The 252,102-nt window shown below is 48.5% G+C and overlaps 4 protein-coding genes across 8 annotated transcripts; 3 read left to right on the forward strand and 1 right to left on the reverse strand.

The window, feature by feature from the left end:
* The first annotated feature begins 1,976 nt into the window (after positions 1–1,976).
* Positions 1,977–60,253, forward strand: Ec (ubiquitin specific peptidase echinus). 2 transcript variants are annotated; one of them, XM_077683375.1, is made up of 17 exons: positions 1,977–2,439; positions 30,822–31,000; positions 41,126–41,218; positions 42,930–43,064; positions 43,291–43,404; positions 43,501–43,583; positions 43,675–43,774; positions 43,903–43,960; positions 44,401–44,495; positions 45,218–45,370; positions 46,100–46,247; positions 47,701–48,340; positions 50,994–51,289; positions 51,421–51,540; positions 52,612–54,081; positions 54,826–54,884; positions 57,852–60,253. In XM_077683375.1, exons 2-17 carry the CDS (start codon positions 30,854–30,856, stop codon positions 59,229–59,231), a joined length of 5,091 nt encoding a protein of 1,696 aa, XP_077539501.1. In that variant the 5' UTR covers positions 1,977–2,439; positions 30,822–30,853; the 3' UTR covers positions 59,232–60,253. The 2 variants fall into 2 exon arrangements, with proteins under 2 accessions (XP_077539501.1, XP_077539508.1); XM_077683382.1 differs by lacking the exon at positions 1,977–2,439 and adding an exon at positions 15,512–15,659.
* A 23,782-nt stretch (positions 60,254–84,035) lies between these two features.
* On the forward strand, positions 84,036–122,341 carry LOC144152172 (uncharacterized). 3 transcript variants are annotated; one of them, XM_077683401.1, is made up of 9 exons: positions 84,040–84,314; positions 90,153–90,233; positions 91,887–92,037; positions 99,802–99,926; positions 101,194–101,330; positions 102,655–102,870; positions 108,646–108,680; positions 122,023–122,141; positions 122,228–122,341. In XM_077683401.1, the coding sequence occupies exons 1-9, from the start codon at positions 84,159–84,161 to the stop codon at positions 122,303–122,305; spliced, it is 1,098 nt and encodes a 365-aa protein (XP_077539527.1). In that variant the 5' UTR covers positions 84,040–84,158; the 3' UTR covers positions 122,306–122,341. The 3 variants fall into 3 exon arrangements, with proteins under 3 accessions (XP_077539533.1, XP_077539527.1, XP_077539519.1); XM_077683393.1 differs by having other exon boundaries at positions 84,045–84,314; positions 102,655–102,879; XM_077683407.1 differs by lacking the exon at positions 90,153–90,233 and having other exon boundaries at positions 84,036–84,314; positions 102,655–102,879.
* A 25,595-nt stretch (positions 122,342–147,936) lies between these two features.
* LOC144152188 (carnitine O-acetyltransferase-like) lies at positions 147,937–183,218 on the reverse strand. The gene is made up of 14 exons (XM_077683419.1): positions 183,052–183,218; positions 182,502–182,690; positions 177,854–177,940; positions 177,421–177,539; positions 177,277–177,330; positions 175,750–175,915; positions 175,136–175,307; positions 170,537–170,709; positions 169,350–169,450; positions 164,557–164,679; positions 163,754–163,876; positions 160,580–160,778; positions 158,350–158,487; positions 147,937–148,579 (listed from the first exon to the last, which is right to left on the reverse strand). Exons 1-14 carry the CDS (start codon positions 183,094–183,096, stop codon positions 148,364–148,366), a joined length of 1,905 nt encoding a protein of 634 aa, XP_077539545.1. The 5' UTR covers positions 183,097–183,218; the 3' UTR covers positions 147,937–148,363.
* Positions 183,219–184,492: 1,274 nt separating this feature from the next.
* LOC144152196 (heterogeneous nuclear ribonucleoprotein H2-like) lies at positions 184,493–212,908 on the forward strand. Of its 2 annotated transcripts, none has more exons than XM_077683428.1 (11): positions 184,493–184,650; positions 185,393–185,498; positions 185,644–185,799; positions 193,572–193,715; positions 194,327–194,465; positions 200,970–201,145; positions 201,888–201,917; positions 205,415–205,557; positions 207,904–208,039; positions 208,287–208,475; positions 212,638–212,908. In XM_077683428.1, exons 2-11 carry the CDS (start codon positions 185,399–185,401, stop codon positions 212,703–212,705), a joined length of 1,281 nt encoding a protein of 426 aa, XP_077539554.1. In that variant the 5' UTR covers positions 184,493–184,650; positions 185,393–185,398; the 3' UTR covers positions 212,706–212,908. The 2 variants fall into 2 exon arrangements, with proteins under 2 accessions (XP_077539554.1, XP_077539562.1); XM_077683436.1 differs by having other exon boundaries at positions 205,463–205,557.
* The last annotated feature ends 39,194 nt before the right edge of the window (positions 212,909–252,102 follow it).

The following is a 252,102-nucleotide window of genomic DNA, read 5'->3' on the forward strand; positions in this document are numbered from 1 at the left end:
AAATATCTTGGTATGACAATTACAGATACACTAAATTGGAATGCACATATCGACAATATCTGCGGATCAGCTCAGATCAGACTTGGACTACTGAGACGTAAATTAAGAGGTGCTCCTCCTGAGGTTAAACTTCAGGCGTACAAAACTATTGTTCGACCTACCTTAGGATAGTGAAATCTGGAACCCGCACCACCAATATCAAATAAATAAATTGGAGCGTGTTCAGAGGCTAGCAGCGCGATTTATTTTTTTTCCCGTTTATGAGAGGAGGCAGTCAATAACATCCTTGCTCACTGAGGTTAAACTCCCTCAACTTGCCATTCGCCGAAAAATCGCTCGACTAAAATTTTTGTATCAGCTTTACAAAAATAGGCTCAATTTAAACCCTAACCTCTATTTGCGTCCCCCAGGAAGAGTCTCATCACGAACCAATCACACACACGTTATTATGCCCTACAAAAATTGACACATTTAAAAACACTTTTCTTGTCAGACCGATTGTCGACTGGAACTGCCTTGCCGCAGATTTCTTTGAAAATGTAGACACAGTTGAATCTTCTGTTGTTAAATTAGAATTGTCATTGTATGGTGTAGTTTCCACTCTGTAACAGCTCGACAGGGCTTACAGTATTGTGAATAAATAAATGAATAAAAATAAATAAATAAATACCCCCAATTCTGTATAAATCCTTGAGCTGAAGCACATCCTTGGTTTCGAAATAATATTCCGTGTGTTTTTGGACGAACTGCTGTTCGCAGATAAGTAATTGTAACCGTGCAGAGGTGAGCCGCGTTGATGAATCTTTTTGCCTTCTGTTTTGAGTGGAAGAAAAAGCCAGAGTAACTTCCAGTTATAGCCTGTCTTTTAATTACAATTTCTCATTTAAAATATTTCTATAGCTCACGCCAGCACCACGATCCGCGAGGGGTTATGAAGTGGGTGTCCTGAATTAAGAACATGAGCAGTCGGTACCTGGCAGGCGCATATCGCCGCTGGCAATAGGGCTTACACAATATTGTTTTTGTTGTTGTTGTTGAGTGGTAGCTATTAGCCTTGCCAGTGCAGTTGGTGACAGTTGCTTGCCCTAAGCGCGCTCGTAACTTGGTAGGTGAAGCATTCACGCCGCCATCTTGTCGCGGTACTGCGGAAGCGGTTACACAAACCAGTACTTAGCAGGACAGTTCGCGAAATGGTCTGTCGTCACAGTTCGTACGGTCGTACGGCGTAGAAGAATGTAGCAATGGCCTGCACAATGCGGACAAGCGCTGACAACGTTTCCACTCGTAACGCTCAGAGCGCACGTGGCGCATACGCTATTTACCACACAGCAGCGTCGTTCATCAAAAGAATGCACCTCATAGCCAGGCGCCAGTACACGTCTGAGGCGCCTGTCAGAGCGCCAATCTTCCGTCAACCTCTGAAGTCCCTCGCCTCTCTATTCGTACTCTTCACTCGCCGCCGCTCCCATCTTTCCTTCGGGCTAGAAAACCACGCTCCGGCCACGATAACAAAACTGCAGTTTCTCCCCCCCTCTGCTCAGCCAGCTTCCCCCGCGGCACGGCTCTCTCCCGCTTCTTCTGCACGCCGTCTCGAAGGAGCCCACTCGGCCAGCCAATGCGCGAGCGTAGAACAGCATCAGAGCAGTCCGAGAGGGCGAGCCCTCCTCCTCGGGGGGTCAACCTTCTTTCACGGGCACGATGCTACCTGCAACCGGTTTTTCAGGCTCCGAAGGAGCCTCACTGTAAATAGGAATCAGACAGGTAAGAAGCCCACCTGGTAGGGAACAAGCAAAAAATAACGGCGGCACGGCGCGCCTCTTTCGCCGAGCGCCGCCGTCGTTCGAAGGGCGCCCGCTTTTTCCTCTTTCCAAAGCGTCGCGCGGAGGGGCGCTGCTGGTCGCTCCCGCCATTTTGACGTCACGACCCACGTGGGGGAAAGGTCTCTCTCGCCCCATAAGCGCTCCAAGCAAACGTTTCTCCTGAAAGGGAGAGAAACAGTGGAGAGGAAAAAAACGCGCCAACGTGACGTTGTGCGAGCGGCGAGCGGCGTGAGTGCACGGCTTCTCACGCGTCTCCTGCTGCTTGCGTGCATGGCCCATCGTGCTGAACTGTGCCGCGTCCGCGGAACCGACAAGCACGTTGTTCAGGAAAATCCGAAGCAACTTCTGGACCGTTGCTGAGTTTTAAACTGTGTATAGTTCGACTTCCCATTCTTCGTGGACTGTTTATCCGGCGTCTACCTGGTCGGACTACTACACCTGCTCGGCAGCGGCGTCCAAACCCGGTGTCTGGCGACAGCCTCGATCGGTGCGCGCTCGTTTCCTGACAGTTCTGTCGTTGACTTCGTCCGTATTCAGGACACCACAATGTGCGTCTGCCTTTCTGGATACATGTCGCCGTGGGATACAACGCACTGCCTTGACGCGTCCGTTGCCTCAGGTATACATGGTGTTCCTCCACCTGCGCTGACTTTGTAAATGCATGCGCGCGTATTTTTAAAAAGCCACTCCTCCACGCATGCGGCTGCTGAATACGGTTCTCTGTGCCACGATTTTTCGCAGTGGAAGAATGATCAGCACGAGATGGAAACGCCTCATTCCATCTCGTGTTGTAGACTTCCACGTTTGGCAGTGTAGGCTAGCGGGCTCGCTCCGACGTGATGCATTAATTTCTGCTATGGCTGTATCAATCAATGCTTATTGTTTTTTACTGGATGCTTGATGCTTAGCTGCTTCACCGCATGCTCTCACGCGAGAGAGGTAGGCCCATAGAGATTTCGCAGTCCACGCTCTTGTGTACCTGCATGCACATTGTGACCACCTGTTGAACCATGCCTGACGCGAGCAAAACCAAGTCATGATCACGGTAACGGGGTTGACTGCAAAGCCTCCAGGCCAGAAAGTATAGTAAGTGGTAGTGCCCGGGCTGTGTCCATCTTCCGGTCGATGGCGTTGGTGCCCGCGGCGTCTGTAGCCGCGGAGGCAACCTGCTCGCAAACCGGTTTCTGGCCCCGCCGGGGAAGAAGCCACGCCGCCAGGTAACGTTGCCCAGGTGCGGGGAAGCCACGCGACCTGCCGGCTTCTTGGCCCTCCCCCTTCCTTCGCATTGTCACTGCCCTGTATTCAACTGTTTCTCTTGTTTCGTGGTCTCTGGAGTGTCACGTATTCGCAGCGTGCGGATCTTGTACTTGTGCACCATTGAGGTGCACCAGTGTATACGTACAATTGCGCGCTGCGCAAGCAACTCTGTTGTAACCTCCGCGTACAAGTCACTGTTACAAACCAGTGCCGTTGATGACGAATGCAGAACGTCGCAGGTGTTGAGTAACTGTGATGGGACAGACAAGTCTGTGTTTCCTAGACATTTAGCTGCCGCTTAAGCAGGTTTATTATATGCAGAGGAGCCAGATAACTGTAATTGGCTGCCTCACTCATGTCTCCGTTTCCACGCGAAAAAGCTCTGGCGATGGTTTTGCTACTGGTGTGTCGTACAAAATATGGTTTTCAGAACCAAGTGCGGTACCATTTTGGCACGTGTACTTGACTGATAAATAAGGGTCACTCATCCTTCGTGGCCTTTTGTTTGCATACGCGCTGGCACGTGGTAACGGCTAGGGGCGTCGTAATGAGTAGCGATATGGTAACACGAACAAGGTTGGCTTCCCCTAACATCCCGCAGTATTCTTGGCTCAGGGACGTGGCTGCTGGCGTCATCGCTTTCGGCGTCAAGCTCGCTTGCCTGTCTCTTTCGCGCGGCAGGTGGTCCGCGGCATTGTCTGCCCACGCAGTCGACGGCTGGCCGTTACTGCCGGTGACTCACGATCGGCGCACGAGCTCTGCTGCACACGTGGTCGATAGTGACACAGATGCTGCTGCCTTGGAAACGCGCGGCAGCGCAACCTTGGCGATGAGTTTGTCACGGCCTCGTCGGGTCACTTACATCGGCTGACGACGCTAATGATTTGGCTCTTTCATTAGTTGCGAAAATGTTCCTGTCAACTCGGCTATCCTGCCAACCTTCCTGCGACTTTGTTTTTTCTACGACGTTTCTTTTTCTCGGCTACTTATTTCGTATCTGTTGACTGAACGAAAAAAAAAAAAAAGACTACGTCAGTTGCTGGATCCATAGAATTTCGGTGACGTCTTAGGACATGCTACCATTGAAAGACACACACCCTAGAGTGTACAAAAACTGCTTTGTGAATTCGGCCTGTGATTTATTTGTGACGAGCGCTGTCATTGCCTATGCTGAATTTTGAGAGCGAGAGAGAGCCTTTGGTTCAGTAAGTTAAATTGCGTATTTTACGGGCCTCCGTGCAGCCCTCCGTAGGGGTATGTAGAATTAAGCTCACTGCTGCAGTTATTTACCGTTGAAAATAGTAGCCCCACTGCAGCATTTGTGTGATATCGCCGCCCGCCCTCAAATGTTGCACTTATCAGTTGCCGGATGTTTGAAAGTCACCTGGCGCCTCTATCGTGCAACTCTGATTGCCATTGTTCTCCTAGATATACAATTACACATGCATGACTCTTGCACTCAGACACAGCAATTTTGACGTGACAGCCAGCCGCTTCCTGACATGTTTGTTGACCGCTTCGGTTGAAACACCGGTGTCCCCTATATCGGTGTTTCAACCGGGCGCCGATAAGTCGTCGGCGTCAGCTATGCATGAGCAACGGCGCGTGTTCGCATTGCACCCAGAGGCTCTCCAGTTACATGGCACGCGGCAAGTTTCCACTCGCTGGTGTTGACTTTCATTAGTGCACTTAGAAGACACTTGCAGGTCCCGCTTGTATTACGGTCTGGCAGTGCAGTCTGAAAGTTCTGCTTCTTTTATTTGTTTTGTACGCACACTAAGATTTGCGTACGGTTTAGTGCGGATCGTCGTTTGCCGCAACTGTCATAAATGTGGGTATTATGACGCTGCGTGGTACGCTCCTCGCTTTCACGGGGTTAAATATTCAGAGGAGGAGTGTCGCCTTCCGCGGAACAGGGCCAAAATGAACCAGGCAATCGCGGAAGAACAGCGTTTCCAGCATTCAATCTCGCTAAAGCTTGGGGAGGTCATTATCGTTCCCGGTCCTGCGCTGCTGCTTGTTATTTCATTGGTGAGCGTCACGCCTGGAGCCCCGCGCGACCAGCAGCGCGCCGATCTCGCAAATCGCTGCGGGCGACGAGGCGGCGGAATGCGTTGACCGCTTCGTGACGTCCGCGGGGCGCGACGATGGGGCTGCCGAGGAGCGATTAGGCGGCATTACGTCCTCCCGCTCCTGGGGGAGACGCGCGTCCAGGAATTTGGCCGCACTGCCCTGGGCCCCGCGGGACGCGAGGTGGTCGTGGTGAACCGCCTCTCATCATGATCGGCATGTTCACCGCGCCGACTAGAGTGGAAATGGCGAGACATTTTTGGCGGAGTTTGTAGGCCTGCTGTGACTTCCTTGCGAACATTTTCGACGCTCACGTCAAAAGTGGTCCAAGAGCTCCGCACGGCTTGGTTTCGACCTCGAGACACCTATGAGCAGCGCATGGGAATTTCGTTCAGCCATCAGCAGCGCCCCCGCTACTTTGCCGTTCGTACGCAGTCCGACATTTACTGCTTATGTAAAAAAAAAAAGAAAGAAAGGTGGCGAAGTTTAGCTTTGGCTTTAAAAATGAAGCAAGCTCGATTATACTGACCAAGATTAAGTAGCGCAGAATGTGTTGATTTGAACCGTGCACATGTTATGTCACGTCAAATGGAATGATTTGACTAACCATGTAGATTATAAGGGAATGATATGGTATCCCATAGCACAGGAGGGGTGCGTGGTTATTCCCTGGCAATCGCTTCGCGCGGCCCAATGTGAATGTTAGCGACAGGTAGCGGGGTCTTTTATAATGCTCGTGTGATGTCGCGAGTAAACCAGCGTCTATCGTACGCGCTGCACAAGTATCCTAAATGACTGCTCCGAGCGCTTTCCATCTGCGCACCACCGAACGCCATGCAACGCTGCTGCACACATCTCTGTCGTCCTGACAACCACACCTGCCAGGCATGGCCCGTCTCTCTCGTCCTAGTGACCATCATGGCAGCCGCTATTCTTGGCGCTGTTAGACTCCGCGCCCCTGCCCGTCGTGAAAATCGTGAGACGTTGAGCTAGCCGCAGTCATTGCGGCCCCAACGCCGACAGCGCGTTGAGACCTTTTCATTTTGTGGGTGCACATTGGTCTCTGGTCAAATTGTGGACCCCTGACGCTGACCAGCATTCGGTCGCAGAATTGCTACCGTGCTGTCGGCAAAGCACAGGGACCGTCATTTCTCTCACTGACGGCATTACCCCTCTCCTCTTCCTTGACTCCTTGCCCGTGCGAGGGGGGTTAGCGGATTGAGGCAGCTGACCTATCGACGAGAGGAATCACCGTCCCCTTCTCTGGAACAAGTGCAGTTCAATTTTTTTTCCTGTCGACGACAACGGACACAAAAGATCCCGAGGAAAGTGACATCACCAGCTTCGCTGTGAAATCTTTTATCAGTGATAGCTTTCTGTTTGTTCGGTTCTTTTTCCCATCTCCTCTAAGCTGCTTTTCGAATCGCTGTCACGTGATCGGCAACAAATGAACTACCGATGCGGCGAGGTTCGGCGCTCACTTGTGGTTTTTGCCAGGAAGGCAGCACGGACCGTATTGATCGATTCAAGTGGTTTTACTGACTCTCGGTTAGCCCCTTGAGCTAAGTGATCGATTGAACCGGTTGATGGAGTTTGGATGATGGTACAGGCTTATTTACTGGTGGTGCGCGATGTTTCCTACCCTTACGTTGCTGCACGCTCAGAGAGGCAACGAAACTTGAAGATGCCGCCGTCGGCAGAGAGCGGCTAACTTGGAGAGTTTCTTGGCGTCGTTCTGCTTGCGCGTAGGCGTTCTCGAATTCCGTGCCATGCTATCTCGAAACACTCTTGTTACTTTTCGCCTTGAAGCCCGCGAATAGCTCCGCTAGCCCCTGCGTGACCTTGTTACCTCACGGAGAAAGGCGGCAGCGACAGGGAAGCCGTCTTCCCACGCATCTAATGCCGCGACCGCGCGCGGTGAAGACCGAGGGAACCGGGGGAGCGCGCACACCGTGCCGGGCCTGCCCTCACGACGTGTTTTCGGGCTTTTGCCAGTGAAGTCGACGCGGCGCTGTCACAAAAACGGGAGCAGGTTAGCGGGCGGCGCACATCGTGTCAGCCGCCGGTGCACCCGCCGGCGGCCGAGGCAAATGCAGGTCACCAGGTTGCACGAGTGGCTATCCTCTGAGCACGTCTCTCCATTTCGCTCGACGATGCGCGCACTCGCCGCCCGTCGACAATTTCGTTTCCCATCGAGTCTGACCGTGCCTGCCCTCTTTGTACCCGCACGGACAGGTAGGGAACGTGTTACGGTACACGAAGCGACACTTAGCTTTGTTCGTCGCCCTGCGTGTTACATTTAAGCGCACGTGCGCTTTAGTGCTCAACCTGGCCGCTGCCCGGAAAACCGCATCAGTGCTCACGGAGAAGCCCAAGAGACGGCAGAATTCTCTTCGTGCGTGCCGAGAAAAATCTCACTGCGTCCCTAGCTGAGTCACCGAACTCGGAGGCGGCAAGACGTGGGACCGGCGGCCAACAGGGTGCACCTGAGAAATCTTAAGGCCTCCCCCCGCGCAGCCTTGGGCCCCTTGTGGGAAAATAAGGGGAGCGTGACAAAGGCAACAGTGGACCATTGGCGCTGACAATCGGGACGCCGACTTTCTACCTGGGCCCCCCGCATTCCTTGGAGAATTTTGATGCTTCGGGGAAAGGCAAATCAAATCCTGGCGTGCGAGGGGAAGAGGGGGGGGGGGGGGGGGAATGATGGAACTGCGCGACCCGGTAGCGGAGGTGACACATTCCAAGGCGCGCAGCTCAGGTCAGAGGCGCCGGAGGGCCGTGCTTCGGAAACAAGCCCGCTGGCGTCAAATAAAGAGGCCCCTTGCGACACTCGACCCGCTGCTTGTTTGTGGCCACTTGGGCGATAAGATACGGTCGGCCGCCGGAGAATTTTCCTCATCCAGCCGCGCAAGGAGGAAGGGAAGGAGCGATGCAGCGGGCGTGGTTTCCGCGAAGGGAACCAGTTCTGGAGGACCGTTTCGTAATGCTAGGTAGCCGCGGCGCGTTGCCAGCAGCAGCCCTCCGCCACGAGCCCTGTTTGGCAGCCTGTGGCACCGGTTAGGTCGCGACCCCTGACACTGCGGGGCACACGATACGGCCGCGTTTGCTGCAGCCATCTGTGGACCCGCGACGTGTTAGGGCTATTTTTATTCGACCGCCTCGAGTAACGCTGCAGGTGCTGGCTGTAATAACTTCAGGACAGGAGGGAGGGAAGGTGGATGTTCGCAGTACGAGTCGATGTAAGGAAACATTAAAAAGAGCTGTCAACATTTCCAATCATTTCATTAGGTAAGAGTATGGGGCGAGTTTTTTTTTCTTCGTCCAATCTACACGCTTTTTTAAAGTAGTAGTAGTAGTAGACTTTATTGGAGCCCGAAAAGACGGCGGCAAGAAAGGCATGTTCAAATCTGCCAGTTCCCTTGCCGAACATCCTCTTCACCGATTAGTGACGTCGGCCGTGACGACGCACTCTCTCAAGCTTGCAAGGTTTCATTGAACTTACCGCGAGCTGCCCAATCTTCGATGAACCATGCTTGAAAAAAAAAAGTAAAAAAAAAAGCAAGTAGATGAATATGCAAGCTGAGAACGATTGGATATTGTGACACCTTTGCAGAAGTTGGTAATACTGCCTCGGAGGGCAAGCGCCTGTATTTTCTCTATGCAGCTTTTATCTTCCGCTACTGAGTAAAAGATGACTTAAGATTTAACTACCTAATGCAGCAATGAATAGCAGCTGAATGAGCCACAAATGAGAGTTCTTCTAATCCACTTACATGTTTAGTTAAGCCTGCATTTTCGAGGTCTGCTGGTATTGTCACCCAGGAAATGCAAACTACGCCAATGATGCTGGCCTGAGGGGACATAATTTTAAGTGTGGCTGTTGGAGCGGACAAAAATGCTTGGGTAGGTCGAAGTCGGACTTTCATTTTTCGCATTACAAGCAACCTTTAGCTTTTGAAACCCAGAATAACGCATTGTTTAGGGCCCCCAAACTATGTAGCAAGTGTCGGTTTAATAAAATATCTCCTTTCCGGTGCAAGTCTGCGCAGTAAAAACTTGTTAAGGGACGTTCTTCATAGTTTCCATCACGCGGAACAGGTATGCCGGTACTGTCAACACTAATCCCTCTATCTGGCAGAATATTCGTGGGCGGAGGTCAACCACGCAGATGGCGTTGGTCCCGTGCCAGCGTTGCAAGTCATGCCTGCACCGTTAATGAGGGTTGGCGTGACGATTGAAGTAAATGTCGAAAGAAGTTCTCCGGAAGTCGAAGATACAAGTTCACCGACTCCAAGAAGGTTATCGGAAAGTAATTACAGTTGTTGCTTAATGTTAACTTTCTTGAATTAACTTTCGCTCAGGTCGTTTTCTTGCTTGAAGACAGACGGTCGAATAATAGCTTCCGTACAATTCATAGGAGAAGGCGAAAACAAACTGTTTAATTACTGACTTGGGTTCGTACAAAACTGACAAATGCGCCTGGGCGGCGCCGTTCTTTTCGCTCACATACGCTTTCTCGCGATCCGCTCAGGTCTCTCACCACACACGCACACTCGCTGACGCTCAACGGTCGGCTGCTGGGTACAGTCCGTCTCGCTCCCCGGTGCCAGACCACTTAGCCGCCGGTGTAGGATGTCTTGGCGCTGCTGCTCCGTAGGCCATAAACACAGCACACGGGACGGTGAGCAACGAGGCGACCGTGGGAGCACGTTCGCCAGCTCGACGTAAGGGGAAACAGAGGTCCGAAATATAAACAGAGCACTGAACTAAGATAAAATACACAATGAAACGCGAGATATGGGATGGGGACGAATCGATCGCCTACATTAACTTGCCCTTAGGGCAGCGTGTTCAGTTTGGCGCTAAATTCAAACGCGCACTTCCACACGTGCGCATCGATGTATGCGCGCATCTACCCTTCGCGCGCGTGGTTTGAGGACTGAGTTGGAAGGAGTGGAACATGCGTCATGTTGGTTATGCCATATTAACGAATTCGTGTTTTCTGCACTCCCCGAAGGATATTAGCAGCTGGTCGCGTGCTGTCGTGCTCGCAAAAGAGATCTATGTCTGGGTTCAGCAGGGTGTGTGCGCCGTTCGACTATGGTTGGTTGTATCGGCTTTTTTTTTAAAGGCGACGAAGGAACTTTAGTAGTAGCCAGCTGCGCGCTGTCTCTGCCTGCCGTTGCTCGCGCGCGCAGGCGAAATTTACCAAATACTCCCGCTTGTGGCGTTGTCGGAGTAGGAGCGGCCAATACTCTCGGCGCAACCAGGAAGCACGGCGCCGCAGTGTATAGCTTGTGGCTGTGGTTGTATGCATAGTAAAGGCACTCGCGCGTTCGCAATTAATGGCTGCGACAAGAGGAGGGGTGCTCTTTTCTGCCCTACGGTCTGGTCGTTCGCCGATCCTGGCCGGCTTTGTCGAGAGGGTGAGCCTTTTGGTGATTACCGGCTCTCGAAGAACGGCTCGCTATGATAATTTCTCTGGCGGCTTTGCGAAATGAGGCCGAACGCTGCGGCCACTGGTGGCGAGGGGAAGAGACAATGGCGAAAGTGAAGCGCCGCCGCCGCCGAATGCTCGGCCAAGTGGAACGCGGGCTTCGCACGGGGTGCGCCCCGCTACACGGGTGGCGTGGCGGGCAGCGACAGGGTTGAGCTTACGACAACGGAGCCTGTCGCGAAGGGCAACGAGCGCAGACTTGGGATAGCCTCGATCATGTCGCGCTTTCCGCGTGGGCTGTTTCTCTTTTCAACATCTTGAATTACCTTGGCCGTCTTGCGTGCATCGAATGGAGCAAGAACGCAACTTTGTGTGCGCAGAGCGCCTTAGCCCCTCCAAAATGTTGCTTACGTCAGTGCGACACCTATATTTATGTTTTAAGTTCCCCCTTCTGTTCTCAAGTGAAGGTCCACAGAGCCCCGGTGTTCAGCGAAGGCATTTTCGGGTTCCGCGAAGTCCTCGCTGAGCACGCGCCCGCATTCTTTGCAGTGGCGCCCCCCATCGGGCCTTTCCTTTCGTTTCCTCTTGCGAGTACAGCCTCGCAGGGCGGAAGTGAACAATGCTTGCGCCAATTCTGGCACGGCTGAAGATTAGCGAGCGTCGCCAGGGCCACCCGTGAACGGTGCCGCGGTATTCGCGGTGCTGTGGTACGTAGCGCCGCCTTCATCGCTGATTTTTTTTTTTTAATAGGAAAACGTGGGCGGGCGTGCCGCTGCATTGTTTGCGTCACCCCCTTTCCTCCTCCTGTCTCACAACCCGGGGTTCTGCCGGCACCTCTTGAGACTTCCGGGTGGTGACGACTCAGCCAATGAGCCAATGAAATTTCCGGCACCATCTTAGGCACGCCGGATTTTCGCAAAACGGGGCATATATGGCACTCATCTTAAAATTAACTGTGTGCATGAGGCCTTTCTCGCCACTAGCTTGGCTGGCGTGAGGTCATGGGGGTCTGTGATGTGGCTTTCTGCCGGTGCCCCCAAAACTCCCTCAGCGAAAGCAAAGAGAGGTTGGCAGCGAGAACTGTAACCGTCGGCAATGCCGCGTGTGCCAATCCAAGCTCGCTATTGTATGCCCAAGCGGCTCGCATTGTCTCGATCTTGCATACGAGAGCACGGCGGATGTTGCGCGATTCTGGGGTCAGCGATTGCGGCTGCGCAAGATCACAGAGGAACTTCGCCACTGGTTGAACCGAGTGTGGGCGTGTGTGTGGCCGCCGCAGCAGAAGGGCGGGGACTTTGTTGTGCCCCTGCTCAGCTGCGCGTTTCAAAGGCCCCCTCGCGACGCTTTCACTGCCTTTGTGCCTGGGAGCACTGCGACAGCTGTAGTTATCGCCAGCGCAGAGCGGCAGTACGTGATTTGCTCGTTTCCGTTCTTCTAGTCTCTGCCATGCAATTATTGCTGCAACTAAAAGAACACTGACCAATAGCCGCGACGTGGTTTGGGTGTCATCACTATACTCCTTAAACAATGCCCGGAGAGAGAAAGAGCGAAAAAAATCTTCTGAGCGAATTTCAAAATTATCTGCGGGTATAGAAATATTATTTGCTTGAGTACATTGTGGACACCTAATTTAAGTGCTTCACCTGCCCGTTGACTACATTCTATATAAGAATTTTGTATTCTGAGAGAAGTTGGAAAAAAGCGCCGCCTACGTCCAAAAAGGACTAAAAAAAGCAACAGTGAGGGGGCGTACTTTTGCAGCAAAATATGCATGCGCTAGCAGCATTTGCTGGCAGTACGTGCGAAAAAATAGTGGATTGTTCCACGGAGTGAACCCGTATTTTTTGCGAGCGTACTTTCTCCTCGTTTCTGTCGTCATGGTTTACCTAATTGTTCTCTTATTATTTATATAATTGTTCGCGTTATTGTTTGTCAAATTAAGTCAGCGGCACTCGAGTGGAGCGAGGACGGCTTGGCTATGCCCGCTAGCAGACGACGCGCTTCCGAAGATCCCTCGCGCAGCGCCATGCACCGACTTTTCTGGGTGTCCCCTCCTTACGCGTTTTCTTTCTCGCGCGACATTTCATTCCCGCTATGACCTTGACTGAGAGACTTCTCGCTCCGACAGAACGACGTTGCTTCGCGGCGGCGCGTGTCACTGCAAAACGAATGTGCCGCTGTTCCAGGCAAGCTTCGTACATCCGCGACATTCACCCGCGATGCTAATCTTGGAAGCATGGGCGTATACGCTTACACTTCAAAAGGGCGCTGTGTCTTGTGTCACGTGTATACTTGAAGTTTTTGGAGCATTTTTAAGCATAGTTGCAGGGCCGCTCGATGAAAGGCGTTGCGTGAGGCGCTCAAATGCACGACTCGAGCTCCAGCAAAACGTGTTGTAGCTTAGTAGCTGTTGAAGATGCTCACATATATGGCAACGCCTCCGAAGCGGTGACTCCGCCTCAACAGAGACGGTAATGAAGTTTTGAAGTTTTCCATCATCATCATCATCAGTTCGCCACCAGCCCCAACTGGTTGGCGAGAATCTCCTTGTGTTCAGTGGTGTGTGCTGGCAACCGCAGCTACCAAAGAACAGTTTGAAGCTTGCCCAACCGCCAAATTCATTCGGCGCGTTTTGGTCGACAGTGACTTCAAGCCGTTGAGGGATCTTCGTTGATATTCACTGCTAAGCCAGGAATAAATTCGCACTGCCCCTGCTTAAAAACTCTTATTATGTCCTGATTGTTGGTCACTACTTATTCATAGAGCTGGCGCGCACTCGCTTCCTTCCATGGCTCCTGTCTGTTTGCTTCTATTAACTTTCCTCGGCCGCGGCGAGGTCAGGCGTACCGTACGAACACAAAAGCATGAGACGAAAGGGCAGCCCGGATGCTCGGAGGCGCCTCTGCTGCCACCCAAACGGCCTCTGAGCGCGTAGCAGCGGTGCTGGCCGAATTTCCGGCACCGATTCCGATCACGACCGGGCCCCGGTGGCCAGCCTAATGTCCACCGGGGCAATTATTGTAAATGAGAGGCGCGCGCCGTCCATGCGAACTACGGCCAGCGCTGGCCGCCTCCTCCAGACGGGACCACCGGCATGCATGAGTGAAGTCGGTGATTGGTTTGTGGCAGGCGACGCGCAGCTTCGGTGGTGTCGCGCAAGGGCTGGAAAAGGGCACAGGGCATAATGCCCTCTGCGCCAGCCGGGCAGCCTTTGTGTTCTCCAGGCTGGCCTGCAGTTGGGTGGCGGTGCTTCCCGCTCGGCTGCTTTTCCGACGTTCGCCACTCGATACTCGGCATTTTCTCGCCGTCTATTGATTGCGCTTCCATTCAGCGCGCTGGTTCCGGCTGGCGGCCTTTGCGAAATGGCGCTCAAAGTGAGAAAGAAAGAGCAGCGAGAAGCGGGCAAGGCACCTTGAGGCGTATCAGCGCGCATCTTGAACCGCACAGGTTGAGGAGCCCATTCAGGGGGGCCCTTGTTTGCGTCGGCTTTCGCTCGGCGCCACCACACAGGGCACTCAATGGGAGTGCGTACGGCGGGAACAAAGCGCGGCCGGTGCCACCTGCGGCTCGTCATGGCCGAGTGACTTTCACCGGGAGGGGTCGAAACAAAGCGAACCCGCCGCCGCCTGCGAATGGGCCGCCGCGTCTTCTGTTCTCCGAGAAGGGGTCGGAAGTCGGGCACGCCTGGCCCTCGCGCATCCTCCGTCACACAGCGTCGCCCTCAAGGAGCTGAGACAAGGGAGAATGCTGCCAGTAGGTGCCAAACGGCATCATCTTCTGCGGCGGTTGGTTCGCAAGACCGCCGTTTCAAGGCACGTTTCAGGCCATGCCAGGGCGACCCAGCTTTTCTCCCGGCTTTGCCGACGAATGCGTGCCGAGCTTTTGTTGCTCCGGGAAGGCGCTTGGCAGGGAGCCCTGGCGCCCCAAGAACGCTGATAGTTCAGAAACGCAGTTTTAAAAAGGACGCACACAGTTCGCGCGAGCGACTGTCATTTCCGGCTTTCTGCCCTTTCCCATGTCCGACACACAACTTGTGAGTGGCGTAAGGCACTCAAATACGAGGAGTGCGCAGAGTGTGCAAAAGATTGGAAGGAAGCGAGCCTTTATTTCTCTCCTCTTTGTTCATCCCATGTCGGTGCGGAACTTGTGATAGCGCGCGCTTCGTTGTGAGCTGCCCGGTGCATGCTGCCTGGGCTATCGTGTCTTCGTGAGTGCTGTTCCGCTGCACGGGCGAGCCAAGCTACCGTACGGATCGAGCTACTGCAGCCCAAGATGAGGGACGTTTCCCATGTCAAGTCTTCTGTTTTCTGAGTCATTTCAGGGTTCTCTGAGGGCATGTTGTTGCTCGCCAATATTCTTCATAAATTCGTAGTCCCGCAGCGTGAGCCGCCCCGCATTTGGTGCGTACTTCCCTTGCACGCAGGCGCGCAGTCAGTTTTGTCAGGACCGTCGCATCTGTCGATCATAAGGGCCGCACAAGGCGCGCCTAGCTTCACATCCGTTGCTCACCGCATACTGAAAGTTGTGACGCTGGAGCAGTTATCGCACAAAGGGCGAACTTATCACGCCGGTGTTGCGCGTTTGTCCTCGGCGATGCTTCTTCGCCGAACGAATCGTCACGCCGTCCCTCTCCTGCCGGCCGCACTTTTAGCTGAGGAGGGCGGCGGATTGCAGCGCTGTCGCAAGGTTGGCGCAAGATCAAGCGGCTTGCCTTTTGATGGCGGGCACGTTCTGACCGCGAAGAAACCAGTTCGCGGTGTTTTGAGGGCCGCATAAATCTGCCAGGAAATGGCTGGGTGGCCCTGTGGACATGCTGAGCTTCTTTGAAAGGCATTGAATCGCAGAAAGGCCTTTGACGAGCATTGCTGGCTCGGCTTTGCTGCAGCGCTCCCGCAGACTATCAGAGAGAGAGAGAGAGAGAGAGAGAGAGAGAGAGAGAGAGAGAGAGAGAGAGAGAGAGAGAGAACGCTCTTAAGGGGTACCATTGTATCACGTGCGCTTCTCAGTGCGCTGTCATAGCTTGGCTGTGAGGCAAGAACACAGAAATCACCAACCGTGTGGCCCTGAGGTGTGCGGTACGTCTGCATGTTTTCGAAACATGACGTTGTTTGCTTTATTCTATGCATTTCAATAATGTTATGCATTTAATACATCGTAGAAAAAAAAAAAGCCTTAACAACGCAAAGAAAAAAAAAAGCGAAATAGAGCTGTGACGTGGGCCCCGCACGCGTTTGCACTGTCCAGGTCGCGTGTACACGAGGAATGGGTAGTAGAGAGGACGAAGTTGGCAGAAAAAGCAGGGACGTTGAACCGGCTGAAGAAACGCAGATTGCCTTGGGTCGGGCCGCAGCACGGCTGGGTCGCGCGTGTGATGGATGGCGTCCCATTACATGCCACGCGGGCCGCCTGAATACGCGACGCGTCGGCGTGCCGCGCTCGCGGCGAGATCGAACCTGTTCAAAACTCCTGGGCGCATCATCTCTCGTCTCGCAAATTGCCATCACTGGCTCTTGCGCCACGACGGATCGGGGAAAAAGATCGAGCCCCGCCTTTGGCTTTGTTCGCCTCCCCGATCCGGTGGTGGAAGTGCGGTGAATTTTTCCGGATACATATACAGTCCTGCTACACGTTGCAGCCGTTGTATGGTCGCTGTATACGACAACGGCGCTGAGCTTGCCTAAGCGGTTGCGTCCTTTTTCATCCCAACCCCGTTTCCATGCTGGCTGTTCGAAGTGCAGTAAGGGTGTGCATGATGCGTTGCCGCTTCTCCGCCCCGCGGCCCTGCGCCACAGACACGTCGTAAGTTGCTCCGAGCTGCATGTAATATGTGTAGGCCCATTATTAAATTTCGCCGTTGCTCGGAAGGTTCAGGCGCGCAATGGGTGTTTTTCTTCCGTGCCAGCTCGCGGAATGCGAAAAAGCAGGCAACTGCGCGCTTGCTGATCGTTCTCTTTTGTGCATCCGGACTGCCCCTGAGGTGTGATGTATTTTTAAGCCGGACCTTGGCTTGTGCCAAACTTTTGAAGTCCAAGCCGGGTAGAGAAGCTAATCCGTAAGCTGTCGACAGCGGAGTGTTTAAAGCGGTTTCAAGGTAACGAAGGAAAGCTGCGGCGCGATCGATGAGGGCCGGTTCTACTACTTGGACATAGTTGGGCGCAATCCGTGCATGCGCAAGCAACGTTGCGTCCACGCCGTCGAGCTGCGCGTTTTGGCCGGCGTTGGGCGCCGCGCCGCCAGCGAACATTTCTTGGCTCACGAGCTCGCAGCTGGAGGGCCAGGAACGCGGCCAACGTAAAGCGCGCTGTGGGCGCCTCGTCGTCCACTCTCCAGGGCCGTCCCATTCAAGGTGCGCATCGGGAATGAAAGCTGCGCGTAAAGTACCGCCTTTGGAGCGCGTCTTGGCGCGGCTTCTGCGTGCCTGAGCTGTGCGCGCATCGCCGAGGCGCTCACGCGAGGCCAACGTGCGAAAGCCATGCGCACTTACGCTCGGAGGAAAGGAACTCAACTGTCCATTTTCTCCGTGAACTTAACCTGTGCGCTGCTATAAGGGGCATCGTTAGGTTGGCTATAATGCGATCAAATGTCCCGCCACACCGAACTTGTGCATGCCTGGGACGCATTATTTCCTGCTTCCCACTCGCGTGGGTGTGCTCCAGAGTAAATGACCCTACCCCCCCCCCCCCCCCCCCCCCCCCCTCTTACGCTCAATGAGAAAGTGACAAATGCGTCGCGACATCGTGGCGCGCGATTTGCCGCGAAAGCGCTTCTGCTACTCGCACTAACTGAATGGCGCGTGCGTGTAATAGCGTGTGCCAACGCACTCCTGGCTGCCCTATGGTTCGCATCCTGCCCGTATTATTCGAGGGGGGCAGCACTCGGGCGACTCGCGCCAGTGCGCGTGAGGCGCGCATCCTTCTCGTCAAGATCGCCTTCCGCCGTCCCATTTGCGCAGATCATGGTGCGGATGCATCGTTGCTCGAGCATCGGCGTTCGCGCGTGTCCACCGTCTAGCCTGCAGAGCGCGCGCGATGCAACAAACGCGGGAATGCTTCGAGCGACGACTGAGAGGGCCAGAAACGCGCGTTACCGGCATGATGGTGCTGTTGACCGCGCTGTCCGTGTGGCCTTACGCGAGTCCTTGCGGCGTATCACTCGTGAGTCGCTCTTTATTCGAGCAGGACTTCGTGGCGGAGGTATTCAAACCACGTGCGTTCATCCGTCCTTCACTTGTCAGGGGCTACCCGACCTCGCTGGATGCATAGTCCAGTATATTGTGCGCACTGATTGGGACGAAGCTTGCCACTAAGTGGGCTATTTGTTTCTGCAATTTTAGGCAGGACTGGTTCTGTCCAGGGGCTATCAGCTGATCTGCAAACTTGTCGGCTTGTCGTGTGGACAGTGTTTGAAACAGCTCCGCTACGAAAGCTTTCGCGCGCACACGGAACACCTAAAGTTTGTCTTCGGCGCCTTCCCGTAAAACGTGTACGCACGTGTGCGGGAATGCGAACCTGCCAGGGAGAAACAATTTTTTTGATGCCTCGCAGGTAGGCGCGCTGGTTAATCTGCTTCGCGCCCAGCGGGCGTATGCATATGTCCGGGAAAGTCCTCGAAAAGGCACCGTGTCGAGGAGAGTTTGCCTGTTGACTCTCCATACAGCAGTGATTTCCGCTCATCCATGCATGCGTGCCGACACGCTGTCGGCCAAGCCGGAAACGACAGAACGGGAGGAAATCCGGGGTTTATCCCAGGTTGTTGGTGAGACAGCACTGAGTTCCGCCCTCCCCCTCTTGTGTGCGGGCCTCCGTTCCCCCTCATCGGAGACCTTTAAACCTCGTTTCCTGGCGGCCTGTTGATCCAGCAACTTCCGGCCCAGTAGCGGGGAGATATTTCCGCAGCCTCACCTCCTTTCCCGCTGTCCGCCCGGTCTCCCGGCCAGGGTGCCTAACCTGGAGCCCGAATGGCCGCCCGCTGTGTCGCCCCGTACCGCCGCTCAGCCCCTGCGGCTTGGCGGGCCGGTCACAGAAAGGGAGGAGACCCATTCGTTGCGCACCTTTGTCCGCGTATACCCTCATCCTCATATTTCCAGGTCGGGTGCTTTCGGGGAACAAGGGCGCGAAGTGTCTTAGGCACAATATTAATTATCACAACGATCCTCTCGCGCGTGTCGCTAGCGCGTCAAAGCAACTGGTGTTTTACTCGCAGATTTGATTACATTAATTGGCGTCTCACTTTCCACTTGGCAGTCAGCCTTGCGTGTAACTACGCACAATCGCACGGGTAATAGTAACTGGAATGTGTCTAGGCGCGAACGCTTGATGCTGAATTACCCGACATAACTGAGTATAGCGCGATTATTTGGCGCAAGCGATTCAGCCCTTTGAGGATTCGTGTTACGCCCAAACGCCGTAGGAAGGATATTCGGTTATCTTTTAGTTGAAGGTAGATCAGAATTATCCTTCGGAGAGAGATTCTTTTGCGGAAGCATTTGCGCAATTTCGCCATAGCTCACCCGAGTCACCGAAATATAGGCGACCAACGAAGTACATGCACGTGAAAGGCAACGCACGCCCAGCCTATCATTGGATTATTAAAAGGACATTGATTTTCAGTGTCGCAGCGCAGTTCACATTTTCGCTCGAATCGTGCGCTGGAGCTTGCCATTCACGGGGATTTCTCTGTTGGCCGCCACTGTGGTCACTCAGGTGCGTTGTAGGAAGGGGAGTTTATCAGAGCACACCGTGATGTGTGCCAAGAACGCGCTCGGGGCGCCCGCCCACTTGAGCCTATCGTGGCGTTTGTTTTCTGCGGAGTTATCGCGTTCGCCGCAAGCCGAATGAAGGAGAGCCGGTTTGGACGCACTCGCTGCCGTAGCCGGACAAACCGGACGGACGGCGCGTGCCGCTCGTGGACGCGGCGGCAGGAAGGGGCGCGACCCAGCGGCTTTTCTTCGAGTGGAGGCTCCGGCGGACAATGCGACGAGCTGCCCTTTTCCCCCGCAGACAGCCGCGCCGATTTCGCGCTTGCCGTTGTGTCAAATGGGCCGAAGAAAGGCCTGGCCGCCCTATATAAGGCTGCGCCAACCTAGTTGCTAGAAGGGAAAAAAAAAAACCTTTTGCTGGCAGGAGATTGCATGTGCGTTTGTGATGGACAAATTCTAGTTCAGCTAGTTTGTTTCCTGTATTGAGCTTTTCAATCACTTCCAAATCTTGCTCATGAAGTGTTGTGTTACAAATGCGGGTTAGATTTATGCGCCGAAACATTATCCGGCGCCTGTTTCTCCGCTTCTGTTGTCTTCAGGGACACTGAAGGGTCTTGTCTTGTCGGTCTTGTCTGATTTGTGGCTGCATTGTGCTACTTAATTAATGTCTATTTGACTATTTAGCGGAAGTCTAAACCTTCGTTTATCGTTGATTGACGGCAGGAGACAGCTGTCACCATGCGCCGTTCGCGGCCGCCGCACCAACTACCGTAATGATGTCAGATTACGTATATTCACGCTATTTCAGGATTAAAAATTGTTAGTTTCACTCATTTTATGGTTAATGGCGGCTGTTTTATTCGTTTGAAAGTTTAGCATGTTAGTGATGTGCCAAATGAAGGCCTGCGGACTTGTCACTGTGTCGTCACAGCCGACGTCGGCAAAACGGCGTCAAAGATGGTTCGAGGGAAACGGCATTTTCGGACACACTTTTCTCGTCAAAAAATGCGTGTAAATATTTCGGAAAAACTCAGAGCGTTCCCTCCACGTTCTATACTCTAGTATGGTAATTAGGCAAAGTTTGTAAATAGTGTTCTCCGGAAAATGGCGGACGCCTTAAGCGTGTCGGCTGCGGCGAAAGAAAGAAAACAAAAAAGACTGCTCGCGTGACTAATTTTCAGTAAGCGGCGGTGTCCACGCGCTCCTTCCGCCCTGCGAGAGCGGCCGCGCGGAGTAGCAGGAAATGGCCGCGCAATGCCTCGACCCCGTCGTAACCCGACGGCCACTGCATGCGGCCGGGCCCGAGGGCAGGATGGCGGGTCGGCCATTACGCGCCGGCTTCCTCTTCGTCGTGGCCAAATGAGATTCGGTCAGCTCCTCGGATCTCCTCCTGCTCTGGGCAGGAATTTGATAATTGCATCGCCGACAGGTTCGGCGCGGCCCTCGAGCGCCAGCCACCCTGCGGGCTGCTGAAGACGCGGTTCGCAGCTCCATTGACGCGCATTCCGCCCTGGCCGCTTCAAGACTACTGCTGCGCGACCGCAAAGTGGACAAACTTGGGCGGGACCTTCGTGCATTTTGACATGACCATCGATGATTCACGCAAAAGAGAGCACACCATACAACGCGTTGAGTACCGTAATTATTTGGGTCTGCAAGGTGGCAGAGGATATACAAACGGAATACTATGGCGCACCCTGCTTTCGTCGAAGAACACGCGGCCCTGTTAGGTGTACAACGCTCTGCCTTCTTGTAAACTGTTCCGGTCGTTCGTGATTCAGAGGAGGGATATGGGAATCAACAGCAATATACCATTGCTGTTCAGTCTTTGAAGGACCCGCCGCGGTGGCTCAGTGGCTAAGGCGTTGCGCTGCTGAGCACGAGGTCGCGGGTTCGATTCCCGGCCGCGGCGGCCGCTTTTCTGATGGAGGCGAAAAGCAAAAACGCCCGTGTGTACGAGATTTCGGCGCACGTTAAAGATCCCCAGGTGGTCAAAATTAATCCGGAGCCCTCCACTACGGCGCGCCTCATCGCCTGCGTTGCGTCGGCGCGTTAAACCCTACAATCAATCAAATCAGTCTTTGAAGGGCTCACGTGTAGAGATGTTTTTTTTAAAAAAGTATCTGAGGACGTCCTCAAATACCTTTCGCATTCATAACTCCGAAGATGCACTCTCCGCTTTCCACGTGGCTCTGTGCGTGCCCAGGCGTTGCCTATCAGCGCGGTCCTTTTCCTGTGTTCTACAAACGCGACGCACGCGCTGTCCGGCTTTCCACGCCTGCTCTTTGGCATAATGGGCTGTTCAAACGCTCTTGCATGAAAAGGGCTGCACTCAACAACTGCACTCTCTCGGAACTCACGCCTGTGATGGAATCCTTGGGGAGCGCCCGAAACGGTCTATTCTTGAAGGAAAATGATTACAACAAGATGTACGTGCACAGGAGGAGGTCCCGTCACCGTCGGAACCTCAATCGGGACACTCCTGGCACTGCCGGACATGACTTTAGGCTAAATTAGTACATGTATTCAGCAGATCAACATTCCTTCGCACGCGCACCCAGGGAAATGATGTCGTTCGGAACGCGAGAGAACATCCGGTGCAGTCCCGGAGATTCGGGCTCACTGAGAAGAGCTTGCTGGGAGGCCGCAGCTCCTTGCCGGAGGTTGCGCAATATCGTCCACCGCTGCACAAGAATTTCTGGCTCAGGAGAGGCGCCGCATTGGTTCCGAGAACTTGTGCCGATGCAGCCGGGCTAGCTCTAATTACCCCTCCGCGCTCAGCGCGTAAGATGGATCGCTTACGGGTGTTCTTCGAAGTTCTTTCACAGGTGCCTCCTCGCGACAGAGCGCGTGAGTTTCGGCACGCAAGGCACATGCCGCTTTCGTTTGCGGCGAGACGTGCCGGAGAGCCGGGTTGCGGCTCCACAGCGCGTGTCATGGACGCATATAGTGTCGCTCTACGGGTCACTTACTTTTTCCCATTCCACAAGTGTCGAAGTAAACAGCTCTTTTTCCCCTATCTTTTTGCACTGAATCGTAAACGGTTTTGTTGTTGCAGGGAGCCATGACGGGCAAGCTGTAGCGAGTGTAATCGTTGCTGTCGTGTGTGGAGTGCTGTAGATTCGCCGCCAGCCGAGGGACTGTAAAACTGTGTAATGCATGCAACATGTTAGATGGACGCAAAGGGGGCATAAGCTTGTTGCAGTCTGGTGATCATCACTTGCCGCCATTCCTCCCCAAGAACATTGGTGTTGAAACAGTTGCGAACCTGTAAGGCCAGAGGGTGTAGCAGGCCGATGATCGGCACTCGCCTCGTAGCTCTGTAGCTGGTGGCTGAAATTTTTGCCTCCCAGTAGGGCCAAAACGATGATAGTTGATGGTCACTGAAGGCAAATGACTAGTTGGTCTAGATCGACATGATGGCTCGCCGAGAGAACGTATATTCGATTCTTCCTTACAGATTTTCTAAAGTAAGCCAGCGGATGGCGATAACGTAAATGAAGGTATATGGCAACCATAGGCCCTTACGCGCAGCTTGCACGGGAAGTGGTAAAGAGTCACAAAGGACGCCTTCGCGTGCTTATAAAAACGCCAGTGGAAGCTTACAAAGGTAATGTTTGAGCGTCGACAAACAAAGCGAAAACTGCGAACAATTTGATGCGAGCCAAGCCTGTAGGTCAGACAGCGATACTGAAGATCAACATTCTGGTTGCACGGCTAGACCGTATGATTCCCGTACGGTGCTGCTCATGTGATACGTCCCCGTGAGCCCCTGCTGGAGTACAAACATCTCCTAGTCAACGGTAACTACGGCTAGATTCAGTTTATTTCGATAAGGACCAACTGCTGGCACCCGCTGCAACACAGCGCGGAATATATGCACGCGTGTTGTCGCAGACCAGCAGAAGACGAGGAGCAAGAAGGGACCATGCGCTTATGCGTCTGCAGGTGGCTGCCAGCAGAGCGTGTACCAGTATCAGCATTATCATTACGTCGCTGTTCTGATCCGTAGCCATTAAAGGGGTTCGGTCGGTAGTTTTGCGGCCCCGTTCTCTGGCGGCGCAACCTTGACGAGGTAGGCGTTCCGCGACACTTGTAGGACTTCTGTAGAACACGCGGGGAAAAATTGCCGCTGCGATAGTTGTGTGGCTGGCTTGATCCCCAGGGACATCGTGGGTGAGAATGACCAGAAGAGCAGCGATGAAGGGAGCACGGTACTTGTTCACGAAGCCCCGGAAGGACGTGAGCGTGAATGTGCGACGAGCAAACGTGCGTGTGCTATGCGCGCTGTGTGTCGAGTGACTCGGTTCTTTCAAAGAGCACGGTTAAACGGAGGTGTCATTTCCGTTCTGTATCTCCCATATTTAATTTTTCACGGTGGGCAGTGTGTGCGATATGCTAGCGGTGCACAACGGAGATTGTGCGCGGTCGTTTTGTCATGCACTCCACGCAACTAGGTAACGGTGCAGAAGTATTGGCGAAGTTCTTTTCTGGAATTCCACACACAGACGTGGCTTCTTTAAAACTGGTGGACGTCTTCCGCGGTGCCCCTAATGGTCTACCTTAGGGATTCTTGTTAGTGGTATTAATAAGTGAACTTGGCTCTGTACTTCAGTCTAGGAATAGGTTTTACATTTAGCCCAAGCAGGCCCGCAGGTGGTGATTGAAGCTGAAGCACCCGCCATGGTCCTCAATTCTTGGGCGCACTAGTGCTCATGGGGTTCGCTACAGAACCTAAGGCGACCATTAAACGCTCCCCTTTTTTATTTCACGGTGCCAGTTATTCTAATGCACTTTAGCCGAACGTGTCTCATCCGAAAATAACGCGCCGCGGAACGGTGTAGCCGTGCGTCTTGCAGGCGTTCGGACCAGACGCCACGGGGGCAACGCTGACCAAGCCCTCGTCGCCAACGCGCGGTCCCGAGCCGCTGCGAGACCTTCGCGCATGCTCTGGCAGCTCAGGGATAGGCGCCGCGCCTTCTCGTCAGCCGCACTCAGGGCCAGGGGAACTGCTGCAGCCCCTGCGCAGCCTCGTACGTTACACGCCCATGGAGGCCGGATCACTCGCTGCGCGGTTACTCCAAACGCCTATCTCTCAGTGGCCTGATCGCGCTTTCCGGTCGGAGACGGTTTTGGCCGCGTACGCGCTTTCTCGTGCGCGAGTACGTGGGCACGCACCACGGACTCCGTGGTGGCACGCATCCGAAAGGACGCAGCCGGCGCGACGTCGCCTTGAAGCCTCCTCCCCGCACGCGAGCAAGCGAGCAATCTTGATTATACTGACAAAGACTGGGAGGCACACAGTTCATTTAGCTCAAGCTGAGTGATCTTGCACGTACTTAGCTTTCTTGAGCTAGAAAGCTAGCGAAGTACACACTCCTTGCATTTAGAACCTTCAGAAGGTCTTTCTTGTGCCCCGAGCTTCTTGGCTGGTCCCCTGCGCAGACAAGTGTAGTCTAAGCTAATGCTGAACGTTTCAGCTGTATAAGATTGCGTTCGTTGGCCATTGTCGTCGCCAACACCGTAATCGCAATCGTGCCCTTCCTGATTCTTCTGCTGGTCTGGTGTTCGTTTCTACTCACGCGGCCAGTCAGTTTTCTCGCGAGCATACGTGCCCGCTCGTGTAGGCGTCGTTTGAACTCCAGGCACCGCCCTGAAACTGAGATCGTCGTGCTTCTTTGGTTAGAAGGTTTCCTTCGGTAGACCAAATTAAAAAAAAAAAAAAAAAACGACGAACATTTGTTCCCATTGACAAGAGCTTACTTAGCGCTCTAGGTTGTTGTTGTAGTCCTTTATTAATTGAGGGAAGGCCATGCGGCCAAAATAGAGTAATACTATGCCTCCCGATGCCTCAGCTCTAGAAAAAGAAAACGAAAACCTTGGTGCAAAGTGCAAATACATCCATGATAAATGAGCGTATTTTTTTTTGCCTATTTTTGTAGTCAGACGGTGGTTTAAAGGTTGACGGGAGAACCGTATAAACGATAACGGATTTAAAATGCTCTCGGGACTGGTGCTCCGACGTGCAAATGCAGCAAGGGCGGTTCCCATGGTTGTGCTAGCCGCATAAGAAAAGCGTGGCTCCTGGAAGCGGCGACGGGTCTTCCAGCAGGCGCGTTCTGTGCTCCTGCCGCACGCGAAATTGATGTGGGGCCGGAAGGGAAACGAACCAGCCACGCCCGGCATTGATTGCGTTTTACAAAGCGAGCCTTTCCAGCACGACACGGCGGGGAAATGGGTCGGAGCCGATTGAAATTCAGCGCTGCATACGCCGGCGAAGGAACGACTTGCCGTAGTACTCCGCTTGCTCTTTCTTTTTTTTGAAATGTTTTTATTTGTGGCCAATGTCCTCCGACCGCGCTTGTTCGGCACGCATTCGTTGGCCAAGCAAGACGCAGCCAGCGGAAACGCGGGTGCGTTTCGTCGCTCTCATTTTGCTGAGCATTGTCTTCGGTCGCTGTTACCGTTGCCGCTTTTTGCGATTTTCTCCCCGAACTCGGGGGGGATCACCAACGAGGCTGGCGACCGGAGTGCATGCTTGGAAAACAGAGAGGTTGCGTGTTGACAGGCCCCCGTTTCGGGTAAGAAAATTGCGACGCGAGAGAAAAGCGGTCTGTGGGCGCAGGCCCCAAAAGCAATCGGTCCGAAGTACGACCGCACAATGGGCTGTGCTCGGTCTGCGGTCACGCTTGTCGCCGACGCTGGGCGGCCGAGGGACCGGACATCGGCCAACTGTCTGGGAAAAAGGCCACCGTCTCGGCCGCGCTCGACTCCGCCGAGGTGCGCGTATGGACGGTGCTTGGCCCATCGCGGCGTGACTCGCACGACCGTGAGCTCAATCGAAGAGGGAGGCAGCGAAGGCTCGCTGTTCCTTCGAGCCCACGGTGTATTTTGCTTCGGTGACGTGTCCCAGCAAGGAAGAAAACGCCAACAGGAGCCAAGTGTCACTGCCCGAGAACCAGGTCGGGTGAAAACGGGACCACGTCCGCGCCGAGGCGGTCGAGCCGTCGATCCCAAGTGCAACGCCTCTGGGCGATCGAGTACCGCGCGGTCTCCAGCGCGATGACCTTAACGAAACCTAGTTGTCCACCAAAGTGCTCGTGACTACTATTACTTTTGGCCGTTCTTTCTCTCAACGTCGTTGTTCTAGTGCATGTGTTCGTTTCCGAAAAGCTTTCTTTTGTGCTTTCACCTCCTCCGACGGTGCGAACGTGTGCGTGGACTCGGTTTTTTAGAGGTTTGTCTATGCTCAAAACGGGCGCTAAATGGGCCCATGTCGGTTATCTCGTATACCTTGATCATTTCCAAGGCGTGGCTGGACCTGAGGAAGACTTTTTTTCTACTAGTATGAATTTCCCTTTTCTCTTGGTAACACTCTAAAGCAAAAATAACAATGTAGCCCAGCTTCTAGCCTTAAAGCCACAATTTTGTACTACCCAATGGAATGTTACGTCCGTAGCACACCTGGAATAAGTGACAGGCGTGTTGCAAAAAGCGCAAGTGGGGGGGGGGGGGGGGGGGGGGGTAGTCTGTTAGGCCGCTGTCCGTCTCGGTACACTGGCTCGGTGGTGACACGGGACGTGGCAAAACGGTGCCGTCCCTAAACCAACCGGAAGCGGCATCATGATCCCGCTTCTCAAGGGATCGCCATCTGTCTGCCTCGGCGTTATCTATGGCGCTGCCGTAGTGCAGTCTTACAAAATGCCTGCACGTCTGCTTCATCACAATGCACCTCAACGCCATAACGATTAGCGAAAGTCACTGTTAGCGGCAAGTTGCTCGCTCCCTGAGTGGAACACTCCCTGAGCTTATTTTGAAGGCGCCAGGAGGTCGCCCTGACTCGATTATACTAAGCTGTGGAAGCGCCTAGTTTCAGGGCAGTTTACGTTGAAACCAGACGATCCTGGCATCGCTGTGTGTGCTATTTGTAATGTACGCATCCAAGCGTTTTGTTCGGTTGAACGCGATTAGCAGCATACTCTGGCGTTGAGAGATTTCGTTCCGGGATTGCGTAAAATTCTGCTGAGCTGTGGCTCGGGTCCGTCACGTGTTCCCAAAGAGCGCGGGCTCGCTCGAGTGTGCCGAACGCGTCGACGCGGACTGTGCACTTAGCCAGTGAGTCACCGGCGGCAGACCACTGGACCGTTGGCCGCAGTCAGGTGTAGCTCCGCCGAGACTGACGACCTGCGCTTCTCGCCGGCTCTCTTGTACGGGGGCACTGAGGCGGCAATTTCGCGGCTGCGCCGCAAATGCCCGGGTTCGTTTCGCTCGTGCGGCGTCTGGACGCAGGGCCGACGGTGGTGTGGCCGTATCTAGTGGTTGTAATTTTAAAATACAAAATATTTTTATAACATAACAGTTTCTGAATCAATTGTTGGAATTATTGAAGTGACTGGAAAGTGTGAGAAATACTCGTGCGACAATCCGTGGTCGGTTGGTTTGCCCGTTGGTTTGCCACTACTGTGCTGCGAGGAATGGACGTGCGATTGGACCCGCGCACGTGTAAATCACGTTCTTTCTCCATTAGAACCTATTGTCGTTTTCTCTGCCGCTTGACCGCAGTTCGCTCCCCATTCTTTCGTCTGTGTTGTGTGTAGTTTGGGTTCGGGTTTTGTAAAGACAACGTCTCGTCAAGATCAAACCTGACTCTGACAGAGACACTAGCAGGGACGACTGTCAGCGCAGGGGAAATCCTGTACGCGTAGAGCTTAGTAGACAGACCCCTGAATGTCTTGGGGCCGTAACGGCGATTGGTGGACACCGAAGTCGACCAGAAACCGCTTCATCCGTGCCACTCGAACAAGCCAGCGAACCGGTTCGCAGCAACTTTGCGTGCAGGTGCGCCTGTTTCAGTCGGTCCTACGGGACCCGGAAAGCAGGCTGGCCTTCGTAGAGCGGCGTTCGAGACAACAATCGACCAAAATCCTTCTAGGGACCGTACCACAGAGGAGCCGATAGGGGTTCACAATAGATAATGCTTCAGTACTGCACCGTCGCAGGATGGGGGCCGACGCACAGCTTTGGTGGGACATAAAACAAGGAGTAGCGCATCAGAGCAGCGCGTACACATTCGCGCGAACAGCATTTTTTTTTAAATTTGACGTGAAAGGGGTCCTGATGCAGAAAAAAAAAAATGACATGGTTCTTACCGTTCGAACTGCTGCTCTCAGGGGGAGTGGAGGACTATCTGAAAAATTAAATGGACGACTTGTATTACTTTTGCTGGCAATTAGCTTTTTATTTGTACACGACAGCAGTGACATCTCTATTTCTGGCGCAGTGTCTGCAGCTTATTTTTCTGGGGTTCGCCTACAGACAAAATACTGAGCTTTGACTTAAACTAACTTCTGATCTGTCTTCATTTCCATGGCGTATTCAAAAATATTTTTTTTTGCGTCACCTATCTCGGTGATGCCTTCGGTTCCTCACGAGCAGCAGACTGTTTTTTTTTTTTTTTTTCGAGAACAAAAAAGGCTCACGGAAAGCGGTAATGCAATCCTGCCTAGAATGCAAGCCTCAAAGTTCTGCCAGGAGAACGGTAAATTTTTGCCGCGGTAATAAGCCTGCTGGGAGTTAAACGTTACGTACGTTTCCTACGGTTTCAAAGCACGCTCGGCTATTCCTTTGTCATGCCGGTATCCTCGTGTTGCGTACAACGGGTTCTTTCATGGACTCGTGCCGTGTTAATGCATCCTTGCCCCGTGACAACAAAGGAAAGAAGCATTGTCGGCAAAGTGCGCAGTGTTTCGACCATTCTCCGGTCGCAGCCGTTTTCCAGTGGTGCTGTGCCCACGTTTGCATGCATCCGAAAGCAGCTAGTGCGGCTTCAGTCCAGACCAAGGAGGTTAAAAAAAATTGCTTGGTCCAGACCGACGCATCGCAGCCGTCACACGAGTGGCGGGGCGAGCAGGAAGCTGGCGCCGATATTCGTCTTCTTGTGCACTTCCAGTTAATAAGCGCTCAGTTTTCATCTCCAGTTGGTCCTGGATTTCGGTCCGCATCGAACCCAGGAAATGGTAGCCCAGCCAGTTTTGTCGTGCATCAATCGTGGTTAAAAGGAAAAAAAAAAACGGCTTTTGAGGACCACATGAGTCCGGATGGAGATCCCCCATTCCTTCCGACTGAAAAAAAAAAAAAAAAAATCTACCCTAGAAAGCGTACGCGTGGCACTGTCATTGAATTGTTGCCGCATCGAAGCCTGACTTGTGTCTGGGCGCAGGGAACGTTCTTCAGCCTTGCGTTGGGCTCGTGTGATTGCCCTCGGGCATGCGGCAGGCCCTTGAACAACACGCACGCGGTCTGCGCAACAATTTGATCCCGTGCACGGTGTCGTCGTTCTGCGCGCAGTTGTGGAAATATTTCCGCCGGCCGCGGTTCGCCCACCCTTGGGCGCTGAGAGCAGCCGCGCGTGTCCCCGAATGTCAAAAGAGGAGCGACTGATCAGCTCTCCCGGAAGCCGGCCCAGAGGGCCGCCATTGTCTCCGCGGTGGATCGTTTCCAGGCGCCACACCGGATTTGCCAACGAAGTGATGCGCGTGCGAATGACAGCGCATCAATAAAGCCATCAGGGAGCGACAGCGAGCAGGCACCCGTTTCCGACGGCCGCCGCTCCCGCGAAGCGACGCACGCCGGCGGTATGCGGGCACAGCGACGGGCTCGGTTGACACCTGCTGAACGCGGCCTGGCCGGGACGCCATTGTCCCTCCGGCACTTTACGACGCCGCGCCATTGGTCAGGAAGAGCGGCCGCTTCCTCTTCTCACGGCAAGCCGAGCACCAAGTGGCGCGCCGAGCGTGCTGCTCGACTGCCGTGACGGCTCGTCCGCATGGAATCTGTGCGAGTGCATCGGCGGCCGATGCACGAGCGAGATCCTACGCAGCGGCACATCCAGGTCTCTGCGTATGCACGGGAGATTTCTCACCTTTGATCTGATAATTGGCGAGAAAAGCTGTTTCGCGATGAACCGCAACGGTCTCTTGAGAAGATGCTCCGTTTCTGTGAGGGACCTTCTAGGTCAAAGGGTCGCCGACTGACGGCCGTGCGTATCGGCTGAACAAAGGGCTTGGCGGTGAATTTACTTACGCAGATATTTGCCAATGCTGAACAACCCCAAGATATCCAGTCACAGAGACTCAAAGGCCGGCAATGGTTGGCTAACGATGGTATGTTTGTAGATAGTTGCCGGTTGCTCCCGCTTTCCCAACTGCATTTATGCGCGCATTCTTTTTTTTTTTTTTTTTTGAGGCAGCCGAATTCCCTGTTACACGCCGCGTGTCTTCTTGTTACTTTAGTCTGTGGCAACCGGGCGTTAGCTGCGAAGCTGCACCGACCCCACCCACGTCAGGCAGGGTAGCGTGGCACGCATTCAAAGCCCGAGGATGAAAACATGTCTGCCCATTTTTACAGCAGATCGGGAGTGGCGGGAAGTGTTCTTTTTTCGCGCGCTGTCGTCCACTATTGCTGCCACCCGGTGGTTCCCGTTGTGCTGTCATCCCCGCTGGAGCGCGCTGTTCTGACCCTTTTCCTCTCGGCTCCCCAGGGCCCCCGGGAGGAGCGGCCTGAGCGGTGGCCATGGCGCCTGCCAAGAGCGGGCTCGCCGCGAGCGCGGCCAGCATGAACGTGATGATGATGCCCCGCTGCACCATGTCCATCACACGCACCAAGGGGCTGCTCAACATGCCGGGCCAGAACAACTGCTTCCTCAACAGTGCTGTCCAGGTGGGCATCAGCTTTCTCCCTGCGAGGCTGGGGCTCTCGAACCACACTGCACAAGTTCCTTGCAGTTTGGTGTGAGACTTCCCATGCGCAAGAAGTCACGCAGAACGAGCGCTGTGCATGTTGTCTGAGTACTGGTCTACGAAATTGTTACAAGCGCGGGTTGATATTGGCGTAGCTTTGAGGCCACGGTGCCTCGAAATATGCCCTACGCAGTGAGTGCGTGTGGCCGTGCGCCAGTATGCAGGGCCGTCTAGGCTACGGCAACTTGCTTCTTTTGCTGGACCCGCATTGGAGAAGAGCAGTGGCAGCGCCGTTCTATCAGGTGTTCCAACAACAGGTGTTTGGGACGTGTCTCAGTACTGTGCCTGTTCGGGTGGCTGAGCGTACATACAGATTCACCACTGTTATGTGTTATGCGGCGGCAGGAGTCTCGAGCTGCTGGTGTGTCTACGTAGGAACCACCTGAACGGGAATAACTGTCCGGCGAACGGCACCAGTTCCGCAGGATGGCCGAGTGCCTTGCAGCCTCGTCGTGCCGGTTCGCATAACCTGTTGGCTTGATTAAACACCCGAGGCGCCATTACGGCGTGGCCATCTATGTGAACTCCGTAGCGTATAATCAGCGCTTCCCGAGAGGGAAAGCCGCCGAAAATGCGCGTCTTCCGCACGCAGCGCCGACGCCCCTTAAACCGGCTCCCCGTTGGGCATTTAATCCAGTGACGTCAGAGAACCTGTCTGGAGGGACTGGAAAGGACGGGTTAATACTACGCTGAGACGCCTATCTTACCCCCCCCCCCCCCCTTGTACTCTCTCTCGTTTACTCCTTAATCGGCGAAATACGCTGAAAATTTCTCGGCGGCTGAGGGAGACAGCTTTGACAGTGTAGACAAAGACTGGCACTATAGACCCAATGCCTCAGTTTTGTGGAGGAATCTTAAGCGGTCTGCATGCACCGATCGAGAGCTTCATAGCACCATTAGGATTGGTAGGTGTTTCATAGAACAGCGGCAAACAATCTTTAAAAAAAGAAAAAGACGACTTGCACCGATGGTGTCGTTAGGACTGACATCGCTAGGTGGTTGAAACATGATGGTTAAAGAAATTCACTGGCCTTGATTGTTTAAATTTTAAAGTATCTATTTTGGTCCTCAAACTAAGTGCGGATTTTATGGCCGACATTCGTGGTTCAAAACTAGCTTGCTTGAAAAAAATTCCGTGATCCGTGAAACATGCACGCGATTTCAAATATACATCCAGACGTTGTCGGCACGCGCATTGGCGTTGCTCACGCATGCAGTGTGTCTCAAGGTAGTTATGAACGTTTCGAACCTCTTATGTGTCACAGAACGTTCAAAAGCAGCACTGCCGTAAAAGCTGCGAATAAAATTTTGTAGCTCCCAGTACGCCATTTGAAATTGGGTCATACATAGTATGCGTCAAAAAATATTAATTTATTCATATTAGCGAATTGTATTGAGATTACCTTTGAATGTTCGCTGTTGCTGATATATTATTCTGGAAGCAACCAGTGTTTTTAGTCCAACATACCCCTTATATCTCTGCCCGAGATTTCGTCGGCCATTGGAGATTCTACTGCGACGCCCCCGCCCCCACCCCCCAATTCCAATCTAATCTTCCTACTCCTCTAGCACAAAACCAACTTAGTATCGCTTGAAGTTTATCCCCTGTTCTTAGGAAAGCATATGAAGCCCCACGGCTCCGTGCACGATGTGGCCCTGGTAACGTAGTTCTTAATCACCGTGCGAAATTGTCCCGCTGGTCGTTCTGGATTTAGTGTAACCGTCCTCGCGCATGTAATGGCAATATCTAGTCTCGATAATAAATTCAGTGATCTAATTTTGCGAATTAGCAGCTTTCTCGCTTAAGAATATTTACCGACTAACTGAGCTGTAAAAAATCCCTGCCTAGCTTTCGTTTAATTTATTCGAACCTTGTTTAAATTGAGTCAGGAGAAAGTATAGCGAATTTTGGGTGGCGCTTTAATATTAGGGCTTGTTGTGTCTGACGGACCATCGGAAGCACGCGATCAAAAAGTTTATGCGTTCTATAGCATATTTATTATTAGTATGCAGAGAGAGAGAGAGAGAGAGAGAGAGAGAGAGAGAGAGAGAGAGAGAGAGAGAGAGAGAGAGAGAGAGAGAGAAATTGGCGCAGCTTGTGCAAGGCTGGAGAAACAGCAGAGCTGCAGCGGCCCCTCTCCCTTCGTCGGAGACCCCGCCGTTGCACCTCTCGTGGATTTCCGAACTTGCCGCTGAAAGTTCTCCATTACTGGCAGGCAGGGATCATTTTGTCCACAGCCTTTCACATCTCTCCCAAAGTGGACCGCGTTAGCACGCGCTAGAGCCCGCGGCAACCGGCTTTGCGAACTCGGCGTCTGTAGCGCGAAATCGGTGTCTGTGCTCCCCACTTCAGGCGTGAACTGGCGAGTAGAGGAGCGCGCGAGAAATCACACCACGAACGCTGGGCAGAGTGTTCTCGAAGGTCGAGCTGGCCGATGCCGGGCGCTCCTCACGAGGCGCACGCTCACGTGCGCTCGGTTCTTTTTCTTTTTGCAAGCTCCTCACGTTGCGCAAGCCCACGAGCAAGCCTGGACGACGCCGGGCGCTTCTGACGAGGCGCCCGCTGACGTGCGCTTGGCTGGTCTTAGTTTTCTGGTAACGCTCGACGGCGCAACTAAAAGCCTAAACAGCTCTGCTGTTAAAAGTAAATTAATCGTAGCGCATAGCAACGTGGCTAGTGTACCCCTTCTCTCGAGCGATCAGTCGCGCGTACTAAGAAGTTCCAGAAGTGGCCGGTTACGGTGGTTCCAGCTTTGCCTTCAAGTCCAAATGCAATTTTCGTTACGCGGCGAAATTCGATGTTTCCGTGGGTTCGTTAAAGCGAGCATGTCGCGTGATGCTCGAGTGGTTTATATAAAATCGTATCTCATATCGTAACGGTTGGCATAGACTCAATGAATGCGTGGGATGTGTCTCTGTGTACTCCCATGTGCGAACATCGAGCCAAGAGGAGAGAGAGAAAAAAAACAAAAAATTTACCGTGACCCGTTTGCATGCGGAAGGCAATCGCTGGCTGGCGTCTAATTAGTCTCGCCTCAATCGCAGCATCGGATACCTTTTACGTACGCTCCCGTACACTCGTACTTTAATTGCGCGGTTGGCTACGCAACGCAAGAAAGGAACGCGCAAGAAAGGAACGCGCGCCCATTTTCACGGCACGTCCGCGCCGTGGAAGGACTGCCAAGAATGCTCTCGCCGTGCGGAGTTTGCGTTTCCCGCGCTATTACCGCCTCCTTTTTTTTTTTTTTTTTGTTAACCGCACGGTTTGTACGAAACATCCCAGGGCCGCACGGCTTGTCTTTTAATCGGCATCGGTGCTCACGTCGTCGTGTCGACGCCAAAAGCATTCGTAGTGCAGACACAGCCAGTTGCGACTTCAGTGGTGGTGACTGACGTGGCGCACGCCTCTTCCAACGACAGTTGTTTTCGAGGCGTTGGAAGAGGCGTGCCCCCTTCCCTTTCGTCGAACTCTGGATAGAGATTTTAGTGGCTAGCACACCCACCCAGTGCTGCTACACTACTACGCGCGTGAAATCTTTACGCTGCCGGCGCCGAAACTTTCGTAAAGTCAGGGATATCTTAAAATCGAGAAACGCTAGGCAGGCCATGCATCAAAAAAGTAAACGGCGAATTTATTTCGTAGCAGAAAAGTTCGTCATTTAACCGTTTGTCTATTGTTTCGTAAACAAGGCGTTATGACGTTTTAAAGCGCCTCATGGCGAAAACAGCCTCATCACACTCCTTGCCGGGTCGCACATGGCGCATCTTGTATGTACAGAGAGAACTGCACCCGCCTGTTCTACTATAGTTGTTCGTTCGTGTCTTTTTCCTTCGCGAGTTGCATATCTTGGTCACACTAACGTTACACCGCGGTACTACTTTTCGGCCCGCTTTGTTAAAAGGTCCGTGAGATAGAGTGCGATCGTCAGGGGAGTACATATAACTCAGTATATAGCTGCCGGGCAACCAGAATTTGTTAATAAAATCGGGATATTCGCAAATTTGTATCCAGTAAACTCGGGTTTCAGCTGTACCAACGTCCGCGAGCGTGGGAAGTATTTGGGATGTGCCGTGCAATTATAAACAAACAACCTTGGGAAGAGGAGGGAGGAAAAAGAGCAGCCAAGTGCCCCCCCCCCCCCCCCCCCCCCTACTTTCCAGTTTTTTTTTTTTAATTTCCTGTACCGACAACTTTATGACATCGAGCAATACGCTGGTCAGAGCGACTCGTTCCCGCATGTATGTATGCCTCGAATCGGCTTTCTGGGAGAGGATGAGGCTTTGTTGTAACACTACTGGTACTGCTGATAGTAACAACAATAAAAAAAAAATCGCTAGCCTAAGGACACCGCTGCCAGCCGAAATTCAGGCCGGAGCAACGTTGCAAGCCGGCCGACCGCAAGCGAAGAAGCCTTTTGGAAGGCGCCCCTCGGATCGCCGCCGCGACTGCCACATCCGGCGCAACCACGGGCAAGGACGCCGATCCCCACCTGTCGCTGCCAGCCCCGCGTCTTCGCCCCGCTTCTTGGAGACGCCCGCCGGAAGCTGAGAGAGGTTTAAAGGGACTGCCGAGCAAGAAAGGGCGGGGAGGGAGCGAAGAAAGCGGCCGACGCGCCCCTTCCCACGGAGCACGCACCCGCGCAGCTGTTACCTCCTCGGTGTGCTTCGCTCGTGCTGATTTCCTCTCCTACCATTCTTTTCGTTCTCGCCGTGGCTTTCGGCCGAACCCTGAGAACAGAAACGCAGCTAAAAAAAGAACAAAGCTGCGGCGAAGACCGCACGCTGTCGAGATCGACTGCTCACGCTTTGTATCTCACAGCAGATGACGTTCCGGCTGCCCTGGTTCCACACTTATCCGTGCGAATCAGCACTGGATGCAACACCGGCGCACATTGTTTGCTGAAGAATCGTAATTAGCGTTATGACGGTAATATAACCTTCGTGAATGACTACTACAAGCGCGTTGCAGACTTATCAGCCAGAACAAGCCGTGTGCAGGCTGTCAGCAACGGCCGCCCCTACGACTTCATGTTCAGGCTGACAACGTCGCGAAAAAGACACAGAGAGTTTGGCCTGCCTTGTATTTGTGCGAGCAAGTGTGGTGCCGGACTTGTGGAGGCCGTCGGTGGCAGGCAGCTCGGTTGTCATTCTAGGGCCTCCGTGTAGGAGGCCATCCGTCGCGCTCAAGGCTGCCCCCGCCGCGGAGGCGCGCCGCTTTGCATTCGTGCTGGCACTGGGCAAGAAATGGCCTCGCAGTGCCCGTCAGCCTTACGGAAACGAAATCTTCGGAACGTACGTGTCCTGGGACACCTGAAGCGGTGCACATCCCCGTCTTTCGACTTGTTTCGAAATAGAACGTGCTGTCCAAATTAATGTCTACTTTTTATGGCAACTCGAGTCTTGTTTGTGAGACAAAAGCTTGCACCAGGCTTCAAAAACAAACAACAACAAAAAACAGAAGTACTCTGCGATCTGGACCCGCAAATTTCGGCACTTTTTTGCTCATGCACGGACATTTAATTTGCCCAGGAGGCGGATCTGTCATCATATAGGCTGAACTGAGTAAGCATTGCAAAGGGCCTTTCAAGGCAACGTGCCGTTGGCCCTATGATAACCTAGCACCGCTGAGGTGCCGTATGAATCAACTGGGCGATCTGCACTGGCAAAGCACTAATGATACTTCAGTGCTGATTCGTCTTCTGTGCTCGACTAGTTCCATCGTGCGACGTATGGTCGCTGGTGCGTGCACACCGTGGCCTGCCAGTCGACTGCTTCGCGTCCGAGGCTTTGTAGCTGACCCCCTGGGCGGCAGCAACATATGGACGGAGCGCGTCGTAGAAAAGGCGGCCGCACGAGAGCACGCTCCAAGATGGCGGCCGAGGCTCTCCGGCCAGAGGCGGCCTTTCTTCGCGCGCCGCAAAGTGGAAGAAGAGGAGGAGGGCGAGGGCAGAAAACAGGTCCGTCGGGCGCAGGTTGCTTTTTGGCTGGTTTTGGACGGAGGGAGGAAGAAAGCTTCTTTCTTCTCCTCGCAAGCGTCTCGGAGCGAGGCTGCAGTGGCGCCGAGGGGCTTCAGGTGACCGACGACGGGTTACCGCAGCGAGGGACCGTACACCAAATGTGCTGCTGCCGCATCCTCTGGCCAGTCAGCCGATGCGCGCATTTGGCGGAGCGCTGGACGCAGAATCCTAAGGTTGTTCTGGCTGCCCGCGCCCCCTCTATGACCGGCTTGGTTGCCTCGTGTGGTAAAATTTTCTGCCGACGCATTAATCAGAGGAAAGTGCGCATGCGTAATGACGAAGTGGAGCAGTTTTTTTTTTTTTTTTTGCTAGTCCCGCCCAACCTTTTGAAATGGTCATTAGCAGCGTGCTTGCAAACACGCCCGTGCACAACTGCCTACACTGAGTCAGGGCTAAATGCAACTGCATGTTAACGGCAATAAATGTCGCGCCGCAAGTATTTATTTTTTCTTAAAGGGCTGTATGTTAGGCGCCAACCGTCTGCATCGCCGTCATAACCCGCTCCTCACAAACGGACAAGGATGCGCGGGATGACAGACAGTGGTGGATGAGTAGACTGAATTATCTCTCTTGATCCCGCTCTTGCTGCCGGATGGCTGTCCCTCTCTTGGGAGGCAACAAAGTGTTCGCTCTTCATTAACGTCGTCGTCGAACTCAGGCGGAGTGTGCCCGTGAGGGTATATGAATATATCTTCGAAAGAAAAGCTAACCTGCGATGCACCGTCTACGGCTGCTGAGACCGAGGAAAATCGCATCCTTCGCCTTTTCGTGGAAAAAGCATTCACCTCGCCAAATGGGAGGCGTTCGCAGTGCCACCATGAGCGCTCACTGATGTGGACTGTCCGCCTTTGTGTGACCATTGTTCTTTAAAGCTTTAGGCGTCCGGCACGCTCCACCTGTGCGATTGCTCCGTTTTGTTGTTATTTTTTGGCGCGGTTGTAGCGGCGCAGGCGAGAGTGACGGTGGCAACCCGCGAGGCGTGACGGCAGAAGGTAGGTTAGGTGGGCTTGGACGTGGACCCACCTGCGCGCATCAAGCGTGAAACGCACGGCCGTGCGTGCTCTCCTCTCTCCTGCACAGGAAGGGGGGGGGGGGGGGGGGGGAAACCGCGGAGAAGCATTGCGAGTAAGCACCGAAGTCGGAATAAGGCGGGGGCCGGTAAAAGTGGCCGCCGTGCGCGTCATGGCCGCCCGCTCCACCTCATCGAAGACGACGCCGGCCGGTGATGGCCGCCCGAAAACAGGCGCGCTTCCTCGCAGGCAAGATTGAGACATCAGCGGCAGACGTGACACAGCGCGCCCCCCTCTCCCCCGCGCGTCTCTGGTGGTCTCCCGGGCTTCCAACCAGCCCCGGAGGTCTTATTACCAGACTGCGATGATTAAGGTGAACGGCAGAGGGGGACGTCACTACCACGGAGACGCTGTGTGGCCGGCGATCCATTTGCTGTCGCAGACCAACCCGCGAACAGATTGCCTCGGTTCACTACAGGCTCGTCCAATGACACGGGGGGCCGCCCTCTCTCCCATCTTCGTCCCCCTCTTTCCTGCCCAAAGACGGCAAATGTTGGCTCTATTATTCACGACTGCACTTCTGCTAACAGCCGAGTGGGAGTTTAGAGTGTGATCACGGCAAATAAAAGTCATTTTGCTTCTGCGCTGTGTTTGCGTGCACTTTGAAATGCGTCATTATTTCTTGTATTGAATGCCCGTGTGCACGAGATTTCGGCGCACGTTAAAGATCCCCAGGTGGTCAAAATTAATCTGGAGCCCTCCACTACGGCGTGCCTCATCGCCTGCGTTGCGTCGGCGCGTTAAACCCCACAATCAATCAAATCAATCAATTTCTTGTATGGACTTACAGAAATTTGACCGTGGAATGGGGCACAAGGGATTAGACCCACATCAGTGACACTTTTTGTGTACCCGACTGCATTTATTAAAATGATGAGTGGATCTGACCGATCAGCACAAAACGGGCAGTGCTGGATTACTCTCAGCCCTCAGGCCTTGTCAATAATGTGGGCCTGCTGCACCGTCTGTCCGTCAGGTGAAGGACCTGAAGCCTAGCCTGATCTAGTGGCTCTAGGACCAACTACCATGCCACCGCTCAATACTTCCGCCAGAGGCATATTGAGTAAGGTCCCTCAAAATACAGGATTCTCAATGTTGAGCCTACTGCTACACTGCGGTCCTCAGTTTCCCTCCCTGACGTTGAAACATGTGAAAATAAAATATCTGATTGTGTCTCGAGCAGTCCGCTTGCAATTTGGGACTGATAATCAAGGAGGCCCATTCTCTGACATACTGCTTGGTCTGAATAGATAAGGGAACCCTTTGAAAAAAAGGAAAAAAGCTGTGCAATTTCTAGGGGAAAAAATCTTTTAGTTTTTTATGTCCTTGAAAAATTGGGAAATTGGCTGGTCACACACAAAATGAAAACCTGAGTTTGCATAAGTTTTCAACGTAAAAATGCTGAGACAGTAGGCTACTTACTTACCTTAGTAAATTTCCAAAGCCCAAGAGCGTTTGATACGAGCTAAGTTGATCCCTGAGAGCAAGCACAATTGGTCTCTGACTCGACTGCACCGGCTCAGCTGGTGGGGGCAGCTGGGGTCTTTGATTTGCCAATGCAGATCACAGCTCCAGCATTGCAATGTCCGCACATTCGCTATCCGATTTACTGTCAGTGCCAGCACGGCGAGCGCAGACCAAGTTGAGGGCTTCATTACTTTCTCAGAATAGGAGGTGCAAGCCTAGACGAAGCAACAGTTTCAAGCAGCTCAAGGATTTTATTTCCAAATTTTATGCCCACCCCCCCTCCCCCCAAAAATTAGCAGTGGCTTAGCTCGGCTATGCCAGGATATACGTAGCGTGAGCTAAGGTTCATCTGGTTATTCTTAGCTTTCCTGGTTGTCTAGGATTAACTTGATTATCATGCTTACTGCTGCTTCAATGACACTCACACGGTACACGCATTATGTGACACATATATATTTATCAAGCGGCTCCGGCGCTGCATCACCAATCGCCCCAGACCTAAGCTGGTTCCACAGGTGCACGCCGCTGTTGCTGTGACACCCGACCACCCTTCGCATGGTCATCAAGTGGACCGGGCCGCCACGTGCGGAACTGAGGTCGGCAAAGACACTGGGCGCGTGGGGTGTGTGAGAGACGGCGGGCAGCGAGCAACGTTCTGTGTGCTGTGTGGCGTCACTGCTCCTCGCGCATGTGCAGCGCGGCTCTCCCGGAGCCACGCAAAACTGCTCAACCTCGGCGAGTGTAGCTCACGCTACAAAAGGATGGTGAAATATATTTCTCCCAGAAACACAGTTTCTGAAAATTTCTGTAAGCCCCTGTTTAAATGGTTGTTCACTCTTTCCTACATATGCTTCAGAGATATTCACAATTTTTCGGGGTGTCACATGCAGCATATTGCTCATAACATGGGGTTTCTTTTCATGGCAGCAGTGAAAATGCTAACCATTTTCGCTGTGATAACTATAGCAAAGAACAGTGCTAAAAAAAAAGGAAAGCAGACTATGCATGATGTGCCTGCTGTGTAGAGTTAATCCCAGGGCAGCACTGTCTGCTGGCACAGTATACTCAAGGGCCCCGTCAAGGCATCACCCAGCCACACAAAACGCAGTCTGGATCTACCTGTGCAGCTCGGTCATAAAAATGTTCTTAGAGGTAAAAAATGTGTTGCGCTATAAGTCGTTTAGTTTGAATCTTGCTACAATGGGGTGCACTAGAATTCTTCTAGGTACTTTTATGAATGCTCTTTGAGCTGGACATTTGTTTTACACTTGTTACTGTGCTGTTATTGTAGCTGGGCTTTGGTTGCCCAACCTGACTGCATTCGATTGGGTGCAGCAAATGCCCAACGGACTATGAGAGCTCACCTAAACAATAATTCTGTACATATTCCCAAAGCGGCTCTCAAGGACGGGCCAAAACAATCTAATTCTGCCGACGGACCATTTTACATGGTTTTAACTTTTGTGCTTGTTCTTTTTTACAATTTTTCAGGTCTTATGGCACTTGGATATATTTAGGAGAAGCTTCCGAGACTTGAGTGGGCACATATGCATGACAGACTCCTGCATCTTCTGTGCTCTGAAGGTGAGTTATAAAGGTAGCTTTTGCTTGTTCAGGATGAACACTTATAGGCTTGAAATTGGTATTAAACTTTCTAAACTATGGCACGTCAGGATGAGAAATGGCCTGTGAGCAGGAGTAACAAGTTTGGAGAAACCGCCTGCTTTGTACAGCTGTCGATTATATTTTGGAAAGTGCACACCGGCATGCACAGGCAATGTCGATCAGCAACGCCTGGTTCAGGATGACGTGTGCCTGAGTGACGCAATCCTTTGTTAGCCATTTTGGCTGCCCCTGCCACTGTGGTTGCTTGTGCTGCCAGGAGTGTTGTTGGCGGCACCAGTCCCGGCTGTGAAGTGAACGAAGAGATGGCGTCGCTCAGGGCACGCTGCTGCTCCGTCGTCCGTTTGTCGGCTTTGTTATTGCTCTGTCAACTGCCACATGCACATTGTGCATTTCATGCTTGTGGCCTCTGCGTCAGTGTAGGAAGCTTGTCACCAGCGATGAGGGCAGTCCTGTAGTACCGTCTTCATAGTTCAAGTGGTCATGAATTGTGATTAGCTGAACAACCTAAGCAGGGTGGATTAGTTTGGTGTGAATATTGGATGTGAAGCATTTCTGCATGGACATTGGTGGTGTTCTTCGTCAGTGGGTGTGCAGCTCTACAGCTCCTTAAAAAATGCACAGTAATACTACTAGTACTACCACTACTATTACTACTACCACTATCAGTGGTGGTGGAAATGGTGGTAAATGTTTATTAGCAATACTGGCAGTAGTATTGTTGGTGGTTGTAGTGATAGTAGTAGTATTGGCTGTAGCTATAGTAGTGGTGTAGTACTGGTGAAAGTGGGGCTATTGCTGGGGGTAGTAGGGGGATTAGTAGCAATGGTTTTTGGTAGTGGCAGTAGTAGTCTCAGTGGTAGTGTGAAAGGCACACTGCTATGAAGGCCACTTTGAACCACCACAACTGGGGAGTAGCATTTAGCCTTTGTGGCACATTCAAGGCAATTTACTTACTGGCAGAGCATGGCTTCACCAATGTGGTGCCATGGCCCGTTCTTTTTGAAAGCAAAAGTCCTCACTGTCTGTTTGCCAGAAAAAAAGTAATGTTCTGCCAAAAATGTGTTGTGGAAGCCATTAAATGCATTGCTACTTATTGCTTAGTGCTTCCATACGCAGTAAAGTTACTGAAAGCCCAGAGCGAACCTTATTAAACCACAGTATTGTCATGTTGCAGCAGGACAACTGAGGTGAACAGGGTAGATGAGACAATGATTTAATGGATGGCCATGAGAACACGAGCCTAGGGTTGCGTGCTGGGCTCCACTTTCTTGTCTTCAGAGGATCAGGCTTTGCAGTGTGCACCACTGCCAGCTTCTTCCTCTTCTCTTCACAGTATTAATAGAAGTAATACTTAGGCAAAACTGCCTTACTTTCAAAGTCTCGAGAGATACCCATGCACTGCATTCCATTTTCACACTTAGTGCAGATGAAAGTATATAAAGGAAACACTGGCAGGAGGAACCCATTGAAGGGCATTTTGTGAATGACAGGTTTTCAGCCTGAGCAAAGTAATCAAGAATTCTAATCGTACTATAACTACTTGTGCCAATTTATATCTTCGTAAGTGAATCATGGCACCGATTTTGTGTGGTGTCAGGTAGGACACAGGTGTCTTTGTGTTTTCGGTTGTGTAATGTGATTTCAACTGGACTCGTGACGCTGTTTGCAGGAACTCTTCGCCCAGTTCCAGTACAGCCAAGAGTCTGCCCTTCCACCTGATGCTTTACGTCGGGCATTGGCAGAAACCTTCTTTGACCAGAGGAGATTTCAATTGGGCTTCATGGATGATGCTGCAGAATGCTTCGTAAGTGAATTGCCTGAGCTATACAAGACCTTTCAGAAGGTCAATGATGACCGACTGTGACTGCAGCGAAAGAGCTCGATCAATTGCGCTCTCCTCTTTGCTACTATTGCTTGAAAGCACACGTGAAAGGAAGCTTGTGGCTAAACAAAAGCAGTTCTGCACTGGTCTGCCTAATATTCACACATCTGGGTCCCTAACACATCTTACGGCACCTCTATTTTTCTAGGAGAATATCCTTCAGCGCATTCACTTTCATATTGCAAGCCAAGAAGTTGAAGATATGTGTAGTGTTGGTCACTGCATTCCTCACCAGAAGTTTGCCATGACACTTGTGGAACAGGTGAATACGGACATTGCCAAGTTTCACTGACGTGCATGTGGTTTTCCTCTCTCGAGAGGCCCCCGTTGTTCATGGGCACAATACCTCTGTTTTCAGACTGTGTGTCACATCTGTGGAGCATCGTCAGAGCCACTGCCATTTACTCAGATGGTTCACTATGTCTCGGCTTCCGCATTATGGTACGGTATTAGTGCAGCAGTGTGTATGGTGGTTCACATTCTTGCCCCCGTCGAGGCTTCATCGTATGCAATTCCGCATTTGTCATTTCAGCTTGCAGGCATCTATTGTACATGCTAAGGAGCAAAAGCCAGTATCATTTGGCGAGCTGCTGCGGAAAGCAGGTGGAATGGGTGACATCAGAGATTGCCCGGTAAGACACACACATAGTGTCCTTGCCCTCTGTGTTTCTGTGTGTTGGTGCTGTCCACCTATCTGGGAAAAAGTTGAACATTTCAGTAATTCGGTATGTGCATTTTTTTTTTCTTTTTCTGTTTTCAGAGCACTTGCGGAGCCAAAATTCAGATATGCAAAACCCTCATGAACAGACCCGACATAGGTAAGGTGCAGGCCGTGAAACCAGCCTTTCAGATATGCCATATAAAACCCTTTTGAGTCTGCTTCACCACACTGCACCTTAGTGACAAATCATTGCAACTGAATGAGCAGAGTAGGCCAATGTCAAGGCCCAGTGTGCAATTTGCCACAAAAAAATGGTGTCTGCGCTGTGACAGGATGCAATACAAACATGACATCTTGTATTGCGTGACGCCGCAGTGCAGATCACAGTTTTGGGTCAGGTCATGCGTCTGGCATCAATTATTCGTTAAATTTACTCTCCCCCTGGATGCAGCAATTGGTCACTCAGGTGCAGTGTACCAAGCAGACCCGTAGATTTTTAGGGTTCATGGTGTTACCCCAATGTTCAATACAATACTGAGTGTATGGTATTGCCTCAGTGTTCAGTACTGACGCCTGCTCCCTCGAAACTCGTTACAGTGAGTCTTGGCTTGGTCTGGGACTCCGAGAGGCCAAGTGTTGACCACATTGTGGATGTTCTCGACAGCATCGGGATGACTGTAAATATGGACGAGGTAATTTCACGGTTTTGCTTGCCTGTCATTGGTTTATGTGCTGACTGCCCAATGAAATGCTGTGACTGTGGCACTTTATTGGGACAAACGGTTAACAATAAAGAAGCATTCAACTTGTCCCTCAACACATAGTGACATGAGCCATTGTTTAAAGTTTCCTTTGTAGGTTTCTCCTGTTATACATGGTTTTACAATGGGGAGGTTGTGAAGTGCACATTTTGAAAGGAGTACAGTGCTTTTTTCTGCTCACTTCTGTGAATGCGATACACAAGCACGCAAGGCAGACTTGATGATAAGCTCAAGCGGAAGTACTACTTTTGGTGGATAAGCTAAAACGTGACACTGGGCCAACAAAGGAGCTTTTAATAGTAACCTAGCTTCCTGGTGTGCAAGTAGGCAACCCAGTGGAGCTTGAATGTTACTACCAACAGCTCAAACATAGCCATTGGTCACCCAGTTAAAAATACCTTTATTGCTGACATTGATGTCCTGCTGGAGGAAAAATAAAAAGTACTTGTGTACACTCAGAGGATGTGACACTTCTATGGAATGACCAGAATAATGAAAAGAGCAGGCACTTTCTGTCACTATATGAAAACAGCATCAGTAGTAGTATGAGAAAATAGCAAGTGTTGCATGCCAGAGCAGCCCATTGGGGATGAGCTGCATTATTCACTGCTGCACAACTGCACTCACAGGTAACCTTCGCACCCTTTTTTCAGATGTTTCACAAAGTGGTGGACAGCAGATGGGCCAGTACAGTGACACATCATCTTGTTGGCATTGTGACCTACTACGGCAAACATTACTCCACATTTTTCTTCCACACCAAGCTCTGTGTGTGGATATACTTCGATGATGCCACTGTGCGAGAGGCAAGTCGTCTCTTTCTCATTTTACTTTTATTAGCCAAGGTTTCTTGTATTGTGTATCTCCCACTTCGCGTATGAAAATGTGAGATCCTGTTTTACCATACTTCATAAAGACTAAGCCCCAGTTTCGCTTCCTGTTAGACTGCACCTATTTGAAATAGTAAGCCTACAAGCAGCCAGTTTTTTGTGCTGTCCTTTGAAGTAGTCACAAATTATTGTGAAGGAAGCAATTAATTTTAAATTCATACCTTTGATCACAACTAACTCGGCCGTGGCAGCGTCATTTCCTGTGGTACAAGAAGAGTGAAACACAAATGCCCAATCTTCCAAATGGAGTAAATTTGCCTGTTGTTTTTTCAGTGTTCTATTCAGCCTTCATTGTGCCTAGTTGTGACCCCCACTAAATTTCCAGAGCACAGTTCCAGAGTGCTCGTGTCTGTTTGCCCTCTCTGTCCAAGTTTTTCGCGCTGTTTCCTGAGGTGTCATGTGTACCCAACTAGCCCAAAGTCAAGCTTTAGTACAGTTTACAAAGCGCTGATGTACAAGTTGAAACCAAAGAGAAATTTCATCAGTTGCCTCTCTCAAATTTGGGGCACCAGCATGGCGGTACTCAACTGTATGGTCTGTTATCTAACCATGTTTTCTGCGTTGGCTAAGAATGTTGTGAGCTGTTGGGTCCTCTTTCTGTAGCACGCTGTAATACTTTTGTGTATCTGTTTATTGTTTGTCCAGATTGGCCCTCACTGGCAGCAGGTGGTGGACAAGTGCCGGAGAGGTCACTTCCAACCTCTTCTCCTGCTCTATGCGAACCCAAACGGAACTCCCGTATCCACCGCTAGTGCACCCACCTCTGTGATACACTACATGTCGGAACACAAAAGTGAGCCCAAAGGAATTCTATTAGTATTGAATTTTCTATTTTATAGGGTGCCTGCTTGTTGGTGGTACAGTAGACTCGCGATAATTCAAACCCTGATAATTCGTACTTTCGGTTAATTAAAAAAAATTTGAATTGTTGGTTGGCCCGCTATCCTTTCATTGTATTTCAAAGTTGCTTAATTCAACCGTCATTCGGTTCATCTGTGCTTTTTGCGTGTCCATGTTGGAAAATATCTACTGCTTTCCCATAACTATTTGAAAATTTGCATGCTTACGTAATCTTAACAGAGGAAAAATGAAAAATAAGCACCTCAAGCCTTCAAGGAAAAGAGCGTGGCTAGTGAACAAACGTTTGAAACGATGCACAAGTAAGGTAGAATGTGAGGTTTCTCAACTTTCTGGCCCTATTTACTGTTGTCACGATGCAAATGAGAAACCAAAACAACGAGCAGGCCTCAAAAAACATTCACACATGATTGAGAGCGTACAGTTGTCAAACCGGTGAAAACCACGTGAGCCACTGTCGCAAAAACAAAAAGAAAAACGACACGGCGGTTACGAAAGTGATGCGCATGGTATTCGGCTTGTGGACCTTGTGTGCAGTTAGGGTATAAAAATGCTTATAAAATAAAGAAATGTGATTAAAATCAATGCCTAATCATAATGTGTGCTGTCACTGTGCCCAGAGTTATATATGTGAGAACTTCTGATAATTCAAACAAAATCATGGGTCTCTTCGAGTTTGAATTATTGCGAGTCGACTGTATATGAATAGTGCTTTGATTTTTGATGTTGAGGCAGGCATGAAGTTGCCCTAATGTTCTGATGGCTTGTTTAAATGAATCATTGGGTTCAGTCAGGGGGTTAGGCAAGGAGGAATATATTATTGTGGTGGGACAAATAATTTGCTAACCATGTATTTTTTCATCTTATGAAGTATACTGTGCTACCGCTTGAGGGCACTTGAAGAAGGAATGTTTTTTACCACTTTCATACTTTTTGAGGCCTGCTACTGATAAAAGTAAGTTAAGCTGAAGCTATATACAGTCACACACACTTGACTTCTTGTATTTGTGTACGGTTCTACTTCTCATATTTATGGGCGTGTGGCATTGCAGGTACTCTCACACTTCATGTCAGAACACATAAATAAGTCAAATGTTTCAAGGTACATAAGGAATGAATGCGCAAGAAACTGGCTGCACTTTTGAGCAACCTGAGACTAGATGATGAAAATGCATTCATGTGCTTGCTGGAGTGCCTGTTGTGCAGTGGAAAAAGGAGGGAAGGATTGTTAGCATTTATTGTGGCAAAACAGGGAGGCACTAACTAGATGTGGGCTTTCGAGTTGCAGATGGACATTAAGTCATGGAGGGGTGCTGTTTCTATGAATGCTTGTGCAAAAGTGGATACATGACTCCATGGTTTTGGGCTGCCACACCTGTGTTCTGCAGGAAAGCAGACAGACTCGAAGCGGCCCGTGATGGAGAAGCACCGGTACAGCCACCAGGGTGGAAAGAAAGTCGAGCAGCCAGGAGCCAGCGGCTGCGGGGACGAGCTCTCCTGGGGCAGTCGGAGCGGGTATGGCAAGAAGGGCATCAGCATGGGCGGCCGCTCAGCTATGCAGGAGCCCCTCCCTGTCCTGGACATGGCTCACGGCATGAAGCCGAGGGCACGGACCTACTCAGACACGTCGATCATGTCAGAGCGCCACTTTGAGCCCGCTGGCTGCGACGGGCAGCAGCAGTGCACCGACAGCTTGCGCCGAATAGTCCGGCAGGGGCGTGGAGAAGGCGGCCCGGACCTGAATGGCACCTACATCAGTCGGCAGGCGGTGGAGAGTGTGCTCAGCCTTCAGCACCTGCAGAGGCAGCGAGCGCTCAATGGCACGACGGTGGTTCCAGGCAGCCGCAACAGCAGCAGCAGCCTGGAATCGTTCGAAACTTCTCTGCGGGACAAGGTGTCCGACTTCGTGGATGGTGCCTGCCGCCGCCGGGACTCAGGAAACTGGAGTGGCGACCGGAACAGTGCCAGTTCGGCCAGCAGCACTTCCCTCGACGGGCCTTACTACTACACCTCGGGGGGTGCCCGGAGGTGAGCATCCAGTTGAGAGTTAACAGGAGCGAGGAAGGGGCACTAGCAAATCTGCTGCTTTGTTAAATTATTGGGTTGGTACTGTTGGCTACTTACATGTGGCTTTTTTAGATGTGCGGGATGTCTATTGGCCACAGAATGGAAAGGAATGTCTGTCAGGGTGCCCAGGGGCCGTTTTATGAATGTAATATGAATTCCAAATCCTAGTGCTTGATTTTACTTACTTTCTTGATTTACTTACCGCAGATATATTTCTAATTCTTTGCCACAGTTTTCCCATTACAGCATTTCTGTATTTAAAGGAGTACTGACACCAATTTTCGGCGTTAATATTATTGCGCAGTTCGCTTCCTTTGCTCAACAGTATACCCTGGCTGAAATATGAGTGGCCTGCGATGTGAAGAACATACTTTAATTGGATCTCATTTATCGCGCCGACGGAACAGCACGCGGAGCGGCACTCAGCAAATGAACATCAGCGTGACATCATCCCGTGCTAGCCAAAAGAAGTGACGCGGACAGCGATCGTCAAAAACTCGTGACGTTACTTAACGCGCGCGGTCAACACCCTTTCAAGCAAAATAGAGAGGGTGTTGGCGCGGCTCCGTGAGCGGCGAGTGGGCGCCGGCACATTCACAAACGGGTGCACATAGCCAGAGCTACAGGCATAACTGCTGCCCAGAAAGGCACAGTTGGCAAAAATAAAGTTCCACACACGGGAAAGGAAGTGGTAATATAGCCCAGAATCGCAATAGAAGTCGTCATCAGGGCTTTTATTATTGAAAGCGGTCATCGACTTTCCACTGCAATGGTAGGCCTAGCCCCTTCAGGCAGCTCAGCCGTTCAGCTCCGGCGGCGGCACGCCCAAAACAACGCCCCCACCGGCCTCCGCAGTGTTTTGACGTCCGCACAAAGCGATGAGGTCATGCTGGGATTCTTTCATATGCGCCTTTCGGGATGAAAACGTGGGAATTTGAAACAAACGATTTCCAGGACGTTCAATGTAATTAATTATCGCACACTGGAGTATTTAAAGTGCTGTTTCGGGTTCGCCAGACCATTAAGCATTGATAAAATCAATAAAAGGGGAACATAAAATTTTCGTGTCAGTACTCCTTTAATACGTACTTACAAGCGCACCTTGATGTCATTTATCCTGCATTTAGTGGCACCCATTAGCCGATCAGCACATAGGGCACATGCAGTGGGAGTTGCAGTTTTCCCCGCTTGGTCATGATTTGGACGAAAATCATTTTGGTGTTTTGCACACTGAGGCTGCACCCAGACTATGAGGAGGATTTCATGTTTTGTGCACACATATGATGCTTTACTTGTAAAGGAACCACCTGTGCATCGTGTAAACATTCATTGCTGGTAGCACGTGCATGCTATTATGCAGAGGAGTAGAAAGGGCAAAAAAAAAATCCCTACATATGGGGGCAAAGAAAAATAAGTGAAACGAGTTGGCACACACTTGCATCAGTATGAACATTCTAGCTAAATTGCAAGCTTTAGAGAAATTCTGTGCAGTGCAGGATCCTCGGGGGGAGAAAGTAGTGCATAGTGAGGGCGGCAAGAAGTGTTAACGAGGTATACTGTGAGAAAGGATCTCTGAAGGTGAAAGTAAAAAATGAAATAACATGAACAAGGATCCTCTGAAAAAATTACATGTGTTGATTGACTAACAACAGAGGAAACAGCATGACCAGCAGTGATGTAACAACTGTGGAGTGGATTGCTGCAGAGAAAGATGGATGGATGCTTACAGCAATGCCTTCACTGTCACTCCCCTTTTTTTTTGCTAGCATGGAAGCTTAAGTGAGAAAGAAAGAGAGCTCAGAAATTCTGGATAAATGGCCCAGCAATACTTCCAGCATTAAAAACTGACAGTTCTTTTAATCATTCAGGGTCATTCTGCTGAGCAGTGCTGTAAGCATACCGCCTCATAGAGAACTTTCAGCAGGAGTAACGTTAAGACATTTCTGTAGCTGAAAAAGGCCCACGATCTACAGTTATTAAGGAATTGTAAAAGTGTTTTGCTGAGGTAGTTTTCTTAATGCATCTAAAGGCTAAGGTGATAAATACAGGTGTGTTACACATGATGGGAAATTTGACTTTTGCAGAAATGTTGAGCAGGGTCGTATAAGGCAGGATCATTTTTCTGCAAAGCAGTACCAAAACATTTGTAGCACTACGACAGGGATTAGAGAGCGGAAAGAGCTGAGAACTGGGCAAAGGGCGCTTTCCAGCATTAAAGCAAAGCCACACTGTTAGGGATTGCAAGCAGTAGCTCATGCAATAGCATTAAATGCACAGTGCGTTTTATGATAGGAGTGGTGATGAATGCTGCAAGGAGTTCAGTGAGGAGCGAGGTCAAAAACTCTAGCAAGGCGTTTGAAAAGAAAAACGGTGGCCAGAATATCCAGGGTGTGAATAATGACGAGTCTACGATTTCGCACCCAGGCCCTTGTAAAAACTTCACATCTCACTGTAAACCTACAAGATCCTTCTCTTTGCTCTGTGTACTAAGCATAGTATGGCTACAAACTGAAGGGCGCATAATGCGTGCATGGTTTGAACACGCAAATCTGCACACCATTGATAGCTCGGTGGATGTTGCAAGTCAACCAGTTTCTTTTTTTTCCCCCTACAGAGCCTGTGGGAGCCCTGGCCGTGTCGTCAACAACTTCTCCAAGCACGAGTACTCCAACATTGGGATGCTTGTGGACAAGGGCTACGACTCGTACTCCCTGTCAAGCACGGACAGCTACCCATCTGCGGGTATGCCGGGATCTCCGGCCAAGGCAGACCCACGTCTCAAACAGATACCGGAAGCCGTGCACATATCTAACATGCTTGAGAAGGCCATTCACCACTCGCTGCTGCAGGGAAGCGACTCTGCCTCAGACTCTGTCTTTGATGACGTCTTCACTGGGAGCAGAGGAGAAGGTGAGCATTGTGTCCTCCAGGGCATATCACAGGTGCCGCTAACTGAATGCATAGATGTGTAAACTTGAGAAAACCTTGTACCACCCTGGCTGCTGTCAAGTACAATGTGGGTGGCTGTGCTTTTTGTGCAGAAGAATCCCAGGACTGCGACAAGCTCTGCTCTCAGGCTGAGGGGTGCCTGACAATGTCGTATGAGAAGGAACAGGCAGGAGACCTGAAGATGGCCATCTTCTTCTGTGACTCAGCAGCAGGTAAATACTGGACACGAGAAAGATCAAGGAGCACATTTTTGATTGGCAAAAATTTAAGTTTGTACTGGAAATTTTTTTGGTGGTATAATCCGTGTTATAGTTGAGGCTTTACAGTATTAGCTTTATGAGGCCAGTAAACTTCAGCACCCCTGTGAGTTTGTTGGACTATAGGCCAGAAGTTGCTTTTATGTGGATGTGACTACACAACATTGTTTAATATTTTTACAGCACCTCGTCTCGTGTACATGGGCATAATACACTTAGAGAATGCATCCCTTATTGAGAGAGCTAGCTAATGCGGTGCAACCTAGGTGACAGCCACAGAGCAAGAATATATATTGGAGGCGAAACGGCCTGTTGTGGTGGCCGCAAGCGAACAACCAAATAATGTCACAATGGAAACTAATGCAGACTACAAAGCTTCGTATCTGTGACAGTGCAGGAAAGGGTAGCGGCACCTGATGGATGAAATGATAGCGGCCACAATTCATTCTGAAGCTGCGTGGTGAAATGCTGATCGCGGTGGTTGCGCAGTTTCTTCTGTTGTGACAGGTGCTGCTGGCTTAACCTAGGCCAAGCACTCGTGATGTTATCTGGCTGCCCTGGGAAGTGACGTTTCCCTTCTGTCTTGCTCTTACTCTGTGGTGCTGGCACTTCGCACTACATCTTTTCGTTAACCAGAAAGCACACGCTACCTTCATACAAAAGGTGATGCATTACATATAACGTCAGAGTATTTGATACCCTGGTAACTGATTGGCTACTGTCACATTCATGTAAACGTGGAGAGGGGCCACAGACAGGAGTCCATGCAGGAGTCTACAGACAGGAGTCCTTGGGTCCATGCATTGCCTGGGAGTGGCCGTTCCACTCGATCACTGCATGCCCATCCCCCTTGCTTTCTTGTGGGTCTTTGCTTGTTGGAAAATTATGTGACGCAGCCAGCTACCACTAGTAGCTAATGCATTTATAAACATGTTTGGTGTACTGCCAAAGCTTCAGCTCGTATTATTCTCTGCTTTTCTGGGCTAAGACCTGAGTGCAAAACCCTTCCGGGCTTTTCTTATGCAGCTAAGGCGAGAGCTGCCATGGATGCACCTTACGGCAATGCACAGTCCCTGATTGCAGCGAAGATGAAGCACAGCATGTGTGTGATGCGGTCATCCAACTTGTCCAAAAAGCTGAAAGAAGCAGACGAGCGTCGACGTCTGAAGGAGTCCACTGGCTATGACAGCCACCACAGCCGCCAGGGCAGCCGGGACAGCACGCACAGTCGCCAGGGCCACCGGGAGAGCCAGCACACCCGGCAGGGCAGCAGAGACAGCGCCTGCACCGTCATTGACCTGTCAGAGCCCGTGAAGAACATCGAGATTTACGCCACACTCCCCAAGAAGAGCTCGAAAAAGAAGAACAGTGCCCTGTTTTCTCAGTCATCCCTCCGCTTCAAGGAGGACATTGAGGTGTACAAAGATTTCCTTGCTGACCAGTGGCACACCAGCAGTCAGGATGATTTGGCCATCAAGATGATGTCCGACGGGGAGTACACCGTCACTTCCAAGCCCAAGGCAAGGAGCTCGGCAGGCAGCCTCGGCAAGGCCAATGGCACACCGGCGAGGGACCCCGAGTTCAGTGACTACTCCAGTGAATGGGAGCAATCCAAGAAATCATCCTTGCACCGGACACTGTCCAACCCGACGGGCATGAAGGGTCACGAGACTGATGAGGCTGCCGCTGCTTCTGCTTCCATGAAGAAGCAGCACAGGATAAGGAGGAAGTTGATGGGTGGGTTCATGCGTCGCAAGAACAGGAGCCTGCCAGACCTCCGCGAAGGGAAAGACTCTCCACAGACCGAATCAAGGGCACTTGACGATACCGTCATATTTGACTCCAAAAATGAGCGCGCTATCAAGCAGGAGTCTTCGAATGAAGATGAAACCCGCGAAGATCACTCTGCCACCATTAAACGCTGCGGCTTTCACCAGCCTCACCGAGCCTTTGTCAGCAGGGGCCACACCCAACGGCCACTTTTGACCAAGGTTGACCCTCCACAGGTTGAAGGGATGACCGTGAGCTCCCCTAACAGTATGCATCAGAGGAACATTGTATGTGGCCAGGAAGAAGTCATGCGTGAACAGGCTCTTTCTTGGTCTCAGCCATGCCAGCAGCAACCTGAACCATTTGGGAGCAAGGCTGCTGGTGTGGACGCTGTAAGTTTTAGTGACACTCGGATGCAGAGTCCAGCTTTAGGGCATTCCAGCACCAACGTGAACCAAAGCGCAGCATCTGAACCGAGTGGTTTCCTAAAAGAACTTCAGAGCAAGAGATCACAGATTCTGAATTCACTGCCCAAGGCGCCGGATAGTGCCCGGAACCTGAGCATTGAGGCCTCGATGCAAGTGAAGACGGAGCAGCATTCCAGCGGTATGTCTGGCGGAAGTAGTTGGCTGTGTGAGCTTCAGTCAAAGCAGATGGCGATGCTCAAGAAAGGGGACCATGTGGATGACACCAGAGGTGCATACAACAAAGACCTCTCATGTCCTGGTAAGTGAAGGCTCCCCTTTCTCGCTGCATTTTACAAACTTTGGCGACTCCATAGAAGCGCCTCGCCAGGTCAAAGTGATATGACTTGACTCCGTGTTTATCACTGGATTTCTGTTGGCAGCATTCATTGCCCTTTTATTATGCATTCTTAAAAATAGGATACTGCTTCCTTTTGCTTGCCTCTGTAATGTAAAAGGCTGGAAATAAGCTTCAGAGCAAAGAAATGGGATTGATAGTTATTGTTACTTTATAACAATATTTTAGTTCATTTCTTGAGGCAAGCCCGTTTTTGTAGGAGCTGTTTCTCTAGCTCCACAGACAACTGTAAAGTATAAAAATCTAAATATTAAAAAAAAAATCAAGTGACAATGTTCACTCAACTGACTACACTCTGGTCTGGGGCTTGAGTCTCAGGTGACTGCATGTCTGACTGTAGCAGTCGCTGTACCAGATGTTAGGTGCGAGTAGCCAGTTGCAGTACCATGTGAACGAATTTGTAGTTGAAATACAGGCGAGTTTTTGCCATTAATCAATTTTTAAAAAAGCACCAAGATGAAGTGAAATTTTTTAAAAATAAAACTATTAGCGGCCGTCTAAGTGTACCCAAATGCTGCTTGCTCTTCTGTCTAGGAGTTTTCAATAACACTTGAATAGGTGTACGTATTTGTTTTTATTTTTCAGATTGTTTCCTTTGTAATGTATGACACCATTAATAGTTTGCATACTACATTTTTGTTCTTACAGGAATGGAGGAAGTTCTTCGACAGCCACTTCTAGGTGCCTCCCAGTTTCCCGGGAAATTTGTGAGTAATTTTAAAATGTTGCACACTTTCATACACATGACATCATCCCACAGCCCTTGGCATATAAAAAAAAATGTAATGCTGGCGGTAGTTCACCTGTGGTGTGCGAAAATTGCAATATACAAACAAGGCCACCAGACGACTGTGGAATTGGACGTGTAGTGCGGCTGACCACGGCTGCCGGTACAAAGCTTGGACAGGGTCAGCGTGGCAAAGAGGCTGTATTGAAAGCTTGAAGGAGGGCCCCAGGATGGAGAGGGGCATGGCTGTAAGCACGGCATCTGCCAACATTCTAGTGGCAGCAGCGCTGGGGCTGGCGTTGCGTTCGAAATGAGCCAAGTGCTGTTGTGTGCTTTAATGGCAGCTGAGCTGTGTTCATTGAGTATCAGCTAGGTACCTGAATAAATTTGGGTCTGCCTGCATGGTGCTGTACCCCACAAGTTTGAAATGACCTTTCTACGAAATAGGTCGAGATATATGTGTTTGTGCAAAATACATTACATTGGTGTTTTTGGAATTTTTAGGAATTGAAAAAGAGAAAAGAATAAATCAAAGTGGGGCCCAGGACCTTTAATGTTTATGGTTTTAAAGATTTTGCATGAGTATTTTCTTAGCCATTGTTGGAAGCAAGTGATGATTATTTAGTCTGCTTACTTGCTATGCTAAGCCATGCTATGCAAGACATGAAATATCTTAGTAGGTGTGCAAGACAAGGATGTGAATCAATTTAGCAACAATTTTTACGTACAATGAATAGGGAATTAGACATGTGAACCTAATGGCTGGCTTCAAGCTACAGTATGGCTGGTGTAAGAAAAAACAAGCACCCTCACCCTTTGCTTTGTGAGCGATACTACCTAATGATGGGCCAGGTAAATGCTTAATGCATAATTAACTTTGCAACTAGCATTAGTTGAATAAGTTGTCATGCTAAAATGGGTCAGTTCCTTGTTAATTACCGTAATTACCCGATTCTAACGCGCCCCCGATTCTAACGCGCACCCTATTTTCGTGGCAAAAAAAACCGAAAAAACTGGCACTTCCGATTGTAACGCGCACGGAACTTTCTGAGCAAGAAAAACGAATGCGAGATAAACGGGCGATTTATTTCTCGACGTAATCTCACCCATCTCCCTCCTGGTCGCTCTCCGCTGACCACAACATCTCGTCCTTGGTGCCGTCAACCGTGTTCGCGGTGCCACACTTCATAATGAACATTCAACCATGATCGATGGGATCGTGGCCCACGCCTCGCACACCCATCCTGCGAACTTCTCCAGAGGCGCACGCTTTAGCCGACCACTCGTTTTGAACGCACGAGAGCCGCTGCTGCCAATGCTGTTATCAAGTGCGCAAGTGGAACGATTTGACGATTTGTGTGAACGCCGATAGAAAAGCCTGGGCGCCTATGCTTCCTGCGTCCGAAAAATTGTTGCTAAAAGCTTTGGCGCCATCTTGAGATGGCGGTGGGCGATACGAAATTTCCGTTGTTTCGGCAGTTTCGGTTTCGTATCCGATTCTAACACGCATGCGATTTTTCGATCTATTTTTCCGGGAAGAAGGTGCGCGTTAGAATCGGGTGATTACGGTAAGCGAACAATTTGTACTGCCAAGTGCAGCGGTTCTGTTGGCTTTTCTGCATGGCACCAAGGCTACGCTGAAAAGCCAAACATTTAAGCACTTGTTTTCTGCTGCTACTGCTCAGAAAATTATCTTATGAAAATGCTGTCAATTGTACGTCTTAAGTGTTTTCTTATGGAACACAATTTTAGTAATGCTTTATAGCCTTATACAACAGCTGCCATAAATTCAGTCCTATTTATGCATTGTGCGACATTGCAAAACAGTTGTGCTGTGCAAGGCTATGGCAGGCCTTAGGGAATAACAAGGTGATTGTCCAAGGTTATTCGCTACCGCTTCTGGAACTTTAATTAGTCACGACCCAACCTTCGTTTTTATAAAGGAGTAGCGGCAGCGAAATTTGCCTCCTTCATGATCGCTGTGGAGTTGGTTGTTTGGGGTGGTGGCACTGCTTGGATCACTCGCATGTTTAATAAGCAGTGATGCAGAACACAGGGATTTTTATGGAGCAGCGAACAAGTCCCTGTTTGTATCAGCACATGAAACCACAGAGGCAGGTCTGCGGAATCGCTCAACTTGAATAATGCAACAGCTCCACTGTCCTGTTGTGTGTAGCTTGCCATTCAAAGGCTGTATTTCGTCTTTTCTTTGTTCCTAAAAGCAGACATTGGTGGCTGCAAATTGGAAACCATGGAAGTCCTCAGCACAAATTTTGCAAAAGCGCCATAAGCGAAAATTTTAAAGGGGCACTGACACGAAATTTTGGTGTTACATATTTTTCACGGCTATAGGTGCCTACGAGCCCAGAAACCATTTAATGGCACATTGTAATGTCGAAGGCAGCATAAATAATTGCAGCTCCGTTTATTTATGTCGGTTTCAGTTTCGGTGAAGCGAACACCGAGGCAGCCGTCATGACGGTAAGGCACATTTGACGTCACTGTCCTCGTCGAACCACGGCCAATGCCAATTTGGACGTGTGCACACGCACGCGTCAGAACGGCCCGATTGACTGCAGTCGCACGTGACGTGAGTCCAAAAAACTGTGATGTGAGGCACAAGGCGGAAAAAAGCGCGCCAACAGCACCGCGGTCACCTCGATGCGTCACAGGAGCCCTGACATCGGCAAAGGAAGCATTTTACATAGCTATCTGAGCTTCGAAATTTCGTGTCAGTACTCCTTTAAGCTTTCTATTCTTGCGTGGCTTTAAATTGGTGGTCTAATAACAGTATGAACACGGGCCGCGAAATACCTGCAAATTTCTGAGAACTTTGCCAGCTAAATTCTGTTTTAGCTGAAGGTGTAAATAAGTTTAACAAAACTGCAAACATGTTTTATTGCATTTTTTTTTGTTACCATTGACTTTGAGCACACTTTCCCTGCAGGCACAGTCAAGTGACAGCCAGGGTCATGGTGTCCAAGCCTACAGTGAACCTGTGCAAAGCCCCGAGCATTGTGAAACTGCAGAAGAGCAGATCGAGCTGAAGCCCAGGTCGGTCAAGGACCTTGCGTTGAAGTTTGAGAAAATTCTCCGTCCCGCTATGCCAGACCCGGAACTGTCGGCTGCTCGTGAAGAATCAGTGCTGACCACTGGCAGGGAGCCTCATTTAACCACTAACAAAAGCATGCCAAATGTGATGGAGAACTTAACGGGTGCACCAAGAGATCCTGGTTGTGAACCACAAACAATGAACCCACCGCCCCTAGGAAGTCGCGGTGACAAAGCAGGTGCTCCCTCAAGTGCAAAGTTAGGCGTAGAGGGCACGCTGCCAAGCAGGCCCATTAATGCGGGGCACTTGCCGTCGACGGCCTCCGCTATGTGCCACAGGTTGAACAGCACAACGTGTCACTCACAAATGGTGACTTCTGCCCTGCAAAACTCACTGCATCGTGGGTCAGCAGTGTGCCCCGCTAGCGGCGGCTACCCTCCAGTGTACCAAGCTGCAGTAGCGCCACCAGCTGCCCCCTGCAACCTGGCCCATCCTCATGCCATGCATGCTCGGCCGTTTGTTCCAACGTCCACATTCCAAAATGCCACGTCTGCTCCTAGCCCAATGCATGGTGCCACCAGTTACGACCAGAAGCCAGTCAGAATGGCACCTGTGCAGCAGCACTATGGCCGAGCCTATCAGTACATCAAATCACCGGATGGCGTCGAGGCAAAGTCGTTCGCTGGAGCCCGGGTGCCTCCGGCAGCGCCCAATGAAACGGTGTCGCATGCCATGCAACCGGCCAGCACCGATTCATCCAAACGACCTACGAGACCGCCGGATTACGAAACGGCTTTACAACGACTTGAAATGATCAAGGAGAAACAGCGAACAACATCGCCAGATGGCTTCCAGTTCCCTGCTAAGACAACACCAGATGTGCCTCGCACTCAGCAGCTACCTCAGCCAGAAGTGGAGCTTGGCAAGAAGCGCAAAGCGGCCCTGAAGAAGTGTGTGACTTTCTCTGATGAGGTGGTTCTGGTTGCCTGCGCCGAAGAGGAAGAGGACGACTATGTGCCTAACCCGCTGCTAGAGCGGGTCTACCGTCAGCATGCTGCAAAGCAGGACTACCGAGAGTGCCCCGAGCCCTCGCAGTTGGAGGACATCAGCTCTGTGCACTCTTCCGACTCCTGTGATAGTGTTTGCCATGCAGATGCTGTTAATGACAGCTCCCAAGTTCCTTGCAACCTGTGTCACAAGAAGTTTGTGTCTCCTCCTACCGTCTATTGTCCAGACTGTGCCTTCTACATGTCAAGGTTCCAAAAACGGACATAGCCTTTCCTGAACATTGTTTCCTCCAGCCTGCCGTTCAGTCTGTGATATTTGTCAGGGTTGATAGGCTGAAGTGCCACCTACTTAAATGCGTTGCACTTTTGCACTGTTACATTCACAATGCGAGTTTTGCCCCAGCCAACAATTGTGTGCATGGCTTTAACCTTAGCATAAATCGAGGTTGTGTACAGGTGCCCCGTAAAAACTGGCATTTCAGTTAGTATTATATCACCTGTTACGTTTTCTTGTTGCATTCATGAGGGATGTTTGCACAGTATTGATTATTTTTGTACAAGAAAAAAGAGAAAGCAAGCAGGGCCACATGTTGTTATGCAATCGTTTAGCGCTTAACTGTACTTATTCACATATCATGCACATTTGTTTATAAGGAATGCATATGTTACTTAACGGAGGCAAATCCAACATTTTTTTGCTTTTGCCTGTTGCTGCTTGTGTTCAAAAACATAGCTATTTATATATATCTCTAGATAAACTTCGAGTACCTTGAAAATTTTGTGATAATTCGAACATTTTTATGTGACAGGAGAACACACATATATATATTGTACAGTATTAGCTAGTGTAGAAGATACCCTTAGCCTCATGATCTCAATGATTTTCATTATACTGTAATGATAACATTGTGGATTTGCTGCACCAAAAATTATACCTCAAATTCTTGTGTTCGTATCAATGCACAGTGACCACATTGATACTCCGAAATGTCTATTAGAAAATGAAACGAGATGTTCCTGACTGTATATTATCCTGTAATTCTTTCTGAAGCTTAGTCTGCAATGCAGACTACACATGCAGCCGTTAAACGGGAGAATGCTTAATGTTTGTACCATACCCATTAGAAAACCTTGACTTAGACCCTGCTGTTGGGTGAAATTTGTATCATCCTTGTACACCTGACAGCAAGGTCACACTCTCCAAGAAATTAATAAGAAGCACTCTTTGTGCCTTTATGTGCCAAAGTTGAAAGCATTTTGTAAATAAACATTACTCCTCATTACACTGAATTTCGGCCCAAATGTTTTTACGTTGTGTGCGTGGAAAAATCTTTCCACGTCTGCATCAGTGCTAAGCTAATGGTTTTCTATTTTCTGAATCTTGTCGAAAGAAAATTAGCCATCAGTGATATTCAAGTGCTACTGTTAAGAAGAAAAAAACACACGACACTTTGTTATGCCCGTCAATAGTGGGCATAAGGGCAGTCACCCGGTCGTGATTTTCCGAGCAAGTTTAATGCAGTTTTCGGAGTGCATACAAGTGGTCCAGATTGGGAAGTCGGGGCATAAGCCAATTTGGCATGTACTTGGGGCATTTTTGAGGAAAATTCATTAGCATTGGTATAAAATGCTTCCACGAGCTTTACCATGTCTCTTTTTTTAAAGCTGTTTAGTAGAATCGATCATCATCATCAGGCTATTTTATGTCCGCTGCAGGGCGAAGGCCACTCCCATTGTCTTCCAACTGTTTCTATCCTGCGCTGTCTAAATCCATTCGTTGCCACAAAATTTGTTTAAATTCAGCCTGCCAACAAGTTGCCAGTCTTCCCCTTCTCCTAGTCCTGTCTCTTGGTAGCCACTCAACTTCCCTGGTGGTCCACGCGTTGTCGTTTGGCCACATTACATGTCCAGTTCAACTCCATATTTTCCTTTCAATGTAAGCTAGGATATCGTCCACCAAAGCTTGCTCCCTAATCCAGAACTCTCGCTTCCTACCTCGGAACGTTTTATGTTTCTTCTTCCATGTCTCATTGGGCCATTCAAGTTTTATGCAAGGTTTCAGTAAGTTCCAAAGTTTCTGTCCTATAATTCTTTACTGGGAGTACACATTGCTTGTATTGTATACTTTTCTTTTGAATGACACTGGCAGCCTACTTTTCATTAGTCCACAATTTTTGCAAATGCTCTCCAGCGCGTAGTAACGCTACACCTGATTTTCTTCTCGTAGTTTGGAGTGGCACTCGCAACTTGCCCAAGGTAGTTACATTCACCCACTTCATGTGGGATTTGATTGCCTAGACTGAAAGGGGTGCTTTCTGCATGCCTGTATGACATCACTTTTGTCTTAGTCGTATTTGTCTTTAATCCTACAGTTAAAGCAGCTGTAGGACATATGTTATCAATGGTACAGCCTAGACAAGTGTTTTAAACAAGAAGGACCATTTTGGTAAGTTATTTCATTGCTACACGAACAGTAAATCGGATTTAGCCACTTGTGAATAATTTCAGCATGCAAACTCTATCACGGCAGTGCTGTTTGGGCCATAGTAACACAAACTAGATTTTAGTTCACTATAGCAAGGGACTGCCGCAAGCACATTATTCGTGGCATTGGCCATCTCTCAAGGAGTTTCATCAACAAAGCTGTATGTCAAACCTACAACTGGAAAAAGCCAATGAAAGTAGGCCATGAAGACAAAATACAAGTTTTGTTTATTAAAAATACTGCTTTGTCCCTATAACAACGATACCAATTTTATTGCAAACTTCAAACAAAAAATAATGAGATATTAAAGAAAATATACGAAGCACTGGCGACCTTTAAAACAAGTCCCAAGGTCAGCAAAAAAAGTGACTCCAAGAGGTTGCCATGAGATTTAAGGAGGTGGCACCACTGAATCTGCATTCACTGGTAAGGAAACACCATGGAGTTGCACGCCAGCTAAAAAAATCCACACAATCCCCCCCCGCAAGGTATTATGACCATCAGTGACTGGTGTTGACGTACAGTTATGCAATTATGGTGATTCTCGAAGGACGCTATTTCACGTGGTACGTCGAAAAGTTTGTACAGATTGACGAACGGCATCTTGGAAAGGAAAGGGGGAGGGGCATAGGCAAAAGATGGAGGCACCAAGAGGGCATTGAAAATTGGTTTGCGTTAGCGTGATTGGGAATTATTATTTGCAGAAACACAAACCTCAAGTGGCGTGCAAGGCCAAGACCGGAAGGGGAGAACCCCAGCACATATGCACCTTCCAGCCAGCTGGCGTAGTGTTCATGGGTTATGCTGGGTACCCATCAATGCAAATAAAAAGCACGTGGTACAGCCGTGTTAGGCTTCCGTATTAATTGTTACTGCATGACAGCTGCCTATGAGTACTACGGGGAATCTGCTGTGCAGTATACCTTTGGCTTCGCTGCTCCCTGGTGCGCACGTACCAACTTGCTATCACATGAGTGATCCAGCCTATTGCAGCTTGGTGGAACTAAATAGTGGAACTAAAAAGGGGGGGGGGGGGGGAGACTAAATAGTGTGCACGCACCCCCTCATGTTGGCCACGGCAACATCTTCCTAGTTTTAATGCGCAGCACTTAAAGGGGCCATGCAGACAAAATGCAAATGTGGTTGATTCGAAAGATTGCCTCAGAATAACACTGACACCACTCTTAATGCTAACTTCAGTAAAATAAGCTATATACATAATGGGGAAAAAAGTGAATGGTCATGCGACCCAGTAGCTCATTTCCTGCACCAGAACCTATGACGTATTATAGCCAGCAGTATGATTGGCTGAGGCCGGCAAAAGCAAACACAAGTTAGGCAGGGCTTTTAAGCTTGCAAAACCAGCTATTTGCGCTTGAATTTATGCATATTCGTTTTATAGCAGTAAGAATGGTGGGGTAAACAATGAAAGTTACGAAAGTACATGTAAACATAGAAGCACGAGTGCGTACTGCTGTTGGTACTGCGTGCACAATGCTTGTTATAGCTGAACAGCAGTCCGGCACTTTGGGGTTGTTTCACAGCACTGGCCTATTGGCGTAAGCGCCATTGTCATACGTGACCCTGTTTGCCGAGCATACCCAATGTTTCACGAAACGATTACTACCAATCGTAACAAACACAAGCCAGGTGCGAATACGGTCAGAAACAAAGCGAGTGCGGATAGTGGTCCTGCGCGGTATGGTGGTGCAGTCGAGAAGGACTACGGTAAACAAGACGTTTCGCAATTGCTGCCGACTAAACAGCACACTAAAGTTCGCTTGAACCCGTGCTCTGTACACGTCATCGCCGACACCACGAAACGCACGATTTAGCGGGAGAATGAAAATTTTGGCTTAAATTGTTTGATTTCTCAGTGAATAAAACATTGTTTGCTGCGGTACAAGCGCTGGGGCCGCTACAAAGTGCCAAATCTTCCGAATAAAACAAACTTGTATTTTGTCTGCATGGCCCCTTTAGGCGCCCGCTCCTGTAGTTTCACGGCGCCATCGTACCTCATAACCGTGCGAACAAAGGGGACACCAAGGACGAGCACGTAAGCGGAGGAGGAAAGTATGGTGAAAGGCACGAGACATGGTGGTTCCCCGCGGTGCCAGTGTATATCACGTGCCTTCATGCGTGCGCTGATGCGGCTGAAGTTCCCGTGCTCACAAATTTCGCATTAGGGGATATCGTAAGTCTATGCGTAACATATAGGTATCCATTGTAAATAAAATAAATGCGTACGTGTTACCACCACAAAATATTTTTATCATTGTTCAGCTGAGAAGGAAAGAACTTTGTAAGTTCAGCCTCAACATAGTCTGACGGAACTTCCAGACTTAAGGTGGAACTTCCAAACAAACATTTTATAAAACTTCAGATCTGCCTCGGCAACACAAGTGCTCCGTTTTTTGTTTATATCCCGGCCATCACTGGTATTGCCTGCGCCGCTGCACGTGCATGACGTCACATATCGCTATTTGCGTACACTAGAAAATGTTGTCCCTATAACTATTTATTTATGCATTTATTGGGGCTCAATTCCTCAGGCAGATATGTGCAGTGTTGCTGTTTCTAGTTGAGGTGAAACCTACAAGACATAATGACACCTTGCAAACAAGTGCAGAAAAACACGGGACAACAGAACTGCACTGGTCAAGCGGTCTATCGCTTGATATTGTAGTAAGCACTCATCCTGTGCACTTCTTCTGTCGTCCCGTGTTTTTTGCGATTGTTTTATTTTTATTCAAGATACGTTACAGGCCCGTGATAGGATGTAGAGTAAGGGGTAGGACACAATTATAAATGGAGGCAACGACAAAACGTAAATATCCTTGGGCAAATAAAAACACAAATAAGGACAACCAAAGAAAAGGAACAAGCCGAGGAGCACCACAATGAGTCAACAAAGCAACTAGAAGGGGGTGTCAGAACTAATGCAAGCTTGTACGTAATAAAAAGTAAACAAATGAAAAAAAAAAAAATGAGCACTTCGAAATTGCAAATATTTGCCAAATGCGAAATACAGTTCGAGAGTAAACGTACATGAAGGACTTAAGATCTGTGAAAAGTAGTAGCATATAATGTTCAGGTATATAGGAGCCAGGCATTACAAGGTTTCGTGGCACGTAGCAGGTGCGATATCGTCGAGGGAGAGGGAAGGGTTCATTCCAAAGATGTGTTTTGCACGGGAGAACTAATGAATTGAAAGCATATGTGGCACCATAAAAAGTTGAAAAGAACGACGTATATGTAACTGCTAAGAGAGAATTTACGTTTATAACCTGTGTGACGCTAGATTGTCAGTTATACTTACGAGATATGAAATGCACAGCTTGATTTTGGATCGATTCTATCATGTCAATTCGCTAGTTTTGATGCGGAGACCATATAGAAGAAGCAAATTCCAGTGGTGCGAGAACAAAGGTTGAAAAGCAAGCTTGCAAGATGTTGCCATACCAATGAGCCTGCCTGTTGTTACTACTGCAAGGCAAGGTGAGTTTTTAACTCGGTTCCATGGGCCTTAAAATAGGACGTTGAACATCATGTTCCTGATTTCTGTCGACTAAAATTCGAACCCAAATATGTGTTTCTCTTTCGCCGCATATGTCGGCCAGTTTCTGTAAGTCTTCTGCATTATCTGATAGTAACACCATGCCGTCTACATACAACAGTTCCGGGATTCGTTACTTTACTTTCCTTCGGTAAGCTAAGTCAAAGTCCATTTTTAATTTCCTCCAAATGCCTTTCCATTTCTTTAATTTAAAGTGTGAGTAGCAATGACAGAGGATATATCCAACCCTTTTTGAGTGTACACAGGCTCTGGGCCGCTGCGCCCTTCCCAGGAAATGTGCAGCTTTTTATATTACAGTAAAGCTCGTTAATTCGAACTCCAAGAGAACCATAAAATTGCTCGAATTAAGCGGAGTTCGAATTAGCGGGCAGGCGCTAGAATGAATGGACATCGCGCCACACTATACGCAGGCAGAACACAAAGAAACCACCTCTGGTCTCACTATCGATAATTAGGCGCTACTACACGTTCGTGGCAGGTTTGTCGCCATATGATCGCAGGTCCAGACCAACGACCACGGCACAAAGAAAACCTTCAACGGCATGCGCCGGAGCACTGGCGCCGGCGGCGCGGCGCGCTGCAGAAACGAAATAGGCTGTCACAGCAGCGTAGCGCGCGCACTACGCTGTTGTTTTGCAACTCTAGTAAATTTGGTTTGGTTATGATTTGCAACACATGCATTGTAATCACCCTGGGCCAACTTTTTCTCCGAGGAGCGATGGAAATTAGGGGATCCCAGTTCGAATTAACCGTTCAGGATACCGACGCATCAGCATTATCGGGAGTTTTCTGTAAGTTCGAATTAACAGAGTTCGAATTAACGAGCTTTTACTGTATTATATTGCCTTGAGTAATCATAGAAACTCTTCTTCAATACCCTCCTCCCCTTCCAGAATATGCCACAGCAATTTCTTGTCTGCGTCGTCATAAGCTCTTGTCAAGAAACGTTGGCCGTATTGGTCTGTCCTGGGCTGCCGAAATTTCGATACACTATGTTGTCTTCTAAGCACGGACCTGGCCGAAATTCATTTGTAGTCCTCCCAAAAGTTGGTTCTTCTTCAGCAGCCCGGATTAATTATGGCTTGCATAGCAATTCTATAGAGCACTGATGTCACTGTAAGTTGGCCTGTATGAATACACTCTGTCCTACATCTCCTTTGCCTTTATAGACAAGACTGCCTCCGTGCCCCTGTGCCAAACAAATATATTTTTTGAAATTTATAGCGTGTTCGATGGCGCAAAACAAGCGCGTTTTGCCCGCTGAATCCAAGTACTTAGGTCCATTGGGATTTCATCCGCTCCTGTTGCTGCGTATGCACCGTCGCCGATAAGACGGCAGTTCGCGCCGCCGACGCAGGAGCTACGGTCGCCGTCCAAACATATACGTCTGTCTGAAATTCTTCGCCTCAATATATTTTGCAAATTCAAAACAGCTAAACAGCTGCGCTCAAACTTTGCGTTAGGGAATATTGCAATCGTCAGCCATTTTTTTTTCTCGCTGCATGCAGTGCACTTCCTTCGAAAGAGCTCCTTCGAAAGAGCTTAGGTCTCTAACAGCTACCATATTCGAAATGAAAACAAAAAGAACGCTGTCATTTTTTTTTTTTTCACACCACAGGGGCCATCTCTGCAGGATTGAGGTAGCTCAACTCATACTCAGCGGTTTTATCTGTTGTGGGCAGATGGGACCTTGTCATTTGCGCTAATCTTTTCTCGCATTTGCAGTTGCAAGATCTTTCTGCGCCTGCTTCTTGTGTTTAGTAGGCCTAGCTCTTGAACATGGTATGCCGCGTAAATTTACGCTTGTGCTATTTCGCCCTACGTAAAGTTTAGAAATACAATGGCTATGGGTTCGCTGATCACTGCAACCTCCCCGCATCATAAGATGCCCCCCAAAAAAACCTCCGTCGCATGCCCCCGCGCGAGGGACACGAGTAAATGCAGAGCATTGGGGGTGGTCACGTGGCGTAGGTTGTGGTAGTTGGCGGTGGTAGTTGTAGTTGTAGTCGTACGGGTGCGTCGACGGCGCTTGAAGGCCAAGTACGACGAAATGCACGAGGCGTTGGAGCACGGGGAGTTTGCGCGCTTGGACGAGTTCCTGCGCGCCTTCGACGTGCGGTCCGGGGAGGAGTACTCGGAGATTCTGCGGGCTGGCGCGTCGCGTCCGTGCGTGCTTCACGCTAGGACCCCCGCCGAGAAGCGTGTGAACGCGTTCAACCCGTGGATCGGAAGGGTTCTCGACTCCAATATGAACCTGCAGATCATCCTCGACCACTACGCGTGCGCGGCGTACGTCGTGGACTACTTCAACAAGGCCGACCGCGGCATCTCGTTCTCGTAACGCGGGGTCCGCCGCTCGCCGCTGACGTTTCGAAGCCGTCTCGCTCTCGATTCGATGGATCCGCAGCTCGACGCTGACGACTGGCGGCGGCCTCTCGTTCTCGACGCTCGGGATCGGCCGCTCGACGCTGACGCTTCGCCGCTGCCTTAGCGCGCGCAGTAGAGGGAGAGGAGGTAGCACCTGCTGCTGCAACGCCTCTTTCAGCGCCGGAGCACGTGCATGCGCGCCCGCACCTGTTGTTGAGAGCGAGGAGGAGCGGGGGAGGGGCGCACGTGCTGGCTGGCTGCGGACGCCGATCGCCAACGGACGGGTGACATTGTGAGTTAAAGAAATGCTCTGCATTTAAAAATTGGCTTCAATCCACGCTGTGAAGGTGGTTGGAAAGCAAAGCTTTAAACGACACCCACAACAATTAATCAAGCGACGTCACTTGAATTCACACACGTGACTCTACAAAGAGTGAAACCAGAGATTCTGCCAGCCATTACCTGGAATTCGCGGGGGCGGCGTACCGACCGCAGCACGGCCGGGATAGAGCGGCGGACGCCGCCGCTGTAGCCAGGCCGTGCGTCCGCGGAAAGAAAACGGAGAGGAGCATTTTTCGAAGGATGAGACAGCGGAACCTAGCCATGCTAGCTCGGGGCTACACCACCGCGCGGCACAAGTGCAGACACCGAAACAATTTGGCATGTGAGCTTAGTGATTCCCATTTATACAGATTTAAACTAAATACTTTCGTAAGTTTGAGAATTGCGAGGAAGCTGAGGGAACTTTTATAATCGCTATTTATCAGATCCCGTTGCTCCTTTCGCATTTTGTAATACCTCTTAAAACACAACCGATCTGGTATATACCTAATTAGAAAACGGAGTCCCATTCATGGCAAGCAGTGAGCAGAAGGTAGCGTTTCTCTAGCGGCCAGATGCCTGTATGTGGTCTCTACATTTTGTTTTCCCGCCCTTCAAACCAATTCTTAACGTATGTTTGCCGTACAACCACTTAATTCCGTTGGGTGCGGGTTACGCTGGAGGTGCTGTCGAACAAGTTAATCAAGCTGTGCGAAGAATTAAAGCGCGCAATGGACGCCAAAGCAGACGACAAAGCCGTCCCGCCGACCTGCCCGCCAACGCGAGCAGTCACCTGAGTGCGGGGAACGCTGGGTAATAGCGCCCTATCGCCGCGACATTTACACTGTGCTCCGTGAGTAAAAAGAGCGCTCCCCATCCCAAGTGGCGTTGGGAGTTTCTTGTTCCGCACGCCACGAAAGAACCGTGGGCAGGTAGAAGGTAGAGAGCTTTGCTTTAAAACACCCGTGTGTTCGAGATTTCGGCGCACGTTAAAGATCCCCAGGTGGTCAAAATTAATCCGGAGCCCTCCACTACGGCGCGCCTCATCGCCTGCGTTGCGTCGGCGCGTCAATCAATCAATAAATCAATACAATCAATCAATATTCTAACAAGGCAATCTGCGAAACACGAACCGCACGGGCCCTTGCGGTCGCCGAAGCCATATGGGCATCGGCCACCCCCCCTTAATCTCAGGGGGAAACTAATGTCTGTCTCTCTCTCTCTCTCTCTCTCTCTCTCTCTCTCTCTCTCTCTCTCTCTCTCTCTCTCTCTCTCTCTCTCTCTCTCTCTCTCTCTCTCTCTCTCTCTCTCGAAATAACCAAACCTGCATTTTGTCTGGATGGCCCCTTTAACAAGTTTTATACGCCTCGCCATAACCGATATAGGCGTGCGCAGAGTTCTCGATTAGGGGGGGGGGCAAAGTCTTACCGCTGCGCCACCCCCCCCCCCCCCCCCCCCCCCTTCTTACAGCAATTCCCGACCTCTTCCCACTGAAGGCCTAGCGGTCCGAACGCAGTGCAAAGAGGGATGGTTATAAAATTTTTATTTCAATGCGATAAAATTGCAACACATACAAAATATTTCTGAGCAGAAATTTTTACTTCAATGTGTTACATTGGCAAAATATGGGCCAATTTGGCGCCCCCCTTCAGATGATTAGGGGGGGCGGCCGCCCCCCCTGCCCCCCCTGTGCGCACGCCTATGATAACCGATGCCTCTTTTACAAGTTGCACAATCGTCTGATAACGGTGCTATGAGCAGCTGCTCTTTTTACTTGCTCGAACGGACGTATGTCGTTCACTAGGAGGGCAGTGGGAATGGAAGGGGTGCCGGCGCGCAGACAAGTGCGAATGGGCGCGAAATAAATGAACGAACGATTTTGTTTATAAATCGGACTCAGGCCCTGCGGGGTTATTGGAAGGCGAGAAAAGAGAGGAGGCGCATGTCTCACCCCAAAACAATGTACGGAAAGCCGCTGCCGCAGAACGCGAAGCCACGGCCATTGCCGCCTCAAGTTCCACCTCGTCGGGTAGCTGATGCGGATTCCTCCCGGATGAAGAGAAACTTGCCCGCTTGGAACGCCAATGTTTGCCAATAATTCCTGTAGCTTGAAGGGCTTCCGGAACGACATCCTTGACGATGTCTTTCACGCGTAAGCATGGCACATCAGCGGTTGCTAGTCTATGAGTGCACGAGCGGGGGTGAAGGGAGCGTGGTACACGCGCAGCTAGGCTTCATACCCTCACCGATAACGTGACCGTAGTGCTGGTTAGAGATTTAAACGTGCAGGTCTCACAGCCCAATGCGACCTGTCTGCAGACCTCTGTGCTTCGACGGTTTGGGCTGGTGTGTCTCACAGCGTTACTTGGCGAAGGCGTCCCCGTACCGAGCTCCGCTGCCCCCGTCATCCAGTGGTAGCGTGCATGGTGAACGAGCGGCGAGCTGCAGGGTTGCCTTGGTGTTGACGACAAAGAGCTGAGAGTAAAACTAAAAATTTACTGCATGGCAAGATGAACAGCGACGATAGAGGAACAACATGGAGTCGATGGGCAGAGCGGCGCTCTTAGTTCAGCACCCAATGTCGACTGATACGAGCCACCGAAAGGGTGGAATTTGTACCCAGAAGCGGCAACGGTTCCGCTGCCTTCAGCGCTTTGCGCACGTCTCGCACAAAGGGCAGACACACAAGAACACTTTTTCCTGGTCTCGTGATAGCAGGCTCACGTTGATACTGAGAGAGGGGGGGAAGAGAGAGAGAAAGAGAGACAAACATTTCTTGATGTTCTTAGGGCCTCCACCCAGTGAGAGGCATCCTTATTCCAAGATGCCTTGGTGATGGCTGGCAGTCCGGGCCCGTTCCACCAGTCGGCGCTGGTCCGAGAGCTCCGAGCTGGTCAGCTTCTCCACCCACTGCTCATAGGTATGGCTTGGATTTGGGGTTAGAGTAGGGGTTCGTTGGCATTCCCACACCACGTGGTATAGGGTGCCAGCAACAGGGCAGAAGTTACAGGTACCCGGCGTCAAAATAAGCCGGGCACGCGAGCGCGTGGCAAAATGCATCGCCGCGACATCTGACGTTGCACTTCTGGCGTCGACACACCGATGTGCACGTGCGCGTCCAACCACGCTCGCTAGCCTGTCTTTTCCTTCGCTTCAAACGGCAACGCTGGTCACATTTAGCGCTTGGCGCCAGGGGTCACTTTCTTTGCTCAATCCGTCTTCCTCGCACACGCTTCAGCGGCCGCGGGCGAGGGTGAACGTGCGTTGCTCGCTCTGCCCTGCTCTGACAGATAACTAATATTGCCCGCATCGCGGTGACAGAATTGTTCCCCACATATGCTCTCCCATTTCGGCATTTCCAACAGCGGCGCTGTTCTTGGGCTTGGCTTGACTACAGCCTGCTTTGTATCGTTTTGCGCTACCTCCGGAGTTCCCAGCAATGCGTTTGTGTTTACAGGTAAAGCCGTCTTTATGAAGATCGGTGGAATCTTGGGTTTTGTAAGATGGCTTTCCCACACAGCTTGTTGCGCAGCGAAGAACGGAAATCTACGGAGGGAGTATGATTAAAGAAAACGGCTTTAACTCATGTTTAATGGGAAATGAAAGCGCAAATGAGACACAGACAAAGAAAGGAGACAGCGTGACGAGACAACAGGAGCGCTCGTCCTGTTGTCTCCTTTCTTTGTCTGTGTCTCATTTGGGCTTTCAGTTCCCGTTATGTATCACGAACAGGCCCAAACCATGACCCTTTTTAACTCATGCGTTATTAAACGTAACCAAAAACCAATTTTATTAAAATTTGCTGATAAGTCGACTATACCGCTATGCCGAGTTTCGTTCACTTGTCGTAATTAGGTAGTGAAGTTGTCAACGATGGAGAATTAGGTTGTTGTCATGATAACGCAATCTACGGAGAGAGATTGCCATGTATTGGAGAAAACGGTTGTAACTGCGGCTACGCGCTTGTTCAGTAGGTATCAATCACAATCGGTGGAACGAGTTTTGATATTTTTTCGTAAAACACGCAGTTGGTTGTTAACTAAGAACGACCACACCAAAACAGAATACTAACTGAAGAGAGAAATAATTTATTTTATGAAGGTGTGATGAGACTTCACCTTCCACACGTTCTGAAACAATTAAACAAGGGAAAATGGGAGAAAAGACCGGCCTGGTCGTGGGTTTTACAAAAAATTGGGCCCATCTCCCCGCGAGGGGGACTCGAGTAAATGCGTCGAATAGGGAATGGGTGTATTGCGTTAACGTTTAGTGTTTGGGGAGTTGGTGGTAGTGAATGCGTTGTATCAGCAGCTTCTTGACGTAGTTTGAATGAGTCAAGGATATAAGGCGCGTTCGTAGCCTTTCATTCTGTGTCGGTTTTGTGGCGCAGTGGGAAGAGCACCATGTACCTCGCGTTCCGCCCACGGGTAGTGAATGCGTTGTATCAGCAGCTTCTTGACGTAGTTTGAATGAGTCCAGGATATAAGGCGCGTTCGTAGCCTTTGATTCTGTGTCGGCTTTGTGGCGCAGTGGGAAGAGCACCAGGAGTAAGGAGTAGGAGTAAAAGTTTATTGGCATAACTTCCATACAGCTGAGAGCCAGAGACAGCCAAAAGGCAGGAGCCCATACACCAGAGTGCTGGCCGCCTCCTAATACCTTGTACCTTGCGTTCCACCCGCAGGGTCGTGGGATAGAAACAAGGGCGTCCGCAGAACTTTTTGCAAGGGGGCCCCATCCATTAGCGGATGGGGGGGGGGGATACGGTTGGATAGCACCAAAAATGCGCTAATAGTGGTTTCAATAATTGCAAACAGCGAATTAGAACCAGACTTGGAGAATATACATTGGATTTTATTACCGGACCAAAAAATAAAGTTAAATAAAATGCGAAAAGTTACTGTCACTTTGTAAAGAAGAGTGGTCAGTCTCGCTGCGTGAGGGTTCTCGACCCACGCCAACTGATCACCAGCACACAGCACAATACGTTGTATGTATACATACAACTGCACTCCGTCAGTCTTCCTTGAATAACAGCTGCAGACGACTCGGGTTTTTCTGGGCAAATTGCGAGATGAGATGTGTGATGAAGTATGTTGAAATGGCTCACAGAATAAAGATACTACTGGCCTCCCTGACTTTCAATGCACTAGAGGCGTACAAGCGTTTTGAGGGGCTCATTTATAGGTTTTGTTTCGGGGCTTGGGTGGTGCCGACATTTCGCAATTTCGAAGGAAAGGGTATACAAGGTGATGCGACGGCACGGGAGGATGTTACACGCTTCCTACTAAGTGTAGCGGTGAAGATTTTAAGCTAGATATAGCTTCAAATTTGTCCGAGAACTGATGTTCTCGCGGTAAGACTGCATAAATCTAGAGTTTAGAAAAAAAAAATCAAACCTTTCTGAATTGTTCGCTATTTTCAATAGCCAGCACACTGAGCACAGGCAGTCTGTTTCACTGCCGTCACATGACCGGCAACGTTAGTCAGTGGGGCTCTTCGATTTACAGTCTCGGACTCACCGCGGAGAGTCCGTGGGTAGTCCTAGGATTCCCCGAAGCCATAGGTATACATGGGAAAATCGAATGCCGGACTTCTTCTCGGGGAGTCCGCGGCGAGTCCGAGACTGTAAACCGAAGAGCCCCACTGTCTAAAGTGCAATGTTGACCGCAGTCCTGAAGGGCGTTCCATACTGATACGCAGGACCTGAGTGTGCTAATCATTTGAGTAGCGTGGATTGTTGGGCTAGTTGGTTCACGTACATAAATAAAAAAAACTTTGCGCTAAAGGACGGGACAAAGGAGAGAACGTCGGTGTCATTCTCTCCCCTCTTCCGCCCTTAAGGGTAAGGTATTTTAATTATGGACCAACCAAGCTGTGCAGCTTTTTTGTAATGCATAAAAATATCCCAATCTCCAAGGGGGAGCAGCTGCCCCCCCTTGCCCCCCCTTCCGGACGCCCATGGATAGAAACCAGGCGCCGATAAGTATTATTTTTTTATATAGTGTAGGGGGAGGGGTGCGGACCTGTTGTTGAGAGCGAGGTGGGTAGCGTGATGCGGGAGAGGAGGAGTGGGGGAGAGGGCGCACCTGCGCGCTGAGCTGTTGCGGACGGACGGCGGACGCTACATGTGAGTTAAAGAAATGCGCTGCATTTAAAATAACCAAAACGACAGCCGGTATTCTACACCAGCTAAAAATCAAGGCACCGCTCAAGGCAAGCAATGAAAAAAAAGCATCTGTGAAGTACGCTGCTGTGCTCCTTCCCATTACCCAACTTCCGTAGTGGGTGAAGTGGCCGCCTGCGGAAATGATGTCGCTCATCCTTCTAGGCATCGACTCGTAAAGCGAAACCACAAACTCGTGGTTTGCGCGAAGGCTGTCCCATTCTTCCCGAATGGCGGTCCAGAGCGCGTCCGCTGTGCCTCCTGACAAGTGGCGTCTGGAGAGGCGCGACTTCATGACCCCCCACACATTCTCGATGGGATTTGCATCCGCACCGTTCGGAGGCCACTGCAGAGTGTGTACGCCCAGATCCTCCAGCAGGATGGTCACCTGACGTGCCATGTGCACGGGGCTTTTGTCCTGCTGAAAGATAAAGCACCCGTCGGGGAAAGGCCCATCGAGCACGTAGAGGATCATGGGGTCTTGCAGTAGCGCACTGTAGCAGGACGCCGTGAAGCTCCCTTCAATGCGGACAAGAGGTCCTAGCCCCTCCCGGCTCATGGCTCCCCACACAGAGACTGCGCAGCGGCCGCTTGAAAGGACACTATGGATATAGTCCGGGTTGTACCTGAAAATTTAGAAGAGGATTTACAGCTAAAAAACACAAAAAAAAATGTAGCGGACCATGATAAAGGTTACGACACGCGTTGTGTATTATTTCATGCAGACAGCCTGAAAAGCATGCATTACATATGATGCTAACAAGAAATTATTCCAAATTACCCTGCACCATGACTACTTCGATATAAACTGGCATTACCAAAAAGCCTTCACGGAAATGATTTCTAAAACTTTTTTGGAACAGTTAATCCCCGAGAGCTTTCGCCATTTCCGAACAAGTAAACGATGCTGACATGAGAAAGTGAGAGGAGCCGTTACCTCGAATTTAAGGGCCTCCATACCCGCCGCTGCTGGTCCCGACGAGTACAAAAGGTGGATTCGTCAGAAAAAATGACAGTGCCCCATTCTTCTTGGCTCCAATGCTGCGGTGTTCCCGTGCAAATTGCAGCCGCTGCTGGCATTGTCGCCCAGTCAGGAACGGCTTTTTCGCAGCCACACAGTTCGAAAGCCCGGCTTCCTTCAAACGCCGGCGTATTGTCGGCGTCGACACTTCCAAAGACAATTCGTCACGGATTTCACTCGCATTCAGTTTAAGTGGTCTGCGACAACTGCCGCAACAATGAGTTCGTCCTCGACGTGTTGCGTGACCTTTGGTCGGCCAGGTTTCGAATGGCACGAATGATTCGGCTCACCGCGGTCTTCGATCGGCCCGTCCGTTGGCATATGACTCGCTGCGGCAGCCCCTCCAGGAAAAGTCTCGTTATTAGCTTGCGATCTTCCACCGGAACACGTGGGGCCATTTTGCTATACTGAGCCCCCTTGTTCTGCCCTCCAAACTGAAATACGTTTTGCAGGGAAGCAGCGGCCAATCGTAAGCTAGAGCGCATGACAAGAAACAGCGTCACTGCTGCATCCGTGCCGCACATTTGAAATAACATGCTCACTATGCAGATAAATGCTCATGTTATCGGGTACCTTTGGCGCCAGTCTTTAGTAGTTTTTGTTATTTTTTCTTCGGGGCTTTACTGGGATATGTTGCCGCGAAAGAATGATCTTGGCAGCCGGTCGGCTAAAATGTAAAATCTGGTCGCGATATTTCAGAGCAGTATGCTCAAGTCTAGATGGCATAATAATTATGTCGCGTTTTGCGTGGTATATGGGAAGTAACATGACCACGGGGTCGAAGATGTCGCCAGTGCAACGTAAAAAATTACCCGAGTATTCACCCGCTTCACAGCACATGTGTTCGAAAGACGACTGCAGCCAAAACGCCCGTGTGTTCGAGGTTGCGGCGCACGTTAAAGATACCCAGGTGGTCAAAATTACTCCGGAGCCCTCCAGTATTGCGCGCCCCATCGCATGTGTTGCGTCGCCGGGTTAAAACCAACAATTGGGGCTATTCAAGCTGTTTTTACGGCTTTTTTCCCGGCTCCCTTTGCGCGAAAGTGATTTGTTTGTTGTTTTTTCGCGCAAGAATAAAAATCAAATCAAATCAAATCAATCAATCAAAGACCACTACCTCCTGCAACCCCTGCAATATAACACTATCTCCACTCCGTCCCTACCTGCCAGGTTCTCCTTCCCTTTCACTTCTCCTTTACTCAATGCAACGAACGTTCCCTCACCTAAATTTTTTCCCCGTTCGCAGGTAGCACTCACAATTTGTTGGGAGTGCGCGAGTATTTCTTTTTTTAAATTTTTTTCAGGAGGGTGCAGCTCAAGCAGATCATAGTTTTTGTTTTAATTCTTGCTATTGTCTCACATTTCCGAAACATTATTTAACGCGTTGATTTTTATTCGATGTCGTAAACACTAACCCAGCGTGTATACTAGCCACGAAAAAAGACTCTCGCACTATCGTTGTGTTATGAACCTGTATGAGCCATGGGAGAAGCTGAAGTAGTTTGCAACGGTTTTTATATTTTTATTTTGCCTTTAAGAATTTTTTCAACTGTTCTTGGTGGTGCAGTTAAATTGATTGACACGCAGGCAGACCGACATTTTTTCTTTTAGATAGCGAAAAAAAAAAGAATACAGCATTTAAAACTAAGATAGCAGTCCCGTTGCAATGCATCCTTTGTCAGAGTAGGGCAGAGCGAGCAACGCACGTTCACCCTCGCCCTCGGCCGCTGAAGCGTGTGCGAGGAAGACGGGTTGAGCAAAGAAAGTGATTCCTGGCGCCAAGCGCTGAATGTGACCAGCGTTGCCGTTTGAAGCGAAGGAAAAGACAGGCTAGCGGGCGTGGTTGGACGCGCACGCGCACATCGGTGTCTCGACACCAGAAGTGCAACGTCAGATGTCGCGGCGATGCATTTTGCCACGCGCTCGCGTGCCCCGGCTTATTTTGACGCCGGGTGTACGTGGCAGGGTGTTGGGTGGGGTACATTATTACATAGCGTTTAGTTGGGTGTTATAGGGATACGAATTGGTTTGTATACGCGCCGGAAAGGCGCACCTTAGGCGCACGTAGTGGAGGCTTCGCCACACAGCCGAGGAGTGTTCACAAAGCCCAAAGCATTGCGGCCCGCTGATTCGTAACAATGTATAGAGTGTCGTGTTCGCGAAGTCCGAAGCGACGATTGAAGACGCGGCGGATGATGTACATGAGTTGGTTGAGTGCGCGCTGTAAGTGTGGTAGGGTTTGTAAGCCAGATCCGTCTTTAGGTATTATGAGGCCCAATATCCGAAGGTGGGGGACATTCGGGACAGGGTGATTATTCATATATAGTTCTGGTTTTGGTATTCCCTGCGCGGTCTTGCGGGTAGGTCTTTTGCTGACCGTAAGTAAACCGGACTTTTCGGGGCGCACTCCAGTCCTCTGGATTGGAGATATCGTTGGGCTGTGTCGATTGCCATTTGAAATGCCTCTTCCTGATCTCCAGTTGAGCTAGTGGGTGTCCATGTAGAGTGAGGTCGTCCGCATAGAAAGCATGTCGGAGATGCGGAATATCTTAAAGCAGCGGTGCCTTGAGGCGTTCCTTTGGGAATTGCTGAGAAAGTGTCAGATCGGAGATGGCCGATGCGCACAGTGGCGGTTCGGATGGTAAGAAATGTCGCGACGCAGTAGTGAAGTCTGTGCCCGCAGTTGGTAGTAGCGAGCCCTTGTAGGATGACTTGGTGTGTGACATTGTCGAATGACCCTTTTATATCGAGTGCAACAATAAAGTATTTGTGTTTGTTTGAGAGTTTCATTAGTATGTCTTCTTTAAGCTGTACCAGGATGCCTTGGGTAGAGAGATGGGGCCGAAATCCGTACATGGTGGTTGGAAAGTAGTTATTGTCCTCTATGTAATGGGCGAGACGATTGTGAGCCATATGCTCGAGACGTTTGCCTACGCACGATGTGAGAGAAATGAGACGGAGGTTTTTGAGTGTAAAGGGTTTACCGGGCTTGGGAATTAACGTGATATCTGCATGTTTCCACTGTGGCAGGAGAGCTCCTTTCATCCAGTGTTCATTCATGAATGCGAGCAGATTTTCGAGGGCAATGGGGTCCAGATTGCGCAGAAATTTTGTTGGGGATCTTATTCTGTCCAGGAGTGGTGTTCCTTGTTGGGCCGTGTATCGCGGCTTCAATTTCTTGAACGGTGAAAGACGTATCCAGGTCTGGGTTCAATTGGCCAGTTTACTGCAGTGGCGGCTGTGCCTGTGTCGTGGGCTGAGCTTCGAATGATTTCTGGTGCTCTTGCAGGCCTTCATCTGCTCTGGGTGGTTATGAATTAATCGTTTAAGCTTGTGTGCAGTCGTAGCTTTTAATTCTTTGGAGCCCATAAGATAACAGAGAAGGTGCCAAGTTCTCCAGGTGACGAGGGTTCCCTGCAGCGTATTGCAGAGTTGGTTCCAATTTTGCTGGCTTAGTTGTCGAGCATATTCTTCTGCTTCTTGTGTGAGCAAGGCTGTACGAGTGCGTATAGTCTCCGGCTAGTCTTGCGCCTTTTCCATCTCTTCAGCAGGCCGTTTCTGGCGTCCCATAAGCGCTTGAGGTGATTGTCTATGGCTGGATTGTCTATGGCTGAATTGTCTTCGGTAAGAGGAAGTTCTTTTGTGTGTTTGGCGAATGTCGCGGTAAGCTGAGCGGCCCAATCCTCAATCTTTTGGATTGACTCAGTAGGCGATTGTTCTCTGAAGGTCTTCCGATCAGTAAGTCGGGCTGTCCCAATTCTTTGTCTGGTGTTTTTGTGATGAGGGATTCGGAGTTCTTACTGTTGTTTCGTCTAGGCAGGCCTATTCGTTACTCTTGACGTTATAAGTTATATTTAGGTCGGGTGAAGTATCGCGAGAGACGCTGTTTCCAATGTGCGTGGGTGTGTCTGGGTTGTTGAAGACGAAGACGGTGCTGTTGAATTGCGTCATGAAGTTGAACGCCTTTTCGATCGTTGCCCCACATCATGCGAGGGGCATTAAAATCTCCTAGTATTATTAATTATGGCTTTAGTGCGTAGTTTTACTTCTCTGAAGAGCCTATCAATTTCGACAGGAGGGCAGCGGGTGGGCTGTAGATGTTTAGGACATATAGACTCGATTGCGTCTTTTTTCGGGGGACGACCTCCGCGAAGGTGTAATCGATGCTTGTGTGGAGGGTGTGGTGTTGGGCCGTTTGATCGGTGCGGACGAGGATGGCGGTGCGGGCAAGGGTGAGATTTCCGCACGCGGCGTCCGCTCGCAGGCTCAAGTCTCAACACGATCTCCGATAGAACAGTTTGTTCTGAAGTTGCCGCGGGCGTGATTCACCCCCAGAAAGGGCACGCGCGGCGGACACTCTCCTGCGTGTCGTAGCTTGTTTGAAGAAAATGGGCTTTGCCACCAAGCACACGACGCTTTCCCGCACTACACAAAACTTGTAGCACGCGTGCACAGGGTAGCGGCGCGCTGAATCGTAACAACAGACGCTAAGATGCCTACGACGCGGGAGGGAAACGTACAGCCCCATGTTTCTCCGCTAGAATAAAGCTCGCGTCCTTCCAGGTTTCATTCAGCTAGCTGGCTAGGAGTTATGCTCAATCGCAAATTACAAACAAACGTGTTTTGTTTCGTGCACTCCTTGGACTGCGCTCAGCTTCGCTGGCCGTCCTTCATAGAGTGACGGGCACTGAATTTTTTTCCACCAACATTCTAACCTTCTTTTTCTAACCTCTACAGCTTTGCCATTCACTTTTACATTAAACTTAAACAGGCCCAGTTTCCGATAGCTGAACGCCTCCCTCACGAGCACTGGTCGGATACCCTCGCACTCTGTTACAATATGTCCCATGGTTCCCGGTCCCCTCACGTACACAGTTCTTCGTGCACCAGCTCGTGGAGAAGCGTCAAGCCATCCGCCCCGTCTTTAAAGAGCAATGTACTCCGGTCAGTAATTATCGAAGAACTTTTCCCTCGTTATCTCCCGCTTCCCGATTCTGTAGACATCTAAGTATTTCTTTGCTTGCACCCTTTTTTCCCCGTTCGAATTGTCTCGGGTTCTTTCCCTTTCTTTTTGATTGTTTCGCCAGCGATTCCAGATTTCATATACTTTGTGATAAGCCTCAGTCTGGTTCTTTTTCTCGACTGCGTGCCCACGCTTTTCACGTAAATATATTGCAACATCCTGCCTGCCCATCTTTGGCCATCCATGTTTCTAAGGTTCAATATAATTGCTGCTGATTGTGACGGTGGCGGTGAATATATATTGAATTGTTCAAGGGGGATACAAGGTGGAAGAGTGCGTCGCGAAAAGCAGGGAACAAACCACTGTTGCAACCGTGTCATCCGAGCGCTGACACCAGTTGTTGCGACCGGGTGGGCCGAGCCGAGCCGAGCTCTGTCGCCTCCGGCATACGTGTGGTAGCGTAGTGAAGCGAGCGGCCAGCCGCTGTTGCAGCCGTGAAGAAGTCCAGAAGCCGTAGGCTAACGTAACTGTTTACTTCATAGCGAGAGGTGAGCCGAAGCCAAAAAAAAAAAAAAAAACAATGCCCCCATGGGCGAGGTAACAGTACAGGACTCGAGCAGAGTGACAGCATGGATTCACTGCTCAAACAGGAATGGTCTACAGCGCTTGGGCGGCTCTATTTATACCCAAAAGCGGTAACGGTCAAAACGCCAACAAGCGGCAACACGCCACGAACGTCACAGACACACACAACGCTCTTTCCAGAGTTCGTGAGCAGTCGATAGCATCAGCGCACGTTGAGTCCGAGAGAGGGGAGAGAGGAGGACTCCGCTGCGATCGCGGGCCCTCTGTGTCCTTGGAGAGCGTTGAGACGAGCCTCGCCGGCAGCCGCCGAAGTTTTGAAACGGAGGCCCAGGCTTGTCCCGGCATGAAAACATGAGTCACCGACACGATGGTGCCTGTTTTGGAAGGCGCACGTAGTGGGTTCGCCGCACAGCCGAGGAGTGCTGCGGGAAAGTACGGTGGCGGGCCGATTCGCAACACCACTCGCTCGTAACCGCCAGCATCTTCCTGTTTCCTACTTGATGATTTCACCTCCGCACAGCGCATCTAGCGTTCTCTTTGTAGTGAATGTAATACATGTTCCGTAACAATGTTGTGGTTGTTGTTATTGTCATCTTTAAATTTTCAGATGGCCCATAGCCCTAGTGGCCAAAGAGCACCACGCAAACATCATATGGCTTGGTCTATCTGAAATCTCCTTTAATATTTGCGTTCAAAAACATGTGGTAACTTCAAAAATTAATATTGTAAGTGGAAGTTTTATAAACCTTAAATATTAGAAAGAAACAAAAGTCCTGTTGAGTCTTGGGATCAGTGTATGCATCATTCGGGCAGTCCGAGGGGCATTTCTTGCACGAGAAGGAAACGTTGAACTGCGTACTCCACTAAAAATCATTTACTCCCTCTTACAGGCACAACAAACTCTAATGATATTAATGTGCCGGAAACACAATATAAGAAGAAAAGAAACGAGATTAATGGAAAATTAAATAACAATTACCCCCTTGAGACGGAACCTGTGTTATGGCAAAGTGACTCAGTCGTATTGGGTTCCGACTCATACCCCCACAGAGATGGCAAAATTACTTCTTAAAAGTAATTAAATTACAACACTCATTATTTTCCTATAATTTTCTATAATGTAATTAAATTACATTAGAAATTACAGGTGGCCGGAAGTAATGACATTACATTACTATCAGTTTTCAAAAGTAATAAAATTACTTTGAAATTGCTTTAACAAAAATTCATCACCGATACACTACCAAATCATATACACTCTATTTACACTCATATACATATACACTGCAATTTCAAAAATATTTGTTTTATACAGCAATTTATGTGCAGTTCATTTACAGCGCTATGCATTGGTATGTTATATTACATCTCAGCGGGAGCTACGATTCACAGCGGGCATCGGAAAGGTGTCCCCGTTTGTACGACAGAGTGTCTTTTAGCGTGGCAAGAGACACTTTGTTGTACGAACGGGGACACCTTTCTGATGATCAATTTTAATCGCAGCTTCTGCTGAGAAGTATTAAAGGTATCTAACATACCAATGTATAGCGCTGTAAATGAACTGCACATAAGTACGCTCCGCTGGCACGGATGAGGGCAGGGTTGTTCTGAACATAATGAATAACTTTTTCATCCAATGCCCAGAGACTCTCGGGGAATTGGAACTCTACTTGGTCAACTTTTCTTGGTCAACTTCTTATGCCGTTAGAGAAGCGGAGAGGCTATATCGTAGTCAAAAGTAATTGGGAAACTAATGAGTAATTTACATGAAATTACTGGCCTTAAGTAATTCATTACATTACTAAATTACCAATACTCAAAATCAATTCATTACATTACTCATTACAGCAAGAAGTAATTTATATTTCTGTAATTTAATTACTGTAATTTCATTACTGCCAAGTCTGCCCCCACCGTACCGCCCTCAACAAAATCTACCCTTCCCCTGGCCCCTTATGCCACCTTGAGTGCCAGCGATGCCCGTCTTTGTAACCCATCCCCAACCCTACCTACGAGCAGTGGGCGGACCGGCTGACCATCTCGGACCTTGCGGCGCAACAAGTTCCGTTAAAGCCCGGGCGGCCAGCCAGGACCAGGACACGCATAACTAAGGACGCCCTCCCACAGGGCCCCTGCCATATCGTGCGCAAAATGTTAATCTCTGAAAATGATTGCTCCTCCTCCTCCTTATTGCGGCTCGGGCTTTGGACCCGTCCAGCCATTGTTCCGAGCCGGGAAAGGTCCGCGAACAGAAATGGTGGTAGGTAGGTAGGAGAGGAGGGCGCAGCGAAAAGGTGCAATAGCACGAAACATTCCGCAGCGCGAGCTTAAAATCGAAAGCAGTGAGAGCTGGCCGCCAACTCCAGTACAGGGAGTGGAAGAACGCAGCCGAACAAGTGAGCAGACAAGCAGCAGAATCCACCATCGCCATCAGCTCCCCCATTAAACGGAAGCTGGAGCGAACAGCGGCGCAACGCGTGGGATACGGATCGAAGCCATCATAAAGCGGACGGCAAAGTAAAACGCGCACTCTCCAGCCATGGGCGTCGGCAGGATTTTGTCTTGACGGGAGTAAACCCATTGCATTGAGGGGGAAGAGGGAGATGGCGAGGGGGCGGAGCAATGGTGCTGGGCCATGGCTTGGGTGAGGGGGGGGGGGGGCAGTGCCCCTTTTGCACCCCCTGCCCACGCCTCCAGCGGCAAGGTTACAAAGCCTTTCGACAACGCCAGGCGGGAGCATGCTTCCGCATTCACAACTTATAAGATGTACTTAGGGATCCTCGGACTTCTTTGTTTAGTGAATGTACAGAAACCGAAACAGCCCGGGGTAATCCGTCACCATATGAATGGTTCGGGACCTTGAATTTTTGTTCTCGTTTTGAAGCCGTGACTACTCCAAATCGTGCCAAGATCAGCGGGGATGAGCTCCTTCTTTTTTTACTACAAGGAGGAGGGAGGGGGGCTTCTTTCCTCTTTCCTGAGCCCCTGATCCTTGGCAGCCGTTTTTCTGCTGGAGACGAAAAGCGAATTCTTGTGTCGAGATTTCGGCGCTGGTCAGAGCGCAGATTTCCTCACGTCGGACTCTATTGGTCACAGGTTGTCTAAATTAATCTGTAGCCCTTACATACGGCGCGCTTCGTAGACCAGGTCCAGCTTCATCGCGTAAAAACCACGGAATCAAAGAAAAAACCTGACGAAATCAAACGACACATCGGAGATGAATTCTGATGGAAATTTCGATACATTTTGTGTGAAATGTTCGATAGCTTCGTGGCTGTTTTTCTTTTTTTTTTTGTATTTCGTTAAACTACAGGGAGTTGTGTAAGAGATTATGCATGCCTACGTCGCAGATGGCTTACGTAAAACGATATGAAGAATCGTTCAGAGGAAATTCACGAAGTTGAGCCCGTAACCTCAAAAGGGAGAGGGGGCAAAATGCATACATACCTTTGTAAAGTTACGCCCAGTGTGTGGGACCGGTGCAAAGTGGTGATCAACATTTGCCACTACAAGTTTGGGAAGCCACTACTGAAGAGCAGACAAACAGCACCGAAGCTTATCGCGCCGATTTCATGCCGAGATAGCGTGCGATCGGCTGCGCCCGAAATGGCATGCGCGAAGAATAAGCGGCCCGCCCATACCAGATTCGCGATCTGCTCGAGGCAGCTCGTCGTGACAAGAGCGCGTTCGCCGTGCGTGCCGCGGGCGCATCGATGAAGTGCCCGACTGATGCGGCCGCCTTCTTCAGGAACCTGTCCGGCCTGGCTCACGGGCTCGTGGGCGTCGTCCAGTGCACGTTCGCAGTGTTGTTCAAGATCAGCAGACTGGACAGCTTTGAATTTGGCATGAATCTTATGTTGGGCGCAACGGTAAGGAGCATTCGACAATTCCTCTTGCTTCCATATGCCACTCCCATTTGGCGCTGCAGCCCGATCGCCGAATCACGCTGTATTGCACCTTTTCCAAAATCATCAAGCAAAGGGACTTCACGCGAACGGACCCGATGCTGCGCGTTACTGGCATGCTTTGTGAATAGAACGCTTGCGTTAAGGGGCGGCATATTTCGTCAAGCTTTGTTTTAAGGCGAAAGCCTTAGATCTATCTCTGTTTTGTGGAACGCGTGAGGCGCACGGAATCGCACAGAGAACCGGAGCGCGCAGCACGACACAGGGGAGGCGCGCTGGGAAAGTAAAGCCGGAGGAGAGGTGAAGGGGGGGGGGGGGGAACGTCTACTAAGACGTTCGGCGAAGGGGGGGGGGGGGGACGTCTACTAAGACGTTCTGCTGAGACCAACGATGCGGGTTCGATCCCTGCCACGGTACAGATGGAGGCGAAAAGCGAAAACGCCCATGTGCCGAGATTTTGGCGCAAGTTAAAGATCACCAGGTGGTAAAAATTAATACGGAGCCCTCCACTACGGCGGGCCTCATCGCCCAGGTGTGGCTCCTAAGCGTAAATCAGCAAAATTTGAATCTGCGAAGAGGCGTAACAGTGCGCGCCGGGACGAGGGAAACAGCGGGGCCAAAGGCCACTGCCGCTTGCGCAATGTATACGAGCCGCCTCGAGAGGTGAAGGCACCGACAGGGGTGAACAAGAGGCTCCTGGCGATGGCGAGTGAGCGAAACGAGCTTCGTAGGGTGCTGTCCAGGGAGCTGATCCAGTGGTGACTGGCGCAGCTGCAAAATTCAACAGGAACTTTCAACAGCAGATCAACAAAGTCCAAGTACGCTTTCGCCTTCACTTTCTCATCCCTTGTAATGTTCTATGGCTTCCTTGCCACGCGTGGTGATTGGGAGATATAAAAAAGAATACAGGACTTAGTATTGATAGTAATAACATTAATTAATAGTATACCAGTAGAAAGTTGCAGTGACATCTAGGTTTAGGTCTGAAGATGTACAGGTGTCGTCAGAAGTAATTGGAACACGGGAGCTGTGGCCGAACCACATATATGAGCGCCGTGTACCTGCACCGGCGGAAAACGAAAGCAGCAGATCACGCATGCATGCGCGCCTGTCGACGGTGATAGCGCATCTATACCTCTCGACCCACTTCTTTTAATGTGGGCAAGATCATTCTTCGCAGCATACTGGTCTCGGCGATGGCACTGTTAGCAGATACACAACTGGGAGCGTCTTCCGCAGACTTCCAGCGCACGCGAGCTGCTGGAGAAGCAGCGCAATCACAGGGATCTGAGCCATATAAACTGACAATTTTATTTTTTCTGGCCTGTCTGGTATCAGCGCCACCGCCGAGACCAGTATGCTGCGAACAATGCTCTTGGCCACGCTAAAAGAAGTGGGTCCGGAGGTACAGACGGGCTATATCATCGTCGGCAGGCGCGCATGCGTGTCCTCGTCCTTTATAGTTTACCGCCGGTGCAGGTTCACAACTCTATGTGGCTCGGCCACAGCTTGCAGTTACTTCAGACGGCACCTGCATGACCCGATAGCCTTATGCATCGACGCCGAAGGAGCGTTTTGGAACGGAGTTGCTGCGTTTACGATTTCCACTTTCCAAGCATTAAGGTCAGCCATGAGTACAAGACTAGCCTCAACGGTTTTAAATCACCGTGGCACAGGACAGACAGATGCCACCTATGCCTGTGGGGCTGAAGATGCGGGCGCGAAGAGTCGCGGCTGCTTGGTGTTGGGCAATTTCATCGAAAAGGCGACACTGTCAGTGGTTCAAAGTGCTTATTCCTTCATGTCGTGGCCAGTCTGAACATTCTGGATTTTGCTTAGAGAGAGGTTGAAAGAATACATTTGTTTAGTAAGAAAGAGTGCGAGTGTGTGCAGAGGGGGAGGCGAAGTCCAGAGCCCCGGATGCAGCAGCTTGTTTCCTGCTCCTTCAGGCTGATCTTGAGGGGACGAGCTCGTTCAGGCTGCCTCCCATTTCTCCACAGAAATCGAATGTACAATGTCTGAGTTGCTCTCCCCTAAGCATGCCATCTTGTAAATGACTGTGTAGCGTGGAAGGTGGTGCATGTTTGCCGCATTTAGCACAGTTTTAATTTTCCGTCGGATGTTTCCTATCTGCACCTAAATGGTTTTGTGTATATATAGAATTGTTTGTATCCAGCGCAGAGTTCGCGATTCTTCAGCCTTGGAGCCCTTTGTGGCACGTGAAGGATCGTGTTTGTACGTATAGAAAAAAGAGACGTTCTCCGTATTTTTCGGGGAGGGGAGTGTGGCAGACGGGGTTGCAAGGAGCGTGGTATGCGAGTTAGCGTGCTTCCTGCAGTAACCTCGGTGTCATTAAAGACCCTCGCGTTCGGGTGTCCATGTAATTTGAACATCTTTCATTGGAAATAGGAGAATTTTTCGCGAAAGTTTATGCAATCTGTCTGTGATCATGTTTGAAACACTGTAATGACAGTCTAATAATAGTGCTTCTATTTGATAATTTCGCCAGTTGGATTGCAAAGAGGATGGCTCCAGTCTCCACTTCTTCCTTTCCTGATTTGATTGATTGAGGTTTAACGCGCCGATGCTACATAGGCGATGAGGCGCGTTGTAGTGGATGGCTCCGAATTAATTGACCACCTGGGGATTTTAAACGTGCGTCTTCCGTTCCTGTGTGTAGGGGAAGGTAATGCAGTCTCAGATTGCCAGGGTAGTCCACTGCGACGACTGTTTCCTCGTTACTTTAGTACGTTCGAGGCCGGTATATGCTGCGTTTACGTGGTTTTGGTATTTTAATGAAAGGAATTTGAGTCTAGCTTCTTACCTGTCCTTATTTATGTATCGATACAATGGAAAGTTTTTATGAGGACTCGCTTGATCGCTGTCATTTCCATCATGGTATCCAGGGAGGGGGGTCTCGCATTCGACAGCCCGTCCCGACTTTTTTTTTCACAGCCTCTTCCTTTGCGCCAGGAGCGTTGCTTCCCTAATGTCTACAAAGATGTTATAAAGACCCGATTTCAGGACCTTTTAGGCGACCATGAAAAATGGGAGGTTGAGGGCTGCCGTATACATCTTGTCCAGGTGAAGGCGTTTATTTGGTTTTCTCTAGTGATGGTAAGTTTCTGGTACGGTAGGATGTACGATATTCGGTTCTTAATCAGCGCCTGCATGCGTCTCATCGTTTCCTCTTCCCTGTTCCCCTGGTTATGCGTTTTACAATGTGGCCTAATCCGTTAAAGATTTTTAACAACGGAGCCACTGTAGCTGGCCGTAATGCGTAACGTGTAATGCGTTAAAAATATCAAGAAAATGCCGTACACTCCTGAGCGCATGCCTCGCGGCGACCGCCGAGCGTCCCTGGCTCGCGCAGTGGCTTTAGCAAAAAATAAATATGGCGAAAACACCGAGGAGCGAGGAAATGTCGAGCGCTCGTGAGCGCGTGCCTCGCGGCGACCGGCTCGCGTCTCCGGCTCGCGCAGTGGTTTTAGCAAAAAAAAAAAAAAAAACTGGCGAGAACCTCGAGGAGAACCTCGCGTTGCCTAGCAACAAACAACGCTACAGCTGGCGCAACACCGGCTCCACGGAACCTGGACGCGACTCCAGGAACGCCCCACATACGTCGTGAACGTACGCGCCGCCGCTACGCCACGAGGGAGTGTTGTCACGATTACTGAGAACGCTGGAGTGTTTTTTGCCAATCTTGGCCAATCTCCCTAAGTGGGTATGCTTGTCTTGCAAACGTGCGCCCGCGACGCAGAGCGGTCGCCGCGAGGCAAGCACACACGAGCACTCGGCATTTTACTGGTTTTAAAATCGCTCGTCATCCCGCCTTGCGAAAGTGGATGTCCAGCAATTAAAGATGTTGTAAACCAGCAAATGGTGATGGAGGAGGATATTAAATGTTTCTCGTCGTCTCGGCGGTCACTAGATAAGGGTACAGAATATCGACCTTCTTTTCTCCTATTCTTCCGTGCCACCACCATGATCATTGGTCAGTTTGCATCACGTGACATTTGTTTACACTGCGACGGTTCACAGGCGCCGCCATTTCGTGGTCTATGCGTTTTAGTCGGTCAACTCTGGTATAGGCTTAGCTTGTCCTCCGTGCTCTGCGGCTGCGCGCGACTCACGTCATTATGAATGCGAATCAAAGATAACGCGTGTAGCAGAATTTCAGCAGCACAAGTGTGTCCAAAGATGCGGCAAATGCTGGGTGGGTCGGTCCTGCATAGCTTGACGCATGCGCTCGGCGTCTTGGGAAAGAACTGCTCTAAGTTAGTGACACTAGTCCTGACTAGCCTTCAAAAATCTGCAAACGTAATCTCAACCGGGAACACAGGAACACATGGGGATGAGTCATTACTCTTATGGCCTATCCTCGAGAAAGTCTGGAATATCCAGCAAGTACGAATTTTTGTAGTCCGAAAAAACTATCGGTTATGTCTGATTAGCCTGACGCATGCGCTAGGCGCCTAAGGCCTTGGAGTTTTGGTCCACAGAGATCATTTTTGCCCACGGCGGTGAAACCGGTGAGGGGGGGGGGGGCGCTAGAGGTATACAGCTTTGCCGTAAAAAAGCACGCTCGATGTGTTCGTCACCTCCGGATGTTATGCCGTTCCGTGCAATCTCGGCTACACGATTTCGCCGAGTGTGCGCTTTCTCGAGCTCAAGGCCACGCAGAAATTCTTGCTCCATGCCCAAGGCCCTCTTAGTGTCTTTCACAAACTATCGGTTGGTCCACCCTTGCGCGTATGAGCGCGCCGTGATAGCAGTCCTCCTCAACAACCAGAAGTTTGTGTTTTATTTGCCTATAATCAAAGCCAGGCAATAAAGAAAAGCGGGGTTATGGTGGAGTGGTCCGAAGCACTGGTTGTAGGGCGTCACCATGTTCGAATCCCCGATTGGACGTGTGCTTGTTTGTTTCTATACTGCATTCACTATTTTGCGCTGCAACCTTCATTGCTCCACGAGCGAGTTGGCAGACTGCATGCAGACTGACACTGACGCGCTGGCATTGCAAGTTCTCGTTGGCGTTGTTGACATGAGCACCAACAGCTTGCGGGAACAGTGCCGAATCAGCCGACTCTCGGCCTGGTGCGAACACGGGTCTTACGACACAGGCGTGAGCCAGTCACGTTCCAAAGGGGGTGGTAAAAGCGGCTCGCTGTTGAGCATCTCCGATGGCTCGGAGGGCCTGCAGCCGCTGCGTACGCCTCGGCTAGTGAACGTTGCGATTCTAAGCGGGGCTGGCAAGCTTATCTGACGCATTCTAACGCCGACAACGTGACAGAAGCGCGGTATACGCCGATTCTTGAGATATCGAGAATTCTCAATTAACAATAACATCGGATGCCAAGCATATTGTTGCACAGAACCGAAATAAACTGCTTAGAACAACCCCAGTCTTTGACATGGTCCAATCACATCGCATTTCGAATGCTCGTCACTGCTGTTAGTTGTTGCGGCCGCCGCAAATGTCACATGGTATTTGTTCTTCTTTCAGGCTTTATGAATTTAATACTGCTTTATCGACCGGATAAACGAAGAAAAGTGTGTTTATTCGAACCAGTCTATATGCAATGCAAAAAGCCAGAAGTTTGACTAATTCACTTCAGGGCTAAATGCTTTCGGATTCACAACTCGTAAGGGCCGGGTGCTTTGGTGTCCTCCAATTTCTTTTATTGGGTACCATTTCAAATGTATGCTTCTCAGAGGTTACTGATGCAGTTCTCAGAATTACAATTTAAGCTGCTCCCCAACACCCAAAGTTCTACTCTCATCTTCAATGCTCTGTTACAGAACATTCTGCTGGGTTGCGCTGCTGCAACCGTGGAGACGCAGCGTACCGAATGCCGAAATCCGCGCGAGTACGTGAGCTTGGTAAGCCTTTTCCTTCTCCTAAAGGAGCGAATGGGGCTGCACAACAGATTTTTAGCATTCCGTATGATCCGTGTCTTCCGTGCGTACAGTGTTGACCGGGACCCGACTGGCCACTTGCGCATTCGTTCCGGTAGGGTGGATTAGTTCCGCGGGGCGGCCCCCGTCATGCCCACGCATTAATTCGTTACGGTGAGGACTAGCCTACTCACTGTGCCCGCGCGCGCAGGCGCAGTTGAGTCCCGGTATTAGAGTTTTCGCAGCCCGTCTGTTCCGTTGTGTACGTAGTTACCGTGCTGACCGGGACTCGTCTGGGCACTTGTGCATTAGTCTCGGCAGGGGGATTAGTTTTGCTGGCCGGCCCTCGCCATTCCCGTGCATTCGCCATGGTGGAGTGCGCCTCCTCGCACTTCCTCCTCGCCCTTCCGCGCGCGCATGCGTAGTCGGGTCCCGGTAATCACGGTAACGACGTATACGACGGAACCGACGGACTGCTAAAACTATCTATTGATGGTAAGCACGGAACGGACGGAGCATACGAATTGCTAAAACTCCGATTCCACACTGTAGGCAGTGTGCGTGGCAAGAAAACTCCTGACAGTAGCTAGGTTACTAGGGGGCTTGGGTCTCCAATGCACAGAGCCGTTGCGTGAGTGTGTGTGTGTGTGTGTGTGTGTGTGTGTGTGTGTGTGTGTGTGTGTGTGTGTGTGTGTGTGTGCGCGCGTGTGTGTGCGTGTGTGTGTGCGCGTGCGTATGCGCGCGTGCGTGTGTTTTGCTGACTTGCGTGCCTCAGTGGTGATACTCTGATAACATCTAGTGACACTAGGTGGATAAATACTGCTGGTTTTTGGCCGGATGCTTTGAGCCAATGAGCGTAAAAGGACTGTGCCTATACTGAGTTGCGTTGGCGTGAAAGGTAAAAAATGGGTGGCAGAACGTTCTGCACCAGTTTTTAATGGGGACATGGGTGAATCTCGCGATTTCAGGGTGAGGTGATGAAAACTGAGTCTTTATATTCTCCAGAAACAAGGCACAACGCAAGGCACCCCGCCGAAACTTCGTTTCTCTTGGTTCCATCCGCCTTTTTAGACGTTAATCAGTCCTTGCCTTGTTGCGGCCCAAGAACCTTGCTTCTGGACGTTAATGTACGCAACACCGCTAATTATATTTGCTCAAAAAAGCAGTCTGTAATCTTGAGAGCCAGTATCAGTAGCCATGAGTACTTCTTGCCTTTAGACGCGAAGCCCTAGCAGCGTTGTTTGCTTATGACATCAGCGTCACTGCGATGATTTAGAATAATACCGTAAACCTATTGCCGCCTAATCGAATTTTTCGCACGAACTGAGCGTTCGTGACATTTTTTTTTGTTTCTTCATTTTTTTTCGTATCTCGTCTGTAGCCTGTAGGGCGACCTTTTGTTTACTCTTTCCTCCTCCCCCATCCAGTAACATGTTATGGTGTTGACATTCTGGCACAGATCTTGGTTTCTTCCTCCAGTAAAGACCCGTCTCTTCCTCTGTCTTTGCTTTCTTGGAGTGCTTTTTTTGTGATCACAGTTTTGGCCTTGTATATAGTTGTGGCCTCTTTAGTAGATAGCTTGAGTTTCCTTCCCCTTTTGCGCCTTACCACGACCCCTTTTCCCCTTCTTGCCGACAGAATCGCCTCAGCGTGGTCCTCTTCTGGAACTCGGCGCTCTTCAACGGCATCTGCAGCCTGGTGCTCTTCCTGCTTCCCACGGAGCTCAGCCCAGCGATGCGGTCCGCGCCCACGCAATTCCACCGGCACTGGTTCATCTTTATCGACTACGGTAAGCGCGTATATAAGCGACTCGCTGCTTGAACAGTCACAGAACGTCAAGAAGCCGAGGGCGACTTGGTATACGTACATTTGAGCTGTCATTGGGGAGGAAGGTGTCGCCGCCTGCCACCCTTTCCTTTCAGGGCATTTTCGTCTTATCATAGGTGGACCTTGCTGTGTTGAAATAGCAGTGAACCTGCGACTCGCGGCCGTCGCGCGAGTCAAGAACTTTTAGTTTCGCGACGAGACAGTGCGACTCTGTGCACGCGCAAAAAGGGCTCGAGTAGCAAATGCTAACGCCCCTGAAACGGTCCCCGAGCACCTGCCTGGGACATATACAGACGACTCTCGATAATTCGAAGTCGCTTAATTTGAATTCTCGGTTAATTGGGAGTGATGTTCTGGTCCCGGCAATTTTACATGCAATTCAGTGGAAGAGATCGTTAGATAATTCGAAGCTAGAACCCATTAAATCGGTTAATTAGAAGTTATTTCTAAAAGAAAGCATCAAGGCGACCGTCCTTTCTCGATAAAATACAAAATTTTCGAGCGCAAAAACAGCGCCGTGTTCTGTACTAATGTTAGCGCCATCGCAATTGAGGCAGCGCACAGTTTATAAAGCACCAGGACAGTTGGGAGTCGCGCCAGCGTATGCGTCTCTCTTTTTCAAAGTTCTCAAATTTTTGTTGTTGCGCCCAGCGCCGTGCGAGACCTTTGTGTGGGGGACTCTTCAGGCTTCGATTGTAGGGATCAGCCTCAGCTATCATGACAACCAGCGTCGTACGCTTGACTGGGGGCGGAAGTCGAGATTCTGAACGGAACCATGAATGGAGGCGTGTCGCGGACTAGTAATAATGCGGCTATTGTGCCTTTTCTTTAATTGGATGCTCGGTTAATTCAAAGTTTTTGCGATCCCCGTAGACTTCGTATTAACGGGAGTCGACTGTACGTCCGTTCAGCAAGTAGAGGGGGGGTTGCTGCAACATATCACACCTTAGAAGTCTTACCCTCAGTCAGTGTCGTACGCGGTTTTTTTTTTAGTTTAACGTGAAATTTATAAAGTACATCGGGATTAAAGGGAAGGTGAAGCGGTTTTAGAATTAAAAGAAAAGTTGACTAGCCGCAAGTACACATTGAATAGTTCATGTGTACGAAATATTTTCGCAATACATGCAATAGAAGCGGCGCAATGAGCAAACAAAAGTGGCCCAATGCCCCGCCCCCATCTCGCCGCGCGATGCCGGAAGACCGCAGAGCGCGGGCGAAAACCGGCTGAAAAACGTCATACCTGGACTTCCGGCCGGATCGGCCGCCTCGGCCATGCTCTTTTCGCCGTGTTTGCTTGTGAATGATACTTGTTGTTGTTGTGGTTGATAGCACTCATTTGTACAACTTTCGTGTTCAAAAAGTATGCACGAACGCCAAACGAGGCATACGTTATCATGCCGTATTCCTAAGCAGAATAATGCCACGCCGGGATGCTTGATAACATAAGGAAGCGACAGCCGAGGTGGCTGTGCTTGATGACAGAGAATATACTATACTACGTTAAATACTTTGTAAACCGCTCCAATGCGGGTTTATTTTTTTTTATGCGACGGACGTGAATGTTCACATTAAATTCTAGATTTAAGAAGGATGAGGAATACTGCTGAACTTTGGCCGGGGATGTTTCGTTCCATTCCAGAAACCAAGTCACATTTGTTCAGGAAATACTTGTTTCGTTAAACGCGTCGGTTTTCTTTCCCTATGGGCTCAGGACAGTGTTAAAAAAAACAATTTTTTGGCGAAACTAAAACAAGGGGCCAATACTGATAGAAGTTCTCTCCCGGCTAAGAGGTAATTAAACAGTATTCTTACAAAGTAAAAGAACCAAAACAACCAGATTACTTATTTTGCAAGTATGCATGTCACGATAAGGTGATGTTTGTCTGGAATTAAAAAAAAACACCACTCCGAACCACCACCGTGCCATAATTTGTGTTGACTGCGGGGGCCTAATTTTTCGTCCAAGATTCCGTGTGGCTGCATATTATAACCTGGCAAGCACTTGTTGTCACTGAACCTCAAGTGTGCTCCAGTGATAGTCGGTGATATATATAATGATGATACTAAAAAAATTTGGAGCGAAGAGTAAATATACGGCCTCTGTCCGACTAGCGCGGTAAATGCTTAAATCTAGTAATGCTGAAACAGGCCAACGATTCATTATCACAAACGTTTGGTGATTGTTACCTAAAGTAACGTAACTACAACGTAACTGCCTTGTCCGACTGGTCTGTTAATTATAACGAGGTGGCCGTAATATTGTAGCAGAATGCGCAACGCACAAGCGAAAATCAAGCCCTACTACAGTCAATAATGCTGAGCAGGCACTAGTATGCTGCAGTGTTTTCAGAATAAATGCATGTGAAGCAGTAAGACGCCACTCATCGAAGTGCAGCTAGCAATCGCGGAGGCGCCGTAGCGCCGCTGCCGAAATGGCGCGCGCGTGTGGGTCTGTGTACGGGGATGAGTATGGTGGGCGACAACAAACAAAGGAAATGCGGAAGCAGAGTCTGCTTGTTGGTTTATGCGTGTACCGGCAAGATGTGTCTCGCATATACGTTTACAGCGCATGAACGCTATTTTTTCGCGCAGTGCACGTACGTGCTTTTCGCTGGTACATTGTTTAGAAAACGCCCATTAATCTTCGGCATAAATGGTTTTGTGTATAATAAGAAACAGTTAAGGCAGTACCTAATATTAACATAAGGTATAAAATCCCCCTATGCTGGTTGCCTAATTCAAAAATATTTTGATCGAACCCACTAGTCGACGTTACAGTCACTTCTTTGGGGTTGTCTGTCGTGTAAAGCAAATTTAAGCTCCAAGATAATTGAACCAACAGCACGGGAAAACATATTACTAACTTCCAGTCATGTGCGAAAATTAAACTGCAAGCGAAATTGCCGCAAAGGCAACCGTGCGATCGTTCGCAAAGCTTCTGACAACCCGCGCGGCCGAAGGGTGTCCTCCTCTGACGTCATGACTGGCGCAACCAATTAGGGGCGAGAAAAGACGAAAAGCGCGCCTTTCAAACGGGGCCGCGCTTTTTGCAAGATAAATGCCACTTGGACTCATGTACGATAAATTTAAATGTGATATTCGGAATCAGCGCGCAAGAAACTATATAACTGTTAATCTAACTCAATTTTTTTGGAAAGCGCTTCAGCTTCCCTTTAACACACACTAATTTGGGCATAGTAGCCACCCTCTACATAACCCCCCGGTTGTTCTCGTTATCTTTGTGTTTAGGCAGTGGCATCGAAATGGCCTTATCGTGATGGAAGCAGACATCAAAGTCGTGTCGCCACAACGCATTGCTTGTGACGAAAGATGGATGATAGGCAGTCTTTAGTTAATGACACACGGAGTCAATATCATCATCAATTCCACTCGTTAACTTAAAGCGGAACAGATTCGATTCGTCGCAAAGGATAGCTTTGAGGGCGAGTCCGTACTGGGTCGTAATACCGAAGTGGAAAAATGTCTAAACAATGCGGTAGTGAACAGTCGCGGTACTGGACTGCGCCGAAACATCACTATTGTTGCATTGCACCTGAACGACGTCAACACACGGAGTAAAAATCAGCAATAATCAGCGCAAACACAGATAACAGCTTCGCTGAAACACCGGTTCACCCACGGCGCGATATCTACATGATTCTTTTTTTTTTTTTTTCATTACTGCATCTTTTTTGCCACGAACAGACCTACTCGTTATAAAATAAAGCAACAATTACACGAAATTCCATCTTAGGTTGAGTAAAGTTGCTCCAGTGAAAAATGCTCAGAAATATTCCCAGCTCATTTCGATGTTTGCAAGTCGGAGTTCAAGGCAAAACTTTGTTGGAGCGAAGCATGCAAAATAGCTTGTAAACGAGTGGGTCTCGAGAGGAGGGAGTGAAGGAGGAACATAAAGCCGGCAAAGACACAAACGTGCCAGCGGCGTAGATGGCTCTAACACGAGACATGGCGTCGATGCGTCAGCGCGACCGTGGAACTAACGCGAGGGGAGTGTCATTATGCAGTAACGGGGCTGCAGCATGCGGGTACATAACGGTAATATAATTTATTTGCCTAGCCCCAATATCCTCCAGAAAAGACGATCCTGCTGTATCGATCGATAAGTACGAAATGCTACGAAATCAAGTGTTGAATAGCTCTGCGCAGAGGCATTCTAGACGAAGTTCAAACCCGTACGAAGTTGAAAACTTCGGTTTTTGAAAAACAAGTATTTCACAGAGAAATACCACCAGCTAGAGTTAGTAGTCGAACGAGATAAAAAAGCTCTTCAAGAAGCTAATCAACAGACTTTTACTTTGCGTAATACGCTCTTTTGTATAGTTCTCATGTGCTTGGTCATGAAACCAAGCCATTATTCATTTTTAAACGAAGAGTAATTAAATGAATCACAGCTTTCACCGGCGAACACAATAAATTATAGCCCTGAATGGCAGTTTACAATGCACGCGGCAGAAGATTATAAAAAAATTCTGTTCCCTTCGCCAAGACACTATAAGAGATTAGGACAAAAATGCCTACTGTTTCCATTTGGTTTTTCTGCATTTACCAATTCGGGGTGGTCCACTGATGCTTTACCGCTGCTTTTCAACACTTCCGATAGCTTTTCCTTGTCAGCAGCTGCCTTTTCCGCTTCAGGAACCGATTTTTTTGCCTCCGCGTTCCGCCACAACCGCACATCGAGAAATTTTCTTTTGCCTGCCCCGTTAGCCACGTTACCACGGCTAACGCTGGCTCTGTTACGGCCTCCCTGGCAGTGGCTCCTCGGTCAGGTCGTGTGGCCGGTGTTGCGGATCTGCTAGCGTGTGCGTCCGTTGGTCCTGGGTTGGGGCAAACATTGAGGCCGAGTAGATCGAAAAAAGAGACATTATGTACAGAAATTTACATCGTTTGATACTGAGTGAACAGAGCAGTGCGCTCCTGCGCGCGACAGATTAAATAAGCAAATTTGGTCCATCCCCTTTCATCCTTTTTCTCCGCTGTGTTCATTAACGCACCGATCAGAACATTCTATGGCACTGAAATTGACGCCCACACACTCACATAGAGAGGGCAGCTTTCCCTCTTACACAGGTGGACGTCATGTTGGCTACAGACAGGAAATCTGCCTAAGGTCGAAGTCCTTCGGACCACCCAGACAAGCGTCAGGGGGACGCCTGGGGCCCCCTCTGGTAATCCGGCGTTGGGCGGCTCGTTGAAGAGCGGTAGTGTTATTGGTCATAAGCCAGCCTTCTTTGGAGGGCGCGTGGGTGCCCGCGAAGTCGCCGAAAGCGGCTTACGTCCACAGCAGCATGGGTTGCCGCAAGCCAGGTCGTATCCCGTCGATGGGGGAGGGCACCCGAACGACGGAAGGCTTGGGTGGTCGAACCCGAGAATATCGACGGCGAATTTCTCAGCACGCACGCTGATCTTAACTCACAAAAACAAAGTACAGCCGCCTATTGTGAGTGTAGAGGTCGGAAGTCGACCTCTGCACAAGCAATGCACCCTTATGTGCAGGATCAGGGCTGTTTGAAGCAGGCACGAGAGAGGAGAAAGACGCGGGGAGAAAAAAAAAATTAGTGCCCTTCCACTCTGTGAAGAAGGATGACCTGCGAAGCTGGACGCAATCCACGGAGTGCACGATAGAAACCAGGTTTGTTCGTAATTCGGGATTAAGCATATTTCCTAGCCAATTAGCTGCATGAAACTTGGAAGGACCCGAGCTTCAGTCTCGCGGACCAACATGGAGTTGTATGTTTTACTCCCGCGTCATAGGCATCTTACTGTTTGTGTGTGTAATACACCAACAAAATTTGCTCGACCACTGAGACGATACCGGACAAGTTGCATTGGGCCGTTTGGCGCTACGTTTAAACTTCCCGCCAGCAAAACGGACATGTCATCAGTAAGGGCATGAAACTCATAGCCTCACGTGCACTGTCCCCCCCCCCCTTCCCCCTTCCCCCAACCTGTGCACGCCGGCAACCGGTTATGTGCGCGGGCTTAGGAGTGAAAGAAACCGTCGAAAATGTCGCTCTAAAAGCCCTTTAAGCAGAACAAGTAATATTGCCCCACGTCGGCGTTCCAAGTGGCAAGTTGCCGTTCATAAGGCAGGGATTCGCAGCAACTCGACAGAGCTGGAACGAATGGCCGCAGTTTTCTATTGTTTTCGCGCCTATTCGCGCTTCTGTTCGGGAGCGCGAGAGACATGCGAAACATGGTTAGTTGATGTCTAACGCTAGTCCTGTGTGGTCTCTACTTTTGTCCCGTCCTTACGGCGCTACTTAACCATGTTTCACAGTTCGAACCAACTAGCCCACACTTACGCATTGATGAGAGACATGCGTCCGTCCCATAGCGAGTTGAAGCTGGAAGGTCTCGGTTTTATTCTAGCGGACTAACATGCGAGTGTCCGTTTCTCTCCCCCGTCGTACGCATCTTATAACTGTCTGTAACAAAGCAACCCAGACCGAAACCGCTCGATTATGGACAGGACAGGACAGGACAGTACGCATCCAGCCATGAGACTTCCACATCCAAATCTCGAACCAGCACAACGGCCATTAGAAAGTTTTAGCAGTCCGTCCGTTCCGTCGTGTACGTTGTTACCGGGTTTACCACGACCCGTCTGCGCCTGCGCGCGCGGAAGGGCGAGGAGGCACGGACATGGCGAAGGCCTAGGCCCGCGGAACTAATCCCCCTACTGCGACGAATGCCCAAGTGCCCTGACGGGTCCCGGTCAACCCGGTAACAACGTACACGACGGAACGGACGGACTGCTATATAGGTGGCGGCATGCAGCCGAGCTGTGCGTGCACGCCAAACTCCCCCCCCTTCCCGCCTTAACCGTGTACGCATAAACCGGCAACCGGCGATGGGCGCATACTTAGGCGTGAAATACACCGCCGAAAATGGAGAGATCTAGCTGACCCTTTTCGACGGTTCGCTCCGGTACGGGCGACCCGCTCAGCGCAACCGTGCATTCGCGGCCAAGCGCGCCACGCATGCGCAGTGGCGCTCCCGCTTGCTATCGGAGCGTAGCGGACCGGGATAAACAGTCAGCTATGTCGCTCGGAAAGCCTTTCAAGTTGAAGAATTATGGACTCACGCCGGCGTTGAAATCGGGCAAGTGGCTCTTCAATTCACACCTACTCGGCAAGATGGAATGTGAGGCGGCCATGGCGGCGGCGGCTTTCAGTTATTTTTACGCCCATTCGCGCCTCCGCAATCTCCACAATCATCTGTTAACGGCGCTACCGCCGTTGTAAGCCGATAGCGCAACTTGTAAAATAGGCGTAGGGGGCAGCGAGGGGAATAGCAGTTGTGATAGAGCGGTCGGCTGTGGCAAGGAGCCCCGGAGAGGCACCGAGTAAAGAGGCTTCACCGGAATATAAACGAAGGGGGGAGGAGGGGGTTATACATATAATGCGTCGCAGTAAACATTCCGCACGCGTGCATGGGTGATGGGTCATATCACAAGCTCTTAATGGTGATATTTATAATTTTCACTTTGCTATAGATGTCTTTATTGTCCGGCTTAGTCATCGTGTTCGTACCGTTTTACTTCAAATGAAACCAACTTTCCCAGCTGCCTGTTCTTTTAAAGGTTCCAACTTCCACGGTATGCTGTTAAACTCGTGATTCTCACTATTTATCGCTGCTTGCAACCTCGGCGGCCGGCAGCTGTGCGCAATGCGCTTTGGTTCAGAGCTTGTGCTGGTCGCAGTTGTGATGGCGTCCCTGCTGGCTCCCGTGGCTGTGGTCGTGCTGGCATGCTGCTGCCTGCTGACCCTGACTAGGAGCCCACTGAGGGATGTTCTCCCATCCAGGGGAGCCGCCACTTACACTCAGGTAAGCGGTGCACTCGTCCTCGCAGCACCCTCTGCCGCTGTGGCGCTGTGCGAGGCACCGCCATATATGCCGTACATGGACCATGATGCCGTAAGTGGTCCGTGAGGCCTGCTTCGAGGTATCTTCCTCTGCGGCATCCTGCAGACAAAGAGAGGTCCCTCATGCTTTCTGATTCCCTCGAACTACCTAGCCATAACGCGGAGCCAGCGCAGGTGGCTCACCATTCAGTACATGTGCCGTTGCGTTCAAAATGGCTTCCTGCGAAGCTTTGAGCCTCTCCTCACAAAGCGATCTGAGGGGGTCTCAAGCCGTCACTGTTAGCAGCTGCGCAACGGCAGGGCTGCCAACCTGCGAAGCCACTTTTCCCCTAGCTCAGATGAAAAAATTCCTTAGATTTCCCTAGACTTTTGCTGAATGCGGTTAACAGGTGTTTTCTCTGATATTGGGTTCCAGTTATGCGATATGACTGCCGCATTTACTTTTAAGGCATAATTATGAATTCGTTTGAAACCATTTTTGAAGTAACGGAGACGAAGCTGAAAAAAATGTTGGAGCACAATTTGCAATGCTTTAAATATTTTATTTCATCAAACCACAAAAACAATAGAGGGTCATTACGTGGGGGGGGACATGTAATAGTGAATAATATATATAAAAATTACCTAGAAAGTAAAAGCAATCGCTCGGCGCACACACAACAATACCACATTCCAAGAAGCACTACGTGTTACCGCGCCTTGTATATAAGCCGAAGACATGTTAAATTATAAAAAATGACATAATCAAGAACACCGCAGTTCAATGCAAAACACAAAAATCTTGTACTACGACACAGAGCACTTCTAATAGCATCCAAGTATATATGAAAGAAGGATAATAGGAACGAGCACAGACGATGCGCAGTGCATGAGATATTCGAGCGAGCAAGTTTATGAACTTCATCAATCATGTTCTTTTGCTATTTAAACCAGCAGTGTCAAACGTAGGAGCGATAGCTTCGCTCGATGCACATTAATGGGAAATAGATATCTGCGCTTCGAGAAACTTAAATGCGTAGTACATAAAAAATTATTAAATGTTGAACTTAACAAAGGACACCATTACACGAGCCATAAGTCCATGTGGACATAAAAATTTCCCTAGATTTTGACAAATTTCCCTCTTTCCCTAAAGACAACCCAAATCCCCTAGATCTAGGGAAATTTCCCTAGAGTTGGCAGCCCTGCGCGACGGTAGGATTGTCATTTTTTCCTTCGTGGCTACACAGGAAGCCAAGGACGACTTCTCGCTGCGTCCATTCAAGTGGGTTTACCCGAGCTCCGACTGTAGCTCGCAGCGTGACCCGCGGCCATGGAGGAAGCCGCTGTCGCCGTGCGACGCCACACTTCCGTATCCACCGCCCAGGTAGGTGTGCTCAGAGGCGCGAAATTATGGTCGCCTCGTTTGATTCAGCCCAGATTTCACGCACAGAGGCATTGATTGCACATTTAGGCCATCTCCTGAGGGCCCTCCATCGGTTGACATGCAATCGCTTTTTTTTTCTCCCCGAGAAAAAATACGCTCAAGAGTGCCGTTTGATTCACATAAGCCTGCTCGCAGGTATGCGCTTGCGTACACTACACGGGCGACACATTAGCAAGTCCACAGGAAGAAATTAACCGGTTTGCAGGTACGTTTAATTAACCTGTACTAGCTGATCAAGAACAAAACAAACAGTTTACCGTGAAACGGGTGAGAATCGAAATTTTTGAAGCTGAGGTTGCATAAAAAATTGCACCATCTTCCCACGTGGGAACCCTGAGGGGATGCAAAGCCGTCGAGTAGTAGCGTGTTAGAGTAAAGACACGTGTAGTAGCGTATTAAATATCTTCTTTATTTATCGAGTAGTGGGGAACGTTTTGCGGCTTCTCGTTCTCGAAGCGAGGAATCCGCTGTTCGACGCTGGCGTTTCGAAGCGTTGTCACGTTGCCGAACGCCATCTGGATCAGCTACTCGCCGCTGGCGTTTCAAAGCGGCTTCTCGTTCTCGAAGCGAGGAATCTGCTGCTCGACGCTGCCGTTTACGTTCGGCGTGACGAGCTCTCCTCTGTGCAGCCTTGTCTTCGGAGGTGCTCGCGGTTTTGACAGTGTGGTGGCTGGCTATTTGAAGGTGTGCCAGCCAGTTCGCTGACGGAATCGTTGGCGTCCATTTGCAGTCATCGTACGGCGCAGTACCGAAGAAGCAACTGAGCGGAGCGCGGACGGGTTTATTTGCAGAGTAGTGAGTGGAGAGGAGGAGCAGCGCACATGCGCGTGATTGGACAGCTGGTGTGCAGAGGGGAGAGGAGGAGCAGCGTGCGCCGCACAGATGTTGTGGAGAGGAGGAGAGGTGCGGACGCCGGACGACGGAGGGTCGACTAAGAGATGCTTTGCATCTAAAACATTTCAAACCATGACGTCACTGCGGTAGTTTGTAAAGCAGCCGCTAGGGGGACACGGTGTTTTCTCTCCTTCCATGCCGGATATGCTAAGGTTCCAGAAGGTTCCATACTGATGCTAGATAGTGAAATAAAGAATTGCGGTTGCCGTACCGCACAATGCAGTCATAGATGAGAGTTCGACAAATCTTCAGCAAATCTTCGACAAATCTTCGCCGTGCAGTCGGCGACGAAAGTTAACGTTATACGCGCTTTCCGCCTCCGTTTCCAGACGGCCGATCTTTCCCCAGGACAGTATCATTGTACCCGCAGGTTCACTTTCCACCGCTGTTCGGGTGCCGGCCCTAGCCAGGCTGGACCGTCCCGAGCGAATGAGTCGCGCCTGAGTCAGCCTGGTGGCCCCCGGCCGTCCCGACCTCGGTCCAGCGACGACGACGACGACGACATTCTGGACAGCTTCATCAGCGACTCGTTTGACGAGGGAGGCGCCGCCACCGACGACCATGCCTTTGACACCGACATCCCCAGGCAAGCCAGGTCCGAAATATCAGTTCTCCTGTGGCGTAGTGCTCAAGACGCTCCCACATAGGCGGTTTTTCTTCTTTTTTAAATCCCGAATTTCCCCCTCTCCCGTTTCTTCCAAGAAAAAGTGCACCAATAATTTCGTTAAATGCTTGGTTCACTGAACCGCAAGATCTGCGCAGCGAACCAGCAGCTGCTGATTCGCTACGCAATCGTTATGCATTTATCTACCACTGCAAGGTGCTCAAACGGTACCATAACTTCGGATTCAGATATTGCGGTAGTTTTCAAATCGTACGCCATTTCTGCAGATCAATTGACACACGGTAACTTCACGGGGTCCTGGGGTTTGCTTTGCCAGCCCAAGTCCATGAAGAGCTTAATTGTAGCATGGATGTAAGCTTAATTCGCTGCAGCCCGGCTCAATGTTTAATTCAGCAAGCGCTGCACACTTGGTTATTGCCACGTGTCCGAATTCTTGGCACTAAAATTTCCAATTAAGCCTAAAGCTGTTGCTAATTCAAACTAATCGTCCAACGCCTAACGTGGGCACGAAAAACGCAACATAGGTACTTCGAGGAACGTATGCTCTTACAATAGTTCCGCACACTTTGAACGGGACAAGCGCCTTAATCTGAACTCAGATTACTATACGCGTACCTTGCGGGCCATCCCTCCTCTCGTACAGTGCCCAAATGAATCCCCCTTTACCCTCCCACCCAGGTACCTCTAAGCCCACCCCTGAAAATCGACAGGTTGAGTTCAAAAGTTTAAAATTTCTGCTCTTTGGCCCTGCTTTGGGCTTCAATTTATTTTAAATTTGGGGGGTTCTGCAGGCCGAAGCTACGACTGGGCTCCGGATTAACATTGACCACCTAGGTATTTTTAACGTGCTCCCAAATCTCTACACACGGGTGTTTCCGTCTCCTCCATAAGAAAAAAATGGCTGCCGTGGCCGGGATCGGACCCACTTTCTTGGGCTGAGCAGCGCAGCCACCGCGGCGGGTTTCATTGGGCTTTCGCTTGCTGCGGACTTGGTTATTGAGCATGCTGTCATCTGTGATCCCCCCACCTCTTTCCTCTTTTTATTTAGAGAGCCGTTCACTAATGATACAAATATCTTTTCCTATGCAGCGAGGCCTTAACAAGCAATTAAGGTTTTTTGCTGACGGAGGAAGAAATATTGTACCCATACGTGTTGAAAAGTTACGCGTCACTGTATAATAAGTGTAATAAGTGGTGCTATATAAAGGGTTGGTAAAAGGATCGATACTAACTTTTGTGCAGTTTCATGCGCGAAACAGTACAAATGCTCATAAGAAAACGGACCGACACAAGTTCCCTTCATACATGAGACCTGACCGGGCGAAGAGAAGACAGACAGAGACCGGAGGCCACCGTTCCCAAATTCTACTTCATCATCTTTTTCTACACCTTGTATTGAGTGGGGTCACCACCACTGGTCACCACCACTGACCCATATGGTGGTGACCATTTCCCTACCTCACTTACATATATAGGTAAAGGCCCAAGTAGCCCATCTTCCCATAAGAGGTTCAATGAAGCAAGAGCAAAATGGAATACGTTTACAGAGACATCGAAGCTATAGTACACATCCATAAGACACCAACACGTTGAAGAGGCAACCCAACTCCTCACGGCGCACATCCTCGACGCCGCCGAACAGTCCATTCTCCGCGCCTCTGGCGTCCTGCGCAACCAGAGGAGGCCGCTGTGGCATGTAGGCGGGCGCGAGAGACCCAGAACAAGGTGTGGGGCATCCTTCGTCGGTACCCCACATCGGATAATCTCCTTTTGTTCAAAAGGGCAAAGGCGTTTGGAAAACGTGTGCGCCGTGGGTCAAAACGAGTTTTTTGACATCCATAAACTCATACACCGACACACACACTAAGTATGGCCAGGTATACGAAAACTCAAAGAACATCAGACATGCCGCCTGCCCCTGGTTAGTACAACAGGGGACACACTGGAGGCTAACACACTCGCACAACACTTCCAATACGTGTCCAGTTCAGCGCACTATACTAGCACTTTCATGCAATACACCACATCCTGTGAAAAGAAGTCCTTGCGTGGTAATAATAAGTCGAACACCTCCTATAATGCTCCCTTTTCACTTCATGAGCTGAAGATAGCTCGCGGCACTCGTAAGACTTCAGCTCCAGGCGCAGATATTATATACACAATGATACAACACCTACGCGCAGACACACTTGAAACACTTCTACACCTCTACAACAAAATATGGCTTTCGGGGCACATTCCAAAATCTTGGAGGGAGGCCATAGTACTGGCTTTCCTAAAGGAGGGGAAGGACCCAACCTCTAGATGCTTGCGTACGCTTCTCGAGAAGATTGTAAACCGGAGGCTTGTGTACTTTCTTGAGTATAATGGTCTAGTCGAGAGGTGCCAGATAGGCAGGCTTCAGGGCGGGGCGATCCACGAGCAACCAACTCGTGGCACTTGAATCGTATACCAAGGATACCTTCGCGTATAAAAAGTTTTGCCTGACGGTGTTTTTCGACATAAAGAAAGCCTATATGACACTGCTTGGCGTTACGGCATTCTTAGTGACCTGTTTCGGGCAATATGTTAAACACCCTTGCCAGTTACTTGTCACACAGAACGTACCACCGCGTTACAGTCTGTCGTGCACTCTCAAGGGTTCACGTGCAAGAAAACGGCGTGCCTCAAGGCGGAGTGTTAGCTGCAAAATGAACTTTCTTGGAAAGACATTGCCACCTACAATTTCTCACTCTATGTATGTAGATGACGTCCAGATTTCTTTTAAATCATGTAATATGTCAATCTGTGAACGTCAAGTCCAGCTTGGTGTAAAAAAAAACTTGCCGGCTGGGCAGAGAAGAATGCTTTTAAACTCAATCCAGAAAAAAGCTCTTGCGTGGTGTTTTCCACGAAGCGTGAAGATCCATCCGGACCCTGGCATTATTCTCAATGGCGTTTCAATTCCTGTGAACAAGGAGCACACGTTCTTAGGCTTAATACTCGATAACAAACTAGCATTTGTTCCACACTTGAAACAGCTTAAGCAAAAGTGCCTTAAAACTATGAACATTCTTAAAGTCCTCTCCCAGCAATCCTATGGTCCAGACAAGCAACTCCTACGTGTTCCTGGTAGGATCTCGCTTGGACTATGTCAGTGTCGTGTATGGGTCCGCAACAAATACGGCACTAAAAATTCTGGACTCAGTGCTGCATTTGGGCCTTCGCTTTGCATGTGGAGCCTTCCGCACTAGCACTGTCCAAAGTCTGTATGTAGAGTGCGATAAACGGTCCTTACCTCACCAAAGGGTAAATATGGACGTGTTGTATGCCTAAAAAATCATGTCTATGACAAATCATCCTTTGAATTCGACCATTAATGATACATCCTCACAGCAACTCTTTTAAAATCATCCATCTATTCCCATGCCGTCTCTTTTCAGGGTGAGAAAAGTGCCGTCCCACTGTCAGACATCCACAAGACAGCCATCATTGATTCCATTCCACCATGACATCTTCGCCATTTGTGACCTATTTTTCACGCAACTCGACAAAAACAGGTCACCAATAATTGGGATTCTGCAGTATTTTTTGTTTCTCTAGGATAAGTACCGGTGGGCTGAGTTTTAAGCGACGCGCCCAAGACTGCTACTGCTGTGTTTTGTGCTGCGCATGGACCACACTTTCATGTCAGCAAAACAATGAACTTTCATAAAAGTATATTCAGTGGAAGCGTGCGTTATTTTAATGGTCTTAACCCGCCGCGGTGGCTCAGTGGCTATGTCGTTGCGCTGCTGAGCACGAGGTCGCGGGTTCGATTCCCGTCCGCGGCAGCGGCTTTTCTGATGGAGGCGAAAAGCAAAAACGCCCGTGTGCATACGAGATTTCGGCGTACGTTAAAAATCACCAGGTGGTCGAAATTAATCCGGAGCCCTCCACTACGGCGCGCCTAATTGCCTGCGTTGCGTCGGCGCGTTAAACCCTACAATAAATCAATTGTTTTAATGATCTTAAATCACATTGTCCAACTTCAAATTTTGAAGTCCATTGTATACACGGACTATCTTAGTGTTGTACGGGTGCTTGCTCCAGAAAAGCTTTCTAAAAACTTTGTGATCAGTCTTGCTTTTGAGGCCATTACGTCTGCATATGCATCAAACCCTGAAACAACTTTCTGCTGGGTTCCAGGCCACTATGGCATTGCCAGAAATGAGACCGCTGATCAAATGGCCGCTGCTGCTACACTCACGTATACACTACACACCACAACAGTACTGTACACTGACCTCAAGCCACACATCAGACAACACGTTCGTAAAACATGGCAAGCAGAGTAAGGTGAACAGACAGACAACAAATTAGACGTAATAAAACCACACTTGGCACCATACACCACCGACACACGCAACAGATACACAGAAGTCGCCTTGGATAGATTACGGATAGGCCACACACATGAAGCACACTCCTACCTGCTCACTGCATCTCCAAGACCTTTGTGTAGCTGGTGCGGAGACGGCCTATCCGTGATCCACATCCCCATCCAATGCAAGGCACTAGACACAACATGCCACAAACACTTCTCGCAACTATACAGACAAAACATTCCACTAAACCCTTCATACTTTTAGGGGACGACCCCATAATTACCCACAAGCGTACTCTTAAGTTTCTTAGCGATGTCAAGTTTTTACACCTCATCACTTATCATGCATGTTGACAACCTGGCCCTTTACACCAGTCGTATTTATTGTCTTATGTTTTTTATATCAATTTTTAGTTAAATGATTTATATTTACTGTCAGCTTTTCCTTGGCGCTCTTTGCCAGTAGTCGGCCTTGCGCCATAAAAATCCAATCATGGTCAGTATATCCATAATTATTTTCTTCTCCAAGTTGTGCACGAGGCTTACGCAGCTTCGACATATACGTCGGTACTCCCCACGATAATCGCCGATTTGGCCATAGCCCTAAATAAAAATAAATATGAAGAAAACAATCGCCAGGTCACATAAAGCACAATCGCGCCATCTGTATTTTTTTCAGTTTTGAGTTCGTTTCTTGAAGTTTTCATTCATTGTTCGTTTTAACTCCATCTCTCATTTTGGGAAGGCCCGGCCCCCAGTGAACGGAAATCCTGCGTACGCCACTGCCTTGACTGGCTGCCAGGTTATGAAGAAACATAGGCTGGGCGGTGGTTCTGCCTGCCTGTAAGGCTTGGTATAGCAGCATAACTGAATAAGAGGAAGAAAACGCGCCTGGCAAGAGTGTGTGGCGCGCGTTGGCCTCGAGTGGGATGAGGAATGGCTCTCGGAGGTTGTAGAAAGCGCAGAAATGGCGTTCGTTTCGCGTTTCCCCTGGCTAGAGATTTGTTTGTATTTTTAATGCAAGGCTCGAACTACATGACCTGTTCATTTCGCTGGCTTTCACTTTCGAGTTTTATTATCTGGCGCTGTCTTCTGCAACATCGCTTGAGTCCAGCGGTGAAATTATGAAGTCAGGAGGTGCAAACCTTTTTTCTTTTTTTCCCCTGTATAATGCATTTCATGCTCTGCTAGTACTTCAGTACGTGATACCCGTACAGTATAGGTTAATGGCAGTGTATCTGCAACTAATATTTTCTTAGTACAATAACTGTCGTACTGTGCGAAACGGTAATTTACTGATGCTAACCATTCCTTTGCTCGAACAGCATCATTGAAAGTTAGCTCCACAGTAACCGTGACCAATTGCTTCGTTTTTCTTTTTCATATTCCAGTCATATTGACGACAGCAGAGCAGCCACATCCAAAGGTGAGTACTGACATGGCGAACGAAAAATATCGGCGAGTTGGGTGTAGGAGACAATACCCCTTTTTTACGAGACCGCGTGGTGCATGCGCGCCTCCCCTCCCCTACCTTATATTTCACACGCTATGGACTTCGACCGTAAATGCATAAAAAGCAGGGCTGAACCCAAGTATAATCGCAGAATGCTCGCACGTTGATCAGGGCAGTTAGCACCGCAAAGGTGTGTTTATTTTTCCCGCAGCTCTTCCTGCCAGATGACAATTTGGGCAAAAGGGTTGAAGCGCCACATAAAATTAAAAAGGCGGATTGCGTGGCCAGATTTTGCTCTAGAATTGCCATGCGGTCACCGTGCAGCTGTCGCACTTTGAGCGAAACACATGTGCCGGTAGCGATGCGTTTCCCCACGCGGTTTGCCGCTCCGGGAACGGTCCGGCAGCTCTCAAACTATCGCACGGGGCTAAATTGTTTTTACTTGTATACACTTGCGGTCGCCACACGGGTATGGAGTCGGCTGATGGCTGCAGCCAATAACAGCCCGGGCCGCGGGAACGCCATCAATGACGTTGCGGGCGGGAAACGGGGAGAACCGGGGTCTTCATGCTCCCGCCACACGCCGCCGCCGCACGTGCAGCATGCCAAACCTATCGCTCGTGGGGAGAACGTGTTTTTCGGGCTTGCGGAGCTCGCTTACGGGATTCATCGTCAGTGCTGGTTAACCTACCTACCTACCTACCTACCTCCCTCCCTCCCTCCCTCCTGAAGTTCTTTCAGTCTCTCTTGATTCCACTCGGCGTGCTTAAGCACGCCCAGTCTTTTCCGCCGGTTACAATCGCCACATCTACCGCAACGCCCCTGCTGCCGCATTATTGGGATCGAAATCCTACTACCTTGTTCATGCAGGTTGGGTGCTGTTTTGAGCTGGCCAGGATTACGTCGCCGAGTGGAATCAACTGCACTCAAAATTTCGACCTCCTAAAAACGTTATTTCAGACTAGTCTGCCTAAAAAGCTGTCGGAAATGCAGAGCAGTGATTCGCCATAGTGGCCTGTACCGCCGTTATCCGCTTACTGCTACCACCCCATGCAATTCAAATTTCCCGCCTTCGCAGTGCTCGCGCGCCCCCTGCCTGAAACTGCGCCAGCGGGAGTTCTGTTCTCCTTGTTCTTTTCTCCCCGCACGTGCCGGCGTTGCACTGCAATCGTAATTGGGCCCATCTCCCCGCGAGGGGGACTCGAGTAAATGCGTCGCATATGGGGTGGGTGTATTGCGTTAACGTTTAGTGCTTGGGGAGTTGGTGGTAGTGAATGCGTTGTATCAGCAGCTTCTTGACGCAGTTTCAATGAGTCAAGGATATAAGGCGCGTTCGTAGCCTCCCATTCTGTGTCGGCTTTGTGGCGCAGTGGGTAGAGCACCATGTACATTGCGTTCCGCCCGCAGGGTCGAGGGATCGAAACCAGGCGCCGGATAGTATTTTTTTTATATATAGTGTAGGGGGAGGGGTGCGGACTACGACTACGGACGTCAACGCGGGTGACATCGTGGGTTACTGAAATGCTCTGTATTTAAAAGACTGCAATACACAAAATATGACAGCTGAAATACGCGTATCCGCGGCGCAAACAGCCATCAAAAATCGGAAATTTTGGAAGTGGAGTGGAAATCGGAAATGGAGCAGAGCGCGGCCATTACGGCCAGGCTGAAGTGACGTTCCAGCCGGCCAGCCGGCGAGCGAGCGGCGGCACGCGGCCGGCCGGTTGAGGCAAACCTGCGCGCAGCGCTTCGCCATCGCCGCAGTCCTATTCGCCCTCGCCGCCCTCGCCGCAGTTTTTTTTTGTCTGCAATTTCGGCAAAAAGGGAAAAGAAAATCGTTAATAGATGCAGGGAATTTTAGGAACCGTGGAGTAGAAAGGAAGAAAAAAAAAACCGGATCTCGCATCATTTGTTACTTTGTTTTCTTTTGAAAAGTTCCCTTAACACGTCGTCGGAGTTATGTTTAAAATATCTGCAGTCGTGTTCGCGCAAGCCAGACGCGCATACCAGAAGCATTCAAGACAGCTTCCAATCCAGTTCATAAAGCAAGAGGAACCATAGAGTAAATGGTACTCCACGAGGAAGAGCTAGTAAAGCGTGAAGCAGCGGCGGCTGAAGGGCTGAAGCCTGTTCGCATGTATTCCTACGCAATATAGAAAAAAGTATTTCGGGTGCGCCTTAGACCGCGTGCTGCCAACAAGAGATGGCACCAGACGTCCCGGAACTGAGCTAAAGTTACCTCATTTACTCAACTATGTCTTGTTCCTTTTCACATGGGCAGTTTTAACTTAGAGCTTTAGCATGGAAAGTAAGCATTCTGTTTGGTATAAAACGTGAAATACATAGTCAAATGCTGCTCATAAGCATATGTAGTGGAATGTAGTTCACTGTGAAGCTCTGATTCTCTGAACGGCGTGCGCGTCCGGAAGGCTACGTAAAGTAGACATAGGCGGCGCTGACTAACTCCCAAAACCGAACAGGAATCGATGTAATGATCTATCAGCTGCAAAAAGACCATGCAGGGAAATTTGCAGGGAATTCTTGAGAAACCTGAGGAAAAAAAACGCTAAAAATAGCGAATTTCTGAACCTAGGAATGGGAATTTTTCTCCCCAGTGCGGAACCATCACTGGAGCTCGACCGGTTCTCCTGGCTGGCCGTAGGAAAAAGCGCAGAGCCGGCCGCAATGTCACTTCCGCTTCAAGGCTGTTTGCGCGACCCGCCGGCAGGTGCACTGTCGCCAGCAAAGGAGGCTTATAACTAATTAACAACGCATTTCACTGGGCTACCAGTCATGACCCAGTTGGTTTGGTGGCACGGACTGTAAGGTCAAAGTAAATTTGACCGAGGCGAAATTTGAGTGCAGTTGGCCATGGCCTGCTCCGTGGGCATCGCATACAAATAGCCGTCGCTTGCGTGGTGCCAGTGTTTGTTTACCACTTGTCCCGACAAGTTCGTGTACAGTGCGCGTCAGGCTTGTCTATAATAGGGCAAGCGAGCGCACGGCTCCAAAGCATGCATACATCTGCTAGTGGACATTGTGTTGGCGATAGCTGGCAACTGCGCGTGCGCGGATCTCGGACAGGGTCGGGACGATCGTCTTTTCGCATGGGCCCGTCTAATTTGCAGGCGCCACCTCCCGAGAGAGGGGCTTTTCTTCCGCGTCGTTTGACGCGATGTAATATCACCGCAGGCAGGGAAGTAATGGCACAAAACGACTTGCGCTCGCGCGTAGCAAACGAACATGATGCATTGTTGCGACCGTGTGGGCCGACCCGAGCCGAGCTCTGTCGCCTCCGGCATACGTGTGGTAGCGTGGCGTAGAGCGAGCGGCCAGCCGCTGTTGCAGCCGTGAAGTAGTCCAGAAGCCGTAGGCTAACGTAACTGTTTACTTCATAGCGAAAATTGAGCCGAAGCCAAAGAACAATGCCCCGACGTGCGAGGTTACAATACAGGACTCGAGCAGAGTGACAGCATGTATTCGCTGCTCTAACAGGAATGGGTTATATATGCGGGGCTTCTATTTATACCCAAAAGCGGTAACGGTCAAAACAGCCCCTTTACATTTTGCGCACGCTACGCACTTCACAGACACACACAACGCTTTTTCCAGAGTTCGTAAGCAGTCGATAGCGTCAGCGCATGCTGAGCCGAGAGAGGGGAGAGAGGAGGACTCCGCTGCGATCGCGGGGCCTCTGTGTCCTTGGGAGGGTTGCGACGTGCCTCGTCGGACCAGCAACCGTCGAAGTTTGAAACGCGCCGAAAGCGAAGCGTCTGGCCCGGCTTGTCGAGGCATGAAGGTATGAGTCACCGACACGGTGGCGCTTGGTAGAAAGGCGCACGTAGTGGCTTCGCCGCACAGCCGAGGACTGATGCGGGAAAGTACGGCGGCGGGCCGATTCGTAACAGCATAAAGAATGCGATGCACCGTTTTACGTGGAACCTTTTGTGCGATTACGTAACTGCCTGCGGATATACTGCGCCGCGCCAAACCACGAGCTTATTAAAGCGAAGGTTTCTATGTCTCACTGGGATGTAGGCCCGTTCGTCGCATGGCGTTTCGTCATAGGCCGGTTTGTAATAGGCCGGTTGGTCACATAGGATCATTCTTCATAGGTCAGCTTGTCACTGAGGAAAGTTCGTCACAGGGGCGGAAAAACGGAGTTCGCGGTGTTTTTTTTAGAAGTGTGTAAGCGGTGTGATGACACACTAAACTTTTTACACCCTTTTTGACCGAAAAGGGTGTAAAAATCTTGTCCAATGGCACACATCTTTGAAAGGTGTTTTGTCTAAAAAAGGGAGTAAGGATTAAAAAAGGGTGTGCTTGGGAACACCCTAAAAAGGGTGTAAGGTTGCTTAACACCCTGCTTAGCACCCTGTGTGTCGTCGTCTGTGTTCCTGTCCTAGTCTGCTGCGCTTCAATACGCCTCAAATAAGGGCATGGGCAGCGCAGCTACGTGTGACAACGTGGATCGGCTGAGCGCGCAGCATACAGGCACATCCAGCGCACACAAGTCACACTTGGACCACAAATGAATTGAGCGAGAAAACCAACGGGGTGAATGGGGAGAGGGAGTTCATACTTACCTTACTACATTTGCTGTTCTTACTTTAATAGCCGGGAGAGGAAAGTTCTGTGATAGTCAGTGGGCTTGTCACTAAAATGAAATATTTTAGAGCTAACTTTGGAATTATGCATTTTAATGTCAGCGTACGCAAGTCAGCATGCGGATTTGCAAAATCTTTTTAATCGTGAGTGGGTGTGGGAAAAGTGCTGTAGTTATGTTCAATCGATCATGAAATTTTATTACATACCAAACATTTATTCCACACCCTTTCGACGCTCTCCAAGAAGAGTGTTCATTATTTCAACACCCTTCTTGCCACATGGGTGTAAGCTATCAATTAGGGTGTTGGAACATCAGAAAAAGGGCCTAAAAAACCTCAAAATTTGGTGGTCTTGTCTACCTTTTTACAGAGGTGACCTTTACATTATCTACGGGCGGGGGGGAGGGGGGTATGTTTTGTACTTTACGGTGTTTACGGTGTTCAAAACAATGCCAATTGGCAACGAAATTTTCGGCCCCTTAAATGTACTGCCGCCGGTTTCCGGAAGGTATATATCCGGAAGGTGCAAATAGTTGAGGCCCAAATTAGCGTCGCTGCATTGTAAACGAAAATCAAAAATGCTCTTTTCCAAACCGGAACTGAAAAAAGAGGCCATTACGGCCGACCGAGAGTGACGTTACACTCGGGAATCGAGTGGGCGCGGTCGACAGATTCGCGCACGGCTGCCTGCGAGAAGACGGCGCGGCGCGCACGATGTGTTTCAGGTCGTCCGTTTCTTCAAAAACTCAAAACTGCACGAAACGAGCTTGGGAAGTGAGTGGACACATTATTGCTTCACTAGTCTGTGTGCGGCTGAGACGCTCCGGAAAGGTAAGCACAGGCATCGCGAGGCGTCGTGGTGAAGCTGAGAGCTAGGAAATCGGTACACAAAAAGCAGTGTTGAGCGCTAGATGGGTGCTGGCGCAGGGAATATTCGCTGTGCTAATCGAACCACCGTACGTTTGTGAGAGAGGGAAAAAAATGCACCAATCCACCCTGTGGATGTGGTTGGAAAGCAAAGCTGTAAACGGCACCCATAACGATTATCCATGCCGACGTCCGTTAAATTCAGTCACGTCGCTCTACAAATAGTGAAACCAGAGAGAAGTGAAATGCACTTAACCACACCCTTTATAACTTCAAAGAGATATTCTTGGTAGGGTTCAATCAATGATGATGCATGAACGGTGGTTGGTTGAGTTGTATTGGTGTAGCACATGAGTGGAAACTTTTTTTATAAAATTAAAGGAAGCTTAAACCGGTGTTCGACGATCTCACTTCTCCATCTCTGCCGCCGCGGACGGAGGCGACGAGATCGGCGGCCAGGATTGTGGAGGAGGAGGAGAAGGAGGAAATACTTCTATTCAGACTTCTGAACGGCCCAGAGTGCAACCCAGGGGAGTGGTTCTTTCTTTACTGGAGCCCATATGCAGTCCGCGCCGCCTGTGCTCTGTCCACCAACCCAAGCTGGGTAGGCAGACGGGGGCTGTACATCAGCATCTCCCATTTCTCTTGTTGTGTAGTTGACGGAAAGAGAGGAGGGTGCTCAGGGCTAAAGTCGCACACCCCGATTATGTGGCAGAGTGTTCCTACTTCTGAGCAATATCAGAGTCCTTCAATGCTTTTGAAGGACTCTGGCAATATTTACATTCAGCGTCGTAGCGATTCGGGTGCATTAAGTGCATGGGATGGAGCCGGATTGTATACGCGCCGTAGGGTAGTTTGTTTTTCTCTGGAAAGGTCAGGGTAAGGCAAAGGTAGGGTCTGTCTCTGAAGGCGATAATGCTGGGTTATGTCCCTGAACGAAACAAGCGGGTGACTGTCCTCGTGCAGCTCCATAACACGGGGGGTAAAAGCGCAGGCTTGTTGGTAGCGCATTCGTTGCCCTCCATGGAAGCGTGAGCGGGTGTCCAGATGAGCTGAATGGAACCGTTTGGGGAGTGGTTTTTTAGCGCGCGCAGTGCAGGTCAGGACACCCAACCCGACTGGTAATTCCGGTAGGCTTGTTGGGAATCAGTTACTACCTTCTGAACCCCTGGTTGAGTGAGAGCCAAGGCGATGGCTGCCTCTTCTGCTGCCATCATCTCTTGGGTCCAGTAGCGGTCCCAGAGATTGGTTTTAGGGGGGGCGAATTTTCTTTTTTTAAGGGGGGGGGGGGCGTTATTATTATTTTTTTTGTGGGGGCGAATAAGAACCGCTCCTCTTTTTGCGCCAGTTCTTCGGAGGAGGTGACAATGCCGGCGTGTGTGCGTATGTGGTGTAACCCGCTTGCGCACAAATCACTTAGCGACACAGTGGTTTTTGTCTCCCCGTAGGCGGTGCAACGGCTGACTCGAGCCCGTATTTCTGACGGTCGCAACACGTTTGCGACCTTGCACAAGTGGGATTTAACCTCGCGCAAGTGGAATGCCTCGAAAAAAAAAAAAATAAGAAGCTGAGGACCTCTTTGGGGGGGGGGGGGGGGGCGATCGCCCCCTTCGCCCCCCCCTTGGGACCGCCACTGCTTGGGTCTTGAGTGAGGCACACGCAAGGAGGTTGGTTCTGGAGGTAGCCACGATGATGGCGTACTACTGCCTTCGATGTTGGGAGGCGTCTGTGTAGATAACTGCATGGTTCCCACAGAGGGTGATGTTTTGCGCTTGAGCCCGTGCTTGCGGCGACCCTCGTCGTGAGAGGGGTTCCTATCTCTAAGCAAAGGGAGCATCTTTAGTTCTTGTCGCCAAGAGCGGGAGTACATCAAACGGACTGACATTCTGTGCTGCTCAGCCAATCTGGTGAAGGATGCGGCGACCCACCGCAGTTCTGCTCATTCGGCACTTCTGGTTAGAAAGATGACCCTCTATCAGCTCTTCCACCGTGTTGTGGAGCCCCGTGCTAAGCAGCCTCTCTGTGGACGCACTCAAGGGAAGACCAATGGCCTGTTCAACCGCCTTTCTAATCATTATATAAAGCATCTTTATGTCCTCCTTGCCGAGAAGAAGACAGGAGGTTGACGTGATTCTCGAGAGGACAAAAGCTTCAATTAATGGAAAGGTATCGGATTCCTTGAGGCCTCGCTTCTTGGTGGCAACTCGCCTGATCATGCGTATGATTTGATTGATGCTGTGTTTGAGGCGCTGCAACGATACGTCACTCTTGGTGCTCGCCTGGAGATGTAGGCCCAGGATCTTGATGCTGGGGCTTGGAGTGATGGCCTGGCCATCAAGGAGTATTTCAATGTGTTCCTTGATGTGTCGTTTGCCGTAAGGGCAGACAAGGATCTGTGATTTGTTACGTGAACACTGGAGGCCAGAGGCTTTAGCATATTGGCGTACTAGAAGTGAGATGTCATGCGTTGGTGTGAGCTTCCTTTAATTTTTGTAACTCCTAGCACACGCGCAAGGCGCGCACAGGGCCTCTAGACATGCCTTTGATGGAGCGCACAGCGGCGCGTGAGGTCGCGTGACGCTATCACGTGGTATTCAGCCAGAATGCAGGGGGTAAACCCGTAGATGTGCTTGGTGAGTCCACCACCTGTCTTCCCCGTCTCCGCGTGGGCTCGTAGCTAAATCGGTAAGACAACGGGCTCTTGCTTTGTTACGCTATTAGTTCCAGGTTCGATTCCTGGCGGTGCCAGTAAATTCTTTATGTTCGCGGGAGTTGTCTGTTGACACCAACGGTCGCGAAAGAACCCTTGGGGGATAGAGATATAAAGCTTTGCTTTAAAAAAGCTACCCACGCAGGAAAGCGCCGAAATATGCTGGCTGGTGTGTAAGAATTCGGTTTCAGCGCATGGCCCCGAAGTTAAAATTCAAATTCTATTATTTTTGTTTACACGGGCAGTTTTGTTCCTGTTAGCAGGGAGGCCGCGCCAAATCTTTAGCTAATGATGGCCGCCTGTATAACAAGCATGATAAAAAACCATGCAGCGGCGAAAGCACTGAAGTGTCTTCGCTGGCGTCGTGATCACCCGAGGCTCGATGTTGCCAACTTTGTTATTGCTCGTTTTGCCGAAAATGCCCCCCCCCCCTCTTTTTTGGGGCGCAGCCCTTCGTCGCCCGTCTCTGGGCTGAGCCGCGTCGCCGTCGTCATTACCGAGTGAACGATATGGCAAGACCGACGAGTGAAAGAAAAAGCGAACGATGAAAGAAAGCAAAGGAGGAGAGAGTCACGAAATTGGGAGGGGAGGGCGGTTCGCGGTGGCGGCGCGATCCAGCGCTCTCCGAAAGTATGCGGTTGGGGAGGGGAGGGGGCAGTATGCTGTGCCCGCACGAGGCGCTCGACGGCGCGATGCTCGGGGAAAACGTGAGGGGGGCGTGCGCGTGACGATGATGTACGTTCGCTTCCTAAAGGCCCGTTCACACTGCGACGAAAGCGACCAGAATTCTGTCGCTTTGTCGCGCGACGACAAAAATTGGTCCCGACCATTCGCCAAAAACGGTCGTCGCGCGACAAAGCGACGGAATTTCCGTCGCTTTCGTCGCAAGTGTGAACGCGCCTTAAAGGGACCCAGAAAAGCCTTCTGTAAAAGTTACAAAAGGCCTGTATTGTCACGTAGCACCAATATAGCGATGCAATGCCGTTGGAATTATTGATCTACATTCAGTATTAGCTGCGCCAGAAGCAATTAAATGCACCTCTCCCCACTTGCCGATCGACTCCTCCTCCCTCTCTGCCTCCTTCAAAGCAGCTAGCTACATTCCTCCGCCTAGGCTCGCGTCAATCACTGCGGACCCGCCTTTGCCGCCTTTGCCTTGGGATCGCGCAGGAAGGAGGAAGAGCAGCCGAAAGCCAATGGCAGTGACGCCGCCGGCGGCCGACCTTGCCGGCGATTGGGCGAATCAGGGGGCGCCTTCGCCGTTGCGTCAGCAGCGATCGCCGTTGCGTCACCCGCGGTCGCCGTTGCGTCACCCGCGGTCGGCTCGCTGCGGCGTCGCGCTCATCGGTTGAGAAAGGCGATCTTCAAAAATTGTTTACAAATTATCTGTACAACGTACGGGGCTCACACTTGGCTCAAAAATCCCCCGTTATGTGTTCTACCACCTGAATGCATTTGATTGCCACCTTCACAAAGCTTTTCGGGGTCCCTTTAAGACGAAGTTCGCGGTCCCTTCCTGCAATTTGCGCCGCCGACGCAGAGGCTCATCATCGCTGCCGTCGAGACTCGAGAGAACCCATAAGTGAGTGCTGCCTCAGCGCACTGCTGCTGCGCCCAAATATCGCTTTAGGGAGTATCGTAATCGCCAGCCATTTTTTTTTCTTGTTATAATCGGTGAGCGAAATGTCGCAACAGCGGTTAGTTTCTATTTTTTGACGAAGTTGTTTGAACTGGATCCCTTCCGTGCAATGCGCCGCACAGCCGCCGTACTCGTTCGCGCGCCGACGCAACGACCAGCCGCGCCAACAGCGCATCGTCTCGCGTAGGCCGTACTCGCGGCTCGAGTGCTCGTAAAGTCAACCGAGAGCACGCTGCCGCTGAAGCGACCACGAAATCAGCCGTTGTGCAACTGCCGCGTTCGCTCGCCGACGGCGGATCGCCTCGTCGACCGTCCCCGACACTCTTCGAATTTTCTGATTTTGTTTCGGCAACCCAGAGCTTCTTGAGCTTTTCGCATTGAGCAAATGCGTGAAAGCAATTACTCATGCAAGATGCCCGAATACGTACGCTGCGCACTCGCGTGAGGCCGCGCGTAAAAAAGCTACCACAGAACAGGGAGGGGGCTACTGCGGAGAGACGACGGCGGCACGGGAGTCCCGAGTCTAACGTCACATCCGCTGCAGTGGCGGCCAGTTGTGGCGACACTCCGCTAGGTGCTGCGTCGGCTGAAGTGGCGTGTTTTCAAACGGTTTTAATAAAAATGCTGCGTGCGTGTGGAGTTTGAGGTTAGGTCACAAAAGATTTTAGTAGTGTGTATATACAACACGTTGAAACAGAATTTGGGGCAGGTAAATTTTATTTGCTGTTGGTCGTTAAGAGCGGAGCTGTTGAAGCTTGAGCTTGGTCCGGTGGCGTTAGCAACAAATTAATAAGAAAAAAAAACCGCACCGCATGTTAAGTGGGTATACCACTGCGAATAAGTATTCTAACAGTGAAGCCGGCTTTCGTGCCGGCTTGAGTGTGAGCACAAGGGGCATATGCGTATCTGCACCCCTTGCTATACCATTTCAAAGGTGATAGTTTTTCTTGGGCTACTAAAACGTTAAAAAATGGCGGAGCTTGCACTAGTGGTGCAAGGCTGGAGAAACAGCGGATCTGGGGGTCGAACTAGCCTGTTTACCGCCGGGGATCCGCTGTCAGTGTGGGGGAACGACCCGAACGGCCGTGTAAAATCCGGCTAAACTTGGCCTCACACCTCAGCACTTAGCCTATAGCCTAGCAAGAACATCACAAAGCCTAACAAGACTTAGCAAAGCCTAGCAAAACCTAGCAAAACTTGGCTAAACAGGAAGACACAAGTTCGACCCCCAGCTCCGCTGTTTCTTTTGCAACTGAACACCGATTTCACACCCTTTCAACACCCTACAAAAACCGAGGGTGTTGCAGTCGGTCAACACCCTTTTTGCCACACAAAAAGGATGTAAATCTACAAATTAGGGTGTTGACCACTAAGAAAAAGGGTGTAATGACTTCCCAACACCATTATTCCATCTATACACTTTCTTTAGGCGATAAGGGTGTAAAAAAGTTGTTTATGTAAGAAACCATGTAATTATAATTTGCCCCCTGCTTAATTAATCGATTACAACACTTGTAATAAACCACCAATGAACGACAAGGGAATGACCCATGATTACACGTGAGAAAACATTTATTAGTCCAACTTTCTACAACTCAAAGTACAATATTCCAGGTGGCTGCACTCAGATTTGTTGCAGCGGCTGTTCACTGTGTAAAGGCGTTGTTGCAGTCGGCGTGATTTTATGCGCTTTGATTCTGTTTGTTCCCTTTTCCGTCCAAATCTGGCGCTAAAGGCAACACTCAAGGACGCACAAGCCGTCCTCAAATATAAAGGCGAAGGTTCCTCTTCGTGGCCCCTCTTCCAAACGGTTTTTTTTGTGTGCCTGTGTGTGTGGTACATCCCTGCTTCCATTTTCTGTCTAGGGTCGTAATCATTGTATCTACATTTTGGTTCCAACCACACCGCCATAGTTGTCCACTCTGATTGGCATTAATTGATGCAGTGTCAGGCATGTGCAGCGGAAATGAGAAACATGTTAGACTGAAACCCCGTGATTCTCACAATCCTTTCTGAATAGCCTGTACTGTAAAAGTGGCGTACTATATTTATCCGTCCTCGTATGGGAATGAAGGACACACAAAGGGGCCACAACAGTGAAGAAGGATGCGCAGGTTCTTTTTCCTGGCCCCTCAGTTCAACTGACATTTCCTTTATCGCGCCAGCTGCCTTTCTCGCTGCCCCTTCTGAATCGTTAACCGCCATATTTCCTTCGCCGAGGCTCATGTGCCCTTAAAAAAATAGACGTGAGAACTTATTTTGTCGCACGTATGACGTCCTTTCCCATTTATCTAATCGGGCTATGACGAAAAGACATGTGCCCAACGGACCGAATCCCGTCTCACTGATGGCTTATGTACCGTCCAAAACGCACTGCAGGAAAGCCAACTTTCTCTGACGATGATGATGATCGTGGGTGAAGAAGAAGAGATCTCTTTCCGTGGTCTGAATTTAACCCATGGGTCCCTCGCCTTGAGAAGCCGACGTCTATCCGATTGCGCCATTCCGACACGACGAAACTAGCATTAGCCCGGACGTTAAGAGCTGTTAGGGAAGGGGAAAAAAAAAGTCATGCACCCCTCCGTTTAGCGACGACGATGGTTGGACGCGAAGCTTTCTTCGTTCGAAATCAAAGGGCGAATGGTCAGACGCTGCGACCAGAAGATCAAACTGCGTGCGAGTCAGTCAAAGCTCAACGAGTGAAAGTTCAAACCATCTGCGATTCAAAGTCCAAGCTCAGACGACAACTAAGCGATCCCTCACGAGAAAGCTTCGCGCTCAACATCGTCGTCGTTGCATGATTTCTCCCCGTGCCAACACTTACGGCTGGCACTGTGGGAGACAAGCGCTTCTTCCTTATGGGTAGTGGCGCCTGCAGATTAGACGGGCCATGCCAAACGACGACCGGCCTGAGCCTGTTCCAGTTCTGCGCACGCACAATTGACCTTTTCCAGGCCAAGGAAAGCGCTGTAGCGGCGAATACGAAAATCAGGATTGGTGGTCTTTTGAGCCTTGGTTGCCAGTGACGCTACCGCTATTGCTAATCACGGTACACGTACATTATGATAGCTAAGCTTTGCATGCACGCCACGCTCCACTTTTTTTAACCTAATGCGCAGAGGTCTCTCTTTGAGTGCGCTGTTGACAAAATTTAGTACGTTTTCTTATGCCGGGTATTGAATGTAGAATAACTTAGCGCCCCTGCAGCGGCCCCCTGATGCCAACCAGCATCTATTTGGAATTGTACCCGGTGTCCCTACGGCATCTGCCAGAAGCGGTATCTGCAATAAGAGCCAGCCACCAAAAGTAATGGCTTCGCCTGCAAGCGCATGCGAAGGTTTAGGTCGGGGAAAAGGCCCATTGCGATCTATAAACGCAGCAGCCACCAGTAGACGTCGCCAGCATGCTCCGGAACCGCGCGATCGCTTGCCCTATAGGACCTAGACAACCCTGACATGCATTGTACATGGATCATGCCAACGTCCCCTGCAGGGTATCAGAGACCGCAGGTACGTCGCATGACGCCTGCAAACCGTGGCGAGGACTCCCTGGCCAACCTCACCAACCTCGAGCTTATAGCCAGGCAGTGGAGGACGTCCGCAATGCTCAGGGTACATCCAACGGAAATTTAGAATTCCCGCTGTTTTCTGACGTTGTTGGTTTTTTTTTCTTTTTTTTTTCTTTTTTTGGCATGCAGAAGATCTGGAGAAGCTCCGAGCGGTCCACTTCCAAGCAGCTGGCTCGCCTGGACCATCCCTTGGGAGCACGAGACTAGGGGCTGTTGTGAATAAAGTTTCTCTTTTGCTGTTGACATTGTTGCAGAACTTTGCAGTGCCCACATTGCGCTTTAGGAAATTAAAATAAAGCTGGAAGAAAATCTGCTGCTGCACCACCAGCCGCAAACAAATGGGCCATGAACTTTCATCGTTGTTCTCATAAATCGTCGCGGGCCGTCTATTCGGTTCACAAAAACAAAACTTTCGAATGTAACTGAAGTGGCTTGCATCCGGTGGTTACAGATTTCGCTTCACATGCCGAGGGCAACACAACAAATGGAGAACACGCATTTGTTGCACAAAACAATAATGCAAAATTGCCAAAAAAAATCGAAATGACTTACACCCGTCAGCAAAAGAAGCCGGGGCACGCGAGCGCGTGGCAAAATGCATCATCGCGACATCTAACGTTTCTCTTATGGTGTCGAGACATTCATGTGCGCATGCGCGTCCAACCACGCTCGCTGCCTTGTATATATTTTTTTTCTTCACTTCAAGCAGAACAGTTGATCAGATTCAGCGTTTGGCGATAGGGGTGACTTTTTTTGCCAATATGCCTCGCTCGCGCACACTTCGGCGGCGAACGGCGAGGGTGCAGTGTGTGTTGCTCGCTCTGCTCCGATCCACCAGACATGATTTGCCTGTCTCGGTGACGATCTTGTGCCAATTATGTCCCATCGCGTCTTTCTATTTTTCGCCTAAAACATGCAGTTCCTTGGTAACTAAAAATGAGCACACCAAAATGCAAAAGAACTGAGGCGAAAAATAGATTACTTGAACAAAGTGTGATGAGAAGTCTCCTTCCACCAGTACTAAAGCAGGTATTGGCGGGAAAAAACGCGAGCGTGGTCGTGGGTTTGTCTACAAACAAAAATAGGTTGCAATATGCGTTGAATTAATTGACACAGACAGACCAAAAGTTTCGCATATAGACTGCGAAACAAACGCTATTGCTCTTAAAACTAAGATATCCAGATCTCGCTGCAATGCGTCCTTTATCAGAGCCAGGCAGATAGAGCCAAGCACGCTTATGCTTGCCACCGAAGCGTGTGCCATCGAGACGAGTTCAGCATAAGAAGTTACCCATAACGCCAAGCGCTCAATGCTATCAACTTTGCCGTTTGAATTGAAATGCATGACACTTATTAAGATGGGGGAGACCACATGGCCGTAGTTGGGGAAGGGGAAGAAGGGAGTAGAGGGGGGAGGTGATCACTCAATCGTTAAAGATGACCCGTTCGAGATAGATGATTAGTGATGAGATAGATGATTAGCTATTTCTTTGGGAGGGTGAGTGTAGACCCTATCTCGCACTACACAGACACGGCCAAAAAAATTACACCATCTTCCCGTAGGGGAACCCTGAGTAGTATGCGAAGCAGCCATGGGGTCGACTGAAGTTCCCATTAGTTTTCAGTTCGTCGTTTCCGTTGACGTTCAGCTTCGCGTGTTTTCGTTGTATCAGTAGCTTCTTGACGTAGTTTGAATGAAGGACATAAGGCACGTTCGTAGCGCAGCCTCCCGTCTCGGTTTGTAGCGCAGTGGGAAGAGCGCCACGTACCTCCCGTTGTGGCCAGGGAGTCGTGAGATCGAAACCGGGCGCCGCCTAACTATTTCTTTTTATAGTGGACTGCGCTGACGTCAGCCCAAACGCTGACGGGGCTGAAGAGACGCGCATGCGCAGTGGAATGCGGACGGCGGACAACGACAACGAGGGAGGGAGGGACACAGCCTCGGGCCCCGAGCATGAGAAGCTTCGCATCTAAAACACAGCTACCGCACGGAAAAAGGGCATCTGGAGGCGCACGAAGGATGGTAGCCAGCAACGGGTTCCACACATCGGCACGATAAATGGCAGCCACCGTGCAACTGCGGCCACCATGGGTGCGTTGCGTGTGGCCGCCGGTGATGGACACCGCAAAGCGGCAGGAAGAATGGCTATCGAGAAAGGAGCGAAACGCTGCCGTCGATGAGGCGCACCGCAAGTTTTGATGAGGCAGTGCTGCCAACCTGCGAAGCCACTTTTGCCATAGCTCGGATGAAGAAATTCCCTAGATTTCTTTAGATTTTCGCTGAATGAGGTTATTGGATCTTTTCTCTCAGATATTGTAGTCGTGTTGTGCGATACGACTGCAGAGTTTACATTTAAGATATAATTATGAATTCGTTTGAAAGCATTTTTGAAGTAGCGGTCATGAAGCTGAAAAAAAAAATGTTTCAGCCAGTACAATTTGTGAATCTTTAAACGTTTTATTTCATCGAACCACAAAGGCAACAGTGTTCATCACGTGGGAGGGGGGGATATGTAATAATATATAATACACATAAAAATTACCAAGAAAGGAAAAGCAATCGCTCTGCGCACACACACAGACACATTCCAAGAAACAGTACGTGTTACAGCGCATTGCACATAAGCAGGAGACGTGTTAAATTATAAAAAAAAATTCCATAATCAGAAACACCGCAATTCAAGGCAAAACACAAAAATCTTGCACTACGACACTGTGCACTTCTAATAGCATGCAAGTATATAAGAAAGTATATAAGAACTGCAGTGTATGAGATATTCGAGCGAGCAAATTAATGAAATTCATCAACCTTGTTCTTTTGCAATTGGCACCAGCAATGTCAATCGTAGGAGCGATGGCTTCACTCGATGCACATTTATGGTAAATAGATATCTGCGCTTCATCGAGAAACTGAAATGCATAGGTATATAAAAAATAACGAATGCTGAAATTAACAAGGGAGACCATTACACGACTGAAGGCATAAGACCACATGGACGCAAAAAGTTCCCTAGATGTTGACATATTTTCTATTTTCCATAAACACGACCCAGATCCCCTAGATCTAGGAAAATTCCCTAGAGTTGGCAGCCCTGTGATGAGGGGTGGCCGCCGCGGATACAGGCTGGATTCGTTGACTATCCCTCGTTTCACTCCACGCCGTGGAGAGGTGGGGCGAGAGGGAGCGGGGACAGTGAGTCCGGTGACGGCTGAGTGGAAGACGGGCGTGACTCTCCGGAATACCGTCGATGCTTCCGTTTCAACGAGGAATTTGGGGAATACCGCGTGCTTTCCCTCGACGGCTTTCTTTTTTCCGGAGAGGGCTGTGTCTCATCCGGTACTCGTCCTTTTCCTTTGAAACTGACGTGTGGGAGTTCCCCGGGAGGCTCACACAGGACGGTACCCAGCAGCAGTGGGGTTCCCCACGACTCGGGCCGCAATGTGTGTTGAGTGCAACGTTTTTAGATTAGCTAAAAACGTTGGTTGAGTGTGGCCGCCGTTGGGGCGGGGCAGCACATTGCGGGAGTCGGGATAGCCGCTGTCGTCAGGTGTGGGAGACGCCGCCGTCGGCAAAGCCGCCGCCAATGCGCGAAGCTCGATGGCAGCCAGCCGCTTGGACGCAGGGTGGCCCCGGGGAACGGAACCACGCCATGCGCGAGTTGGGACAGCCTTCCCCTGGGGAAGGCAGGCAGCGGTTGGCACTGCAGCGCTGCGAAGTGACTGCTGCTGTGGGACGCATGGGCTGTTCGAGGCGGGGTGGCCGCCGATGGTGCTGGGGTCCCTCAAAAGGCCGGGCGGTAGGACCACCTACGGATAAAGGCCCGACGATCTGCAAGGTAGAACGGCCGCCAGCGATCGGGGCACCAAAGAAGTGTGAGGTGGAGGGCTTCCGGCGATGGGGCACCGCGAGAGGCTGAGGTTGATCGGTGGCTGTGATGGCGTGTCTGCGAGCCTTGGTCGTCGGAAATATGCTTGTTAGTCTTGGTAGGCTGCATGTCCCAGATAACTTCGTCGGTTGCACAAGCTGCCCGAATCCAACGAGCTGTATTCATACGTGTTCTGCTGCGGATGTCTCCCCAGCGATTAGCTACTAGTGCTATTACGCGGTGGCATCTTGTGATTGGTTGGCGGTAGTGGTGTCATGGAAAGAAATACCGCGTACCACTCAGGAAGATTGGCCAGTTCGGAAAACTTTGATAACCCCTCAAAAACAGCGAGATCTGGGCAGACCTAGTTTTTCTGCTTCCCACTAAGGAATCTTGGCATGTAATAGGGGTTAGGAAGCTCGAAGGTACAACACTTGAGCGCAGTCTCCTGAAAAAAAAAAAAACCTTGTTTCCCGCGCGACAAAATTTGCATAAAGTAATAAATGCGCAGTTTTTCTAATAAACCAAAGTTGCGTACGTGCCTAAGGATACTCGCGTTAAATATTGCATAGCCTTTTCTTCGAAACCCAAGCAACCACGGACAGATGGCGTCGTTTCACCAGTTTTAAAACCATTATTCTAATTATTGTCAGTGGTACAGAATGAGATAAATGATCGTTGTCATAGGATCTTTGTAGGAAAAATGTGTAAGATAGTAGTAAGTAGTAGCAAACATTTTTTATATAAAGTTAAGATTAGGGGGAACATCATTTTCTGAACATCATTTTCTGATGTTCAGAAAATGAACAGAAAGGAAAATTTCTACGATAATTCCCAGGGCAGTGCTTTGCTTTTTGAGGCTAGAGCAGGTTGCCTGCGAACTAAGAGTTTTGTGGGGAAGTATTCACAAAATGATGGGGTATGTGTGGTCTGCGGAAAAGAAACAGAAACTATGAGGCACATAGTGTTAGAATGTGAGGGTATCCATCCAAATCTACATGAAGGGAATATTGGGCTTCAAGAAGCCCTAGGATTTAAGGGTATCACAGAGGAAGTTAACTTCAAGGCTGTCGAGGGGACGAAAAGAAGATTAGAATGCTGATGGACGAAAAGCAGAGAGGGGAATATTGCCTAGGACAGTTACCACCTGTAACAGGGAAAAGAAAGTATTTTGTGCCTAATAAGCTTTTTGTGCCTGCCCTAAGCAGCGCTAGTATTGAACCAAAAGTGTAAAACATAGGTATATTAGTCTTTTTTGGTAAGATGACATGTCATCACCCCGATACAAAGGGGAAACCAATAGAAATCATCATCATCATCAGCACATTATACTTCGGGTTGTTCGCTTTCGGGTTTTATATTTTAACACGAAAGTGTTTTATGCCGGGATCCACCAAGATTTCACTAACGTCAGATCCGTCACGGATATGACACCAGTACACCTTTGCCTAAGCGACCCGCTAGCAGGACGACGCTCGCCAAGCACACACACAAGACAGCAGGCTGACCCGCAATGATCATGCTCAGCTGCAGATTTCGCTGCACATTTCACTTTCGTGTTTTACCAATTCCTATGACGGATGAATCAACCACAGTTTTTTTTAAATGCGGAGCATTTCTTAGGCTCGCCTGGTCCTCCGTCGTCGATGGCGGCGCCGTCCACACGCTCACTGCGCATGCGCAACTCTCCTCCTTACACCCACAGCTCCGCGATACTACACTATAAAAAAAAGAAATAGTTAGTGGCGCCCGGTTTCGATCCCACGACTATCTGGCCGCAACGGGAGGTACGCGGTGCTCTTCCCACTACGCAACAAATCCGGGGCAGGAGCAAGTGCTACGAACGCGTCTTATGTCCTTGACTCATTCAAACTACGTCAAGAAGCTACTGATACAACGAAGGCACGCGAAGCTGAACGTCAACGGAAACGACGAACTGAAAACTTTAGAGGGGGATGCTGAATTTTCCGTGGGAAAGCTGTGGCGGGAAGCGCCACGCGCCTTGCAGCTCAACCAGCCCCGTCCGCAGCGCCTCTGATGCTGATTGTGGCAGGATGCCCCTAGGGATTGGCCAACCAAAGAATCCATCACGAGATAGGTTCGCGTTCAACCACCGTCGTCATCTTCCCGTAGGGGAACCGCCGAAGAAGAAGAAGAACGAGAAGACAAAGCTGCGAAGAGGAGGGCGTGTACATTGCTCTCAGCCGGTGCACCAATGTCAACAACCTTTACCTCACCAAAGCTGACGGAGACTACCGATTCTACCACAGAGACAACATCGACAAGAACATGATGGACGAGTTTCGGCGCCTCGAGAACCGCCGCCAACTCACCGTAACACAACAGCACTTGCGTGTCTTTGCCACCGGTGTGGACCCGGACGCGGAATTCCCTCTGGCGCTAGTAAAAACCAGATCACTCAACATAACGGCAACACAATGGAACCGCACGGAACCGCCACGATGCTTCGCATCCTCATCAGGGTTCCCCACGGGAAGATGGTGTAATTTTTTTTTTTCAATTGTCACCGTTACCATACGACTGAAGCTGTTTTAGGACACTACTAGAGCGCACGAGATTTTCCGAACGCGTTTAACTTTACTGGGAACAAACTACTCATCAGAAAACCATAAGAAATAACAAAGCCGAGAACCGGTTCCGGTATGATACCATATGCGTTTCCTAGAGCGCACAGCAAGCCGTATTTCAGTTCGTGTGGTTTTGTCATAGGAATTGCTGTTATATAACCCCCATTAGCTCAGATGACGGCTGGCTGTTCTCACTATGAGAAACGCCTATACGCCTCAACGGTCATATACCAGAACAAATGTACTGTCGCTGGTCGAAACCACAGTTGTATGTATCTCAAATGGGAAATAAGCGCACGAAATGTCTTACTACCTCGCTATAGACATTAGCCATTGACCAGAAACGCATGAAGCTTAGCAACGTAACAGCAAGACGTGGTACAATTTTGTTAGAGACCTGCGGTATAGAGCCCGTGAAGTTTTGGCGACACAGCAAAAAGTGCCTCATGCATGTGTGACGCCCCCGTAGGGGGATATAGTCACGCTTAGAGATGCAAGTGTGCATAAAATTTTGGAGAGGCGTGAAAAAAAATTAGGTTCTTTTAAGGTTTTTTTTTTTCAGAACAATATAATTAAATTTAAAAACGACGATTCCGAACAGATCTATAAAAAATCCCAGATACATCTCAAGGCGGTTGCCTTAGATGTCTTAGCAAACGCGAAATAGTGACCGTAGTTGCTGGGGACTACAGGAATGGAACCACATTACGACCTCTGTAAAAATAGAAAAAAGAATATATACATAGAAACCTATTTGGGTTCGAATGGGATTTGAACCCGAGTCGCCAAGAGCCGCAGCCAGGTGCGGTAACTAGAGCACTAACCCTGTTTTTTTTTTCTTTAATGCATGAAAATTTTAGAAAACTTTAGAAGACAGGACACTTAACACACAATAGAAACACTAACAGACAGCAAAGGGCAAGGACACCAGTCGAACAATGATCAAAACTCAGGCAAGCAAACACACGCATCCAAAGGAGGCAGCCACTCCATCACTCGCCGCAGACTAAACGCTCCGCACCAACGCCACCTGTTCCCGAAAAATGCACTTGGTCGGCCTAGGGGGTTCCGCGTGCCGATCAGTCATGTGGCACTTCCACAAGCTAAACAATCCTAGGAGAACAAAAACGTCATATGGCACCCGATTAACATCTTCGAATGGTGTACGGGGTGATATCAATGTCCTTTTTTAGTGTCCGCTGCAAAACGTCCCAGAAGAACACAGCGTCCCGGCACAACACAAAACAATGATCAATTGTCTCTGGTTGACTACAGAGGCGACAATTGTCCGACCAAGGAAATGACATTCCCTTTTCGCGTAGCCATGTCTTGGGAGTGTGGAAGAATGCAACTTGAAGAAAAACGTTTTTGCATTTGGCGGAATACACATACTCATTACGCCTTTTAAAACATTGCTTTTCTGCTGGCCTAAGTAAGACTGGCGATAAATAGGCACCGGGAATAGACTTTCAATAAGAGTGCTCGTCATAGTTTTCCTTGACACGCTGAACAGATATTCCAAGGAAAACCGCGCGGAAAGAAAGTTAAAAGACTCCACGACCTCCTTGAGAAATCCCCATGGAGGCTTCGTATTAACTTCGCCCGTACATATAAGCAAAAAAGGCAAATGGAAACCTATGTGCTGCTGAAGTACAGTTAGTAAAAGTGGGTGATCAACCAATTTGTAGAAGAAAAAACGAGACAAGTTGGTGCACAAACAAATGCATGAGCCCAACACCCTCTGCCTTTAAGGAAGAAACAAGTTGTCCGCGCATAGGTTCCTATTGAGAACCCCACACAAATGTTGCAAAAACTCTATGTAGGGCCTGAACTTTTGCTCGCGCACAGTGAAGCACTTGAAGCACATAAAGGAGCTTTGTGGCAAGGAAGACATTACACACTCTTGCACGTGCAAACACAGAGAGGTCTCGCCCATTCCTGTGTTACGTATTTGATGTAACGGCACGCCGAGGTACTGAAGTGGGGCGCTATCCCAAATAATACCTGTGAATCTAGATAGTTTCGTTCCCCATTGTCCGATCCAAAATCCCTTAGTTTTTTCCATATTAACATCCGCTCCAGACACATCGCAGAACTGCTTACGTCACTGTAAGGGCTTCCTGGGCGCTCACGATGGGTGGTCAGGAAATACCTCGAGAAAAATGTCACAAGTTTCTTGGGATATACATTGACACATCGCTCACATGGTGCCGACATATGGATTATCTGCAGGAAAGGGCATCACGTGTAGTCCACGTTTTGCGTTACCTCACAGGCACCCGATGGGGTTGTTCGTCCGATTCTATGCTTCGACTGCATGCTGCACTTGTCCGTCAGGCCGTTGCCTATTCTATACCTGTTCTGTATGGCCTGTCAAATCGTCAAGAGCAGCGACTGCAAGCATTGGTAACCAGAGGCCTCCGTCTCTGCCTCGAAGTGCCCAGGCCAACGTCGGGAACCATGGTTCTCGCGGAAGCAAGAGAGCCGCCCGTAAATGCTTTGCGCGTGTAGGAGGTGCGCCGCCATTACCTGCGCCTGACTACGCAGCATGACTCACACCCTTTGGTTTCCCGTCTCCAACAGCGTTCAGCGTCAATGGTTCATCAGGCCATCTTTGGTGATGTCATGTCCCTGCCCGCTGTATCTCAATGGCAACACAGCACTGGGTCGCCTCCATGGACTGTTCCCTGCATTGACACCAATGCTGATATCCCCGGGATGCCCAAAAAACAATCTATATCTACAGTGGCAGCACGGCAGATGACGCTGAATTACATGCATGAACGTTATGCTGATTATGTGCATATATATACCGATGGATCGTCGACAACTACCTCGTCGTCGTCAGCTTTCACAATACCGAGTCTTCACATCGATCAAGGGGTCAAGCTCTCGCACCCTACATCGTCGACGGCTGCAGAGCTTTACGCAATATATCTTGCAGTCAAATTTATCGCTACAATGACTTCACCGACTGAATGGACACTTCTCACAGATTCAAAAGTGGCTATTCAAGCCCTAAATCCAATTGCGGCTTACAGTCATCCAAATATCTCGGCAAAACACATCTGTGATGTGATGGCAACTGAAATAGGAAAAACTCAGAAAATAACATTTCAGTGGATTCCCGGGCACATTGGAATAAGAGGAAATTCACGAGCTGACCGACTAGCAGCAACCGCTCATTCAAATTCCACATGTAGCGCCGTGCCTTTTACCAGAGGTGATGTTAAAAATTATTTGAAAAAACTAAGGACACACATTACTTTGGAAACCAGGTTGACCGATAAATATCGTTCATCGCTGTTATACCAAGTGGATCCGTACCTTACATACCCGTGTGCGTCTCATCTGGGTCGTTCGGTCGACACGTTAATACATCGCCTTCGCCTTGACGTGGCCTACACCAAGAAATTTCTTTACCGTATTCGATTCGCTGATGACACCTGCTGTGCTTGTGGACACCAAACTGAAGATGTGCATCATGTCCTGCTTGAGTGCCCTCTATATGCGACCGAGCGGAAAAAATTAAAGCTTAGCTTGCTATCTCGGACACCCCTATCGTTGCCGAAACTGTTGGGTCCGTGGGATAATGTACGCAACCAAACGAAAGCCTTCCTTGCCTTAAGGGAATTTTTTCAAATGACGAAGATGTGTGAACACTATTAAATGCGTGCACATTCCTCTGAAACGCTCTGAAATGGGTGTGGAAACACACAAGGGTGTTATGTATACTGGCGAAACTATCTGTGTCGCATCGTGGGTGTCGTCTGTATATAGATGTGTATAGTTCTCTTGTTTTTTTTACTATATTCCACTGCTGTAAGGAATCATGTATATATATATATATATATATATATATATATATATATATATATATATATATATATATATATATATATATATATATATATATATATATATATATATATATATATATATATATATTGGTGTGCTTGTGTATTACACAGTGCAAGTAGTTACTGAGTGCGCATCTTTCATCCGCTGCTGTCTCAATGTACTTAATCTAACCCCTTGTGGTTCCTTAGGGCAAGTACTGTACCTTTTGTATACTCCAATGCCTGGAGTAGCCAGCTGAGCCAGCTCTTGTTTGTGTTGGAGCGAAACTCTCCAATAAATAATTATTTCTCTCTCTGTCAGCGCAAAAATACGCTATATCATCTGCATAAGCAAGCACCTTAACTTCGCACGATTTCAAGCAAAAACCTTTCACTCCTTGACTCTGCTGAATGCTGAGAAAAAAATTCCCTCGCACTTCCCCGAGGGGGAGAGTGTGTAAGTGCGAATGCATGGTTGTTGATTGCGCGATTACGGTGGATATCGTGATCTTAATGAGTAGTCGAGAGATTGCACACACGCACACAACTACAAAGAAAGATATTTCACTCGTTATTGCTGGTACCGTTGCCCGGTCCGCCATCATCGTTATCGAGATGCAGGAACAGCGACCGCTCTCGACGACGGCGCGCGCTCGACTAATACCCTCCCGCGCCACGCGGCCGCTACACGAGCGCCCTCACGCGTCGGAATGCGGAGCGCCCGCTACGCGAGCGAGAGCTCTCCCGCCCGAAGTGGAGAGGAGGCGCCCAACACCCGCAGTCACTGAGCGGAGAGAGGAGGAGGAGAGTAGCGCGCGCCCATCTCCCCCCGTTGCTAGGGAAGACGAGGAGCGCGCGCACCCGCAGCTGTTGCTATGCGGACGACGGCGGCGGACGATTCAGGCTCGCTTAAGAAGTGCATTCGCACTTAAAAGGCTCGAGGTACAATGCGAACAGCGACGGTGACAGGGGGCAGCCTTGTCTGACAGACGACTTGATCGCAATCGGCTTAGACAGAATACGATTGACGATAAGCTGTGTAGTGCACCGATTATAGCACAGCTTGATGCCCTTATATAACACATCACCTAAGTTGACTGCTGCCAGAAGTGCGTGCCGGAATGGAACAAGAATTAGCCGGATACGTGCCGCATGACAGGTGCACGTGACGGCACGACAGACGGAATGTAACAATGGAGAAGACTTCAATAATCGCTGGCTTTCGCCTTGAAACCACTTAAGATCAAGATGAAGTATTCAGTTTACACTGAACGGAATATAATTATTTTATTCTGCATCACAAAAGTTCCATCAGCGCTTCCGCTCTCAAAATATGCGCACGATTGCACGAAAAATCGTTGATTTCAGAAAGCGTTTCCCGTACTGCAGATTGATCGCATCACAACAAATTTCCCCAGACAAGCTTTGTTTTTTTTCTATGTTATCCTGGTTGAAAAAAAAAACGAAAAAAAGAACCTGTTTCTTCCCCAATGCTTTGTTATTTGTTTCAACCGCTCACATCTCTGGTCACGCTACCACTAGGTGGGTCCACACGGAGTTGAGGGAAAAAGAGGCCACCCAGGTTTGGCTAAAGAAACAATCAACCTTTTGTAGTGCCTGTTTTCCTATAGCGGCCGCCACGACGAACCTAAACTGGCAGTAAGGCATGCCCCCCAAAATTTTTAGCTTTCGGGGACTCATGCACGAAACGTTGTCGTCCCGCACCCACCCGCCAGCGGCCGGAGCGCCCCTTTTTCTTCACTTTTTTTCATCGTCGTTGCTCCCTGACTGGTAGCTCGCAGAGTGGTCGGCCTCAAACATTTTTGGCCCTTCCTTTTGAAAGCCTTTTTTGTATGCACGTACGAACTCACTGCGAACTGTCCGAAAAGAGGAAGTAAAGACGTGCAGCCCTAAAAAGCATAAACGCTCCCCAAGCAGCAAGCTAGGGGGGGGAGACGGATATCAGTTTATTTCGGCTGATGCTACTGCCAAGAATGGCGGACCGGCAGCCCGCGCATGCGCAGATCGCTACTGGAAAAAGGTCCATTTAATTAACAATGAAGTTGGGCTGGGGCCGACGCGTTCACCCGGCGAGATGCTGTGACTTGTAGGAGCGGGTCAGGAAGGCGGCTGGCGCTGGACCTCGGGGACGGGGCCTCTCGTCCGGGGGCCGGTGTGCACGAGGTGCACTGGCTCTATTCTCCCGGGAAGGTCGGGTCTCTCGTTTCGGGGCGCGGTGGTGTTCACGCACGCTGCAGGGCCGTGGGGGCGAACTCAAGGTGCTGCTGCGGGCACGCTGGTTTGCGTAGGTGGGTACGACGGAGACGGCGATAGCGTCGTCTCGACCTCGGTCGGGATGCGGGAGCGAGCTCGTTCTCGGATGTCTCCTATCGGGTTTTGCTCCTACACCGGTATTCATACGACGGAGCCTTTCAGGGGATAAATTCGAGGGAGATCGTGACGTCACCTCAGGCGGACTTCCGCTCGGCCAGCTCCTTCGCTCACACCAAGGATACGACTGTCGGACGGATATCAGTCTGCAGTCGCCTAGAGCTGCCGTAGCACCGCCCATTCCGCTACGGCGTCAATTTCTGCTAAAGCCCCTACGTACTGATCTTATCAGCCGCGCAAATAATTGGCCGTGGACGCGATACAGGCGCTGCCGCGTGTAGAGAACGGCGCCCGACGCGCGAGGCAGTGGGTGGGGAGACGCGCAATGGGAGCAGCCGGCCGGTCCGCCTACAGGCCCACATACAAATAGATGTTAGGCTTAACACTGCGGCGAATATTCGATTGCCGCCCTCGCAAGCGGCGCAGATGACGATTTTTAGTGCAATTTGCCATCACACCATTACCTCCTTGCTCATATGTGCAGCTTTGCGCTTTAGGGAGCGATAACAAGCTATCGCTCGAGCTACCTGCGCCGGCCTGCGCCACTTCGCGGCCGCGGCCTGTCGTGTGCGCGGCGCATTTGAGCATCCAGTGTAATAAAAAGCAATACAAATAAAGCGCCTGTAACCGCTCTATAACTTGAGTCGCGGCCAGCTTATAGAGAAATATTTCTTTCTCTATGGCCAGCTTCCCGACGTGCAGACGAAATCCCGCCGCCTACGCCGCCAATCGTCGGATCGTTTGTAGCTCGCGAGCGACTCTCCTCCTCCCGTGCTCCCTAATTGCGGCGTCTTGCTGCCTGCCGCCGCAAGTTGGGGGTGGCGGGGGTGGCGCTGCTAGACCACTGTTGCTAGACCACTGCTGCTAGACCACTCAGTGGTATCGGGCTTCCGGAAACGCTGCTGCGGACGGTCCAACGAGTTGACGAGGGAAACACCGTCACATCGCACTTTGGTCAGATTCAGTCAGACCACATCCCTGTCACAAGGGACCTCCGCCAAGGCTGTCCGCTCTCTCCGTTTTTGTATTGAGCGGAAACTACTTCAATGTGGTCTCGGTTTTCGGCTGATACAGCACCACTGGGGCGGACGAGCAATACCTTCTGCCAGGGCTTGCATTTGCCGATGACCTGGTACTCATGGCTGATTGCTCGCAGGAATTGCAGACCTTGCTGGACATTTGCTTCGCTGAGGTAACACAGCTTGGACTCCGGTTCAGCGCCAAGAAGTCTGCGGTTCTTACCCTCGCGGGAACCAGCGGGGGGAAGAAATCAGCAAGTGTTCGTCTTACAAATACCTGGGCGTAGTGCTTTCTTCCGGTGCTGCCATGTACTCACACCATGAGGCAAAGGTTCGTCTGCCGTTCGTGGCCAGTGCATTCTTCGCCGCCGAAGTTTGTGGGGCTGCAACCGTTTCCTGATGGTGCGTGACCTGTGGAAGTTGGTGCATTACTGCATGTGCCGGCTCTCACGCTCGCGAACGCTGTTGTGTGCCTCTCAACATCCACTCGGCAATGGCTCGAGAGACAGCAGCGCGCAGTGGGACGCACCGCTGTATAGGATGTCATAGGTATGTGGCCAACGAAGCGGTACAGGGAGACCTCGGCTGGTCGTCCTTTGAGGCACGTGAAGCGGCTGTTTTCTATAGTACCGCCTTCTGTGGGACTCGTACGTTTCCCTAATGCCTGCACATGCTTCCAAAACATCTTCGGTGCGTCTCTACCCCTTCCGCGTATTTGCGCTACCCATCGCTCGCTGTCCCCCTTTATTTTCACCTGCACTAATTGCTGCACTTCCTGTTTCATTTGCTTATACTGCTCCCATTTTAGGTCCACCTCCTCCTGATGTCTCCCTATCCTCTTGGCCTGCCTGTGCTCTCTAGACGCCTGTTTACGCCTCTCTATCGCCGCCTTGATTTCTTTGTTCCACCAGCTTTTGGGTGTTTTTTTCCTCTCCATCGATTGGCCCCTCTGCCTTGACTATTTCTTCCTGGATAGTCTTGATGAGCCTGTCATATTCCCACTCTTCTCCAGGATTTCTTTCTATGTCAGCCTCTATGCTTTTGGCTATAACCGCAATTTGTTTGCTGTTTAACTTTGTGCTCTGCCCCGGTCGACCCGTTTTTTCGCCCCCCAGTTTCCCGAAACTCAGGTTTATGCACTTGTGGTCACTGCCCAGACTGTGGCCCCCTTCCTCATCTATGGTCATTCCATCCAACCATTCATAAAGTCCCTCTGAAATAAGGCAGTAGTCAATACTCGACTGTCTCCTACCACACTCCCACGTTATTTGACCCTCGCATTTTTGTTCCCTATTTACTATGATCAGCTTCTGGTACTCAGACATATCTAGCATTAGATTTCCGTTGAAGTCTGTGTACCCGTCTAGATCTTCAATGTTTGCGTTCATGTCCCCTACCAATATATCCTCCCCGGAACGTTTCAAATCTTCGATGTCCTTTTTTAGATACGCCACCAGTTTTTCGTTTTGTTCTTTGCTATCCTTACGCGTCCACAGGTATGACACCCCTAAAGCCATCTCCCTACCCTCCACTATCCCTTTCATCTACACATGTTCTTTACAGTCTTCTTTCACTATCTTCCAATTAGCCCACTGCCGTACAAGCATACCTACTCCTCCGCCTTTTCTCATTCCAGAGCTCCTGTTACAACCTTCCCATAGATACTCTTTGATTTCCGGAGGTTCCTCCAAGTCCCGTAGGTGCGTCTCGGTCACAGCGTATACCTGGATATCGTCCTCTTCTAGCTGCTTAGTAATCTCCATCCACTTCTCTCTTTTCCTGCCCCCCTGCATGTTTATGTATGCGATCTTCAGTTTCCCCCCTCTCTTCTTTACACGCCGCCGTCGTTCCTTTCGTTTGCCTGCACCAATCTGCACTGACCCCGCTATCTCCCTTTGCTCCTTGCATTTGTCTACGCCATCTTCGCAGAGGCCTGTGGGCCCCCTAAAAAAGCCACAGTTCGCGCCACGTGTCGTCTTCCGATGGCTGCTCCCACCTGCCCGTTGAAATGCACTCCGTCACGCTGGAACGCCCTTTTCCGGCCCACCCATCGGACATCCCTGTTGATGTCTACGACAGCGAAACTCAGCTCCTTGCCCAGCTCCGGTATGTCTCGGTTTACCGCTACAACTTCCCTTTCCACATGTACCCCTCTCCCAATTATCTCTGGTACTGTGCTCACGACCAACGTTTGTAGATACTTTTTATAAACGTTGCTCACGACGACCTGCACATGTGGGCACAGCGCCCTAAGTTCCTTCACCCCCTTTTCTAGTTGCTTGCGCACTCCCGTGCTCCTTCCTTGCAGAACGTCATTGGTTCCTCCTGCGATAATCACTAGGTTCTGCCCCTGTATATTTTCCCACATTTTATCCTATGCCTTTTCTAACACTACAATGGAAAGCAGCGCCACTGTGCGCCAGGCATAAACCGGCGCATCGCTTTTGACCGGACCACGGCCGCTGGATGAGAGCATTCAGCGGCCGTGACCGGACGTTGGCGTCACCTCCCCCTAATCTAATTTTTCGCTGATGTACGCATTCAAACCCGGCTATAACGAACCCGGATAGAGCGAATTATGCTATATATCGAACAAAAATATTTCAGTTACGGAAATACATGGGAAACATATATTCCTTATAACGAAGTTCACATCCGATATATCGAACTCTGCGCGCCGAAAATGGCCGCCGAAATGTACGGTCTCGGAGCGGCGATTGGGATGCGGATTGGCCGCGACCACAGAGCAAGTTTCCGACTGAGACATTGCGCCTTGCACGGACGACGTGACGCCAGACACTTTCCGTAACTGTTTCCGACGCGCGGGACTCACGACGGAACCCGCGCAGTCAGCGAGTCCGGACCAAGACAGCAGCATCGGTGAACTGCGGGAAGAGCTCCCCCATGTTCCTGATGATGTCTTGAGTGAAAGCCGTCCGACGCTTATAATGAAGCGCTTTCGGGAGTCGATGTGCTCGGCCAATGCGTCTTATATTTTGGAGGACGAGTACTCGAACTAGTGTAACAATGTTTCGTGTGGAGAATGCTATGCTAGTTGAAGCCGCCAAAACGAAAGTGAAAACAAAAATCACCGCTTTTTTCTTTGCAAGTAGGCAGTTCAGGCGGAAAGTAGATTACTTGCAATAAATGGATTATTTTGGTATGGTACTGGCTACTTTTATGTTCGTTTCTGCATGCGGGGATGGTGGAGTTAGGGAGGGCGAGAACGGGAAAGGGGGGGGGGGGGGGCTCCCTCGGATTGCGAACTTGTAACAATAAGTTCGTTATAGGCGGGTTCGGCTATATCGAACTATTGGATATATCGAACTAATCCCGGTGCATATTGCAATACGCTATAAACGGGTTTGACTGTATATGAGCGTTTTTACGCATAAATGCTGATCGATTATGGGGTTTAATGCGCCGACGCTACACAGGCGAGTAGGCGCACCGTAGTGCTCCCGATTAATTTTGACCACCTGGGTATCTTAAAGGGACCCTGCAACACTCTTCGTGCAGTGCAGGTAAACCTGCGCGACGTTTAGATTAGACTTCCAGGAACACCCGAGCCAAATATTACGCGTGCACGTGAAGCGGTAAGCGCGCAAATCGCCGTGAAAGACACGGAAAAACCAACCGCTCTCTCTTCAATTCTCCTCATTATGCACCCCTGGCATGGCCTCTGCGACGTCAATCGGGCCATGACTGTCCTGGCTGTCAACTTCGCGGCTAAATTCTGGCATTTCCTGTGACGATCAGCCGTCGTCGGCGCTGTGTATGAACCTCTTCTATGTCTGAACCTGTCCGCATGCTTTTGGTGTTTCTTTTGTTTTGAGTACGCGCGGAGTTTGAGTGACGAACTAAATATTCCACTTTCAACGAGCCCACTCGACAACAAACGTTTATTGCTCCAAAAACGCCCTACCAGCCTGAGCGCTTGCTTGCGAGCAGGCCACCATGCCTGCTTTTTTGTGGCACCAGACCGGAAATAGACCCGTCTACGTTGCCAGGAAAAGGACGAAACTCCCCAGCCTGTGACATATCGAAGGCCGCCGAACAGAACGCCGCGCGCCGCCTCCCCTCTCCGGGAGAGAGCGCGCAGCTTTCGTCGCGTTGTCCGCGGTTGAGTTGAGAGGGAACATTTATGCGCGATTTTTCATCGCGCGTAGTTTCAGTGATATTGAACAGATTTTCATAATTCTTGCGGGAGGAGATTGCTGGGACAACAGACTTTACCCCAAAATACATTCCGAGTAGTCGATAAGTGTTGCAGGATCCCTTTAAATGTCCGCCGAAATCTCACACACGGGCGTTTGCGCTTTTCGCTCCATCAGAAAAGCAGCCGCCGTTGCCCGGAATTGAACCCGCATCCTTAAAGGGACACTGAAGTGAATTTGTCAAGCTCCCGTTTTTGCTTGCACTGTGTAGACTGGCTCAAATTAGCACACTTTTCATCGTTTATCCGGTTGACAAATCGGTAATTATTTTACAAAGCGCGAAAGAAGAAAAACTACCATGCGCGGTTTGCGGCGGCCGCACCAACTAAGCTGTGACGTTGGGAGGAGGGGGCACCGTGATTGGACGATGCCCAAGGTTAGCAATCAAACAAGTTTCGGTTTCGGTTCTGTAAAACAACATGTTTGACATTCAATGGCGTCGTTGAATGGGCATTCTCAATATCCCAGTTATCGTAGTACCGCGCTTCTGCCATGTTGTCGGCTGTAAAATGCATAAGATAAGCCACCCAGGACGGCTTGGAATCGTAGCATTCACTATCTGAGGCCTACGCAGTGCATGAATTCACGCCCTCCGCGTCCCCGCAGACGCTCAAATGCATGCGCTTTCCCCCCATATTTGGAGCTTGCCTCGCTCATGCCTGTATCGTAAAAAGCGTGTTCGCACCAGGCCAAGGGTCTGTTGATTCTGGCCTGTGCCCACTGCCCGCAAGCAGTCGGTGCTTATGGCAACAGCACGCCAACGAGAACTCGCTAGTGCGGCAGTGCCAGCCTGCGCGAGTTCTGTGGACTAGTTCGTGGAGCAATGAACGTTGCGGCCCCAAAAAAAAGGTGAACTCAGTATAGAAAACATCGGCGAAAAACGAAAAAGTTAACTCATAAAAAAAAAAAAAAAGCATGTACCTGCGGCGATTCGAACTTGTGACTGACAGAACACTTGCGGTGACATACCTAGCGCACCAGACGACTAGGCCACACAGAGCCGCTGGCATTAACGGAAAATATTAAGTATATAATGTATAACCAGTTTACACTTTTATTTAGTTTTAGTATTTCAAGCAGCTTAGGTGACTATTTCATGTATTGCGCTCGTGCAGTAAGCGTCCCCCGAGATTCCACAATAGCTCAGCATTTCGTAGACGGGAAAGCGTTCGCAGATGCGTAGTCGTGCTCCTGACCGCTCTGCTTGTTCGCCCAGCGCAAAAAAGTGCTTCCCGCACCCTAGTTTTACGCTGTACGGTAAAAATATCAGCTGATTTTATTTCCTTAGTACCTATATTGAATTCGCTCACTCTTCTCCCCCTTCAAGAGGCCTTATATTTTTCTACTGGCGTACCAGTCAGCGAAGCGTCGGATGTGCGCTTGTGCAGCGCTTGTGTGAAGCGACCTTGACTTGGAGCTAGATACAGTGTACAAACTAACCAAGTAAAGAAAGGCGCATTCTTCCATTCCCAAACGTGTTGTGGCTTAGTTTCAACTGGTCGAACTAATTGCGACGACCCGTCGGCGGCCGGCGGACTAGACGGTGGGCCGACTGACTCGATCGCGGAAGGTCGGCGAGCCGTGCAGTAGCGCAGCCAATTGTCAGCTCCTCTCCTGCTGACGTCACACGAAAACGCCACAGAAAATGGGCGAGCGTAAAGAGAGGAGGACAGCATTTTCGAATTGATTTTTCTACTAAATAAATTCGCGTAAACGCGCACAGAGTGGTCGAAACAGGGCCCAGGGACTCCGGACTACAGTTTGCGCTCGTAATCCCGCATTGTTTACAAATCACTTCAGTGTCCCTTTAAATGCTAGTTGGAACTAGCGCTTGTCTCTGTCGTCCTCCTTCGTCCATGGATGGTGTAATTTTTTGCGTTTTACACGTCTACATTAGGCAGTTCTTGTGGGGTGTGTTGCTTTTTTATTCAGGTATAGTCATAGGGGATATGCTTCTTTCCCAAAACTGTATAAAGCTGGCCATAAAATAAATCTTTATGTGTCACGGTGCGCCTCAAGTCAGGAATGTTGCAAGCAAATATAGTACATTCACGAACAACTTTGCTCTGATCTTATTGCGTAAACAACTGCCTGGCGTATGTATTGTTTATATACCAGAACAAAAAATCTTAGCCATATCGGTTACACTAACTGCCCTGTTTCATGCAGAAATGCCACTGCGAAAGCTCACTGGTTATGTTATCGACGCTCAAGCTGCCTTGCTCTTGTCTTGCGCGAGACGCGGCGACATCGAGCTTGCAGTGAGGTGGTGCTGACCTCGTGCGGTCAGCCCCTCCAACTGCGCGTCAGAAAAAATCCCATGCACCGAGCCGGTTTTGCGAAGGCCCTGAGAGCGGGAGGAGAATTGAGTCCGGCCGTGGCAGAAGCTCCGACCTCCGATCGGAGCGGCTCGCCGGAGAGAAACCGTGACGTAGAGGTCACGTGGAGCGCACTCCTAGGAGCCTAGGAGCTACACGGCGGATTTCTCCGTCGTGTGAATACCACGGCGGCTCTTCGACTGCGGCGGGTGGCGAGAGAGCGACCTAGGGGTGTGCGGTCCTTCTTATGCCCTCCGCCGGTGTGTGGAGGGAAGGCAGAGCTGGGTGCTGGTTCGGGGAACTGGCGGCTGGCCAGTCGTTGCACGCTACGCGCGCCTGTGCGACACCTCCACCAGGGCGCCGGGGAGTCGGTATGGGGATGTCTCCCAAGGACGGTCGTTGCTCGAACGCAGAGTGGGACGCGCATTGGCCCTTTCGTGTTTCGGTGCACGCCGTTGGCTGCCGGTATCAACGTCCGAACGTCACACCCGCCTATACACAGAGAAGACTCTTGTCCCTGCAAAAGTCTCGTTCACAAATACGGACCCAGGGTCCATGGCTGGGTCCCCACGCATGAGGAGAAACACCACACAACAACGCCACAACACCATACCGAATACAGTTATATCACTCGGCTAGACGCTTCAGCACCAGTAAAGTTTAGGCATAAATGCCCTATGAACTCGTATGAATATGGCCTAAGCGAACGTTGTCACTTCACCTCCGCCTGGCAACCATTATCTCTAAGGCAGGATTGGGCGCGGTTGGGGTAGATGCTCCCAACTGATGGGTAGGCGCATTACCCCTGCTACGGAGCGCGTAGCCATGCGTCGGCTGGACGAAGCCGCCTACAGTCACCTGGGTCGGCGGGGAAGAATTGTGTATCATTTCCTCCATGAGGGCCCCGGGAATCGCGTCTGCGAATGGGCTTGCCGCTGGGCTATCACTTTCATGATGAGCTGTTGTTGCAGCGTTCATTCCCAACCTTTCCTGAGTGCTGCGTGGGCAGATCATCTGTGTTAGTCGACCTTTTCAGTTTGGCGACGCCGACAGATTTTTTCATCCTCACGTCAGATCCCTTTCACTCTGCATGTTACATCCGACAACCTCTCAATGACACGGAAAGGATCCTTCCATTTTGGGGCTAGTTTCCTCGCGAGGTCAGGGGCCTGGTATTCTACTTTCACATATACGCTGTTTCCTATATATTGTATGGCGCGTCTTGGCTGTCTTGTCAAAACGCTTCTTTCGTCTTAACGCTGCTTCATTCAGGGCCTCAGAGACGAGCTGATGGGAAACTGAGAGACGGCGAGCTAGCTCTGCGTGGTAACTTTCGAGTGTGCTGTAATGTGTCTCGGGAGGCGTGCCTATGAAATCTGGCACTGATGCATCGCAACCGTGAAGGAGGAAGAAGGTAGTCTTGTTAGTTCCCTCATGGATGTTGGTATTGTGAGCAAACACTTCAAACGGGAGCAATTGATCCCAGTCCCTCTAATCGCAGTCCACGCAGTGAGATAGCATTGTTGATTGATTGTAGGGTTTAACGCGCCGACGCAACGCAGGCGATGAGGCGCGCCGTAGTGGGGGGGCTCCGGATTAATTTTGACCGCCTGGGGATCTTTAACGTGCGCCGAAATCTTGTACACACGGGCGTTTTTGCTTTTCGCCTCCATCAGAAAAGCGGCCGCTGCGGCCGGGAATCGAACCCGCGACCGAGATAGCATTGTTACCTGAGTTTGGTTCAGCCTCTCTACGGCCCCATTACACCGAGGGTGGTATGCAGTGGTATGTTGCTTCTTAATGTCTAAGAGGTCGTACACTTCCTTCATGACGCGTGACAGGAAATTCGTGCCCTGGTCCGTTAACAGCTGCTCGGGTACCCCGTGCCTGAGAACAATTTTCTCTTTGAACTCCAAGCAAAATGTAAGAAACAGCGCAAAGGACAGGACGTAGAGTAAAACACAAACACCCAGCGCTGACTGACAACCAAGTTTTATTGCTTGCAGGCGGCTTATATACACATCTACAAAGCAATGGAAAGGGAAAAAGGAAATTACAGATAGCAAGGGAGGAGAAAATTAGACAAGTTATTGTCACATGGTCCTCGATAAGTAAGGCCCAGTTATACATTTGAAAGATACGAGATTTCATTTTCATACAGAAGCACGGAAGGTTTGCGTACACATTTATCGCCCCTCTGACTAATGCAAAATGCTTCAAAAATTTCTCGTGTGCGTTTGTTTGCATATCTTCGAATAATACGACACTGATCAAATTTTGGTTGGCACTTACACTGGCGACAGTGCGCAGCTAGGTGACCGCCAACATTCGATTTTAGTGAATTTGCATGCTCCTGGAGCCGTAGATTAATACATCTTCCCGTCTGACCCACATAGCTTCGTTTGCAATCCAGGGGGATTTCGTAAACGACATTCTGACGGCAGCCTACATACTTCACACACGAGAAATTTTTTAAGCATTTTGCATTAGTCAGAGGGGCGATAAATGTGTAAGCAAACCTTCCATGCTTCTGTATGAAAATGAAATCTCGTATCTTTCAAATGTATAACTGGTGCATACTTATCGATGACCATGTGACAATAACTTGTGTAATTTTCTCCTCCCTTGCTATCTGTAATTTCCTTTTTCCCTTTCCATTGCTTTGTAGATGTGTATATAAGCCGCCTGCAAGCAATAAAACTTGGTTGTCAGTCAGCGCCGCGTGTTTGTGTTCTACTCTACGTCCTGTCCTTTGCGCTGTTTCTTACATTTTTAAACATGCACCAACCAGCCCACTTGCTCCTCATTCCGAGCAAACGTTCTGGCTTTTTGGTCTGGGAGCGGGAAAGCCTCAGCGTAACGACTCAAGTGGCCTACAAAGACCAAAATATACTTGTTCCCTGCCGAGGACGTCGGTAAGGGGCCCACTATATCCATGGTTGTCCGCTGGAAAGGGAATTTAGGCTCCTCAAACACCTGCAGCGGCGCCCGCCTTTTGTTTTTCGGGCTCTTTTGGATCGCTGCAAGGCTGGTGGCATTCCCCGTTGCAAACCGTCGGCAGGCTGTGTGTGAGTCGGTGAGCACGGTAACGTTGGAGGTCGGGGCGTGCACCACCGCTAAGGCGATGGCCGCTTCTTCAGCTGTGCTTGTAGAGTCGGGAAGAAATATTGCTGTTGTCCACCCACTGCCTACGGTAGCACTCAATGCGATAATAAAAAAAACGTTTCCCAATCCAATCTTTTGGACAGCTAAGGAACGACACTATCGACAATACTCCACGACATCCACCACTTTCCGAGCGTGACATCGAGGCCGCTCATCATATACCATCCAAGAACGAAAAGAAAAGTGATAAATCTTAGATTGTGATATGTTCTCGTCTCGCCTTACGAAAGAGAGATGGCTTGAGAAGAAAAGCGAATTAAAGGAGCCATGAAGACAAAACACAAGTTTGTGTTATTCAAAAGATTTCATGTTTTACAGTGCCCCCAGCACTTGTCCGAACGCAAACGATGCTTTCTTCACCGAGAAATTAATTTAAGTCAAAATTTTAATTTTCCCGCTAAATCGTGCGTTTTCGTGGTCTGCAATGACATCACAGGGCCATGTTTACCGTTAGTGAACCTAGATGGCGTCACCACACCGTGGCAAGCCGTTTTCTACCTTTGGTTTGTTTGAGAACGTATTTGTACCTGGTTTGTTTTGTTCATGGAGACAATCGTTTCGTGAAACATGGGGCTCAAATACGGTCACGCAAGACATCGTCGCTTGCGTCAATCGGCAAGTGTCGTCTGAAACAACCCCAAAACCCCGCAGTTCTAAACCAAGCATAGTGCGCGCAGCACCAACAGCAGTACGCATCGGTACTTCTATGTTTACGTGTGCTTTCGCAACTTCGACTGCTTGTCCCACCATTATTAGGGCTTTAAAAAGAATGATCCCTAAATTTAAGCGCAAATAGCTCGTTCGGCAAGCTTATAGCACTGCCTAATTTGCGTTTGCTTTTGCCACCCTCTGCCGATTGCAGAGCTGTCTCGTATGACATCATAGATTCTGCTGCGGGAAATGAGCTAGTGGGTCGCATGGCCATTCCCTTTTTTGCTAATTATGTAGCTTATTTGAGCGAAGTTTACATTAAAAGTGGTATCAGTATGATTCTAACGAGGCAATCTTTTGAATGAACCAAACTTGTGTTTTCTCTTCATGGCTCCTTTAACCTAAAATACTTGATCAAGATGCTGTTCCCTCTTTTCTACATCCACTTCAAGCCCTATCATAATCTTTTTTGGCCTCAAATACATCACTTCATACTTGCCCACCGCTCATGCTTTGATTGATTGATGGTTGGATTTTTTGTTTTTGGCGCAAGGCCAGCTGGGGCAAAGAGCACCAAACAAAAGTAGATAATAGAAAAAAGTTGGTATTAAAACGTGTAAGCCAGAATAACAGTAAAATTAATTAAAGGCAATGGTGATGGCTGGTGTATAGAGCCAGTTTTGGTTATGCATGATAGGAAATGAGGTTTAAAAGCTTAACATCAGACAAATATTTAAAAACACGTTTCACAGAAACCATGGCATTGTCACCCAAAAACAAGGATGGGTGTAGCGGAATGTGTTGTCTGTATAGTTCTCTGAAGTGACTGCTTGTGTTGAGTGCCTTGCATGTGATATAAATGTGGACTACGGATAGGCCCTCCCCACACCTGCTACACACAGGTCTGGAGACCCAGTGAGCAGGTGTGAGTGCGTCGCATGTGTGTGGCCTATCCATAACCTGGCCAGGGCGACTTCCGTGTGTCTGTGCGTGTGTCCGTAGTGTATGGTCGCAAGTGTGGTTTTATTAGGTGCAACTTGTCTGTCTCGGTATTCCAGTCTGTTGTCATGTATTTGCGAAGGTGCTTTCTACCGTGTTGGAGAGAATTAGCCATTTTTGGAGGAACAGACAAAACAGTGTTAGCCATAAAACTGTAATCTTTGTATTTTTCAATACTGTGAACCCTGGTGAGTGCAATAAGAGAATCTGTTTTTTGATGCACTGCTTGGAATTAATTTTACAGTTCATTAAACTTCGGTGTGTGAAATGGGCACTCAAAACTGTTCCTTGCCAGTGGTGCCACCAAAGTTTAATGAGCTGTAAAATTAGTTCAAGTGGTGCATAAAAAAAAACCCGATTCTGTTACTGCACTCACCAGGGTGCATAGCATCGGAAAATATAAAGATTACAGTTTTACGGCTCACACTGCTTTGTCTATTGTTCCTCCAAAAATGGCAAATTATCTCTAATTATCTTGGGAACTAATTGGCTGACCCAAAAAATAATGCAATATTTCAAATCAGTAGAAAAAAAAGCAGCAAGACTGACAAAGAGTTTACTTCACAATTAAAGGAAGCTGTTTTAAGAGCAGTGTCCTCCCTTAAAGGATGTTTTCTCCATTTGGCATTGCGCACCAACAGTATTTTTCACGACTGGGAAGCACTCGAAATTGGTGAAGCACATGGCTTCATTAATACTTGCAGTTTTCACAGAAACTACAATATCAACAGAAGCCATATTAAGATGAAGCCTGCTACTCCTAGGAATGAATTCTGGCAACCAAATAAAATTTGCACACTTTTACTGGACCTATCGCAAAAGATGCAGCCTCCTAAGTGTCATACTAAATAAAATACTAACACGTCTTGAGGTAGGCATGTTTCATTACTGTACAAAGACGATGTTTGATGGCACAATCACTTCATTTTCTTTGTTACATGCGAAAACAAGTTACCGTTAACCATTATATCAACACCAACAATGTAAATACAAGATGGACTATAAAATTTCGATTTATAGCACACATTTGCGTACACAGAAAAATTGTAAATCTCCTATGTGTTTGTACATACAATGTTGTACAGCAATTAGAAATTTATTAAAAACACGTACACTCGCACAAGTTACTGCAAGCTTTGAAGTAGATCCGCATCTTTCCCTAAACCCCTCCACGCAAAGGCACACTGGCAGAGGTAGCAAGAGCTGCTTGTGCTACAACTTGGATGGCTGTGAAAGCTTGAGGCAGTCGTGCATCTGAGTCAAGCTCTCACTTAAGGCATCCCTGAACAGTGCAGTTGAAGTCGAAGCACAGCTGTTAAAAGAGGACAGGCCGAACGAGATGGAATGTGCTTGCGGATTGTAGCAGCAGCCATAGCCGTCCTTCACAAGCGGGCCATAAAACATGAGCGCATCGCACTGCGTTGCCACCTGCACAGCAAAGAAAGTTCAATTCACCAAGAGATACGCTAAAAAGCTTTATGACCACAGACAAATGCAACAGTTGAGTGCGTATCAACCACTGTTGACTGGGAAGTGGGAATATTTATTCTCAGGTCCCTGCCAAAAACCAAATGAACTAGGATTAAACCCTATTAAAAAATAGATCCAGCTCCTGAAAACTGACATAAAAGCAACATGGCAGTTTCCTATGCAACACACATTTTTGAATAAACTATTCTATGACCCTTTTAATTCCTAATTTCAGCAAGAAGTCAGGTCCACTTATAAACGCCGCAGTTATAATGACCGCTAAGCTATAACAAACAAGCGTGGCATGACCGCTACCAGGGGTGTAGCCAGGGGGGCACACTGGGCCTGTGCCCCCCCCCCGACATTTGTCATGCCATGTTTGCGTGTGACTGAGGTTGCCCGAAGAACCTCCTGAAGTTGCCTGCAGGCACAAAACCAGTTTTAAAGACATGCTCCCAAAGCCAACATCTGATCCCCGTGGCCACTATGCAAACATGCACACCCACATCACCCGGATCCAAAAAGCTCCTATTGCATTTCGCCCCGAATGTGCCGAGCTGTGCGGGGTTTAGCAGCCGGGCAACCACCACGCTCCGATCAAAGTGTGCTGTTTCGTGAACGGTTCCACAGTTTCCCGACAGTGAATGCAGCGCATACTTCACTTACTGTGCATGCGCATCTCTAGTTGCAATCGGCGCTATTGCGCATCGCAGTTGGACTGGTAGAAGAGACTCAGTTCAGCTGATTAGCGCTTCGCGAAGCATGGCAGGTGGCTCGCGAGCTTTACATGACGAAACGTAAACGTCTTGCGCGTGGGCACTGTCCTAGGGCCCAATTCTCTAAAGAAGGGCTGTTGTTTTTGAAGCGACACGGTAGTGCTATGCAAATGCATGTCATGGGGTTAGGGTGCCGCTTTGAAGGCCGGAGACAAGAGCAAAAACCCCTGAGGGGAGCCGTGTAACAAGGGCGCAAGCTGACCTGCGGCACTGTAAAAGCGGCACGCTGTATTGCGTGTCGCTTTGCACTTTTGTTACAGCTTCATTTTTATCCTTTGTGTGGAAAACGTCGGTGGTAGTTGAGACTACTTGAAGCCATTGCGCAATGCTAGTATGTTTATACAGCGTGGAATTGGTCCCTGCGCTTGTACAGAACTGGTTTTGTCCAGAAGGGTTTTGCCTGTCACCCTCGCAAAACTCTTTGATTTTATTGAAGTATTCGCCTGTCTGTTCTTATCACGTTATGACAACAGGATAGCAGCCATTCATTACCATTTTGCAATTTCTATCGCGTTGCAACAATAAAATAGCGGTCATTCGTTTTCTCACGCTGAATTCGTCCCGTGCCAAACGCGATGCCACGGGACGTCGTGGTGCTCCCCGCAAGCCCCCCGATGGAAGAGGAGTTTATGTATATATTTTTTTACACGGCGCTGAACACACTGCAGCAGTGGCGTAGCAAAATAATACAATTATTATTGTAAACACTATTCCGTTTCAGGATTTGGTATTCATCAGCCTCCAATGCGCAAATTCGACATTGGTCTACATGACTGCACCAAGGTTGACAACGTCACAAGGCACCAGCTGCTGACCTCTCCATGGCGCCCTTCTCCAGACTATCCATTCGTACCGCAACGAGACTCAAAGAAGACCGGAAGCTTCAGCTGACGTGGCTCGACCAGTATCGGTGGCTTAGTTATTCTGCTTTTAAAGAGGTGGCGTATTGCGTGTTTGTATGCTTTTCTGTGGAATGGAAGTTGGCAAAGGGCAACATGTTCAGACTGGAGCTCTTGTGGCAAGACCATTTTCGGACTGGAAACACGTGCTGGAGACGTTCAACCCCACGAAAATACAAAATATCATTGTGACTGTCACGTGGCAGCTGATGATTTTTTGAAGACATTTTCAGGCAGCGTTCTTTCCGTCACTGACCAGCTAGACCAAGCAAGACGATCACAAATCAATGAAAACAGGAGGAGGTTAGTGCCAATTGTTGAAACCGTTTTGTTTTGCAGGCGCCAAGGTTTGCCGCTTCATAGCCATAAGGATGTTGGGCCGTTTGACCTTAGCACTGTTCCCGATGTGAACGAAGAAAATTTCAGGGCACTTTTGCACATGCGAGTCCACTGCGGTGGCATAGCGCTTAAGAACTCATGACGTGTCCCGGTTACGCCTCTTAATCAGCCCAACCATTCAAAGCGCAATTGTTCAAATTTCTGCAGATCTTATTGGGAGCACCTTGCCTCCAACATCAATGCTTCAGGCTGTTTTGGGGTATTAGCGGGTGAAACAACTGACATTTCTGGCATCGAACAATTGAATATTTGTGCTAGATATCTAAACAAAGAACGCAACTGCATTGAGGAGGCTTTCCTACGTTTTGTTCCCATGCAAGACCAAACCAGTAGGGGCCTCACTGAAGAAATCATAAAATGCCTCATTGAAACCGGTATCGACACGGATAATCTCCATGGACAGGGATACGATGGCGTCAGTGCAATGGCCGAGAGAATGAATGGTGTACACGCTGCTGCGTGTGAAAAGTACCCATCTGCCCTACACATGCACTGCACTAGTCACGTGCCCAACCTGGTGCTTTGCGCTGCCTGCTCGGTCGGGGATATACCGAACTGCTTTGGAACACTGAAAGAAACAGCGATTTTTTTCAGAAAATCAGCTATGCGCTCTGCTGCTGTGCGAGACGTGATTGGCTCGATGTACCCGCAGTCGCAAAGGAAGCGGCTCCTCAGTTTGTACGAAACACGCTGGGTAGAAAGGCACGACACTCTCCTTTCTTTTGTAGATTTGTTTGAAGCGGTGATTGCTACTCTGGAAGAAATCAAAACAAAAGGAAATTTGGAAAGGTCAACTCAAGCTAACAGCTTGCTGCGTGCGTTCTTATCACCATCGTTTCTCGTTAGTCTGCACATCGCTGAGCACGTACTAGCAATGAATGTGCCACTGCCCAGAAAGCTCCAGGCGAAGGACGTAGACATCAGCGTGGCATTAAACGACACCGGCATTGTTCAGGAAGCAACACAAAAAAAAAACGTGAAAAGGCAGATGAATCCTTCGCAAAAATGTTTTCCAAAGTTGTAGGTTTGGCCACCAAACTTGATGTAGTAATATCCAACCCATGAAGTGGTACTCGCCAACTGCACAAAGCAAGCTCCCCAGCCGACAGCCCTGAAGATTATTACCAAAGAAACGTGTTTATACCTTTCATTGATTCTATACTGGCACAGCTGGATGAACACTGTGCGCTACAGGACAGTGATTGAAAGCTTGGAGGTTATTATTCCTTCCATGATTGCGAAAGAGCGAGACACCAGGGAGGATAGTGCGGCAAAGCTCGTCCAGGCGGTTGGTTAGTCATGACGAGGATGAAGGGGCGGTAATGGGAGAACTAAGGCTCTGATGGTCCAAATGGGAGAAAACAGAGTCCAACATGCGCCCGAGCACAGGATCCGACGCCCTTCCACAGTATGAGGAAAAAGTTTGTCCCAATCTTCACAGGCTCATTCAGATATTGGCAACACTCCCGATCACCACCATCTCAGCCGAGAGGAGCTTTTCGAGCCTTAGATTATTGAACAACTACCTGCGCTCGACAATGTCAGAAGAACGTTTGACAGGGCTCGCGCTTCTGTACTCGCACAGAGACATAAGTATCAGCGCTTCTGACGTAATCGGTAGTTTTGGCCAAAATCATCGCTGTTTCGATTTTATCATTTAGCTTTTCCAAGTTTATCGTAATTTTGCCACTATTGTGTACATATTTACATAGTGTACATATTGTGTACATATTGTATTGTGTGCATATTGTAATAGCATAACAGAGCATGTCACTGTATTTTGTTGTCAAGTAATAATTTTTGATATGTTTACTCGCCTACCAACATCGCCTTTCACTGAATACTGCAGCTGAATAAAATCTGCTGCATGAAAAACACTGCTTTATGCCCATCTTTTATTGCCTTGCACAAAACTGTAAAATTCACTTTATTTCAGAGCTTTCCCTTTTTCGGCACAACTCCCTTGATCCCTTGGTCACCCTCTTGGTTTGAATCAGCATTCTGTGTTTGCCTAACCACAATTCTACTGAAACAAGGACTGCTTGACTAAACAGCTAGAAATGCAATGAAATTTAAGAAACATGCAATAAGGTCTACAGCAGTGCAATAAAGGGCTCTGCCGAGTGTACTTAGTGGCGTTACGCGTACAGAAGACTAATAAAAAGGCGATTTCTTGTGGAAGAGTATGCACATTTTCTTGCTTAACTGCCATATTATGCGAATGGGCCGCAAGTACAGCCGAGCACGATTTGGTTATCGTGAGAGGGCCAGCAAAGAACAGCAGTAGCGCGCCACGGCCCAGAATCCTTTTTCGTGGAAAGGGAAGTATCAGGCCAGCTCCTCTCACTCTTCATGTCATTCCTTATAGGTTGGGCTCACTCCCTTTTTATATGCAATGTTTATATACTATATTATGCAACTTAGCAACTCATCCAAATAAAGCAGACGGGACACCAGCTTAGCAGATCTTTCCTGCCAATTTTGTTATCGTCGCTTTATATATGAGGCAACAAAGTCTGTTTGATCACAACAAATGTAAAGCCCAAAACAGGAGAGGTGACAAGTTGGTCGTAGGGGCCATTGCAGCAGCATGGATCAGGCAACGAGGGAGGGAAGAGCACGAAATCTTGATTTTCGTGGTTCCGAAACAAACTGCTAGGCCCTGGGCACGCTCGGTCGGTCGATGCTTGTACGATAACCTTCAAATCGTGCTCGAATGTACTTCATGGCTGGTTAAAAAATGACGCGAAAGAAGCCTTGCCTATCAGCTCCCCACACCCTGTCTTTTAGTGGAGCGCCCCCAATGAAAATAATTCCTGACTACGCCACTGCGCTACAGTATGCACTAAAGCAATGGTGTTACATTGCAGATAGAACGAACATGTGCAGAATGCAGCTTGGGTACAGCGAACGTCCAACCAAGGTGTCTGCAGATACCACTTCAAATGGCTTTCAGGGTACGTGAAGCATCAGATGTACTGTGTGGAGTCAAACCACCTGTTCCTAACAGCACACTCAGGGACAGGAAACGGGCCTCCTGAATCGGAGCAAACTCGAGTAGAAGATATTGTCACACGACGAGGATGACGCAAGTGGGACATAGCGCTATGCTATCAACGTCCAAGGAGAAAGAAGCTGCGTGTGGCGTGTAGCCTGCGCGCACTCTCCAATCGGTGACATTTTGTAAATACCTACATCGCTTTACTATCACCCATGGCTCTCTTTATCACTGTCCACCTGCCACGTAACATCTTTGGTGGCTGCCGGATAGCTCCCGGAGTTGACGCTGCATCAACAAACCTCGAAAACCCTTTGTTGACGTTGCAGACTAAAGACAATTTACTTGCAGTTGAAGTTCATGGCGTACCTGTTGATGCCCTAATTGATACTGGTGCTCACATCTGCTCTCGCCTGCACAAGGTTCTCACTCCTGCCCTTTCCCATGTTTGCATTGCTGACGGCAGAGCTTCAGCTGTCGCCGGCATGTGCCCTGCCCGAGTGATCATTGCTGACCACACTGCACTGTCCTGTTCTTTGTTCCTGACAAATGCCCTCATGACATCATTCTTGGTGCGATTACCTCTCAGACCATTCCGCATTAATCGACTGTTCGATGGGCCTTCTTCGCCTCGAGCCCCCACTTTCCTCCGGCAACTGTGCCCCTCCATCCCTCCGCTTACACTCTGGTGAGCACAATCGCTTGCCGGCTCAAGCAGCCACTTATGCCCCTCTGTCTTCAGCATGCCTGTACCAGGCAAACACTGCATTGTTGCGCCCGTCCTTGACCTTCTCCTCACCTGCAATGTCGTACTTCCCCACACTACTGCAACCATACGGCACAACCACGTGTCCTTACCTTTTCTGACTTCGCATTCCACACCCAAGTTCTTCCACAAGGAATGACTACCGCCACTCTTTCTCCGGTATCCGATTTGTAAATTTCTGCTGTTACAGTGGACCCCATATCCCATCTGCCTGCTTTACCTGCTACATCTTCGCTCACCACTAAATTTGATGCTACGATTAGCCCTGACCTTCTCACAGGCCAGGTCAACCTTCTTCCTGAGCTCTTGGCTACGTACAGTGACATCTTTGACTTTGAAAATCGAGAGTTGAGCTGAAATAACCTAGTCACTCATCGCACTGACACAGGTGATGCCACTTCAATCCACAGGCACCCGTATCGCGTGTCTCGCGCTGAACGGGACATCATCCAAGCCGAAGTAGTAAAGATGCTCTCGAAGGATATACTGAGCCTTTGTGCAGCCCCTGGACCTCACCAGTCATTCTGGTAAAAAAAAAAAAAAAAAAAAGATAGCACCTGGCAGAATACCGACATCTTAATCACATTACAACAAAAGATGTCTACCCCCTACCCCTGATCACAGTTCCGGTTAAGAAAACGAAATGGACTTGGGCTGGCCATGCAGTGAGACGAAGTGACAAACGGTGGACCACCAGGGTAACAGAGTGGCTATTGAGAGACGGGTTTAGAAGAAGGGGAAGGCCGTTTAGAGGGACGAAAGGAGAAAATTCGGAGGCAAGGAGTGGACTCGGGCAGTGCAAGACAGGAGCGGGTGGAGGTCAATGGGAGAGGCCTTCGTCCTGCAGGGGACCAAAATAGGCTGATGATGATTGTGACTGGTAGCAGCCAGCGAAAAATAACAAAGAAAAAGAAAAATTCAACAAAAGCGTGCACTTCATTTCAGGGTCACAAGAAAAAGAGAGAGGGGGGGGGGGAACACTTATCCCATACAGTGCATGTTTCCCGCTCCCCTTTAACTTGGCTGCGGAAAAAAAAAAAGAAAGAAATGTTAAAGTACAAACGAACCTCGTTATAACGAAGTGGTATAGGGGCAGTAAATTAGTTTGTTATATCCGATATTCGTTGTAAACGTAGAGGTAAAAATCGGCTCTAATAAATCGGCAATCTGGCTCGCGCAAGAATCCTAGACAAAAAACGCATGTTCTATGCTTTGAACCCACTATAAAAGGGGTAATCCTTATCTGTCTCCTTGTGGCATTTCAAACGGAACAGCCCAGGACGTGAGACCGTGAAATTACAACAGAACAAAGTTTGTTCGGCAAAACAGGCCTGCGTTCTTATTTACTTTAAGGTGGATATGGCCTTCGCCTGGTGGCTTTTCACAGTCTGAGAGGAATGAAGTTTTTCACGCTGTCCACGCAATAAAGGGCCTTTTTTACTTGCACAGTTTTTCAAGCTACTAAGAAATGGCTGTTTTGTCGCACTTTTTTTTTTTATTTTCCTTTTAATATACTAGCTGTCGAGTTTTGAGCCTCACGGAAAACATATTTCTTCGTTATAGCCTATATCGCGCGGCTCTCCAGGTTTCGGTTTCATTATAAAAAGAATAGGCGTCATTGAAATGAAGCACGACCAAACAAACTTCGTTTAGTTCACTATATGCGATAATTCGCTACATCAGCATTTGTAATAACGAGGTTCGACTGTATTCCATATGAAGTCATGTGATAACCACAACTGTCCTTTCCCTTGGTGCACCACTAGGGACAGCGAGTGACATTACCGTGAGTTGTCCCTACTAGAACATTGTGTTGATATGCAACTGCCTTCAGAATTGCCAATGAATGAGGTAGTGTACAAAAGTAACAAAAGTTCTGATTATGTTGTGCCAGTGGTATTAACTGGGTTTCTGCAAATAGTCACAAAGTGACAGAAATTCTCCCTCAAAAAAAAAAAAATCATGCCTGCCATTTCAAAAAATCGTCTAGCAGTGGCCGACGTAAAAAGAGACAGGAAATAAATAATGCCTCTGTTTAAAGTCATGTGCGTTTCAGTGATGGTAAATTAAAAATGCTTAAAAGGTAGATTGTGCACGTGGCCTTGGTTTGTGCAGATTTTGGTACCACACTTAAGGTGCAGGTTTTCATGGCTCCAGTGACACATGTTATAAACAGTTATAGTTAACCTTTATATAAAGCAGTCATAAAAAAGTGGCACTTTACTTTGTTGTAATAACATTTTGTTGCATTGAAATACTGCACCTAGCATGTAGATGCATTTGCCAGTTGTAAGCAGTCATTGAGAAGGTCCTTTATTAATACAGGACCTTTGATATCAATATTAATATCAAAGGATATTAATAAAGAGTCTCTGAAAGTAATGCGTGACCTTATTTTGTGCCTGCTCCATTGCCAAAGATGGCCTCACAGTGTGTTCACGGGCCCATCTTGTTGCTTAGCGAGGGATGTGTTAATTAACCAGATTTGGAGGAAAGCTAATTAAGAGGAGGCCAGCCGTTTGTAGTGTGAGATCAAATTGATCGACCACTCAAAGTGAGGGACAAGTGTTAATCGGCCAGAAAACTGGGCAATTAACACCTGTCCCTCACTTCGAGTAATTGATAAATTCGCCCTCCCAGTACAAACGGCTAGCCTCCTGGTTAGCTCATTTGGTAGAGGGACTGCCCTAGACAGGCAGTGGTGCCGGGTTCAAACCCCTAAACCAGGACGAATTTTTCTTAAACTGCAAAGTTTCTGAGAAAGCTGTATAGCTTTCTTTGTTTAGCTTTCCTTTGTGGTTGCATTTCAGGTGGATGTCAAATTTTCTTTCGCAGAAACTTGCTCCACCTTGGGTATTTCCCCTAAATCTGGTCGAGTGACTTGATTATGGATCAAAAGAGAGCCCATATAACGTGCGCATTATCTGCTTCCTTTCTCAAGCAAGTGATGCTTTGCTTCCAACGCAGGAAACACCAGTAGAGCACGTCTTAATGCGAGTGGTGTGCGACACCATCGGATGTCCTGGCAGCCCAAGGTGAAGGTAGTGCACAATAGTGGGTGGTTTGCAATAAGCAGCAGCCAACCTGATCGATTGATTGTAGGGTTTAACATGCCGACGCAATGCAGGCGAGGAGGCGCGCCGTAGTGGAGGGCTCCGGACCATCTGGGGATCTTTAACACGCGCCGAAATCTCGTACACACAGGCGTTTCTGCTTTTTGCCTCCATCAGAAAAGCGGCCGCCGCAGCCGGGAATCGAACCTGCGGCCTCGTGCTCAGCAGCACAATGCCTCAGCCACTGAGCCACCACGGCAAGTAGCAGCAGCTTTGTCAACAAAATAGGGCGTAATTGTTGGAGAGGCTCAGGTAATTTACAAGCACAGGAGTGTTTCTTACAATGGTGACTAAATGATCTGCTAGACTGCGAAGTTGTGTGCGGAACCAAACTCTTGTCATCATGGCTGTGCAACCAGAGCCTGTGCAACCAGAGTAATTGGCATGTGCATCTGCAACGGGCTCGGTAAAAAGGGGGGTCCCTTCGTGAGAGAGGGTGCTGGAGGAAGACCAATGAGAGGACTCGATTCCTGCAGTGCCCTCTTGGCGAAAGAGCCGAAAGCTTTAAATTCCCTCACCTAATCATAAATGACTCGGTGATCGAACAAGCCAGGAATTTGGAATGCAGCAACGCTGCATGCTCTCCTCCCAGTCCCTTTAAACTGCATGTGCAACAGGACTCAAAATGCTACGCCTGAAGTTGACCACAACATCCTGGATAGAGAGGGTCATCCCATACGAGGGCTCTCTAGGCCAACATAAATTCTGGCTTAAATTAAATTGTCAGGCAGTGAGATTTCAGGGTGGATACCATATCTGAATGAAACACGAGCTCACCTGACTGGATGAAATCTTGAACTGGGTGCTGACAGTGTATGCTGCATCTCGGTACAATTCAGGCAGTGGAATGTTGTTTTCGGCAGCAATCATCTTCAAGCCAAACAAGAGCCGGTCCACACCATGTCCATTGATTGCCTTAATGAAATGCGAAAGTACAAAGTAAATGCCAACATCGCCCAATTGCCTCCAAACTTAAAGAACACGGGTCGGGCAGTACATTTTCACTACGTCAGCCTCAAAGGAACCACTGCGTGCAGCACACCCCAAGTGATAACTCCAAGCAAATATTGGATGCCTACTCCCACACTACACGTGCTGCTGTGGCTGTTGAGCTGCATGTATTGTGGCGTGGGTCATACTCGGAGAATCTTCTTCCACTTCCGGCAGCCGTGGCTAGGGCGCCGAAATGGGAGGTAGGCAAGAGGCAAGGCCATTGGACGGAATTCCTCAAGGTGGTTTGTTATCCAAACCACCCAAGCGCTCCCGTCTTCTGCATCGTCGATAGGACCCGCGTTGCTAGAGCAGCCAGAGTCATTCAACTCTGGCACTACGGGTGGACGATGTTGGTCAAGGCTAGCTGAGAAGGGAGTGGTTCCCTTGGCTCCTGTTCCTCTGGCCGCCGCCTCATCGAGTCCCCCGGCGTCAGCTTACCGCGCCTCTTGTCACCTCTCCGAATGACATCCTGTTGGTCACTTCGCCATCCCATTGGACGACTGGATTTCCGCATGACCCATGATGTGACCTGGCTGCTGAGTGAAGGCAATGGCGCCTCCTCGCCAGCCGCTCGCAGGTTTACGCGATTCCCCCCCTCCACAGATTCAACAAATTAATGTTCTCAAATAAACAAGAATACATACTGGAAACAAAAACCACACACACACAAGAACAACCTTACAAGGGCTTTCTTCGAACCCAAAGGATTGCTAGATAAAGCTCCTTTGTTGGGAGTTGGAGGAATAATAAACATGGCCACAAAATCTAATACATATAAAAACTCAACCTTCATTGCAAACACAGATTTCAGACAATTACAACAGGTGTCACTGCTAAAGTTCCGCAAAGTTTGTAGTGGTCATAGTAGTAGCAGCAGTAGCACGAACGGACATACTATATGTATTTTATTAGTGCAAGGCCACCGCATAAACCTTGTGCCATTAACGATTTAATGTAACCATGCTATGGTAAGGCAAGCCATGCAAGGTGTTATTAGAAGAAATTTGCAAAAAGTTGTTTATTTTTATACTCTGACTCTTGAAACACTTTTTGATCAGTTTCAGTGTTCAAAAATTTAGAAGTGCTTCACAGTAATAGGGATGGTTGGGTTGCTTTTTTTTCACTAAAAAAATGATGCATACTATATATTAGGGGTGCGAAAGCAGCCAAACAAGGCAAAAAAGAAGAGAGGAATAACAAACAACAAAGACAATAAACAACAGGAAGAAAAAGGAGGGCTCATTTCCATTGGCACCAGGAAAGCCACTGTGTGCACACCCAGCGTGCCTGGCTGTTGCCTCGCAATAGAGATGAGCCCCCCTCTGTCTCACTGGCTCGATATTCCTTCCTCAGGCATTTCGCTCAGAGGCTTTTTTGAGGAATGGCGCACCTAGTGCTCTCACACTACACAACCACTAGTGGTTCGTGCAGGGCGAAGAACAAAAAGAACTCTGCACTCTCTCTCGTGCCTACGTGCTTGGTGCATCTGTGCGAATTGTGACCTTATAATTGGCGTGTATACAAGCGTGATATCAAAAGCCTGGTACTAAGAGCTGCCCCTGATATCAGACGAAGCAGCTCTCGAAGACAGTCATGGTGCTGTGCACTGGAACCAATGCTGCTCTGTCCATCGGAACCAAGAAACCACTCGTGATCTCGATAACTGCTTCGCATCTGTTGATGAACTTGCTCATCAACTGTTGCTCTTGCTGCAGCGACATTAAGTGGTCAGTTGGGTTTTCACTGCAGTCTTCATGGCTGTAGCTGGTTACTTTTTTTGCATTGTTTAAATTATTTGCTTTGAATTATTCCGAGCACATCCTCATTCACTTGATGTATTCACCTTGAACGCAAAAGTCAACGCTGGCACATGTGTAGTTATTAAACTTCAAGCAGCAGTACAGATGAGAGTACCTAATTTATGATGTAGTGACAGCAATGCCATGGATGCAAATGTGACTCCCGCAACTGAGCGAGCTTCTTTTTTTGTTTGTTTGGACGTGCCCACACTTACCAGATTTGTGTAGTCCTTGTGGTTTTGGACAGCTTTCCGCAGGCTTTGTACTTTTTCTGCAAGACCTGAGCTTGAACTTTCAAAGCTCTTGCAAAATGCCACGCTGTCACTAGAAGTTGAACGAATGGTTTCAGTACGACCATGAATAAACTTTCGGGTGGAGGCACTCTCGTACGTTGCACCAGGCTCCTTGTGGATCCTGTTGGAGAGCAGGTGGTACAAGTTATTTACTCAACAATACAGTGCTAAAGTTTTAATGAGAAGAAATTCTTTAATGATTTTTTAATTCATCATCATCATTTATTTACCCTTAGGGCCCCTGACGGGGTATTACATAAGGGGGGGGGGTCGAACAAGCATACACAAAGGCAATTGATTGATTGATTGTAGGGTTTAACGCGCCGACGCAATGCAGGCGATGAGGCGCGCCGTAGTGGAGGGCTCCGGATTAATTTTGACCACCTGGGGATCTTTATCGTGCGCCGAAATCTCGTACACACGGGCGTTTTTGCTTTTCACCTCCATCAGAAAAGCGGCCGCCGCGGCCGGGAATCGAACCCGCGACCTTGTGCTCAGCAGCGCAACGCCTTAGCCACTGAGCCACCGCGGCGGGTACAAAGGCAATTGCAGACCAAGAACATAAAGCAGGATACAACTCAAGAATTGCAATTACAGGGCAATAATAACAACAAAACTCGTTATACAACTAATAGCATGATTCAAAGTGGCATAAAAATGTGAAAAAAGCAGCTGGTTACAGAACTAATACACAAAATTTACAATGGTGCGATTGTCAAATGAGTTTCGAGTAAGCTTTTAAACTTTAGAGCATTACGCTCATTGTCTATTGCATTTGGAAGCCGATTCCAATCCTCAATTGTTAACGGAAGAAAAGATTTGTTGAAAGTGTTAGCTGAACCTTTTAAATTTTGGACACTCAAAGAATTAAAGAGACGCGTGCGCAAAGTTTGAATTGGTGGAAGAAGCAGGGAGCCATGTAAGTAATTAATATTGAAATACAGTTTGTGAAATAAACAAACGCGTGCTATTTTTCGTCTAAGATCCAGGGAGTTGAGAGACAGTGATAATTTTATAGTAGTAACACTTGTGCAGAAATTGTATTGGGAGGTTATGAATCGAGCCGCACGATTCTGAATGGCTTCAAGGGTGTCAATTAAATAAGATTGGTGTGGATTCCAAATTGGAGAAGCATATTCGAGTTTACTACAGACGTAGCTTTCGTAGGCGAGTTTACGAACTGAGGCCGGTAAGGAGGACAGGGACCTTCTGATGAAACCTAATGTTTTGGAGGCATTGGCCGAAAGCTGTGCGATATGGTCAGTCCATGTTAGTTTGCTGTTGATGAGTACACCCAGGTATCGGTACGATTCTGGGTGGGGGTTAACGTGCCGATGCTACACAGGCGATAAGGCGTGCCATAGTGGAGGGCTGCGGATTAATTTTTACCGCCTAGGGATCTTTAATGGGCACCAAAATCTCCAACACATGCGCGGCTTTCGCTTTTCGCCTCCATCAGAAAAGCGGCCGCCGCGGTGCCCAGAATCGAACCCGCATCCTTGGGCTCAGCAGCACAACGCCATAGCCACTGAGCCACTGCGGTGGTTTAATGAGAAGGAATTTACTGCATTAAAGGGACCATGAAGACAAAACGCAAGTTTGGTTCATTCAAAAGATTGCTCGTTAGAGTCATGCTGACACAACTTTTAACGTAAACTTCACTCAAATAAGCTATATAATCAGGAAAAAAGGGAATGGCCAAGCAACCCACTAGCTAATTTCCCGCAACAGAACCTATGATGTCATACCAGCCAGCTCTGCGATTGGCAGAAGCAAAAGCAAATGCAAATTAGGCAGAGCTTTTATAAGCTTGCCGAGCGAGCTATTTGTGCTTAAATTTAGGGTACATTCTTTTTATATCAGTAAGAATGGTAGGACAAACGGTGGAAGTTATGAAAGCACACGTAAACATAGAAGTACCGATGCGTACTGCAGTTGGTACTGTGCGCATTGTGCTTGGTTTAGATGCACAGCACTGTGGGGCTTTGGGGTTGTCTCAGATGACACTGGCCAACTGACGCAAGCGACGGTGTCTTACGTGGCCATATTTGTCGAGCGAGCACTATGTTTTACGAAACGATTATTTTCTCTATCAACAAAAACAAGCCAGGTTTAAGTACAGTCACAAACAAACCAAAGGCAGAAAACGGCTTATCACGGTGTGGTGGCGCCATCTAGGTTGACTAACAGTAAACAAGTCTCCGCTCCACACCAAGTTTAGCTGAAAGACCTGTTCCTATGATGTCATTGCAAATGTCGTTCAAACACACGTTTTGGTGCGAGAATCAAAATTATAGCTTAAATTAATAAATTTCGCAGTGAATAAAGCATCGTTTGCGTTTCCACAAGCACTGGGGGCACTATAGAACACGAAATATTTAGAATAAAACAAACTTGTCTTGATTGTAGGGTTTTAACACGCCGATGCAATGCAGGCGATGAGGTGCGCCGTAGTGGAGGGCTCCAGATTAATTTTGGCTACCTGGGGGCCTTTAACGTGCACCAAAATCTCGTACACATGGGCGGCTTTCGCTTTTCGCCTCCATCAGAAAAGCGGCCGCCGCGGCCGGAATCAAACCCGCGTCCTCGTGCTCAGCAGCACAACGCCTCAGCCACTGAGCCACCACGGCGGGTGCAAACTTGTCTTCATGGCCCCTTTAAGGCAAGTGCAAGACATTTCGAAACCTGATACTTTTTTTTTTTTTACGACATGTACTGCTACTTTCGCACCAGAGGTAGCGAGATGTGGACTTGGTCCCTAGTATTTAGTGCACGCTACAAAGTAACTGCAGAGGTGAAAACAACGAGCTGCTGGAGCAGCTGAAATGGGGTCTTGGTGAAGGTGATTTTGGTTTTTGAATTAGGTGGTTCTGGATACCTCAAATAGCCGTGCAAGCGCTGCTGAAAGCTGTGCAGGTCCTTAAGGTGCAACTAAGCAGCTACCAAAAAATAAGACTCACAGGCTCCATAACAGCAGTAGACAAAATGTTTCCAGCTAAAAACCATCAATTTAATCTATTCGATTTTAAATTTATTTTCAACATTCCGTAAGACACAGGCTAACAAAAGGGGGCCTCCTTTTCTGTGCACACTTACTTGTAGTATGCTAGCTGCATTGCCATTTGGACATAGCTATCTGGGCTTAGCTGGCAAGATTTGATGAATTCTTTTCCATAGCCTTTGAACTTGAAGATGAAAAGATCCAAGTCTTCTGTGAGCCTGCAAGCCACAGTTTGGTTGCACTGTAAAACATCAGCATCTGTGATACTGAAAAAAAGATTGAGAAGACCAAATCCTCCAGCACAAGTGTGCAATCTGCATTTATGGACTGCTTTCCATGCTTAGTCTAGGCAGTCTATTCCGAAATATCCCCCCAACCTTGCCACTTCTTTGACTAATATTGCTTCTCCCTCTATTCTCCTGCCTGACGAACTGCTGCCAGCAAACCCTTCAAATGTACTTGGGAAAGAAGACAAAATCTTCATGACAAATAAAGCAGCTGCACACCATGTAATCGAAGAAACTTGAAGAAACCGCTCTTGCACTCTTAGTGAAAGTAAAGTAAAATGAAAGTAATGTGCCAACCAGTGTTGCTTAATTAAATGACAACTGCTCGAAATGACACAGCTTTAACTTCCTATAAGTGATACAGATTGCACTGGTCCCTATATACAGTAGCTGACCGATTTTTCGGACCTGGAGAGGAATGAAAAATAGTCCGAATTCAAAAGCAGTCCGAAAAATCCCCGAGTCATTACTCCTATGGGACAACTGGCGGTTCCTCAGGAAAGTCTGAAATACCCAGCAAGTCCTAATTTTCGGAGTCTGAAAAAATGGCCGGCTACTGTATTCTGTTTAGTGACATTTTGCCACTATTTTGTTAAAGGACAGTTACCAACCTAGAAAGTGAAGTGGAAGCCTCCTTGATGTCTGCAATGGTGCGTTCAGACGGTTCAAATTGAAGTTTTTTTGGAACAGTGTCGACTGGTTTGCAGGATGTTGGGAAGCCCTCCTTCTTGTCGCTGAAACAGAAAAATAACAGTACTCCTTTCTTACTTTAATAAACAGGCCACAACAAATTTTTGTTAGGCAGTGAATTAACCACATAAGTTGTGGGCAGTACCGCAAAAAACTAAAGCACTACAGTCATATTGCCAATGATGCATAGGCCAACTGTATTCGGGTAGCCTCCGGTATTACTGGACCCTAATAGCCAGGGATCTAATAGCCAGGAAAACGTAATAGTGAGGAACGTATAAGCAGGGTTCTACTGTACAGGCAAGAACGATCCAGTACACTATACCAGCAACAACGGCGCAGGGAGACACCAAGAACAGGGTAACCGTTTAGTTAACTCCATGCTAGCATTCAAGTGGCGTGATTAAGCAAAACCAAAGGCATTAATACAATTGCTCAATCCCATGAACTACCGTAAAAACCCGCGTATAATACGAGGTTTTTTTCCCAATTTTACTATGTACAATTTGTGCCTCGTATTATATGTGGATCCCAAAGTTTTCAGCCGAAAATTTGCACTTTCGGTTTTGGTTTCAGCGGAGGGTGGGCCATCTTGCAGTTGCGGTGAGCTGGCTGCTGCTTCTCTCAGCCAGCGCCATTTTGATTGTTTTGACCACGCGAAGGATCGGCACGTTCACCGCAAGTCTATCACGATATGTTGGGTGCACGAAGGCAGCATTCAGCGGCAATTAAAAGAAAATTTATTTTATGTGCCAAGACCATCAGGAATTGCGCCGCAGGACGGCAGTTCGGCGTCACCGAAGGCAGCATTCGCGGGTGGAGAAAGCAACTGGTGCTTGACTAGATAAAGTCTGTGTGGTGTCGGCGGCCTGGAGCACTGTTAGGGGTTCCCGTCAGTGGTCGTGTTGGACGCCTTTCGCTGCCACCTGGCTGATTCAGTGAAGAAGTTGTTGCGCGAACCCCGCACCGAACTCATTGTCATTCCAGGAGGAATGACATCCCAGCTGCAACCGCTAGACGTTTGCATCAACAAGCCTTTCAAAGACTGCATCAGGTCCTGCTACCAAGAGTGGATGAGGTCAGGAGACCCGTAAGTGACAGCTACCGAATGGCTGACGCGGGCCTCTCCAGGGGAGCTTTGTGGCTGGATCGCGGATGCGTGGGCCAGCATCCCAGAGGAGCTCGTCAGTCGCTCTTTTAAGAAATGCGGCATCTCGAACGCCCTTGATGGCACTGAGGACCCCTTTCTGTGGGAAGACATTTCCAACAAGGCGACTTCCGGAGACAGCGGCAGCGAACTTGACGATGTCTGAACGGACGTCGGGAGACAGTGCCAGCGAAAACTGACAATGACTGAAGGGTTGAAGGGTAACTGCAGTGCAAATAAATGTTTTCTGTGCTCTTTACCTCGTATTATATGCGGATGAAAACTTTTTTTCTGATTTTGCTGTCCCCGAATTACACCTCGTATTATACGCGGGTTCGTATTATACGCGGGTTTTTACGGTAGTCCCTGTGACATCATGAGGAAAGTGTAAGCAACTGGCTGGTGACTCTTTCATCTGTTTTCCACAGGACTATACTCGGTGACAACTTAAGAACGGCACCGGAAGTTGCCGCTGTGCCTTATCACTGTAGCCGGATGTTTCTCCGCACGGCGCAAGTAGGGCGCTACTGGGAATATTTTGAACATGGCGTGAGCCGTTCCCGTGATTTTTTGGACTTAATATGCTTATAAACGACTCCAGTGACGACAAACAAACTGCGTGAGACAAGGCAGCCGATATCACGCATTCATAGAAAACCCCTTTCAAAACGCACGCGCACTGACGTCACGGGTCCGGCGCTTTGGCGGAGCGATACACTACATGAGGTGGTGCCGTTCTTGAGTTGTAACCGAGTATAGCTTCATTTTTTAGTTTTTGTAAATATTGCCATAAGTGTCACTCTGAAATGAGTCTTTTGAATGAACCACACCTGTATTCTGTTTTCATAGAATAACTTGAAAAATAAAAAAACCCTGTGTGAGGAGATTCTGACACACGTTGAAGACCCTCAGGTGGTATAAACTGATTGTAGCCTCTCACTATGGTGTGCTGCATATGCACATACACAGCTTCAACACGGAAAGCCCCGAAAATGTGAATTTTCTAATAACTTGAAGCCAGCAATTCCTTTTGCAGAGAAACCAACAAGACACACCTACAGTTGTTATAGGCTTTATTTCCCATATTTGCCATTAGAAAACTTAAACGAGACTGCAAGTATCTGTTGTCTTATCAGAAACTGTGTCATTCACAAGAGGCAAAAGTGTTTTTATTTTAATCATGAGTTCGCATGAACCAACTTAGTCTTAACATGTGTCTACAATGTTTTAAAGTTCATTATGAAATATTAATGAGGCTAGCAGCTGATAACTGTGTCAGTTAACCTTTTTTCTTGAAAAGACGAGCCCTGTCAACACACTCCCACCTGTGCATTATCAGCCACCATTTTCTTTTACTTCAGTTCGGTCAAGTACTACTAAAGTAGTAATACTACAAGATTTTAATTAATCTCATATTAAGATAAGCCTGCAAGCACTTGTGTCAACCATGCCTTGAGAATGTGATACACTTCTATAATGGCAGTTTTTTGTGAGCAAAATAAGAGCCTACAGTAAAAACTCGATGTAACCTACTTCAATGCAATGAAATCCTATTTATAATGAAGTTACTAAGTATACATAACGTAATGGCCATTAGAAACTTTGTATATTTAATTTTGATATAATGGGGTAAAGTTTTGGTGTAACTTCATTACAACGATGTCTCTGGACTTAAATTGGGCCTGGAAAGACAGTTTCGCCATTATAATGACTCCCGAGGGGAAAGCGTTTCCTGTGCAAGCAGCTTGGGTAACCCACACAGACAAGCCTCCTAGGGAGCGCTATTTGGTCCACTGCAAGCAAAAGATAAGCAGCTAGAGTACCCCTTGCCCCTTCTCTTTTTCACGTACTTTGCTGCCAATGGAAGAGGGCGACATCGCATGCTTGCTACGGCCTAAACAGGTCTCCCTCTTCCCTGTGCCTTTTATACATGCACTCATGCGCCGACGTGCATACCTGTCTCAACAATAAGCGAGAGGACAAAGTGATTCAGTACGTATTAGTGTAACATGTAATATTCAGTACGTATTAGTATTAGTGTAACCTTCAACGATGCCTGCTGCCCCTGCCGATTCCTGTTGCTTGCACGGCTGTGGCTTCAGCAGTTCTCGTTTCTGTGCTGCTTGTGCCGTACTGGGCATGTCGACTCTCCTTTTTGCTTTCATGTCATGCATGCACGGCTGCCATGAGCGGGTGTAAGTGGGAAGCTTTTTCACTCGAACAGAAATTGGCGATTCTGACACCCATCACATCAACAACGTGGAGCTATGATTTTTCCCCAAAGTGCACTTTGTTGTTTCAGCCGCAGGACCAGAGAATCATCGACAAGGTGAAGTGTGCATCGGCGGCAGCTGATCGACAAGTTACTACGCAATCTCCACTTCAGCCCCTCTCCAAGGTGGACATGTTTCAAGCCTTTTAGATGCCCTCTGCATCCTGGAAGGCGACATTAAAGGTCATACGGGACTGCTTCCAGAAAGCCAGGTTCAAGAATAGTGTGGCTGCAACAGCGAGTGGCCCTGAAGAGTGCGATGGCCTGGAGGCCAATGAAAGGACTTTGTTCACTGCCCATGCACTATGATATGACGAGGAAGACAGACAATCAAGCCGGCCCCGAAGAAGCACGGAGGTGTGTGGAAAGGACAGGGTGGTTCCTGACAGTGTCACTGTGAAAACTTCCTTTACGCCTACACCTGCAACGTTGCTACCGAGGGAGTGATGGACAATTCCATCGTGCGGGACATGGCTGGGAAACTCACCCAAGGACCCATGCAGTGACACTGACGCTAAGGAAGGCAAAGCCTGAAGTGTTCGGCGCAACTGACATATTGCGGCGCTATGCGAGTTTGACTGGGCAGCAAGATTCAATGCAATATCTGTGGGAGTATGAATGCAATGTGATGCTACCTGTGGCAGGCCTCTGATAGGCCATCTCTGATAGGCAAAAGGGGGTCAAAAATTACTTACACACAAAATAAAATGTCTTCTCAATGGGTCCTTACAGCAGGCAAAACATCAGTAATGTTTTTGCATGCTAGTGACAAAATTTCGATGCAACAAGATTTTAATAACAAAATAAAGTGCCATTTTTTATGACTACATTATATCGAGGTTTAACTGTATTTAGGGCGTTCATTATGTGGGCTTCGTCTGGAGTTTAGTTCTATCGTGTGCTTGCGGGGGGTGTGTACACAATAGCAACATGTTGGGCACTAATATCTACTATTGCAACCACTGAAACTATGCGAAGCCTCACAAATGCCATCGCTACACACGGGCACATAAATACACTACACAAAGGTAACATCACATGGCCACAAGGACCCACCAAACATGCAAGAAAAACATACACGCAATCGTAATGAAACCTGCGCGCTATTCGTAACGTGCTTGAAATGAACTATGCAACCTCTTCCTTCTCTCTAAAATACAGATGGAACAAAAGAGCTAGAACCCTCTACAAATTTCCAGCTAACCAGATGACGAATATCATCAAGTGCACTGCAAAAAAACAAGTGAAACTCCCACATCAGCCCTTATTTGCCAAGACATTCATAGTGTACTTACATGTACTTGTAACAATGATCCACCATCATTGCCACAGGGGGACCTTCGGAGGGGCTGTGCTCATACAGAAGTCCCGTGTAGCCATCTTCTCCGACAATAAGCTAGAAGACAAAGTGGTTCAGTGTGTACTAGTGTAACATTCAAGTATGTCTGCTTACTATAAGCTAAAAATGCAGAGAAATGCATCCGTACCACGTGTGATTTCAGACCTGTTTAACATTGCCACAACACATATAAGGATGAATAGCGTTTACAATTACAAGCACATGCCTAGCCTGACACAAAATGCTGTATCTACATTTGACAATTCTTCCCGCCAACTTTTTTTCTTGCAATTTTCTTTGATTTCAAATGTTGGCCTCAAACAAGATCTACAGCCCAGAATGTGTATTTAATAGTAGTACGAAACAGTATCAGTGTAGTACACAGTTATGCAGCGTTTTAAGTTTTATTGGCGCATGTAGAAAACTGAATGGTCAATTTTGTATTGAAAAGGCCTTGTGTGTAGAGACATGACTCAATTAAATAGAAGGAGAGAATGAGGACTCATTGTGTTATTGCCTTTCTTGATATCCCTCACATCCATATCCCTACTCATACCTGTATGTTGCCATTAGTCGCAGTTTTACCAATACACAGGTCATAACTTGTCAGTCAATTTTCACTATAAAATTTGTCTCACCTGTTGGCTAAACAACAAAGCTCTATAAATTGGAGTTTTAAGCGTACAGGCTACCCCCGAGGCTATGGCATACTGTGGTGGGAGCCTACAGATTAATTTAGGTCACATAGGAAATCTGTGCCAAAATAAAATACAAAAAGGTGCACTTGTTCTTCCTCTGCACCGGAAGAACAAGTCCAGTGGCTAGAAATTAAACCTGCGACTCCATGAAAGCACAGAAAACTGATGCAACTGTTCGAAGCTCCCCTTACATTACACTGCTACTATTAACAATACAGGTTTACAAACAAAACAAATGAATGGATAGATGTTATAATTGTAACACTTATCTTTTTCCTGCTGACTTCTGTACTGACAGAAAGATTACAAGGACACGGTTTAATGGAAAATTAGTGATAGTGGATAGCTCATGCTGCACACTAACAGGCCAAATCAAAGCGCGTGTTTCTTCTTTCATGGCTTTTGCAGTTGCAGGCTCCAGACAATGAAAAAAAGGGATGAGCACCTGGACAGTTTTGTCACACCAGCGGTTAGCAGCGTTTTCGCCATGTCTGCCTCCGAGGAGCATCTGGTAAGCACATGCCACTTCATAGGGCTCTCGGATTTTCAGCTTTTGATCAAGGCAGACCACTAGGATGGCCCTCTTAATGAGCTCCACACAATTGGCGTTGCGAGGATCTAGAGCAAAGGCAAAGCAGGAATCAGCTGAGGCAAGCACGGATGGGAGACCCTCACAACCCCGCATTGGAAGATCAATCAACTCTTTACAAAGCAAGCCCCCGTTAAAACAAAATTTCTATAATACAATTATCACTTTATTCGAAATTCTCCATGGTCCCATCCAAACCAAACTTGTATGTGTTTAAATCCTTACCCAATGCCGCTTATAACAAATCATCCCCCTCCTAATAACTTTATTGTAACAAGGGTTCATGGCAGTTTGCTTGCTGACCTCCTTGACTTTTGTAGAGTCTGTGTGCTGCACTCGCTACTGTATCGAACTAGAAATAGAATTAATTTTTCTATTTCCAAAAGCAAGACCATAAACATTAGTTTCATGGACGCCACATAAGGATTGGCCAGACTTTGTAAACAGTAATTTTCTGCTCTCTAATAATAAAGCTTTCTATAGCAAGTAGAATAAAATTATTACTAATTTGCAAATGCTCAAAATTTCTTAATTTTGATGAATTTCATGAATCACGTCTTCATTCGCGGAAAATTGGCCCAACAAACAATTTCCACTAAATGTCACCAAGTCGAAAATCACCATTCGAAGCCACCACATAGCCATACCAATTTCTAAAAGTATTTAGAGGGGGAAACAGGTATACTTTGTGCAGGAATTTGCAGTTTACAGAATTTACAGAAATTTAATTATGTTGTTAGGTGATATTGCATTAAAAGTGCAATCATATCATAAACTTTTTCGGAGTTCCTGAGGCCTTTGAACTTCAAGCAGCATGCACCATCACCCTAGCTATATATATATATATATATATATATATATATATATATATATATATATATATATATATATATATATATATATATATATATATATATATATATATATATATATATATATATATATATAGTGAATCAGAAATTGGAAAATGGGAAATGAGGGGCTCAGTGAAATAAGACAGAAAATAAGGGTTGGCAGTCAAGATAACCTCGGAAAGCAAAGGGGAGGTTTGGGTGGCTCATAGAAACAGATGAAGAGTTTTTTGAGTCAGAAAGAAAGTGGTAAAAAATGCCCGCCGGGTGGGATCCGAACCTACGACCCCCAGAATCGCACCAGACTGGTATTCTGGAGGTCGTGGGTTCGGATCTTACCCGGCGGGCATTTTTTTCACCACTTTCTTTCTGACTCAAAAAACTCTTCATCTGTTTCTATGAGCCACCCAAACCTCCCCTTTGCTTTCCGAGGTTTTCTTGACTGCCAACTCTAATTTTCTGTCTATATATATATATATTAGGGGTGTGCGAATATCAATTTTTTAATTTCGAAGCGAATTCGAATAATAAAAACAAAGTTCGAATCGAATCGAATATTTTTCGAATATTTTTCGAATACGAATACTTATTGTTTTTTGTAAAATTAAAATTTTCACCATCTAGAGACACAAAAACTGCAACTTTATTGCAGAACAAATCACACAAAGTGAAATTAGGAATTACACAATACCATTGCATTCAACAGGTTAAGGTCTGCACTCACTTAAATGTTAACATGGAGAAAGGTTAACTGCTCGACATGTTCGGGGAGCAGTGACAACCTCCTGCTCGTCACGACTCCACCAGATACCGAAAACAGCCGCCCACTTGAGACACTAGTGGCTGGCATGCCCGAGCCCGTGCACATTTCTGCGCGCTGATACAGTAAACTCGATGATACTAATCTCGCGGGACCGCGAAAAATATTCGTATCATCCTAAATTCGTATGAGCCAACACAGACCAAAAAAATTGAGCGCAGAAAAAAGTTTTCGTTTATTTCTTTTCTTACTTTCGCATGAAGAAATTCGTGATTTTTTCTGCTTTTTTCTAACCCCCATGTCGTAAAGCAGTCCTTTCTGGAGCACGTAAAGCTTCGCGCTCGTCTCCTCACTCGCTGTGCCGGCTGTGCTCGCTACGCGCCGCAAGTCAAGCCTGAACCGCATGGTGCGTTTTTGCACGCGATTCGCTCGCCTCGGCTCTGCGAGCGCCGTATTTTTACGCCCGCATCAACGATTTCGCGCCCGCTGTAGCGCCTACCTCGGTCAGAAAATAACGCACGACGCGCGCGACAGAATGGAGGAGCCTGACAACTTGCGATGAGATCGAGACAGCCGGCTTGGCTCCGCCGGAGATGGTTAGGCTTAGCACCCCGGCAAATATTTTATGGGCGCTTTCACTAGCGGCGCGGATGATGTTTTATAGTACCGTTTTCGCATGCATTATCAGCTCCTTTACCGCACAAGCAACTTCGTGTCTCCCTTGAGCCGCATTTTAAAGAGCGGTTAGAAACGGTCGCTCGAGCGCCCGGGCCACTTCGCGGCTGGAGCCGACGCCATGTTGACGCCGCCGGCCGTGCTGCGCGGAGCGTAGGGGCGGTTTCGCGGCGGTGTCAGCGCGCGTTGGGCGTGCACAGAGCGTTTTCGCGAGCAGAAAACAACAGCCCGGCCGTTTCTGGAGAAAGAGTGACAAACAGGGGAGCGAGAGCCGTCACTTGCTCGTTCGGGAGTCGGGTGCCTCGCCGGCTCGTTCGTATTTTCCGCCGGGCCGCGCAGGTCCGTTTGTAACAGCCGAAATTTGCACCCCCAGAATCGTATCATCGAGAGTCCACTGTAACTACGAATAAACACCGATACAGTCTGCGAAAGCACGTACTGTTCGCCGTGTAAATGCTTTGCGACTTTGCTGCTGAGACACGGTCTGAATTTATTATTATTTTTTTTTAGTTTTTGGTGGTTCGAATATTTCGAACAATAAAAGTGTCGTTCGAATCGAATCGAATACCAAAAAATTCGAATCGAATATTCGAAGTTTCGAATATTCGCACACCCCTAATATATATATATATATATATATATATATATATAGCATAGTGAGGGAGACGATAGTGTTTGTCCAGTTTCTTAGATTATTTAATACCCAAAAGTTTCGAAAGGAGGACCTTTCTTCTTCGGGGGTTGTCTTAGAATAGAAAGGTCCTCCTTTCGAAACTGTTGGGTATTAAATAATCTAAGAAATTGGACAAACGCTATCGTCTCCCTCACTATGCTGTACGCTGAACTGGCCCATTGAACAAGATACCCGACCAATATATATATATATAGATAGATATATATAAAAGACTCGTAACATCCTCTTGCACGCATGCTCTGGTTTAAATATGTTAAGTGGATCTTCACACCCTTACAGGCCTCTGAAATCAGCAGACAATTGGGTGTTACAAACGTAGAAGTGGTGCTAAATCACTGCACACAAGTTGTCTCCATTCATGCAGGATGTGTGCAATATCACGAAACTTAATTTCAGCCAAATTTTCAAAATACTGAGCTCACGGAAAACAGGTTGTTGACTTTTTTTGCTAAGGCCTTCAAAGCACGAAGCTCCTAAAACAGGTTAAAAGCACTGCACCACTGCATCGCCACATAATATTCCATTTAAAATACAGACTACACATGGATCATTAATTATCCGCTGTCCTCCCAAACAAATATCCTTCACTACTGCCCTTCCATCCCATTTCTCTAAAGTACATTGTGCTAATCACTGGTGCAAGGCTACATATACATACAAGACACTTCCCTTCCCGGTTACTGACACATTTGTTCACAATTAACCTGGACCATTAAAGACCCCTTTGGTGTTCCTCGACACACCTAGCAATACACTGGCCTCTACACTTTTATCCAAGGGCTCTACTTTATTACCAAAACAGTTAAAGTGAATAAGATTCATGCCCAATGCAGTAAAACTCCCCTTGATATAAGCCCCATATCATAAGCTCACAGACCTCTGCCTATACTACCACATGCACCAACACAAATACAATTCAGTCAAACAAAAATGTTGTATAGAAAAGTTAGCTGAACCAACTTTTTTTGTTGAGGCAGTTTAATATCTTTGATTTCTCTGGTCACTCAAACAAATGCCCTCAATTTTTCTCAAAAATTTTAATTCAGCATGGCGGGTGATGTGATTCAAGTGAGTTATTTGTTGCTTTCAACTTAGCTGCTAAATCCACTTCATCGGCTGCTAACACATTGAATTTTCAACGTAACCATAGCTCCGGCCAGAGCAAGCAACAAGTTGTGAATGTGAGATTGACACTGGAAAAGCCTTTGGCTTCTTTCAGCAGGCTGTTACGACAGAGATGGCACCGTAGAGCATGGACATACGTGGCTCATTTATAAATACAATCTTGCTGAACATGTTTATGGTGTGAAAAAAGGTCAGCCCATTTTCCCAAGATTTGTGAATTCATGCAAGTGTTGACAAACAAATGTTCCTAATCCCATTGAAATGTGTCAATGTTAACTTTGCCACCCTAAAACATGCCACAATGTATTAATCCCACGCGAGTAAGAACACACAAGCAAAAGGAAGCTTACTCTGGCATAGCTCTTCAAACGCTCTCGCCCAGACGTCTCTATGCTCAGTGGTAAGGACGCCGACACCACAACCGGGAACGGCCGACATGCTCACAACCTCGTGCAGCTGCTGCAGGATCTGGTTCTCATTGTACGGGTTTCCTTGGCTGTCGAAGACTTCCACGGCAAAAAACTGACATGGTAGCGTGCTATTAGAGCTGCGCGTGTACCATTACGTAACAACTGTAATTTCCCACTACTGCCTCGCTTCCATGCCGTTTCCTTCTTAGCAAAACTACTTCAAGCAAGCAAGGGTCTCGAATCTTAAACACAGAGCTTTACAGAGCTATAATGTCTGCAACTGACAGCTATGCAAGAGCTGAAATAGATATGAAAGCTGTGATTGTTTATATCTAAATACAAATTGAGGACAAGTTGCTCCAAGAAAACGGCATATTACTTTCTGATGTGAATGCCACAGCTTGTTTTTGAGTTCTAACTTCTATACATGTGTTTAGAACCTCGAGTTCTTTTATTTGCTCATTTAAATTGCCGTCCACCTACTACGTCGCACACTATCACTGCTCACAAACCTAAGAGAAAAAAAAAGAAAAACGCCAAAATACATGCCCCACCTCATTGTTATGCACGACGAGCACATGTCTTGGTGGATCCTTGCTTAGAAAATACGTCTCTAGCTTATCCCGGTTGGGTGCGGGAACGCGGCAGGTGCTGAAGATCTTTTGATACTGGGACATGTCCAAGGGATGCTTGCCCATCATTTCAGGATTCAATTGCTGCCTACAGAAAAAAAAAAATTACAGAGAGTTACAGAGAGATCCCACTTTCTTGAACTCAAGTCTCTCGCAATGTCTTTGGCACATTTCACAGGGTGACATTTGATGCGTAATCATCTACACACAGCCAAACAGTAGACTTAAATCCGATGGGTAGATAAGGGAAAAAGCAACAGCGCAAGGACCAAGCCCTGTGGGACTTTAAACAAAACAGTACCAGCAAATTAAAATCCACCATTTACAACACCGTGATGCTGACAAACACATAAGTAATCTTGTAGCCAGCTTAAGAGATGACCAGGAAGACCTAGAAATGACCCTCCGTAAAGTAGAAAATTGTGTAGGACAATGTCAAATGCTTTTTAAAACTAAAACTAAAAAAAAAAAACTAAAAATATTTAAACTTAAATTATTTAAGTTTAAAATATTTAATTTTAAAACTAAATATAATCTACCTGAATGCCACTTCCTGCAATGTCTTGAATAATTTTGCTAGTTGCATTACATAAGACAAACTCAACTGGAAATCATGCTGCAACGGCATAAAAGAAAGATTATCTTGATAAGGTGCGAGTATATAGTATATGTTCCTGGGTTCTACACCAAACAAAAGTTAGCAAAAAAAGTCTCTAGTTTCAAGGTTCACCTCCATCACTGGCTTTGTATACGAGTGCGATATTCACTGCCTTCCAGTCTCTGGGCAACTTCTTGCCATTTAAAAATAGTGAGAACAAAAATGTTGGCTGCTTGACTGTGTGCTTACCTGTCCAGTATGCTTTTTCACCTCATCAGGAGTTGGCAATCATGCAGAATTTTTCTGCTTGTGACTGAATAAGTTCCTTCAGACTCATTCAATGTTTCTTATCCTCTGTCACTCCAAGAACAACAGATTACTCCTATGTAAGTGATTTTCGATGTCATCCTGTTTTATAAAAACATTTTGAATGGTCTACAAATTTGCTAAGCATTTTTGCGACACTCACTATTCCTCTCGTATACCTTGTGGCAATTTTCATCCTGCATTTTCATTTTAGGCACATGTGACCAGTGTGACCTTAATCACTAGCCAATTTGTTCTTTGTGAACTTCAATAGTTCAACCAGAATTCAACTACATACATGTAGAAATTAAACAATATGCAGCTGTAAATGTGCCTGTTTGTTCAGTTTCTGCCAAGTGAAAATATTTTTAAGACCATTTTATTTAGGGTGTGGTTTTTTTGCGATGTTCTTCAGAAAAAAAAAGGAAAAAAGAAAGTCTCATATAACCTGAATTTTTACACTGCATGCTTACAAAGTTTGTCAATGTCGAGCCATGCATACAGAAGAAAAAGAAAACACATAGAATCTGAGGTTACGAGCTCACCGTTCCACTAATGCTAGGAAGTCCAGAGCTCCAGCTATAAGCAAAGCTGCATGCCTGCAAAAAAGAAAAATCCCCACGCAGAATTCTTTTCCAACTTGCCACATGTTCACAAACTGAATTTACAAAAGTGAACATAGTAGTTACTTGAGTTGGTCCTCCTTCTGTGTGAACACTTGTCTCGGAAGCGCCATTGCAGGATTTGAATACATGACTACTGGCATTCTGTACTCAAGGTAGGATCCATGTAACCACCAGTCTGCAAGCTAAATACAGCAAATGAAACAGTCAAAGTACTGAACAGCTACCAGAGAAGAACATCACACTACTTTGTTCAACAAATTAATATTGACTGTTATATCCACGCAAGAGCGAACTTTACATACATTTTGTGACAATGCATACCAGAGCAGTTTGAATGCAACCATGCATATACCAGGCATTAATGCGTCACAAATATTGGCACAACTATTCTGCACTACCAAAGTCACTACAAAGCTTGAATGCTTTTCAAGCTGGTCAAAAACTGAAAACTGAGGTAAAGTCTCACTGTAATGAAAATGTAAAAGTTCATACACACCCAGTTCTCTGTAGATGCTGCTTTTGCTTCCAAAATTTTATACAAGGTCTGTCCTATTCCGTTTGGTTTTCCAAATTCTTGGACTACCTGATAAACACCAGAAAGCCAGCACGAACAGCCATTGAAACGCAAGAGTATTTAACACACCAACAAAATACAGACCAAAGGTGAGAAAGGTGAGGTACATCATTTTTTATCGGTGAACATTTTTCCCTACCCATGCCACAAGCACACAGGCTTCTCTGAAATTACACATGAAAATACAGTGACAAATACTCCACAGCTCCAGTGTTTCAACCGATTTCCATTTTGACTTCCACCGAGGAATGTAAACAACATTTGAAACCCTCTGTACATAGATGATTGAATAGCTTGTTGTTGCTTGTCTCCTACAAAGCTTCAGGAAGTACATGAGCAGCAATGGATGCTGTCAAGGAGGTTATGTTTCAACTGACTGGCAATGCGAGGATACTCTAGTAGCAAGAACTTGGTGCATGTCAACAACCTGAGAAGGCTTCCTGATACATTATCCATCATGAGCTGTGTGTTCTTTCAGGTCGGCATGACTATCTACCATCTGTTATTACTACGCATGCCCAGCTCATTCTGAACATGTGACGTACACTCAATCATGGATCCAGAAAAAGGCCCTGAGGTCTAGTCCTCCCTCCTACCTACATGTAGGTAAGAGGCAGGGCTAGGCTATTAGACTGGGCCAAACTTGTGCAATGGGAGCACAGCTGACAAACACCACTTTTTCAGAAGTTTAGTCACATCCACTAAACATATCCTTGATTTAGCGCTCATCAAATAAGTATGATAAGCCCCACTGTTGAAACAAACTTTCCTTCCTAAGCATCGCGATGATGCACTACACTGTACAATGCATACAATGCAATCCCCCTTCCCCCCCCCCCCCCCCCCCCCTTCCTGCCACATTTCTAGCAGCAAAAAAATTTGTTGTCACAGAAATGCAATTATAACGACAAATGGGATGCCTACATAAAGCTTAGGAGTGACTTAGGACCAAAAATTTAACCAACAGTGAGAACAAACTTCAAGTATGACACTGTTTCAGTTTAAGCAAACTTGCTTGGAAGTGAGTTTTGCTACGCAAAATCGAAGTAAAATAATTGGCAGAACACAAGTACAGGTCCCAAAATAAATGATAGAAACCTTCACACCAAATTCCAATGACTACTTTTCTAAAATCTCTTCACGGGTCAGTTTGAAAACCTTATTTTCGTAGTGTTGACAATTTTATAACTTCTTGTGTCCACACTCTGACCAAGTCAGCTGGGATCAGCTCGGACCTTGGAAGTCCCAGCTCATGGCTGGGATGCCCCAGCTGGGATCAGCCTAAAAGTGGCTATGAATTTATTTTTGCAGTATCTAGGGTTCCATCTGATGGTGCTTTTGCTGGGTGTTGCAGCGCCATCCAATGGCGCGATAAGCTTGTACTCCCGTACCACTCGACGGCTGATTAAATGGGACCATGTTGGGTCTGTCTGACAACACAGCAAGTAGTTGTAAGCGCATATACCTACGCCTGCCAACACACATATTCAAGTGCACCGTCCAATGGCTCTGTCTGTCGGCCTGTGCAGGAAGGCGAATCACGATTGATGCAGAAAGTTCGGCTGGTTGGTGGCCCGTTAAATTAGGCGTAATTATGGACAAACTTCGCGGTATCCCGTCTGATCTGACCAGCTGTCATTTATGCGGCACACTGTCTTCCGCTGACTCTGAACATTTCCACAGATGCTAAGAGGAGCAAGTCCCGTGACCTTACAATGGTCGAGGAGAAGTTTGCCATGCTCAGTGAATTGGAAGCAGCCTGTTCAAGAGTATGTATACCCAAGATAACATCCTGCAATTTTGCAAGTGTCCTGTTAGCACTACACAAGGAGAGGACATGCAAGGCCTTACAATGTGTGCCTCTGCCCTCACTTTTTATGTGCGAGCATAATCGCCTTCATCTTCAAGATTCGCGATGCGGGTGCATGAAGCTCGGCATATAAAAGCCAAGAAAATGTGTTGCTCACCAATGTAGTTCTGTTGACATGCAAAATCTTTCAACCAAGGTCGTGAAGGGAAAGAATGCTGCACAAGCAAGTGTAGCTAGGCCACACCCAGGATAGTCGCTGTGTGGCACTGCAGGCAAAAGCAGTCAAAGTGCCTCGTCTGCTACTGTGCCTAACTAAGAGTGCTCCTCCCTGCTCAACACTACCACTCGCATTCACCTAAGTGAAACGACTTTCACTTTTACGCGTGAGTGTATGTGTCCTAACCTTGAACATTCACATCACACATGTATGAACTATATGATGAACAATAGAAAATTACTCGATAAACAATGGCAGCAGCAATGTCAAAACAACGCTCATGCAAAATACGGTCTCAATTCGTGAAGAAACTCTCTAATTCTGGATTCACAGCATGCCTGACTTGCTCCAACTTTTGCTACAAGGTCAGGCCCCCTACGACTGCAACAACTCACGTTAGTGTATAAGAAAAACCATTTCAGCTAGAATTTTTTGCCTTCTTTGGCGTTTATGCGTGAGGGTGGTTTTAGAACAGGATTGGCCGGCAGGATGCCATCGACACAACCCTGCCACCCAGTAGCCTACCATGCCATAGAAACCCCTTTATGCAGGCTGCTGTTCCTCCAATGTTGTAACAAATTCTCACAACCTTATATGTAGGCCTGTTACCGCCTCTGCCATGGCATAAAAGTTGCCACCTTGTACAGTCAGGGTTACTCGATATACAACCGTTGGAGAACCCCCCGTAGGCCCCATGTATCAAAAGCCAGTGCGCGACTGGCCCCGCTGCACTGGGACAAACAGGGGCAAGCACGGGGCAAGATGACGAGCCTGTCGTCTGTTGGCAAAAAGTTGAAGTAGAACTCAACTGCGTGCGGCTCCTGCCGTAAGTCTTAAAAAGAAAAACCAAAGAAACATAAACAAATATTACCCGAGTTACATTTTCTAATTTTAAAAGGAAGCTTTATTTTATGACGTTTTGTTATTACATAAACGTTAAGCAAAGTCCAGTTCGCGTCTCCTAGGTGCTGCGCGTACACTTGCCCTTCAGCCTTAGCGGAGCAGGGGGGGCCCACACCGCCCGGATTCTAAAGCGGAGTTTCGCAACTAGTGCATATTGAAGAATTCTGTGCACAGATCCCCAGAGTTTCGTTGCTACTGACTAAATAATGGACACAACCTGCAGCGAAAAATGTGATCGCACACAGCACCTTCTTGACAGTCCACAGCCTACGCTTGCAGAGATACGACATAACGGCGGGTTACAAGCACTCAACCGGCAGCATATAAGTTACAAGAAAGCCTATACCTCTAAGCCCTGCAAACCGCCCGCATGGAGTTTGCTAACCTGCTACGTAATGAGCTGGTCCCTAAAGGGACTTCAGGACTTTATTTCACCCTAGCCTGATGGCACCGTTGGGCGGCACTGTAACTTCAGTTTAAGCTCCAATGCCCAGCAAAAGCACCGTTACACGGCACTCTCACAAGCTGCGTGTAGCACTGTGGAGGCTGAAAAGCTCTCAGCTCATCCGCTCAGCTCAACTCACTGACATTCTACAGATGACAGCTAAAGAAAAGTGGACACCCTCTGAGCAGGTGGTACCGCTTTGTTGTGCTGGCCTCCATATAAATATAATCTCGTGGTGAGGTAGACGCAGATTAGCTGAAGCTCTGCAGCCTCCACAGTGCTGCACGCTGTATATTGTCAAATGTACATGGACACAGTAACTTATTTTTGGAAGGGTAGCAGTGCTGCTAACTTTTTTTCATCATAGAAAATATGAATTTTTCAAAGGTGTTCTTCCCCTCCTTCCCAACCCAAATATGGAAAATTATAAAATAAGAATCCCCCTATGCGAGTCTTCCGGTCTCCTTGCTTCGGGCGAAATTGCCCAAGTAGTATCGCCAGCACTCAACCTGGCTACTACCATTCTTACCAAAACTTTCATGAAGGCGCAGTAGCCTATCATACACCTCAAAAAGCAAGAAAAAGCAGTGAAGTACACTGACAATTAAGTTTTGTTGTCACCGTGTGTCATAATCACCACCACCACCATCATCATCAGCCTATCTACGCCCACTGCAGGGCAAAGGCCTGCTTCTTCTTCTTGATCTCATCTGCCCATCTAACTTTCTGCCGTCCCCTGCAACGCTTGCCTTCTCTAGGGATCCACTCAGTTACCCTCAATGACCAACGGTTATCTCGCCTTCGCATATCTGCCCACGTCCATTTCTTCTTCTTAATTTCTACTAATATGTCCTTAACAGGCGTTTGTTTCCTGACCCACTCCGCTCTCTTCTTGTCCCTTAATGTTACCCTATCATCTTTCGTTCCATTGCGCGCTGAGTCGTCCTCAATTTAAGTTGAACCCTCTTAGTGCACGCCTCCAAGTTACTAGTATCAAAGTGTGTAGTCTCGGACAATTATAAAAATCAGTAAATAACGTAGCTTTAGAAGTGTGTTTTCTGTCACGTTTCAATTTTCTGAGCTCCGAAGAACTCTCTCCATGCTTAGAAAAGTCTGCCCTTCATTTTTCCACTTCCTGATCCCTTGCCCAATTCAGCCACAAAGCTCTCTTTAAAAAAAGATTTATTCACATTACCTTTGAAGTTTGATCAAACTGGATAGGCGTCACAAGTGGTTTGATCGAGTCCAAATATCTTTGGAGAGTTTCCTGCAACGGCGGCACTGGCAGCCTCTTCAGGTCTTTCTGTTTCGACATCATGGGTCCCACTTGAGTAGCAGTGCTGGTAACTGCTCCCCGTGCAACATTTCTGCTCAATTCGTTGACCTAGACATGGGAGCCAGTTGCAAGCGAAATCATGCCGCATAAATAGGTGTACTTTCAAGTGCAGAAACGTACAAGCCACTAAAATGATCCCCCAGCACGAAGGCAATTATAAACACAATCAGCGCGGACAAACCGTACAAGGGCTGAACGTCTACAATCATTCAAGTCCTGATGCCTGTTCTGTGGCAGCTTGCTATTACCATAGGGCATATTACATCGAAAACTCCGGTATACAAGGTACAAAAACTTCATGAAAACGACATCAACTTCTCCGGGCGAATGAGTTCCTTAGAAACATAACTCTGAAGCCAGGATAAAAACTGCCAGCGGCTGAATGATTTCCACCGTTAATTCCACGTACCATCTTCCTGCGTGCGCATGCAAGCAGCGATCCTCGAAGTATCATCTCCGTTTACATTGAACAGTTTTCTACTTCCTTCTGAGCAACCTTCCTCAAGTGCTCGACTACTCGATTTTGGTTTCGATTACTTTTTTTTTTTTTCTCTCATCACCTCCCCTCCCCCCTTTTTTTTCCTCCATGTTTTTTTTTCTTGATGTCTACCTCGATTGCCTGAACGCTTACCCAAGTTAGGGTGGCAACCCAAGTTCTTACTAAACCACTTTTTCGCGATTCGTTTCGGTTATACCTGGCAACTACACAAAATTTATTAGCTTATAAAGGGTTAAGTATAGGTGGGGATCTAATTAGCTGCTTAGCCCTTTCAAAAGGAGCAGTCCATGTCGTCCTGTTACCGTCTTTTATTTGCGCTGCTATTTTTGAAGTTTACATCGACTTCAAAAGAGGTATATGCGCGGAGAAAAGAATATTCTTCTTCCTTGAGCAGCGAAAGTCTGCCATTGAGGGAGTCTGCGCTGACCAGCGCAGCGCCGGCGAGCCGGCATGAAGAACCTTCTGTTCCCGAAGGAGCCCGCGGCAGGAAGTCTTCGCCATCTGGAGACGACCGGCCACACGCAGCGGCTGTAGCCCGGACTGTTGCCACTGTTACTGCTGTTACTGACTGATGTGCCCGAACTGACAGCCTCTCTTTCTCCTTTATCCTCTATTTATATCTTTATCTGTCTCTCTCTGTACTTTATCCTTTCACTCCCCATCTACCTCCAAGCTTCCCCCGCACTGGGTTTATGCAGGTAAGCACCCTGCCGAGCTCAAAAATATCCCCACTGCACATTCATTTCCTCTTCCTTTCCCACAAACCACAAACCAAACCGGAGCGTCAACTATTTGCGCAGCAGCCAGTTCGGGGGAAATCGGCTCGGAAGCCCCGGGTTGCAGCAGATGCAGCCTTTGCGAAACTCCACATTGGCCCCATGTATCAGAACCTTTATAATAGTTGTTTTGCGAAGTTCGCTTTTTGTCTCCTAGGGGCGCACCAGTACGCTTGCCCTTCAGCTTCAACGGAGCAGGCATGGGGCATGAGCGGGGGGGCCTGCGCCGCCAGGATTCTGAAGCGGAGTTTCGCAACTCTCCACGGTCTCCACGGTCTCCACTCTGTACGGCGGGAAATAGAAATTTGCATGCCCTCTGTCGATAAGAAGTAAATTATCAGAGTAAGAACTCTGTGGAAATAACTATCTCAATATTGAATCACTGAAATTGTAAAAATGCGCAAGCAATAAAATTTATGTTGGAATAAGTTCACAAAATATATTTGTAGTCGTTTCATTTTATGTACCGGTAGGTGTCGCGTCAATCCGTTGCCTACGGTGGGTGAGTGCGTGCGGGGTGTCTCGTTTCGAGGTGGGGTTTCGCAACTAGGGTTTATTGAAGAACTTCGCTGGAAAGGGCAGGCGGGCAGCTATGCGGCAGCGCCGTCTGTCGCGGGGATAGCCGGGTAGTGGGCTTTGGTGCTGGCGGTTCGGTAGCTTGGCTCTCTCTCCCTTTTCTCTCAAACCGAAGCAAAATTTGTCTTGACGGACGTGTCGCTATTCCTCAGCGCAGGTAAAGTCGTTCATTTGATCATATTTATGTTGCTTCACTTGAAACCGAAGCATGTTTTGAGTTAATTGTTGCATGTTGCTTGATGGGAAATCGCATCAACCAGCACGCATCAGAGCGTCAAGCAATCTGGGCTTCGATCGCCGGGGTGCCGGCTAGTGCTAAGCCTAACGCGACCACCTGGACTCGTGTTCCATGTACCGTTAAATCTTTAGTTTGAGCTCTGATTGTCCTCTGTTTCGTGTTAAAGGGGTCATTTCGGTTCCTTGCCGCATTGTAGTTTTTGCTTTTTTACAGTTGGGTTTTACTATGGCATTGCGAGTTGTGCTTCACTGTGTTGTCTTTGTTCGTGGTGCTTTCGGCATAAATGGCGATCGCGCGCAAGGCCTCGATCCGCACGCGCGTGGGCTATTGAGAAGGAACGCTTTTTTTGTGCTTCCCTTTACAGCTTTTGTGTTCTACATGTTTGCATTTGGGCTTAGATGTCAGCTATGTGGGATGGGAATTGATATTTAAAAGAAAAAAATGCAGCGGCTGGCGTAGGCCGGTAATCGCGCATTTGCTCGTACTCCCCGGCTAGTAACACGGCGTTGGCACGTCGTGCACAGTTGAAGCGGTTCACCGGTTGTTATATTGTGCGCTTTGTACTGGAGGGATTTGACTCATTCCTTGATGTTAGGTGGCTTTTCTGTAGCTGTTTAATTTTTAAATAATGCTGCCTTGGTAAAATACCCTTTTGTTACAGAGTAAAATGACAACTCCCGTGGACGATGAAGGGTTTGTCCTGCGCATTCGGGGCCTCCCGTGGTCCACAACGAAAGAAGAGATCTTGAATTTCTTCACTGGAAAAGGCAAGTGCCCTCATTGCGCGGAACGACCACGAAGGTCGCACCGAATAGCCCCAGCACATTTTTATTTCTGCAGACTTCGAGGTTGGCTTTCGCCGTTTTGCTGGAATCAGAATATCGTACCTCAACTTTGTTATTTTTTGTGCAGAGTGTCACATCAAAGGAGGGATCAATGGCGTGCACATGACGCTCTCTAGGGAAGGCAGGCCCAGTGGGGAAGCATACATTGAGCTTGAGAGTGAACAAGACATGGAAATCGGCTTGCAACGCCACAATGAACACATTGGGCACAGGTACATTGAAGGTGAGTACCTTTGAACGTTCATGGAAACAGCAAATGGGGACTGCTGGGCTGTTATAGTACCATAAAGGTTTAGTACTGTGGATGCTGTTTGTGGCTGACTTGCTGTTTGCAACCGCCTTGATACAAGTATCAGTGTTGCGCTTCTGTTAAAGTTAGTGCAACCTAGGTTGGAAAGCATCATTTTTTTTTTCAGCTTGTGCTTTTTTGGGCTGCCAAAGAAGTTTAGCTGAGAACATTTTGTTAATCGAATGAAGTATAAGTGGTTTATTTTAGAGGTGCATTTCAGTCAGCACTGTATTAAAACTAGGTGCAGCCAAGTACGCATTATCACCTGTGGGGCTGTGCTTACCACCTTTGTAAAGTGTGTGCATGCTCTTTTCCTTTGCAAGGTTGTACATAGATAGCGTGTTGCAATGTAGGCACATGAGGTGACATGACTCTAGGCGTAAAAATAGCGGAACGGGAGGGTGCTGTAGTGGCAGGCATGTATAACAGATGGCACAACCATCCTGCTGTCCGCATATCCTTTTCCGGTCCGAGCGTGCAACGTTATGCGTATAACATTGTTCTTTTGTAGGCAATAAATGTGCTAACACCTTGTTGATTCATTAGTGTCATAAAAACTCGGGGTGGTTTTCTTTGAGTTGACTGTTTAGACACTTTTAATGGTTTCCCGTGAAGGTCCAAAATGCTGTACTACATGAAGAAAAGCATTGCCCCTTTTTTTTTTTGTTAACAGCAGAGCTGTTTAGGCTTTTAGTTTCGCCGTGTAGTGTTACTGGACAACAAATACCAAGAAAGAAAAAAAAGACCGAGCATACGTGAGCGTGCACCATGTGAGGGAGCGTCTGCCAGAGAGAGAGAGAGAGAGAACAAAACTTTATTAAAAGAAAAGAAAACCGGGTTAGCGAGGGGGTGTGGCGGAGGACCAGAGGTCCGCCGCGACCGCCAGAGCTCGGCAGGTGACCAGCACTTGGCTGGACTCCTCGGAGCTGCCCAGGGCCTGCTCCCAGTGGAATGAGGACAGCTCGCTCTACCTTCGAGAGCACTCTGCCTAGCCTTCATGGGGTGATATCTCATGTGCTGTTGGGGAGCACAGACGCTGAGTTCGTGAAGCCGGTTGCCGCGGGTTCTGGCGCATGCTAAACGCGGTCCACTTTGGGAAAGCCTGCGGACAAAATGATCCGAGCCTGCCAGTCGTGGAGAACTTTCAGTGGCAAGTTCGGAAGTCCTTGTGAGGTGCAGAGGCCGGTTCTCCAACAAAGGGAGAGGGGCCGCCAGCTTTGTTGTTTCTCTGAATTTTTTTTCCCTCCGAAGAAGAATGCGCATCAACTGGCCAAATTTGGCACCATGGCTGTTCTGATGCCTTGCATCCCAAGTAGAAGGCCCTTGCAGCCTTAAAACCTGGTGCGGCTTATATGCGTGTTGGTAAATATCCAGTGAATTTTTCGCCGATATATATAATGTTTAAGGGGTGTGGTAGAGTTGGGGTGATAGGTGTGCAGCCATTGCGAGCATCTGTGCGGTATTTATATGCATGCGCATGCACACATACGCTCGCTCCTTTCTAAAGTGATGAGCGTATGACGCCCACTGTCCTGATAAAACAAATCGTGATTCCTCGAAGGGGCAGTGGTGCATTTTTTTACTGTATTCTGTGCTCGTCCGCCACTGGGTATTATGAGGAATGGGATGGTGGCCTCGTTTTGCTATCTGTGGTAAAGAGAGGGGATGAGCTGGGACTGTACAATGGAGAGAGCCACTGTGATTCCACCGATAATTCTGGTGTTAGCCAGGAGCAGTTGGGATGGCATAAAGGTGGCCAAATATTTCTGTCCATGTGCACCGGTGTACTGTAAGAAGCCCTGGGCGACCAGACCAGTTGAGCTAAAGTTTCGATGCAAACCAAGTTTTTGTTTTCATCGCACTCGAGAGTATTGTAACAGTGGGATGATGGCAAGAAAATAAGGTGTTTCACGCAATAAAAAGCCATTAAATGCAGCCTAGTAGTGAGTTACAAAATAAGATAGTTTGGCTGCACCAGCCATGAAATATCGTGTAGAAGCAGCATACATTCCTCTTTACAAAGCATTGTCTGAAACACCACTGCGGGTATGTGCTACCCTGTGGGTAACGCTTAGCAACTGCTGCGTATTTGCGAGAGTTAGGCCTACGTTTACGCTTTGAGGTTTAATGGCGTCAACCATTATTAGCAGCCTGACCTACGAGTACTTTTTGCAATCGGTAGCGGTTGATAAAGTTTGACCTCTAAGCGCAACGTTAGGCCTAATGTTTTGCCATTGCATTCCCGCGTACCTTCCTTCGTCTGCGGTGGGTCGACCTTTGTGGAAGTGACTTAGTAACTTGAAAATGTCAGTGGTTTCATAATAGAGGCGTTCGGATATGCAGTCATTTCTACGTCCGGGAAGTATTCCAATAGTGCTTTGGCAAGAAAATGCCTATGCCCATATCTTTACTGGCTAGTGATTAGATAACTGCTGCGAGTGAATAAGCAGCAAAATAACCCTTCTGAGCTATTGGTAAATATGTAACACCATCGTGATTGTAAGTCGCTTTTCGTGAAAATTGTACTGTAAATGTCTTTTATACGAGCGCTGTTGCGTGCAGATCATACTCATTTTTTTTAATAAGAGGTAAATTTTGTTGATCCATCTTCCCGGTGCTTCCGTCGATGCCCATGTAGTTGCAGCGATAAGGCAATCATTTTGCTCGTTTATGGTGGTTCAATTCATTTATTGTGTCATCAGTATATTGATTATTGCCCAAAAAACAATGCATGACAAGTTCAGCATTGCACACTGGTAGCCTGACAGCATGTAGCTGCGCTGCACTGCCTTTCTTTAAATGCCAACTGCAGTAAATTTTTAAATTCGAAGACCTCATTTTTATATAGTTTGACTTATCGGGAAGGTGCGAAATGTAGCTTGTGAAATATGCGCAACTAACTAGAATCATTCTGGGATTTAGAAATTGATATTGAGAAAAGAGTTAAATATTACACTAGGGAGCAGTGCAAGCATGCGTGAAATCTGGCCTTGTGTGTAGCTGCTGTAGAAGTGGTTCATGGGAGTGGGGCTCGACCGGTTCTCTCGCCACCTGGCCGGCGAACAGACCTGGTTGCTGGTTGGATGTCACTTCGGCTGCTTGCAGACTGGGCTGGCAGGTGTAATCTCGTCCGCTAAGGAGTTATTTTAAATGCATTTAGTTAATCAGAAGGCATTTCACAGAGCGACCAGTCATGGCCCAGAAGTATTTGGCAGTGCCTACTGCACTGCCAGAATAAATTTGACCAGGGTGAACTTTCACTGCATTTGGCTGGCTGTTAGTGTCAGGCTTAGCAAAGCTTGGGGTGCGAGATACTGAGGGGTGGTGGTGCTTATTGGCCCGTATGTGCACGTTTGTCATGCATGGGCTGGTTACTTCATGTTAATTCTAACTTGCTTAATTCAAAAAGGCCTGGTTGTTTCATTGCAAAACACGTATCGAATTGAACAGACCATGTTGCTGGCCATGCAATCGGCAGCGGACATTTCGTGCAACGGTACCTTCAGTGACAGATGGCATTGTTTTGAGTTTTGTGGAGATGGACACCAGTGCAGAGAACTTTGCCATAAAAGCTGACGATTATTCAGGCTGTGTGTCCTCAACAATTGGCCAGGATTCTGTTGACAGCAAAGGAATTCCCCCCCACCTAGTGCAACTGACGTAGTGCAGGAGTGCTGGACACAACTGCGCTTTATTTCTCTTGTCAGGAGAACGTGGTTGCTTTGTTACAGCTAGTCTGCAAGATACAATGAACATTTTGTGTCATAAAAAAACCAAGACTCAATTATACTTCCAGGCAATCTGGGTTGGGAACTTGTCCCTGATCGGTTAGCTTAGTACTCATGCACAACTTGATGCATTGCTCCTTATATAACGAGCCTGCCTTAATTCAAGCATATCAGAAAAACACAGCCGAGACACTTGTTTTATGGAATGCCTTCACTCCATCGGCCTTCCAGCACATTTTTCTTGTTACTTCTGCCAGCATGTTACCTGATCACCTTTGAGTAGCGACGGCAGGCTTGTGATGAAGTTTGCGCAACTTAGATCATTATAAACCTCAACTACCTTCGTATCTGGCAGTGTTAGTGACACGAGCACGCTGTTGGAGCGAGTCTGCACGCGGGGGGAAACCGCACAATCGGTATTGCGGATGACTGCATTAAGAATTTGCATACTAAAGTCTACTTATTGGGTGGCTAACAGGATGAGCTGACCTCGTAGAAATTTTGCAGGATCGAGGATCCATAGCTTTGCAGGTATGGTACCATGTCTGGAAAATTGCCAGGCTTGTAGAGTTTGCACATCTGCCGCATTTTGTGCCATTCAAGGGAGTGGGCACAAGGGCAGTTTACTATTGGCTTCTTAATATATCTGCATGATGTTCTTGACAAGTACCCACCCAGTGGCTGAGGTGGTGTGCTGCTGAGTGCGGGGACACTGGTTAGATGCCTGGCCACTGCGGCTGTTTTTGTGATACAGCTGAGAAAAAAAAAACCAGACCAGCTTCACAACTTAACATCGTGAATGTTGGTGTTAACTGCAAAGTTGCCTGGCCTTCCCTAATCGCAAGGCTAAGCTTAAAGGGACACTGAAGTGAATTTGTCAAGCTCCCGTTTTTGCGTGCACTGTGTAGACTGGCTCAAATTAGCACACTTTTCATCGTTTATCCGGTTGACAAATCGGTAATTATTTTACAAAGCGCGAAAGAAGAAAAACTACCATGCGCGGTTTGCGGCGGCCGCACAAACTAAGCTGTGACGTTGGGAGGAGGGGGCGCCGTGATTGGACGATGCCCAAGGTTAGCAATCAAACAAGTTTCGGTTTCGGTCTGTAAAACATGTTTGACATTCGATGGCGTCGTTGGATGGGCATTCTCAATATCCCAGTTATCGTAGTACCGCGCTTCTGCCATGTTGTCGGCTGTAAAATGCATAAGATAAGCCTCCCAGGACGGCTTGGAATCGTAGCATTCACTATCTGAGGCCTAGGCAGTGGATGAACGCCCTCCGCGTCCCCGCAGATGCTCAAATGCATGCGCTTTTCCCCCATATTTGGAGCTTGCTTCGCTCATGCCTGTATCGTAAAAAGCGCGTTCGCACCAGGCCAAGGGTCTGTTGATTCTGGCCTGTGCCCACTGCCCGCAAGCAGTCGGTGCTTATGGCAACAGCACGCCAACGAGAACTCGCTAGCGCGGCAGTGCCAACGTGCGCGAGTTCTGTGGACTAGTTCGTGGAGCAATGAACGTTGCGGCCCAAAAAAAGGTGAACTCAGTATAGAAAACATCGGCGAAAAACAAAAAAGTTAACTCATAAAAAAAAAAGCATGTACCCACGGCGATTCGAACTCGTGATTGGCAAAACACTTGCGATTGCATACCTAGCACCCCAGACGACTAGGCCACAGAGGGCCGCTGGCGGCGATGGAAAAGATAAGGTATATAATGTATAACCAGTTTACACTTTTATTTAGTTTTAGTATTTCAAGCAGCTTAGGTGACTATTTGTTGTATTGCGCTCGTGCAGTAAGCGTCCCCTGAGTTTCCACAATAGCTCACGTCTAGCAATTGCATTTCGTAGACGGGAAAGTGTTCGCAGATGCGTAGTCGTGCTGCTGACTGCTCTGCTTGTTCGCCCAGCGCAAAAAAGTGCTTCCCGCACCCTAGTTTTACGCTGTACGGTAAAAATATCAGTTGATTTTATTTCCTTAGTACCTATATTGACTTCGCTCACTCTTCTCCCCCTTCAAGAGGCCTTATATTTTCCTACTGGCGTACCAGTCAGCGAAGCGTCGCATGTGCGCTTGTGTGAAGCGACCTTGACTTGGAGCTAGATACAGTATACAAACTAACGAAGTAAATAAAGGCGCATTCTTCCATTCCCAAACGTGTTGTGGCTTAACTGATCGAGCGAATTGCGACGACCTGTTGGCGGCCGGCGGACTAAACAGTGGGCCGACTGACTCGGTCGCGGAAGGTCGGCGAGCCGTGCAGTAGCGCAGCCAATTGTCAGCTCCTCTCCTGCTGACGTCACACGAAAACGCCACAGAAAATGGGCGAGCGTAAAAAGAGGAGGACAGCATTTTCGAATTGATTTTTCTACTAAATAAATTCGCGTAAACGCGCACAGAGTGGTCGAAACAGGGCCCAGGGACTCTGGACTACAGTTTGCGCTCGTAATCCCGCATTGTTTACAAATCACTTCAGTGTCCCTTTAATGGAGCTTCTCAAAGCCAGCAGATCGATTCCTGTTTGCGCGTGAACTCTCACTGGTGCTCCTTTACGGGCGGCGACTTTTTCCACAAATTGCGCAGCCTTACCCATTTTCCAAACATTTTCCGAATATTCGAATAAGAACATAGAAAAATGATCGCCGAGCGCACTTGTTTATGTATGCGCGCTCCTTTGAGCCATCGTTGGGCACACGTTCTCCAATGGGCTGACTCCTCTCTTGGCTTCAGTGACCTGTGCTTGGCGCTCACTCCCCCTCCCCCCAGTAAGTTGCACCTGTGCTTGGCGCTTTCTCTCTGCCTTGCTAGGCTATGCGCTCACCACATCGCTGCGCCCGCGTTACCATGCCTCGTCCCATGAAAGCCTTGACCAAGAACAGCTTCGCTGTTAAAAAGGGGCCCTGCAACACTTTCCACCGACTACTCGCAATGTGTTTTAGAGTAAAGTCTATTGTCCCAGCAATGTTCTTCCGCAGGAATTATCATGCTTCATAGGATCATAAAAATCCATTCACTCTTACTGAAACTACACCCAATGAGAAATCGCACATAATCGTTCCCTCTCAACTTGACCGCAGACTACGTGACGTAAGCTGTGCCCTCTCTCTCTCGGTGAGGGGGGATGCCTGGTGGCGTTCTCTTTGGCGGCCTTTGATATATCACAGGCTGGGGAATTAATGCAGAGGGTCTATTTCCAGTCTGGTGCAACAAAAAAGCAGGCAGCTCGCAAACGTGCGCTCAGGCTGGTATTGTGCTTTTGAAGCAATAAACGTTTGTTTTTTTTAGTTAAGTGGGCTAGTTGAAAGGAAAGTATTGAATTCGTCACTCAAACTGCTCGAGCACTCGAAAGCACAAAAGAAGCGCCGAAACTGTTTGTACAGGGTTATGCATAGAAGTAGATTGTGCACAGCGACAGCGGATCATCACAGGAAATGCGCGAAATAAACCGTGAAGTTGACCAGCAACAAGCCAAGAGGACAGCCACCACTGTAATGACGTAACTTCAGCGGTGCCAATGGTGCATGAGGGAAATTAAAGAGAGGGCGGTTGATTTTTTGTCTTTCACAGTGATTTGCGCGCTCACCGCCTCACGTGCACATGTAATATTTGGCTCGGGTATTCCTGGCAGGGTAATCTAACTGTTGTGCGCGTTTATTTGCACTGCTCAAAGCGTGTTGCAGGATTTCCTTCAAAATAAACACCTTTGTGGGCAAACTTTTTTGGGGGGGGGGGTCGAAATCAATTTGTAGCCATTCACAATAGTCCACTTGGAGACAGCCTTGGCAAGTTCAGTATGCTGAATTTGGTGTTGCTTGCAGCTTTGAGCTAATCCAGTGGCAAGCTTTTTGTTGTGCCTAACCACAAGGTTAGGCCAGCTGCACTGTGCTGCACTGGTGGAACTGGGCCCGAGGGTTTCAGAATGGCATGTTTGGGTGATTGGGGATTTTATTTGGAGTGTCTCTTTCATTCTTTCACAGTGTTTAAGTCGAAGCGCAGCGAAATGGATTGGGTGGTGAAGCGCAGTGGAGCACACCAGCAGGACTCTCTGAATGATGGCTGTGTTAGGCTGAGAGGCTTGCCCTTTGGTTGCTCCAAGGAAGAAATTGCGCAGTTCTTTTCGGGTAAGTAGGGCTCCCCTTTGCTGCTTGAAGTTATACTGTGGCATTGATCAGTTTGCCTCCGTGGCTGGAGTAGCGTGGAGCACAGGGAGTGGCCACATAGGCTGGCTAGAACGAGCTTAGTGAGTTATGCTAACACTGAGGGAGAGAAGCAGCTTCATAAAGCGATATGTGATGCTCTGATGATTTTGTGAAGGCCTTGATGGTAACGCCAAGTTGCGTTGAGCAACAGATCTTGCATGCTTTAAGATGATTGGGCTGCACTTCGTTCAGGGTTTTTGTTACTAGTGTGTGGGCGGTTTCAAATAGTGAGCAGTCTTATTTAATAAAACTGTATGCCTGCTGTTTTAGCTCCACTGTCTCTATGATGCCTGTTTCCTTGTGTGAAGGATGTGGAGATAACGTAATGCTTCTGCTCTGTTTGTAACGTTAAGGCCCACTGTGCAGCCGTTAGACAGCAGAGCTAGGGTGAGGTGTGTTGCATGGCGGCCTCGCTAGCTAGGGCAGGCGTTCTTCTGTGGTGCGTTTTGTTGATGCGTTAGTGTGCCTCTTGTGTGCAGCGAAAGCAGAGCGAGTGATGGTGTGTTTTTCTCCCGTTCTGGGCCTTATTGAAGGGTTGGAGATTGTCCCCAATGGGATTACACTTCCTACCGACTACCAGGGGAGGAGCACGGGGGAAGCTTTTGTGCAGTTTGCCACACGGGATATAGCTGAAAAGGCGATGGGGAAACACAAGGAAAAAATTGGGCACAGGTGGGAGCAGAGTGCTACCAGGCGGTCAACTCGTTTGGGCCTCCATTTCTCTCTTCATTTTCTTGGTCTCTCCTGTGCCAATGATGTTGTGTCGCACATTACGCCTCGCATGTTGCCTGTTTGGTGCTGCTTGGGGAACACTCCTCACTGAACATGGATGAGCACACTGAGAAGCGGCTTTCCTAGTAGTGGTGGACAGGACTTGTATCATGGTGGGGAAAAAAACTGCTTCTGAACCAGTAAAGTATTTTCAGGGATTCTATGGCTTTTGTCAAGTCTGTGCGTTACGATATCAAAACAATTTTAGGAGCACCTTCGCTTTCTTTTAGCTTGAAGCAGACCAAGTGAGTTCTGAGCCAAATGTTGCTCTGTGAAAATTTAACACTGAAATTTTGCAGCCAAGTTTAAGTGCCAAACCCTACTTTAGTTGTAGCTCAAGAACTGGTTATGTGGCAGCTCGCTAGTTTTTTTGGTATATGTTAGGCGAGGAAAATATCCAGGCTCACTGTTCCCAGCTATGACCATAACCGATCAGGGCTTTTTAGAAGACCCTTTGCGTTTCTTGCCATAACTGTGGTCGGGAGTTACGCGTTCGTATGTAGTATTGGTTTAGCCAGGGTTTCTATAGGAGACACCCTCAATAGGAACCTAAAATTCTTAGTGTAGAGGGTAGCAGTTCTGCCATGTTCAGTGTGCAGTGAGAGAGAGAACTCGGTGAAGGGGAGCCCGGACATTTTTCGCTTTTCCCCTTTCAAATGCAGGGTTAGTGCTAACATTTTCTGTGGCAAGTATTGCTCAAGCAGCACTAAAAAGCTTCGTTTGTGATAATGTGCTTTTGTTATTTGAAAGGTACTTTTACAGTTTGTTAGCAGCACTGGCAAAGTAATCTATCTCACTAGTGCTAGCCTGATTGCTATGTAATGTTGCAGATTAGCCTTTAGATGTTCATTGCCGAGTGTGTTGTGTGCATTTCACATATAAGACATTTGCTCACCAAGTGGCTGTTTTTTTTTTCTGTTTTCAAAACAAACGAGTTGATTTGAAAGTGGGGGCCAAAAGCTACAGTAGTTGTCGTAAAATATATACATATTTTTTGACCACATACAGTAACAGTTTTAATAGAGTTGTAGTGTGAAAAACTGGCCCCGGTATGGTTAACGTGCGCATGCGTGCAACCAGTTTTTCTGCCTCTGCACACGTGCAGTGGGGCCGGTTGCCTTCTGGGTACCGTACCGGGACCGGTTCTCCACTCTGCTATATATCTAGTACCTGTTTAGCTTATTTTGCACATCGGGTTAAAATGTTCTGAAGTAAAAATTATTTTCTGGGTACACCCTACCCTACAGTAGTTCTAAGGAAGATTTGACAAGACATCATGATTAGGACAGTTCATTGTGTTCTGTGTTACTATGTAAGCTGCCTGGGTGGTATGCTGTTCTTGTTGGGGAGATTGAATGGCAGACATGCCTGAAAATAATTATATTTGGAAATGCATGCTTAGCTGATTGTTTGTATTAAAAGCTGATACTTTTTTTTTTCTTCTCTGAAACGGCAAAGCCATTAACGTGTTATCTGATTTCTTTCTCGGTTCAGTTTTGAAAGGGCAGTAACTTGTGCGTTGAATGCAACTTTAAAAGTGTTTTCCCACTAAAGGTAACCTGTCACTACATGGCCACCCAAAGCTTCTATTGGATGCAACTGAAACATTCTTAAATCCGGCATTCTGCCCACAATTTGATTTTTAATGTTTTTTCTTCGCAAAGATGGATATTTGGCAACTGTTTTATATGTGAAATGCTGTAGTGTTTGTAATTATGCTCTGAAGCACAAGTTAATTTGACTGGGTAGTAAATTAGCTGCAATCTGAGCCTGTCCCTTTGGGATTGGTGTGTTTGAAGACAGAGTTAAAGCAGACATAATGTCCAACAGGCAACTCTTCCCCTGAAAACATTTTGTCATTGCAGAACTCTGCATCTCATGTGACGTGGCCCAAACAGACTGTTCCAAAAGTGACAGGCTTTGATTGTGGCCCTGTGTGTTTAAGCACTGTGCAGCTGTAACGTTTGCAGTTAATGAAGTTAGAGGCACATTTGGCTTTGCGTAAAAAGAATATTTAACACACTATACATATCAGAAAAGAATTTGTCTTTTTTAAAGTTTGTATTTATGGCAGGATAAGTGGAGTGCATGCACAGTACTAACCCACTTACTTCAGGTTCCCATTGGCAGTTCTGATAAAATTCCCAGCAGATTTGGATAGTTGTCAAATTAAAGTAAAACCTTGTGACAGCATTACTCATGTTACTCTGATAAAAACTGTCAGGCTATTATTCTTGCACTTGGGAACCAGTGCGTGCATGCTGTTTTGCACTATCTGCTGTAGCTGTGCATTCCACTTGCCTCATGGCGAATGATGGAAGCATTTGTAGTACTGCACTGTTTGAAAATTCGTCCTATTGCTTTGGAGCTTAGATACCCGCTGCTTTCGTTACTGAAAAATGAAAGGAAAGGAGTAGGTTGTCTTAAAAGTACTTTGTGTTTGAAGCGCAGCATTGTGCCGTAATCACCATGTTACTAAATATTTTCAACAAATCGTTTCCATATTGCACTTGCATAAGAGTAATTCGAACAAAAGCAGTAGCTTGTTCTGGTGCGACATAACAGCTTAATTGAAAGTTTGCTGTCGGGCGTAGATATTGTAAAAGGCAGTGTTGAACTGTTCTGAAGTTGCGTCTTGCCTTTGGGTTCCTTTACACAAGCAAGCAACTTTTGTGTAGTGCACTAGTAGGTTCGCTGGGACTTCTTTTTCCAGAGACCATTCTCAATACTGCCAGATGAATTTTCTGAACCTGATCTAGGAATAATTTGTGGTTAAAAATAGAACATTTAACAGTGAGGAAAATGAAAAGATTGCCTGTGGCTTGTAGCTTTGAAGGCCTGAAGAGCACGGTTACTGCAGAAATTTCTAAGAGTGCCATAGCCAAAAGAATGCTTGCATGAGGGTTTTATATCCACACACGGTGGGAAAAATTTTGACTACGTACAATGTCCCTCTCATATAGCTGGTTCCAGTTACTACAGTCAAACCCGGTTATAGTGAACTGTAATATGCACTGCGATTAGTGATATAGCCGAACCCGTTTATAACGAATTTTTTTGTCACGAGTTTGCTATACGCGGGACATCTCCCCCCCCCCCCCCCTGCCATTCCCACATAACGAAATGAACATATAAAGTATGGCATTACCTTACACAAAACAATCCATTTATTGCATGCAATAAAGCTACTTTCTGCCTTAACTGCCTACTTTGCAGGAAAGAGGTGATTTTTTTTTTTTTCCACTCATTCTGGCGGCACCAACTAGCACTGCATTCTCTGCACAAGACATCGTTTGCACCAGTTCAAGTCCGTGTCCCTCAATATCAAAGCAATATTTGTGGAGAACATCGGCTGGCAAAAGCGCTTCATAAAGCGTCGGACGGCTTTACGTTGTGACATCCTCAGTCTCTTCAGTACTTTCAGCAGCACCGGCTGCCATGACATCGGCGACGGTGTGTGCGCTCGAGGGGTTCACAGTGACGGCAACTCAGTGACTGCTCAGTTCGCTGATGATGCCGTCTTGGTCCGGACTCACTGGCTGGATCGGTTCCGTCGTGAATCCCATGCGTCGGAAACAGTTACGGAAGGTGTCGGGCGTCACGTCGGTCTATGCGAGGCTCAACATCTCAATCATGGCCAATCAGCACCTCAATCGCATTTCAGTGGTAATTGTAGGCACGCCGAGTATGATATATCCAATGTGAACTTCGTTATAAGGAATATGATTCGCATGCATTTTCGCAACAGACTTGCTTTTGTTTGATATATAGCGTAATTTGCTCTATCCGGGTTTGTTATAACTGGGTTTGACTGTACCATTGGCATGCTTTTTATAGCATGTCAACATCACTTCCTGTTAGTCGCATTTATGACTGCACGCAAAGCTTGCTGTTTTCTGTTCTTGTGAGAGAAATTTGGATTTTCGTACACTCATGGGAAGTGGCTTATTGCATGTCTTGAAATGAGGTCAGAAATTGTATAGCAGCTTCCTGAATCAATACATGAGGTGTGTTGCTTTGAGGTATGGGAAAACACATTCATAGTTTCAATGCTCAGGCACTGCGGCTCAATTTCAAATGGAGCTGAAAAATGGTGACATTCATATACGCGGTGCCTGGTCACATTCGGTATTTTAAGCCTCTAAGTTGAAAACGGGGCCTCATGAGAAGGGTACCTTTATCAGCAGAGTAGTCGAGCAACCTGTCTGTTGTGCCACATAATGGGGATCATGTGTCCGTCTTCAGTTCGTCTTCGCTTAATTCACAACAGTGCAGTGATAATATTATCAGTACCACATGACACATAGTGCTCATGAGTTCTGCTTCTACCGAGGACATGCATGTGTACTTTATAGCCCCTGCTATATCAAAAGTTAAGCCGTTCTTGTGCACCAGCTGCGAAGTCTGCAGAAAAGAAAAAAAAAAGACGCACATTGCAACTTCTAAGATTGCCATAATGTGTACATGTAACACAACAGAGTATGTCATTACGTCGTATAATAAGTGGGGCTGCAGATGCTCTTACATGCTTGTAGTCCATTGCAGAAATGGGGATGTACAGTATTTGAAACCCTGTGGGGGCATCTAAACCTTCTCTTGCGGGAGGACGTTGGGGCGTCACTTTTTTGCAATAATGTCGTTGAGTTAAAAGGGCCGTAAAGACTAAATGTAAGATTGTTCATTTGATAGATTGCTCCGTTCGAATAATACTGGCACCACTTTTAGCGCAAACTTCATTAAAATAAGCTATATAATTAGGAAGAATGGCCATGTGACCCACCAGCTCATTTCCCAAAACCTATGATGTATAATGGGAAGCTGTGTGATTGCCTGAGGCCGGCGAAAGCAAGCGCAAGTTAGGGTTTATAAGCTTGCAGAACAAGCTATTTGTACTTAAATTTAACGCATATTCCTGTTATAGCAGTAACATGGTGGGAGAAACAGTGGAAGTTACGAACGCACGCGTAAACATGGAATCGCAAGGGTGTACTGTGCACACTGGGCTGGTTATAGCTGCACAGCAGTCTGGCGCTTTGTGGTTGTCTCACACGACACTGGCCAATTGGCATAAGTGACATAGTACTACGTACCCTGTTTGTCAAGCATACCCAGTGTTTCACGAAATGATGACTATCAACTATAGCAAAAATAAGCCTTATGCAAATCCAGTCTAAAACAAAGTGAGTGCGGACCGTGGGCCTGCGCAATAAGTGTGGCACCATGTAGAGGACAGATGGTAAATCGAGCATTGAAAGGAGTTTTGTTCGGTGCAGCCCAAGTTGGCATACGTAACATTCGTTTCAAATACTGCCCTATGTACGTCATTGCTGACGTCACGGAACACGATTTAGCAGGAGAATTGAAATTTTGTCTTAAATTGTGCAATTTCTGTGCAATTGTTACTATGACGAGCCGTGTTTCTTCATCAAAGCAGTGCTTTCACTATGCATGCTTTGAGTAGCACCTCGCCTCTCATTTGTTCCTGCTTGCAGGACCTGCATTCATTCCCACGGCAAAGTAATCGCATTGAGTGTATTTCATATGCTGCAAGACTGCTCTGTTCACAAAGCAGAGGTGCAATGTTTTTAGCGTTCTCTGCCCGTCCTAGGCAACTTCTTACCCGCTATTCTCTCTCTCCCGTGTCATTTCTTCATTATTGTTACGATGGGTTGCTTGCAAATATAAATTAGTAGCAACTCGTCCAACTTGTGTAGTCCTTTTGTTGCGGGTGCCATGTGTAAACAGCCTTTGCAAGTTGAGGTTTCACTTACACAGTGCTTCTCTGCCATTACCCAGTGCAAAGAATTCTATCGGTTGTGGCACAGCATTGAGAATGGTCTCTCGCCTAGTTTTTCTTTGAATTGAGGAGCTCTAAGAAGTACAAAGAAACAGCTATACCTGGAAGCAGGAGTAGCTGTATAATGAAGTTGACAAGATAAAGGGGGGAGGAACTTTGTAAGTTAAGTGAGCAGTGTGCACTTGCTAGTTTTCAGCTATAGGTTTTGTGCTTCGATCTCTACTTTCTGGAGAGAAAAAAAGTGTAAGCTTCTATATTTGTAGATTCTATTCTGTGTGCCGCAGAGGGGGCTTGCCTTTGCAGAGCCTTGGTTTGGTTTTAAAAGGCTGCATTCCCGCTTCGATTGGTGTGTTGCCTTGTTTCTGGAACGGGATGACTTCCGGGGATGTCGAGCTGCACGGGGACCGATGATGGTCCTGTCCTGCATGCACGTGGTCCTCCCCGAGGCAAAGGCAGGCCCCCGCTCTGCACGATGAGTGTAACCTGGACCCTTTGAGCCTTGCAGCAGCTGTGTGCACTGCGGGGAGGGTGGTGGACGGGGCCCGGTAGCGGCTGCTTACCCCGGTGGCCCGGTTGTTGTGGCCAACCCATCTCTGTCCCCCCTGTAGGTACATAGAAATCTTCAAGAGCAGTCTGCAGGAAATTCGCTCGGCCGTTGGCATGGGGGTGCCCAAGATGATGCGCCCCATGGGCACTGCCAGGCCGGGCCCCTATGACCGAGCTGAGCGCTTTGGTGGCGGCCCCTCGCGCTATGGCATAGGCCGTGGCGGGCGCAACTTCCGCGGTGAGTGCTTTGCCTCTTTGCAAAAAGGCGTCTTAGTGGCACCGTGGTCAGCTTCAGACTCATCCCCCCCCCCCTTCGTTTTTACATAATTTACCCCCAACAAAATATAGGGCATAAAGAAATCACTTTCACAGAGAGAATTAGCTGTGCTGTGGAAAACTACCATGTTTTCTTTGGTTGTATTTCTGCATTTTTTGTTTGTAAGTTTGTAATGCATTGTGAATATTGTGCCTGTACCTCACTGCTTATTTGTTTCAGTACGCACATTGTCCAGGGTCATTCTAAAACTGTTGTGGGTCCAATCGTTTTGTCATTTGCTACAGATCAGTCTCCTCCAGAGCCATTAGCTTATGTATTTTCTTGTTTTGGCCATTGTTGAGAACAAGGGAATGCCCCAAAATTTTGCATAATGCAAGTGCACAGAGCAGTATCTTTAGTTAGGCCATTCTTTGTGGTGAAAGGGTTAATGGTTAAGACTTATTTACAGACATTAAATGCACAAGGGGCCTAATTATTAAGCCTGTGAATGGCCAACCAGTGCATCTAGCAGGCATAATTGCAAGTACTTTGGAGGTTTAAATGTAAGAGCATGCCTTATTAAAGTTTTTCAGATATTGTCCATTTGGCTTCGGTATGGTATACTTCAACTTCAAGTATACTTTACTTCAGGTCAAGGGCTTGATAATGGTGGTGTGTTCATCTGATAGATGCTGTCCCTAAATTGTGCCTTTTTATTTTGTAGGGTTTGTGGATGAGGATGCCTATGACTTTGGTGAGTAACAAGTGTAAAACATTTTTGTAAAACATGAGTGTAAAACAGTAGGCATTGTCCGTTAAACCCCTTTGGCACATAAAAAATTAATGGCTTTAGTGGCAAACTTTGATGCTACTTAAGAATCTTGATCGACATTTACGGATCGAATAAGTCTGGGAAGCACGTTAGCGTCAGATTCCCAACTGAATGTCACCAGCGGTGCGATTGCTGCACCAGTTGTGCCAAACTGCACTGAGAGGGGAACCCTGTTAGATTTCTAGGTAATGTGCACGAAACCGGTGCCAAACTTCGCTTTTTGTTATTTGTACAAACAAACTACCCAAGCTTCTAATACTTTAAGCGGCACATTTTGGCAATGCGTACATGCAGCCCTTACTTTTTGTGCATCGGAGCACGAAAGCTTGGTGGAAAAGCCAGGGAAGGAAAGAAGATAATTCATGTTCTCTCTGTTCTTTTTCTGTTGTTGACTTCCCGCTAGCTCAGTAAAATGTCGCCAAGTGTCGTGTCATTGAGGGACTGCTGCGATCTCTTTAGCACCCCTTGCGCAGTTTCCTCCAGGGGATGCCTGGTATCTGATCTCTTGGGACAGGGTTGTGTGTCGAACTTTTGCACAATGATAGTTCTAGCTTTGTATGTTGTGCATGTAAAGGGGGGGAGGGAGGGTAGGCATGTAGAAAGCCAAAACCAATGATGTGGTACAAAAAACCGTTTCTGGTTTCGAATAGGTCGGGATATGCTATGCATTGCTGTTTGTAGTACCCCTGTCACACGGCAAATCTGACAACATTTAGATTCAGTGACATTAGCTGTGAGCACGGAGAAAGAAGTATTTGAGGAGGGGAATCCACTGGGCTGGGACCGCGCGGGCGGGCGGGCGGCGCGTTAATGTCACTGTCTGGCCAGGAGGAAATGCAGCTTGCGGAGCAGCACTACAGATGACGCGTCAAGCGCGTTGCCGTAGTTTACATGTTCTTCTACGGACGCGGCACATAAAAATTGTAATATCATCGAATATACTATTGTGGAAATTGCCAGATTTTTTTCTGTAAAATAAATAAATAGAAGTGCTGGGCATTTTAGCAGCAGTTATTAATAAACACTGCCCTCGTTACAAGCAGTACCGCGCTTGAAACAAAGCACTAGAAGGAATCCCGGCGCAGATGACGTCTGCCGACGCCACCTTCTCGCCACGAGTGGCCCACTCTCTCCACTCTCACAAGTTTCTCAGATTTGCGCGCGCTTTTCATGTTGCACAGGCAGGGCAGGCAAGTTAGGACAGTCTAAATATGAACTAATGGCATAGAGGATAAGAACTATCATTCACTGGAACTAATCACGTCTAGATTATCAACCATGTTTTTTTTTTTTTTTTTAAGGGTAGGTTTCGTCGCATTCTAAAAAAATCAAAGCCCCTTGTTTTAACGGCAACGATGTTTGAAATGCGAAGATTTTTCTTTCCCCTACTTTTTACCTCTCGCCTTTGGGAATCTGGCCTCCTTACCTCAATAAAGCAATTCTCTCTCTCTTCCGCCGTAAACCGACTCCAATGAAAGTCCAGTCTAGCGTCACTAAATGAGCTACGCTTAAGAGTACCACCACTTCGTGCACCCAGGAGCGTCTGGGGGCCATTTTGTTTCTGGCTTGCAGTGTTGCCATCTCACCCAACAAAACTGCCGCCGGTTGTGACGGCCAGAGTGTGACCGGCCACAGGGGGGGGGAGAGGAGAGGCGCCCAGAAACAAAATGGCTGCGCCCAAATGTAAACAAAAAATCACGTGGTGCCGAACAACCAATGAAAATCTCGGCGGCACATAATGAGAGAAAAGAGTGCTGATACTCTAAAAGCCTTTATTTAGTGACGCTAGTCCAGTTGCGCGAGGGATTCGTTGGCGTCGTCTATCCATGATGGCAGCTGGCTACGCACTGAGTGACCTTGAACCGGCGAGCCTTTTCCCTTTGGCGCCTCGCAATAGAGGGTGTGTTAAGAAGATACCACTTATGCAAAGTTCCACCTTGTCTGCTGCTGCTGCCTGAAGATTTTTCACTTGTTTCGGTTTGTGGTGTAAGCATCACCCAAAAGAAAGCTAAGCTATTTTCATTTGAAGCGTTTACATTTTGTTTTTGAAAAGTAAAAGGTTAAAATATTAAACGTGTTTACATTAATATCCTGTAATTCTACGAGTTTTATTACTGCAATGTTATCAATACCAAATAACATTTATTTTGTCGTGTAGACCTGCATGGCCGGACTGAATGACATTTACAGCTAATGTCATGCACTTTCAATGACGTTAGATTTGCCGCGGGACTGGGGTAAAACTGATTATGATGATGGGAGAAGTTCAGATTCCAGCTGAGCACGAGGTCGCGGGTTCGATTCCCGGCCGCGGCGGCCGCTTTTCTGATGGAGGCGAAAAGCAAAAACGCCCGTGTGTACGAGATTTCGGCGCACGATAAAGATCCCAAAATTAATCCAGAGCCCTCCACTACGGCGCGCCTCATCGCCTGCGTTGCGTCGGCGCGTTAAACCTCACAATCAATCAATCGAAGTTCAGATTCCAGGGAAAAGGGAAATTTAACTTAAAAATAATTACATCTCTGAAGACCACCTTTTTTACTTATTTGGATTCAACATTTTGAAACAAAAAAAAACTTCTGTAGAGGTTTGTCAGCTGGAGCAGACCATTTCACTTGGAACAGCCTGACAACAAATGTGCAAATCTGAGGTTGGATGGACGGTGTAGGTAATGCAAATATTTCGTGAAGTTTTTTTATGCGACCAAAACCACGTTTCAGTGATTTAGTGAGTTTTCTTATGACAGCCTGTTTAAGCCTCAAAAGTGCGCTTTTTGGTGCTTCTCAAGCCTGTCTAGTTCCCCTGAAATGCTGTGTTCAGCTGCTGCTGTATCCCATTTTGCTGCTGCAAAATGACTCGGACCAGTCACATCACTACACTTGGTATGCTTGTGCTTCTTGCCATCCTCAGCCTTTCCATTGTGGGAGCTTAAAGGACACTTGGCTGACAGGCACAGAAGAGGTGGTGCGACTTCCTTGAAGCTTTGTCACTTGTCAATTGCCAAGCTCTGCCATGTTTCCATCTTCTCGGATGTGGGTCTGGCACCGACTTGCCACTGCCTATGATGTCTGCTGTGGCTTTATTGGAATGGTGACATTCTTAATTTGAAGAGCATTGAGATATTTTCTTGTTTAATGCATTTCAATTCTGCGAGTTTGCCAGTCGTCACCGCAGTCGTCACCAGTGTGGTCAAACCAGACAACGTAACCAGCAAACAAGTTTGCATGAAGGCTGTTCACATCGTTACGTGCCGAGGGTATTACTCAGTGGAAAGGCCTGCAATCTTCAGTTTAATGGGAAACCCATTTCGGAAAGCTGTGGCCCGCAATCTTCAGTTGAATGGGAAACCCATTTTGGAAAGCTGGGCAATCATTTGTTTCCAGCTGCTTTTTAGAGGTGGAAAAGTATTTATTTTGCAGGGAAAACAAAATGTGCAGCTGAGGGGCAGCCAAGCTCGTGTTTTTCAGGTGGCTCTGGTGGTGGGGGCCGCTTTTCAGCCACTGGCCACTTTGTGCACATGAGAGGACTGCCGTTCCGAGCCACTGAGCGGGACATTTTTGAGGTGAGAGCAAGTGTTTTCTGGCCTCTGAGGTGGTTGTATTGGGCATGTTTGGGAATACTTGAACACCATACGTGGGAAATGTTCATCGCCTCCAAACGAAAACTGCAGTGCCTCCTTGGAGAGACTGGGATTGCAGTTGATTGCAGAAAAGGGAAATGTGAACTTGCTTATGTTGCTGCGTTGCTTTTTCAATTCCTGCTTCCTGCGGCATGCAGCTGCCCTGCCACACCTAGGGGAGAATGAGAACCTTCCATTGGTTGGAAGCTTGAGCCGCGAAATATTTTAGGTTTAAAACTACGCCATTTTCTGTGATCTGGTTTTATGTCTCTGGGCTGTTTAAATAAGATGTGTTTTCTTCAAACAGCTGAAACCAGTTGAGTGAACAGGGGCACAGGTGTTCTCACCTTGCTGGCACGGGAAAGTTCGGATGATCTGGTGGGCTGTCAGAAAAAGTGGATTGGCAGTGATAGCTAGTTTTGTTTCAACAGTGTTTAACCTGTTCAGGTGCACCCCACCAGGAAGAAAACATCCACAGTGCATTTTATAAATTGCACCATCAGACAATCCTCATGTGTTCTTGTTATCATGAGAGATTCGCTATCGGTGCGAAATAAAACCTGCTCTCAAGTTCAACTTCTACTGAAAACCTTTTTTCAGTGGTGGCCAATTCTGGGCAGAACAATAGTTACACACACACATTTGGTTCTGGGGCTAAGGCACATGTGATCACACAAATTGAACCAGGCCATGGCAACTGGCAGGTAATAAGAACTGGGGTGAGACAGCTGCGCATATTGCGCAGTTCAGATACAAATGTGTTTTCCTGCGCTGGGCTGCTCCAAAAGCTTTGAAATTCGCAAAAATTGCGCTGAACTCCTCCAAAATAGTCTGATTTTAACGCTCCCGTCAGTTTCGCGGGGGAAAAATGCTTACTGACGGCATAATTTTCCAGCACCCTTAGGTTTAATCGATTGATCATATAATAAAAAACCCGCATAAATTTTCCCCGAGGTAGTAGTTTTGAAAGCCACAATGTCGGGTCGCACATGTTACATTCTGAGATTTTAAAGTCTTCTCATCCAAAACCATTGCAAAGTCCTGTAAAAAATACCTATGTGTACTGAGGTGACAAACTACTTGTGCAAGTTGATGAAAAAACGGCAATTTTCGGAGCGCTGTATCTCCGGAACGACATCACGGGGCGCCGCCATCTTGGTGTGGAGAAGATTGGGAAATATGGCCGCCGAGGGAAACAGTTGCTCTTGGTTCAGGCAGAGTGCTCTTCGCCGATTTCTACTGTGGTTTTGGTTATGAGGGTGGCTGGGTTTACATTTAGTCGTTTGGTCTGTTGCGGGAAGTTGCGCGGCTCGAAAGACTGGAGTTCATCAGAAACATGGTGCCCGCGAATTCGTCGAGTTTCGGCCTTGAGTGTGAGGCGCGGTGCGTGCTTGAAGTAAGTTTCAGACTCGTTGCGGTGTTTTAAAACGCTCAGTTATTTGACAGCGAGCTTGCGAGCGGCGGGAATGGGACGATCGACACTGCAGAAGTGGCGGCGCAGGCTACATCGGGCTATTATTGCACGTTGGTAATAAAAGTTCATCTATCTAAAGTGAAATTTAATGCCAAGAGGGAGGTGGCTGAATATACCAGCATTACTCAAATTACGATTGTAGTGAACGTGCACATTGGGGATTGAAATGGGAGGGCTGGTGGGGTGCGACGACTGTCGCCTCGCTTTGCGCAACTTTTGCCGTGGCTCTGCACTTGTGCGTAAAGCCCAGTCTGGGATTAGAAAAATAATTTCGTCTGAATTCACATGATAGTTTTTTAAAAATGCTTTGCAATTGCTTAGTTTTTCAATTCAATATTTCCAACGCCGCTCCACGCTATCTATGCATAGAGCCTCAGAATTTAAAAATGGTTTGTGAAAGGGTAGTGGAATAGAAAAAAACCTTTATTGAAATGCTGTTTCAGTGTTATGTACGTTCAAAACTGATTAAAAAGTGCACTTTTCTCCTTGGAGTCGCCAAAAATTTGATTTTTTTGGCTCCTGAGGTGCTGTAATAAATGACGTTCTTCTGCTCCAAATCAAGGTTTTGCTGCTCCAAAATCAAGATTTCGCTGCTCCAAAAACTACTCCAAATCTGATTAAGCTGTCTCACCCCTGTAAGAAAGAAATCCGTGAATAAGTTGTGTGTTTGCGGTGTACCTTGTTGTATGGTACCCACTGTAAGGGCCACAGCTGAAATATTACTTGTGCAATACAGTGCAAATTTTAACCTCCACAAAGTACTTCGCATTCGGCCAGTGGCATGCATCTGACAAGTTTTTGCTTCCTCTGTACAGTTCTTCCAGCCCATGAATCCGATAAATGTGCACCTCATCTATGAAGACAGTGGCCGTCCATCTGGTGAATGTGACGTCGAGTTTGCCACACATGAGGAAGCGGTCAAGGCAATGAGCAAGGACAAGGCCCACATGCGTGAGTGATGGGGCCATGCGTGCAGGCCTGCACACTTGTCGGCGGTATCCCATCATAATGAATCAAGAGATGGCGTTCATTTGAGGACTAACGGCTCAGTCTGCATGTGAATGGTGCCTCTCTTGTCTGCTGGTCATGGCCCGTTTTCAGTTTTCTTACAAGGCACCTTTGACAATGAGCAGCGTGGTTGTGGAAGGGGAAGTCTTTTCTCTGGGTTCTTAAATGCTGCCAATGTTTTTTTTTCCAGAGCATCGTTACATTGAGCTGTTCCTGAACTCTACACCAAGTGGCCTGAACGCTGGTGCCAATGCTGGTGGCTTTGGCAATGGAGTGGGCCCCATTGGGTCAGCCTCTGGCACCCCAGCTTTTGCTGGTACAATGGCCACTGGAGGAAGTGGCTTTGGCTCCAGCAGCTTTGGCAGTGGCCGCTTTGGAGGTAAGTTTACATTGTTTGCTACTGGTGTCACTGTCCTCGTGGGGGATTATTTCAAGCCATGCATGGAGCAAATGAAGTGGGGCTGCATTTTGAGCACCGTGTTGGTCTACAAAGTAAGTCTCTTCTCTTCGATGTACACTGGCATTTCTAAGCGTCTCTTGTCTTTCACGCTTAAATACCCTCATCACCTCCAGCCTGCTGGAACAGAAGGGCCTTGAATTAGAGGAATCTGGCGCATAAAATTCACTAGATCACTGTCGTATCGGTAGGGCACTGTAACCTATATTTCAACAGGGACTTGCAGAGCCCAGTGACTAGCAGCTTGGTGATTCAATAGCTATGGATATTTGAAAACAGCACAAGAAATGCACACAGGGCAGTCTTGCATTACATTCCAAGAATATAAGCTTTGGTTATATTTTCTTATGAAGGGGAGATTTGTTAAAGAGTCCTTATTTTAAATCGTTGCCGGAGTAGACTAAGTACTGTTTTATTGAAAATATTAAACTAGAAATCCCTGCAATTTCAAGATATTGTTTTGTCATTTAAAATTTAAACACTGACAATAATATTTTATTATCCCAGGCTTTATTGTACGAACAAGTGTAGAGCCACAGCAAAAGTTGCCCAAAGCAAGGTTGTGGCTCGTTGCACCCTACCAGACCTCCCCTCAAAATCCCCGACGCGCATGTTCACCATTATCATAATTTGGGTAACATTGCTACGTTTACCCGCTTTACTTTTGGCATTAAATTTCACTTCACATACATCAATTATCGTTCACTTGCAATAGCAACCAGTCCCACTATTGGGCGCTGGCCGAACACGTCGGAGCAATGCAGCATGCGCCACAACTTTTGGCGTGTCGATCGGCGAGCTCGCTGTCAAATACAGCAATAACTCGGCGTTCTATAACATCGGAATGAGTCCGAATGGTCACTTCACGAATCATGGTTGAAGACGCGCATTGCATTTCACAGTCAAGGACAAACCATGGCGAAGTCGTCGCGGGCGCCACGTTGTTTTCGGTGTCCTTCAAGCTGCACAACTTCCCGTTATCTGGCACACATGCTCAAGCATTGTCGCAGCAATAGCATCACTATTCATGGCTACAACAGATAGAACAACTGAATGGGAACTGAGCAGACAGTGAAGCCTTTAACCAAGGAAAACATTGGCAAAGTGCACTGCGCACCTGAGGCACGCAGCAGCCGGTCCTTCTGGCGGCCACATTTTTGTTGCCATAGGAAAGCCCAATCACGAGCCGTTTTCAGCGAGCACTGCTGGATAGCCGATCGTGCTTTGAAATCTATCGGTTTCTTCATTTCACCGTGTTTCTTTTTCGAGTGTTTGGATAAGAGAAGGGAACAGAAAGTGCAAGGTTGAGGACTTGGCCGGTCTAGCAATAGCGAAATGGCAGCGCCTAGGGGCGTCATTCCGGAGATACGGCAATCCGAAAATTGTCCTTTTTGTTAACTTCTGGAAATGTTTTGTCATCTAAGCTGAGGTAAACATTTTTCTATGGCACTTTGCAATGGTCTCTCTCTCTCTCTCTCTGTTTGGTGGGGGAGGCTTTATGAACATCCAGAATAAAAAAGTGCGCAATCCAAACATGGGACAAATGATCTCTTGGTCGTTTTTCATCTTATCCCCACATCTTCTGCTAAATTTTTAGTGCTGGCCCATATTACTTCACTCCTGCCCATATTAATGCTGTATTTGGGTGGTCGCTTTAGAGCACTCTGAAAACCGGCTCTGCATACAGGTTGTCAAAGTTGAGCACTTGAAGTATGTTCTGGTGGTCGGCTCAGAGCGTTGTCCTCCGACTCTTAAGTGCCTCCGAGTGCTGACTCCGAAATGGGAGCTCCACCGAGATCTGGAAGCAAGTGGTCACATGGCACCAGGCGCCGCCGCGATCACCCGCAGTCTGCCGAGGTGGACAATTCCTCCAACTTTACTGTCACCGAACCGATGCTTAGCAAGTCGTCGTCAAGTGTTTACTCAGCCGTGTTGTTTTTTGCCTTTCACACGAAAGTGCACAGTACGGATGCGCTGACACAGCCGCAGGTGCCATCTGCGCGCAGGTGACTGCCGAGAAGTGGCACAGGTAGCTTGAGCTACTGCTTGTTACCACTCTCCCAAATTGCCTTGGAGCCTCAAATAAAGTTCGACCTGCACGAAAGTAACCAATAATGTGGCTGAAAATGGCAGTACAAATTGTAATTTGGGCCCCTTATGAGAGCGGCCATCAAATATCTGCCGTGGCGGTAAGCCTAAACATCTCCTGAAGGCCCACTCGGCTGCTCGTAACGCGATTGCACCTGTTTGAAAATGGCGCCACCAGCGCGCTTTGCCCTATTGATGCAAGTAGGAGGCTCCTCCTACTGCCGCGGCGCGGCCCCACACTCACCTGCTGCCCTGAAATCTAGTAAGCGTTCGGTTGGGGAGCAACGTCTCTTGCTTGGATTGGGGTAGCCTAACGCATCCCAGTGCTCTGAGCCAGAGGATCAGCGCGACCTCCCGAATACAACATATTTCACTATAGTGTGAAATAATTTTCTTGTGCTTTGTTTTTCTTTTCCGGTTAAAAAATGTATTGTGCCTACCACTAGTGCAGCTGAGTGGGTTACCAGAGGCTGCTTACTTCAAACTGACAAAGTTGTATTTTGTCAACAAGCTACAACAAAACCTTATGAAACAAAGTTAAAGGACACCAATCTTTGTTAGTGCGGTTATAATGTGGCTTCGCTCGTTTAATTGCACCCCACCCAGAAAAAAAAAGTTCTGAAATGCTGAAGATCCGCTTATTGAATCCCAGTTAACATAAGAGAGACACATGGCTGCAAAATAAATCCCTGTGCTTAGTTTGTGGGAAGATTCAGCTGAAATTTTAGTAGGTACCAATTTGGAGCAGAACAAGATACTCGTACATGCAGGGTTGCAGGGATTAGGGCTATTACACGCTGTCAGATTTCAAACCGGGCCGTATTAGCTGATGGCGAACAACAAAAAAAAATGTACATCTACCCTCTTCTAGGGACACTGAAGTGAATTTGTCAAAGTTCTGTTTGGGTTTGCATTGCATAGACTGGCTCAAATAAGCATGATTTTCATCATTTATCTGGTCTCTGATGTAGTATTTTATTTAGAAAGCCTGAATGAAGAAGAGTCCCATGCGACATTTGCGGTTGCTGCAAAACTTTTAACAGGGATGCAAAATGACGGGAACTTGTCTTTGAGACAATGTCCAAAGCTTTTAATGGCCATGTATACGCATTTGGGATTGTGTCAGTTTTATTTTTCTTTAGAAAAATAAAAGCCTTTAAATATTTTTTTGATAGAGTGGGGTATCAATCAATCAAAGGAAGGAGAAAAAGTTGTCCACGTCAGTTTCGGTTCCCCGCAAGAACTTGTTTGCCATGCGACGTTATCCTTGGTCACGTATTCTCAATGCTTCTGGAATCTGCATGCCGTATTTCTGCCATGTTGTCAGCAGCAGAATGGGCCAGATAAGCTTGTCAGCACCACTCAAGGAGATAAAGTATATTGAAATACAGATACTCAAAAGTATCTCCGAGATATTATCGTGATATTCTAGTATCACTGCCCAGCCATGCCGGCCACTCAAGCTGTCAGTTGGCTTCCCTGTCCCCTTCTCAGTTCAGGTTTTATGGGGTAGAAAGTCTTCGAACTTATTACTACATTGAATCCATATACCTTAGACGTTTCCCAATGCTGTTCCTTTTTTTTTTCTACGTGCAGAACAGTTACGACACTGCCGTGTTTTAATGTTTTTATTTCTGCTAGCCGAAACTGTTGAGGCATCTGCTTTTTGTGCGCCTAATTACATCATTTCTCACCAATGATGGAAATGTCTTGTTCTTTTTACAGTCTCGAAAGATTTATGCATGTGATGTGGTTCCATGTTTTTACTTCTCCTTGCATGTGCATGCTATGTGCTTTGCAGTACAATGCTATAAAAATGTTCAGCCATAACGTCACTCACAGTATGAACACATAGCAGGATGATTTGGCAGTAGGTTGCAAAATGCGTGGCCAGGGATTATTTTTAAACCAAAGGTTTTGCCTCAAGGCTTTATCCAAGGTAGGCTTTGTTTTTGTGCGTGTAATAGTTTCTTCATTGCTTTTTTCTTTATTTCAGGGGGAAGCTATGGCGGTGGCTCCATGGGTGGAAACATGATTGGTGGGAATAACTACACTTCCTTCTGAAGCATCCAGGGAGCATCTGGGAAGGATGGTGACCATCATGATGGAGTTCACTTTTTAAAATTTTTTTCTACTGTATAAAGGAAGAGTATCGTGTATCCCATGTGTAACATGTCCAATTTCCAAACAGGAAGTCATTTCTCATTGTTCGTGCTGTAGTAAGCACAAAAAGAAAATTCAGGGCAGTAAATGTCTTCAGAAACCGAGCCTGTGTCATTTTATTAATAAATACACAGAAAGCAGCTCAGTGGCTGAGACTTTGTCCCCCTGAGCGTGGGCTTGTGGGTTAAGTTAGAGCTAGGGGGCTCTTATCGAAGTAACACAGGTAGAAGCGAGAGCTTTCGTTGTGATATTAAACACCTCCTGTTAGTGAAAATTAATTTGCAGCCATCCACTATCGTTGAAGCCTGCATTTGAACAAGCTGAAAGTAGGCCTATCAGCCTTTAAGTTCAAACACGAATGCATAATGCAAGAGCATTATGCACCCCGTTAAGTGAAGAACCCGACGCGAGGTGACCCCAAAATTCCTCATGCCTTCATGAGAAGAAAAAGACCTGCAGGCAGGTGTGCATATGTGTTGTAAATACAAAAGCAGTGCATCTTCCCCTGGCAATCCTTTACTGTTACATGGCATATGCCTTGCTGGTTTCATGCTACCGTAATACCCCTATGTAGCGTCTTGGTATGAAGTTTCAAACAGTCTAAACTTATACCCACTCGTAAATTTGCCACTGACAGCTGCCTTAATTCGCCACCCACATGCATTTTCCAGATACCACATGGGGTGGTTGGTCAGTGAAGACGGCCGTTGTAAGATGCTCACAAGCGATGAACGGATTCCCGTTGCTGCAATGTTTTTGCCCTGAAATCACAGCTGTCTTCAAAGCCCCCATAGTTTTCTTTACTCTTCAAAAGTTGTGGTTCTTCGAAGCAAGTAGGGTTGGCTGTATAGTGCCATGAAGACATGCAACCTTGTTTTAATTTAAAACAACTAGGATATTGAAACACGAAAGCTGCCTGCTAGAAGATGACTGTCGGTGACGGGCCAAGAACAGCAATAGGGCATCACTCCATGCCAGTGTTCAAGTGGCCATTCTAAAAAGAAACCAGAGCCATTACTACAATCACAGTCTTGTTTTGTCAATGGCGCAAAAAGAGTACGTGCAGTACAAGAAATTGGCTGGCAAGCTGCCACTCTAAGTTGGCATTGTTAATTAGACGTTTTGTTTATATGAACCAAACTATCCCGTCTCCACAGTCTTCAAGACCTGCCCAAATGTGCTTTGCCAGGGGCAACATAGTTGCTTGTATCACACTAGTGTAGCAAAAGGCGATTTGTCATGATCTAGTTTTTTACACTGCACCCGCCGCGGTGGCTAAGGTGCTGCGCTGCTGAGCACGAGGTCGCGGGTTTAATTCTCGGCCGCAGTGGCCACTTTTCTGATGGTGGCAAAAATGCCCGTGAGTACGAGATTTCGGCACACGTAAAAGATCTCCATGTGGTCAAAATTAATCCGGAGCCCTCCACTATGGTGCGTCTCATCGCCTGTGTTGGTGCATTAAGCCCTACAATCAATCAATCAGTTTTTTACACTGCGGGGGTAATTCATGCTTAAAAGTTCAAAATCAATTCATCGCAGTCTTAATTTTATTTAGCGCAAATGCTTTGAAAGGTTGAGGGGTGTGGCTATGGAGACGACGTATAACTGCTTTAGTCAAAAGACTGATGGTTTGAGGCATTCACAATCAATGTGCCTATGATGTCCTTGGTGCATCTACAAATTGAAAAATATTTGCACATTTGTCTTCAGCTGGAAGTGATGGTGCCGGAAATTTGAACTGCAGCAACGCTGTTGAGGGGTTGTGCCTGAAACTTGAACTGCAGCGAGGCTGTTGAGAAATACTTCAGAGTGAAAAATGCAGAAGCTAATGATGTGGTGCTGAGAATGGATGTTGCCTTTTTTTCTATTTGTCATTGTATGTGCAGCGACTTTCAAAAGGCATCAGGGGGGGGGGGGGGGGGTGGGGGGGTAGTAGGAAACCAAGCAGGCCAACAGAAAAATCCGTAGTGATGGACCAAACCAGGTATAGCTAAAGTAAACATTACAAAGAACACGGAAAGGCATTACACGCAATGAGGACGATACGATTTGGTAACCTATTCTATTTGTAATGCTTTGGGGAAAAACTTGATGTTGAGCATTTAGTTCTACAGTGTATTTTATTTTAATTTACCTACCCTGCAGCTCCCCACTCTCTACCTGCCACCTTGTCTTCACCCATCCTCACACCCTCCGGTGAGCAGTGGGAATATGTGGTGACCAGCTCCATAGATATACAATGTACCCTTGTGGAGAGAGCTCTCACATCATCGCAGACTTGCAGCCCCTCGTAGCTGGGTGGGCCACACCATTACTTGGCTCACTTTCTCTTGTAAATATTTATAACTACTACTGCGACGTAAATGATCAGGCCTTACCATAACATGGTCTGGCTAGAGTACCACACTCTGGTACAACTTGACAGCGACAATGGAAGTTGTTCCAGTGCCTCATCTCCGCAGCCAGCTGTTCCTTCACGCAGCGCAGAGTGCATTAGTGTGAGTATTCTGGAAGTGACATGAGCTGTTTTCGGGATTTTTTTCTCGGGCTTGATCTGCTTACAAATCGAGCAAACTATAAGGCGAAAAGCAAACAATGTCGCGCATTAAGCACTATCTTCTTTCAAAATGTGTTCGCTTTCATACCAGGACTGTAGCTTCGGTGGAGCGATGCACTACGTGAGCTGTTGCCGTTCTTAACTTGTACCCGAATATGGAAGGATCTAGTGCACACTAGTCTGGCCTCATTAAATAGCAGCTTCTGTCTACCCCAGTTCTATTATGAAAAAAATTAAACATATGTACAATGCGGAAGGGGATCCCAACCAAGACTATGTAGGTAAGTTTTGCAACATTTTTAGCCTGTCGAAATCAAATTTTACGTGTAGGTCCCTACAGTACACGCTAACACGTATATGGGAGAAACATTGGTCTAAAACAGCAACTCTAGTGTTCACTGGCAAGTGTTTTGCAGCAACATCAGTTGCCCAAAGCAGGATTTGCATTCGCGCATAACCTGCGTGATGCTAACAGATGCACACCAAAGATAGTGTAAAAATATGGTTAAGCCAGTTAAGCAATGTGCAATTGAAGGCCAACTGCACTCAAAATTTCAACCTCTTGGAAACGTTATGTCCGTATAGTCTGCCGAAGAAGATTGCACGATACAAAATACGTGCATCCGTGGCGCAAACAACCATAAAAAATGGGGAGATTTTGAAACGGAAATTGAGAAGAGCACGGTAATTACGGCCATGCTGAAGTGACTTTCACTTCGCCCTTGCTGCTGATTGCTCACATGCATCGTCGAATCACGGTCAAAGGAAGAGGCGGACACACTTAGACTTGACCAGGCGTTCGTCGTCTCAAGGTTCACTGGTGTGACGCCTTATGCTTTACTAAGACAGAACAATTGGGGTACGCTTTTTCGAAAGGTGTACAAACAAGCGCTGGGTTTGCCACCCTACACTTCCAACGACTGTCTCCTCAAGCTTGGGCTACACAACACTGAACGAGCTGATTGAGAGGCCACCTGCTCGGTAAGCGCTGCTACCGGCTCTCAAGGACTGATGCGGGTAGGGCCCTGAGGCTGGGCTTGAACATCCCTGATCCCTGACCCTCATGCTCAATCCTTCTCGCACATGTCTGTGTCACGTTCGCGCACTGGCAGCTGGATGCCATGCTTATAAATTTGTCCGACCGCGCGATCAGAGGCATTCGCTGAATCGATGGTTGAATGTACCACACCACTGACTTCTGAGCGTTCGTAGCAGGCATTCGCAGGAGACATTTGCCGCCGCATAACACTATTTCCTGCTACAAACACAGGAGCAACGTATTGGGTACATCAAGATTTCACGGCCGTTTGCTTGCTCAAAAGAACTTTCGCGTTTCAGCGGCGGGTGGGAGCCGCCAACAGCAAATTAATTACTGACACGACCGGGCGTGTTCCGCCACCACGATGCTACTATTTCGCTTTCGGCTACCCTCACCCAGTCCGGCTCCATATGCAATTCCCCAATCAGCATCCACCTCAATGCAAGTTCTGTGGAAAAGCAGGCTCCCTATATCACGTAGTCTGGGAATGTAGCCAAAACCCAGACTTGCCACCCCCTTTCCCTAGCCCCAACCTCGAGCAGTGGGAGACAGCGCTGTCCAGCGCACACCTCGCCGACCAGGTCATGCTGATGGAGAGGGCGGAACGTGCGAAGACGACGCTTGGACTTCTGGACTAAGAAGCCATCCCAACGCATATAACTGCTCAATAAAGTTTTCCTCTCTCTCTCTCTCGGCTCGCCTTTTTCACCCACCCGTGCTGCAGCATATATGTGTCGGGTTGATTTTTATTGGCTTCCCGTCAATAAAATGAACAGAAAATGCCTCCAGAGCACAGAAATGTGCGATAAGGATTGAGCATGAGGAGGAATTAACAGCGCTTCCAAAATCAGCGTACGACCGTACTTGCCCTCGCAAATTTGCTAGGTTCGAAGTCTTTCCGATTCTAGCGCGACGACTCATTTGCGGCGGTACTCAAGTGACGCAGGAAATTTGTGCAGCGAATAGACTCCGCACATGCAGACACTTCTTTTGTCGTGGTGCACTTGGTACGTTTCTTGTATGAGCACTTTGCGCTTACGCTGATTGTTGTTGCAGCCAACAACGGCGTAATGACGCCCGGACGAATAGATTCTTTACATAGAAAGTAAAGGCAATGACGGCAAGCTGCCCAGAATTCAGAAAACAAACATCAATTGGTGATAAAAAGTCGGGCGTCCTGCTGGCGCGGCGAAACATAGCCTCACAGACAACCCCCGCGACCCCCGTGAGGACAAAGTGTCCGTAGGGTGGCACGCCGCCTTAGCGGGTTGAGAACGGAATTTATCGGCAAACCTGACAGCTCTCGGACGCTCTGAACGTTCTCCTTAAAGCACTGTTAAACTCCGCGCTGCTAACATACCGAATAAATTACACTTACCGATTTTTGATGCCGCTGGGACGTCTGATACCCACGCACGGCACGGAACAACAGCGTGTGACTGCGGCGTCGTCTGCTCGCAACGCAGTCCCCAAGAAATGCCCGCCAGATGGCGCACCAGTCGTTAAAAAATGGCGGCGCCCAGTGCACAGTGGAAATTCTAGCCCGGCTTACGCTGCGCCCGGGACACCCCTCTCTCAACAAGAAAGAGGAGTGCTACTGGCGTCTCCTACTAACGAATACGTTTCCCCATTCGACCAAGCTGCACTTCATCGGGCCTATGCAATACAACTCGCAGTGTCGATTCTGCAAAGCGCCCTGCACTCTGTATCACATGGTGTGGGAGTGCCAGCGCAACCCCTAGGAGCGGGCGCGCATCGAGGCACCCTAGCAACCCCTCACTTTCCGCGACTTCTAACCCCTCAGTTGAATAGTGGGAGGGAGCACTGGTCAGCTCCAGCGTTGAAAATCAACTTCAGCTGATCCACCTGGCTGAAACGGCTAGGCGCTCCAATGGGGTCCTGAAATAAATAAACTGAGCCCTTGGCTCCCTTCATTTAATAAAGTTTATTCTCTCGACCGTTTCTCGTGGCTGGCTATAAGCCGGCCTCAATGTCACTTCCGTTACATGGCTGTTTGTGCGATCCGCCGACAGGTGCAGCGTCGCCTTCGACGGAGCTATTTTAAAGGAGCAGGACGAAAAACGTAATCCAGAGCATGTGGCCCATTTTCACGGTATTCCATATGCTGTCTTCACCACCTGGCCACTGGTAACCCGCCGTAGCTGATCCTTCAAGGCGGGGCTGGACAAAAAATTAAGAACTCCCATTGCTCACTAGGGGTAAAGGCATAGCTCGGCAAAACTGGATGCTACTCACTCACGCTCACTCAAAAAAATATATTTATACTAAAGCACTCACTCGCACTCACGCTCGCCACTCCGCTCTCACTACTCGCACTCACTCGCGCTCACGCTCTGCATTCGTGGCCAGCACTCGCACTCCCTCGCGCTCACGCTCGCCCCTCCGCCCTCACCACTCGCACTCACTCGTGCTCACGCTCTCCACTCGTGCCCAGCACTCCCACTCCCTCGCGCTCACGCTCGCCCCTCCGCCCTCACCACGCGCACTCACTCGTGCTCACGCTCACAACTCGTTGTCACCACTCGCACTCCCTCGCACTCACGCTCGCCACTCCGCTCTCACTACTCGCACTCACTCGCACTCACGCTCACCACTTGTCGTCACCACTCGCACTCACTTGCGATCACGCTCACCACTCGCGGTGAGCCCCACTCACCACTCACGAGTGCGAGTACTCTCACCACTCACGAGTGCGAGTGCACTCACCACTCGCAAAAAGTGAGCCCCGCTCGCCACTCACGAGCGGCCTGTGCACTCGCGCGATGTGTGGTGCTTACCGCTGTGAGCGCGAACCCTCGAGCTATTCTTCGCAGGAGCCGCTCGCTGTGGTGGACCACCACAGCGAGCGGCTCCTGCGAAGAATAGCCAACACGAGTAGAAGCTCAAGGGTCGCCGCTCACAGCGGTAAGCACCGCACATCGCGCGAGTGCACCCGCCGCTCGCGAGTTGCGAGCGGGGCTCACTAGCGAGTAGTGAGTGCACTCGCAATCGTGAGTGGTTAGAGCACTCGCACTTGTGAGTGGTGTGAGAAGTCGCATTCGCGAGTGGCGAGTGGGGCTCACCGCGAGTGGAATTCGTACTCGCGAGTGGTGAGCGGGGTTCACCGCGAATGGCACTCGCACTCGCGAGTGGTGAGTGGGGCTCGCCGCGAGTGGAACTCGCACTCGCGAGTGGGGCTGACCGCGAGTGGAACTCGCACTCGCGAGTGTTGAGTGGGGCTCGCCGCGAGTGGCACTCGCAATCACCAGCCCACACTGATGGCGAGGCTCACTCACCACTCACTCATAAGTGGTATGTGGGGGGTGTGCGAGTGCACTCGTGAGTGAGTTTGCCGACCTATGGGTAAAGGTGGAGTTCTTAGGGGAGGAAATGCGGATGGGGAATGGGTGTTTTGGGCTGAAGTCGCACTCTCCTATCATGTGGCGAAGCGTACCTAGCTGTTGACATAATGGGCAGGTCTTGTCGTACTGGCTGGGAAACATGCCATTCAGTAAGCGGAGGCGAGGGAATGATCCTGATAGAATCTGTCGATACATTACTTGCTGCTTTCACGTGCGTTCTGGGGGCGGGGCAGGAAGTCTCTGGCTATCCTCTCGATAGTACCTCACTATCTCCTTGTATGTAGCTATAGGCTGACTTCTAACCTCCTCCACGGCCGTTGCTCGGTACGTTAACGCGCGGGCCTGGAGGGGGGCAAACTCATTGCCCTCCACCGTGGAGTGGGCTGTAACCCATACTAATTCAACTTGGCTCTACGGAGGCGTTTTGTCTCAGTACACGAAGCACCCGCCGGGACATACAGCCAGATTGGAAGTTCCTGTACGCCTGCTGTGAGTCGGTGACAACCTTGGTAATGCTCGGAAGGGGTAGGGCTGGGGCGATTCCCAACTCTTCCGCTTTTTCCACGTCCCTGATCTGAAACAATGCGATTGTCAGCATCTAGCTCCTAGTTGTCGCAACCGCCCTTGTTTTTGGAGCCGTCCGTGAAGACAACACCGTCTTCGCTCCCCAGTAACTTGTTGAGAGCACGAGCACTGGGCTCACGCCTGCCACCATGGTGAGTCGGATTCATGTTTGGGAGAGGCTTGGTCTTGATTGCATCTACCTATTTGTCCCCAAGCTGTTCTCAATCGGCCAGCTCTGCCACGCTCCATCCGATTCTTCCCAGGACACGCCGACCCGCCTTAGCCTGACTCAGCCTCTGTTTGTTTTTGGCTGGACAGGTGGCCTTCAACCAGCTCGTCCACTGTGTGTAGAGCCATCAGCAGGAGCTTGTCCGTCGACGCACTCATGGGAACTCCGATGGCTTGTTTAACTGCCTTCCGTATTATTGTGTCCACCCGGCTCTCTTCTTCCTCCTTCATCAGGTGGTACGGCGTGGCGTACGTTATTCTTGACGCCACAAAGGCTGCGCTGTGTTTGTCTACTCCTCTGTTGTCCCGTTCTTTCGCGCTGTTAATCTCAGTAGTTGCCTTGTTGCATGCCAGGATGGTTAGCCCCGGAACATTAACATTTGGGTCCCGGAACAATGTCTTCGCCCTCTAGAAGCACCACCTTCTGTGTCGTGGGCGCCCGAGGCCAGACAACCACTAGTTGAGACCTTTGAGGCGGCCATAGCAGCACGCACTCCTTCGCGTATTTATCAACCACATCTGCGCCTGTTTGCAGAGTCTCTTAAATCCATCCTGAGGAGCCCGCCTTCGTATACAGAGCGAAATGTAGGCGTAGAACGCATGCCCCAAACTTTCGACCACGCCGAGTGCCTTGGGCAGGCCCAAGAGTGCCATATTATAGAGAAGAGGCGATAGGACGGATCCCTGTGGGGTCCCCTTCCCAACCGTGGAGATACCTCTTCCCCCACTTTGATTCGAGCGCTGCGGTCGGTCAGGAAATCCCGCACGTAATTGTGCGGTCGCTTTCCACAGCCTGTGGCCTGAAGGTTGGCTGGGATGCTAGCGTGGGAGACGTTGTGAAACGTTGCCTTGACGTCCAGCGCAAAGATGGATTTAGGTGATTGCTTTGTGGCTTGACCTCTTCCTTCAATTGCAGGAGTACGTTCGGCGGGATTAAGCGCCTCCGAAATCTGAACATAGTGTCTGGCATCTGATCAGTGCTGTCCAGGCGTTTTTGCAGCCTATCCAACACCATTCTTTCCATAACGTACCTTGCCCGCGCAGGACGTGAGGGAGATAGACTAAGTTATCTAGGTGTGGCCACTTTTCAGCCTTTGGGATGGACCTGACCTCCGCCTCTTTCCAGCTGCTTAGCAACACGCCGCTTTCCCAGGCTCTGTTAATGTGTCTGGCTTTGTTGCTCAAGTTGTTAAGGTGTCTAGAAGTAATAGTGTTCGGCCCTGGAAAACTCTTTCTGTTACTTTCAGAAATGACCATTCAGAGTCGACGAAAGGCCTGTCCAAGGCCTCATTGGGGATACCTCTGTACGGTCCAGGTTGCTCCACATTCTTCTCCCTGCATCTACCCGCAAGACCTGGCAATTGCTCCGCCATCTCATAGACCCACTGGCCAGCAAAAGCGCGACAAACCGAAGCATGGCGCGCACGTTAAACTACGCAGGAGATGCAAAGGAACTCATGTTAGACCTCAAAGACAGACCCCTGAGTACGGAGAAGCTATTATAACCGTTTCTTACCAAAAACGAATTTCACGGGGTTGGCCTTTGATGTTTACGAATTAACATGAGGCAGTATTGTCTTCCTGGCGCAACACGGTTGAAGAGGCTTTTGCAGCTTAATCTTTAAAAGAGCCTGTTCAGATTTTGTTGAAGGGCAGTAGTACAGCCATCTGTACTATCGAAAATGCTCTGCAATACACAAGCATCAGCAAATGGTGTATTGAAGAGGAATTGCTGGAACAACTATTAAAAACATTTGAAATATTTTGCCCAGAACGACCCTGCGGAGCTCCAGAAATTTCACCTACGTCTTACGATTGCAGATTGTGTATGACACGCTGTTTCCTCTACTTAAAATATTTATCTAACGAATAGAGACCGGAACTTAAGGCACGAAAAATTAGGGTTCTAGGCATCTACAATTGGCACTGAAAAGTGCCATTTAGGCATTTCTGGGCACCAAATACTGTCGTTTGGGCACATATAAGCTCAATTCGTATTTACCTAAGCAGCATATCTGATGACACATTTTTGACTTGCAGTAAAAACAGCGGACAAGCCTTGTGCTTGGGAAAGTAATTTTATTTCCTTCGTGAAAATTAGCCACACAAGAGTTGCTATTTAACATATTTACGTGCAATGCAGGGTGATTCGACAACAAAAGAAATGCTTAAAAGCCATGACAAGCCAGACCCATTTCAGTGATTTGCGGCTTGAAGTTGTACCACATTTTGGTCGATAACTTGGTACGAAAAAAAAAATGTGGTTGTTCCCTCTTCCATAGGAAACGGTAAAACACGAAAGTGAAATGTGCCTTCACAGGAGCAGTTGAATGTTTATTGTGCATCGATATGAACTTGAGCGGGCCACTCAATACGCTGAGGAGCTGAGAACCCAGAACTGGCGATCTTTCTGCGACAAACTTGGAGGCACGTTGGGCACCAAGCGCACATGGCATATTCTGCGCCACCTCTTGGGGTCCAAACCCTCCAAAACAACAGCGCAGCAGCAGCTACAACGGCTCATTCACAACCACCCGCATCCACATAACCACTTACTAGATGCAGTTCGCACAAAACTTTTTGGTTCCCCTGAAAACTCGCCTATTCCCACGATCTTGCCATACCTCGGCCGTCCTAACCCCGATCTCGACGCTCCCTTCACAATCCAAGAATTGGAGCAAGCCCTCGCTCGCTTGACACGCAACACCACGCCGGGAAAAGACCGCATAACAAACAAAACGCTCCGAAACCTAGATGATGAAATTCTCTCATCCATCCTTACCCTCTTTAACAAACACTGGGAAGCCGGAACCCTCCCCCAAGAATGGCGGCATTCGGACATTATACTAGTACCGAAGCCCCACAAACCTGTAGCCATCGACAACCTTCGGCCGATTTCTCTTACTTCGTGCCTGGGTAAGCTGTTCGAACATATGGTGCACTATCGCCTAACAACCTACCTCGAAGACAACGATCTCTATCCCCATACCATGTTCGGCTTCCGTGCCCACCTATCCGCTCAAGACGTACTCCTCCAACTAAAAGAACAAATTATCGATAACCTAAGCAAAACCCAGCCCAGCACCATCCTCGCTCTTGACGTCCAAGGGGCCTTTGATAACGTCACGCACGAGGCCATCTTGCAAGGCCTTCAAACAACGAACTGTGGAGCGGCGACGTATAACTTCGTCCGAGCCTTTCTGAGAGATCGGACAGCCACAATACGCCTTGGAACCATACAGTCTGACCCTTTTCCCACGCCGGCAAAAGGCACCCCTCAAGGATCCGTCATTTCCCCCTTACTTTTCAATATCGCCCTCCTCCAACTTCCAGCCAAACTCTCCACAATCCCCAATCTCCACCACGCATTTTACGCTGATGACTTGACAATGTGGACCAACACCGGATCGGCGGGACAACAGCAAGACAATATACAGCAAGCCATCGACTACACGCTCGAATATCTACAGCGCCGAGGCCTCACCTGTGCACCCCAAAAATCGGCATTGCTGGTTCTTCGCGCACGCACACGCGGCCGTCCTCCACAACCAACCCCTGACCCGTCCGTCACCATATCCTCCGTTCCCGTCCCGCAAGTGACCACTCTTCGAATTCTCGGCGTTCCCTTGCAAGCCGACGGCTCGGGAGCCGCTCTTCTTCCGCAACTCCATCTAACCGTCACGCAGCTTACGCACCTCATTCGAAGAGTCTGCACTCAGCACCATGGCCTCCGAGAAAAAGACACCTGCCAACTCATTCATGCGGTCCTGATAAGTCGCATCATATATGGGGCACCGTACGTCCAACTGAAACCAAAGGAACACTCCAAACTCGACGCACTCATTCGCAGAACATACAAAATTGCTCTTGGACTCCCTGCATTCACTCCTACCACGCACCTACTCCGACTCGGCCTCCACAACACACTGTCTGAACTCCTAGAGGCACAGCAAGTCGGCCAGCTCGCTCGCCTTTCCCTCACCCCCACGGGACGCACCGTTTTGACACACCTGGGCCGTCCCGCTCCTACTGCATTGGACGCACCACAACGCATGCCCACCCAAATCCGCGCACACATCAAGGTCTCGCCAATTCCGCGCCATATGCACCCTACTTACAACGTGGGTCGAAGACAAGCACGCGTTCGTCTCCTGGAGAGACGATACTCCAACGATCCCAACACCCGATACACGGATGTCGCAACCTACCCAAACCGAACAGCCCATACAATGGTTGCCCTCAACGCTCAAGGCTCTATCCTGACATCCGCCACCATCGCTGATACCAACACCACTACTGCCGAAGAGACAGCCATAGCCCTCGCCGCCACCACAGCACCTACCGGCTATGTAACCATTCTTACCGACTCACAGCAAGCTTGCCGGAACTTTCTGACCGGATGCATTTCACCTCCCGCCCTCAAGCTTCTCCAGACAATAAAGACCCTGCCCTACATCCAAGTTGTATGGACCCCAGGTCATGCCTCACTCCCAGGGAATGAGGCGGCACATGCCGCTGCCCGCGATATCTTACTCCGGGCATTCCCATCAGGGGCGGGCAACTCGGCTGCATCGTCCTCCAACCTTCCCGTTCCCAGTCGCTACACTGATATACTGCACCACTACCGTCAGAGCCGTCTCCATTACCCACCCCCTCATCCCTCCCTCAGCACTTGCGACGCCCGAATATGGCGCAGACTCCAGACGGAAACTTATTTTAACACTCGTATTCTTCACCATATATCCCCCACTACCTACCCTTACAACTGCCCTACCTGCTACACTCCCAATACGACGTACCATCTTGTATGGGAATGCGCCGACCACCCGAACCCCCTCCCTTCCCCCACCCCGGAGCAGTGGGAGTGCGGGCTGACCAGCTCTCAGCTCGGGACTCAGGAACGCCTGACCTCCCGGGCTAGAGCAGCAGCAGTCGCTCGCGGCTTTCTGAACTGAGAAGAGGCCACCCACCTTCTTTTTTTTTTTTTTTGTCGGCTCAAATAAAAACGTTTTTTCCTCCTCCTCCTCCAGTATGGCACGGTTATATGCAACGTAATACCCCTGTCACACGGGCACTTTCAATCGCGATTGAGTGGATCCGGATCGAGCTCAATCCGGATCGGGCCTCTGCTACACGGCAGTTTCAATCGCGATCGAGCTCGATCCCGCTCGAACTCAATCCTGGTTTCTCAAGCGCGATCGAGGCTTCCAAGCGCGATCGAACGAAAGCGGCGATACCCTCGTCCCCGCTGAGTAATGGTACAGAATGTGGCAACTTCAACTAACGCCACTAATTGTGTCAAATAACTTGACCCGAATAAGCGCGAGTTAATATTTACAGCGTTACGTATACCTACGACCGAGCGAAGTTACCAGACGCCGGCCGCAAGTACATTGTTAGCGCCATCTGGCGTACACAAGTGCAACCAGTGCAACTTCTCGATCGCGATTGAAACGTTCCGTGTAGCAGCGGCAGTACGTCGAGCGCGCTCGAAAACTCGATCGCGATTCACTGCAATCGCGATTGAAAGTGCCCGTGTGACAGGGGTTAGACAATGGATTGCATTGCACGCACCGGAACATTGCGTAAATCCGACTGAAACCACAGGCGCTCGCAAACCGTCCGTGCGAAAGAAACCAAACGGGTTGTCAGTGTGAATCGTTTGGTGAACACGGTCCGCTGCAGCGAAAGGAGTAGCGGACCGGGTCACGAGCGCGACATCCGCAAGTCCATTTCTTCGCAGGTTACCTTGCGCGTCCCACGTACACGTACGCGGTGGCATCGAGGCGCCAACTTTCGGCGCTCATTAGCGTCATGATGCACTACTTCGCTTCGCCTCTCCTAGATGGCAGCACCATCTGAAAGAAAGGATATAAGGCGCGTTTGTCGTCCTATTCACGCGTCTGTTCATAGCGCAGTCGTGAGCACGTTTCGTACCTCCTGTTGCGGCGAGAGAGTTCATGGCTCAAATCCCGGCGCAGCCTAGGATGTCATTTCTGTGACGGATATGACGTCAGTTAGATCTTGGTGGACCCCGACATAAAACACTTTCGTGTTAAAAAAATCCCTGAACCTTCACTGAAGTTGGGGGAGCGTGCTTGGACATCGGGACGCTCCATGACCTAATTCCATCTGGAATATCAGAATGTTTAGTGCTCAGAACCTTCGGCACTTCTTTTAGCACAGGGAATAAAGGAATTTCATGTCTGACGGAATGGCAGATTATCAGACAGGAATGGCTCTATCAGCAACCGTTCCTTTGGGGATGGTGGCTTAACTGTCCCGGACCTTCGAAATGAGCTCACCATTCTTAGTCAGAGTGGCGCTAAAGCTCTCAACTGCTCAAATTCTTTCTGCTAAGAGTGTGAAATAAGCACACGAATGTGCCAAGTCACGTTCAAGAGTAGCGTGGTGTAAATAATGTCGGCTGGAGCGCTTTTGTCGTCTGTAATGCTGTTAGCAACACCAGCCAGTGTATTTATAGTAGTTTTCTGTCCTTAGCCGAGTTTTTTAAGGTGTAACAACGGGCTCTGGTGGAAGAGGCACAATCAGTAACTGCTGCTTGAAGACACAACTACAGACCGAAGAAAGATCTTAACTGCATACATTTATTCGTAGACAGAGCAGAACGACCTCCTCAGCTCTTCACAGCACCGATGAATCCCATATATAGCACAGGAAAGTGCATTAATTCTGTACAAATTACTGACCTATTCTGTTCTGCAGAAGCAGATGACCAGGGAAAATGCGGGAATAACGCCATTTAGGAACTGTGCACAATACCGATTATCAATATTATAAAGCAACTCTTTCTTTGCAACTAATTTCCTAATTGCTAGGTTTCCAAATACCCTTGATGGTTACCCGGCACGGCAAATGACAGCTGTCACGACTAGAGTATACTTCAAAAGTGCCGAAATGTCCATTCCTATGAGCGCCGTCTCTCGTTTTTTCTTTGACCTACACGTGCTGCATCTTGCCGTCCGGTGGGGTTCCCGTGATCGGCGGATGACTGCACGTGTTCGTCGCTTCACCTTAAAACTTTTGTGTGTCGGGTTTGCACGTGATTTTCCCTAGGAGGCGTCTTTGACCTTGAGTGGCATGTGCGCGGCTGTGTCGCGTTCATTTTCTTCACTTCTTGTTTTTTATTGCGTTAGCAATGGATAGGGCACATTGGCAAAAGTTTTCGCCGTTGGTTCGACGTTGTCATGGCATGAGAGTATGCCGACATGCACTATGGGACGCAAAAAAAAAATGTAGGTTGAGTTACAAATAACCTACCGTGTGTATAGGCGCCTGTTGGTTTTATACCAGACTTCTAATCGGTATGGAGGTTGATTGAGCAAAACGTCAGCAATTCATCACGATACGAATAACATGGTTGGTACAAACTCGGAGGCTATGTTCATATACAGGACACGGCGCCATGACCACTTCATCCACACAGCAGTCGTGGTTTTGACGTCGTCTGATATTTGCGTAAACCAAAGCATCGAGCCTTAGGAATGGCACACCAATTTTTAATTACTGCTTTTCTGTTTTTATAAAAAGTCAGTGCGGAGTGTGGAAAGTCATACGAAGAAAAATATAGTGCTAGTCGGTTTCCATCACTTCTTCAGGTGCACCGCCGTAATATGTTTCCGCCATAACACACACAGTACGCAAGCGCACACACGCACGCGCACGCACGCACGCACACATACGCGCACGCACACACACACACGCGCATACAGGCATGCTAATCAAGTATACGGTAAAATTATACAGTAACACTATGTCTGTTCAGAGCTGGAGGCATATTTACTGCACATTCTTCACAGCCATATCTTCCCCATATTCCCAAAGAAATGACTAGAGAGAGCATAAACGTTTATTTAGATCAACAGGGGGGATTGTACTGAAGCTTGAAGGAGGCGTCCTCAGTCCAAGATGCCTTGAGCGCGGGCAGCATCGACAGCCCTTTGGGCCAGCCGAGGCTGGTCGTCCAGGTCGGTGCTCGCCAAGGCGCCCTCCCAAAGCTCGGCCGTATAAAGTTGCAGGTTGGGGGAATAAGTGGTGATTGGTCACACCCGCCTACCATATGAGGAGGAGGCAAAGAGTAATCTTCCATAGGGAATTATGTGAAAGAGTGTACCCTAGACAGACAATATATTATGTAGATGTGAGCGTACACGACAACAGGTTGTGCAGTGTCGCAGTCCTGAATCGTAATCTCCACCCAGCAGTTCTAGCTACCCTCAATATGGGCAGCTTCTCCGCAGTAGCAAGCATGGAGGCACAGGCTTATAGCTCGGGCAGTCAGGTACCACAGCGAAAACTTTTCAGAAGATTTAAGCACACATGCTATGCCAGTTATCATCTTTAGAGACTCGCAGAAAGCATTTCGGCAAATTATACAGTACACAATCGCAAAGAACACATCGATTCTATTAAATGAGCACGCTAAACATACAAACGACATCATTTGGGCCCCTGATACACTACGGCGCGCCTCATAACCTGTGTAGTTTTGGCATGTTAAACAACATCATAAATCAAAAGCGTCATGCAGAGAATACTCTGCTACTCAAAAATTAAACAAAGGAAAAGTGCCTTTTACCAGCTTACGATGCTTTGTCGCTTATCACCTGTGAGTTATAGTAAAAGTTTTCCCACACTCCCCCCCCCCTTCTGTTTGTATCTTGTAAGACTTCCGACGTGTTTGGTCTCAAAGGAAATATTGTACTTGTAATAAATCAATTTATAGTTGCGCTCGCACTGTCCACTTCGTCTGTCCTAATTTTTTGTACCATGTAACCTAAAGTGCGCTCTACAAAACGTAGGTGAAAATTATTTTGATGTATAGACGGCGCAATAATATAGCCCTAGCAAAGTAGCAGACTCCACTGCCTGGAGTCTACCGTTAGAGCTGAAAGGCTGTCGCCACAGAACTATTTTTTGAGCTATCGCGCTTAGCAGCCGCACTGTCGCTTTGGTAGGTTACGTGTTACTTTTTTTTCAGCGTGTGCTTTTAACAGTGAAGCTGTTGTTTCTGGCCATAATGCGTGTGGTGTACGGCGTCATCAGAAATTTGCGTCATAGTAACTCTCGAGTGGCGAGAGTAAGTGGAGACGAGTAACTGGGGACGAGTGGTGAGCGTGAGCGCGAGTGAGTGTGAGTAGTGAGGGTGGAGTGGTGAGCGTGAGTGCGAGTGGTGAGGGCGGAGTGGCGAGCGTGAGTGCGAGTGAGTGCGTTAGGATAAATATATTTTTTTGAGTGAGCGTGAGTGAGTGGCATCCAGTTTTGCCGAGCTATGCCTCCGGAACTTGCTCCGCTAGCCCGCCATCGCCGGGACATGGCCGGGACCCTCATGTTTGCCCCCTTGGTGCCTTCGCGGCCTCTCTCTCCCCGCGCACTCCGTCGCCCTTTGTCAGGGCCCTCCTCAGGCACTGTTTCCCTTTCCCGGCGCGAGATCGCTTGCTCGCGCTCGGATTTTCTGGGCGATTCTGTTTACCTCACAACAATCTTAAGGTGCAAGCCTTAGATGGTGATGATGATGGTGGTGGTATGATGATGATGATGATACCCTCAAAGTTTTTGGCACGTACGCACAAGGGGGGGAATTGGCCAGGGCTGACTCAATTGCTGAAATTAGCGAGAACCTCCAAATACTAATTTATTACCGGAAAGAACGAGGCCGTAAAGTGAAACATAGCTTATGATTAAAACCCGAATTACCCATTAATTCTTCCCCTTCAGCAATTCAAGCGACCTGAAGCAGAAATGAAAGCTTGAATGTATATATATATAATATATATATATATATATATATATATATATATATATATATATATATATATATATATATATATATATATATATATATATATATATATATATATATATATATATATATATATATATATATATATATATATATATATACACACAAAGTAAAGGTTGGCAGTCAAGAAAACCTCGGAAAGCAAAGAAAGCAAAGGGGAGGTTGTGGTGGGTCATAGAAAGAGATGAAGAATTTTTTGAGTCGAAAAGAAAGTGGTGAAAAAATGCCCGCCAGGTGGGATCCGAACCCACGACCTCCAGAATACCGGTCTGGTGCGATAACCACTACGCTACCAACGAGGCTGTTTCCTCGGCACTTTCTCGGGTATTTATGTTAAGGTATTTTTGTTTCCTGCACTTGGGGGTGGTAGCCAGCGCCACTCGGACGACTCGGGGTGAAGGGGACCTTCTTTTTAATCCCCGGGCCGTGACTCGAGTGTCTACGACATGTCGAGAGTGGTCGACCAGCGTTGAACCCTCTTAAGCTCCCTTTGGCACCAAGACTGCCAGAACAGAGGCCCTCGCTAAGCATGTAGCGAATCAGAAAATGGGAAATGAGGGGCTCCGTGAAATAAACACAAAGTAAAGGTTGGCAGTCAAGAAAACCTCGGAAAGCAAAGGGGAGGTTGTGGTGGGTCATAGAAAGAGATGAAGAATTTTTGGAGTCGAAAAAAAAGTGGTGAAAAAATGCCCGCCGGGTGGGATCCCAACCCACGACCTCCAGAATACCGGTCTGGTGCGATAACCACTACGCTACCAGCGGGGCTGTTTCCCCAGCACTTTCTCGGGTATTTATGTTAAGGTATTTTTGTTTCCTGCACTTGGGGGTGCAGGAAACAAAAGTGGATATATATATATCAGGGTGTCGAACCGGAACCGAACCGAACCGTAAACCGGAACTGAACCGATATTTTTGCCGGAACTGAACCCGAACCCGAACCGTTATTTTTTGAGCGCGCTGAACCCGAACCGGAACTGAACCGAAAAAAAAATAACGGTTACCGGTTCATGCCGAAATGGTTCGACCCTCTGTTGTTGATATTGCACAGTAAATGCAATTCAGGCCTTTTTTTCTTTCACGTACCATCAACTTCGTACTTGCTCGGGTACTTTCCCCTCCCGACAATTGAACACTATCACGCTCTATGTAACAACAGGGGAAATGAATTAGCACCATTGTAGCAATGGTCTGTTGCTGCTGGAGGCGCGAGCGTAGTGCAAGCTGACCAAACGAAATGTCATTCTCGGCAGCTTGCAGGGGATATAAAACGACTTTGCCCTTCCCTAGTTGCGACTTCATTGGAGCAATCAGGCTGCAGGAGTGCTCCACTGCGCAACAGCGAAAGCTCACACCCGATGTGTGCAAACTTTTTGCATTTCATAATTTGTTTAAAAGGTCCGACACCTGCAAATTATTAATACTTGACAAGTGTGACCGCAGGAGCTGCTCAGTGGCTAAGCCGTTTGCTAAGCCGTTTGCCCAACTCGCTACATTGCTTCTACTGCGACTCGTTCCGGAGGGGAGTACTGCTGTGGACGAATTAAAGAGCGTCTACCCAAAAAGTCCCATCTCATGCTCCGCGTGACAAATTTCCCTTTCATTTTGTAACCGCATTATCTGTTGTAAGATTCCGCAATGTAGCACACGGAACGATGGTAGGGGTTCAGGCGGTACGATGACATACTGATTGTAATGCACACTTTCGGTATCGCAAAAGGAATTGCAGTGGTCAGAGCAATAATGCAGTGACTGAGCATTAACTAAAGCTTACTTTTAACAAAAGTGTGGCTAACACATTCGATAAGGTGACAGCTAACAAATTATTCAGGGTGACCAAATATTCTAATTCATTGGTAGTATTTATGTGCCTGTTGTAGGATTTTTCTGTTTTGTTACAAATATAAAAAAAAATGTGCGCTATTGGTATTAAGCGCTGGTATTTGAACGCGCCAGTACGCAGGACTAAATTTCAAGCTTCAAGGTTAGCGTGATGGGTGATTGCATAGCGACGATTGCGATTTCAACAAAAAAGGAAAGGACAGAAAATATATCCCACCGTCATATGTCTTGGCGGTGGCTTTATGAATAGTCGCTGGGACAACATAATGTGAGCGAGAAAGAAGGTGGTAAATCGTCGCCACTTCATTTGTTTTTCTAATATCTCGTGATTGTTTAAAGTTTGTGTTGCAATTGCGCCACTGCCCTTGGGGAACAGCAGAATTTTGAATTTTTGTTTGTGTTTTGACTTGACGGTCGTTTTAAACTAGTAAATGTTTTTTTCTAATTTCAGTGATAATTTAACTCGTCGAACCGGTTCGCGAACCGGTTCAAGCTCCCGAACCGGTTCGTGAACCGGTTCGGTACGTGATTTTGTCGAACCGGAACTGAACCGGAACGAAATTATTTCACCCGAACCCGAACCGTAACCGAACCGGTATTTTTTTCGGTTCGACACCCTGATATATATATATATATATATATATATATATATATATATAGGAAATGAGGGGCTCGGTGAATTAAGACAGAATAAGGGTTGGTATTCAAGAAAACCTCGGAAAGCAAAGGGGGGAATGCGGAGGTCATAGAAAGAGATGAATAATTTTTTGAGTCAGAAAGAAAGTGGTGAAAAAATGCCCGCCGGGTGGGATCCGAACCCACGACCTAGAGAATACCGGTCTGGTGCAATGACCACTACGCTTCTCGGTATTTATGTTAAGGTATTTATGTTTACTTCTCGGGTATTTATGTTAAGGTTTTTTTTGTTTCCTGTACTTTGTTTCCTGTGCATATGTATGCCAATCAAAAGCAGAAGTGTATGTAATACCAAGATACTTCAGCGAATCCACCTGCGGAATGACTTGAGTTTTGTAAGCTAGAGAAATTGAAACTGGCCCTGCAACCGGGAAGACGAGTAGAGCACTCTTCGACACATTTAGCGTTAAATGAATGCTGTCAAGCCATGTCTCTAACAGAGTTAAATAGGCCTGCAAACGTTCATATAACGAATTGATGTCGACAGCGGCCGCAAAGAACGCTATATCATCCGCTAAACGTAGGCTGTCACCTCTGGGAGTAGAGGAATGTCACTCATACGGATGTTGTAAAGTAAAGGCGATAAAACAGATCCTTGAGGTCCACCTCTAGTTTGTAGAAATCTTCTTGAAAATAGCCTTCCGTTTGTAGAAAAGAATTCCTGATCTCCCAAGAACTCCCTAATACAGGCAAAAAGGTATGCGGGAAGGTTTATGAGGGACAGTTTGCTTAGCAAGATACTATGTTCGACACTGTCATAAGCTTTAGCTGCATCTAAGGTCACTAATACCAACACCATTTTTCCTTTTTGTGCTAAGCGAATACTCGTCTCCAAGTCCACATGAGCATTACAAAGAGAACATCTCCGCCTAAAACCAATCTGGGCAGGACTAAGTACTTGCCTATCCTGCATGAAAGAAGCTAGCTGTTTAAAAACTATTCGCTCTATTCATTTGATCATGTTAGAGGTCAGTGCAATTGGCCTTAAGTTGTCTAAATCGAAACCCTGGCCTGGCTTTTTTTGAAGCAAAATTATTTTGGACACCTTCCAGTTTTGGGGAATCCAACAAGACTTGAGGAATGAATTTATTGCATTCAATAGAACCTCGAATTCCTCAGCCAAAAATTTAATAGCACCAACAGTCACGCCTTCAAGCCCCGGCGCCGCAGATCGTGTGATGGACAAGGCCTCCGTCAGATCAAAAGATGAGACTGCCACAAAATCATCAGTTTTTGCAGGATTGCTAAGGCGATTGTTACTCCGACGAGAAAAAAAGCGAACCGCACGTCCTCTAGCCGAACGCTCAAGGAATTGGGCCTCTTCAGCAGAATTCAAGACCTCTGATGACTGTAACTGCTTGAGAGAAACCGCCGGATTGTTTGACATGAACTTATAAAGCGCTGCTTTATTTTTAAAATTCGAAAGAGAGTCATTGAGTTTTATTATGTGATCCATTTTAGCTTTAGCAACTGTACATTGGAACACTGCTGTCATGTACTTGCAGTTTATCCAGTTTACCTGGCACTGATTGTGCAGGAGAGACCTCAGAGCTGCTTTCCTACGGCGATAATCTCGCCTACAATCAGTATTCCAAAACAATTGACGGTGAACTCAGCGCTTTTCGCTGCTGCTTGCAAAGACTCTATCGTTGCTGAGCATCTGCAATGGAGTCGGTGGTCCGCATTGATGTAAAGCAATCCCGCAATGCCCCCCGATAAATTTGGGCATTAATACATTTTTGCTTTCTGACCCCAATTTTAGTTAGGGGGATACCTACTGTAAACTCAAGAGGAAAATGATCACAGCTTGAACCGCAGGGTAATGTACCACAGGATGCGACTTGTACATTGCCTGAGGAGAAGGTTAAGTCCAAGGCCGATCTAAGTCCCGCACGCAAAAATCTAGTTGCGCGGGAATTATGACAGCAAATACCATGCTCATCTAACCAGTGTCAGAGCTCTAAACAACGAGAATCTGTTCTGAAGCTCCAAGAAACGTGATGAGCATTGCAGTCAGCGGCAACAATAACCCTCGATTTGCTAGAAATAACACTGTCCAGTTTATCTACCCTACGGGAGCCTACCGGAAAATACACATTGACGAGGGAGATCGGAGAACTCCAAGATAAAACCAAGTCTACCGCGAGTACCTCACCACTGGGCGACATCAGCTCCAACAAGGTAAATTCTCTGCGACAAAGTTTTGAAGAAACTTAGGTTAGTAAACCACCCCCCTCTACAATTACGGTCTAGCCTAAAGACCCGATAATCCCTCAAAGTAAAAAATTGTCAGTAGTAAGACATGATTCGTCAAGGAGGGCAACATCAGGACTACAATTTGCAACTAGACACTTGAGGTCAACAAAAGAAGAATTAACGGAGCGGCAGTTTCATTGAGCAGCCTTCAGAATGCTATACTGACTCGTGTACTGTTGATGCAACAATGGCCCCCAGTATATCAGTGCTATTAGTTTCAGTCGTAGGGGACACCTTTTTGCTTGCTGGTTTGCATCGTGCAGCCTTAGCCTCATCTATAGGGGAAGTACGCCTTTTTGTTTTGGGGGAGAATCTTTGTTGTAGACTCGTCATTCACGTCCATGAGGTAGGAGTCGTCGATTTCGACAGCCGGGCAGCTTTTGTAACCTCGTCATTACTAACAATCTGAAGTCCCTTCGGAGTGACCGGCTCGTCGCTGTCTGAGTCTGAATCTGATACTGCTTTATTCTTGGAGGAGCAGCCTACAATAGCCTCAGAATCACGTGTTTCAGAATGAGTTACAATATGAGGTTCAGAGGTAGAACATTTAGCCTGGTGGTCGGAAACAACCGGTACTGAGAATCCTAACTTTGTCGCCAGAAGGCTTATGATATGAGTCAGCGTGAAAAGAGTCTCCGTAAGCGGAGAGACCACTTGCTGCATTACCAGCGTGACGGACTTTTCCAATTGCTGGCCTGGAAACGCGGCATCAGCAGCGGCACTTGTTTTGTGAACTGCTGCCGCGTAACCCTGGTTACGATTTTTCAACAGAGCTGAAGCCTCGAACTTAGAGCAGCGGTTTTTGTCCATTATCTTTAAAAGGGCACATTTATATGAGACCTAGCCGGGCAGTTGGAATAGGTTGTTTCGTGGGCTCCCTTACAGAGACAGCATATTTAGATGTCTGATTGACAGGATTGCGCATCATGACTGTCTGCACGCTTTTTGCACCTGACATTTGACTTAATCCTCGAAATGTGTGACCAAATCTCGAGAACTTCCGGCACTGCAGCAGCCGCCTAGGCTCCACAGGGTCTACCCTATGCACCAGCGGCCATGCCATCACCTTAGAGGGAGCTTTTAATCTTGCAAAAGTCATGATAACGGACGGGGTAGGGATCCGCCGGCCATTCTCTACTCTGCTACAGCGGTTGGCTGCCGTCGCACCTGCCATTTTGAACTCCTCTGGGACTTCTTCAGGGGACTAGGTTGGATCAACGTCCCGAACAATGCCCTTCGCACAAGCGAGGTGCGGCTGAATGAAGGCGTTCACGGTAAACGAGACAAACGATGTGCACCGCAGCAGGTCCGCGACACAATCTAAGTCTTTGGATCGGCACAACAGGCCTGCCCTGTCATATTGCCTTACTTCCAAGATGGCCATGTAATGCTGGCTCAGTAGTTTCAGCGGCTCTTAAAAGAGCTTGGAATTTTTGGCTCGGATCACCCCGTCGCCTGTGGGGACCAGTGCTACCGGAATGCTCTCCGCGCCATTCCACTTGAATGCTTCTAAGGGTAAGGGGCTTGCAGGCAAGCTGGTGGACCAAGACGCCATGCTGGTACCCGGGGAACCTAGGGCCATAGACCTAAAATCCCCCACCAGTACAGGTTTGCAACAATTTCGCCCGAATTAAAGAACTACCAATGTGCAATAGTAGCAGCCTCAGAAGACGCAGCGAGGAATCGCAGCAGAACGACAAGCCGACGTGTCAAGCAGCGTGGCAGCGAGCGAGCGAGCGTGGCCTGCACCGTCCCGAGTGGATGGCCAACTTCAGACGCGAAAAGTGACCTCTTCGTCTTTGTCGTTCGTCAATTTAGATGAGACCCAAACTGCCGCCGCTGTAAAGAGAAAACAAATAAATGAAACGCGTTTGGGTTCGTGTGAGACTTGGACCTGGGTCGCAAAAGTAGGAGGCAAGTGCGCAAACCGCAGTGCTAACCCAGCACCCTGCCAGAGTGGAAGAAAAATTAGCCTGAAGCGTTCCCCGTGAAGTTTGCACGTGACGGCACGTGAAGAACAAGCACACGCGGAGGAGAGCTCTAGACTTGGGTGAAGCTGCCGCCGCGTCAGAAGACGGAGAAACGAAAGCGAAGAAAGAAACGAAAACATGATGCAGCTGGGATAATCGCTACTTTGTCGCTTTAAAAGCCCGCCAGCAGACGTAAGATCCCAGGGAACTTTTTCTTTTGACAGCAGGGCTGTTTAAACTTTTATTTCACCGGTCGAGCGTTACCAGAAAAAATACCCAGAAAAAATCCCGAGCGCACGCGAGCGTTCGCTTCGCGAGGAGCGCCCAGCGTCGGCCGGCTTGCGCGTGGGCTTGCGACCCGTGAGGAGTTCGCAAAAAAAAAAATGCAGGAAAAAAATTGGCGCAGCTTGCACTAGTGGTGAAAGGCTGGGGAAGCAGCAGAGGTGGTGGCCCCTCTCACTTCGCCGGAGACCCGGCTGTTACACCTAACAGGGATTTCCGAATTTGCCGCTGAAAGTTTTCCCTAACTGGCAGCCCCGGATTGTGTAGTCCGCAGGCTTTCACATCTCTCCCAAAGTTGACCGCGTTAGCACGCACTAGAACCCGCGGCAAACGGCTTCGTGAACTCGGCGTCTGTAGCGCGAACTCGTCGTCTGTGCTCCCCGTTTCAGGTGCGAACGCACGTGAACTGGCGAGGAGAAGAGCGTGCGATACTTCACGCCACAAACGCTGGGCAGAGTGTTCTCGAAGGTCGAGCCTGGCCGACGCCGAGCGTCCTTACGAGGCGCACGCTCACGTGCGCTCAAGTGGGGAGCAGAGACGCCGAGTTCGCCGAGTTTGCGAAGCCGGTTGCCGTGGGTTCTAGCACGGGATAACGCGGTCCACTTTGGGAGAGATGTGAAAGCCAGCGGACAAAACGATCCGGGTCTGCCACAGATGAAGAACTTTCAGCGGCAAGTTCGGAAATCCGTGTGAGGCGCAACGGCGGGGTCTCCGACGAAGAGAGGGGGCCGCCAGCTCTGCCGTTTCTCCAGCCTTGCACCACTAGTGCAAGCTGCGCCAATTTCTTTGTGCCTCACGCGTTCAACTAAAGACGTCGAAAGCTTTCGCCTTGCTTTGAGTGTGCCGCCTGTAAAGCGTGCTTCTCTGTTAGGAGGGTGCGTGCATCAAGGAGCCAACTTGCGGGCTTGAGGAGACGCGAGAAGCAGGTCGATTCTCTCAATCACCGCCTGTTTTGAAATGAAGACTGCAACCTGTGCATCACCGTTTGACGTGAGCCAAATGTATGGTTCATCACTGCTTTATCACATCAATATAACTGCAGCTAAAAACGCCTGTGCAGAGTGTGCAACCGTATACAGTGGAACCCCGTTAATACGCTTTTCACCGGACCGGGTAAAGAAAACGTAACAGCCGGAAAAACGTACGAGTGAGGAAAGCCACGAAAACGGGCCGGCGTCTAACTGGCGTCGTTAAATCGTCCCCTATCTAGAGCTCCATTGTTGGTTTCTGCCCGTTCTGCCAAATGTAGCGGTATTTTTTTGCATTTTTATGTGCACATTTAGCGTTGCCAAGAGCAATTAAGACGGGCGTCAAGTCATTTTAGACTTCGTAAAATCACTGTACTACTCGCTCGCGTCACCCTACTCATAAAGGTCGACAACAAAATCGGGGGTCGTGAAATCCCCGTACCACTCGCTCGCCGTTCCGACCATTTGTATGGATGGTGTAGAAAGCGCAGTGTGTAGAAGGGCGGTGTAGAAGGATTGGCGCAAGTGTCGGTATGGGTGTTGTAGAAAGCGCAGAGAGTAGCAAGGAAGGAAGCGGTTTTTCGCACTTGATCTCACCCCCACTGCTCTCTGCGCATGCGCCCCGTTGCTATAGCAACGGAGGCGCGTCGTCTGCTACCAGGACGCCGCTGCCGTGCGCCGCGGCCCCGAAGGACAGTGAACTAGAATCCTCTATATTCACGTAGGGAGCATCAAAACGATCAATGGTGGCGGAAAATGGTGAATAACTGTTGCTTGTTGCGAGCTTCGTAGCCAAGATGGCGATTGCTTGCCGCAAAATTAATCATGCATCATCATTCTATCGTGCGCCGTGGGCTGGGACTCGCTGCTCGAGCACTTCTCGGTCAAGATCCCCTCACTGCCGCTCCTGGTTTTTGAGGCTTCCATTAACGACCCAGGTCACCCTAAACGCGTATTTGCTGTACACATCACATTACAGCATCTATATATTTAGGCCCGACGTGGAGGTGCGGGTACCGGTTGACGGCGTTAGTCATGCAAGCGTGACATTAGGCCTAACGTAGGGCCGTACCATACCCGCGCTCTAGTGCAGATCAACCTACGCGTAAGCGAGTTTTCAACTGAAAAAACGGAGGGCCTCCGACACGGGAACGACTTCACATGAAGACAGGGTACTCAAGCTCGCGCGGGAAAGGTCTCTCCGTTGCTGCAGCAGGAAATATTACGGGCGATGCTTAGAACTTTCCAAGACATTAAGCCGAAGGCATAGTTGGATCATGCGTTGATCTGCTGTTGAACTTCCTGGCCACCGCGGCCGCCGGCACTTAACCAGCTTCCTGGACAGCACACTCCGTAGCTTGTTCCGCTCGCTCGCCATCGGTATGAGCCTCGCATTTGCCCCAGTCGGCACCTTCACCTCTCAAGGCGGCCCGTATGGCGGCAGCGGCTTGAACCCGGTGCTGTGCTCTCTGGCCCCTTCTCGGATCCCTCATCCAGCGTGGTTGGTCCTTTTTCCGGGAGCGCGATCTCCGCCTGCGCATTCGCATTTGTTATCCCGTAGGGTCAAACGAAACGTTGCGCTATCTGGGGCGGGTTCTAAAGCATATTCGCGTGTTTTTATACGCTGTTTTAGCGAGCTTGGCCGGCTCCTCTCGGCCCGTAGAGGTTCCGCTTCTGGGTAGCAATCTTCTGAAACCGGGTTAAACTCCCGTAGGCGAAGGCTTTTATTTGGAACGTCTTTTAAATGCAGAGCATTTCTTAGCCTCGCCTCTTCCTGCGTCGGACGGCGTCAACAACTCCGCGTCCGCAGCAGGTGCGCCTCTCCTCCTTCCCTCCTCTCTCTCAACAGCAACTGGCGCGCGCATGCGTCGTAGTCAGCCCATTCGCTCCGTCGCGGTCTCGGCGTAACAGGTGCGTGATAGCAGCGCGGTTGGGCGTGTAAGGGCGCGCGCTGCTTGCGCATGCGCGCTCTCCCCCCCGTACTGCTCTCCTTCTACTGCGCCCGCTGCAAAAATAAAGCGGCTAGCGGTCGCTCGTGCTTCAGTCACTGCGTTGCTCCTTCCTTCCTTGGTTGACGCTCGCTTCACCCTAACGCGACTTTACTCTCCTCTCTCTACCCCAAACCAACACCAACGCAACTACGACCCAACTACCCACCCTAACGCGACTTTACGCGGCGTTAACGACCCCCAATGCTCTGCATTTACTCGTGTTCCCCTCGCGGGAAGGCGCGGGAATTTTTTTTTTCTCACGTGTTACTGTTTATGGCAACTTTGTGAACTATAGATGTAATTTCGCGTATAGTCTTGATCCCTTTAGGTAAGTTCAAGCTCTTGCTGTTGTACGCTTTGGTTTTTGCCTTTTTTATGTTGTTTTCGGCTCTTTTTGTTAAATATTTTTGGCAGTGTGTCGAACAGAAAAAAATACCGGTTTGGTTACGATTCGGGTTCGGGAGAATTTATTTCGTTCCTGTTCAGTTCCAGTTCGACTAAACCACAACCAGAACCGGTTCGTGAACCGGTTCAGAAGCTTGAACCGGTTCGCGAACCGGTTCAGAAGCTTGAACCGGTTCGCGAACAGGTTCGGTGAGTTAAATTATTACCGATGCGCGAAAAAAAGTCAGTAGTTTAAAGCGACCATAAAACTAAACACAGCTTTTGTGCACTCAAAATACTTCTTTTCTCAATAAAAGTTTCTCAATAAAATACTATCTTGATGGCATCGCCCTAGACTCTGTTTCTTCTTATAAGTATCTCGGTGTTAACATCACTAACAATCTTTCCTGGTCCGTTCACATAGAATATATTATTAACAATGCAAATCGCATGCTCGGTTACCTCAGACGTAATTTTTAAAAGGCACCATCATCCCTTAAATTACTGTTGTACAAAACGCTTATCCGGTCTATATTAAAATACGCCTGTTCAGTTTGGGATCCTTCCTTTCACAATCTCATTAACAGACTTGAAATGGTTCAAAATAATTCTGCACGTTACATTTTGTCGAACTTTAACCGAACTGCCAGTGTAACTGCAATGAAATCTACCCTTAACCTTCCATCCCTAGCAGTTCGACGTAAAATTTTCCGACTTTCTGTGTTCCATAAAATATTTCATCACCAACACCTGCACGATGAACTCATTTTGCCTCCATTGTACGTTTCTTCTCGTATTGACCATACTCACAAGGTCGGCATAGCATCGAGCCGAACGAACGCATTTTCCCAGTCGTTTATTCCCCGGACATCATTAGAATGGAATCGCCTTCCCTCACCAATATCAACCATTGTTAACCACAAGCTTTTCAAAAATGCCATAGTCAACATTGTATGAACCATTTATTGTTGTGTGCATTTATGTTTGCTTGCTGCGTTTTTTTTTGCTTCTGCCTAATTTTATGTAAAGATGTATTTTTCTTGTATTACCTTTGCTGCTTTTTGTTGTTCTACTCATGATTGTAACCACTCCCCTCTATAATGCCATTGGCCTTGAGGGTATTGCTAATAAATAAATAAATAAATAAATAAATAAATAAATAAATAAATAAATAAATAAATAAATAAATAAATAAATAAATAAATAAATAAATAAATAAATAAATAAATAAATAAATAAATAAATAAATAAATAATAAAAGTTGCGCAATTTTAAAGACAACGGTAAGCAATTAGGCCAGATATCAAGGAAAACAGATCAAGTGATGATTTTCCAGCTACTTTCCCACCTAACCTTAATGTTGTATTATGGACTACTTAAAGCAACGACCAAGGGTCATGCTAATACATTTTCTCCCACTTCTTTTTTTTGTTGTTGTTGTTGTTGAAATCGCAATCAGCTCCCTGGAAGCGCCCATCACGTACCTTGAACGTTAAACGCCTAGAGTCAGACCTGCGTACCGGCGAGTCACTTCCGTAGATTAGCAGGGGACGTGTTAGAATAACACTGGGGTACTTTTTTTAATCAGTTGCAGCAGATTTTCAGATTACATAGGGTTTAACACGCCGACGCAACGCAGGCGATGAAACGCGCCGTAGTGGAGGGCTCCGGATTAATTTTGACCGCCTGGAAATCCTTAACGCGCGCCGAGATTTCGTACACACGGGCGTTTTTGCTTTTCGCATAATCAGTTGTAGCATAAGAAAAAAAATTGGCCGCGTATCTGCTCCTTTCGTTGCAAATGCCGTCAAAAGACGATAGTCTTTATGGGCTTTTGCGAAGTAAATGCCTCCCTTCGCTTTACCACTCACCTCTCATGTTGTTCCTCTTGCGTAGCGCTCCTCCCAAGGTAAAGACGCTAAAGGTTTGCTTAAATCACTTTAAATTTTCGGCGTTCCACTGCTCCAAACCGGGTGTTTCGATGCGAACGCTGCCGTACGGCGAAGACGCGCGTTAATCGAGGCGCTCTACTTCAACGTTTATAGAACCGCGTTTCCCTACTCCACGTGCGTTTCAAGCAGAACGTGGAACCTATCTAGTGGAACCTTGCGTAACTCTTGCCACTTGATTTCTTCAAATGCCGCCAGAAGCTATATGGCGCGGGCGATAGCAGGCGACGGCGGAGTGATATTTTCTTCTTCAGTTGATCAAGTATTTAATCTCGCTAATATCAAACATGTACGATTTTTTATAAAGGAACGCTGCAAATATCACTTCTGTATCAATTTGTTGTCTTATATATGCGTAATGTCTTGTTGTTCTTCAACAATATTGACAAGTATGAACATTACACCGGACTTAGACAGGCGCATTTAGATGTGACTATATAAGACTATTGCGCAGGCATTGAATTACTTTGGCCGGCTGGCTGAATCGAGTCACAGACAGACAGACAGACAGACATACAGACAGACCAAAATTTCTGGGTTTAAGTAGCCCAAGAAAGACTATCGTCTTTAAAAATTCCTTCAGCGACCACGTAAGTGCTATCACTTATGTGGTTGTTTGGCCACCTAGGATAATTTGTTAGCAGTCACCGTCTCGAGGGTGTGAGCCAAAATTTTGTTAAATGTGCGCTGTAGTTAACGATCTGCAACTATATATTGCTCTGATCACTTGAATTCTTTTTGAGATGGCTGTTAGGCATGTGTGCGTCACCAAGAATACGGCTCCGTTTATCATGACCACCGCCATCGTTCCCTTCGCTAGACAATTGCGGTATCTTGTAACAGGGTATGCAATTACAAATTGAAAGGGTGATATAGGACGCGTGAATACCAAGACAGAACACTTTGGGGAAGACGTTCTTTAATTTGTCGACAACAGCACTCCCACGTCCTTCAGAATGCGTAGCAAGAGCATCAGAGTAGCAAGTTAGACTAGTCAATTAAAGTATATCTTCCGAAAACGAAGCATCACTGACAGATACGAAACAGCAGAACGATCAGATATGATGAGCGCTGGGCTATTGGGAAAGTGCAGGACGGGCCTGCTTTTCCGCGTGTGCAATCTACTAGACAAAATGCGTAGTGCCTGCAAGGTTGGTGGATACAGCTTCCTGCAAGAAGATAAAGTGCCTACGGCTCGCTGACAGTTTTCTCAGCTATATCTATTCTCTTCATTTGGATACGTTAAAAAGCAAACGTCCGCTCCACGGGGGTCCCGAAACCCTGCCTATTATACCAGGCACCACAGCCCTTGCTGCCTTCGCAGTAATAACACGTTTGGTTGCGAAAGGTCGGACAAAGGAAGGGATCTCTAGCGAAGAATCTGATTGATTGCAGTGTTTAACGCGCCGACGCAACGCAGGCGATGAGGCCCGCCGTAGTAGAGCGCTCCGGATTAATTTTGACCACCTGGGGATCTTTATCGTGCGCCGAAATGTCGCACACACGGGCGTTTTTGCTTTTCGCCTCCATCAGAAAAGCGGCCGCCGCGGCCGGGAATCGAACCCGCGACCTCGTGCTCAGCAGCAGAACGCCTTAGCCACCGAGCCACCGCGGCTTTTTTTTCTATATTGTTGAGCCACCGCGGCGGGCCTAGAACAGAATCTACCCTTTGGTGTTTTGCTTATTCGATGTCTGAATGCGGGAAATAATAGCAGGATTTATTCGTGTGTGAACTGGGCATGGAATAATTCTTTTGTTTTCCCGTACAAAACACACTTCTCCAAAAATATTGGCGTGTTTGATGCCATAAAGCTACGCGTGCTATGAGGCACACTGTATATTGCAGGCCGGGAAAACAATTTAGACCACCTGGGAATCTTTAACCTGCGTCGAAATCTTGACACATTGAAGTTTTCGTTTTTCGTCTACATCCAAAATATGGCAGCTCGGCGCGGTTATCGAACCCGCATCCTTGTGGTCAGCAGCCAACGGCTCAGGCACCGAGCAGTTCTTCAGGCTCATACTTGTCAAGTATTTACCCTTTCTAGGGTGCTACTCTTTTTAAGGACTTTATGAAATATGCGCATTTCGGGTGTTGGCCTTCCCATTTGAACAGTGCGGCAATCTTGCGGCCCGACTGCCCTTACACAATCGTAGCCAGGGAAGGGCACAGTAGATGCATTTCATATCGCCTGCAGGCTGTCGAGAGTGCGACATTTCGTTCGCTCAGCCTTGCATTCGGCTCGCGCTACCAGCGGTAGCGTATACCATTACAACATCGGTGCGCATACCTTTCCTAATGCAACGACGAAGAGAGCATTGATACAGTTGACATATGTGAAGGGGAAAGTGCGTGAGAGGTAACGAAGTTGATGGTGCGAAAGGAAAGATCAGGAAATGGCGTATACCGCACATTATCAACAGCGGACGGTCGAGCCGTTTCGTCGTGAACCGGTAAACGTTATTTCTCTGTTTGGTTCAGTTCCAGTTTGAGTTCAGCGCGCTCAAAAAATAACGGTCCAGGTTCGGGTTCAGATCCGACAAAAATACCGGTTCGGTTCCGGTTTTCGGTTCGGTTCAGTTCCGGTTCAACACCCTGATTTTTGGACATTAGAGTGGTATTATCCGTAGAGGGCGGGTTTTAGTTCATAATGTCTTTTTTTTTTTTAAGTTTTTGGGGCTAAGGTTGAATTCAGTCTCTTTAGGTGAGTTTCAACTGTTGCCGTAGCTAGCTCAGCGAAGGCTAGCTGCTGTAAGCATACGTGCTGATTTTTGTTATATCATTTCATTTAAGATACTTTTTATCTGCATAGGCAGGTTTCTGCTTTGAAACGTGCAGGCAGCGCTTGCCTAATTGTGATATGTATTGCGAATTGCGATTGCGAAACAAGGCAACTACGTCCGCGCGCAAGCTCAAGCCCTCCTTAGAACAGATCCTGCACATGCTTCGGCAGGTGGCAACCAGGTGGAGAGGAATGAAGGAAAACGACACTCCGAGGCTGGTACAAGCCTTCGTGGTGTCAAGAATAACGTACGCCACACCTTACCTCCTGATGAACAAGGGAGAAGAGAGCCAGGTCAACGCCGCCTGTATTAACATTGCCTGACGCGTCGCGCGCTTTTCAATGGGAAGGGTAGGGACGCTTAGTTCAGGCACTGATCCGCTATGTGGCGCGTGCTGGCGGACATCTCGCCTTATGTCACTGCTCGCGAGTCGCGAACGCTGCACCCACTTCTACGACGTGTGTCTGTGAGCTTGCCTGTTGGGCTTCAAGGGCCGTTTCGTTTACATCTTAGCCGCGACGGGGCGCTAGTTCTGTGGCGCACTGGGGATCTCGTTCAACGTGTCGCTCGCTTCATACTTGCTGTATTTTTCCAAAGATAAAGACGGAGGCGGACTGAAATAGTGTAAGAACATACTGATTGTCGGGTAGACGTATAGCTAACAGAAAAACGATATTTTCTGCTGGGGCAGCCATTATTTTACTCATATTTCTCTTTCTGGAGTATTTATAGAAGAAAAACTTGTGGGCACGTTTTTTGTTCAGGCGATCACTTCTTCGGTTACTGTCCAATAATATCACGTGCTTGTAAACTTCAGAAAATTATAGGAAACAAAAGGATAAGCAGCTGGGATCCCGTCGCGTTGTCCGGGCGCTTCTACAGTACAGTCCTCAATTTTAGAAGCGAGTACCGATTCGGAGTGCGAACAGCGGGGTCAAAACAATACCTAAATGCGGAGGGGATAGAGGTGGGATGCCCCACTCAGAAAATTTCAGGGCCTGTGATCTGAGTAGATAAGCGCGCAAAGCCGGCATCAGCCTGCGGCAGCGCAAGGGATTTTGCTTCGTGACAAAGGAAGTTTTATCAGTGACAGACCAAGACAGACAGGCATGGTGAAAAACATGAAGGCGTAGGAGCGCCGCCTCGGGAACGCGAAACAAATTTTCCACTATTTTGCATAGTTTCCGAGAAGCGGCGCTGGCTGGCGGACACGAAAGCACGCTGGAAGGCTACGGAGCGGAAAAGGGTAGGAGAGAGCAACAGGAGAGTGGCTGTTTGGCCATTTTTCGCTCACGCGTTAGGCAATGTTTATACAGGCGGCGTTGGCCAGGTGGACACAATAATACACAATGCAGTTAAACAAGCCATCGGAGTTCCCATGAATGCGTCGACGGACAAGCTCCTGCTGATGGCTCTACACAAGTAACACAACACAGTGGACGAGCTGGTTGAGGGCCACCTATCCAGCCAAAAACAAACTAAGGCCGAGTCAGGCTAAGGCGGGTCGGCGTGTCCTGGTGAGAATCGGATGGAGCGTGGCAGAGCTGGCCGATTGAGAACAGCTTGCGAACAAATGGCTAGACGCAATCAAGACCAAGCCTCTACCAAAGAACATGAATCCGACTCATCATGGCGGCAGGCGTGAGGCCAGTGCTCGGGGTCTCAACAGGGGAAGCGAAGACGGTGTCTTCAAGGACGCCTCCAAAAACAAGGGCGGGGGCGACAACCAGGGGCGAGATGCTGACAAGCGCATCGTTTCAAATCAGGGAGGTGGAAGAAGCGGGAGAGTTAGCAATTGCCGTAGCCCTCACCTTTCCGGGAATTTCCTAGGTTGTCACCGACTCACAGCAAGCGTACAGGGACTTCCAGTCAGGCTGGGTGTCCCGGCGGTGCTTCGTATCCTGACAAACAAAATGCCTCCGGAGGGCCAAGTTGAATTAGTATATATATATATATAGAGAGAGAATGCTCTTTAATGTGAACTGGTGAGGTCAGCCCTGCTAGGGACAAGGCTTGCTACACCAGAGGAATTAGTATGGGCCACTCCTTGGTGGAGGGCAAAGTTTGCCCACCGACAGGCCCGCGCGTTAACATACCGGGCAACGGCTGGGAGGAGGCCTGAAGTCAACCTATGGTCACCTGCAGGGAGATAGTGCGGTACTATCAAGAGAATAGGCAGAAACTTCCAACGCCGATTCTGAACTCACGCGGGAGCAGCAAGTAATGTATCGACAGATACTATCAGGATCCTTCCCTCACCCTCGCTTACTGAATGGCATGTTTCTCATTCAGAACGATAACACCTGCCCGTTATGTAAGCAGCTCGATACTCTTCGCCCCATGATAGGAGAGGGCGACTTAGGCCCGAAACACCCACCCCCCATCAGCATTTCCTCTACTAAGAACCTTACCCTTACCCTTAGCGAGCGATGGGAGATCTTGCTGTCCAGCCCCGCCTTGGAGGATCAACTATGGCTGGCTACCTGAGGCCAGGTGGCGAAGGCAGCATATGGAATCCCGTGAAGAGGGAGCCACTCTCATCCAGCGCGTTTAGCGCTGACATGCTCTGCATTAAACGTTTTCCCCCTCCCCCTCCAAGGAGTGGGCAAAACAAAATATGTTTGTTTGTAATTTGCGATTGAGCATATTTTCTAGCTATTTACGCGAATGAAACTTGGAAGGAATAGAGTTTTATTCTAGAGGACAGGCATGGGCGGTCCGTTTTCCGTTCGCAGAAGCCCATGTATTGACAGCAGACGGGAATTCTGTCACTTTTACAACTTACTGTGACCTACGTACTGTTAGAGTCCTCGGCGTAACTCGAATTAATGTTAAAGTCCTCTTAGCGGCCAATTGTCATACAATTGATTTGGGGATAGCATTTATAAAACAGGAGTTACAGCCGTTTTATGTAACCGTTTACCCCCTTCGTAGACTGAATGCATGTATCGATTGCAGACTGGAATTCCGTAAAGTTTGCAACTTCACCGTGAACTAATTATGAAACTTAGCGTAATGGTAAAGACCTCTTAGCGCCTAATTGTCACGTCATTTGATTTAGGATAGTTTTGACAGAAACACAGTCACAGCCTTTTCTGTAACCATACTCCCTCCGTGAAAGTTTCCGTTCTACGGCGATTTGTCTGCGCATATGGGAAAACCGATACATACAGCTTCGCTGTCATAGGTTAAGTATACACGTACTGCAGGCCTTTTATTCGTATGTACAAATGAACTCGAAGGAATAATTAAAGCGGAAACGAAATGGCTTACAGCAGGAGTGCTTACAACAGCAAGTTCGCAGAAGTCCTTGGATTCGGTTTCGAAGACCGCCTGTAGTGATAAGTATGTTGAGCGCCAGGATTGTGCAAGCCGAACTGTAAACACGATAGCAGCGGACAAGGCTCCGTAGGATTTGTGAATACGGTCTATCGTAACAAGTACCTTCGCGAACCTGCGTTTAGAGCCAGTTGCAAGGACTGTTTATGACGCGTTATATCAAACGGCCGGTATACTGTGTGAGTGCCGTAGATGGGCGGCGTTGCCTGACTAGAATCCCGGAGAAGCACGAATTTTAACGTGGCACGCTATTCGGCTTCTGGAGCTGCACGTTCCAGTCGGCAGCGACGTACGGCTCGTCCTCCAGTGGAACGTATACGGTCCAGGCATAGCTGAACAGGTGGTTGATGATCTCAAGAAGAGACCTTTGCGTCTCATGGCCAGTTTTGACCCATAGACGCCATCCGCCGTGCCATGGAAGTGGGATGTTTCACTGCGAAGCTGTTACCTCTACCCCAAAAGGCACGATTATGTTTGCATATCGAGGAAAACACAGAGCAAAACTATGCGCCGCACAACGCTTCATCTTCCTGGAAGATGGCTGAACATTGAGGAAATGAGTCAAAAGAATATAAATCAAATTGCCTCGACCGGTACGACCAAAGCTCTCTCCACAGTTCCCCAGGAAACGCCCGCATGGCGGCGCATCGATCGCAGGAAAATGGTGACACCCTGAGGGGACCGGAAAATTCTGATGTATAGCCATACTTAACCTATTTTGAAATTATTCTGCGCGCATTTGTGGGTGGTAACATTTGCGTGAGTTCTTAGGACAGAACCCAGTTCGTGCTGTTGGGCTTATCGAAAAAGTATTCTCGCGAATTGGTTAATCCCCCTTAGTAGTACGGGCTTCTTCTGTCTGGGGCACCACGAAAAGCAACCAATCACTGTCTGCCGCCGCCCAGTAATACTAGTAGATACCAATCACAATCTGCCACTGCGCAGTGGCGCAGATACTCACCCGACAGACATTCGCCGGAGGACACGTATATTTAGTCCGTTGGAATCAAGAAGCCAGTGCAGCTGACCAACTTGTCTGGGACATCCAACCTTCCCAGACTAACAAGATTTCCGACGACCGAGGCGCGCTGGAAGCTCATCACGACCACCTATTGGCTTTCGTGCCTCGCGGTGCCCTCAACCTTGAGCGGAGCTCTCAACCTCGAACTTCTTGGTGCCCAGATCGCTGGCGGCCTCCCTTCTAGCAGCTCGTGTGGTCCTTAGCCGCTGGTAGCCATGCCGCCTCGAAAGGTGAGGGGCCCCGGCATCATCGACAGCCACCCCTACTCCATCATCCTGTGCGTCCCGCAGCGGCAGTCACCGCATTTCGTAGGCTTGCTCTGCCAGCCATTGCGTAAGGCCTGCCCTCCCCAGGACGTGGCTGTCCCACCTCGCATATCGCATGGTCCCGTGCCCCGGGCCCACCCTGCCTCCAAGCTACTTGGCTGTCGTCAAGCGCCGCGCGCTCATATCGGCGGCGGCCACCCCGCACCACACCGGGGTGCACTTCAATGGCGGCGTCTCGCACCTTTAGCGACAGCGGCCATGCCGCCGTCCACCCGAGGCTTCTTCACCCCACCGGCGGCCACACGGAACACGCCTTGTGGCCCCACTCGTGGGGAACGCCACTACCTGCGGCGAACACCACTGCTGGCTATCGTTTTCCGTGGGCCTCCGGGCGAGCTGACACAGGTCAGTTTCAAAGAAAAGCGACCATACCCGGATCTGCCAAGGAGTCGACTCTACACTAGGACACCACCGACTCCAGAAAAAAAAAAGTCGTCGAGGGAAAGCACGCCGGATTCCCCCAATTCCTCGTCGGAACGGAAGCGTCGACGGAGAACGTTCGTCCTCCAGACTGCCGCCATCGGAATCACGGTCGCTACACGCCCCTTGTTTACGGCGTCGAGTGGAAGGCCAGAAAATTAACGAGGATGAGCCGACTGGAAGTGAATCCAGGCCGGATATAGAAGGACAGCTCTATGCACATCCTTTCCGCTGGCAAGGACATGCTGGGCTGCTATACCTTTCGGCGCAGACGTGTTACGGGAATGCAGTCGCTGTTTTCTGCCTTTCTTTTCTTCCAATCGACAGCGGTAACACTGGGTCGCGTCTGGTGATGTCCATCACCGGTGGCCACCCCGCCTTGTGGATGGCAGCGACTTTGCCCGACAAAAGCTTCCGGAAGGCAGCGGCGTCGAAAATATCTCACGAAAAGCCCCTCCACAGTCTTAATGGCGAGACAGCATACCTCCCGACGCACACCGAAGGCGGCCCTATGCATCGCCTAGCTTGGACTAGTAACTGTGGCCCTGCTGGAGTGCTGAACGCAAGTGGGATTTTTATTGCAGATGGTAGCCGTTGGGATTCCAAGCAAGTCGCTTACTTTGTGCGTGGCCGGGGTGATTAGCGCCAGGTTGGGGTGAATATGCAGTGCAAAGCATGAGGTTGTCACGTGATGGGTTCGTTGTTTTATAATGTACCGAGATTTATGTGAGGGACTGGATTTCGTGCATATTCCAGGTTAGCAGGACACTTCCGGGACGTTATCAAACGCTGCAGCATTCACTTGAACTTGTTAACCCCTATATCAAGGCCCATCGAATACGCTTCTAAAGTTGCAAAAATTTTGAGCATGCACCTAATTTTTCGTGCCATTTTCCACCAAAACCGTATTTTAATGCGAGTTATAATTTTGCCTCTATGAGATGTCAATTTGGCCTGTCATTTCTCCTAATTGGTGTAAAAACTGTGGCTGTACAGCTGTAAAAGTGACGTTTTTTGCGAGCTTGCTCTTCCTTAATTGTTTGACATATTTCAATGCTTAGCAAATTTCCGTGTTGAAGATTCTTGTCATTTGCCAAATATATCTTGGGCACATTTCATTTCAATCTAACAGGGCTAATGTGGAAAGGTTAGAAGTTCCGAGACTGATGCGGGGTACTAAATTTCCTTCGACTGAGTCAAAATTCGAGGTTAGCGGGACACTTTTGGTACATTATCGGATGTTGTATCTGTGACTTGACCTTGATAACCTCTATATCAAGACCTATCGAATACTCTTATGAAGTTGTACAGATTTTGTGTATGTACCCAGTTTTACGTGCGATTTTCCACAAAAAGCATATTTGTGGCCCTGGAATGAGAATTATAATGTTGTCTGAATAAGATGTCTCGTGTCATTTCTCGTAATCGGTGCGAAAATTGTGGCTGTACAGCCGTAGAAGGAGCCTGATTGATTGATTGATTGATTGATTGATTGTGGGG

Source organism: Haemaphysalis longicornis, unplaced genomic scaffold (genome assembly GCF_048455015.1).
Source record: "Haemaphysalis longicornis isolate Haplotype H1 unplaced genomic scaffold, Haemaphysalis longicornis Haplotype H1 scaffold_1, whole genome shotgun sequence".
NCBI classification, from domain to species: Eukaryota; Metazoa; Arthropoda; class Arachnida; order Ixodida; family Ixodidae; genus Haemaphysalis; species Haemaphysalis longicornis.

Bases quoted from the DNA above. Each gene is read 5' to 3' on its own strand.
- LOC144152196 (XM_077683428.1), top strand. From the start codon at position 185,399: ATGACAACTCCCGTGGACGATGAAGGGTTTGTCCTGCGCATTCGGGGC. The intron at 201,918-205,414 runs GTGAGTAACAAG...TTTATTTTGCAG, and splicing joins TGAGGATGCCTATGACTTTG to GGAAAACAAAATGTGCAGCT. The intron at 208,476-212,637 runs GTAAGTTTACAT...TCTTTATTTCAG, and splicing joins TGGCAGTGGCCGCTTTGGAG to GGGGAAGCTATGGCGGTGGC.
- LOC144152172 (XM_077683393.1), top strand. From the start codon at position 84,159: ATGAAGTGCCCGACTGATGCGGCCGCCTTCTTCAGGAACCTGTCCGGC. The intron at 90,234-91,886 runs GTAAGCCTTTTC...TCTTGCCGACAG, and splicing joins CGCGCGAGTACGTGAGCTTG to AATCGCCTCAGCGTGGTCCT. The intron at 99,927-101,193 runs GTAAGCGGTGCA...GTGGCTACACAG, and splicing joins GAGCCGCCACTTACACTCAG to GAAGCCAAGGACGACTTCTC.
- LOC144152188 (XM_077683419.1), bottom strand. From the start codon at position 183,096: ATGATACTTCGAGGATCGCTGCTTGCATGCGCACGCAGGAAGATG. The intron at 177,331-177,420 runs GTAACTACTATG...TCTTTTTTGCAG, and splicing joins CAGAAGGAGGACCAACTCAA to GCATGCAGCTTTGCTTATAG. The intron at 160,779-163,753 runs GTAAGTGTGCAC...GCTCTCCAACAG, and splicing joins ATGCAGCTAGCATACTACAA to GATCCACAAGGAGCCTGGTG.
- Ec (XM_077683375.1), top strand. From the start codon at position 30,854: ATGGCGCCTGCCAAGAGCGGGCTCGCCGCGAGCGCGGCCAGCATGAAC. The intron at 44,496-45,217 runs GTAATTTCACGG...CCCTTTTTTCAG, and splicing joins TGACTGTAAATATGGACGAG to ATGTTTCACAAAGTGGTGGA. The intron at 48,341-50,993 runs GTGAGCATCCAG...TTCCCCCTACAG, and splicing joins ACCTCGGGGGGTGCCCGGAG to AGCCTGTGGGAGCCCTGGCC.